The sequence below is a fragment of the Diabrotica virgifera genome, chromosome 4 (assembly GCF_917563875.1).
Source record: "Diabrotica virgifera virgifera chromosome 4, PGI_DIABVI_V3a".
In the NCBI taxonomy this organism is placed as follows: domain Eukaryota; kingdom Metazoa; phylum Arthropoda; class Insecta; order Coleoptera; family Chrysomelidae; genus Diabrotica; species Diabrotica virgifera.
The window spans coordinates 96,825,619-97,113,976 of record NC_065446.1 but is presented as its reverse complement, the minus strand read 5'-3'; the positions used below and the strand labels follow the sequence as shown (position 1 = coordinate 97,113,976).

At 33.4% G+C, this 288,358-nt stretch overlaps 2 protein-coding genes across 4 annotated transcripts; one reads left to right on the top strand and one right to left on the bottom strand.

Annotated features, from left to right (window-relative positions):
• Nucleotides 1–55,016: 55,016 nt before the first annotated feature.
• Nucleotides 55,017–285,194, bottom strand: LOC114332268 (sodium- and chloride-dependent GABA transporter 1-like). 3 transcript variants are annotated; one of them, XM_028282037.2, is made up of 12 exons: nt 285,025–285,194; nt 159,085–159,321; nt 150,764–151,021; nt 146,552–146,644; nt 144,606–144,714; nt 139,776–139,908; nt 132,139–132,377; nt 100,558–100,774; nt 93,721–93,873; nt 78,291–78,494; nt 69,825–69,992; nt 55,017–55,641 (listed from the first exon to the last, which is right to left on the bottom strand). In XM_028282037.2, the coding sequence occupies exons 2-12, from the start codon at nt 159,314–159,316 to the stop codon at nt 55,537–55,539; spliced, it is 1,911 nt and encodes a 636-aa protein (XP_028137838.1). In that variant the 5' UTR covers nt 159,317–159,321; nt 285,025–285,194; the 3' UTR covers nt 55,017–55,536. The 3 variants fall into 3 exon arrangements, with proteins under 3 accessions (XP_028137838.1, XP_028137836.1, XP_028137839.1); XM_028282035.2 differs by lacking the exon at nt 285,025–285,194 and adding an exon at nt 184,038–184,183; XM_028282038.2 differs by lacking the exons at nt 146,552–146,644; nt 285,025–285,194 and adding an exon at nt 184,038–184,183.
• On the top strand, nt 253,207–253,980 carry LOC126883614 (E3 SUMO-protein ligase KIAA1586-like). Its single transcript, XM_050649267.1, has one exon. The coding sequence runs from the start codon at nt 253,207–253,209 to the stop codon at nt 253,978–253,980; it is 774 nt and encodes a 257-aa protein (XP_050505224.1).
• Nucleotides 285,195–288,358: the final 3,164 nt, after the last annotated feature.

The following is a 288,358-nucleotide window of genomic DNA, read 5'->3' as shown; positions in this document are numbered from 1 at the left end:
TGGATATATGCAGTGAACGGGAGGCCTATGTCGAACAGTGACCGAACGGAGCCTTTTCGCGTTTATCATGTAGAGAAGTCACTTGTCAAAAACTGGACATATGTAATCGTATTCAATTTGTTAAATACTGTCACATAATATGTCATACACCTCTGTGCGTTAATCCATTTTATTTCTACAATTTTAAGGTGCTATTACATGCCGCCATTTTGATTTGTCTACAGTCGCATTCTGCCCGTTAAATCCCATCGTTTGAGGCGCTGTACGTCACGATTGGATCAATTGTAGCGAAGCTGCATGACTAAGGCCCTTTTGACATACTGCTGTATTTGATTTTTCTATGTCATTGTATTCTATTTGACAAATCCAGTTATTTGAGGTGCTGTACTCCACGATTGGACCAATAGGAGCGAAGATACGTAAATAAGGCCCTTTTAGCATGTTGCTGTAATTGATTATTCTGTGTCATTGTATTCTGTTCGTTTAACCCTATCATTTGAGTTGCTGTATGTCACGATTGGACCAATAGGACCGAAGATACATAACAAAGGCCCTTTTGACTTGTTGCTGTATTTGATTTGTTTGTGTCAAATTTGATTCTATTTATGGAGTCCTATTATTTAAGATGCTGTACGTCACGATTGGACTAATAGGACCGAAGATACGCTACTAAGGCCCTTTTGACATGCTGTTGTATTTGATTTTTCTATGTCATTGTATTCTGTTTGTCAAATCCTATTATTTGAGGTGCTATACATCACGATTGGACTAACAGGACCGAAGATACATAACTAAGGCCTTTTTGACATGCTGCTGTGTTTTGATTTTTCTGTGTCATTGTCTTCTATGATGCCTAAGGCATCTCTATGATATGCCTTATTTTTAAACAAAACAAGTAATTGGACTTCGTACGTCCTAGGTTTTCACCCAAAGTAATCGAAAGTAGAACTGGAAGACGATATTTGAATTTTACGTGTAACTTTGCGTGGATTGATATACGAATTTACTAATTTTGAGTCATTTTTACTAAACTTTGACATTTGTCACCTCATTTGTAATTCTACCCGGTATAATGGCGGAGGAGTTATATTGGCGGTCGTACGAACCGACAGAAAGATTGCCTAGGTCAAATATCTCACCTTTAGTACCATCCTTGGATTATAAGCTTTCATTTGACACCTCATTTATCACTCTTGCTGGTATAATGATGGAGGAGTTATATTCGCGGTCGTACGAACCGACGGAAAGACAGCTTAGGTCAAATATCTCACCTTTAGTACCATCCTTGGATTATAAGCTTTCATTTGACACCTCATTTGTCATTCTACCTGGTATAATGATCGAGGAGTTATATTCGCGGTCGGACAGACCGACGGACAGACCGCCAAGGTCAAATATCTCACCTTTAGTACCATCCTTGGATTATCAGCTTTCATTTGACACCTTATTTGTCATTCTACCTGGTATAATGACGGAGGAGTTATATTCCCGGTCGTACGGAACGACGGAAGGACAGCCTGGGTCAAATATCTCTCCTTTAGTACCATCGTTGGATTATAATCTTTTATTTGACACCTCATTTATCATTCAAGCTGGTATAATAATGGAGGAGTTATATTCGCGGTCGGAGGGGCCGACGCACAGACCGCCTAAGTCAAATATGTCGCCTTTAGTACCATCCTTGGATTATAAGCTTTCATTTGACACCTCATTTGTAATTCTACCTGGTATAATGATCGAGGTGTTATATTCGCGGTCGGACAGACCGAAGGACAGACCGCCAAGGTCAAATATCTCACCTTTAGTACCATCCTTGGATTATCAGCTTTCATTTGACACCTCATGTGTCATTCTACCTGGTATAATGACGGAGAAGTTATATTCGCGGTCGTACGGACCGACGGAAAGACAGCCTAGGTCAAATATCTCACCTTTAGTACCATCCTTGGATTATAATCTTTTATTTGACACCTCATTTATCATTCAAGCTGGTATAATAATTTAGGAGTTATATTCGCGGTCGGAGGGGCCGACGCACAGACCGCCTAAGTAAAATATGTCACCTTTAGTACCATCCTTGAATTATAAGCTTTCATTTGACACCTCATTTGTCATTCTACCTGGTATAATGATCGAGGAGTTATAGTCGCGGTCGAACAGACCGACGGAAAGACAGCCTAGGTCAAATATCTCACCTTTAGTACCATCCTTGGATTATAGTCTTTTATTTGACACCTCATTTATCATTCAAGCTGGTATAATAATGGAGGAGTTATATTCGGGGTCGGAGGGGCCGACGCACAGGCCGCCTAAGTAAAATATGTCACCTTTAGTACCATCCTTGAATTATAAGCTTTCATTTGACACCTCATTTGTCATTCTACCTGGTATAATGACGGAGGAGTTATATTCCCGGTCGTACGGACCGACGGACAGACCGCCTAGGTCAAATATCTCACCTTTAGTACCATCCTTGGATCATAAGCTTTCATCTGACACCTCATTTATCATTCAAGCTGGTATAATGATGGAGGAGTTATATTCGCGGTCGGACAGACCGACGGACAGACCGCCAAGGTCAAATATCTCACATTTAGTACCATCCTTGGATTATCAGCTTTCATTTGACACCTCATTTGTCATTCTACCTGGTATAATGACAAAGAAGTTATATTCGCGGTCGTACGGACCGAAGGAAAGACAGCCTAGGTCAAATATCTCACCTTTAGTACCATCCTTGGATCATAAGCTTTCATCTGACACCTCATTTATCATTCAAGCTGGTATAATGATGGAGGAGTTATATTCGCGGTCGTACGAACCGACGGAAAGACAGCCTAGGTCAAATATCTCACCTTTAGTACCATCCTTGGATTATAAGCTTTCATTTGACACCTCATTTGTCATTCTACCTGGTATAATGATCGAGGAGTTATATTCGCGGTCGGACAGACCGACGGACAGACAGCCAAGGTCAAATATCTCACCTTTAGTACCATCCTTGGATTATCAGCTTTCATTTGACACCTCATTTGTCATTTTACCTGGTATAATGACGGAGGAATTATATTCCCGGTCGTACGGACCGACGGAAGGACAGCCTGGGTCAAATATCTCACCTTTAGTACCATCGTTGGATTATCAGCTTTCATTTGACACCTCATTTGTCATTCTATCTGGTATAATGACGGAGAAGTTATATTCGCGGTCGTACGGACCGACGGAAAGACAGCATAGGTCAAATATCTCACCTTTAGTACCATCCTTGGATTATAATCTTTTATTTGACACCTCATTTATCATTCAAGCTGGTAGTTATATTCGCGGTCGGAGGGGCCGTCGCACAGACCGCGTAAGTCAAATATGTCAACTTTAGTACCATCCTTGGATTATAAGCTTTCATTTGACACCTCATTTGTCATTCTACCTGGTATAATGACGGAGGAGTTATATTCGCGGTCGTACGGACCGACGGAATGACAGCCTAGGTCAAATATCTCACCTTTAGTACGATCCTTGGATTATAAGCTTTCATTTGACACCTCATTTGTCATTCTACCTGGTATAATGACGGAGAAGTTATATTCGCGGTCGTACGGGCCGACGGAAAGACAGCCTAGGTCAAATATCTCACCTTTAGTACCATCCTTGGATTATAAGCTTTTATTTGACACCTCATTTATCATTCAAGCTTGTATAATAATGGAGGAGTTATATTCGCGGTCGGAGGGACTGACGCACAGACCGCCTAAGTCAAATATGTCAACTTTAGTACCATCCTTGGATTATAAGCTTTCATTTGACACCTTATTTGTCATTCTACCTGGTATAATGACGAAGGAGTTATATTCGCGGTCGTACGGACCGACGGAAAGACAGCCTAGGTCAAATATCTCACCTTTAGTACCATCCTTGGATTATAAGCTTTCATTAGACACCTCATTTGTCATACTACCTGGTATAATGATGGAGGAATTATATTCGCGGTCGGACAGACCGACAAACAGACCGCCAAGGTCAAATATCTCACCTTTAGTACCATCCTTGGATTATCAGCTTTCAGTTGACACCTCATTTGTCATTCTAGCTGGTATGTTGACGGAGGAGTTGTGATTACAGACAGACGGACGGACAGACGGACGTGGATAATACAAAGTTTTCACATTTTTTCAAAATTGGGTGAAAACAACATGATGCCAGGATGATTTGTTGATGAAAATAATATATACATTCTCAAATTGCCTATTTTTCGGTGTGGATAATATTATATTCAACAGTGATGCCAAATTTCTGATGCCAAAATGATTGATAATGAAAGTGGGATATACGTTTTCATGTATATAGCGGCAGCGACAAAACGGTAAAACACTGAACTAAATGTATATAATATTTTCACTGTACCATCATTTTGGACTCAAACATTTTATGGAATAAACTTATATAACTTAGTAAGGGATAAACAAAGAAAGCTGATATATTAAAGTAACATCAAGAAATCAAATCTCTAACTACCGAGTTGATTAGACTTCTGGTAACAAGTGCAGAAAAAAAGTTATTAAGGTAGTGTAAAGTGGCATCGATATACAGATGCCACTTTGCAAGACGATGCCAAATCGATGGTCAATGCATAATGTATCGATGCCAAATTGATAGTAGGATGTATATATATATATATATATATATATATATATATATATATATATATATATATATATATATATATATATATATGGATTCCTACTTTAGGAAGCCAAAAACGCTATATCGCACCGGTCATACGAAGCCCGACACCTCCTTACGAAGCCCGGATTCGGGCTTCGTAATTCTTTAATGTTATTTCCCCAAAAAACGTACTTTACACCATCTCTCGATATTTTAACCAAGCTCAGAACATGTAAATACGCTTGGGCTTCATATATATTCGGACAAATTTTAGAAATGTACCATAGGTAGCTCTGAAATCATGATTAACAATACGAAGCCCGGGCTGCTTATGCCTGGAATTATTATCAAAACATTCACTCGTAGTTCATGGTATCTACCACCAGTTTGCGCTGCGAAAAAAAGTATATACTCTGTAGAAGTTCAGCAGCGTTAGGAAGCCCACATTGAGCTACCGATTATAAGAAGCCCTGAAGTTTGGCAACGTTTTTGCGTATCCCTCAAAGTACTATTAGGTTGTAAACATTTTTATTATTACCTGGCAATGCACATTTTTCGTATTTTTGGGTCGTTCATCGTCATTAATCTTGTGTACTAAGACTCCCGAGAACAGATTATGGTAATTCTTAGCATTACCTGTACACAGTAAGATACCGACAGAAAAAAAGATTTAAAAATTGAATCGCAAAAGAATTATTTATTTTAATTGATACAATTAATACAAATTAATACTTTGTATTACTAATTTACTATTTTAGTTTGTAATAAGCCACAAAATTTGCTACCAAATAGGAAATTAATATGACAAATTAAATTATTGTTTTTTTTTATTTAAAAAAGGTTAATGCCTCGACAACTAATGGCCATTGGCATGGTAGGTACGGTAATTTTTAACAGTTAGGTACCTAGTGTAATGTGTAGTGTGTGTGTGTTGAGTAAGTGTCTTGTTACTTTGCAAAGTTGACGTCATTGTCTTTGCAAAGAGACGCTAACTGTATCCGAACGTCTGCGGTCCCTCCGGTGAGTACCGATCCCACAAGGACAGAAACTATTTTCATTTATTAATTTATAATAAATGAAACATTTCTGACCCTGGTGAGATTCGAACTCACAACCATTCGGATTTTTCGATCCAAAGGTAGGCGCTCTTACCACTCAGTCAAGGACGGGGTTAAAGTTATTATTATTAAATATTACTTTATAAAATTAAAAATAGTCATTCTTATGAATTATGCGTATTATTCTGATTCTGATACGATGAAGACTTGTTTGATGGGTCTGAGCCACACAATTGAGGGTTAGGCCACTGTTTCATTCGTATTTTTAGTATTTGTCAAGGCAACAATACATTATGTAGTGCCATCTTGCCAAATATAGAGCTAGATTGTGTAGACCACTGTTGAACCATATATCCAATTTTTCTGCTTTTATTGATGTATTAATCTAAAAATGCTCAATTTGTGGACTGTGCCACTGTTGCTCTGAGCGCCTCATTTAATACAAATACAAAATATTTAATACAAATGCATATAGATTTTCCCTTCGGAAAAAATCAAACAATATAGATGTTTTTTAATTTCATTAAGGGGATGGGTACGTAGTTTCTGCTGAAATGCTACTCAAATGGAATTCATTTTTTGTTCGAATTCTGAGAAAACTAATAAGTATTTTTGAAAATTTTAAACTCAGAATAAGAGATTACGTTATTAGCGAGGGCCGAAAGTCCCGGAGAACTTCTATAATGTTTATTTTAATAAGTTACAGGGCTAAAAAACTAAAAGAAAATTTAGTGTGACTTTTTATTTCAAAATATCTCATTCAAAATAAACTTTTTATTTATTGTAAGAGACTTTTGGCCCTCGGTAATAATTTAGTCTTTTATTTTGCGTTTAAATTTTTCAAAAATATTTATTGTTTTTTTTTTCAGGATTTGAAAAAAAATGAACACAATGTCCGTGGTAATATTTTCCAAATCTTTGTCAATAGTAAATAGAATATTGCCAGCATATTGTCAGTCAGACAGTGACAATTTTAAATATTTGACCTGGCATTGGGAATATTTTCAGTTGTTGATTAAATAATATTGATAATGTGTTTGATAAATAATTGATTTAAGACGTGAACTTAATAAAAAGTTATTTATTGTTTATTATTTATGGAAGATCCAAAGCAGAGAATACACCAGGATATATTCAGTGATCCAAGTATTGTGTTGTTACAGATGTTCAAAATTGTAAGCGTTTCATAGTAAGAATATATTATTAAAAAATCACTTTATCACTTTTCCTCTTTTCTCGATTGATTATTAGCTTTTGTTGTACAGTAGATAAATTATTACTGAATACATAGGTAGTGAAAAAATTATCAGTAGTAATTGCACAAGAGCTCTGAAATTATCGAATTTTTCCCGAGTGACACTTTGACAGTATTAATTTCACGACCCAAAGGGGAGTGAAATTACGTCAAGTGGCACGAGGGAAACAATTCGATAATAATTTCAGAGATCGAGCTGCAATTTGCTGCGATTATTTCATGAATAAAACTGTTTAAAACCAAAATTTAATTGTAATTTATTTATGTAAGTACAAATTAGTACAATTAAACACACAGTTGTTATAAATATTTGACGATTGAAAGTCATCACTTTTATAAGTTTTAAAACAGTAATTGCCATTAATGTCACTGAATGTATTTTTTCACAGCAACGAAGGGCATCTGACGTAATATACTTGACGATGGGATATTATCAAAAATGATCAATTTAATTTGTATTTCTGTAGCTTTCTATTGGTCGGAAATATGAAATAATCATATTAATTAACTGAATTAACAATTAAGGCAATTAATTATACTAGTAAAAGTTATCCAAGAACATTCAAAAGCCATCTTTACAGTTAATGATGAAATTGTCAAGTAAAGTTTACATACCCATACCAGTGACAATTTTACTACACGTAATTTGCCGTGTAAAGACAGAAAAAGTAGGGATAGCCTTAAAATATTTGCGAATTATGTACGGATGGCCCTAAGAAATGTTTAATAAACAACAGATTAAAAAGTTCTACTCTAGAAGTGGGCACTTAATTTTTTATTAAACAAATGAACTGCGAAATTAGATGTTTCCTTAAATAACCCCGAAAATATAAATTTTAGAAAAAAACTGACTTGACTATTGAAAAATTCAGACTATTGAAAAAAACCTAAATATAAGATTAAAATTTTTATAAAATTAAATCTGTAGCTTCTGTAATTTTTTATTTATAACGCTAAAGTCACCCTTCTCACAAACATTGGCGCACTGTAAATTAGCGAAGTGCACGGCTGAGTTATTTCAGTGTATTTCTCTAATTAATGGATCAAATAAAATTTTACAAATTGGACAAGAAATAAGGAAATTAAGAGAAGGAACAAGAAAGGATAGCTTAATTGGAAAGAAGAACAATTAAGCTATCTTATGGTTATAATAAAAAGAAATAAAATGTATGGGCATAAGTAAGGTGTGGGCTGAATTTTGTTTAAACATTATTTAAAAATGTGTAACTAATAAAATTTTTCTTATAAAGCTCTCAAATTTGCACAACTTACCTTTCAAACATCTTACTAAACAATGTTTCATTCAAAAAAATGCCAAAAATTTAATTCAAATGATATGACGCAAAAATGCAATTTTTGAAAACTTTTACGTAAGTTTTAAGTAAAAACGTAGTTTACAGAATTACCAGCACTTTAAAACGGTATTACTCAAGTTTGAAAAGATTTTTTACAATTTTATAGGTGATTTTTTAAAGCATTTGATGTATTTTTTAAAATTTACTCAATAATTTTATTTTGGAAATGAAACTATGAAACTATAAATGAAACTATTTCTTTTTGACAAAAATTAAGAAAGATAACAAAAATGTACCTAATACATGAACCGAAAATTACCAACTAAAAAATTGTTTATAAAAAGTGATCAAAAATGTTTTCTCTAAAACTTACCTAAAATAAATTTAATAATAAGCTTGAACAACAATACATTTTCAACAAAAAAATATTTTTAGCTCTTAAACATTATGTCTGCGTAACTTCGAACCTATTAATAACTTTTTTATTACCAGTTTTACGAAAAAAGTTATTCTTTATAAAATACTCTGCATCGTATATGATCTCAGATGCAACCATCAAATATCAAATTTTATTAATTTTACATACGAGGTTTTACATACGATTTTACATTTTGACATACGAGGTATGTAAAAAATATGAATTTCACTCAAGAGTAAAGTACTTTTAGATTTCACAATATCGAAAATTGTTATTAAAAAAAGTTGTTTGGAATTACAAAATATGTTTCACTGTTCAATTACATTCTTCTAAATGAGATATTATGAACTACAAAGGTATGGTATGTTTAACAGTAAATGGTCGAGTTCAATTAGTTACCACTATAAACATCCTGGAATAACCGATAATAGTGTAAAAGGTCCGGTTTCAGGTAAAATTTAAATATGTTTTCTGGTACAATTTCTTTGCTTTATTATGGGATTACCGTCTAGTCAGTGTTAATTGTCAAAAGACCAACTCTGTCTACCTCGGTTGCTTATCGCTCCGGGTGGGTCTTAACAATGGGCCAGGTCAGATAAATTTAATAATATTTACGACCGCACTAATTGAACTCAACCATTTACTGTTGAACAAACCATACTGAACTGTTAAGCAAAAGTCATATTTTTTACATACCTCGTATAAAATTGAAAAAGTTTGATATCTGATAGTTGTTTTTTGGACTTTAGACCAGAATAGAGTATTTTATGAAGAATAACTTTTTTTCGTAAAAATAATAATAAAATAGTTGAAATAATTGAAATAAAATAATGATGATGGGTATCCGTAATTTGAGAAAACATTGAATTTTTTTTTCAATTATAATGATGTAATTATAATAAAACATAGTTTTTAATTCCCAACAACTTTTTATAATACCCATATTTTGATATTCTGGAATATAAAGGTACTTTACTCTTCAACAAAATTCGTATTTTTGACATACCTCGTATAAAATTGATAAAACTTGATATCTGATGATTGGGTTTTAGATTTTAGACTATGCAGAGCAATTTATGAAGAATAAACTTTTTTTCGTAAAATTTGTAATAAAAATGTTTCAAATATGGTTCCTTGCTACGCAGACATAGTGTAGAAGAGCTTCTTTATAAGCATCTTCAAATTGTAATGCCATATTCGGATTCAGCATAATCAAAAACAAAATAGAAACAAAATTCAACGATATTTTTAAAATTATTTTAAATTATATAATTTAACATGATTGTTTGGAATTAAGAACTATATTCTGATATGCAATTTCATCCTTCTAATGAAAAAAAAAATTGAAAATTTTTCTAATCAACATTATTTTTAGTTGTTTATTTCAATTATGATACATATAGCTATTTGTATAACAAGGGAGGAAAGTGCTACTTTTCCTCCCGAGAATGAAGTTTATATCAAGGTAATCATTCAAGGGAGGAAAAGGCACTTTACTCCCATGTTATACATATGGTTTTTCCACCTTCCTCAAATAACAAGTCATTTTTTCATTTTTACTTAATTTATTTATGTAACTAACCAACAAAATTTATTAGAACTAAAACTAATAAGTACGTACAATATAACTGTCAACTGTCAAATATAAGTCAAAATAAAAATGTAAACATTGTTAAATCAAAATAACAATTTACAGTTTTTTACCATTCTGTGAAATACAGAGTGTTTTATAAATAAACGTTAAAATGTATACAAACTTACGTAATAGAAAATAGATATTGTACAGGGCGTCAATAAGTTATATTTTTATGAATGAAATACCATGATGTCACTTTTACTTTTCCTCTAGGGAGGAAAAGTACAACTTTGCTCCCTACAATCAGGTCCGGAAAAGTATACTTTCGGTAGAGGTAGGTGGAAAACTCTTTTATTATTCATTTTACGAAAAACAGTTATTCTTTATAAAATGTTCTACAGGGTCTAAAACCTAAAATACAACCGTCTAATATCAAATTTTGTCAATTTTATACGAGGTATAGAAAAAAAATATGAATTTGCTCAAGAGTACTTAAATAATATACCCTTATTTTTCACAATATTGAAAATTGTGCTTATGTAAAGTTGTTTAGAACTAAAAACCATAATTAACCCGCCAGTGGTCGCTATATGAGATTTTCTCTCACGGTTTCAGAAAATTGCACAGAATTTTTTTTCTGGGAAATTATAAGATCTGTAGTTCCTTCTAGTCTCCTAACTATCCTCCCTCGACAATCTAATAGAATCGTCCGCTTAGATAGTGACTCAGTTGACCTAATATCTATCCAACTGTTGAGTCAGCGCGCTTCAAGTGAGACATTCTCTCATCAAGCGACCACCCGCGTTACGAACTGTACATAAAAATTAATTTTATTTTGGCACTTAAAACCTGAAATAATGTAAAAAAAATTGTAATTGTCATCAGTCAATTTTTCCAGAGCATTCTTGTTATATTTGTGTGCTGTGCCGTAAATTATCAAGATACGGAGATTGATTAATATTGGTTTAATTCCGATTACTTCTTTTTATTTTATTATATTATTATCTATATTATGTTACATTCTTTTTTTCTTATTATTAGTTAATAAAAAAAGTTTAAAAACTGTTTTAAAAACTTTATTTTGTAAAAAAAGGTAAAATTTGGATATGTGAGAGAAAATCTCACGCGCGACCACTCGCGTAACAATCTACCTAGCGACCAATGCCGGGTCGCTAGGTTGGGAATCTATCTTTGGTTGGGAAATAAGCCACGATTAAATTGAAGAAATAATTTTATTCGCGTTTCGACGCCCAAATCGGATGTCGTTGTCAAAATATAAAATATTACTAATATTTACTCGGTAATATTTTGTATTTTGACAAGGACATCCGATTTGGGCGTCGAAACGTTAGTAAAATTATTTTTCAATTTAATTGTGGCTTATTTCCCAATCAAAATAATTATAAAAATGCCACAAGAAAATAGCTTCAGAACAACACTAAAAACCATCTTCCAATATTCCATCCTTCTCATTGAAATATTCTGAACTATAAAGGTACTTTATTCTTGATCGAAATTTATCTTTTTTGACATACGTCGTATAAAATTAATCAAAATTGATATAAGATGGTTGTATTTAAGGTCATTGGCCATGCAGAACTTTTTACAAAGGATAACTTTTTTTCGTATAATTAATAATAGACCAGTAAGGATCTGTTTTTAGATGGATGTGAGAGGTGGCATTCAGATTTTTGCGATTAAAGTTAGGTGATAACTTCGTTAATAATAATTGATTAATGCTCCGTCTCAAATATGCCCGGAACATTAATAAAAAAAGTTAAATATTTAAAAATTTCAAAAAATTTCGTTTTTTTTTCTACTTTTCTTGCTTATAACTTTAAAACGATTCATTTTGGAACAAAGTCGTATAGGAATAAAACAAAGGTAATTAAAGTTTCTATCAGATGCGATTGGTTTAAAAATCTCTTAATTAATCACCCTTGCTGCAAAATAGCAATAAATATAAAATAAGGGGGCAAAACAAGCCTGTTTTTATTCAATGATTTTCCATCGCTTAGGTTACACTTGGAACCTTCCTAATTCGCTTAGAAAATTTTTGTAATGTGCTAAAACCGTACACCAAATTTCATTAAAATTGACTTACTAGATTTTGAATAATAATTTTGCAATCTAAACTTTTTTTAAAAAATTAAAATTTTTTAAAATCTTGCACAACAAAAACTAGTATATACAAAGATTTGTCAATTTTTTTACATATAAAGAAGCACTTCACCTATCTAATGCACTTTACAGAATTAAAATCGGATTGTTTAAGCAGCCTCAGCAATGTTTTAAAGTTATAAACAATTTTTTGGCTTATAAACAAATTAGTCCTGTGGCCAGGAGGGGGTGCTGCGGGCTCCTTTATTTAGATGGACTTACCCAAGATTTTTATGTATTTTTTGACCCGTGGAACACGATTTTTTTGGGTAACAGTTGATCCGGATGTCAATAAAATTGTTATAAACAAAGAACTTGAGGAATTACATATCATCGATTTTTCGCAAAATAAAACATTTTTTTATATTTCTTGGGTAAGTCTAAGCAAAAAATGTTGTTACAAGTTTTTTCGTAGGGTGCATAGTTTTCGAGATAAACGCAGTGGAACTTTCAAAAAATCGAAAAAGTGCAATATTTGAACGCGAATAACTTTTGATTAAAAAATAAAATAGCAATTCTGCTGACAGCATTTGAAAGTTTAAATCAAATTATACCGGTTTTAATTATTTGCATTGCTAAAAATTAATTTTTTATTATTAAACAAAGCTATTTGTTTATAAGCCAAAAATTTTTTTATAAGTTTAAAACATTGCTGAGGCCCCTTAAATAATCCGATTTTAATTCTGTAAAGTGTATTAGATAGGTAAAGCACCTCTTTATATGTAAAAAATTAGACAACTTATAAATGGTCTACTTTTTGTTCAGAAAGATTTTAAAAAATTTGAACTTTTTTAAAAACATTTAAATTGCAAATTTATTGTGCCAAATCTATTAGATCGATTTTAATGAAATTTGGTAAACGGTTTAAGTATGTTACAAAGAATTTACTAAGCGGATTACTAAGGTTCTAAGTACCACCGAAGTGGTTAAAAACATTGAATAACAACAGGCATATTTTGCCCCCTTATTTTGTATTTATTGCTATATTGCAGAAAAGGTAATAAGTTAAGACATTTTTGACCAGTCGGATATCATACAAAATTCAATTATCTTTATTTTATTTCTGTACGACTTTGTTCCAAAACGAATCCTTTTAAAGTTATAAGCAAAGAAAGCAGAAAAAAATCGACGTTTTTCGAAATTTTTCAATATTTTATTTTTTTTATTAATGTTCCGGGCATATTTGAGAAGGAGCATAAGTAAATTATTATTAACGAAGTTATCACCTTACTTTATCTGCAAAAATTCGAATGCCACCTTTCACATCCAAAAATAGACGTTTTTTCACAGATCCTTACTGGTCTATAATAAAAGAGTTATCATAATTGAAATAACTGAAAATAATGTTGTATATCCATAATTAAAAAAAAATTCAACTTTTTTTTTAATTAGAAAGATGAAATGGCATATTAGAATATAGTTCTTAATTCCAAACAACTTTTCATTATAACAATTTTCAATATTTTGAATAATAAAGCTACTTTACTCTTGAGTAAAATTCATATCTTTTGACAAAATATCTCGTATACGGCTTAAAAAAATGAACTGATGGTTCTATTTTTAATTTAGACCATGCACAACTTTTCACGTTGACGAACAGAACGTCTATAGTCGTCTAATTTCCATTGATGTAATGTGACACAACGTCTATATACGTTGAATTTTTCCCTATTCTACTTTGCAATATACATATAGTGTCACAACACCTGCTTATACATTTGACGCAGTGTCCGTCAACGTGTTAATTGGACACACTGTACAAAACAATTATTGTTATTGTTTAAACAAATAATAAACAATTAGCGGCAAAATCTGTGAGTAGAACTTTTTACTTTAACATGTATATAAACTAACAAAAAAAGTATTAGAAAAAGATAATCTTGTTTGAATTGCTCCGAAACAATGCATCTTTTCGTTCTATCTTGACTCTTCTAAAATGCTTCGTATAGATTGCTGAATAGAATTGGGCTTCTTATAACAGGCAATATAGCGCCTTATATACACATATAAGGATCTCGTAGAACAGTCGTATTATTTAAACGTAAATTAAAACATGGCAACATCGTCGGGCTTCGTATAATGCGTAATCCATATACACTGTGAACGCGTTTATACGAGTGGGCTTCGTAAGACTGTAGGAATAAGACAGTGCTACAATCCCCTTACCCCATAAACCGCGGGCTTCCATTCATCTGCAGGTTGTAGCGGGCTTCCTATCATTTGTGAGCCATATATATATATATATATATATATATATATATATATATATATATATATATATATATATATATATATATATATATATATATATTATATATTAAAGTCAGAATTTGGTATTAGATTTGAGAGTAAACTAAATATAAGACCAAATCCTTACGATGTCAGAATAGTATCACTAGGTTTTTTCCTGGTTTTCCCTTGTGATTTACTAGGGAATCTCTAACGCGAGAATTTTACTGTCACCGTTGCATTTGGTTGTCTTTTTAAAGACAGATGCATGCTATGATTTTTTTTGTGACGGATATTCTTGAGTTGGGGTTGATTCCATGTAATCGAATGAACTATCTTTCAGTAAAGTCGTCCCAAGAACGCAACTCATAAATATTGGCAATATCATTTTAAAGTATTCTACTTTAAAATGTATAATATATGTCTGAATTGCCGATATAAATGAGTCAGATTAAATAAATTATTAGAAGAATTTTTTACTAAGTAACCACATTTTTGTTTAATTCAGTAGTATTTCCTATTTTGACAACGATTCCCGTCGAAACGTTAATAAAATAATTTTTTTCAATTTAATTGTGGCTTATTTGCCATCTAAATAGTTAATTATATAAATGCCACAAGGAAATAGCTTCAGAACAACGGTAAAGAAGTATCTAAAATAACTATCTTTTAACCCATTATAGGCCAGTGTCCCATTTATAGGTCACTGAAAATTAATTTTTCTTTCAAGCATGTTTGAATTTTCTTTCAAATTTGTTTAAATTAAAAAAAAATACCTTTGAAATTCAGTTCGATTATATTAAAAAAAATTAAAAAAATTATAAACATTAAACAAATTTGGTAGCTTTCTTCTTCTTCTTGAAGTTCCTTTTCCGATCGGAGGCTGGCTATCATCACAGCTATCAGTACTTATTGGCGACTGCTCTGAAAAGTCTACTGGGCTGCAACTATACCACTCTTAGGTTTCTCAGCCAGGAAATTCTTCGTCTTCCGATGGATCTTTCACCCTTAATTTTGGCTTTCACTATAGACCTTAATATTCTATATTTCGCACTAGTAATGAGGTATTTGTTTTATTTAGCATCAACTGCATATTTATCATGTTCGTTATCTGAGATTATCGCGGTGTCGTCGGCGTAATGAATGTTATTTATCGGGTACCCGTTGTCCTTTATACCACAGTCAGTGCCTTCCAGTGCCTCTGCAAAAAGATTCTCCACATACATGTTGAACAGTACAGGAGAAAAAATACACCCCTGTCGCACCCCACTTAAAATTTCAAATCCCTCTGTGTTCGTTGATTTGTTCAGCCTCACTCGTGTTTTTTGATTCCAATAGAGATTCTGGATACTCTGGAACTCTTATATATTTATCATCAATATTAGCATTGTGCAGCATTTTTATCATTGCATCGTGTTTTGGGGTGTCTAAACTTTTTTTCATAGTCGAGGAATTTAATGATTATATCCTTTCGTTGATCTATGCAGTTTTGTTCAAGTGTATTCAAGCATAATGCTCCTTCGTGTGTCCTGAGTCCGTTCTTGAAACCAAATTGTATCTCGCCGCTTAGCTCTTCTAGCCTTCTGAATATTATTGTTAAGAGTATGCGAAGAAATACTTTAAGCAAATGATTCATTAAACTTATCAATCTGTGCTACCTTCACCTAGTCGCATTTTGTGATTTAGGGATCATTATAAAGGTTGAACAACGCAAATCCGTTGGAATATTGCCGGTGTCATATATGGCATTGAAAATTGGTCCAAGCATGTCGATGTTGTGATCCTCCAATAGTTTTAGGACTTCCGTAGTAATGCCATCCGGCCCAGGGGCCATGCCCCGTTTTGTTATATTAGGCTCCATTTGATACTCCACATCGGCACGAATAATGGAAGAGCCGGACAACGTTTCTGCGGATAGGTTAGTAGTAGGCAGATTCTCTCTTTAGCCCTATAGATATCTCTGTAGATAGATCTCTACTTTAGCTAGTTCTTCCTGGGTATGTACGTAATCTCCTTGATCATTTTTCAGGGGGGTCCCGTGGTGTTTCTTGTAGGTACTCGAAAATGTTTTAACCTTTATATGTAGACTAAAGCTGTCCCCCTTTTCTTGCAGTGATTCTAATTCTTCACAACGTTATTTTATCCAGATTTTCTGTGCCCTTACCGTATGTTTTAATTCTTGGCCTTACCGTACGTTGGGTTTCCTTGTATTTGTGTTGGTTCTGATGGATTTTTGTACTGTCGGAGTTACTCCTTTAGCTCAAGTATCTCTTCCGTCATCCATTCGTTTTTGCGATTCCTTTTTATTTAACTTGCGATCACTTCGTCCGCACTGGCTACAGCCAATGACCGGTACTAGACCGGTATGAGCTAGATTAGATATGACCGGTACTAGAAATTCAATCTCAAAATCAATTTATCTCTGGAAGATAAATAGGCGTACCAGTTTTCGTTTTTCTTCATTAAAGCGTTCTAGAGGTATTAAAAATAATAATAATAAAATGGCTAAATACCCCAGTCCCAGTCTGCTACTCGATACTATTGACTATGCTTCTCCGTTTTTTCTATCCCCTGTCTTTCCCTGCCAGTCTCTAATTCCTGCCCTATGTAAATCTTCCTTTACTTCATGTAACCATTTTATTCTAGGTCTTCCGCGTGTTCTTCTAACTCCGGGTTCCCATTGTAAAATTGAGTCGATAGTTGTTGCGCTACCTGCTCTTTATATGCCCCAACAATCTAACTCTGTCATGTTAAATTTTTTAAATTATGTATTCATCTTTCAGCTCTTGTTTTATTTCGTTGTTAGTCCTAATCCTATATTCTGTTTGAGACAATCTAACAGGTCCCAGTGTAGCTCTCATCACTTTCCTCCCCAATATTCTCAAGTCCTCCTCCTCTCTTTTTGTCATAGTGAGTGTTTCCGCAGCATAAAATAATATAGGTCTGATTATTGTATTATAAATGGTAATTTTTTACTTCGTACTTATTTTGCTTATGAGTAATTTTTTGTTTGCATGGAAAGCCCTGTTAGCTCTAATAATATTCCCTTCAATTTCAGCTCTTCTATCTCCTGTTTTGGAAATCGTTACCCCAAGGAATTTAAATTTTTCTGCTTCTTCAAACTTATTTGTGCAGATTGTGATGACATCGCTTTTCGGTTTATTTCCAACTCTCATTATTTTTGTCTTTTCTTCATTTAGCTTTAATCCTATTTTTTGTCCTTGTTCTAGTATTTCATTCAGCATATTTTGCAAGATTTTTCTTGTTTCTGCGATTAATACTATGTCACCCGCGAATGCAATAACTTGACCATCATCCGCCCTTAGATTTCCTTTATTTATTTTTCTCATAGTATGTTCTAATGCCAAATTAAATAAAGTATGTAGTTGATAACGCATCTACTTGTTTTAGTACATTATTTCTTCCGTTTCGCCTTTTTGTGTTCTTATACTGACCGTAGTTCTCTAATAATCTCTAATATTCTCTAATAATCATTATGAAAAGTCTTATAAATTTTCCGGGTATCTTCAGGTTTTTTAGTGCCAATATAAGCTGTTGTGTCTATATTGAGTCAAATGCCTGTTGTAAATCGATAAAAAGCATTTCCAGTTCTATTTTGTGTTCATATGCTTTCTCCATTATTTGCTTAATTGTGTGAATGGCGTCTATGGTCGATCTTCCTTTACTGAATCCACACTGATATTGCCCGACTATTTCTCTTGTAACTTTGCTAATCGTTTATTAATTATGGATGTTAACATTTTATATGCCGTGTTAAGTAGCGTGATCCCTTAGTAGTTTCTGCATGCTTGTTGGTCTCCTTTCTTATGTATTACGATTATCTGCCCATTTTCCCATTCCTTCGGTATTTTTTCATCCCTCCATATTTGCTTAATTAACTGATGCAGTATCTCTTTCAATTCTTCCCCTCCGTATTTTATGAGTTCAAAATTGATCCCATCCTTGCCTAGGGCTTTACCATTGCGACTTTGTTCTATGATTTTTGCCAATTCTTCATGTATTGGTTCATCTGTCTCATCCTTTCTGTTTTTATATTTTCTTCTCCTTCTTCAGCTTCATTTATTTCCTGATTCTCTGTTTCTGCCTCAGTTAACAGCTCTCTGAAGTGTTCCAGCCATACTTGTTTATATTTCTCATCTTCCAGTATTATCACTCCTTCTTTGTTCCTTATTCCGTTATTTTTCCTTTGTGTGTATTGTTAGGCGTACCACTTTTCGTTTTTCTGCATAGAAGCGTCCTGGAGGTATTAAAAAAAAGAATTACAAGGCGTTATCTTTAAAGAGCTCTAGCTCCCTGAAGAAACATTTTCGGACTAGGTGAAATGAGTCAAATTCTCTTAAAATTATCTGAGGAATATCGGGTTTTCGTTTGTCAGGAGAGTTTATGGACACCCTGTATACATCGAACTGAAGCATAACTATTTTATGGCTAAACGGTGCCATAAAATCACTAAAGTTTCTACAAATAAAATTTAACTTCTATCTAGAGTGCTTTTGATTTGAAAATATACCCAGACTCCTTAACCATAACCGTTTCTACTGTTTTATAATTGAACACATACTCTGTCCTCAACTCTTACTGTAACTTTCATTCCCAGTGGTCTCGGCACGAAAGATAAAATTGCCAGTTTATTCTGTCCCGCAACGAGTATACATCATAAAGTTCAATAAGTATAAAACTTCCGTAAAAATCCCATTTTTCTCAGGTGGAATGTCCCGATCTGACCTATAATGTCTCCCATGGTGGAAGACGTCGATAGTGGTCCACTAGAATTCAGCTCAATACTAGGCAATTTTCTTGAATTTTATTTAAGGGAAAATGGTTTTTACCACGGGGAAAGTTAACACTCTTTTTTTACTACGTATTTATACTGATCCGACCAACGGGTATACATATACAGGGTAGCGACAAAGTATGGAAACACGGTAATTTCTCGTAAACCGCTGGAACGATTTTTATAGATTTTGAAGGGTAAGGGTTCTCTAATACGGCCGATATTATAGTGGTAATTACATTGTTGTCAAACCTTTCGTTTTCTTGGAAATCTAATGAACTTTCTTATTTCAAATGGAACACCCTGTATATTTTTTGCGTTTTGAAGTCCTTAAAAAATACTGATTATTTTTTATGTTATATTCCCTATATCTAAATGCCATAATGTCGGAGTTATTGCTACATTTATTAAAAAAATTTTTAAACAAATTATAAAAACCTTTTTTTGGCCCGGGCGAACATTATTTTACTTTCCTTGAATTATTAAAAACAAAAAAGGTCTTTTGTAATGTTTTTCTAAAGTTAATCGTTTCCGAGTTATAAATAATTTAAAACTGAAAAAAAAATCGAAAAATGACAATTTTCTAGGTTCAAAAACAAAAGTAAAAAATTGTATTTTTGAAACTACGAAGTGCCTAAATTCAAGCTCAAACCTTATTTTATCAGTAACCGATGAGTAATTTGGGCTTATTTCATTTTAAGATCCTTTTAGTTGTTAATGCAGCCCGACCGCCCGTCCTCTCATATGCGCTTCATTAGCCACTAAAAAAAATCTTTTAGAATAAAACATGCCAAAATTTTTTATAGAGAGCTGATAGAAGAGGGTTTGAGCTTGAAATTAGATATTTCGTAATTTCAAAAATTATTTTTTTACGTGGTTTTTGAATCTTGAAAATCGTCCTTTTTCGATTTTTTTCAGTTTTAAATTGTTTATAACTCAGAAACGATTAGCTTTAGAGAAAAATTACAAAAGACCTGTTTTGTTTCCAATGAACGAAAGAACCTAAAATAATGACTATCCGGGCCGAAAAATTTGATTTTTATAATTTGTGTAAATTTTTTTTTTAAATAAATGTAGCAATAACTCCGAAATTATGGCGTTTAGGTATAGGGAATATAACATGAAAAATACTCAAAATTTATTAAGAAGTTGAACACGTAAAAAATATACAGGATGTTCCATTTGAAATAAGAAAGTTCATTAGATTTCCAGAAAAACGGAAGATTTGAGAACAATGTAATTACCATCATATTATCGGCCGTATTGGAAAACCCTTACCCACAAAAATATATAAAAATCGTTCCAGCGATTCCCGAGATATTACCGTGTTTCCAGACTTTCTAGCTACCCTGTATATTTTAAGGTCAAGGGCAAACAAGCAACCTGTGTTTTTAGACCAGGGCGCATTTGTAAAAATATTAGTACATTTGGACGTTGAGGGGTGACTCAAATTTTTTTGCAGAAATTGCTTGAAAATTACTCAAATAATAATATTTGAGTTATCCTCCCTCTCAAAAAGGTCCGGAACATTGTTAAAATAATCAAAATGTCAAAAAATTAAGGAAAAATTCGATTTTTTTCTTCGTTTTTTGATATCTTTAAAATTATTCATTTTCGAGAAAAGTTGTACTAACATAAAAGTTGCGTAATTAAATTTCCTACAATATAGAATTGGTTAAAAATTTCAAAAATAGTCAGCCTTGTTGCAAAATAGCAATAATTGGGAAAAAAATATACAAAAACAAGTATTCGCATTTTACGTTTTTCAACCATTTATGGTTCACTTAGGACCTTTATGTTTCACCCAGAAAAACTTTGTGATACAGTAAAACAATATTGTAAATTTCATTAAGATCGGTTCAATAGATTTTGCAAAATAAATTTTGCAATCCAGCTTTCGCAAAAAAAATTCATTTTTTCAAAATGTTACAGGACTGAAAATAAAGCAGATAGCAAGTTGAAATTTTTTTGGCATATAGAAGTGTACTGTACCTTTCATCTGCAATTTGCAAAATTAAAATCGATTAACTACCACGGCGTCAGGAGTTTTTTAAACAAACATTAATTATTGGTGCTACGCGCAGGACAACAGATAGTTTGCTCTGATTGGGCATTCCAATGACCTTTGATAATGATTGATACATTTTAATTTTTATTACATTTCGATATAAATAAATAAATTTGTTTATTGCAAAATAAAAACACATACTCTATCCTTTGAAATAACACTTTTTCTAGCAAAAACTTTCTTTGATCATATATTTTAACTTTAGCTATTTTAACTAAGAGAATAAAAGTTTATTATTTTTAAACATATGCAATTGTTTAAACAATATTTCACAAACAATAATAAAATTAGTTTGATTTTTGTGGAATTAAAATATTAAAATACAACAAAATATAGAGTAAGAAAATAATATATTAGATAAAAATTGGAAGAAATTTTGGTGGAAATTAACTTGTGTGAATCGAACACCGCTGTCCTGCGCGTAGAACCAAAAATTAATGTTTATTTAAAAGTTTCCTGACGCCGTGGTAATTAATCGATTTTAATTTTGCAAATTGCAAATGGTACAGTACACTTCTATAAGAAAAAAATTTTCAATTTGCTATCTGCCTTATTTTCAGTCCTGGAACATTTTAAAAAAATTAATTTTTTTTGCGAAAGCTGGATTGCAAAATTTATTTTGCAAAATCTATTAAACCGATCTTAACGAAATTTACAGTGTTGTTTTACTATATCATAAAGTTTTTCTGGGTAAAACATGAAGGTCCTAAATGTAGCATAAATGGTTGAAAAACGTAAAACGCGAATACTTGTTTTTGTATGGTTTTTTTCGCAATTATTGCTATTTTTCAAGGGTAACTATTTTTTAAACTTTTAACCCCTTCTGTATTGTAGGAAATTTAATTACGCAACTTTTCTGTTAGTACAACTTTTCTCAGAAATGAATAGTTTTAAAGTTATAATCAAAAAACCAATAAAAAAATCGAATTTTTCCTTCATATTTTGACATTTTGATTATTTAAACAATGTTCCGGACCATTTTGAGTGGGAGGATAACTCAAATATTATTATTTGAGTTATTTTCAAGCAATTTCTGCAAAAAAATTTGAGTCACCTCTCAACGTCCATCTCAAAACAGATGCGCCCTGGACTATTTATAATTCCAGCATAATTTGTGAGTTTACAACAATCCTCGTCTTTTTCCAATCTAATTTTTAGTAATAAATTAAGTATATTTTATATAACAAACTATACGCTCCCGAGAAAGTTGAATCTATTTTTACTTGAAGATGAAAATCTTTTGTGCAGGGATCAACCCATTCCCTTCCCATTCCCATTCCAAAACCAATTGGTTTTACAATTTCTGGTGTGATTTCGTTGATTCCACTACATTTCTCCATTCTCTTTGATTGTCCTGTCTATATTTATAATTTCTATACTCCTTTTAAGTCTTCTTCCACTTGTTGTTCCATCTCAGTTTATGTCTGCCTCAGGTTCTTTTACCTGGTAGTATCCATTCCGTTATGATAACTCTTAACGGATTGTTCTTCTCTTTTCTCAGTATGTGTCCACGCCGCCATATTCTCTGTACTTTTATTGTTCTAACTATGTTCTCTTGACCCATCCGTTGTTGTATTTCGTGATTCATCTATTGTCTTGTATCCTGTTCATTCTCTCTCTTTGGATCCAGTCTCTTTCTCGTAATTTTCCTCTGAACCTACTAATACTAGGCTCACTATAAAGGCAATAAAATTCAAAATTATAGCGTCTTCTCCATAATCCGTTTTTCCTGCACGCCTTTATAAATTTGTCTGAGGATTTTACGCTCAAAACAGCCTAATCGTTCTTCGTCACTTTTTGTTATTGTCCACGTTTCTAACGGGTAAGTAAGGACGGACTTGATCAATTTTTTGGCACATATTTCACACTAGTGACGTCATCCATCTGAGCGTGATGACGTAATCGATAATTTTTTTAAAATGAGAATAGGGGTCGTGTGGTAGCTCATTTGAGAGGGTGTTCAATTCTCTATTCAGTAAATAAACATTGACATAATTATTTATACAGGGTGGCCAAATTTTTTTTAATTAAATTAATTGACAAAACGAAGAATATTTATGTAATTTGTTTAAATCCAAATACATTTTACTGCTGTCATAAATCAGAGAAAAAGGTTTATTTTACAAATAAACATTGCTTTTCGCTTAAATTAAATGTTCAAACTTCCAAGAGGCAGGTGGATGGCGGGAGCTTCCTTGAACATTGAATGTAAACAAACAGCAATAATTATTTTGCGAAATAAATATTTATTTCTCTTTTCTGACAACAGTAAAATGTATATAAAATAAATTATATAGTTTTTTTTGTCAATTAATTTAATTAAAAAAAATTTTTTGGACGCCCAATAGAATTGAAGACCCTTTCACAGGAGCTACCACACGACCCCTATTCCCAATTAGAAAAATCATTTATTACGTCATCACCCAAAGATGGATGATGTCAATAGTATGCAATATAATATTTTAAAAAATTGTAATTTAAAAATAAAAATCGACCTGTTTCGCCATTTTCTTAAAATCTAATAACTACTGCCAAATATCGACGTGGACTCTGTTCTTTGGCCCCCCTGTATATCAATATTTTTGTTTTTTGTGCCCATGTTTGATGTTAAAAGTTTCTTTAATCCTTAGTACGTTCTATTTGCTAGATATATATGTCCGTCTGTTAATTTCTGCAGATACTGTATGACTTAGGTTGATTTGTGAGCCTAGATAACTCTCTTAGGCCCGGCGCAAATTGAACCTAAGCCAGACACAACCTGCGCCGGCGGGACGGGCGACTTGTGCATTTATTTTTCTAGCGTGCCGCATATTGAACACAAGCCAACCCAACAGTTGGACATCGACGTGGCGAATAGAGACGGGCAAAATCAATGCGGACATGTAACGGTTACTTTTGATAGCGGTTGTAAGTGGTACTGATTACAAAATACTGATGTATCTGATCCTTGTACTGAATTGAATAGGCAACTTAAAATCGGTAGTAACCAACATTTTGTAGGTCACATTTAGCAGAGTAATGCCTCTGTAGCTGTTTGGTCTCTTTTCTTGTGAATAGGAAATAATTCGTATTACCTATAGTGATGTTGATTATAGTTACTTTCGAGTATTCGTTACAAATCGTTACTTTTGTATAAGTAATCATTTACAGTATTCGTTACTTTGATTACTATTATTACCTACTTTTGTATTTGAGTACCGGTGATCATACCGAGAATCGCATTCCTCAGTACATATTTTGTATTTGAATAAGTAAGTATATAAGATCCGACATAACAACGACCTTCACCGATCTGTAAGGGATAAAAATGATTTGATATGTAAAATAGGAGATGCTATAAAAATGCTGTAAAATAGGAATGCTCGAATATATGAAATTTATTATGTTAAAAATGATAAAAAAACAAAACATGACTTTTTTATAAATTCTACTAAACTTTTTTCAGCCCGTGCGGATACCTATGTATTAGGATTTTAGATCTAGATTTAGAGAAATTCATACTTAGGTCACATACTGAGAAGCAATAGGTACCAATATGCTCAACTATTAGTGAAAGGAAAGATCGAGAGAGAGAGGCATATGAAGGAAAAGACTATCATGACTAAGAATCATCTGGCAATGAAGAGGGTTAAATTTTGAACAGCTAATAAGAACAGCTAAAGACAGACAACAGTTTGCAATTGTAGTAGCCAACATCCATTGAGGAGAAGGCACTTTAAGAAGAATATATTTTAATTAAACAACAAAATAAATAAAAACAATGTCTTGCATGTAAAATTAAAGTTTTTGATTAGATATAGTCATTGATTAATAAATGAGTAAGTTTATAATCAATGATATTGTGTAGAAACATTATCATTTCCACATTTTTTCCGGACTAAATTTTTTCGACATTGGCTGACGAACGAGGAATACAAAGCCGGTTAAACACAAAAGTTGTTAGTTAGTTTTGAACATTTGTATTCCATCTCCTAATTTTAAATTTTGAATGTCTATCCAAAACGGTACAGATTCATCTGAAACAGATTTAATTTCTTCTGTGCTCTTTAACCAAATTTGGAAATAAAATTGTTATTTCGGATATTGAAGCAATTGATTTTAGTAACGAGAAAATGTTTTAATGTTCTTTAATTGTCTCGAAATACTAAGATTTCAGTATAAATAATAAAGTTAAAAAGGACAAAATAACTTTAATTCTGCTGTTTTAAGATTTTTAAATATGTAGGTATACCTAATTTTTTACTTAGTTTGTAAATATTAAAGTGGTCATCATAAAATTATCTGCTGAACATCTGTGGCAAGGGTGGCATCTGTAATATGTGCCCTCTGCATACCGATACAACACTCGTCGTCACTCGTGGAATACCGGTCCTGCCCGATATCAATCGGTAGTAGATACAATACGGCTGTGTTGGTCCAATTGGTACGAATACGAAGTAGGAAGTAATCAGAGTAATCAAAGTAACGATTTGCCTCTTCGTATAGTAATCGTTACTTTCGGTATTCGTAAGTAACGGGTACTTTGTAACGAATAGTTACTTTTTCAACATCACTAATTACCTGGTACCTACGTTCCAGTTTTCTGGTAGTTGTACCTGCTTCCAAATCAGTTCTACTAGTCTACTTATACATACTACAGATCAGATATTTTACGCCATATTTTAAAAGATCACTAGGAGCTTTAGTTTCTTTCAATTTTTGTATTGCATTGATGACTTCTTCCTCTGTTTTGATGTCATCTTTCTTTCTTTCGTCGTCCATGCCTTAGAGCTGAATTTCACTTCTCCCTGTATATGCAACATCGGGGCGATATTAATGTTTAAAGATCCTTTAAATTTTAAAATTCCGTCAACATTTCCAATAAGCGACTGCATGACAGTGCCTTTTATTTTCCTTTTATGCACTCGACAAAACTGAAATCACATCCTGACATGCACCATTTCAAATATATTTCCCGATTCTCCACACGTCCCTAGCGCCGAAAATCCTTCAATACCCATTAAGGTTTACACAGTTAGACAGCAGCAAATACCCCCTTTATTCGTATATTGAATAGATGATGGAATTCTCCCATATAAAATTCAATCCAATAAACTTCATTGATCTTGGAGAAACGTTACTTAAACTTTCAACAAAGCAGAAGTCAACAATAATATTTAATTTATACCAAAAATATTTGTCAATCCTTTTTGTAATTGAATCTTCTACATTTACGTGATATACAAGGCTGTTAAAATTACTAAATGACAGTTTTGAGAGAATATTATACCCTAAGAGCTAGTGAACCCTCCGAGTAACGGTCTTCCTGTGAGGCTACAAATTTTTATAGCGATAATTCATGGCACACCAAGGCTAAAAACCATGACCTGGCAGGCATCAGCCCTGCACGTGTATCTACCAGGTGAATCGAAAACTGCATAGTTTAGGGGTAAAATAAACTTTCTCCTGTAAGGTTTAAATTAAAGTATGTGTTTCAGTAAGTCATTTAGAAGAAATGTGTACAACGACAGGCGATTCTGAAGAGCACAAGACCTTGCCAGGCGAGGGGAAAGATTAGGTGTTTTTCCTAAAATTATTTTTTTTTTGCATCGAACAATTTTTTTTAGGTTTTTTGAATCATTCCAAACAGAAAAGGTCTTGAGTAATTTTTCTCTTAGGTTAACAGTTTTTGTTATATAAGCGATTAAACATTTTGAAAATTGCGAAATCGGCTCCTTTTAACCATAAATCGGACATTTATCTAAAAATTTCAATGTTGCCAAGGTACATAGATATTCTTTAAACATTTATTGATGAAATCCCGAAGACTTTTTTGCAACAAAATATAGAAAACGCATTTGTTTTTTTAATTGCTAATCAAGTGGGTGCGACACTGTAGTATAAAAGTGAGGACGTTTGAGTTTGCATAAATTCATTATCTCGAGAATGCGCAAATTTCAAGAGAAATCATCAGACAGGTCGATTTTTATTTTTGAATTAGGACTTTTTGGCATATATATAATACTAGTGACGTCATCCATCTGGGCGTGATGACGTAATCGATGATTTTTTTAAATAAAAGTAGGATTGTGTGATAGCTCATTTAAAAGGTTATTTAATTCTCTATTCAGAAATATAAACAGTAACATAATTATTTATACAAGGTGTACAAAAAAAATTTTTCTTCTATTTGTCAAATTTAATCAAGGTTAATTTAATAAAAAAAATTTTGTGTACACCCTGTATAAATAATTATGTTAATCTTTATATTACTGAATAGAGAATTAAATAACCTTTCAAATGAGCTATCACACAACCCCTATTCTCATTTAAAAAAATCATCGATTACGTCATTACGCCCAGATGGATGACGTCAGTAGTATTATTTATATATGCCAAACAGTCCTAATTTAAAAATAAAAATCAACCTATCTGAGGATTTCTCTTCAAATTTGCCCATTCTCGAGATAATGAATTTATGCCAACTCAAACGTCCTCACTTACACTACAGTGTCACGCCCGCTTGATTAGCAATTAAAAAACAAAGGGGTTTCCGATATTATATTGCAAAAAACTCTTCGGGATTTCATAAATTAATGTTTAAAGAATATCTATGTACCTAGGCAACATTGAAATTTTTAGATAAATGTCCGATTTAAGTTTAAAAATAGCCGATTTCGCAATTTTCAAAGTTTTTAATCGCTTATGTAACAAAAACTAATAACCTAAGAGAAAAATCTCTAAAGACCTTTTTTGTTTGAAATGATTCAAAAAACCTAAAAAAATTTTGTTCGATGCAAAAAAAATAATTTTAGGAAAAACCCCTAATCTTTCCCCTCGCCTGGCAAGGTCTTGTGCTCTTCAGAATCGCCTGTCATTGTACACATTTCTCCTAAATGACTTACTCAAATACATACTCAAATTTAAACTTTACAGGAGAAAGTTTATTTTTTTCCTAAACTATGCACTTTTCGATTCACCTGGTAGATACACGTGCAGGGCTTATGCTTGCCAAGTCATGGTTTTTAGTCTTGGTGTGCTATGAATTATCACTATACAAATTTCTAGCCTTACAGGAAGACCGTTAGTCTGAGGGTTCACTAGCTCTTAGGCTATTATGTTCTCCAGATGAAAAGTGAATCTTAGAAGAAGATTTATTCCCAACGATCCCACGTCAAAAGAGTTTTGTTTATTGTACAATTTAATTATTAGGTCTATAGAAAATTGTTTAAATCTATTTTAGTGACATACTTTAACGGTATTCTTTCAGCATTGCGTTATGCAGATCAACAGTAGAGAACCGCACGCGTTCTAATACCAGAGCAACCCCATACGTGCCCCCTCTCCGATGGAACCAAGGAGTGATGGTTACCGAAAGTGTACTTAAGAAGAGAATCGAGGATCATGAAATCGGTCTCAATCAATGTACTGAACTGAAAGGAACTCAACCAACAGTTATGCGATGGAATTAATCGGAACCTGCCGAGGTGAAAGTGCTCTGTAGTGAAGAGGCGATTCGCCGGAACTGTAACCACAATGAGCAGTAGCTGCCATCTCCGTCTCCGACGGTCGGATGGGTAGCTTTGTGTCGATGTTTTTTTGTGATTACACTGGATTGAAGTGTGATGGGTTACGAGTCTGAGTGTGTAATTATGTAGATAGATTGATTACGTGTAGCGTGATTACTATTGTATATACTGTGTTGTGTATTGTATTATTCTAAGATTGTTATTATGTGTGTGATAATAGTAATAAATACAAATTTATTTTTCTTTTGCAGACGTCCGCCTAGGCAGCTTGCTCCGGAACGGGGCAAGGATAGAATACTATTTTATTTTGTTTTTTTTAACTGGGTATAAATATTCTCGATACATTTATTTTATTTTAACCCGTGTCTTACTGAGTCTCTTGGCCTGAAAGAACTACCCGTGACAATACAAGGCTGTTAAAATCACTAACTGACAGTTTTGAGACAATATGTTCTCGAGACGAAAAGTAAATCTTAGAAAAAGATTATTTCTCAACGCTCCAACGTCAAGAGAGTTGTTTATTGTGTGAGTTAATTAGGCCTAAAAAAATGTTTAAACCTATTTTAGTGACATACAAGGCTGTTAAAGTCACTTACTGACAGTTTTGAAAGAATATGTTCTCCAGACAAATCTTAGACACAGATTATTTTTCAACTCTCCAACGTCAAGAGACTTGTTTATTGTGTGAGTTAATTAGGAACAAAGTTCTTACAGTAACTTATGAGATTCTAAGAAAAAGCGCTATTCGGTATAATTTAGAGTGTAAAAAACACCCATGGTATGTGTTTTCGTGCGAAAATCCTAAAACGCAAATGCTTGTAGGAACTATACTTATTTTTATGATACCGTGTGTTAACTTTTAAAATAAATATAAGAGTACACCCAATACATGGCAACACTGCCCCCTCGCTTCCCATATCCGAGTCGCGTGGATTTATGTAGTAATTTGTCTATTAATTCTACAGTGGCAATGCAACTCATTCTCATAAGCAATGTTGCCGATTTTAGCGCTTCTTTCAGTCACCTATACCTACGGTGTCCATATCTTTTTAAAGAAAAAAAAGTACAAAAAACAAAAATGTATTAAAAACGCAAAATGTATCTTGTGATTGGACAAATCTAACTTTTTAGCATTAAAAATAAATAAACTATGTAGCTAAACATAAAAAATTATATCAATTAAACTAAACATAACACATTACATTAACTTTGAAAAAGTTACAAGCCTGTAATTAAGAGTTTTTAGATGAGGGACCTGGAATAGCCTCATCTTCTTCCGGTTTTTTGCATCATTCATATTTTTCTGAACTTAAGATTAATTTAAGAAGGTCCGGCTTCGACTGAAGTAAATGAAACATTTCATACAAATCTCATCAAAATTTGCGTACACCAGCATCACTGCCTTGAGAGTAGATATGGACATTTGTGACTTTTCCGACGTCCAATAATAATTATTACAGAAAATAAATTCGCATAATATTTGTAAGTTTTTAAGTTTGAATTGATCTACACACTTAAAAACTTTAAGCCATTGATCCTGACTATTTTTTTCTTCTCTGTTCCACTCAGCAGTTTTTTCACTTGTAGCCACGTCTTTCAAAATTCCCAGTTCGTCAAGGAGTTGATCTTCGTTTAACATGGTTGCCTCGATATACAATTTAAAAGCTTCGAGAGAATAACAAACATCGTTCCATGTTATTTCACTTCTTATGCGGGCTCCACACTCTCGACGAAGTCGATCGAGGTTCAACAAGTACAAGAGTGTAGACGGCCACCTTGTGGAACTTTGCCTCTCTTCGTTCTACTTCCATTCTCTGTCGGTCTGGTCAAAGGGATCTTTGTCGGTATCGCGCCGCTCTTTGTTTGTATCGCACTTCCTCACAAAGTAGAACGAGTGTGTAGTGACGGTACTTCGGACTTCGGTCAACTTTGGCGAAGTAACTTCGCCGAGAGTGTGGAGCCCGCTTTAGATCTATGCTTTTGAATAGTTTAAATTCATGAAAATTTGTACTCCAGTTTTCTAGGTAGGTTACACATTTTGTGTAAAAATGTTTCACTTGTGCAGTGAAGTTTTGTGTACGACCACCGCACCATAAGCCTGATGTCTCACACACTTAAAATGTTTTTAAAGATCATTCATAAACGCATTTACCAAACACTTGATATGGATATTGAAGAAACCCACTTTGGATTTACACTACTAATCCAGAAATGCTTGGATGTGAACCAGGATATGTACGTCTGTTTCATAGATTACAACAAGGCTTTCGATAGAGTCCGCCACAAAGAGCTAATGGACGTCCTCAAAGCAAAACAATTACAATACAATGACCTTTGAATTATAACAAATCTATATTATAAACAGCAGGCACACATACGCATTAACGAACACGCATCAGAAGAGTTCGAAATTAAAAGAGGAGTGCGACAGGGGGTGTATATTGTCACTACTACTATTAAATCCATACTCTGAAGAAATTATGAAAAAAGTTCTTGAGGGAGAAACAGCAGGAATAAAAATACCTAAATGGAACGCCAATTAACAACATTATATATGCTGACGACACTATCATAACAGCGGACAACCTCCAAGACCTCCAAAAGCTAATGAACAAGATAGTTGAGTATGGAGAACAATATGGATTATCAGTAAACATCAAGAAAACTAAATTTATGAGGATATCAAAAACCCAAAATAATGATAAAAGCCTGACAATTAAAGGTAAAACTTTAGAAGAAGTTGAAAACTACAACTATCTTAACACAATAATTAATCACTCCAAAGACATCAAAGTTCGAATAAAGAAGGCAAGAACCAACTTCAATAAAATGAGAAAGGTAGTTTGTGCAAGAGAACTGAAATAATTAAGATTTGAGAGTTAGGCTGGCAAGGTGTTATATTTTCTCGACTCTGCTTTACGGGATAGAAGCATGGTCAATTAACGCGAAAACTACTAAAAAGGTGGAAGCATTTGAACTGTGGGTGAAGGTATTACCTAAAGATAGCATGGACCGAGCCTGTAACAAACAACGAAGTCATGAGAAGAGTCAACAAAACAATGGAAATATTGGAAACCATCAAGACAAAAAAGCTGCAATACCTGAAACAGTATACAAAAAAATTTGTTTAAAAGTAGTAAAACATAAAAATATTCTTCTGGCTAAGTACCTAAGAGGTGGAGGCCATGAAACTACAAGAAGAAGAACATAAAAATATTTATTTTTTAGAAAAAATAAGTACATTCGCTTGTCCTTAGAAAGGTTTTAAAGTACATTAGGACAATATTTAAAAATAAGTACTGTCCTACTTAAATAAGTACATATGGTTACCGTACCTATACCTATACTTAATCGAAAACTAAACGTATGGTATATAGGGCAGCATAAAAATATTATTTCGTTCTGAAGCAAATGGAATTAAAAAAAATTAATGTTTTTTGAATGATTACAAGCACATAACCCAAAGATGGTGAGAAAGGATAATGTTTATATTAGTGAATAGAGAATTGAATAACCTTTCAAATAAGTTACCAAACGACCCCTATTCTTATTTAAAAAAATCATCGAAAAATAAAAATCGACCTGATTCGTAATTTATCTCCAGAGTCGCCCGTTCTCGAGAAAATGAATTTATTTCAACTCAAACGTCCTCACTGTACCTATAACTTCAGAGGCTTATATCTGAAAACCATGCTTTTTTGGAGCTACGCACCCATTGAGTCTTTTGTTCTACACATCAAGGACTACACTACCAGAAACCAAAGTTTCAGAGCATTTGACAGAGAGCCATTTCCCATAAGATTTCTGCGGCGTCCTTTAAAGTAAGAACTTTGACCTTGGTCTTACGGTTCGAAAGTTGCAACCGGAAGTACAATACGGCCATCAAGGGAATAAATAAAAAAAAATAAGATACACCACAGGCGCAGGCAACTCTGAAAACTCTAAAAAAAACCACATAAATGTCAGCCGTTTGTGATGGCCCGTGATTCGAATTAAATCCTAAGGGCTTGTCCATATGAGGGAGGTTTGCCAACGTCGACTGCGCGGTTTACTTGTTTTACTTGATCTCACCCTAATGCCGCCTTTGAAGTTACCAAGGAAAACAGGGGGAAAACAGGTAAACCGCGCAGTCGACGTTGACAAACCGCCCTCATATGGACAAGCCCCAAACTTGTTTTTCTTTCCTTATAAAAAAATATACACATTTTTCAGGATAAGCTGCTATAAATATATTTTTTAAATACTGTTTTCACCGTCTCTCTTCAACATTCATTAGAAACGGTCGTGTAAATTATTAATTTGATTATTTCATTCATAGGAGATTCTGACTAATAGAAAGCTACAGAAATCTGAATTAAATCGATCATTTTTGATAATCTCCCGTCGTTAAGTATATTACGTCAGATGCCCTTCGTTGCTACGAAAAAATACATTCAGTGACATTAGTGACAATTAATGTTTTAAAAATTATAAAAGTGATGACTTTCAATCGTCAAATATTTATAAAAACTGTGTGTTTAATGGTACTTACATAAATAAATTACAATACAATTTTGGTTTTGAACAGTTTTATTCATGAAATAATCGCAACAAATTGCACTCGACCTATGAAATTAATATAGAATTTTTGCTCTCGTGACACTTTGACATAATTTCACTCGCCATCGGCTCGTGAAATTAAAACTGTCAAAGTGTCACTCGGGAAAAATTCAATAATTTCAGAGCTCTTGTGCAATTACTACTGATAATACAAGTATCCAGTAGCTACTTTTTACTAATGTATCTATAATTAGTATTATTAATCACCAGTAAACAATAAAAGAAAAAAGTAATAAAGCAAATGTTAGGTTTATACACTTATCCTTGACCAACAAATAATAAATAAACTCATATAAACCAGGCTGTATCGTCGCCCCGTTAGGTAAATTATTCCAATTCGTTTTTTTTTTCACAAAAATACTCAAAAAGAGGTCCTCATAACAAATCCACAGGGTGCCGGGAGGTGTCGCGTTGGAAAAATTGTTTCAATTTTCTTTTAACAAAATTAAAAAATTAATTTTATCACTTTGTACAATTTTTTTTAGATTCTTTGGGTCATTATGAGCAAAAAAGGTCTCTTCTGATTTTTCTCTAAAATTGATTGAAAAACGCGAAAATGGCCATTTTCAAGGCTTAATAACTCGGTTAAAGATTATTATTATGAAAGTCATAAAGCGACTACATCAAAGCTTAAAGCCCCCCCTACCTTTTATGTCATTAATTAATTACTAAGCTGTTATTTTTAATTATTAACAATGGGCACTAACAGCGCATTGAGGCGGCCGTCAATGTGAGTGCGAGTAAGATGCACCATTGGACTGCCGGAATGGTGTATCAATGGTTTTGTAACATAATGAAGGAAATCGTTTTTGATGGTAATATTAAGGACATAGGTTCAAAATGTCGCCTGTCAAAATGTTCAGTGTGTTTTAAATGTATTCATTTTTTCTAACAATAAAACCCTGAAAACGTTTGTTTCCTATTCGAAAAAAATAAATGAATTTAAAATACCATTGGAACAAGATTTTGCGCCTACCCCCTTAATACGGAATCCAACTTAAAACTAAAATTCAGAAAATGGAAATAATATTTTGTTTTAAATAACCTTTGAGCTTTATAAGTTAGCTGTAGGTTTAGATTAAAAATGTTAAGCAAAAGGTTTAATTTTATACGTATAACATTTGAGGAGTTAATTTCAAAATAACAGTATTAACAATATAATGTCATTATTTGGGTGCCAAAATTGGTTTAGAATTTACCACAATGGTATAATACATCACATATTGAGCATAATAGAGGTTTGCCGATTTATCAGACACAATTACACACCAAATGCGGTGGTTTAAGGCGGTTCTGATGCTTTTAAATACACTATCGAAATAAACTGACATAAAATGGATTGAATATTTTATACACGGGAACAAACCACAATGAAATGTAATAAAAATTACATGTTTGTTTAATTTCAACGTTTCTATTTCCATTTTGGAAAACAGTCCTGAAATACAATTGTCAATATAATTAAATGAACCCATGTTAAATTTATCAGCAGTGACTTACTCAAAAGTACAGTAGAAAGAGATCTAACAACCTAAATAAAAAATAGTAGATATACACACTTCTGAATTGCATAAATAAATTAACAGCAATAATAATAAACAACCGATTGAGAAACAGTATGAACTAATGTTAACAGTGTAGGCGCAAAACTTCGTACCAATGTTTTTCAATTCCTTTCATTTTTTTTGATTCCAGAGAAAACTAACAAGTATTTTTGAAAAATTTGGTGCCAGCCTGACGCTGGGAGAAGGTATTTTTAAAATAATCATATGTTTACATCTTTCATGATTCCACCCCTTGGCATTTCTACTTGTGTTAACGTCAATCAAGATTGGCAATGATCTGAATTGCGGAAAATGCGACATAATGTACAGTAAAATCAATTTATCTATAGGGTGGCCGGAAAGTCTCTTTACACTAATGAATTACTTTTGTTATACTACTTCTTCTTTTTTAAGTACCGTGCCCAAATTTTTAGGCGTGGGTAGCTTCCATAACAATTTGCCGATATCGTTCTCGATCTTGTGCAGCATGTAACAATTGATCTGCTGATAAGCCAGTCCATTGACGAAGCTTTCGGAGCCATGAATATTTCTTTCGACCAATTCCTCTTTTTCCGTCGATCTTTCCATTAAATATTAACTGCAGCATCCTGTATCTGCTACCTCTCATTATATGCCCCAGATATTCAAGTTTTCTCTTTTTATCATCTTCATTAAGTCACCTTCGCCTTGACCTACTCTGTTTAAGACTTCTCTGTTAGAAATGCGTTGAACCCAAGATATTCTGAGCATTCTACGATATGACCACATCTCAAAGGCTTTTAATTTGTTCCTCATGTTAACCTTCATGATCCAGGTTTCACATCCATATAGTAATACAGGATACACATAACATTTTAGGAACTTGGTTCTTAGTTGTAAGTTCAGCTGAGAGTTGCTCAGAATAGATCTAAGTTTCATAAATGCTCCTCTTGCAATTTCTATACGAGTTTTAATTTCTTCATCCGGATTGAGTGTCTCGTTTATCCAACATCCTAGGTATTTAAAATGGTTAACTTTTGTTATTGATTCATCACTGACAATTAGTTGCATAGGGCCGACGTCTTGTTTACTAACCACAAGTAACTTTGTCTTTGTTGCATTTATGTTAAGTCCGTTATTGGAGCATTCTCTAGTGACTCGATCTATAAGGAATTGAAGATCTTCGATGTATTCAGCCATGATCGCGGTGTCGTCTGCATATCTGATGTTGTTAATAGTTTCACCCCCGATTCGAACTCCACATTGTCTTTCCAAGGCTTCATTAAAAAGTATTTCTGAGTATACGTTAAACAAAGTTGGGGATAACACACAACCCTGTCTGACACCTCTTTGAATGCAAATTTTTTCTGTTTCTTTGCCGTCTACCAGAATAGAAGCTTCTTGATTCCAATATAGATGTTGTAAAAGTCTCAGATCTTTATCATCTATTCCAATCATTTCTAGATATTGAAACAACCTATCATGTTGAACTCTATCAAACGCCTTCTCAAAATCTATAAAGCAGACGTAAATTGGTTTCTGTACTTCCCATGATCATTGAAGTAATGTTAACATTGAGAACAAAGCTTCCCTTGTTCCCAATCCTTCTCTGAAACCGAATTGTTTTTTTCCCATTGTTTCTTCACATTTCTGCTTGATTCTATTAAGAATTATCTTAAGAAGTAGCTTGAGAGAGTGGCTCATGAGACTAATTAGTCTAAAGTCTTTACATGATGATGTATTAGGTTTTTTTTGGAGTGGAATAAATGTAGACTCTATCTGTGGCATCATTCCAGTCTCGTATATATGGTTATAAATGTTTGTTAGTTGTGAGACATTGTCGTCATCCAGAAGTTTGAGCCAGTCTGATGGTATTTGGTCAGGGCCTGCAGATTTCCCACTTTTGCTCTGTTTGATGGCTTTCTCTACTTCCGCTTTTAAAATGCTAGGACCAGTATTCGTATACTTTGTGGTGTTAAGTGGTGGCCTCGTATCCAGGAAGAGCTCTTTTATATAGTTAGTCCATTCTTCCTTTTTTTCATCCAAGTCGAGAATTATTTTATCTTTGGAGTTTCTCATAAAGTGAGGAGTTCTTTTTCTCTGAGTGTAGGTAATTTCCTTAAGCTTTTTATGTATATTAAACTCGTCATGTTTTCTATGTAGTTCTTCCATTTCACGACATCTTTGTTCCATCCAGTCCTCTTTTGCTCGCTTAACCTCGTACCTTATTTGTCGATATATCTCTCTATACCGAATCTCGTCTTTGTTTTTCCAATGTCTTCTTTGTTGAATAAGGTCTAGTATTTTATCGGTCATTCAATCCTTTTTCTTTATTGAGTCTTTTTCTGGTTTCAAAACTTCGTTTGCTATGGTGACCATGGCGGAATTCATGATATCTAGATTTTGACCGATATTTTCTTGTTCAGATCTTTCTAACTGCTCTTTAATCTCACGATTTATCTTATTTCCGAACTCATCTTATACTACAGAGGGCGAAAATAATAACACAATTTTGTTTGTAACTTATTTATTAATTATTTAGTTAACTAAGACATTGGTGTGCATACCTCCATTGCCAACACAACTATACTAAATTTACAATCCAGATGCAGTAGAAATAAACAAACCAAGACCCGTTAAATGCTACTAGGAGCACTCCCAATTCATAATTTATAATGTATACCTATACATTGTAAATCCCAAATCATGCTTTCCAAAGTTTATACTGTACGGCCGATATGTGAAACAATTGCACATTTAATGATACAAGCATATAATTTGGACCACATATACTACAAATATAAAGGTTCAAATTTAGATATGAGGCCATCTCAGATTTTGCCTTTTACAAAAATGGCCGGCATTCAAAATGGCGACTATACATATATGTGTTTAATATTACCATAGCTCTTAAACGAAAAGTTTGATTTCAACCAAATTTGGTATATAGGTTTCTTTTTTTGATTTACAAGATGGATGTGGTGAACCAGAAGAATTGGTTTACCAAAAGTTGTGTTTTTACGTAAAACGTTGTGTGTTTATGTAAAAATATGTTTTTTTTTCAATTTTTTCCCTCTGTGTATATTAATTTTTTAAAAAGGTAATACCGCAATTGAAAAGAGCGTAAAAATATTTTGTAGAAAATATTTTGAACTTTTTACTTATGTTAATTACCATTTAATAAATGCATAACGTATCTTCACATGTACCTATGTGTGGCAGATTCGTGCAAATATTATAAGAATTATTGTGAATTTAATGGTAGAATCATATAATTTGGACCACATATACTACACACATCAAGGTTCAAATTTAGATATAAGGCCATCGCAGATTTTACCTTTTACAAAAATGGCGGGCATTCAAAATTGCGACTATACATATGTGACTAATAGCACGATAACTTTTGAACGAAAAGTCTGATTTCAACCAAATTTGGTATATAGGTTCTTCTTTGATGTGTAAGACCAAGGTCTTGAACAGAAGAAGTTGTGTTTATCCTAATTTTTATGTAAAAACATGTGGTTTTTTTACCAATTCTTTCACCCTGTATATATTAATTTTTCAAAAAGGTAATAACGGCGTTGAGAAGAGCGTAAAAATATTTTTTTAATATATTTTTCAAATATCTTGAACTCTTTAGTTATGTTAATTACCAATTAATAAATGCATAACGTATCTTCACATGTACCTATGAAACTATGTGCGGCAGATTAGTGCAAATAATATAAGAATTATTGTGCACTTAATGCTAAAAGCATATAATTTGGACCACATACACTACACATACAAAGATTCAAATTTAGATATGAGGTTATCTCAGATTTTGTCTTTAACAAAAATGGCGGGCATTCAAAATGAATCTGCCGCACATAGAGAGCTACATATGAAGATACGTTATGTAATTATTAAAAGGTTATTAACATAACTAAAAAGTTCAAAATCTTTCCTAAAAAACATTTTTACACTCTTTTCAATGGCGGTATTACCTTTTTGAAAAATTAATATATACAGGGTGGAAGAATTGAAAAAAACATATTTTTACATAAAAAACAGTAAAAACACAACTTCTGGTAAACCGATTCTTCCGGTTCAAAACCTAGATCTTACTCATAAAAAAAGAACCTTGGTGCCAAATTTGGCTGAAATCGGACTTTTCGTTCAAAGTTATCGTGCTATTAGGCACATATCTACAGCCGCCATTTTGAATGCTCGCCCTTTTTGTAAAAGGTAAAATCTGAGATGGCCTCATATCTAATTTTGAACTTTTGTATGTGTAGTATATGAGGTCCAAATTATATGCTTCTACCATTAAATCCACAATAATTCTTATAATATTTGCACGAATCTACCACACATAGGTTCATGTGAACATAACTAAAACGTTCAAAATATTTCCTAAATCATATTCTTACGCTCTTTTCAATGGTGTTATTACCATTTTGAAAAATTAATTTATACAGGGTGAAAGAATTGAATATAAATTATTTACATAATATAAAATAGTTTTACATAAGAAACCAGATAAAACATAACTTCTGGTAAACCGATTCTTCCAGTTCACGATATCGATCTTGTAAATCACAAAAGGAACCTATGTAGCAAATTTGGTTGAGATCGGACTTTTCATTCAAAAGATATCGTGCTATTAGTCACATATGTATATTCGCCCATTCTGAATTACCGCCATTTTTGTAAAAGGCAAAATGTGAGATGGCCTTATATCTAAATTTGTAACTTTATATGTGCTATGTGGACCAAATTGAACCATTTAAAATAAATTATTTACATAATATAAAATAGTTTTACATAAGAAACCAGATAAAACCTAACTTCTGGTAAACCGATTCTTCCAGTTCACGATACCGATCTTGTAAATCACAAAAGGAACCTATGTAGCAAATTTGGTTGAGATCGGACTTTTCATTTAAAAGATATCGTGCTATTAGTCACATATTCGCCCCTTTTGAATTACCGCCATTTTTGTAAAAGGCGAAATCTGAGATGGCCTCATATCTAAATTTGTACCTTTATATGTGCTATGTGGACCAAATTATATGCTTGTATCATTAAATGTGCAATTCTTATAATATTTGCATGAATCTGCCGCACTATACATTGTAAATGATGATTCAGGAGTGGTCCTAGTAGCATTTAACGTGTCTTGGCTTATTAATTTCTACTGCATCTTGAATGTAAATTTAGTATATATACGACGCCATGTTCGTAGAATACTGACGTAAAGCTTGGCGAACTCTGTTTCGCAAGTCCTCATTCTAAACATATCAGCGTTTTCTAACCTCTTCTTTTAATGAAATTGCTCTGTGCATTGTCCGGCGTTGTCAAATCTGGACTTCTTGGAAGCCAAGGAATTAGAGGAGAACCTCGACCGGTCTATCGGTTCGGGAAGATTTCATTCGGGCATTTACGAACAACGAGAGCAGAATGGGGTGAGGCGCCATCTTGATAAAAATAAACAATATCAGCAGTAACATGAGCTGTCAAATTCGGTATAGTAACCACTCGTAGATTATCTGCAGATAAGTGTGATAAGATATGGAGCCTTCAAGAAATATGGCCCAAGGATATAAGTTGAAATAATTTAAACACATATCAAAATATGAGGTAGGTTTTTTCACTTCCTCAAAGAAATGTGGGTTATCCTTTGCCCAGAAATAAACATTTAGATTTCGAGAAATCGCACACTCATCGCTGAACAGAACATTTTGTTTGTCACATGCTCTCGGAAAGCGTTAAAGCAGTAATTGAGACGCCTCCATTGTATACTCACTTGTGATCGCCATCATGTTTCAATGGTAACTATTGTTGTCTTCCTGCGTGACCACACCGGTGCCCTTGATGATGCGCATGCGCCAGAACGCAAATAAAAATTGGTGCGGTGTTGAAACGTTTAGAGCGTTCGTGGGTACCTGTCGGCGACTAGTCGTTGACAATTCCTAACCTCACCTAATATAAATAATACCGTTAAAAGATAAATAAACGAGGTATACTATTTACTTTTAATTAATATTAATAACTATGTAATTATTAAATTATACTAGTTAACACTTTAACTGCCAGGTAAATTCAGAGTAAATTTTGCACCGGGTCTTCTGGGCCAAAATATTTTTTTCATCTTAATTGCTCTATTTGTGTTTGTTTTTAGCAAAAATCATAAAATCAGATTTGTTTTTTGGGTATTTTTGTAAAAATTGCTGTGTCCTCATTTGGTGCACGCGGCCTGCGATTGTGAAATTGTTCCTAATGTCTAGTTGCAGGCCATGAGTACCATAGATGGACAGTTAAGGTCAAATAGTTCGTTATCTTAGAAAAGGTCCTAAAAGAAAACCTGCAGCCATTGTCGAGTACAATATCGCAAAAGCATTTGTGAACATGTCAGATCAAAAGACAGCTTACTCAAACTGCTTACGAAAGTCTGCCAAATGGTACAGAAAAGTGGCATTTGAGATGATTACTGACTGGTACTTCACTGGTGAATACTCTAATTATTTTCAATAACATCAACCAAAGCAAAATGTCAGTTACAAAATTCAAAGAAAATGTGTGCATGCAACTTCTTCAAAGTGGTAATCTACTTCTTCCTGTACAAGTTCAAACCAAACATGAACTTACTCAAAATTCTTTGAACAAAAGAGGCAAATGCATGATTTGTCACAAAAAAAACTGAACTCCATGATCGAAAGTATGCTCTAAAAAGCACAAAATGAATATCACGGGTATGCAACAGATGTGAAGACAGCCCTTTTTTGTGCTTAGAATGTTTCTTTGCCAACCATGTTTTCACAAAAAAATAAATAAAACATGTACAATAAAATTGACTCCCAGTACCTAATTTTCTAGTTAAAAAATACTACATTATTTACTTTTTATTATAATATGCTGTACTGTCATAAAGATAAAAAAAGTTAATGTATCATTTTATTACCCCTTGTAAATTTAAAAAATAAATAAATCCCAGGATATTTTTAAACGTTATAGTTCTAGGCCAGACTCAATGATATTCCCATTTAAATATAAGGTAAATATATACCAACCACGGACACATGGCTTAAACGCTGATAAAACCTGTGTCCAATATATGTACACATGGCAGAGAACTAAAATTGCCTGTGTCCATATATGGTACACATGGCAGTTAAAGTGTTAAATATACCTTCTATGTTTATCTATTAATGATATTATATTAAAGTTCGCATGCGATTTGCTGACAATTTGTCGCCGACAGTTACCCGCGACCGCACCTATTATAATTATTACTGTAAAGGAATTTTCCGGCCACTCTATACAACCGTGAGCATATAGACGACATTCCGTATATGTATTTGGCACCTAGGAGTTTTCTATTCGTTCCTTGCGGCACGCGGCCATATTTCAACCAATAGGCGGCGAGGTGTTAAACACATATGCGGAATGTTATTCGGTGTGAAACTCATATACGAAATGTTAAATATTCGTAGACGGAAAAAGACTACTTTTTGTTAGAGTCAGTTAAAAGGAGATTGATTTTAAAATACTTGTTAATGTGTTATTAAAAATAAATTAAACAATTATAGCATATGGAATATTGTTTGGTGGTAAATTCATATACGGAATGTTAAATGTTCGTAGATCAAAAAAGACGACTATCTTCGTCTGGTAGCACATTGTCCTAAACTTCAACAGAATTGAATAGCTGAAACATATCTGAACATACTAAACAATACGTACAAGTCATTAAAAATTCTGCAAAAGCGAAACCTTAGTCAAATTAAGAAATAATAATTTCTGAAATCTACACCATTTCATTTATGAATTTCGCACCAAATAACATTCCATATACTGTAATTGTTTAATTTTTTTTTAATTATACATTAACAAGTATTTTAATCAATCTCCTTTTAACTGACTATAATAAAATGTTTTTGTTTTTTAGTCTACGAATATTTAACATTCTGTATATGAATTTCGTACCGACTAACATTCTGTATACACGTTTGGCACCTCGCCGCCTATTGGTTGAAATATGACCGTGTGCTGCATAGAACCAATAGAAAAGTCCTAGGTGCCAAATACATATACGGAATGTTTAGATACCAACCGTGAGGAGAACAGATGACAGATGTTCGTTTATGCGTGCAAGTGACCTTGATGGTTGCAGTCAAATCCGCTATCTTCTAAATCTACTAAAATTTACAGCTTAGTTTGTTTCAGAAGAAAACACATGCAAAACATAATTTACAAGCTATTGAAAACTAAATGGAGAACTTTAACACTAGAAAGTGGAGGGGCCAATTTGGCCCCTGTTGCGATTTGAAGTTATTGTAGTTTTTTTATTCGAGGCAATAATAATTTCATATTTTGTGACTTTTAATATTTTGATACAAAGACTTATTTAACACAAAAAAATATTGTTTACTAAATTTATTAAATGGTTTTTCTAACAAATCTACCATAGAAGTCTAAAGGGGCCAAATTGGCCATGTGTAAATTATTATCGTTTTCTGGATCGCCTTTCCTTCAAATTCCTGTCGGATGAGTAAAATTATATTTATGTACGTTTATTGTAAATGGTTACCCTTATACTGGTACTGATCATCTAATACGTAATAAACATAAAATTGTTGGTGAACACAAGTGAACACAAAGATACAATAATTGTGGGTGTAGAGGACCAAATCACGCGTCTTTATACTACAAAATAATTTCAAGACGATGGCCTATGTACGTGTTTTATAATACTCTTGACTTGGAAGCAATAAATGCATGGATTATTTACAAAGAAATAACTGGAAGTAGACTTAGTCTTTGTAAGTTTATTATTCGGCTGTGTGAAGAATTATGGGCCCCATACCTTGCCTCCCGAAATCTGGAACTACGCCTAGCAACACCATGTCTACCAACAACTATCACTGTTACTATCCAAAAACGACAAAAATATCAGTTGAAAATATTTTCTAAAGGAAATCATACTTCCAGTCATTGCCGCGGCTGTAACAAGGCAATGTGTGGCAAATATCAAAAATTGCAAACTTTATGGTGTTTCGAATGTTTTTGATAGGCAGCGAATGTGTTAAACAATGAAAATAAAAAATAAAATCGGATTCTATCGTCTAGAGTAGATTTAATTTCTTTAAACTGAGTTTTAATTGATTAAAGAACGTGGGGCCAAAATGATTCCTTCCGGCTTTCTAGGTAGGTAAGCTAAGCCCGACTTTCTAGTGTTAACGGAAAAAATAAATTATTATATTTTTTGGCGAAGGCGCCGAAATTTATATGAAGAGATAAATAAGAACGATATTCTGGGCGTCCAATAGATAGGCACTCTTCTAAATTTATTTTTATCAATATTTATTTATTCATTTTTTTTTTATTTAATATTACGGAGGGGAGGATAATGGAGATAAAGAAAAAATAGAATATCATATTTTTTGGCGAAGTCGCCGAAATTTATATAAAAAGATTAGTAAAAATAATCTGACCGTCCAATAGGCGCTATTCTAAATTTATTTTTATCATTATTTATTTTTTTATTATTTTTTTAATTAATTTAATAATACGTAGAATAAGGGGCCCAAAGAAATATAGGAACAATATCGAGCCTACCACCACTCGCATAATACACTAATCACTAAGCTACAGAGATTACGAAGGATCTCCAGAAAATTACTAAACGCAAGAATACAAGAAAAAAGGCCTGTTAGAAGACCCAAAAATAAATGGTAAGACAAAGTATGTACATGAGGTTGCCAAAAACTTCTTAAAAACAGGTTCATGGAAAAGGGCAGCTGTACATTAGAATGTTTTAAGAAGCTTATTGAAGGAGGTCTAAGCTCAACCAGGACTGTAGAACCATTTGCTGCAATGAAAGTTGGTGTCTGCTATAACTTCGTGGATGAAAATTGTTAATAGATTTTACTCAGATCTTCTAAAAAAAATTAAAAAAAAACTATGTTTTATAGTATAAATTTATTGATGGTTTGTATTAATATTTATAACATTTTCTACAAATAATGAAAAAAATATATACACGTATCTTTGTCCAACATTGTGTTTAAAACATATAGTAATATACCCACCGATGGCCAGAAAAAATGCAACACTTTGTATACGGTTATTTATTTGGATCAAAATATTTTTTGTAATCTTACCTAAAATTATATATGTACATATCGCACAGCTAGATCTAAAGAGAGTTAAGTCAAAAATATGTGAAATTGATCACCATTTAATTCCCTGTACGGGTACCTATCGATCAATAAAAGAGATTTAAAAATACGTGCAAAATTCAAAGCTAGATGGCACCTAGAGTCTCTTTTGTTGAACGAGCGAGCTAGATCCCACCGCACATAAATGGGAACAATGCTAGATGCAATCAGAATTACAAGCGGAGTGCAAGTGTCCTCTGTAAAAAGTATAGAGTTATTTTGAGTTGTACCTGTTTAGTTGAAATTTGAAACAGTATTATTTTGAGTTGTCACCTTTTAAATGGTTAGTGCTAATTACAAGGATACAACAATTTGAGTTAAACCTGTATCGCTGACAAGGTAAGTATAGATTTTATTTTTATTTTTAGTTGTTACCCTACTCTTGAAACATTTTCGATATTGTAGTTGTGTGTTTGCTGAGTCATATTTGATACTTCCTTTTTTCTGTAAAATCTTATCAAAATTAAACTTATTTCGTTATGGACGATTCGAGTTTGTAGGTCGTAGTACAGTTTAATGTTTATCTTACCATTAACAATATTGGTTCCTCTTTTACTGCCAATTTTTCAAGTTGGGTCCCTTTAGATGATTTCTGAAAAATGTATCTTTACAACATAGCCAAAAAGATTAAAAATGTTTTTTGTGGGCTTGTTAAATTGATTCGTGGCACATGACTCTGTAAGTTATTAAAACAAACATTGTATATTTCAGGAAAACAATGAATCGCCGGCCATTGTTAGTAAGTTTGGTAGAAGAACAGTATAAATAAAATATCACTCCTATTTATAACTTCTAGTCAACATGAAACCGTGGAAGATAACTTGAAGATGTCATCAAGTGATGAAGTTCCATCCAAAGAAACTCATGCTGTTTTGACACTGGTTAACACATCTATCCCTAGCACAACTAAACAGCAGCCCCGGACTATTATATTTCACTTATTTGGAGCGATGAAACTGATATTGACAACTAAGATAAAGATCCTAATTTGCAATTGTTAAACAAAAATGCGCACCCACCTAAGGTCGTACCTTCATCATTATCGGTAACTTGATCCAGCAGCAGCAGCTCCAGTGCATCGGATACCGAAGATGATAGTGACAAAGTTGGCCCAGAAGATGTTATGGTTCCTGAAACTGCTACTGAGATTGAGATAGATAAACTAGCCTGTCAAAATCTAAAACACTAATTCTAGCAAGAATGGTTGGACCACCCTTTGGAGACAAATGTCGCCCAAAATGCAAAGATAAAGTGGACAAGATGTCAAGACAACAGGACTTTGATGAATATTGGGCACTCGGTGATCTTGGAAAGCAAGAAGAATTCTTAGTACGCCACTCGCAACAAATAAAGTCTAAATATCGGTACTTAAGTAATAAGTACACACAATTTTAGAGCTCTCAACAATCCGTTTTACTTTGAGATTAATGGATCTAAAATAGAAATATGCAAGGCATTTTTCAAATAAACTCTTGATTTGAGCAATAAAGCGATAAAAACAGCATATTCGAAGAAAACAGAATTAGGTAGTATTCAAGCCGATTTCAGAAGAAAACAATAATTATCATCCAACCAAAAAGTCACTTCGTTCTAACTAAATGAACAATGCCTCTTCAAAAGAGAAGCAACTACAAACTTAATTCACCAATGCAGGCTCAACTCAAGTTATTATAACAAATATAAATATATTAATAAGCAAAAGGGAAATAATTCAAAAATATCGATTTTTAGCCTTAAAACGTGAATTAAACATTAAAGTACTTCAACATAATATTCTGGTGTATAAATAAAGCAAACCATAAAAACAAAACACTCCCGCAGTACACATGGACACCAAAAATAGTTTTTCGTGTTTTTTGAAAAAAGTGCTTTTTTGACTTAACTCTCTTTAGTAATAATAAATTTTATGTAATAAAGTTTTTACCTCGCTTCTTTTTTTTAACACATGTAGAGTGCCACCATGTATAAAAAAATTAACAATAGTTTTTTTCTTTTCTTTTCGCAAAAACCAAAAAGAGAAAAATGTTTATTTCTGTGTCTATAACTTTAGTTTATTTGTAATCTTTAGTAATTTTTTATTGTTTTTGATTTACCCGAAAAATTTAAAATGAAAGAGTAAAAACGCATTGTATGCACTAAAGAGGCCGGTTTTGGGTTTACACAAAATTTCACGAAGGTTGAAGCTAATCATCCATCAACACAACACCCTACGAAGTAACCCTGGCATCACAACAAACACCAATTGCGAAAATGGACCTCCACTTACAGTTGAAGAAGTAACGTATGCCATCAAAAGTACCAAAGATGGTAAAGCAGTAGGCCCTGATCATTTTTATTCGGAATTCTTAAAACTTATGGACTACGACGGCATAAAATGGTTGACAAATATATTTAACAAAATATATGACACACGCATAATTCCCCAAAAATGGGTAGAATCAACTTTTATAAATCTTGCGAATCTCTAATTCTATAGTGCGAAGACTATAAAATTATAAGCCTTATGAGCCATTTACTTAAAACATTTCTAAAGGTCATTCACAAACGAATATATACAAAGTACGAGGAACAACTAACAAGAACACAATTTGGATTTCGTGATGCTCTGGGAAAACGGGAGGCCTTTTTGCTGTGCAAGTGCTATTTCAGAGATGCGGGGATGTAAATTGTGATATATACGTATGCTTTATAGACTACCAGAAAGCATTTGACAGAGTAAAACATGAGAAATTATTAACTCTAGTGCAAGAAATTGGAATTGACAACAAAGATCTAAGAATTATCAGAAACATTTATTACAATCAAACGCCAAAAATCAAAATAGAAGACCAGTTAACTGATAAAATTGCAATAGAACGAGGAGTACGAGAGGGCAGTATTTTATCTCCACTACTATTCAATATTTACTTTGAATGGATATTTAAGAAAGCTTTAGACGGTTGTGCGAAGGAAGTATTAATAAATGGTGAATGGTTGAATAACATTAGATATGCAGATGACACCATAGTTTACGCCGATAATCTGAATGATTTACTGATATTAACAAATCGTATAACAGAAGTCAGCAACAGATATGGACTAGCTCTTAACATAAAGAAGACCAAATTTATGACAATTAATAAAAAACCAATATTAAACGCTCAACTTACAGTCAACCAACAGAATATCGAAAGAGTTGAGCAATATACATATCTGGGTACGAATTTAAAGAGCCAATGGAACCAGTCGACAGAAATTAAACAGCGAATAATAAAAGCGAAAGCAGCATACGTTCGAATGAGACCCATTTTCAATAGTCGAGACATATCATTAAAAACACAATACCGTCTGTTGAAAAGCTACATATTCACAGTTCCGCTCTACGAAATGGAAGCGTGGACACTAACTGTTGCATCTATGAATCGGCTCGAAGCTTTCGAAATGCGGTGTTATAGGCGCATCTTACGTATATCCTTGGTTGACCGAATTACTAATGTGGAAATCCTGCGTAGAATGGGGAAAGAGTGTGAAATTCTCATAACCATCAAAACTAAAAAATTAGAATATCTAGGACATGTAATGAGAAATCAAGAACATCACGGCCTTCTCCAACTGCTTCTCCAAGGGAAGGTAAATGGTAAAAGAGGACCGGAAAGAAGACGTATTTCCTGGCTTCAAAATTTACGAAAGTGGTATAACACCACTACCATTGAACTGTTCCGCGCTGCGGTAAACAAAGTCAAGATAGCCATGATGATCGCCAACATCCGGAACGGATAGGCACTTTAAGAAGAAGAAGATCCATCAACGGTATTAGGAGTTCGGTGGAGATGGTCCAATGATGAGACTATCGGCGTTGTGGAGGACCTGGACGTTCTAGAATTTTGCAAGGCCATGACTTACGCCATCTTAGACTTCTTGCTCTAAAAAATAGAAGGGACGGTGTAAATCAAGTAAGAGATGATTTAGTTGCAGCTACATGAACGGTAGTCTCAAGAACAACAATTAATTAAAGATTACTTGGAATGGGACTGAGAGCTTACAGTCTGCTTTTGGTGTTACTTTTGACACCACAGCATAAGGCTCGACGCTTAGGGTAAAAGCATGCCGAAGATACATGGATGAGCGCGGTATAGGTCGCGATCGCGGTCGCTACATCGATATCAAAACAAACCCTCATTTTCTTATGGGATCGCACAAACCAAGGATGTGTCACCCGTTCACCCTCGTGAGCTTGCATCGCGGTTTACAGCGATGTCGATTCCAAAACAGGACACGAGAAGTATCTTCGGTATGTTCTGCCGTCATCGATGTAAACCTCGACCGCGATCGTGACCTACACCGCGTTCATCCATGTATCTTCGGCATGTTTTTACCTTTGGGGTACGAACATGCCGAAGATACATGGATGTGCGCGGTGTAGGTCGCGATAGCAGTCGCTACATCGATGTCAAAACAAACCTTCATTTTCTTATGAGATCTTACATATACCAAGGATGTGTCACCCGTTCACCCTCGCGACCTATCATAGTGGTTTACAGCGATGTCAATGTCAAAACAAAATAGTTTTTTATACATCACCTTCTTCTTCTTTAAGTACCGTGCCCAAATTTTTAGGCGCGGTAGCTTCCATAACAATTTGCCGATATCGTTCTCGATCTTGTGCGGCATGTAACAATTGATCTGCTGATAAGCCAGTCCATTGACGAAGGTTTCGGAGCCATGAATATTTCTTTCGACCAATTCCTCTTTTTCCGTCGATCTTTCCATTGAGTATTAACTGCAGCATCCTGTATCTGCTACCTCTCATTATATGCCCCAGATATTCAAGTTTTCTCTTTTTTATCATCTTCATTAAGTCACCTTCGCCTTGACCTACTCTGTTTAAGACTTCTCTGTTAGAAATGCGTTGAACCCAAGATATTCTGAGCATTCTACGATATGACCACATCTCAAAGGCTTCTAATTTGTTCATCATGTTAACCTTCATGATCCAGGTTTCACATCCATATAGTAATACAGGATACACATAACATTTTAGGAACTTGATTCTTAGTTGTAAGTTCAGCTGAGAGTTGCTCAGAATAGATCTAAGTTTCATAAATGCTCCTCTTGCAATTTCTATACGAGTTTTAATTTCTTCATCCAGATTTAGTGTCTCGTTTATCCAACATCCTAGGTATTTAAAATGGTTAACTTTTGTTATTGATTCATCACTGACAATAATTAGTTGCATTGGGCCGACGTCTTGTTTACTAACCACAAGTAACTTTGTCTTTGTTGCATTTATGTTAAGTCCGTTATTGGAGCATTCTCTAGTGACTCGATCTATAAGGAATTGAAGATCTTCGATGTTTTCAACCATGATCGCGGTGTCGTCTGCATATCTGATGTTGTTAATAGTTTCACCCCCGATTCGAACTCCACATTGTCCTTCCAAGGCTTCATTAAAAATTATTTCTGAGTATACGTTAAACAAAGTTGGGGATAACACACAACCCTGTCTGACACCTCTTTGAATGCAAATTTTGTCTGTTTCTTTGCCGTCTACCAGAATAGAAGCTTCTTGATTCCAATATAGATGTTGTAAAAGTCTCAAATCTTTATCATCTATTCCAATCATTTCTAGATATTGAAACAACCTATCATGTTGAACTCTATCAAACGCCTTCTCAAAATCTATAAAGCAGACGTAAATTGGTTTCTGTACTTCCCATGATCGTTGAAGTAATGTTAACATTGAGAACAAAGCTTCCCTTGTTCCCAATCCTTCTCTGAAACCGAATTGTTTGTTTCCCATTGTCTCTTCACATTTCTGCTTGATTCTATTAAGAATTATCTTAAGAAATAGCTTGAGAGAGTGGCTCATGAGACTAATTAGTCTAAAGTCTTTACATGATGATGTATTAGGTTTTTTTGGGAGTGGAATAAATGTAGACTCTAACCATATCTGTGGCATCATTCCAGTCTCGTATATATGGTTATAAATGTTTGTTAGTTGTGAGACATTGTCGTCATCCAGAAGTTTGAGCCAGTCTGATGGTATTTGGTCAGGGCCTGGAGATTTCCCATTTTTGCTCTGTACATCACCATCGAGCTGCTAATGCGTGGTAAATTAAAGTTTATTGGTGGTATTTTAACCACGTGACATTCACCGGAGATACGGCTGGTGTATTTATTCATTTCTTGTTGTAATCAGGTTGCGACAAGTTTTGGTTATACGGAAACCGCAAAGAACACTGAAAGGAAGGTATCTTCGGTATGTTCTGCTCGTCATCGATGTAAACCTCGACCGCGATCGTGACCTACACCGCGCTCATTCATATATCTTCGGCATGTTCCTACCCTAAGAATCGTTCAAAGTTCGACAACACTGGAACAGCCAATGGAATTTTGTGTGCTGCAGTGATGAATCTAGGTTTTTATTTGGGTGGTTCTGATGGGCGCATAAGGGTAAGATGTTTTCGAGGTGAGAGACGAAATACAAATGTTAAACGTGATACTGCAAGACAATCAAGCATTATGATATGGGAATGCGTATGTTTGGGAAGCAGATCACCTCTAGTTCTTATTAACGGCACTCTGGCAGTTCCATGATATATTGGTGAAGTACTGCAACCGGTTTTACATTCCTACCTACAAACCATTCCAAATGCGATCTTTCAACAGGATAACGCAAGACCTCATATTGCCCGTGAAATGTGAAACCATCGAGTTCATACAAGAATCTGGTATAGTGATTTTGGAGTGGCTATCAAGATTAGCTGATTTGTCATCCATCGAAAATGTGTGGGATATGGTAGGTAGAAACCTAAATCCTTATCCTCCAATGTAGAGTACCTAAATCCTTGTCCAAGAACAATATGGATGAGTATTCCGCAATATGATGTAGACCACTTAATTCGATCAATACTGCATATCATATAATCAAGGTGGAACCACTTATTTGTTGACGAAAATGACGTTGCAAATTTTTTTATGAGGTTATCAAATAATAAGAATTAGTACGATACATATACAATTTATCGAAAAAATAGCATAACCCAGACATCCAAAGTGAAAGTTATCCTGCAACACCAAACTGTTCTATATGGTCCACGTAATGTTCAGAATAAAGTCACACCATTTTGAGCGTCGGGTTTGGGGGAGAGAGAGGGAGAAATCGGTAAATTCGTAGTCTTTTACGTTTTTCGTCAATATTTCTAAAACTATGCTGTTCAGCATGAACAACCTTTTATACAAAAATGTTCTACATTAAATTTGAAATAAAAAAATATCCTATGCATAATCCTTCTAAAATAAACGGTTCCAAAGCTACGGAGGTAGTATAGTATAATTGGTCAAAAACAAGTAGTCCAGGGCCCATCTGTTTTGAGATGGACGTTGAAAGGTGACTCAAATTTTTTTGCAGAAATTGCTTGAAAATAACTCAAATAATAATATTTGAGTTATCCTCCCTCTCAAAAGGGTCCGGAACATTGTTTAAATAATTAAAATGTCAAAAAATGAAGGAAAAATTCGATTTTTTTCTTCGTTTTTTGATTATAACTTTAAAAGTATTCATTTCCCAGAAAAGATGTACTGACATAAAAGTTGCGTAATTAAATTTACTACAATATAGAATTAGTTAAAAGTTGAAAAAATAGTCACCCTTGTTGCAAAATAGCAATAATTGCGAAAAAAAGCATACAAAAACAAGTATTCGCATTTTACGTTTTTCAACCATTTATGCTACACTTATGACCTTCATATTTCACCCAGAAAAACTTTATGATACAGTAAAACAATACTGTAAATTTCATTAAGATTTCATGATATGAACAAAGAAAGTTTTTGATAAAAAAAGTGTTATTTCAAAGGATAGAGTATGTGTTTTTATTGTGCAATAAACAAATTTATTTATTTATATCGAAATGTAATAAAAATTAAAATGTATCAATAATTATCAAAGGTCATTGGAATGCCCAATCAGAGCAAACTATCCGGTGTCCTGCGCGCAACACCAATAATTATTGTTTATCTAAAAAAATTCCTGACGCCGTGGTGGTCAATCTATTTTAGTTTTGCAAATTGCAAATGAAAGGTACAGTACACTTATATAAGTAAAAAAAAATTAACTTGCTATCTGCTTTATTTTCAGTCCTGTAACAGTTTAAAAAAATTAATTTTTTTTGCGATAGCTGGATTGCGAAATTTATTTTGCAAAATCTATTGAACCGATCTTAATGAAATTTACGGTATTGTTTAATTTTATCATATAGTTTTTCTGGGTGAAATTTGAAGGTCCTATGTTTAGCATAAATGGTTGAAAAACGTAAAATGCAAATACTTGTTTTTGTATAGTTTTTCCCAATTATTGCTATTTTGCAACAAGGGTGACTATTTTTTCAACTTTTAACTAATTCTATATTGTAGGAAATTTAATTACGCAATTTTTATATCAGTACATATTTTCTGGAAAATGAATACTTTTAAAGTTATAATCAAAAAACGAAGAAAAAAATCGAATTTTTCCTTCATTTTTTGACATTTTAATTATTTAAACAATGTTCCGGACCTTTTTGAGAGGGAGGATAACTCAAATATTATTATTTGAGTTATTTTCAAGCAATTTCTGCAAAAAAATTTGAGTCACCTCTCAACGTCCAAATGTACTAATATTTTTACAGATGCGCCCTGGTCTAAAGGCCCAACCCAGACATCCAAAGTAAAAGTTTTCCAACACCAAATCATCCAACACCAAATTGTTCTTTAGCCCACATATTGTTCAGCAGAAATTTACACCATTTTAAGCATCCGATTTGGGGGAGAGATGGGGAAAAGTCGGTAAATTAGTAGTTTTTTTTACATTTTTCGTTAATATTTCTAAAACTATGCTTTAGCGTAAACAATGTTCTATACAAAAATATTCTACATGAAATTTAAAAAAAAAAGGTGCTATACATTATTGTTATAAAATCAACGATTCCAGAGTTACGGAGGGTGAGAAGCGGAGGTTTTTGATACTTTTTATATTTTTTGGGCAATTTATAATATTATTACTGATGAAAGAAATTTTCTTTAACAGGATTGTGTTTTGTAAATGAAATTTGCTAGTTCAGTGACCGATGGTATGTTAGTGATAAGCCCTTAAAGAAACGTCAACCTCACCACCTTCTCAAGGGGCGCTACTTTTTAAGGGAAAAGAGGCTTCCATTTTTCACCCTCCGTAACTCTGGAACCGTTGATTTTATAACAATTATATATAGGAATTTTTTTGTTTTAAATTTTATGTAAAACATTTTTGTATAGAACATTGTTCACGCTAAACCGCATCGTTTTAGAAATATTGACGAAAAAAGTAAAAAAACTACTAATTTACCGACTTCTCCCCCATCTCTCTCCCCCTCAAATGGACGCTCAAAATGGTGTGACATTTTACTGAACAATATGTGAAACATATAGAACAATTTGGTATTGGAGGAAAACTTTTACTTTTGATGTCTGGGTTATGCCGTTTTTTTAACCCTTATGCCTTTGGAACCGTTCCTTTTAGAAGGATTATGCATAGAATCTTTTTTATTTCAAATTTAATGTAGAACATTTTTGTATAGAAAGTTGTTCATGCTAAACCGCATAGTTTAAGAAACATTGACGAAAAACCTAAAAAACTACGAATTTACCGATTTCTCCCCCTCTCCCCCCCCCCCTTCCCAAACCCGACGCTCAAAATGGTGTGACTTTTTCCTGAACATTATATGGACCATATAGAACAATTTGGTGTTGGAAGATAACTTTCACTTCTGATGTCTGGGTTTGGGTCTAGTTATACCATACTAAGTATTATAATATACACTTCCATAAATGGATTTATAAAAAAATATTTGTCCTCCTAATTGTTGCATTTTTTGACCATCAGTATACTTTATCAACTATATAGTAACAAAATATAACCCCAAGCTTCCTTTATTATACTCCTGATGAACAACTTTCCAAGCTCTGAGCTGAAATATTAATAATTTAATTAATTACTGTGACCCGGCCTTTACTAGCTTAACCAGATTTACGTAGTCCCCGCACTATATATGCGAAAGTTTAGCTTATAAATTTTCCAGCTTTTCCAACTTCGGGCGATATTTGATACACTTAACCATTTACTTTAGCGTAACTATTTCTGACCGGACGTATTCTTATTTTTAATAAAGATTAAATGGTTTTCCTAAGAGATCAGACGATGTTGTTTTGACTTTGGCTTAGGAGTTCTCCGGTACTTTTATCACAGACTGAGACTTTTCTCTGGGCAATATTGGATTTCAGTCCTTTTTTAAAGTTCTGTAAAAAAGATAATAAGATTAGATACAAATTTGCAATATAAGTAGGTATCTACACAGTAAGCGCCACTCTACTAGACACATGGGTAGGTACCTAATTGCTATGCTTATGGACTAATCCGGTCCGTTCTCAGATGTGACTTTCAGGTCTATCATGTTACTGTCAAGAGACTGTTCAGAATAATTGTTTTTCCACACAATAAATACATTAATTAATAGTATTGTTACTCGCTTTAAAATAACTTTATTCAGACACCAAGAATATTAAAAAAAACTATGTTTTCAATCTAATAGCACATAAAACAACATCCAAAAATATTATTCTACATCCTACAAGACTGAAAACAATGGGAACCTTCTCTGGTAACACCTCTGAGGCTTCTACAATTTGCAAGCCATAACAGATGCTGAGACTAAGGAAGATGAGGGAATTTTACCATTTATAATTCACGTCCCACCTGCTCAGCGTGGTAAAGTTCCAACGAGAATGGTTCCCTTAGTACTCCAATCGGAATAAACAGGTAAATCAAAAATGAATATAGTCGAGGAAATGAAGCTGAAAAAATGGCAAAACCTCGCTATTTTTTCGTCCAGCATCGATTTGTACAAAAATTTAGGATTAGGCTCATTACACCCTCTAGTTCATTTTCTATATTGAGCCGTTGTACGCTTTTGGTTTTTTAAGGGTGAAAACAACCCCTAATTGTAAAAAACTATAAAATATCATTTTAAACTTTAATATTGTCATCATTTGGTTCTTATTAGTTACATAATCATTGCTTTATGCTTTAAGATATACTATCATAATATTTCAACCCCTAAAGCCACCATTGTTGGAGCTATATATAAAAAATTTACTTATCCTAAAAGAATAATTTCGGCTTGCATCTATTTACATAAAAATTTGGGATTAGGATCATCTCACCCTGTACTTCATATTCTATATCATGCTTAAGGGCGTTGATTATTTTTAGGGGTGTAAACTACTCCGTATTGTCAAAAATTATATAAAAACATTGTAAACTTTAATATGGGTTAAATTTGGTTTTGACTGGTTAAATATTGACTGTTTTATACTTTAGGATAAAATATCATAATATTTCAACCCTTAAAACCACCCTTAATAACATTAAAGTTTTTATAAATAGATATTTTAATAGATCTATACAGAAAAAAAGTAAAATTAAAGAATTACAAAAACATTTATTTACACAAAACTACGAATTTACAAATATATACAAATACAAATACAAATAGTTTTTAGTCATCTTCCGGTATACGAACCGGTTGTGTGGTGTTATAAATACATTGAAAATTGTCCATAAGCGGATTACTCGAATTTTTCGAAAAAAAATTCGTTTTATAAACATAGCTCCTTCATTTTTGGCGATAAAATGTTTTTTTCAAAAATGACTTTGTAGGATTTTTTAAGAGTTATAAGACTGTGTAAACTAAATTTCGTAAGATCCTTTAGTCTTTAATTAGGGTGGGTTTAAAGGGCTCGAGTAAGGGGGTGTTTGCTCGTAAATAGAGGGTTTAAACAGCTATATCTCGCTAACTGATCACTGTAATGAAAATCTATGTACAAAGGAATTTTAGTTATTAAAAAATATACAATTTAGTAATCTATCATTTTTTTCGTATATCCAGTATTTTCGGAGATATTTTGAAGTAAATGGTGAAAAATGGGAAATTGCAAAAAATTAATTTTTTTTAAACTCCAATTTTTCTAAAATTAGGCCTTTTAAATAGGCCAAACTTCTTGGGTGTATTGATAATACAAATATACAAGGAATTACAGAAAGGTGAAGACCAATTTTTAATTAGGAGGGTAGTTAAGGGGTTGTTTTCACTGATTTTTTCATAGAGAAAGCAGGTACCGACCTTTTTTTGATCATAAGTCGCTTAATTTTCAGGCTAGAAACTTTATTATTATTTTTTGAAAGGTCTAACTGTATACTTGAAAAAATATTATTTAAATTTTCCTCGAAAAATGCAAGTGTTCCCGTTATTTGGCTTTGAATATTTCAAATTATGCATTTGTCGAAAAAAGCTAATTTTAACATGCCGTATCTCGCTTTGTATTTATCTTAAAGATATTACAGAAAAAGAATTTGGTTTGTGTTACTAAAAGATACAATTTTTATATCTACAGCTTTTTTGATTAAATGCATATTTCTCGAGGTATTCTTAAAAAAACCCTCTAAAAAATTCGACTTTTTCTCGAAAAACTGTTACTTTCAAGCGTGAATAACTCGAAAAATATTAGTTTTACGAAGAAAATGTAATAAACATTTTTTTCTTAGAATTACTTTTTACATCGATTTACATGGTTAAAATGTAATAAAAAATTCCCGCCCCCGAGATGGGGTGGCAACCACCCCCAATGTTTTAGCGTACAGCGGCATGATATAGAAAATGATCCTTGGACTATTCCCTACCTTCTGTGAAAATTTCAAGTAAATCCGTGCTGGACGAAAAAATTGCGAGCCAAAATGCTTCATTTCCTCGACTAATAACCATTTTCAATTTCGTTGTAACACGAAACTACAGCCGCATCATTATTCCAGTTCAATCGGAGAGTGCAGAAAGCACCTCTACCAGTTTCGAAACTTATTAGTCTCTCATCAGGAGGTACATATGCTGCTCTCTCTGACCCAACTAGGACAAACCCCGGCGTGCAGTCACGGATTGCAACGAACGAAATTGCAGGGATGCCCTAGCGGCAACTGCTATCGTGTTACAACGAAATTGAAAATGGTTATTCATTTTTGATTTACATGTTTACTCCGACCGGAGTACGAAGGGAACCATTCTCGTTGGAACTTTACCGCGCTGAGCAGATGGGACGTGAATTATAAATTGTAAAATTCTCTCATCTTCCTTAGTCTTAGCATCCGTTATGGCTTGCAAATTGTAGAAGCCTCGGAGTTTTTACCAGAGAAGGTTCCCATTGTTTTCAGTCTGGTAGGATGTAGAATAACATTTTTGGATTTTGTTTTATGTGCTTTTAGATTGAAAACTTGTTTTTTATATAGCAGTTGCCGCTAGGGCATCCCTGCCATTTCGTTCGTTGCAATCCTTGACTGCACGCTGAGGTTTGTCCTAGTTGGGTCAGAGAGAGCAGCATAATGTGCCTCCTAATGAGAGACTAATAAGTTTCGAAACCGGTAGAGGTGCTTGCTGCACTCTCTAATTGAACTGGAATAATGATGCGGCTGTAGTTTCGTGTTGCAACGAAATCGAAAATGGTTATTCATTTTTGATTTTTAATATTACAATACTTTAAAATTTATACAACTGTAACACAATGGCAGCTATACACGTCAAATACAGCTGTTTTATTAACTGTCAACTTTCTATGTTCATATTCGGTTTCTATACATTTTCTGCACGTCGCCAGGCTGAAGTGCTCAAGATGGACACGAAAGCTAATGGAATAGAGACCAAGAGAAGATAAAAGCAGTAGAGGAAGGCCGCCTACACGATGGACAGATGATATCAGATGATATTAGTAAAAACTGGCACAAATCTGGACAACAATCAGCACAAAACCATGAAGTGTGGAAACAATTGGGGCAGACCTACGTCTAGCAGGGGACGTAAATTGGTTGGATGATGATGATGGTGATGATACATTTTCCGACGTTCTAAACGTCACTAGACAGAAAAGTAAACAGTACAACAAGTGAACGGTCCAGGACTGTATTAGCTCAATGTTCCCGTAGGTCTGGTAACGTGGAGATTACTGTATATCAAGCAGTAGTGTTTCTCTCAGCTGCAGGCCCTTTTAAATTTATTATTAACGACAGTGCAGGATAAAGGGGGAGATCAAGCTGGGCGAGTGCCTTTTAAAGATAATTTGTAAGCAGTATCACGCATCACAACAATCTATTTAAAAAATAGACGAAGATCAAATTTAGTAATTACTAATATCAACAAAATTATGAATAGTCAGTATTACTAGATACTGGCGCCTGTCGTATGCCTTAATTGTTAAATAATTGTGTCTATATTAACTGTGCATTGACAATACATTGCCGTGCATGCTTTATAGAATCGAATAGAATCGAATCGAATCTAACTGAATCGAATCAAATCAATAATTCTAATTGAATTTAATCGAAGTCAATCGGATCTAATCGAATCTAAACAAATCTGATCGAATTAAATCGAATCGAATCAGATAACACGTGGAATATTAAACGCAGTCCCATGCTGATTTTTGTTAGATATTCCAGACATGTTTTTTCACAATATTCATAAAAAAAATATTAACAATTCAGTATGAAGCAGACATAAAATTTCATTAACGTGCATTTTAATAACGCGCTATAAGAAGTATTCACTTCTGTCAAACTTCAGACTTCAAACAAGCAAATGATTCCGTAGATCGCTTAAAAGCGATCACAATTTTCACAAATTAGAATAGGAGGCAAAACTTCAAAGACGTTCTACGTGAACAATGGACTCAGACAGGGAGACCCTTTGTCCCCATTACTGTTTAATCGAGCATTGCAATATGCAATGCGATAAATCTATACCAGAGTCAAACCAGACATAACTGCCAGAGGAGCAAAGATTGTTCTCGCATTTGTAGACGACGTAGATGAAGTAGCTCAGACAACACTGAAAGTTAAGGATATTGTTTCGAACTTTGAAGAAGCAACACTAAACGTAGGCCCGAAAATAAACGAAGAAAAAACTAAATTCATAGTCGTATCAAGAAAGGAACCACAGCGAATAAGACAAAACATTACCATAAACGATCATAACTTTGATATGGTCAGAGAATTCAAATATCTAGGAACAACAGTTACCAGTGACAACACAGGAGATCAGAAAGTTGAAGTACTAATTTTGGCGGGGAATAAATCTTTCTTTGCCGCTCAACATCTAATGAGGTGAAAGCTTCTCTCAAAACGTGTCAAAATCCAAATGTACAAAACTATAATACAACCAACAGTGACATACGGAAGTGAAACATGGATGTTGAGAAAGAAATAAATCAATAGGATTATTATACTGCGAGTTATATATGGTCCTTGCAGGGACGGACAGTGTGACAAATGAATGGAGTAGATACAACAATGAGTATCTCAATGTAATTAGGGACTCTCTTCGGACAGGGAAACATCGTGAGATACACTGTAACGTTCCTGTTTTCTTTGAGAAAAAATTCTGACTTGTGTTCAAAATTTTTCTGATGGGTGAGGGGAGTGTGTAACGTTACAAACGTTACATCTTTGATATTTTATTTTTAAATAATTATTTTACTTTATTTTCTTTAATATTTCATTAACAATAATTTTCTTCTATATTTTTACCTGTTTTCTTCGTTAAAAACTCGTTGGCGCCCTCTTTTATTATCCTATATTTCCTATCTCACTTTTCATCTAAAATCTAAATCATCATACGGAACGTACTTCATATTTTCTTACTCTTTAGATATCTGTCTTTCAATACGGAACATGCCTGCTACTTCATACGTACTTGGTCGTAATTTCAAATGTTTTCAATGACAGTGACACTTCATCCCTACTCCCTGACACAAATTTAAAATGGAAGGAAGAATTATTCCTTAAATAGGCATGTAATTTTAATATTAGATTTATTTTCCATCAACAATACATACTCTCTTGGGGTGAGTTTTTCATACAGCTTTTTCAAATAATTTCTTATAGTCATTTTTTCCTATACCTAACCTTCCATGTCTACGACCACGTGGTCAGTTTTAAATACCTATGTCTTTTTAATTTTCATATATGCACGTGTAAATCAAATTTTAACTAGTTCTTGATTATTGATTATTGATAATTAATCTTGATTCCATTTAATTTACCCCTTGCCATCTGCTACTTTTTGAATACTTTTTGGCAAGGGTACCTTTTCTTCTTGATGTCAAACTTATACCCGTTGTCATAAATAAGTGTGTTGTTACTGCCTTCTGGTCCCAATTAATTAAAACTCTTATTTCTATTCAAATACATATATTTTTGGTTTACCATATCGATGACTAAATCATAATAACTTGTTTATAATCACGACCTATCTTAAACGTGGTTACTGCTATTACAATAATCATAACAATAATAATAATGGTATCATATCATCGGGCGTTTACTTATATATTAGAATGAACTTTGCAACCTCACGCGTCGGCCTTGGTCAAGGGCGGACAATTTACTTTCAATAAAACATATTTTGTACAGTGTGATATTATAATACCACACCTCCCCGTTTTGTTAAAATTACATATTTTTAAAATGAGATTGATTGTCCATCATCGCCTTTTAGGAGATAGACCTTATATTACTTAATAGTTAAGGTCCTATATCGGCCGCTATAAGACACTTAACAAAAATCCTATTATAAACAGAAGTTCATATTGTCCCTATACTAAACTGGTATTTTATAAAAACTACAAATAATTGTTTATAAGTAATTGTCACTAAATCACGCACTATTCCTTCGTGTCTTTTAGTATTTTTTTTTTCGTTTACTAATTCACTTTCGTAAAACAATGAATAAAACTTATCCTAATTTTTAATCTAGTCTTTAGTCTTTTTAGTGTACTACACTAATTTACGTCATATAAGCAGTGAATAATTATATAATATTTTAAATCTACCTAATAATATTTCCAAATTTAACTAAACTTAATATTACCTAACCTTCTTAGTAAAAATTTAAAGTTACTTTATTAATTCCTATTTCAGTCTTTTGATTAATTACTATTCGTCCCTTCTTAATAATAAAAAAATTAATGTCTCTTGCTAGAATAAATATTAATAAATGTCGCTCATCATATTAAGTTTAAAGAAAATTACTTTTAGGGTTCTTTTTTCTAATACTAACACTAAGGTAACTAACACTGTAAGATATTGTCTCTCCTTAATTCAAACACTTCCATTATTTTCCGCGAAAATTTAACCTGAATTCATTATCTACATAATTTACGTTACTTTAGAGATTTCAAAAAACAATTCAAGCTTAATTCTTAAATATAATTCAATGATTAGCTACTTATTTGATTAGTATCTTCTTAATTTTGCTTGTTTTCTTGCAATTTTTTTTGTGTCTTCTTTCATTTTTCCCACATATTTGACTAAAAATTTTCTTTTTTTTCTCTTCTTCTTCTCGTCTGGTACTACAACTATATATTTCTTCATTTTTCTTCATATAATAGCACTTCTACAGTGTACATAGTTCATCTTAATATAACAATCATTTTTCATTTAATCATCAATATATCCTTTCATAATATAACATCATAATCATCACTTCCTTTACTTATCCCTCAATGCCTACGTTCGACTAATCAAAGTGGCTTTACTCGAGAGAAAAGTTCCAATTCTTCTACATATTCCATATAACAATCATGATGCTCAATACTAACCACGACACCTCGACAATCTACCTTAATAGAAGCGGGTATAACATCGTTGGCTAGATCAAATTCTTTTAAAAATTTCACAACCTCAATCCCTTGCTTTGAGGCCGTTGTTTATTCACGAATAATCATGAATAAAATAGGTAGGGGAACATGGGTAACAATGAGACACGGGGAACAATGAGACACCTGTATTTCTGGCTACCTATGCGACTTTTTCGTCAAAATTTTGGCATGCGCGCTTTAGCTTTTATGTAAGGACCACAAGGTTTCTGTTTGTAGGCATCCCACATGTTTAGTTTCGTTCCGACCGGCAGTGAGTGTTAATATTTGACCAATTCTTTTTTTGGTAAAGGTAGGTATTTTTGAATTTTAAACGAAAAACCTCTTTTCTTTCATTTTTTGGCGAATGGATAATATGCAGGGCCTTATTGTTTGATAATTGGAGATATTTTTTCATTGAATCGATTAAAGGTTAGGTTGAAATTAATTTTTTTTTGTTGTAAAGGTCGTTTGGGTAACAATGAGACATTGCTTGTTGGGTAACAATGAGACATGTCGCATTGTATCCCATAATGTAAATTATTTTATATCTTAATTTTAAATTAATTTTTGAAAAAAAATGACTCGAAATCCTCCTAGGAAATTCGACAAAGGAACAATTGCGTACAGCTGTAGATGCTGGATCCAGCATCAGAAGAGTAGCTAAGGAAAATAACTTGAAAGTTTTAGACATTGGCAAGAGAATTGAATTACTATTATAACTTTTCCTCCACATTCAACGAACAAGTTGCAACCTCTGGTTTTAAAAGTCTTTAAGCCATTTAGTTTGGCTTACAACGCTGCCAAAAAGACATAAAAATGATTTTGCCATGTCCTGTTAACTATGGCATAACAAAACGCTTTTTATTCATTTGAAATTAAGTTCAATTTAAATATTCAGCAAAATTAATGTTTATGTTTTTGTTATATTACAATAAGGTTTAGTTTATTTATTTCCGAAAGGCAGAAAAATTAATGTTTTTTTTTATTTTATTATTATTGGATCACGTTTTGCTCAGTTCTAATATTCAGTAAAATGAATGTTTATCTACGTTTTTCTTATATTATTATTAGTTTTAGCTCATGCTGGTGTTTTATAATAAATAATTAAACATTTGATATATTTTTTTCATTATTTTTCTAATGTTTTGCATAAAAAATTGCACTTTTCAAATAGTGTCTCATTGTACCTCCGCTATGGGTAACAATGAGACAAATGACATTTTGATAGAATATTTTCTGTATTTACTTTATTTATCATTTTTTGCATTATATTCTATTCAAAATTATTTGTAAATACTTATACCATCATGTAAAACTCAAAAAATAAATATTATTTAGCTTAGTTTCTAAAATACTAAGCTCCAAAAAAAAAGTGTCTCATTGTTACCCATGTTCCCCTACCCTTCAAAACACAGAGTGGGTCTCTAATAAGCTTTCGAGCTTCTATAATTCACTTAGTACCTTCCTAATTTGACAAGAGCAGTGGGTTTCTTATTGTCTCTAGTTGCCTCATAATATTTAGCTTATAATATTGTTAGTTCTTCTTCTAATCTATATAGTCCTTCTTCAAATTCCTTATCTCGACTCATCAGGTCGGTTCGTTAAAAGTATATTTCTTGCTTACAGCAATGTTTATCTTAAGCTCTTATATCAACGTATATCATCACTAATCATTATTCATTAAAAAAAAATCATTTATCACACAAAATTATTCATTCAGTTTCATATTATACAAAATTTAACACAAAATTGATGAAAACCGATCTCTATAATCAATAAATATCAATAATAAAAACAACTGGCTAATAAAAATTCAATAGTAGTATACATATTCGACAAAAATTCAATAAAAAAATAGCATATGCAAAAGTTAGATAAAAATATTCAAAATAAGTTTACATCTCAAACTTCGATAGAAATTTTTGGAAAAAATTAGATATTCCATAAAATATTCAAAAATAACCGTACTAAAAAATCGAAATCGGATAGATATTTTTCAAATAAATTCAATAACAATTCAAAATTCAATAAAAATTCAAGAATAGCATATATAATAAACTTCTATAAAAATATTCAATTCAAAAATCACTTCATATTTCAAAATTCATAGATATTCTTAAAAAAAATCGATACTTCATAAATTATTCAAAAATCAGCAAAGATAAATATTCAATGTTCAATAATAATATGTATATAAAAAAACGAAGGAAGCATTTTCAATAAAGATAGACTAAATTTCTTACTTACATTTTAACGCTTGTGTCTTTTTCCACTGGGTTCGGTTCTTGGGTCCTGGTCTGCTCCATTTTCCGCCGTCGGTGTTTCCAATCTTTAGTTCCCATCTTCAGAAGATTCTCCAACTAGTTTACAGGAACGCCATGTCATAAATAAGTGTGTTGTTACTGCCTTCTGATCCCAATTAATTAAAACTCTTATTTCTATTCAAATACATATATTTTTGGTTTACCATATCGATGACTAAATCATAATAACTTGTTTATAATCACGACCTATCTTAAACGTGGTTACTGCTAACTATTACAATAATCATAACAATAATAATAATGGTATCATATCATCGGGCGTTTACTTATATATTAGAATGAACTTTGCAACCTCACGCGTCGGCCTTGGTCAAGGGCGGACAATTTACTTTCAATAAAACATCTTTTGTACAGGGTGATATTATAATACCACACCGTTTTGTATTCTAGTTTCTGGGAATAAATCAACCTTTCTCCCTTCGCGAGCCTCAAGCCGTCAACATCGCCGGTGATGCTACTTATAAGGCGAAGACAACATGACATCTAGACTGCAACGACTACCATCTCCAGGTGCAGAGGCCTAGGGACGAACATCTGCCCAGGTCTACAAGAAGTCAACAGCTGTATCATTCGACATCAATAAGTTACTATCGAACCAGATACCAAAAGCCATAAGTATAATCTACAAATTGTTAGTTTGTGGCAAGAATTTGAATATATTTGTTAATGCATTTAATAAGTCACATTTTTATTTCATCTTTATGAACAATAAACATGATTAGATAAAAATACTGTTTTGTTTGCTTTCATTCTAAATTTTCAGAGTTCATATCTAAGATTAGGACAAGACGAAAACACCCTGAGAGACTGAGCTAGGCTGGGGTGAACGATAGCTATCTTGGATGATTGGAATAATATTATCGAATATTATTTCAATTAGCTGGGGTAGTCTATTGTCGTTTTCGTTTCAACACAAAAGCCAACAGACTAAGATGGGCAGGCCACGTGGTCCGAAGTGAAGACGGCAGACTGTAGAAGACCAGACGGTAGAAGACCGGAAGGACGGCCTAGAAAAAGGTGGAAAGGTACAATCACAGAAGACCTGGAGAAGATGGAAGTGAGACTATGGGAAATAGTAGCACAGGACCGGAACCCATGGTAGACAATAGTAAACGCGGCAAAGACTCACGAAGAGGTGTAAAAGCCAAAGATGATTATGATGACTTCTGTCATCACTCTCCAAGTGCCTCGCTCTTTTTTATTATTTTTTTAGTGACCTAGTTAGTTTTTTTTTTCAATTTCGCTGAGTAACACTACTGTTTCATAAAGTATTTTAGAACTGTAATTAATTTCAAAATAAACTGCATGCAAATTATATATGTGTTATTCTTTAATTAAACTAGACAGCACTATAATGATATTTATGCTGATAGCTGTTAATTAATTCAATGAAAACAACGTGGAGCTTTTTGAAATTATCATAGAAATGGCACGCTCAACTTTTAATATGCCTTTAACAGAAATACAGTATGGTCATATATTTTTAATGTTAATATTAGAAAAAATTAAACAAAAAGATATTAATTAAAAGTAAAACGTCTAAATAATAATAAAATAAATTATAATAATACCGTAGGTATCTGGGATGAGTCAATTTTCCCCTTAGGGGGAGTGTGAGCCGTATGGCTAAATCTGGATAATATAAATAAAATCGAAGACGTATTCGTGTTGACGCATCCCCTCTTCATACCCCACTAGACGAAACCGAAGGAGAAGTGGTACGGAGAGCATATTTAAGACGAGGAGGAGAATCATAGGATCAGTTATTATTCCTGACGTGTTGAATTAGGAATAGTTCAATGGTGAGATGCTCCGGGTTGACGTGGCGTTTTACCGGAACCGTTACCGCAATGAGCGGTAGTAACGATGGACGGGTGACTGTGTGTCACTGTTTAATGTTATCGCATTGGAGTGAAATGCGATGGCTCTGAGACTGAATATATATATAGGTTGATTCCGTGTAGCGAGGGTGCTATTGTATACATATATTGTGTTGTGTATTGTATAGTTTTAATATATTGTTTAATAATATGTTTTGATGACAGTAATAAATGTAATGTTATTTTTCCTTTTGCAGAAGATAGAATTATATTTTATTTTACTTATTTTAATCTGTATATAAATATCTTGATTATATTTACTTTGTTTTTATCCTGTGTTTTACTGATTCTGTCAACCACCTTAAAGAGCTACCCGTCACAAACTCTATGTATAAAAGGAAATTCGTGCACTAGATAGGAAAATAATATATATTTACTTAACCGTGCTCTCCAGTCCTTTCTGTTTTGCCAGCCCCCTTCATGTAGATTTATTCTTTCCATTGTTTCATCCCCTTTATCTCTGAAAGATGTTCGGGGTCTGTTTCTCTTCCTTCTTCCTATCGGGCTCCACTCTGATATTCTCTTTATTTAAGTTTTTGTCTGCTCTTCTGGCATGCCCGTACCAAGTTAATCTATTATGTTCTACGTAGTCTTTTACATCAGAGTTCATTGACATTCTTTTTTTAAACTCTGTTATTTATTTTATCTCTTCTTGTTACTCTGCAGCTTTTCCTTAGAAATTCCATTTCTCTTGCCCTTATTTTGTTTTTGGATTTCTTGATTATTAGGCATACAAGTTTCACACCCATAAGTCAGGATAATTCTTGCCATGGTGTTATATATTCTTCTTTTTGTTTTTATGTTTGCGCCGTAGACCTGTTCAAGACCTGATCCAGACCTGATCAAAGCTGTTCGAGACCTGATCAAAGCTGTTCGAGACCTGATCAAGACCAGATCGAGACCTGATCAAGACCTGTTCAAGACCTGACGAGCCATCTCGCCTCCAACACAAAAAGAGTCAAAAATGACCAGAGTGAACCTTAGCGATTTCTTATGGGATTTTACATGGGAAAATAGCCAGAACTCTTGTTGCTCTTTTACTGACAATGTTATCACAGTCTCTTGTTGGTACTAGTCTTTTTTATATATATTCTTCAGAGATGTTCCCTTGTTTGATATTATGAAACCTAATTACTTGTACTTGTCTGTTCCTTTGATTAATTCGTCTATTTACTGTATTACTTCTGTATTCTCCGTTGTTATGTATTCAGTTTTAATTAGGTTTATTTCCATTCCATTCTTTGTATATTCCTGTTTCAATTTTCCCATCCTAAAGCTAAGGTCATCTTCGCCTTGTGCGATTAATATTTGGTCGTCAGCAAAACTTAGGGTATATAGCTATTAGTTTTCTACTGGTATGTCCATTCCTTCGCAATTTCTTTTCCATGGTTTCAAGGTTTTTTTCATGAATATTTTGAACAAGGTAGGAGATATGCTGCAGCCTATAGTAGTCCCTTTGTCGTCTTAAATGCACGCATATTCTATTGTCTGTTTTGATCACTACTTTGATATTCCTGTAGAGTGCTGTTGCCTTTATTAATATTCGTAGAACTTTGATGCCCTCCATTGCTTCCCATAGCTTGGTTCTAGGTATCGAGTTATAGACTTTCTTAAGAACGGCCAAAAATACGCAGATCTGTTTTTGGCCATTATTTTTTCTAGTAGTTGTTCGACCATATAGATATGATCTAAGCATACTTTTCCCGCTGGTCTTCTCCGATTTTTTCATTTATGTCTATTTATAATTTTTCATTATGGCCTTTCCGAACAGTCTGTCCATAGACGATATAATGCTGATTCCTCGATCATCATCAAACCCTGCTGGACATAGGTCTCCCTCAGCTCTTTCCATATGTCTCTGTTTTGTGCGGCTTGCATCCAGTTACCAATAACATGCTTCAGATCATCGGCCCATCTGGTTGATGGGCGTCCTCTGCTCCGTAGTGCTTCTTCTCGTGGCCTCCACTTGACAATACGTTTTGTCCACCGGTTTTCTGACAATATGGCGACATGTCCTCCCCAATTCCGCTTTAGCGACGCGATTTTTTCCACAGCGTCTGTTGTTTTGGTTCTACGGCGTATTTCTTCGTTTGGGATTCGGTCTCTCTGGGAGACACATAACATCTAGCGCTCCATATCTATCTACGTTACGCCAATCTTGTTCACTACCTTTTTTGTTATTGTTAATGTTTAGGCTCCATAAGTGAGTACGAGGAACTCACGTAAGTGATTTCCTCGGTAGTTTTTGTAAAATATAATCGTTACTATAATGCAGCAATCTTAATTAGCTTAGACGACCCTACTTCTTCCTCTTAGCGGAAAATTTGTTACACTTTACCCGAGGAATTACTAATACTAGAAAGTTTATGCCAAAATATCAGATGCAATTACTTGAATTTCAAGAGGGTAAGAAAAAAATCTAGTATATTTTCAAGTAATTTAAAGTGCATGATATTGAAAGAAACACAATATTAAAATTTACTTTTAAAACGGATATATAATAATACTTATTATATTTAAATTATTTAAAACGTCTACGTACCTCTAGTAAACTTCCAGGTTGGCTGAAAACGTAGTAGATTATGTATACTGGAATCCACAGCATAGAGGAAAAACTTATACCTAACCCAATAATATCGGCCCACAAAGGATACTCATAGGAACCATAACTTAGTCTTTGGTATTCAAAACATTGACTAATAAATATCACCTTAAACAAAAAAATATACTGATTAACTTTTATCCTGTAATTATAAATATTAAAAAATTTGATGTATTCAAAGGTAAGGCCATTTTCAATGGTTAAAATATAAATAAAAAAGGATTTAAAAGCATTTCGGTCTCTACAATTAAGCCCAGGTCCCTAATAAAAAATTACTTAAACAATGACGGTACAAGGCAATGGTCTCCTGAATGTTTCCCACTCAAGCAAGAGGTTAGCGTACAAACGTACCATCTACTATTATTAAATGGTTTTTGTTCATGACGATCAAAGAAGATGGCCACTTTGTTGAGTTAAGAGAGTTATGCAAGTAATACCTTATTTCAAACACTAAGTACATAGACATTACAAGTATTTCCTAATTATTAAATTATTAAATAAGTAATTATTCTTATCTTTATTTTTGGTCTCACTTTTTTAAATTTGTTTATTTATTTATTTGCATTGTCTTCATTATTCTTTAAATTTCTTCTTTCTTCCATCATGTCTAAAATTTCTTGTTATCCAACTTTTCTTCCTTTAATTATTTTGTTCCCCAGAACATTTTGTGAAACCTTATATTAATATATAATATAGTATAGTTGATGCAAAAGATGGCATAACCCAGACATTTAAAGTGAAAGTTATCCTTCAACACCAAATTGTTCTATATGGTCCACACAATTTCTAGAAAATAGTCACACCATTTTGAGCGTCGGGTTTGGGGGGAGAGGGGGGAGAAATCGGTAAATTCGTAGTTTTTTAAGTATTTCGTCAATATTTCAAAAAAACTAAGCGGTTTAGCATGAACAACCCTCTATACAAAATTGTTCTACATTAAGTTTTAAATAAAAAGGGTCCTAAGCATAATCTTTCTAAAATGCATGGTTCCAAAGTTACGGAGGTAGTATAGTATAACTGGTCCAAAAAAAGCCCTAACCCAAACAACCAAAGTAAAAGTTTTCCTTCAACACCAAATTGTTGTGTATGGTCCACATATTGTTCAGTAAAAAGTTACACCATTTTGAGCGTCCGGTTTGGGGGGCAGATGGGGGAGAAGTCGGTAAATTAGTAGTTTTTTTTTAAGTTTTTCGTCAATATTTCTAAAAATATGCTTTAGCGTAAACAATGTTATATACAAAAATGTTCTACATTAAATTTAAAAAAAAATCTTGTATACATAATTGTTATAACATCAACGGTTCCAGAGTTACGGAGGGTGAAAAGTCGAGGTTTTCGATACTTTTTATATTTTTTGGGCAATGTATGGTATAACTATACCAAAAACCCAGACATCCAAAGTGAAATTTATCCTCCAACACCAAATTGTTCTGTATGGTCCACATATTGTTCAGAAAAAAGTCACACCATTTTGAGCGTCGGGTTTGGGGGGGAGAGGGGGGAGAAATCGGTAAATATAAAAAGTATCAAAAACTTCCACTTTTCACCCTCCGTCACTCTGGAACCGTTGATTTTATAACAACTATGTATAGAACCTTTTTTGTTTTAAATTTTATGTAGAACATTTTTCTATAGAACATTCTTTACGCTAAAGCATAGTTTTAGAAATATTGACGAAAAACGTAAAGAAACTACTAATTTACCGACTTCTCCCCCATCTCCCCCCCCCCCCCAAACCGGTCGCTCAAAATGGTGTAACTTTTTACTTCACAATATGTGGACCATATAGGACAATTTGGTGTTGAAGGAAAACTTTTACTTTGGATGTTGGGTTAGGCCTTTTTTTGGACCAATTATACTATACTACCTCCGTAACTTTGGAACCGTTCATTCCAGAAGGTTTATGCATAGGGCCTTTTTTATTTAAAATTTAATGTAGAACAATTTTGTATAGAAGGTTGCTCATGCTAAACCGCATAGTTTTAGAAATATTGACGAAAAACCTAAAAAGCTACGAATTTACAGATTTCTCCCCCCTCTCCCCCAAACCCGACGCTCAAAATGGTGTGACTTTTTTCTGAACATTATATGGACCATATAGAACAATTTGGTGTTGGAGGATAACTTTCACTTTGGATGTCTGGGTTTGGGTCTAACTATATCATACTAATAGTATTTTTGAATTTCCTATTGTATTTTAAGCTTTCTTTTTATTTTTTGCTGATATTGAGTATTCATTTTCTAGTTTCTTTTGTAATTTTTCTCCAGCTGTGTTATTTATTGAAGCTTCAACATTTATTTTTGAACCTTATTCTTATTCTTCTTTTGTGTAAACGGAACTCTGTTGTTTCAGTGTGTCTGCTCTAAGTTGCCCTCCCTTAGTTTTCGTGGTATTTCTACTGATCGTCTTCCTATTGGGGAATAGGCTCTCGCCCTCCTTTCTATTTTATTTGTTGTCATTCTGCTTATGTGATCATTCCATTATACACTTCTCTTTCTTACCCAGTTATTAATGTCCTTCACCTTGAATCTTCGTCGTGTATCTATACTTCTAGCTCTGTTTCATAATGTCTTACCATCAATTTTTCGATTTTATTTATCTCTGCTGTTTCTAGCAATCTATTCTTCCTCTTTGTGTCACGCCGTGTTTTTGCCGCATAATATGTCATGTCATTATTGGTCTGAGGATATTTTTGTAAATTCTGCCTTTTTTTCTTTCCGATACTTTTGTCTCTCCATATTGTTTCATTCAGGCAACCTGCGGCTCTGTTTTCTTTACCTACTTGATCTTCTACTTCTGTTTCGAGCTTTTCATTGCTACATGGAGTGAATATAGGTTAGATATAATAGAACTTATGAACTAAAAGTTTTAGTCCATTGAAATGTTATATTTAGGGTTGCATTTCTTAGAGGAGTAAATTTTATTTTTTTTAGTGTGTGGGGGGGGGGTTCAGTAGAAGCTTAAATTCAAGTTTTTGGGGTCGCCACCGTTGTCCCCCGGCCGCCATATTGGAAAAACGGGTGCAAAAGGCTTTCGCGCTGTATCTGCTAAACAAGCAATCCCAAAGAAAATTTAATTCTCTATAAAATTTAGCAAATTAAATGTTCTACAATTTTATATCCATTACTTTTTAATCGTCCAGTGACCAACAAAAAAGTTATAAACAAAAATAAGAGAAAATTTTGTAAGAAGTTTCCTTTTGGAGGTTATAACTTTTTTTCCGTTCGTTTCACAATAAAATAACCTCATAGCAATTTTGTAGAGGATTTTTCAGTGAAAAATTTTCACTATAAAGTTGTTTAATTTTATTTATTATCTAGGTTTTACAGCGCTCCAAACTTGACCAGATTGTCGAATTCTCATAGGAATACATACAATACTTTTCTATCTATATTTTAGGCGAGCGGCATCAACCGTTATGCCGACCACGAAAATCAAATTTAAGATGAATGACCAATTTCAGTCTATTTTTATGTTTTCGAGGTCGCTGAATCCGAATATGAAGTTTATTTTTATCTAGAGTTGGTGGAACATGTTCAAAAATCAAATTTTATACAAAAATGCCAAAAATCGTTTTTGATGATTTTTCATATATACCTCGCTGTATCTCTGGTCGTTGTAAATATTTTCTTTTGAAAATTTTACTGTGTCATCTTTGAAGTATGTAGATCATAATGAAATTTGTCCAAAATGTCTAAATACATTAAAAAAGGAGATGTTTACTTAAAAAAGTTAAGTGACAAACCTTTTAGTTTATAATTTTAACCAACACAACAATAAAATATAATTCATGAAGAAGTTTCTTGAAAAATTTTAAGTCAAAATATACAATAGGGTAAAAGTTATGTTACTTCATAGACAAGCGGCACACCCCAAAAAACGCTTATATCTCGAGAGCCTGACCACGGTGTGGTGAATGGCTAATTTTGATCATACTTTATGATTTTGATATCAAAGAAGATACTCTTCATAAGAATTTTGCATTTTGCCGTTGCGTCATTCTTCTTCTGAACCGGCGAATTTGTCCTCAAACAACATATTCTTGAGACAGAGTCGGTAAATACAGAGGCAGTTATTTCTGAAACAATGGATCGGATCCATCGGTCTAGTAACATCATTATAAGAAATGTTCCAGATTCTGACAACGATATTAATGCCGTTAACGCTATTTTGAATTCTATTAATACAGATCTTTCCGCAAATGCACCAACATCTGTCTTTAGATTAGGTAAACCAGACAGTAATCGTAAATTTCCACGTCCATTAAAAGTTATTTTTCCGAATGCACACGTCGCTAAAATTATTTTAAAAAACAAAAGGAAACTACTGAACACGCAATACAAAAACATAAAGATTGATGACGATAAAACTCCAATGCAAGAACAATACTTAAAAGACCTGCGTCTTAAATTAAATCAACGCATCGAGAATGGAGAAAAAAACGTCACAATCAAGTATCAGAAAGGTATTCCCTGTATAATTGATCTTTCACCAAAAAACTGAGTTCGAGCTTTCATCAATGGCGTATTATGTATACTAATCTTTGTTCTCTGCAAGCGAAATTTTTAGATACCATTACTTTTATGCAATGCGAAAAACCTTCACTGTTCTTAGTATCCGAATCTTGGTTGCACAAAAATATTTTGGACTCTATGGTAAATATACCTGGGTATAAAATTTTTAGAGCAGACCGCATAGGGAGAATAGGAGGCGGATGTTGCATATATGCAAAGGAATCTGACTTCTGCCAATTTAACATTGTTTGTGAAAACTTCTCTGATCACCATTATGAAGGGTTGACGCTTAATTTTTCTTCTAAAATTTAAAAATAAATTTTGCTATAGCTTGTATATATAGACCTGGTTACAGTTCCGTTCAAAGTGATCAAGAATTATACAGTCAATTGGAAACGCTCATAGCCAAACATAAAACGTTAATTGTTTTTGGTGATTTCAATCTAAGCAACATTTCTTGGCCGCTGATCAATCATCCTCATGATACTCAATCTCAGCTTTTTATTAATTTCTTAGAAAATTCTGGATTAGAACAAATAATCAATGAACCGACTCGTTTTCGTCTGAATCAACAACCTTCTCAGCCAGATCTTACTTTAACCTCTGATGTTAATCTTTTAACTAATATTTCGGTTACATCTCCAATTGGAAAGTCGGACCACGCAGTTATTTCAACTTCCATACAGATCCTCAAGTCGGAAATATTACAAAATAATATGCTAATGACATATAAAAGAATAAACTATCATCATGTAAACTTAGATGTATCTACTGCAGATTGGGCAGATATGTTGAATGGTAAGGATGTTAACAAACAGTGGGAAATTTTTGAAAATTTTCTGAATGAATCCATGCGCACGAACTCTCATTATGTGCAACGTAGATGTAATCCTAATAAGCCATGGATAAGTGCAGAAATATTTGAAATGATAAAATTTAAAAAGTCATTATGGAAAAAGTATTTACGAAGTAAAACGAATGCTGACTACCTCAATCATCGAACTTTTTCTAATAACTTAACATCAACTATTTTTAAATCTAAACAAAATTTTGAAAACCAACTGTCCTCAAATAAGAACAAAAAACCTCTTTATAAATATGTCAGAAATTCTATTTTATCTAAAGTTTCGTTACCTATTTTAAAAACCGAAACAGGCGAACCAACCTCAGTGAAAATGGAAGTTGCTACTATTTTTGCCAAAAAATTTCAAGAAGTGTTTACAATCGAGGAGGCTCTTCCGAATACTTTACGTGTTGTTTCTACAAGAAGTAACTACGATATTAGTGACATAGTCTTTGATCCAGAGATTCTTAAACAAAAAATTTTGTGTTTAAAATCCTTTTCCGCTCCCGGATTAGACGGTTTCGCCGCAATTTTATTTAAGAAGTGTGCAAACTCGATTATCCATCCGTTAAGTTTTATAATGAAAACCTCATTTTTGTCACACACTTTACCTGATGGCTGGAAAATCTCTAGTGTTACTCCAATTTATAAAAAAGGTGACAAGTTAGATCCTGACAATTATAGACCAATTAGTCTAACATCCATTGCGGCTAAATTGATGGAATCAGTTATTCGCGAATCGGTTATGAACTTTCTCTTAAACAATAATAGAATTCCTATTTCCCAGCACGGTTTTGTACCTGGAAGATCGGTAGTTACTAATATGTTAACATGTGTTAATGACTGGTCTCTTTGTTTGGACAGTAATCAACCTGTTGATATTATATATTTAGACTTTGCTAAGGCTTTTGATCGAGTTCCTCACAAGAGACTACTATTTAAGCTTGAACATAACGGTATTAGAGGAAACTTACTTGAGTGGATTAAAGGATTTTTAATAAACCGTAAATTTTGTGTACGCATTGGTGACTGTTATTCCTCAATGTTTAGTGTATACAGTGGCGTTCTGCAGGGTTCAGTGTTGGGGCCCATTTTGTTCCTAGTGTACGTTGCTGATCTGCCAATTCACCTTAAAAGTAACATGTCGCTTTTCGCTGATGACACAAAGTTATATGCAAATCCCTTTTCTGGTTACAATCAATTACAGACCGACCTTCAAGAGGTTGCTAAGTGGGTAGACGATTGGTGCTTGCAATTAAACACATCCAAGTGTGCAGTTCTACATTTAGGTAAAAACAATCCAAGGAATCGGTATGTACTTTCAAATGTTTCTCTAAAAACTGTTTCGCAGCAAAAAGACTTGGGTGTACTTGTGACGGAAACATTATCTTGGTCTGAACATATCCAGTCGGTATGCAATAAAGCTAGAACATCAGTTTACTTATTATCTAAGACTTTCTCTAAGATATCGCCAAAAAATTTTGTTGCTCTCTTTAGTGTATATGTAAGACCTATTTTAGAGTTTGCCGGACCCGTGTGGAATGTCGACTGGCAAAGGGATTCTGATCGACTTGAATCTGTGCAAAGATGGGCAACAAGAATTCCTTATGGCCGTCGTCGTCCTTCCTACGAAGAACGGTTAACCTACTTAAATTATCCTACATTTATGGACCGACGACTTCGTGGGGATTTAATAATTGCTTATAGAGCGTTACAGGGAAAGTTTGGGATAGATCTATCACATCTTTTCCCTTTGAGTAACGACCTTAGATTGCGGGGTCATCCATACAAATTAGCCAGACAACAGTTTCACAGTAAATGTCGTGAGAACTCTATATCCAATAGAATATTTTATACCTGGAACTCACTTCCACACGACGTCGTCGGGGCTGTATCTGTAAATTGCTTCAAAAATAAATATGACTCTTTTAGTTCTGTATCACGGGAACAATAATTTTTCGTTTCTTAAATTAAATTAATTTATAAGTCGTATGTAGTCTTAAGTTTAGGTTTCTTTTTGCATAGTTCTTTTTAGTCAAATGGAGCTATATAGGTCTTAGACCTCGGCTCCTTTTTCTTCTTTAATAATAATAATAATAATAAACTTCTTGGGCCTTTTCTATATGCTTAGGGTTATAAGTTTTATAGTGGGAAGAAAGGTCAAAAACAGATTAATAATAGCATAGGAATGTTAAAATCATAATAAACTGTATGAATAAAAAATATATATAGATAGAAAAGTAAGCCTAACTTTTGTTTTTATTGTATCCCTATGAGCATTCGAGAATCTGGTCAAGTTTGGAGCGCTGTAAAACCTATATAAATAAATAGAATTAAACAACTTTACAGTGGAAATTGTTCACTGAAAAACCCTCTACAAAATTGGTGTAGTGTTATTTTATTTTAAAATTAACTGAAAAAAAGTTATAACCTTCAAAAGGAAACTTGTTAAAAAATTTTACATATTTTTGTTTATATCTTTTTTGTTGGTCACTTGACGATAAAAAGTAACAGAAACGAAATTGTAGAAAATTTAATTTTCTACATGTTATGTTTAATTAGATTTTCCGGAGAGTTGGTAGTTTACGAGATATAGCGCGAAAACTCTTTGCACCCCATTTCCAAGATGGCGGCCGGGGGACAAGGGGGCGACCCCAAAAACTTGAACTTAAGCTTCCACGGATCCCCCCTATACAATAAAGAAATAACATTGACTCCTCTAACAAATGAAAGGTATGGCTTAAAAAATGTAACATCTTAATGGAGTATTACTAATTTATGGATTATGGTCAGAGGCAATATCTGATCCATGGTAAGCAGCCACTCTTACTCATGGTGATATGTTTGGCATTTTGAATCATTTAATTATCAGGGTATAATTTATTTGGTTCTTTATTTTTTAGTGTTCAGTATCTTGTGTAGATATCCATGACAAGAAGGTTGTTTTTAATTTATAAATTTTTTTTAAGTTCGCTCCACTTTCATAGTCGGAATGTAAAATAAAATATCTGCATTAAATTCAATATTAACTTAAAATGCGTACTTACAGCCATAAGTATAGGAGCAATGTACTTCCAAGAAATCCTCCAAAACAATCCTGGGCGTATCCCCATCATTTTCTCTATACAATCTCCCAATCGGTCAACACCAAAGAACCAGGAAATAGCTATAGTTTGGAAAAAGCATACCCAAAGTAATGACATTCCACTTGCTGAATAGTAGTCCACTAGTTGGAATATATACATTCCTCCCTGAAAAGCAAAAAATTTTAGTTTCTATCAAAAATTTTTCTCTCTATTACATGTTAAAAGATATAAAAATTGTAATTTAATGAGGATATAAAGGAGTTTTCCAATCTTCCAAATATTCAACACCCCTGCACTGGCGAAGCGTTTATGTAACCATTGTTACCATTGGTAACAGTTAAAATTTGTAAATAAATATTTTATGACTACTATGAAATAATTCCATTTATATTTTTTAAAAATAGAAATATTTGTTAATAGTATCTACCTAATTCAGTAAAATAGCCAACTAGACACACGAAAATATCAGCGAGTTTATGTAAAATCGGTTGCACGTTATTATAATACGCCCTTACCACAGTATAAAGAGGTTCCATATTTATACTGTGCCCTTACCGTGCGCCGCGCCGTTTACCACTTCTGTGAGTGGCAACGATAGTAGGATCTTTGACTGGGTCGTCTCTGAAAATTTTGCGGGGACGATGGCTCTGAAACCGCGTATTGGTGTTACCAAATTTTAATTTGGTGACGCTAGGTAGGGCCGGTGTCTATCGGGACAGAAAATACCGACCGTAAGAATATCAGACTTAATAAATGCAATTTTAATTATTATTATAATTATAGGTAATAATTATAATTCCATTTATGAAGTCTGTTATTCTTAGGGCCGGTATTTTCTCGATTAAACTCCGGTTAGTTAACCGTACCGGCCCTTTGGATTCGATTATTGCATAATATGCATTATTCATTATTAGTTTATAACTTGTAACTGTACTTGCTTATTATACAGATAATATATCTATACCTTTTTATCCTATATAAATCATATTAATCGATTTTAATTACTTGTCGAAATATATTAATTAACAACAACATTATTATAATATGACATATAATAATATTGATTATACAGTACATTGTAGTGTATAATTAATAAAATAAAAATTATTTAATATTTTAGGCTAAAAATGACAAATGAATGTACTAATTAGTATACTAATTATACAATTTGGATTTTTTAATAAAGTATAAAGGTGATATAATACATATTTTACCTAAAAACAACAAATATGTTTTTAGTTTGTAGATACTTTATATAATTTCTTAAATTTTTAATTTTTTAATTTTATTTCATCTATTTTTATAATAGACCTGGATCGCGCGTACCAAAAAAAAGTTGATTAATAGCAAGCTGAAAGTTCACGGTGTCTAGTCGAACAAACTTTGATGTATGGGAACACTGTATATATAAAAATATTTATAAAATACATTATATATATATATATATATATATATATATATATATATATATATATATAGATAATATATAATATATCTGGTATATATTTAATATCTGGTTTTGGTAACACTTTAGAAAAAGTCACGCGTCGCCACTGCACCCCTGAACTTCTGAGATTAATTGTCTGCAGCTGCAAGGGAAACTGTAAAAGTATATAGGCTTGTAGAAAAGCAGGTCTCAAATGCTCCGCAGTGCGCCTCAAGTATTCTGGTGAGACCTGCAGTACCATCATGTAAAAATCGAAGATGAATTACCCACAATGATGCCAATTGTAAGTCCCATTCTCCGGCAAACAATCACCTCCGATACTAACCTGAACCGCAGTCTATACCATCAGAGAAAATGAAAAACAGTAACTGGAACCCAACTTTTTAAATATACAGAGTGAGTTTTATGTATGGAAACACTCAATTATCTCGAAAAAAACTTGCACGAGTTTTCAAGTAGGAGTTTTCTAATGCGGCCGATATTATAGTGCTAATTACATTGTTGTCATATTTTCCGTTTTTCTGGAAATCTTATGAACTTTCGTATTTCAAATGGAACACTCTGTATATTTTTTGCGTTTTGAAGTCCTTAAGAAATAATGATTATTTTTCATGTTATATTCCCTATACCTAAATGCCACAATTTCGGAGTTATGGCTACATTTATTAAAAAAAAATTAAACAAATAATAAAAATCAATTTTTTGACCCGGGTAAACACTATTTTAGGTTGTTTGGATCATTGGGAATAAAAAAGATCTTTTTAATTTTTCTCTAAAATTAATCGTTTCCGAGTTTTAAACAATTTAAAACTGAAAAAAAAATCGAATAAAGACGATTTTCAAGGTTCAAGAACACAAAGTGACAATGTTATTTTTGAAACTGCGAAGTACCCAAATTCAAGCTCAAGCCTTATTTCCCAATAAAATAAAATAAAATCAAAATGTAATTCCGTACAGGTTGGAATAAATGTTTTATTAAAATTTAGGTCAAGACAAAAGGTATTTTCAAGAAAGTATATGATTCATATGAGGGCATCATTGTTTAAATAATTAAAAATCGGTAATTTTTGCCCAAAATTTACTTTTTTAACTGCTGCGTAAATTCTTGTTTTTATTAAGGATTTTACAATTTTTTTCTGCAAAGATAAATAAACAGTCTTTTATATGAGACTTACTAAATTAAATTTGACCCGTAATTAATTTATATAATTTTAAATCCAAATTGAAAAACAAATCTCCAAAAAAATATTATTTGCAATATAAATAAGCGCTATAAAATATTTTGTTTTGCAGAAAAAGTTGCGCTATGATATCACTATAAATTGACAAACAAATTGGTTGATAAATATTGAGTAGTTTAAGAGAGATTTAATTTGATTATAAAAAATTACCATTTTGTCAACTGCAAAAACGCGGTTGTTGCCGATAGAGTATACAAGTTTTTAAGGTCTCATTTGTTTTGCTTTTATGTATATTTTCGACAAATGTATTGACAAATCAAAATTTCAATTAGACGCCCTTCCAAAATGGCGTTTGAAAATTGGTGTAATTTGTTTAAAACTAATTAAAACACGAATTACCGCAGCAGTTAAAAAAGTAAATTTTGTGCAAAAATTACCCATTTTTAATTATTTAAACAATGATCCCCTCATATGACTCATATATTTTCTTGAAAATATCTTTTGTTTGGACCTAAACTTTGATAAAAAATTTACTCCAACCTGTACGGAATTACATTTTGATTTACAGGTATTGTAATTTTATTTGATCGGTCTATAAGTAATTTGAGATTGTTTCATTCTGTTCATTAGTAATTTGAGATTGATTCATTGTTTCACACTTCATTAAAAATTAAAAAGCAATGTTATAGAATAAAACGAGGCAAAAAATCTTATGGCAATTATTACAAGAAGAGTTGGACTTGAATTTAGGTACTTTGTAATTTAAAAAATTATATTTTTTACTTGTGTTTTTGAACCTTGAAAATCGTCATTATTCGATTTTTTTCAGTTTTAAATTGTTTATAACTTGGAAACGATTAATTTTAGAGAAAAATTATAAAATGTCTTTTTTGTTCCCAATGATTCAAACAACCTAAAATAGTGTTTATCCGGGCCAAAAAAATTTATTTTTATAATTTGTTTTTTTTTTAATAAATGTAGTAATAACTCCGAAATTAGGAATATAACATGAAAAATAATCATTATTTCTTAAGGACTTCAAAACGCAAAAAATATACAGGGTGTTCTATTTGAAATAAAAAAGTTCATTCGATTTCCGGAAAAACCCTACCCTACCTACCAAAATCTATAAATATCTTCTAAGCCGTTTTCGATATAATTGAGTGTTTCCATACATAAAACTCACTCTGTATAATTATGCTAGAATTCCACGTAAAAAACGTTCATCCAGCCTCTACCTCATCATTATCGTCATTGGTGCATCGTCATCAATGTGCTCTAAAAGAGCCTCGATCTTCCCAAGTCCATTACGCCAGTCAGATCTATCCATTGTTACCTGTTGCCAGTTTTCTTCCATCCTCATCTACGCCATCCTTCCATCTGAATTTTGGCCTACCCCTATTTCTACTTCCCACATGTTCTCACATAAGGATTCTTCTAGGAAGGTTATTCTGCTATGATCTTGCTAGATGTCCTGTCTAGCTTAGTCTTCCTATTAGAGATACTACGTCTTTACCACCAAATATACAAATGCAAGTACCACCATCCATCATCATTCTCTTTGCCTTATCCCTATGCGGGATCGGCTTCCCTAATTGCATTTCTCCACACAATTCTATCTTGGGTCATATCAATGTTAACCCCCTTTACCAACATGTCCTGCTTCATCGTCTCCCCCCAGGTCTTCTTTGGTCTCCCTCTCCTACTCCTTCCAGGAATCTGCACTTCAGCTATTCTTCGTATTGGGTGATTAACGTCTCGACGATGAACATGACCAAACCATCTTAACCTATGCTCTCTCATTTTGGCATCAATTGGTGCCACACCTAGACTTCCCCTAATATACTCATTTCTAATTTTATCCTTCTTTGTCACTCCACTCATCCATCTAAGCATTCTCATTTCCGCCACATGCATTCGTTGTTCCTATTTCTTTTTCACTGCCCAACATTCAGTTCCGTACATCATAGCCGGTTTTATGGCTGTTTTATAGAATTTTCCCTACAGCTTCATTGGAATTTTTCTGTCACACAACACACCAATCGCTTCTTTCCACTTCATCCATCCAGCCCTAATTCTACTGCATGCATCTCCATCTATTTCTCCATTACTCTGTAATACCGATCCTAGGTACTTAAAACTATTGAAAACGTTTTCGATTTTTTATAAAAAATCATCATCAGTGTTCGATAAACTGGATGCTAGCTGAGCCACAAAAGAAAAATATCTGGGTAAAAACCCTTTATATTTACATATAATATAAATGCCTTAAAAGTGCATACTTCAGTAAAAAGCCCTGTGATGGTTACATGGCAACCAGGATAATGCCCTAAGGTAATGTATACAGATTTCCCAAAACGTGGGATCCAAATTGAGTTGATTATATTTCAATGACTTAACGGCAACTGCCAATGGCAACCTTCAATGGCAACAGTTGCCATTAAGTCATTGAAATGTAATCAACTCAATTTGGATGTGAGAGTTGGGAAATCTGTATACATTACCTTAGGGCATTATCCTGGTTGCCATGTGACCATCACAGGGCTTTTTATTGAAGTATGTACTTTTAAGGCATCTATATTATATGTAAAGGGTTTTTACCCAGATATTTTTCTTTTGTGGCTCAGCTAGCATCCAGTTTATCGAACACTGATGATGATTTTTTATAAAAATCGAAAACGTTTTTGTGATGGAGCCCTTTTAAGGGATTTTAATAAAAAAAATTTATACCTTTTACAAAGGATTTCTTTCCAATTTTGTGATTGATTGTATACAGGCAACTACAGGAACAACATTTTCTTCTCCTTGTGGATTTTTTAAAACTATTGGTTTTCACAATCATTTCACCATCCAAAGATACCATTTTATTTGTAGTAGCTCCATCTTTAAATGAACATTCCAAATACTCTGTTTTTGTCCTACTAAGTTTTTAACCTTTTCCCTCCAGAGCTTGTCTCCACTGTTCCAGTTTTTGTTCTAAGTCTCTTTCACTATTTCCTACTAACACGACATCATCAGCATACATTAAGCACCATGGAATGTTACCCTGTAGTTTCGCTGTTATCTGGTCCAAAACTAATGAGAATAAATATGGACTAAGCACAGAGCCTTATTGCAATCCTACTTTCACTTGAAATTTATCAGTCTCTCCCACACCTGTCCTAACACTAGTCGTTACTCCCTCATACATATCCCTCACAATCTTTACATATTCACCAGGGACTCCTTTCTTATTGAGTGCCTACCACAGAATCTCTCGAGGAACTCTATCATATATGCTTTCTCAAGATCAATGAATACCATATGAGCGCTTTTTTCTTTACTACTGTATTTTTCCATCAACTGCCTTATAATGAAAATTGCATCTGTTGTTGATCTACCCTGCATAAAGCCAAATTTATTCTCGGATATTTGGGTCTCTTCACGTATCCGTCTATCAATTACTTTTTCCCATATTTTCATGGTGTGGCTAAGCAGCTTTATAGCCCTGTAGTTTGTACGTTGTTGTATATCTCCCTTGTTTTTGTAAACAGGTACCAGTATACTGCTTCTCCATTCGTCTGGCATTTGTCCGACTTCCATAATTCTATTAAATAGACCTGCTAGCCACCTTGTTCCTGTCTCTCCCAATGCTCTCCATTCTTCCCCAGGAATATCATCTGGTCCTACCGCTTTTCCTTTCTTTATTTTTTGAAGCGCTTGAGCCACTTCCTCGTTGTTTATTTTGGTGACCATTTCTGCTACTCTCTCCGTTGACTCTACAGGCTGTCTGTCAAATTCTTCATTTAATAAGCTGTCAAAGTACTTTCTCCATCTCTTTTTGACATCATTTTCTTGAACTAGTATTTTATTATTTTCATCTCGGACACATCTAATCTGATTAAAATCTTTTGCTTTCTTTGCTCTCTGTTTGGCTATTTTATATATCTTCGTTTCGCCTTCCCTGGTATCAAGTTGATCGTATATGTTTGAATACGCTTCTGCTTTGGCTTTTGCTACTGCTACTTTCGCTTCCTTTTTCGCCACCATATAGTTTTGAAGATCTGTGTCGGATCTGGTTTCTTGCCACTTTTTATATAATTTTCTCTTCTCTTTTATTTTTCCTTGTACTTCGTTTGACCACCACCAAGTCTCTTTATCCTCAAACTTTTTTTCCTGACGTTTTCCTAAGTATTTCAATAGCAGTCTCTCTAATACTACTGGCCATTTTTCTCCAAATTGTATTAGGGCTTCCTTTCATGTTCCAACATATTTTTCTACCATTCTTCTCCTGAATAGACCTTCTTTCTCATCTTTCAGCAGCTACCACTTGATTTTTTGTGGTCCTCTCCGATATTTTTGTTTAGTTTCGCTTTTTACTTCGATGTCCAGAACAAGCAGCTTATGTTGTTGGCTTACTGTCTCACTAACTATTACCTTGCAGTCCTTGCGTTCACGTACAGTCGAAAAAATGAAAGAATACCCACGAACGAACATATAAAACACGCTGTATTTTCCTGTCACCGTGTCACACAAAAAATTGACCAGCGGAAATACATGTAATAATTATTATTACATGAACTTGCGATGGTCAATTTTCTTTGTGACACGGGGACAGGAAAATACAGCGTGTTTTATATGTTCGTTCATGGGTATTCTTTCATTTTTCCGACTGTATGTCTTCTTTCCTTATCATGAAGTAGTCTATTTGGGATTGATGTTGTCCACGTTTGTAGGTAATAAGTTGAGTTTCTCTCTTTTTAAAACCTTTTCTAAATGCAAGTACCACCAAATATACCAAATATACAAATATTTATATCTATGGTATATATCGTGGTTGTACCTCCTCCTAGAAACACCATTTTCACAGATGAGACCAAATCTTCCTCTCAGGATCCTTCATTAAAATATAAGCAGGAGGTTTTCATCTGCCTTGGAGATTATCCATGTCTCCGATGTATATGTCAACACTGGTTGTATAAGTGTTTTGTATATGGTTATTTTTGTTTTTGGCTTAAGATTCTGCTTATTATATGTCTACTCAATCCAAAATAGCATTTCTTTGCTAGGATTATCCTTTGCTTAATTTCTTCCGTCATGATGTTCTTGGTGATCAGGGAGCCCAAGTATGTAAATTTGTCCACAACTTCAAAGGTAGAGTCATCAACCGTAAATTGGTGACAGACGTTTCTGGCTCTATTATTGAATGTTGATGCCATTATTTTAGTTTTTTCCTCATTCGCTTGCAGGTCCATATTTTTTGAGGCATTTGAGAAAGTGGTATACCTTTCTTCTAGCCTGCATGTTGTGCGGGCAACTAGGTCCACATCATCTGCATATGCCAAAGCTTGGGATGATTTATTAAAAATATTTCCTCTGTTGTCTATTCGGGCATCTCTGACCGCATTTTTCAGTTGATTTTGCATGTTGAAAAGGAGACACGCCAGCGCATCTTACTCTCGCGCTTATAAAATTTTCTATAGGGTTGCTAGTTTATGAGGTACATCGCAAAGACTTTGGACTCCCTTTTTAAGAAAAATATTATAATAAAAAAAATTTGTAACTTTTATCTGCACACAAATCCACACTATATTATTTCGCTTAAAATAGAGCAAGTACTGAAATACCTATCTAAAATTTGGTGTGTGTGAAGAAAATTTGACATAATTAGAGAGTTGGTTTATGTAAAGCTGTGTCGCCTAGTGCTCTATTCACAAAACTCTATTCATTTCAAGCAATATACATAACAATGGGAAGACCGAGTTTAAATTTAATATCTCGCTAGCTTTATCTTATATTTTATATTCAGTAAAGGTAGCGGTTGCATTTGCCAGCTTCTATCAGGGTTTTAATTTGAATATTCGGAAAACTAAAAGTAAGTCATATCTCCTAAAATTACCGTGTAGCAATTAGGAATAGAGATAAATCTTATTTTCAGAGAAAATAAAGGAATATCAACTTAATTATATTTTAATAATAGTTTTGAAATTTACTATCAAACAAAATTTACAAGGTGTCTTTAGCGACAAATAAGTAAGTAGGCCAATATGTCGGTCTAAAAATGAGTGTGACAAAAACAAAACAATGGAAAACACAAAGAACCACTTACAGACTTATAACTAGAGAGCGGAATATACCTATGCAACACAACATTACCAAAATATGGGCATATATATGCATTACTTTTACTACAAATATGCAGGTATTTTTTCTAAATTTGTCTAAATATGCAAATGCATATTAAAAATACTCAAAAATAAAACAATATATTAAATATAAACATTTATGTTTAAAAAAAATTCAGCCTACATTTATGTTTAATACATATTTATTTTTCACATAAAAACAAATGAAATGACACACAAAAACTGATATTATAATTAAATTAAGAATCTAAATTATAGTATGAATTTATAATCAAATATTTTTCAAAATTTTCAACTAGCAACTTTTGCCTTCTATCACTAAAAACGTGTTTGGACACAGAAAAAGTTCGTTCTACATCTACTGATGTTATAGGACAATATTTTAATTTAGGCAGTAAACTAATTGGCCAAGTCGTAAGATCTTCAGAAAAGTTGCCTTCAAAAATACGTACAACTTTCCTCAAACAATCGAAGCCCTCATTTTTTTCTAAAACATTTTTTAATTTATTTCTAATTGTAATCCCTGTATTTCCGGGAATTTTTTGACAATGAGCAGAAAAAGTGTTAACAAGATTAACAAGAAATCAATTTTCATACGAGAAGCTGAAGAACAAAAGCGGAATTGTCTACAATTTGATGGATTTTTGTATTTTGATGCTTCTCTCATGTCCGTCTTTATAGAAGTAAAAGCGAATTTGTAGAATAAAAACACTCTTTTCAGAAAAATTTCTTTTGTGGGACATGATGCTTTTGTTTGTCAGTTCCTCATTTAAAAAATGAAATGTGAAAATGAATGTAACTTACGATTTTGGAACAGGCCTTGCAAAATACTTTGTCTCCACTTAGCTTTAACTCGGGAAAACACTTTATCCAAGCACTTTTTTGAATGGTAGACATATTTAAATTTAATATATACCAATCACTTCAAAAACACTAAATACGATACAACGTTTACTTTAAACAAATGTTGGCCGGAAACTGACAAAATAAATATTATACCCTTAAAAACAGGTTACTACGACTTGCTACGCTAATAAAATAATATTTTTCTGGGAACACCCATAATTGTTAAATTCAGGTAGTAATGGGAAAGTCCAGATAGATAATAATGAGCGATAGATAGATAAATAACGAGCTCGTTCATATCGTTATAAAATTCCAACTAAGAGAGGAAAATTTTAAACTTTTATATAATTTATTTTTAAAATATGCAAAATAAATCGTGTTTAGCTTAAATATGCAATGTTGTGTTTGTTGTCTGAAAATATGCAATATATGCATCTATATGCACTTTGCATATATTCCGCTTTCTACTTATAACTATAATTGACGATGAGGTAGAACAAATCCAAGAATAGACATATCTACCTGGGCCAAATTTTTAAACTTGACAAAGAAAACCAAAGTGCAGAAATCACTAGAAAAGCAAGACTCCGATGGACAGGATTTGGAAAACTCAGTTGAATATTTAGGAAGCGCAAAATACCTCAATGCTTGAAGCCCTTGCTATCATGACATATGGATGTCAAAGGTGGACCCTAACTAAGGCAAATATGAATAAACTAGCCAAAAAACTAGCAAATATAAATAAAAAAGGCAATGGAAATGGTAACGTTGGGTATACGACAGTGAGATAGAATAAGTAATGACTGGATGAAATATAAAAAAGTCGAGAATATCACAACAAAAATTGCTCAACTCAAAAAGAACTTCGCAGGCCACACTGCTAGACAAAAAAACAAACGTTAGAATGCCACAATACAACAGTAAAGACCTTAAAAAGGTAGATGGCAGGTAAATTTTAAGTATGTTGCTCAGGATCAAGATGGACGGAAGGAGTTGGTAGAGGCCTGTATCCAAAAATGGACGATGAAAGGCTAAAAAGAAGAAGAAAAACATTTGTCTAGGTATCAAATCCATAAAGCAAAGAAGACTAGATGTAGCACTTTATGATTCTTAGACGCGTATTGAACGAGAGATTTCTATTATTTTAGAAGAGATTTTACCCCATTTAGAAAGCCAGTTAATGAAAGAACTAATCTCAACAAGACCTACACATACTCACACGCACTCAGTCATCAAGACAGCTAAGAAACTTCGCCTTTTGTGATTGCATTATGCAAGCTCTTACAAAAATGAAAGTATCAACATATCTAAGGAGGATAACGACTAGCTACTTCTCTGATGGACTTTGAAGCATGACATAGTCATAGTTAAAGGAATATAAAGTTACTGGGGAGTACCATAAGGCTCTTCGTTATGTCCTCTATTGTATGATGCATTACAAAAGCTAGAATTACCAAGGTTGTTAGAGTCGTGGCATATGCCAATGACGTGGCTGTGGAGATCATCGCAAAGCACCTTGGGAAAATGAATCTCACGTTGGATATCATCTTCGAGCGAATCTGCCAGTGAATGAACGCAGTCAATTTAGAACTATCGAAGCACAAAACTAAGACAGTGCTTATTACTAGTCGTAAATAGGTTGAAACGGTAACGCTCAGCATTCTAGAATATGAAATCACATCACAACTATTCGATCGATACTTGGGAGTAATGACTGATGCAAGATTCAGTTTTAAGCAGCAGGTAGATCAAATCAGTGCTAAAGCGTCCATTGATGACTAATGTACTTTAAGAAGAAATGAGAAGTGTATTTAACCCCTCATCCACCAGAATTTAAATACATCGTTTTCCTTCTACAATACCTTTTATTTTAGTGTTATTTCTATGTTCAAAAAGTTGGGCGGATTTGAAATGAACGGTTTTTGAAAAAAATAAGATCAAATTATAGAGCGCATTTTTAATTTTTTTAAAAAATCTTCTTTTTCTCCATGAAACTCAAAAAGATAAGAGATACAGTAATGAAAAATAAAAACAAAATTTTTATCTAAAAAACCTACATTTTTTACCGTATCATTTGTTGATATCTCTTATCATTTTCGAGTTACATGGAGAAAAAGGAAGATTTTTTAGAAAATGTAAAAATGAGCTCCTAATTTGATCTTATTTTTTTTTTTTCAAAAACCATTCATTTTAAACCTGTCCAACTTTTTGAACATAGAAATAAAGCTATGATAAAAGGTATTGTAGAAGAAAAAAACGATGCATTTAAATTGTGGTGGTTAAGGTGTTAAATATACTTCTCATTTTTTCTTAAAATACATCAGTCATAAATTTGTTTGCAGCATATCTCGCTTAGTTTGAATGTAATCTACATTTAATATGTCAAGCTTGTCAAGCACTACAAAAGGTATTGGTAGCAGTATACACCTAAAATCGACCATTCCTCTGTTATTTCAAGTTGAATTCACCGATTTGAGCATGAACCAAAAAAACAAACTCTTTTCACCTACTATATCTTTTTTTTATTATAACTAGAAGATTTATTTTTTTTTCCCATAATCATCACTACGATGATGATTATTATAATTACAATCTGGTCATACTTGACCAATGAGCAATTTTAATCTAACCTAAATTATTACTGTTCCTTAAAATTAAGAGCTTGCCCTATAGCGTCTCTTATCTAACCTAACAAGATAGTGCACTATTCTAGCATACACAGTAACGCGCACAAGCACTATGTTCTGCTTTTCACTATCACCTATCACTTAAACTAGTTCATAAGGTTTTGTCCTCTTCAGTCTTCTAACTTGCCCACTAGTATCGAGGAGCTGGATTGCCTCAATATTCTCGTGCATGTGAAGTCGTTGCTCGTGACTTCCTGCCATCTTCTTGATGATTATTTCCACAGTTTCCATTCCTAGGTCCTTATGGAGATCACTGTTTGTAACATACCAAGGAGCATCTACAATATTTCTTAGTATTTTGTTCTGGAATCTTTGTATTACTGTTATATTACTTGGTCTAGTACACCCCCATAGTGGGCATCCATAAGTCCATACAGGTCTCAATATTTGTTTGTAAATTAGTAACTTATTATGCATCGACAGTGTGGAGTTTCTTCCAATTAGCCAATACATTTTTTTATATCTTATATTTAGTTCATCCCTTTTTTTCTTAACGTGCACCTTCCAGCGTAGTTTTGCATCTAATGTTATACCCAAATACTTAGCAGTATCTGCATATGGTACTTGGATATTGCTGATTATAACTGGTATATATTGTATTTTTTTGTTGGTGAAATTAACATGGACAGATTTAGCTTCATTTAGCCTGATTCTCCATTTTTGTGTCCACTTATAGATTTGGTTAACTGCTATTTGGACCTTGTTGGTCGCCTCTTCACTTGTCGTCCCTACTGCTTGAATAGCTGTATCATCAGCAAAGGTGGCAACTGTGTTGTTTTCTAGTACAGGTATATCACACGTGTATAGTAGGTATAGGACCGGACCCAACACACTGCCTTGTGGAACACCTGCTCTAATTTCTTTTAAGTCTGAAAAACAGTCTTCTTGCTTAATTCTAAAATGTCGTCCTTTTATGTATGACTGTAAAAGTTTTGAGTACTGTATAGGTAAAAAACATTTTAGTTTGTATGTTAAACCTTCATGCCAGACTTTATCAAAAGCCTGTGCAGCATCAAGAAATACAGTTGAACAGAGTTTCTTTTCTTCTAGTGATGTTTCGATAATATTTGTGATTTTGTGCACCTGGTCAATTGTTGAATGCTTATTTCTAAATCCGAATTGATGTGTCGGTATCAAATTCCTTGCTTCAATAATTGGTTTTATTCGCTTAAGGAGCAGTTTCTCAAACAGCTTCGATATTACAGGAAGCAGAGATATCGGTCTGTATGACGAAACCTCATGTGCTGGTTTTCCTGGTTTAGGAATCATAATGACTTCCGCCATCTTCCATATCATTGGTACATATTTTAATCTGAATGCACCGTTAAAGAGGTTTGTTAATTTTACGATAGCTCTTCGGGGAAGATTTTTCAACAGCTCACCCGTAATTAGATCATAGCCCGGAGCTTTCTTCGGATTAATATTTTCCCTTATTTCTTCAAGTACTTCTTTTGGTGTAGTTAGCCGAATTTCTTCCTCTAATTGGACAGGTTCCTCCCATCTTTCTTCATCCCCTTGAGGTTCATTTGGTTTGAATGTATTTTCAAGATGTATGGCAAATAGCTCTGCTTTTTGTGCACTACTTCTGGCCCAGTTACCATTTTCTAGTTTAATAGGAGGAGAGTGCATAATAGGTATTTTCAGTCTTTTAGTAGCTTTCCATAAGGAATAATATGTACTACCGTCATCTGTTAGCTCCTGTAAGTAAGAATTAATCGAGTCATTCTTTAATTGTAGGATAGTTCTTTTGAGTTGTTGACTTGCACGATTTAGTTTAGTCTTATCTTGAGGAGACCTTGTTTGTTGCCAGATTCTTCTCAGTTTTCTTTTTTCAATTATCATGTTCCTTATTTCCTTTGGATAATTATTTCCTTTTACCCTAGGTTTCAGCGTAGGAGTGTTTTCCCATGCTGCTTGCTGGATATTGTTCACCAACAATACTGCTTCTTTATCTAATTGCTCTGCGTTTTGTATTGGTACACTTACTCTCTTCAAGGCTTAGCTTAAAACTATCCCAATCCGTCCATTTATTTGTTAATGTGGGGTTACTTTGTTTTTTAATAATCCTGTCACTCATGGTTAGTACTATAGGGGAATGATCAGAATTTAAGTCCCAACAGTCATCAATGTCTATGAAATTAGTTGAAATATTCTTAATAATAAAGAAGTCTATTAAATCAGGGGTCTTGTTTCTATCCGTAGGCCAGTAGGTTGGTCTACCAGTTGATAGTGCTTCACACCTCTGTTCTTTAATGGCTAACAAAGGCTCCTTTCCCTTAGTAGTAGTGATTCTAGAGCCCCAGTGTGTGTTCTTTGCATTGAAGTCACCTCCAATAATGAACCTTTCCCCTAAGCTTTTCAAGAATTCATTATACTGCTCTTTTTTAATGGAATGTTTAGGTGGGCAGTATATTGAACTTATATTTATTTTAAAAGTTTTAGTTTTTATGTGTACTGTAGTGGCTTGAATATGTTCAGTTTTATATTCCAACTCTTCATGATGACATATATTATCCTTTATGATGATTGCACTGCCTCCTTTGGCCGCATTGTCAGGGTGTATTGTATGATATACCTTATATCCTTTTATGATTTATGAAACAACAAATCTCTTTGTTTTCTTTTCATAAGCTATAAAAATGGTTTATATAGTTTTTTTAGTTAGATGCATAGTTTTTAAGGTATTCGCAAAAGATCGTCCGAAAAGGTGTCATTTCTCAATATTGAAACTCAAAAATTATTGAGTTTTCAAAAAAAAATTATAGAACAGTTTTTGTGTAGAATTAGGTTCTCTAGCCATTTCCGTGGTTATCTTGACCAAAAATTTTTCCACCTCCCTGAAGGGGTGGGAATTGCCACCAATGATAAAACCGTCATAATATGTAGTAAATATATAGCGCCAAATAAATCGATGTAGTAAGATGGAATTCGGAGCCAAATATCCTCATTGACTGCCCTATAAATCCATTTAAAGTTTTAAAATTTAATCCTAACGACAACTTTAAATATTTAATTTATATCCTAGACTTTACGAAAATGGCCGGAAGCTAAACAGACTCACTAAATCAACTAATACAAATTACAGTAGAGCATGTTTTTGCTTACCTGCGTAATCATGGGAATTCCCAGCAGGAACATAACTACACAAACTGCTAAAGTAAATAAATGTCTGTGTGGCCTAAGACTTTGTGACCAGTTATCCAAGATACCCGTAATAAAGGATTCGACTAGACAGAATTCGCTGTCTATGCCCAGTAACTAAAAAAAAAATTTATATTGTTAATTATTATTCAATAAATATTAAAACAATTGAAATACGAGGTACAAGTTAAAATATATCTGTATGTCGGAGGTAAAGGGCACTATGTCACAAATTTGTAATTTTACAGGAGAAACATTTTAAGTTTATTTTTGTGTTTCTTTATTCACAGGATGTATGTTAATACACATTATGTCACAATCCCTTGTCTAATTTATTCTTCAGATTGTTAACTTTCAAACTTGTATTATTTAAAATACATATTGTGATAATAAACTTGATTTATTTTTATTAAAAAAAATTAAAACACAATACAGTGGACATAGTGCTGTTTACCTCTTCAAGATCTTTTGGGTCATGGTACTAGATGTTTACTAAAAATGCATTATAGAATGTTAAACTTTAATTTGTTTCTCCTTCATGACTAACAGTACAGGGTAAAATGTAATACTTTACCCTGCTTGTTTAATACTGGATTTATTTTGTAACTTACTTAAACCATGTGGACATGAAACCCTATACCTATTTATACATTGCTTTTACAAGCAATGGTATAGGATTTTATGTCCACATCTCCACATGGTGCCCTCTGCCTCTAACAAAATGTGACATGATACTTTTTATAAAGTGCTTATCTTTGTTATTTTATAAAGTAGGACATAGTGCTTTATAACTCTGTGTGGAGAATTAAAAGTTCATTATAACTGTAGTATAATCCCAACCTTGACAAAAATGGACATAGTGCCCTTTACCTCTGCCATATAGATATACATGTCTGGACCTCGGAAGTAAACTACACTATGTCAACAAGGCGTTTTTCTGAACAAGTTTTTTTAATCCACTAGTTTTATTAGTCGGATTATAGAAATTGATCATATATTATCATTAAAATATAGACATATTGTCTGTCAAACAACTATGGCATATATCACATTTTTACTAACATTCTAAGTGCTCTAACCTTTGTTGCAAACACACGCTAAACACAGTTGCTCGAAATGACATAGTGTAGTTTACCTCCGAGGTCCAGATATGTACAATCGAACCCGCTTATTATAATACCGGTTATAGGAATATCCCTTCTTCTCATTCTTCAAGTGCCCTGTCCGTTGCGAATGTTGGCTATTAACATGGCAATTCTGATCTTGCTTACGACACTTCTGAACAGTTCGACCGATGTGAGCCAGAACCACTTCCGGGGATTTTGAAGCCACGAGTGTCTTCTCCTGCCTGGCCCTCGCTTACTGTCTATATTCCCTGGACAATCAATTGCAGAAGACGGTACTTATCGTGTCTCAATAAGTGGCTTAGATATTCAAGTTTCTTCTGTTTAATTGTGCTCACGATTATTTCTTTCTCTTTTCCGGTTTTCTGGATTACCTCTCTGCTGGTGACATGTTCGGTCCAGGATATACGAAGAATGCGTCCGTACACCCACATTTCGAATGCTTTTAGTTTTTTCGTGAGGTTCTCTGTCAGCGTCCAGGCCTCCACACCATATAGTAAGATCGGAAAAATGTAGCATTTAACTAGACGCCGTTTTAGGGGAAGAGACAAATCCTTGTTTGTGAGGAGCTTTTTCTATTGCTAAGTGCTGCTCTAGCTCGTTTTATACTCGCCTTCATTTCTATGCCCTGTTCCCATTTTGAATTTACGTTGGTGCCAATAGTACGGGATCCGAATATAGGTCGATATGTACCCATCTGCTTTCCGGATGAACCATGTTTTTTTTATTAAATTTCATAATATATAGTCGAAGTCGAAATCGAAATTCATTTCACTTATTCCCCGTTAGAGGGCGTTCTAACCATACTGCGATATAAATAGTTTTAATTTACATCGAGAAACTACGGTCGTGTTGGTGTAAGTTTGTCTTCCTCAGAGCCTCCTTGACAACAAGTAGACCTAGAAATAGTACTATTTGAGGATGGAGGGAGACAGATTTAAATCAAAACGAACCCGTAGATTTTCTTATTTTATATAGGGTGAGGCAGATAAAGGGCCTATTAGAAATATCTCGAGAACTAAAGTAAAGAAAATTATGAAAATTGGAATATAGGGGTTTTGAGGTGTGAACTATTTAACGAAAATATTTTGGTCTCTTTGCTACTTCCGGTTATACCGGAAGTTGATTGTAACTTCGTTTTTTTAAATGGGACACCCTATATATTTTTACGTTTTTGGATTCTCCTCGATTTCTTATTTCTTAAAATATAAGGTTTTGTAATATTATACAAGGTAGATTAAAAGATAATTACGTTTTTTTATTAATTTCGTAGCAAAATTCACACCCTGTAGAATTGTAGTAGTTTTACATCAAAATCTTTTTGTATGTTCAAATGATTTTTACTATGGTCTACTATTGTTACCAATTATTAGTATAGCTAAATTTTGAATTTTAGTATACAGGGTGGGTCGAAACTCGGAATGTGTATTATCTGAGTTTTCTTAAATGGAACACACTATATTTTAGTATTGTAATAAAATGGTATTTTATGGTACTTTTTAATTTCTTAAGCATTTCCTATACCCAACTGCTTTAATTTGTGCTTAATTGTTAATCGCACCAACAATCATACCTACTTAGATATTTTAATAGCTCAACCATTATTGGCAATTTTAAGTATCAGTCTCGATTAGTATGTATTTATTTCCGAAAAATTATTTGTGATTGAATATTTTTACGGCCAACCTAATAAAATTTCAGGTATTTTGTGTTGCAATTAATGTTTGGCTTGAATCACCAATAACTCACAAATTGAAGCAGTTAGGTATAGAGATTGCTTAAGAAATTAAAAAGTATCCTAAAATAACATTTCGTTACAATACTAAAATAGAGGGTGTTCCATTTAAGAAAACTCAGAAAATACTTATTCTGAGTTTCGACCAACCCTGTACACACAAAAAAGGAAAAATTTAACTATACCAATAATTCTTAACATAGTAGACTATATTAAAAATCATTTGAACATAAACAGAGTTTGTTATGTCAAACTACTACAATTCTACAGGGTGTGAATTTTGCTACGAAATTAATAAAAAAACGTAATTATCTTTTAACCTACCCTGTATAATATTACAAAAACTTATATTTTAAGAAAGAAGAAATCAAGGAGAATCCAAAAATGTAAAAATATACAGGGTGTCCTATTTAAAAAAACGAAGTTATAATTAACTTCCGGTATAACCAGAAGTAGCAAAGAGACCAAAATATTTTCATTAAATAGTTCACACCTCAAAACCCCTGTATTCCGATTTTCATAATTTTCTTACCTTGAGTTCTCGAGATAGTTCTAATAGGCCCTTTATCTGCTCACCATGTATAGACAAATATTACTAGCATGGGTTGCCTGTCAAAATCGTGTCATAGCTATCCTTAAGTAGGGGTTGAAATCAATATTCCAAGCACATTTTTTTAAGTCTGGTAGAATTCCTTTATATTTAAATTAAATAGGGATATTCAGTACAATTCATAAATTATTCAAGAAAAAATTCAAGGAAAAATATTGAAAAATAAGCCAACGGTGGCAAATTTTTAAAGACAACTCAAAAAACAATGAATTTTGCGGTGGACATCAGAACTTATCGTTGGGTCATGGTAAACAAAAAATTCAGAAATATTTTATTAGCTTTAGACTTTCTCGAGCTACCGCTCTCCAGTTTTTTAGTTTTATCGAATTTTGAATTTTTGCTATCACTCAAAAGTCAAAACAATGAATTTTTTCCAAAAAAAATGTGAAAATCAACATATTCCATATTGTTAAACAAAAAAATAAGCATAAAACAAAAAATATCTCGACAGCTTTACCTCAAGGAATGTCTAAAGGAAATAGATAAAAAATTCCAGGTGAGTTGGTAAAGTAATTGTTGAGTTACAATGTCTACAGGCATTGAAAAAAGCAGTTTTGAGAAAAACGCGTTTAAAGTATTGTCAACTTTTATTTTCAATTTCTTTTTTGTCTGTCAAATAGTAAAGTGATGCACATCGGAATATGTTTTTAAATCGCGGGATAATTTAGAAAAAAAAATGAAAACAGCTGTTGACCGTTTCTCACTACGCTCAAGCGCGCTAGCGCGCAAAGCGAGTCGAAGGTATGGAGGTAGAGAGATATTGTTAAATATCCCTATCTTCGACTCGCTTTGCAGCAGGTTCGCGCCAGCACGCTTGAACATAGTGAACAACGGTCAACAGCTGTTCTCATTGTCTTTTGTAAATTACTCCGCGATTCAAAAAGATATTCCGGTGTGCATCATTTTACGATTTGACAGACAAAAAATAAATTGGAAATAAAAGTTGACAATACTTTAAATGCTTTTTCCTCATAACTGCTTTTTTCAAAGACTGTATACATTGAAACACAAAAACTACTTGACCGATCCACCTGGAATTTTGTATATATTTTCTTTAGACGTTTTTTGAGGTAACGCTGTCGAAATCTTTTTGTTTTATGCTTATTTTTTGTTTAACAATAATAAATACGTTGATTTTCACCCTTTTATGCAAAGAAAGTTCGTTGTTTTGAATTCTGATTGATATCAAAAAGTCAAAAGTCAATAAAACTAAAAAGAACTCGACAGCGTTACCTCGAAAAACTCATAAGCTAATAAAATCTGTTTGAATTTTTTGTTCGTCATGATCCAACGATGAGTTCTGATGTCCACCAGAAAATTCATTATATTTTGAGGCGTCCTCAAAAATTGGCCACCGTTGGCTTATTTTTCAATATTTTCCTTAATTTTTTTCTTTAATAATCTATGAATTATACTGAATATGTCTATGTAATTTAAAAATAAAATAATTCTACCATACTTTCAAAAAAATGTGTTTGAAATATTGATTTCAACCCCTACAGCCCCCCTTAATGCTATGACACGATTTTGATAGGCAACCCATGTTGGAAATATTTGTCTATATATGAAATTTAATAAAAAAAAATGTTTTATCGTGAAACAGATGGGTACAGATCGACCTATATTCGGATCTTAGACTACAAGGTATACGTAAGATTCTACATGGTCAATTAGTATGTTGATTTGATTATCGGCCTCCAGTAGTTTTGATTATCGGCCTCCAGTAGTTTTGATTATCGGCATCCATTTTGTCTTTTTGAAGTTGAGGCTCAGGCCGTATTCATCACTAACTGAATTAACCCTTTCCATTGCCTGTTGTAATTCATCTGTAACGGCCTGGTTTAAATGCAGTTCTATAGAGCTCTTCAGAGCAGCAGTAGATAGAGTAAAGCTAGTGATGATAATATCCAAACTCCGATTTGGAGACGGCACTTAAAGAAGACGAAGAATCGGTATTACCACATAAACCAAATTACATAGATACTTTTCATTATTTACGAAAGGACTTTGACCAGATTTAAGCAATAGTAGTAAACTTAGTTTGCCCCCCTCAATGGGTGTGCCCCTCAGCAAACTATGGTCAACCCTACAGCAAACCAACATTAAACATTGTCTTATCAAAGCAGTTCAAAGTATGTATAATGGAACGACTGCAAAAATTAAAACTGGATCAAGGGTGTCTGAGGGATTTAAGGTCATGAAAAGATTAAAGCAGGGTTGCTGTATTTCGCCTACCATTTTCAAAATTCATCTGAAACAAGCACTCAAGCTGTGGAAAAGAAAATGTAATGACATGGGAATCTCTCTTAATGACGAGACAATACTATACATTTTATGTTTCGCTGATGACCAAATTCTGATTGCTCAGGATTATGACGACTTGAGTTACATGACTAGAGAAATAGAAGAATATAACAAATGGGGTCTCGAAGTCAACATTAAGAAAACTAAAGCCATGTGTATTGGAGGGACAAAGCAGTCCACTAAATTAAACGATGTGGTAGAAATTAAACACTGTTATAAATACAAGTAGCTGGACAAGAAGATAAATCAAGATGGAACACTCAATGCCGCTATAAAAGACAGAAACATACAGTGTAGAAAAGCCATATCCATGATCAACGGCATTCTGTGGGACCAAACAATATCTAAAGCGAACAAACAGCTCATATACAATACCATACTTAAAAGTATAATCACATATGGCAGTAAAGTTTGGCCACTGAAAAAAAGAACAGAAAAAATGTTACTAGTAACAGAAATGGACTTCTGTTAAATAATTGATGACATAAAAACAAAACAACTCATATGGTACGGCCATGTACAGATAATGCCAGATGATAGGATTCCTAAACAGATTTTGACGTGGACACCACAAGGGAGAAGGAAAAGAGAAAGACCAAGAAGAAACTGGAGGGAGAGAATTGAAAAAGAATTAGAGAAAAGAGAAATTCTTCCAGGTCTATGACTAAATAGAGAAGAATGCCGGTTAGGAGTCGGAAGGCGTAGGAGAACGCTGTAAACCGATAGTAGTAGTAGTAGTAATAGTAGTAAAATTAGATATTAGATTATTTTAAATATTTGTTAATTCTTTTATTTTCCCATTCGTGGATGATCCTTCGATCTTTAATTTATTGAATTGCTAATTTGGTCTAAATGATGGTAATATTGCCATTACAATTTCTTGTGAATATTCTACCAATGACCTGCATTGAAAATTGTTTTAATCCAAGTGTAATTCCGAATTCTAACGAGCTGGTAGTTTTTTGACACACATATGAATTTTCCGATAACAACGTAATCACTAAAAGAAATAATACTAACCCACTTACCAATAACATAAAGAAGAATATAGCGGCCCAAAAGGAAGAACCTGGCAATCGTAAAACCACTTGTGGATATGTAATAAAAACAAGACCAGGTCCGCTATTCACCACACTTCCTACTTCCGTATTCTGCTCCAGGGCTAAATGCCCCAAAATGGAAAAAGTTACTATGCCAGCTATCACAGACGTTGATGTGTTGACTATACACGTTATCACAGCATCTCTGAAACAAAAGAAATAAAAATCATATTTGTATTAATGTTTTTATCTGAAATATAAATTAGAGACAGTTTACTAGATGTAGGTTATACTAAATGTCACTAATACCACATGCTAGTAAAATCTTGTTGCATATCATAAAAACTGATTAAAAACCTATCTACATTACCAAATACCTCAGGAACAAGCGGGGTTGTAAAAGGTAAAGGTACACGGGAACAAATCCTAAACCTGAGACAACTCATTGAAAAGTCTAGAGAATTTCAAGTACCTATCATTATTATGCTTCGTTGACTACCAAATCTGTGGTCCATTTTAATAGAAATGGGCACACTAATGTACCTGGGGACACTTATTAAAAATCTGTGCCAGTCTAATATAGCAACAGTACGACTAGATCAGAAGTTCTCAAACCAATTCAAGACCGAGAGAGGTGTTAGACAAGGATGCGTGTTGTCACCTGACTTATTCAACATTTATGGTGAGCATGTCATGAGGATGGCTTTAGAAGGATCGGCCCGTGGAGTAACAGTTGCTGGTAGGAAAATCTCCAATTTAAATTTGCTGATGACACAACACTTATAGCAGCAAATGAGCAAGAAATGTTTGATCTCCTGCGAAGAGTTGAATACGAAAACAATAAAGTTGGTCTAAAAATAAATAAAACTAAGACAAGAATAAGGGTAAAAAAGAAAAGAAAATAATCGTTTTCGTTTTGATTCAATTCGAGTCTCTTGCCATCCTCTGACACCGTGTTTCGGGGTCTACCCTTTTTTAAAGAGGCTTTGCAAGGAGAGTGAATTGAACCATAACGAAACGAATAAGAACTGTAGATATTAAAATATTTGCAGCGGAGTGTGGTTAGACTGTCCTCTAACGGGGAATGACGAAATGAGTGAAAATAATTTCGACCACGAGTCAGTATTCTGTTAACCGAGGTACAATAGTACCAAACGGCGCCGCTAGGAGAACAGTCCAATAATGCGTCTCAGATTACTTTAATGAAACGTGGTCATTTTGTACTCTAAACCGAGTAAGGTATGAAAAAAAGAATGTGTGTGTACTTTGTACGCACGTAAGAAGATATTCTTCTATTATATAATATATAATATATAATAGGTAATTTAATATTTCCATTATATAATAGGTAATTTAAACGAAGTAAATATACTTAAAAGGTTATTTGTATTTTATTTAAAAATCAAACTAACTTTCTTATCTACCACTTTCAAAAAAATTTTATTAAAATAACCAAAAATAAAAAAAAAATATGAATCGCCCAGGAATTGAACCCGCAATCTTCCAATCTCAGTTCTAACGCATTTCCCACTACTCCAGCGAGGCCCTAGAAATAGACATGTAAGTTTCGGATATAATTACATAACACGGCGACATATAGTGTAAAAATGTTATGCTTACATAATATTTTATTATTTTACTACAGGGAAACACAAATCCAAAAACACAAGAATTATAATAAATAATACATTTCCTAAAACCACTAATATATTCTCTTAATGACTTATTTGCACGGTTACAGATACATACATACCTATCTTGAAAGATTAGCAATGAACTACATACTGTCAGAACTACATACTGTCAGTGTGCGCAGGCGCGCGGATCGTGTACAATTTTACCCTCAATCGATTCGCCGCTAAAGAAGAATATCTTCAAAAAGAAAAGAAAATAATCGTTTTTTTTAAATCAATTCGAGTCTCTTGCCATCCTCTGACACCGTGTTTCGGAGTCTACCCTTTTTCAAAGAGGCTTTGCAAAGAGACCAAATTGAACCATAACGAAACAAAGAAGAACTGCAGATATTAAAATATTTGCAGCGGAGTGTGGTTAGACTGTCCTCTAACAGGGAATGACGAAATGAGTAAAAATAATTTCGACCACGAGTCAGTATTCTGCTAACCGAGGTACAATAGTACCAACCGGCGCCGCTAGGGGAACTCTCCAATAATGCGTCTCAGATTACTTTAATGAAACGTGGTCATTTTGTACTCTAAACCGAGTAAGGTATGAAAAAAAGAAAAGAAAATTATCGTTTTCGTATTGATTCAATTCGAGTCTCTTGCCATCCTCTGACACCGTGTTTCGGGGTCTACCCTTTTTCAAAGAGGCTTTGCAAGGAGACCGAATTGAACCATAACGAACCGAAGAAGAACTGCAGATATTAAAATACTTGCAGCGGAGTGTGGTTAGACTGTCCTCTAACAGGGAATGACGAAATGAGTGAAAATAATTTCGACTACGAGTCAGTATTCTGTTAACCGAGGTACAATAGTACCAACCGGCGCCGCTAGAAGAACACTCCAATAATGCGTCTCAGATTACTTCAATGAAACTTGGTCATTTTGTACTCTAAACCGAGTAAGGTATGAAAAAAGAAAAGAAAATGATCGTTTTCGTTTTGATTCAATTCGAGACTCTTGCCATCCTCTGACACCGTGTTTCGGGGTCTACCCTTTTTTAAAGAGGCTTTGCAAGGAGACTGAATTGAACCATAACGAAACGAAGAAGAACTGCAGATATTAAAATATTTGCAGCGGAGTGTGGTTAGACTGTCCTCTAACGGGGAATGACGAAATGAGTAAAAATAATTTCGACCACGAGTCAGTATTCTGTTAACCGAGGTACAATAGTACCAACCAGCGCCGCTAGGAGAACACTCCAATAATGCGTCTCAGATTACTTTAATGAAACGTGGTCATTTTGTACTCTAAACCGAGTAAGGTATGAAAAAAAGAAAAGAAAATAATCGTTTTCGTTTTGATGGTCGAAATTATTTTCACTCATTCCATTCCCCGTTAGAGGACAGTCTAACCACACTCCGCTGCAAATATTTTAATATCTGCAGTTCTTCTTCGTTTCGTTATGGTTCAATTCAGTCTCCTTGCAAAGCCTCTTTGAAAAAGGGTAGACCCCGAAACACGGTGTCAGAGGATGGCAAGAGACTCGAATTGAATTAAAACCAAAACGATTATTTTCTTTTCTTTTTTCATACCTAACTCGGCTTAGAGTACAAAATGACCACGTTTCATTAAAGTAATCTGAGACGCATTATTGGAGTGTTCTCCTAGCGGCGCCGCTTGGTACTATTTTACCTCGGTTAACAGAATACTGACTCGTGGTCGAAATTATTTTCACTCATTAAAAATAAGGGTGGTCGACAAATTTGACACTATTCAACTGACTAACATGTTACGGGAATACCAGATAGTAAACACCTTTGTCTATCTCGGGTCTAGTATAACTGACGATGGTAAGACAGATCTATCTCTCAAAATATCAAGATGAGACTGGTGAATTCCCTTTTATTCTCAATATTTCTATACGGGGCAGAGACTGGGACTCTTCGCGTACGCGAGCGCCAAAAAATTGATGCTTTTGAGATGTGGTGTTAGAGAAGAATGCTGCGCATACCTTGGATAGTTCATAGGATAAACGTTCCCATTCTAAACCAACTCGAAATTAAAAAAGTCTGTTCACAATATGTCTACAACGAATTCTGCAATTCTTCGGCCACATAGTTCGCAGAGGTGACGATAGTGTGGAGAGATTAATTGTTTCTGGAAACGTTCCGGGAGGAGATTAAAAGGACGATCACCAATGAGATGGTCCGACCAAATTAAGAATTCAGGTGGAAACTCATTCTGCGAAGCTCTTAGAGCAGCTGAGGAAAGAGACCAATGGAAAGAAATTGTTAGAAATATTGGAAGAAATCACGATCCTCAGTAATGGGGAAACGACAAGAGAGAGGGAGAGAGAAACTAGATTTATTAAAATATTTTGACAACGAAGTTTTACTTTAATATTTTTATTTTTTTTTCTGTTGGTTAGTTAAGCAGTTAGTAATGAAAGAGCCCTGCTGAATATGATAGAGTAAATTAATTGGGTAGATGCCAAGTGAGTCTCGAGCAAATATCCATTCAAATTTATATATCGTGCCAATTCGGTCCCGACTGCTTCCATAAATAACTTAAAAAGGGCAATAGTGGCATTTGAGAGATGTAATTGAATAGTTTAATATTATTATTTCATTAACAATTTAACATTATTTATCTTATTTTATATTGTTATTTTTATTATTTACTTTAAATTTTACAATGCCATTAAATTGTTAAGGCCGTCACGAAAGGACCTGTTATTGATTATACCCCATTTCACGAACATACGCCTGTTTTGGATTACTTCGACAACGAATATTTTACTGTACAAAATAAGAAGAACGAAAATAAATTGAAAATTACATTGTTGCTTATTGGAATAATTATTAGCGCCATTTACTTTCGTACTTCTGATGTTGCACAGTAAAATATTCGTTGTCCAAATAATCCAAAACAGGCCTATGTTCGTGGAATGGCCCATAACTTCTACTTTTGATTCAAGAGAATTCTGCAATCTCACAAAAACATCAATTCTAGCAAGTTTTACATTTTTTAGGCATACCTACATGTGACTCAGTCACATATGTATGCCTAGAGAGTCATAGAAAGATACGGTACTAAAATAGTATATTGTGCAACAAGTGCAGAAAGGTACTAATTTCTCACGAGTTTGAAAAGTTGCGGTACGAGCGCAAGCGAGTGCCGCAATTCAAACGAGTGAGAAATTACCTTTCTGCACGTGTTTCACACTATACTTTTTCTACAAGCAAAGTTTTTCTTAAAAATAAAAATCACAATTTCCAAACGACGATTAATTATAATAGGTACCTATGTGATAAATTTTAAACTGTATTTAATTAATACCTACCAATCAATTTAAATTCCTTATACCTAAATAAATTGCACAGAAATCAGTTAAAAAATTAATGCACTGCCTTAATTTGTTTAAATTTAAACAATTATTACACATTATTGACATTATATTTATGCAGTCACAGATTTACACAAAACCTACTTCATTCGACGTCTCTTGCACAGGTTGCTAAATCCTTATTGGTTATTTGATAATTATAAAATGTTTAATAAGAATAAAATTGTAAAATAAAACAGTTGTAACATCCATAATTTAGTTTCTATGCTATGGTAAAATATAATAATTGTCTTATAGGTTATATATTTGTCTAAAGTTTGACCACGGATGTAAACAGAATATAACGTTACTCAGAATGCGGTAGTCCACGGATGTAAACAGAATATAACGTTACTCAGAATGAGGTAGTCAACTGTGCAGAAAAGAACTTTGCGGCACAGAAACGTCACTTTGCGGCACAGAAACGTCACTTTTCTGCACACTAATGTCAAATATCTTATACTGTGAGAAAATATCAAGTTTGCTAACATAAAACCGTGCAGAAAAGTGCACTTTGAATAGTGGTTGTAGAAAAACATTTTTTCTAAATGTCACTTATACAGCGTGTCTACTTGAGTTGGAAACATATGGGAAACTTTTTTATTATTAATTTTACGAAAAAAAGTTATTCTTTATAAAAAGTTCTGCATGCCCCAAAACCTAAGATTCATTTATCAGATATCAAATTTTCTCAATATTATACGAGGTATGTCAAAAAATATGAATTTCGGCTAAGGGTAAAGTATTTTATTATAAAATTTAAGTAAAAGCCTTTTATTTAAGTAAAAGCCTTTATTTCTCTCAATATCGAAAATTCTTATGATAAAAAGTTGTTTGGAATTAAAAACTAAGATGAAATATGCAATTACATGCTTCTTATTGAAAAAAAAAAATATTTTTCTCAAATTTATGGATACCCAACATCGTTTTTAATTATTACAAATATCATAACTCGTTTATTATTCATTTTACGGAAAAAAGTTATTCTTCATAAAAAACTTTGCATGGTCTAAAATCTAAGACACAACCATGATATATCAACTTTTATTAATTTTATACGAGGTGTTTCAAAAAATATGAAATTCGCTCAATATTATAGCACCTTTATATTTCACAGTATTTCAATTAGAAGGATGTAATTGTCTATTGACACATAGTTTTTAATTCTAAACAACTTTTTTAATAACCGTTTTCAATATTTTGAAAAATAAAGGTACTTTACTCTTGAGTGAAATTCATATTTTTTGACATAACTCGTATAAAATTAATAAAATGTCATATCTGTTGGTTGAATCTTCGGTCTTACGACATACAGAGATTTTTATAAAGAATACCTTTTTTTCGTAAAAGTAATAATAAAAGAGTTATCGTATGTGTAATGAATAAAAACGAAGTTAGTATCAATAAATTTGAGAAAAATTTGGAAAATATTTTTTTCCAATAAGAAGCATGTAATTACATATTTGAGCTTGGTTTTTATTTCCAAACAACTTTTCATAATAAGAATTTTCGATATTGAGAGAAATAAAGGTACTTTACCCTTAGCCGAAATTCATATTTTTTGACATACCTCGTATAATATTGAGAAAATTTGATATCTGATAATTGATTCTTAGGTTTTGGGGCATGCAGAACTTTTTATAAAGAATAACTTTTTTTCGTAAAATTAATAATAAAAAAGTTTCCCATATGTTTCCAACTCAAGTAGACACGCTGTATATACGTCGTTTTTTATACACTTCTCCAAGAAATTAACGCATCACCTTAAAAATTGGCCATTTTTAATGTCTCAAATTTCCTAGACCTGTTGTCCGATTTAAGTGATTTTTTTAATATGTCATAGCCTTATTTTCTAACAATAACACTGCAATAATATTGTTGCTATAGTATTTTTCATGAGCATTTTTCAGTGTGTAACAAATGATAGGAAAAAGGGTAAGTCCGTGATAATACACATTTATGACATTTATTCTAACATGACATTTTAGTTAAATCTGACAGTTGTCACATTTTATAAACAAATCAAATGTGTTTCTTGCATTTATAAAATGGTATTTTCTTTGATTTGTATAGTCTTATAAATTATACAGATTATATTTGTAATATTATTATCTAATTAAAAAAAATATTTTTTTTACTATGGCGCCATCTATCGACAACTAGAATAACTAGAATAAATGTTGTAAATGTCTGTAATCACGGACGTGCCTTTTTTTCTGTCACATACAGTTTAATACGTTAGAAAGAAATCGAAAAACTGTGACGCACTGAAAGATGATCATGAGAAAAAGAATAGACAGGTAAAATGTCATTGTATACCGGGTATACCATTAAAACTGTGATTTTTTTCAAAGCTCGCGTCACCCTTTGAAATATTCTAGTATTTATAAAATACTGAAATTAAAACCTATCTACATCCTCGTGTTTTTTAACCTTCTGTTTTTTGATTCATTTACCTATGTTGGATAATAAAAAAGTTTAGAAAAAGATAAAAAAAGAAAAAAAGATCAAGGCAGGTTTTGTTTATATTTGATTCAGAGTTGGACCACCATCTCCATATAGCTATTTCAGCATCTTTATGCCTCATCGGTGAAGCTCAGAAGTCTCAACTCTGAAGGAAATACAAACAATTCTGCTAATTTAAAGCAAACCATCGCAATGCAATGAACCCACCTCTGAGACGCAATTCAGCGACATCTCTCGTATTACGAGGAAAACAACGAAAAAAGTTTAGCTTTAAAAACTTTAACTACTAGCCTTGTTCTTTATCAATACAGGGTGTTTTTAAAATAAGTATGGCAAACTTTAAGGGGTAATTCTGCATGGAAAAATAATGACAGTTTGCTTGATAAACGTATGTTTGCAAATGCTTCGTTCCCGAGATAGGAGGTGTTGAAAGTTTTCTTAGAGACTGACGATTTATTTATTGCTCTAAAAACGGTTGAGATATGCAAATGAAATTTGGTGGGTTTTAAGAGGTAGTTATTGTGCATTTTTTATCTTCCAATTAAGAATTTTGTGTTCACTATTGGCGCACATAAGGGTCTTATTACTTGTATGTGCGCAATAATGAATACATATATTAACCGGTTTTAGAGCAATAAATAAATTGTCACTTTATAAGAAAAATTTCAACACTCTCTATCTCGAAAACTAAGCATTTGCTGACATACGTTTATAAATCAAACTGTCATTATTTTTTTATGCAAAATTACCCCTTACAGATTGCCATACTTATTTAAAAACACACTGTATTTACTTAAAGGCATTCCAGCTGTCAAAGTACCTAATTTTTTTATTATCCAACATAGGCGAATGAATCAAAAAAACGTAATGTTAAGAAAATATGAAGCTATAGTTGGGTTCTAATTTCCAGTATTTTATAAATGCTAGAATATTCCACAGGTGGATGCGATCTTTGAGAAAAAATCACAAGTTGAATGGTACACCCGGTATACAATGACAATTTACCTGTCTAGCAACAATATTATTACAGCGATATTGTTAAAGAATAAGGCTATAAATTAAAAAAATCACTTAAATCGGTTTAGGTTAAAACCATAAAACAGGTTTAGGAAATTTGAGACATTAAAAATGACGCATTCTGAAGGTGGTGCGTTAATTTCTTGGAGAAGTGTAGATCAAATAAATGCCAGGACTTCGTCAATTTATAAGATCAAAGGTAAATAAATGGAAATTTTTTTTAACGGAGAGGAATAAGGAAAATCAAGTTTCATATGGACGAGAAAACAATAAAACGAACAGAATTCAATTTTCTGTCTAATCATCATTATAAATAATGATCGAAAATATTTATTTATTGAACTATGATGCAGCCAATTATTGCTTAACATCTCATTGCATCTGCAAGTTTATTCGTGGAATAAATAAAAACTTGTAGGGTAACAATGGTTAAAAACAATAATTGTTATCCGACTAGAATAATTTCGTTCGTTACGTGTAAATCAATTATAATTATAGTTCATTATTTAGTCACGGTTTTTGCTCCAAAAACTCACTATATACCCCCACCGTGGCTAAGTGGTAAGAGCGCCTACCTTTGGATCGAAAGGTCCGAATGGTCGTGAGTTCGAATCTCACCAGGGTCAGGAATTTTTCGTTTATTATAAATTAATAGATGAAAATAGTTTCTGTCCTTGTGGGATCGGTACTCACCGCAGGGACCGCAGACGTTCGGATACAATTAGCGTCTCTTGGCAAAGACAATGACGTCGACTTTGCAAAGTAACAAGACACTTACTCAACACACACACTACACATGACACTAGGTACCTAACTGCAAAAATTCACCGTACATACCATGCCAATGGCCATTAGTTGTCGAGGCATTAGCTAAATAAAAAAACTAACTATATCCCTATATCAATTAGATATAGCGCGGTATCGGTGTAATAAAGTTGGAATGTAATATAAAAAAAGACGAAAAAACCCAACAAAATAAATAAATACACAAATAAAACATAACAAACAAAAATGTATTCAATATTTCAACAAACATTCAATAGAAGTAATAAATATATGGAGTGGGACTCACTTATGGAAAAAAATATTTCTATCCTTATTTTAAAAAAATATAAAAAAACACCCAGACCCGTCGATTTTTATGCATATGTAAATGTGCACTTTTTAAACATAAATTTAAATATACAGGGTGATTTACGCAAGCCTAGCACAATCCATAAGATTTAAGTAAATTTAATTAAAAATTTTTCTTAGTAAAAGGTATATTTATTTTAAAAACCCTTAAATGGGCCACAAATATCACAATAAAAGGTTTTCGCCCTCTAAAAAGAGCATCATCAGTGTTACAAGCCTAACATGCAGAGCCATCCAAAAATACAAAGACTAAAACCGTTTAAAAGTTGAGTAAATATCTTGAATAAATTATGAAGTTCAAAGGATGGATATAATCCCTATGGATAAGGCCCTGGACAACAATAGATTCCCACGAGGTACGTGGGTTGGTAGGTTATAATTAACTCATCTAGCATGAGAGCTGTTAGACATTTTTAAGTAGGTATTTTAGGAAATCTGAAAATTTTTTTGGTTTTCCCAAGGTGTTTAATTTTTTCAGCATAATTTAGTAATTTATTCAGCAATATTTTCAAAGTTGGTTTGGATATGTGCCAAATTACTTTTTAATAACGGTTTTTTTAAACATCTACAATTTTTTTATAGCACCTGAGCTATCTACATCAATACTACAAATGACGTCTCTAATTCCCTTAAAATTACCGGTTATGAAATTTAAAGAATTTAATCATGTCCCCATCTAGTTATCACAGGTCCAGATGGTAAAGGCACATTAGGTGAACGATTTTTACACACATATTATACTCCCAGAGGGGCTTTTAAAAATATTTTTTCTATATTTGATACAAGGTTATTGACCATTGGAAATTCTGTCCTTACAGTTTCTGTTATTATATTTAAAGCATAACGTGTATCAAATATGGAAAAAATATTTTTAAATGTTGTCCAGCTTTGATCATGTGGTGCAGCATCACTTAACACTTTGACGGACAGTGCGTCAAATGTATAAGCAAGTGTTGTGACACTATTTTGTATTTTGCAAAGTAGATTAGGGAAATTAGGAAGATTGAAAAAAATGAGTTTATTACATAACATTTTTGTAGTAAACATGTGGACTACGACCATGGACATCGTGTCACATTGAATATGCATATTGTAATGTGACGTTTTTTGTTACAACTCGTTATTTTAAAAATTTCGTCTATAGACGTTGTGTCACATTACATCAATGGCAATTAGACATCTATAGACGTTATGTCCGTCAACCTGTTAACAGTAACACATTTTTTTCTGTTGGTATCAGTTGAGGTAAAAAAAGTTACGCAGAGATTCATTTACAAATCTACAAATAGTTACATTGTTCGTTTTTTGCAACTCCTTAACGGAAACTAAATATCAGGTGCTACATTCACTCCCGTTTAAACTTCCTATAACCAAATGAGATATATTTATACCGTCCTTTAACATCAGTCGTCTCGTCCACAGATATCCATATTGGATTATTTACAATTGCAGTTTTAATCGTTACAACAGTAAATTGCATGCTGGAATCAACATATGTTTTTCGTATAGTCGTAGTAGAAGGAACTTGCATATCATTATTGCAAAAATTTTGAAAATTATTGGAATAATGAATTATTCCATTTTTCAATTAGAATATTGAAACCAATCTTACAATTGCATTACTGTCCATTGGGGTCTATTGTCATATTATGCTAATAATAAGGGGTGTTTCCGAGGAATATTTTTAGCTACCTCGCTAAACTGCATTACTTGAGTCCACAGATGTTTGTCCAAATTGTGATATATCTGAAAATATGCACTTTTAATAAATGCATATGCACTTGTATAATTTCTCCAAAATATGCAAATATGCACTTAATATGCATTTTGCATATATCCCGAGCTCTAATCATGGATAATACAGGGTGAAATTTTGTAATTATAAAGTGTGAAGACTACTTATGACAAAAAAATTGTTTGTGTCCTTTGTGACACAAAACTTTAAAATTGATTTACACACAATTTTCTTCTTTTTTTTTATTTTAATAGGACTATATCCTGTTTCTCCTGTTACAGTCCCTGCTGCTATCCGGAGCTCCAGCACTCGTAAATACCATCGTTTTTTGGGTATTCCTATGGGTCGCTTGGTGTTGGGCTTCTGTGTCTTCCTCCATTTCGCTATACGTTGAGGGTCCATCCGATCTACGTGGTCTCTTCACATGCGTCGTGGTGATCTTGTCCATCTCACTACGTCTTGAACGCGTAGCTCTCTCAATGTGTCTTCGTTTCGTATCCTATCTCTGAGTGTGATACCTCTTATAAATCTTAGGGTTTTAATCTCTATTGTTCTCATTATTTGTTTGGTCTTTGTTGCCTCGGCCCTTGTCTCATCTGCGTATGTCAGTATGGGTTTAATACATATCTTATAAATGCGGACTACGCTTTCGGTGCTCATATATTTATTCCGCCAGATTATATCACTCAAGAAACCAGATATTCCCGATACTTTCGTTGCCTGCTGTTTTGTTCCTTGTCGCAGATGCCACACAAAATTTTAAAGTCAATTATTTATCACACTTTGAATAAGGGTATTTCTTTTTAAATTAGCTAATTGCAAACATCAGTTTTCTAAACTAATTATCAATATATTGAGTTTAGTATTATTTAATTTCTGAATAATTGAAGCTAATAGCCGAGGACGAAGAAGAATTGTCAATTCTAGTAACCAACCTTCTTTAAGGAGAGGGTACTTTAAGAAGAAGATGATTGTTAATTAAGATAATATAAGTCCAATTTAATTTTTATTTTTATTATAGGGCAGTCAATGAGGGTATCTGGCTCCGAATTCCATCCTACTACATCGATTTGCTTGATATTTTCACAGTAGTAGGGCATAGCTCAAGAAACAAAGTTTACCCTATGCCGATGTGCGCTTTTATCTTGGGGGTGGTTCCCACCGCTTCTCGGGGGTTAAAAATGTTTTGGTTAAAATAGCCACGGAAGAGACTAGAGAACCTAATTTTAAGCAAAAACTGTTCTTTAATTATTTTTTGAAAACTCAATACTTTTTGAGAGTTATTCGTGGTTGAAAATTGGCCATTTTCATTGAAAAATTACACCTTTTCGGACGGATTTTTGCGAATACCTTAAAAACTATGCATCTAACAAAAGAACTATAAAAAATATTTCTGTAGGTTATAAAAAATAAAGAGATTGGTTTCTTCATAAAACTTCTAGTTAAGATACAAAGAGGGGTATGGTTGGTAAAAAAAGTTTGTTTTTTGCTGCATGCTCAAATCGGTTTATTCAACTTGAAATAACAGAGAAACTGTTGACTTTAGGTGTATAATGATACTAATAACTTTTGTAGGGCTTGAAAAGACCTTTAAAATGAGCAATAATAAATGTCAATCACATTTAAACTAAGCGAGATATTCTGCAAAATAGTTAATGACTAATGTATTTTAAGAAGAAATGAGAAGTATATTTGACCCCTCATCTTCCTTTTTCTCCATGTAACTCGAAAAAGATAAAAGATACGAAAAAAGATACTACAAAAAAATGTAGGGCTTGTTCAGATATAAATTTCGTTTTTGTTTTTCATTACTACATCTCTTATCATTTTCAAGTTACATGGAGAAAAAGGAAGATTTTTAAGAAAATTAAAAATGCGCTCTATAATTTGATCTGTTTTTTCAAAAACTATTCATTTTAAATCTGTCCAACTTTTTGAACATAGAAATAACACTATCATAAAAGGTATTGTAGAAGGAAAACGATGCATTTACATTTTGGTGGATGGGGGTTAAAATTATTTCTCATTTTTTCTTAAAATACATTAGTTATCAAATTTGTTTGCAGCATATCTCGCTTAGTTTTAAAGTGATGGACCTCTAATATAGCTCATTTTAATGGTGTTTTCAAGCACTACAAAAGGTATTGGTCATTATACACCTAAAGTGGACCGTTTCTCTTTTATTTCAAGTTGAACACACCAATTTGAGAATGTACCAAAAAACAAACTAGATTCACCTACCATATCTCTTTTTGTATTATAACTAGAAGATTTATGAAGGCAAGTGTCTCTTTTTTTATAAACTACAAAAATGTTTTATATAGTTTTTTTAGTTAAATGCATAATTTTTAAGGTATTCGTAATAAACCGTTCGAAAAGGTATTTTGTTTCAATGAAAATGGCCAATTTTCAACCACGAATATCTCAAGAAGTATTGAGTTTTCAAAAAAAAATTATGGCACAGTTTTTGCTTAGAATTAGGTTCTCTAGCAAATTCTGTGCTAATTTTAACCAAAAATTTTCCACACACGAGAAGGGGTGGGAACCACCCCCAAGATAAAAGCACACATCGGCATAGGGTAGACTTTGAATTAGGGGGTAAGTAGAGGCTAGGCCCAAAATTTCATTAAAATCCATGCAGTAGGATAGAATTCGGAGGTAATATCATATTCTTGCTCCCATTGACTGGTGTATTACTGGCATTAGACTGTAGAAAAGATATGAAACATAAATGCATAAAGTGTCTTTTCTACTCATGTAATTGCCAATATTTCTATTCGTGAAAAAAGCACCACTTAAAAACAATTTTTGCACAGTGTTATTTTAATGTTTTAAAAAATATCTGTGAAAAGTATTCCACAATTTTTCATTCAGCCGTGTTAATTACCTCGGACTGCACACGCTACAAAAAATACAAAATAAACGAAACAGCTACAAACGTTCTCCCATTGCAGCAACTATAACATCTTCACCATTCATACGTGTTTCATGTCATCATCGTGTTTTTTCTACAAGCCTCGGAGTTTTTCTCCACATTTTATTTAGATTTATAGTCTTTTCATTATCAACGCCAGCGCCTCGTTTAAAGTATATACAATTTAACAAGACACGCTGCAGAGAGGATAGAAGAAAAATAAACGCCATTCATCATTATTAGTTTTTTAATAAAAGAGTTAGATGAAGAGCGTAGGAAGACCAATTTAAAATAAAGTTTAATACAAATGAAGAGGAAAATTGCTTTTTGTTTTCCGGTTACTCGTTAAAAAAACAGTCCTAGAAATGCACATATTTTATTATTACTTTAAAAGTATCAGAAAAATAAACATGAAAAGAAAGGAAAAGAACAGATCAAAAGTTTAGTTGGCTTATTACAACCAGGGGCGTAACAGAGGCCCCCGCAGCATGAAGCTTGCGGGGGGCCCCAATATATCAGGGGCCCCATCTTGTCGTCTACTATATGTAAAAATGTGTTATTGATATTGTTGTGGAATTGTTTTTTTTAAGGAAATTGAAAAAAATTAAATTTATATCAACGACCATGAAATGATAGTATATGGCCAAATTTGTTTAGAATTTAATTTTACTAGTAAACAAGTGTTTCGGAAAAATTAAAACAATTAGTGATAATTATTCGACACAATGAACGGGGCATTAACAAAACATTTCGGTGATTAGAAAGTGGAGAGAGCGTTGACGGGACAATAACGTATTTCAGATCCTTCCGGGAAGGGATTTTAATGTGGTATACAAACTGTATTATTTTTAGTTGTAAAAGTAGAGAGTAGAAAATAACTAATTATGATTTTCCTTGAAATTTGACAAATTGGATAAAGTTATGTGGAAGAATATTGGGTTTCGTAAGAAATAAATGGTTTGAGAGAGGTTGTTGTTTAGTGGACGAAAAATATCGGGAGAAGGGATAATGGATGTGAGAGTATGGATTTGAGAGAAAAAGAAAGTCAGTGTGTAATGAACATCGAGAGAAAGCAGCCGAGTTTTTCAAAAGTGTAGAATCAGTGTAGAGTTGGTGTGATCAGCCTTTGTGAGCAGAGTCAAGTTGAAACCAAATCGTCGACCGGTTGAAGAGTTAATTTTCAGGTCCGAGGGAGATTCCTTTGTTTTGTCTAGAACGAGTAGCTGATTATTATCCGTTTGTGCACAAGATATTCGAGCAAGTCCTGTGTGCTTTTCTTGGAAGCAGTTTTGACGAGGGGGATTTTTTCGCAACAACCAGAGAGTACCTACGTGTTGAGAAAATCAAGGACAGCGCAATCCAGAAAACGAGGGAGTGAAGAATAAAAGGTTAGTCAAATCATTTGTCTGAATGGAGAGAAGTTATTTATATCAAGACCATAATTGGTTAGTTGTTTATTGAACTATTTTTTTGTAACGCAGGTAGTCATTTCAAATTTGAGAAATCAATTAAAAAGAAGAAAAGTAAAATTCATTCAATTTAGTATGAGTAAATAAGAAATTAATTAAATAAATAATTTTGTCAAAACAAGGAGATATCAGAGTTAGAGTTTTAATTTATTAAGTTAGAGATTGTTGCAACAAATTTAAATTTTAATATTTTTGAATCATATGTACACGGCATTTGATAAAAACAATAGATTACATTTATATGAATTTGAGTGGTGTCAATTTCCCTGTTTATACCCTGGAAGAAGTAAGCAACTAGAAATACTAGAAGCTACAGATTACAGGTATTGTATCAAATACAAAATTATCCCTGATAATAAAATTTATTGGAAAATTTAATTGGAATTTAGTTATGTCTTTACATAGGCAATAAATAAAATAATTGGATAATCAATCAAATTAAGATTTTGCCAATTAATCTAAATAAATAGAAAAGGTAGAGCATAACAAATGGCGTCCCAACTGATGGTGCATTAAGAGAGTATTTCTGGTTGCAACTTTGAAAGGGAAGACAGAGGAAAAGCAGGTGATTGAAAGTCTATATTGAGTGGTCAAAATTGATATATTTGAATTACGACATATAAATTTCCTTTAGGTACAATTTTAATGATTGATTTTATTTATTTGATATTTGCATTTGATAAATTTTTGAAATATTCATATTACATTGGGTAAGAGAAAATTTTCGTGTCTGCAACAGATAGGGTATTTTCGAATTTCGTATCAGGCGGGGATAAATTTTAACTACATGTCGATCACCAGAAGCAAAAGCAAAGAAAACAAAAAACAAGAAGAACATTTGGAACAAGAAGAACATTCAGATCAAGAAGACAGTTTAGACACAACAATCATGGAAACAGGAAAAAAGGAATTGTCAGATATAGAAAAATTATTACAACTGATGCAACTCCGGTCACAAAAAATGGATAAAATGGATAAAAATCAGGAAGAAACATCAAAGAAAATGGATAAAATAGATAATAATCAAGAGGAAACATCAAAGAAAATGGATAAAATGGATAAAAATCAGGAAGAAACATCAAAGAAAATGGATAAAATGCAAGAAAATCAGGAAGAAACAAAAAAGTCATGGAAGAAACACAACAAAAAATGGATGACAATCAACAGGAAATAGAGGAAAATAACAGAAACATAGAGAGTATCAAGAAGGAAATGGTGAAAAAAATCGAAGAGATTGTAGAAAAGAGCGAGCAAAAGGAGATGGAGATTAAAGAAATCAAAATAAAAATGAAGGAGATAAACAATTGCCAGAAAAGGGAACTAGAAAATTCGGAAAATAAGTTGGAAAATGCTATTCAAGTAGACAGAGAAGAAGTGGAAAAAAGAATCACAGAGATAGAAAAATAAGTCACCGAAAACAAGACTTAACAAAATTTTGGAGAAAGAAGAGAAATGGTTATACATAGTACAGATGACGTGAAAATACGGTTTGGCGGAGATGTAAGAAGATTACACCCAGTGCCTTTCATAAATAGCCTGAAAAAGAAAGTACAACACATTAGAAATTTTGAAACAGCCAAAGAAACGATCAGAAACCATCTTAAGTATGAGGCAGGTCTATGGTTTGACAGTAAGGAGGAAGAATTTGACAGTTGGCAACAGTTTGAACAAAAATTTCTAAACTATTTCTGGGGAAAAGTCCCACAAATGGAAATCAACAAAGAATTACAAAATGGGAAATATAATGATCGGATGGGTATCTCAGGAAAACATATGCATTACAAATATACAATAATGCAAAACATTTACAATACAACTATTCGTCAGAGCAATTAGTCGAACTGATTGCAAGACATTTCGAAGAAACGCTAGAAGACCATATCACATTGCAAAATTACACAGACATAGATAGTTTGTGCCAATTTCTACAAATAAGAGAATCACGTCAAAGAGAAAGAAAATCAAGAAGATCGCAAGAAGATTACAGACCCCGAGAAACACAGGATTACAGAGATAGAAGACAAAATAGTAGGAGGGGAATATACAAGACGAGATTTTAATCCCAGGAGGGAAAACGAAAATAGAGACAACGGAAGAGGAAATTATGAACAAAGAAATAGGCAATGGAATGAGGACAGAAATCGAGATAACCAGAATAGAAACACCACACGCACAAATCAAGAAAACAGAAATAATGGTAGACAAAATGAACAGGGATATCGAGAAAACCAAAACAGATCCAACAGACCAAGAGAAAATAGAAGAGAGGTAAATAATACCCAGGCAGAAGAATATGACGAAGAGAGACACTACTACGAAAATACAAACGAGGAAATTTATTTCGAAAACGAAATACAAAAATACGAGGAGCAAACGGCGTCTTTTCACGAAGGCGCTCACTAGAAACAAAGAACCAAACAGGAACTTTTTGTCACCCGAAGGAATTTATAAAACTGGCAGGAAACAATGAAAAAAGAAATGGAATAAATTTAAAATTTGTGGATGGCTTTATCAACGAGAAACCAATTAAAATTAAGATAGATACTGGCTCGGAAATAACACTGGTCAACAGAAAATAATAGAAGAAGTCAATTTAACAAATTTAATTTACAAAATACCTAGGGTGAACTTAGTGGGCGCAAATAAACGGACGTTGGCAACAATAAATGAAGGCATACGAATAAAGGTACGATTAGGCAAGAGATTTTATGCACTACAATGTGTAATAATGCCAAATATGTCGCATGACATGATCGTCGGAGTAGACGAATTGACAGAGAAACCTGTAGTAATTGATTTCAAAAATAAGAAGATGAAAATCACAGAGGAAGATGAAGAAGAACAGGAAAGTTTAAAAAACGACAAGGAACATGAGAAACAGAAAATGTACGAATCATATAAAGAACAAACAGTGGAGATGAATTTGGCAACGAAACAAGGACAAGGCAAAAAAAAGGCGGCAGAAGAAGATAAAAGAAAATGAAACCTGGGATTCCTCAAAAGAAGAGATGAGCCCAGAAGAAGAGAAAATGGGACTAACAAAAGAAAATGAAAACTGGGATTCCTCAAAAGAAGAGATGAGCTCAGAAAAAGAAGAAGTGAGATTAATAGACGAAAAGAATACATTTGAAACAGTGGTATTTGAAGAAGAGGGATGTGATAACGAGAATACAGAATCTATGATAAACATGTGTAAAGAAATTAAGGAAAAAGAAAGAGAAATTATCTGCGGGGAAGGAAAGGAAAAAGAGATGCGGTTGATTTTAAGAGACTATGAAAATTTAATAAATAAAGAAAATAGAGTGGCAAAAAAGTACGAAAATTCAATCGAGGTGAAAAACTTGGAAAACTTTCGATCGAAGACATATCCGATTCCGTATAATTATCGGCAACAGTTGAAAGAAGAGATTAATAAGATGTTGGAAGATCAAATTATCGAGTGATGTAACTCACCTTAAATCAATCCAATCGTAATAGTAAAGAAAAGCAGTGGAGAATTGAGGCTATGCTTGGATGCCAGAAACATCAACCAACACACTGTATCACAATATGAATCACCTTTAAACATCGAGGCCATTTTTGGAAGAATTACGGGTTCACACATATTTTCTAAAATTGACTTAAAGCATAGTTTTTGGTTAATACCTTTAGCTGAAAAATGTAGAAATTACACAGCATTTTCCATCGATGGTATTGTATACCGTTTTAAGGTAGTGCCTTTTGGATTGCAAAGCGCGTGTGCAGCATTGTTCAGAGCACTACACACCATCCTAAACCGCTATGAAGATTTCATAGTCCACTACATAGATGATTTATTGGTTTTTTCACAAGATAAACAGAGCCATTTGAAACATATAAAAATAATTATGGAGGAATTGGATACAGCCGGATTGAAATTGAACATCGAAAAATGTCAGTTTTTCCAAAAGGAAGTGATATATTTGGGTTTTAAGTGGGACACAAAAGGAGTTAGTTTAGCCGAAGACAGAATCAAGCTCATTGACGGATACCCAAGACCAACAAATCTTAAACACTGAAGGGTTTTCTCGGTACGATCAATTATTTTAAAAAATTAATTCCCGATTTAAGTCAAAAGGAAATACCTTTAATAAAATTACTAAAGAAAGGGATAAAATGGAATTGGAAAGAGGAACAGGAGAAGGCTTTTCAAATTCTCAAAGATGAATTTTCAAAAGGAACAAAAATATATCATCCCGTGTATAATCTACCATTCATACTTAGAACAGATGCGTCCATCCAAAAGTTTGCAGGAGTACTATCTCAAGTACAAGACGAACAATAGGTGCCAATATGTTTTATCTCTCGAGTGACAAAAACACATGAGCGAAAATATAGTGTGACAGAACTAGAGTTTTCCAGCATACTTCTCAGTGTGAACAAATTAAGATTTTATCTGCTAGGGGCGAAATTCACAATTGAGACGGATCATGCAGCGTTGGTCCACATCATGAAGAACCGATTGGTGAATAACCGAATACACAGAGGCATCTTGTTAATACAGGAATACGATTTTGAGTTCCGATATATCAAGGGGAAAGATAACATCATAGCCGACGCTCTAACACGAGATGAAGACACCGGGAAAAAAGAAGCAATCACGTTACACGTGGGGTTAAACATTTTAACCCAAGAAGAAGGTGTGTTTTCTTTAAATGAAATACGAATGAATCAAGAAGAACTGGACGAGAGAGAAAAACGAAGAGCAGAGAGGGAAAACGACCTATTTTTCAAGAGAATAGACGGGAAGGAACTTTATTTGGTGACGCAAACATTGGCCGAGAAAATCATAAAAAGATTACATGAGGACAACGGACATATCGGCAGAAGGAAAGTTTGGCTGGTTTTTCGAGAAAACTATATATGCCGACAGGACTACCGCATTGCTAAGGAGGTTACGCAAAAATGTGAGACGTGTCAAAGATACAAAAGTAGAAACTTCAAGAATGAAAACATCACAAAAAATATTGTATCCCATGGAAAATTGGAAATTGTGGCAATCGATATGTTAAGTGACCTGATCATGACGACCCAAAGGAATAAACATGTTTTGGTGATGGTGGATGTTTTTTTTGTCAAAAGGAGAAGAAATATTGAGAAAGATCGACAATTTTATCGCTACAGTGGGAACACCAAGAAAAATTATCTTGGACAATGCAACGTATTTCCGAAACGATCGTTTCAAAGGACAGCTGCGAGAAAGAGGAATTGAGAAAATTTTGTTAGCATCAGACACCCTCAAAGCAATCCTTCTGAACGTTTTATACAGGAAGTGGCAAAATTTCTCCGTATTGCGACGAATGGACAACATCGACGATGGGATAGGAAAATAGCGGAAATCGAAAAGTATCTAAACACCGTTCCAAGTACAGTAACCAAAGAGACACCGGAATTCATTGAGGAAATCTAGTTCAAAGTTATGTTAAATTTTGACCCCTTACATTTAGGCAAATCATAACTATTTCTGAAAAACGATAATACTCTTCTTATATCTCCATCTTTATGCTACATAATGACTTTTTCAAATTAAACTTATCTTAAGTAAGTTTTTAGATAGGTAGGGAAATGTGTCGGGTGGGCGGTCGGCCATGTTGGCCGCCATTTTGAATTTGGAAATGTCAAATTCCGTACTTCCATTTACCTATCGATGTAACTTTGAGTTAAATTTCATTCGTTTCGGTCAAAATTTGCAAAAATGGGCCCTAAATAACTCCCCTATTTCGGCCCCCCTTTGAGAGGATTTTTCTAAAAGCTCAGTTTCTCGACAAAATTCTCTTAAACTTACTCATACCGAATTTCATCGAAATCGGTCTGGTAGTTTTTGCTGGGCGGTGGCGACATACGTACGTACATACTTCCGACATGTTTTTTTTATTTGCTTTTTAGACTCAGGGGGACTCAAAACGTCGAAAAAAAGTGAAATCTGAAAAAAAATGTTTGCACGATCCTATAACTTTATCTATTATACTATACTATGTATGTAGTACGATAAAGTAATATTATACTATACTATGTATGTAGTACGATAAAGTAAAACACATAGTTTCCGCTGTATTTATTATTTCATAAATACAATAGATATCTGTATTTGCATAAAGTAATAAATTAATATTAAATTTGACGCGGCAAAATAATTCATAATTTGTATGTTCGGGCGTAAAACAGTTTGTTTTTTGGCGCTGCCGACGATTTATTAATTAATTTGTGTTCAATTGTAATTATCTTTTATAAAAACTGATATAAATATTGGAGTTAAATTTTCATCAAACACAGACAAAAATAATGTAAAGCAAATCGTTTTTGGGATTATAGGAATAGGTCTGGATCCCGCGTACCAAAAAAAATGATTAATAGCAAGCTGAAAATTTATTAATAGCTTAACGGTGTCTAGTCGGACAAACTTTGATGTATGGGAACACTGGAACAGGGAAAGTTTTAATTGTGAAACGTGTCATCCTGACAAGTTTATGATTGTGAAAACTAGCAGGTCTGTTTTTAAGTCTATTCAATGGCAAACTTTATATAATATATGAAAAAGTATTTGTGCGGCAGATATGTTGGACTTTTTAATAAGTCCGACACATAGAACATGTCAAATGACAGGAATTATGTTGGTGGCTAATAACAGTCTGATTTTTGAATGAGAGTTTAATGAAAGGGTGACAAATCAATTGGAATACAATTCTGTAGCCTGGTTTCAAAGATGGCCAACTCCATTCTTTTGAAAATTCAGATATTGACGGATTATTTTGTAAAATAGTATGGGGAATCCAAATCTAAATAGTTTTGGTGTCAAAAATGGCCAGAACAATGTTAAAACTGCATTTGAATAGTACCCTTGGTTACAAAATCTGCCAGCTCTCAAATATGTTGATGACAAAAATAGCCATCTCCACAAAGCACCAATCAGATGGCTTCATTCTGTCACATGACCTCGCCGCCTTAGGTGAAACAGAAGACAGCAGTGAACTTAGATATTCTGGTGTGTTGTGACTGGCGTTGTTTTATTGTTTAGTATTTTAAAGTTTTACTGATATACTAAAAAGATATTACTGTAATAAACCTGCAGAAAGAACATGGAAGGAACTAATGTTAAAAAATCTCCTTTGTTGAAAGGAAGAAAGAAACTACCAAAGTTGAAGGTGTTTTCACAAGATTTAAAAAAGACGGATGTCTCATCCCCGTTGAAACTCGAGTTGGCTATAGGAAGGCTAACACATATCAAAAAAAATTGATTCTGTAATACATTTTGTAAAGCAGTTTAAAGGCACAGAATCACATTACAGTAGAACGAGGAGTACTCGTATTTACCTTGATTCCACCCTGTCTATTTCTAAAATGTGGAAGATGTACGAAGAATCAGTTGTTGATGAATTTAAAGTTAGAGTCGTTTTTTCGACACATATTCGTAACCAGGTTCAACATTAGCTTTAAAAGGCCTTCGACAGATGTGTGTTCAACCTGATTTTATTACAAAGAAAAAATTAAAGTTGAAAAAAATGGGGCAATATTGCAAACGCTTAAAGCAGAGTACACTGCTCAAACTACTCGTGCTAAAGGGTTTTTTAACCTTTTGAAAAAAGATGAACCTAATGTTGCTATAACGTCGTATGACATGCAAAGAAATATGCCTCTGCCAAGTGCCAAAACTCCCAGATCAGAGTGTGTAATATTCAAGACAGTTACACTGCTATAATCTGACGATAGTTTTCTGAAAGGATTTTTATTGACAAATATTATATTAGCCCAATAAATTATATAATATTTTTAACACATATTTCAACTTTTTTTATTTTCACCAAATAAGTCTTCAGTATAGGGCAAGCCCTGATGCATTGCTACTGATATTTTACTGCTGACTTAAGATATCAGCGACACCATCAGCAATATCTTTGGTGACAAAAACGACTATCTCCACATGTTGGTTACAAACACGGCCAACTGTAACCTATTTCACAATTAAAACTTCCCCTGTTCCAGTGTTCCCGTACGTCAAAGTTTGTTTGATTAGACACCGTTAAGCTATTAACAAATTATCAGCTTGCTATTAATAAACATTTTTTTTTGGTACGCGGGATCCAGGCCTAAAAGGAACGAATACACTTTTTCTAAAAGCCGAGCAATTTCTGTCTGATCACCACGTGATTCCTATCTCAGTTTTTCAAATATATTGTGACACTTGGCAGCATTGATATTAGGCTCCACCTACGATGCGCAGTAAACAGCAACACAATTCAACGAATGCGTTTCCACTTATTTTTCTCTGCAAGTGGACAAAATCGCCAAGTATCAACGTATATTTAACAAACTGTCATCATCAATCAGACAATCACGTCCACTGCTGTACAAAGGCCTCCTTCAGTTCTTTCCAGTGTTGTCTAAACTGGGCCGCTTGTAGCCAGTATCCCGTTACTATTTTTATATCGTCGGCCCATCTAGTCGGTAGTCGTCCTCTGCTTCTTTTGTAGTTTCTGGGCCCATACTCCATGATTCGTTTTGTCCAACGTCCATCTTGTGTTCTAGCTTAGTGTCCTGCCCAGTTCCACTTAAGCGTCGTAGCTCTTTCGATGGCGTCTTGAACGCCTGATCGTTTGATTTGTTGGTTTGTTATGTGATCTCGAAGGCACACATTCAGCATTGTACGTGCCATGGCTTGTTGTGTATGAGGTTATTCGCGGATTTTTGCGTCAGTGTTAAGGTCTCTGCTCCATAAGTTTTTTTAGGCAAAAGACATTGGTTATAAACCTTTTGCTTGAGACACATGGGAATTGAACTTTTTAGGATATAACTTCAGGCCCATTCGCCTCTGTACCTATTTTATGTATTTGATTGTCTCTGCTTATTTTGATCTCGTGTCCCAGATATTTGTAAGTGTCTGTTTGTTGTATGGTATTATTGTCAATAGTTATGTCTCCACTCATTACTAGATTTGTTATAAGTTTAGTTTTCTCAAAGTTTATTTTTCATCCTGCTCTCTCAGACAGAGTTTTAAGCGAATGTATCATAGAAACTGTATTCTAGAAGTTCCTATCTGCTATTAACAGTGGTTAGAGGATACGTCAAGAAACAAAGATGACATGGTATCACCTTTCGCCTTTACCCTGAGGGTGGATACCGCCCCTTCCCGGGGGTGAAAATTATTTTATAAAAAATAACTGCACAAATCAATAAAAGAACAAATTAAAAGCAAAATTTATTATATAAAGTTACTAAAATAAATCAATACTCTTTAAGTTATTAAAGATCAAAGATTTTAATTATTCGTGAAAAAAAATGCATGTTTTGAAGCGGTTTTTCGTAAATCACTGAAAAACTGTAAGTTTTTACAAAAAAGTTAATAGTAGTTTAATTCGTATAGCTTATATTCTAAGAATAAACTCTTAAATCACGCGCCTTTCGATTATAGAGCTACAACCCCTTCGCAAGAAAACTATCCCATATTCCCGGCTTAAGAGAAAGTTGTACTTAAAATAATTTAAATTAATTATCTGGCGACTACATATCGTTTAATATGTAATTTATGAGCTTGCAAAATATACGCATTTCAATTATTGAATTGCCATTTTCATTCTATGGTGCAGTCACTGAAGGTAAAAATCAACTATGACCTTCGATTTCGGTAAATCTCCATTCATTTTCACGAATTGACAATAACAACTTCGCCCCTTCTCGGGGGTGAAAACTACTGTATTAAAAATAACCCCACAAATCGAGAGAGGGACAAATTTTAAGCAATATTTGTTATATAATGTTATTAATAAATCAATACTTTTTGAGTTATTAAAGATCAAATATTTTAATTTTTGTGAAAGGAAATGCAGGCTTTAAAGCGATTTTTCATAAATAACTCAAAAACTGTAATTTTTACGAAAAAGTTTTCATCACTAAAATTGAAGCTAATAAAAAATATAATAAATTGCTTACTTGAAAAAAACCCTTTAATGTTAATTCAAAGTAAGTTATTGGTAATTAAATGTATATTTTTTTGCGACTGTTCAAATCTAAGGATTCAAGCTTAAATAACGGGAAAGAGATGCATTTTATAACACTTTGGTACTAAATACTTGTCGAAGTATTTAGAAATACCTATCAAAAATGAGCTCCAGAAAAAATGATAGCATCAAAATCCGCTAACCAATTTTCGTGAAAATGAATGGAGATTTACCGAAATTGAAGGTCATAGTTGATTTTTACCTTCAGTGACTGCACTATATAGAAAGAAACTGGCAATTCAATAATTGAGATGCGTATATTTTGCGAGCTCATAAATTATTAAACGATATCTAGTCGCCAAATAATTAATTAAAATTATTTTAAGTACAACTCTCTCTTAAGCCGGGAATATGGGATGATTTTCTTGCGAAGGGGTTGTAGCTCAATAATCAAAAGGCGCGTGATTTAAGAGTTTATTCTTAGAATATAAGCTATACGAATTAAACTACTATTAACTTTTTTGTAAAAACTTACAGTTTTTCAGTGATTTACGAAAAACCGCTTCAAAACATGCATTTTTTCACGAATAATTAAAATTTCTGATCTTTAATAACTTAAAAAGTATAGACTTATTTTAATAACTTTATATAATAAATTTTGCTTATAGTTTGTTCTTTTATAGATTTGTGCATTTATGTTTTATAAAATAATTTTCACCCCCGAGAAGGGGCGGTATCCACCCTCAGTGTAAAGGCGCAAGGTGGTACCATGTCACCTTTGTTTCTTGAGGTATCCTCTAACCACTGACCAATTTTCGTGAAAATCGATGAAGGTTCACCGAAATTGAAGGTAATCGTTGATTTTTACCTTCAATGACTACACTATACAAAATAAATTGCAGTTTACTGATCTAAATGCGCGTAATTTGGAAGCTTATAAATTATTAAATGATATGTAGTCGCCAAATAATTAATTTAATACATTTAAGTACAACTTTCTCTTAAGCCGGGAAGATAAAGTGGTTTTCTTGCGAAGGGGTTGTAGCTCGATAATCGAAATGCATGTGATTTAATAGTTTATTCTTAGAGTATATAAGCTATAGGAATTATATCCGCAATACGATATATTTTAAGTTTTCTCAGCATTTTTCTCTTAAGTTAAATCAATTAAAGGGTTGTTTGGGGGTGAAGGGGATGAGCTCAAAAACCGAAACTATAAAATTTCAAGAGCTCATAAATAGCTCGTAATTCTGCCGCAAAAACCGATTCAATATTCCTATTTTTAAGTAGTTGGGGGGGCTGACTCAGCCCCCCCCCAATAAAGTATTAAATTCCTGCTCAGTGAAACGAGCTCAAAATTTTTAGTTTGCTGAATATGAAAGCTCATAAATAGCTCATAAATCAGGGCTATTTGTTTTTTAATTTTTGCAAATGGGGGGGGGGGCAGCTCAACACGGGTTTATTAAACGCTTGTATTTAGTTCAATAGTTTGCGTCAAATTTTTAAACGTTAATTTGACTTCCTTTTCTTCAATGCAAATGAATGAAAATTTGCAGACATATGCATTCGCGGGAACAATACACGAATAGTCAATAAAAAAAATTTTCATGCTTATTAATAATTGTTTAAATAAACAAAACGATTTTAATGGAAAACGCTTAAATTCTGTTGTTTTTTACAATGTAAAAACTTGAAACTTTTACGGATTGTATGGCTAATGATATGAACAATACATAATTTCACTTTTTACTTTAATTGTTCACGTTATGCTTCATTAATAAACAATAAAGTTTCAAATTACCGCAGACGTTCGGATACAATTAGCGTCTCTTTGCAAAGACAATGACGTCGACTTTGCAAAGTAACAAGACACTTACTCAACACACACAGTACACATTACACCTGAGTTAGTGATAAGTATACAATTACCCCGTGTGGGATGCGAGCCGCTTAGTAGAATACACCCACAGGATCTCCTACTAGTCGTAAGAGGCGATTACAGGAGCAGCTGACCGCTGTCCCTCCCTAACATTCCATCTCAACCTTACCCATTATCTCTATCCTCAAACCTATCTCATCCACACCCCGAGTGACGGATGAGTCCTATTGACCGTGTTGGAGTGGGGGGGGTCCACTTTGCGTGGGGGGTGTGTATGGCATATTGTCGCACACCCTACATACAAACTGCGTAACCTGCGCCTCTCCCCATTCAAACACTCCTAATTTCCCGCTACCAACCCGCACTGGCCAGCGTGGTAGTGAAATGGCTAATTTTCCCCCGTAAATGACATGACACAAACTAGAAAAAGGCCCTTAGTCCCCGGCGGCCCAACGGTCCCTGGTGACGGTAGCCACCAGATCGGGCCAAGGGCAGAGGGTGCAAAGAATCACCGGGATAGACACGGCTACCATGGACAACGAACATTGCATATTGCCACTTATAACGTAAGAACGCTTGCAACTGAAGATAAGCTCATTGAATTACAGGAAGAACTTAACTGCATAAAATGGGATGTACTGGGACTTTCCGATTTCGAAGAAAAGGAGAAAACCAATTAGTTTTAAAATCAGGGTATCTGTTACATTCCATTGGAGAAGACGATAAGGCAGTTGGCGGCGTAGGTTTTCTCGTCCACAAGAAACACCTAGATAAAATTATAAAAATAGATAGTGTAAGCTCAAGAGTTGTGTACCTCATACTAAAATTGAACAAGAGATGCTCTATTAAAATTATCCGAGTATATGCACCCACGACGAGTCATAGCGATGAAGAAATAGAAAACTTTTATGAAGATATAAATAGAGCTATGGAAAAAGATAAAATCCACCACCTAATCTTAATGGGCGATTTTAACGCTAAACTTGGATATAAAGAAGATAACGCAGAATTGGCTATGGGCTCATTTGGATATGGTGAGCGAAATGATAGAGGAGGTATGCTAGTAAATTTTTTGTTGCATCATCGGCTATACGTGATGAACTCATTTTTCAAAAAGAACCAACAACGTAAGTGGACGTGGGCTAGTCCAGATGGCATAACAAAAAACGAAATCGATTTCATCATCACAGAAAAAATATTATCCAAGATGTTACAGTAATCAATAAAATTACTGTTGGGAGTGACCATCGGTTGGTTAGAGCAAAAATATTGATCAACATTAGACAAAAGAGGACAGCAATGATAACAGAGAGGCATTCTAATAAATGGGAAGCGATAGAAGATAGTGTAGCTTATCAGAATCTCATAACTTCAGAACTGAAAGAAGTAGAACATCTAACTTATAAACAAAAGAAGAGAATTGAAAAACAAATACACAGATAATTTTGCAGCACTTAGACAGTTAAACAAAGATATCACAAAATCCATTCGAAAAGATGTCAGAAATTACAACACTGAACACATAACTCAAGCCATTGATAAAAATAAGAGTTTAAAGGTACTGCGCCGACAAATGACTGAAGGATCGAAAAATATTTGTAAACTTGTAAATAAATAAGGAGAAATAACAACAGATAAGGAAGATATTTTAAAAACTGCTAAAGATTTTTACTCAGAATTGTATAAGCGAGAAGAACTTCCAGATCCTGATCAAAGTCAAATACCAAAAGTTCAAAATATAGGCTCAGAAGACATCCCAGATATCACAACAGAGGAAATAAAATCAGCTCTCTCGGAGATGTAAAACAATAAATCACCTGGAGAAGATGGGATAGTCATTGAACACATCAAAGAAGGAGGAGAAACGTTAATAAATGTGTTGAAAAAGATGTTCAATGTTTGTTTGACAATAGGCGTAACCCCCTCTCAGTGGCATAATAACCATAATGCATAAAAAAGGTGACATTTCAGATCTGAAGAACTACAGACCTATTAGTTTGCTCTCCCATACATACAAACTATTCATGAAGATAATAACAAAACGGCTTGTGAACAAACTAGATAGTTACCAACCTTGTGAACAGGCTGGGTTCCGCTCCAGATACGGAACAAACGATCATCTACAAGTTATAAAAACGCTAATAGAAAAGTGCACAGAGTATAACAAGCCTATCTTTCTTATATTCGTGGATTATGAAAAGGCGTTCGATACTATAGATCATCATAAAATGCTTCGAGCATTGGCGGACTGCCGCATTGACTACCGATATATCGCCTTGATTAAAAGTATCTACGAAACTGGTACAGCTTGTGTTCGACTTCATGAAGATACCAAGAAATTTAGAATAGAACGTGGAATTAGACAGGGTGATACTATCTCCCCGAAATTGTTTACAGCTGTTCTTGAATATATGTTCAAGCAAATGGAAGGAGAGGATAATATGGGAATCAATATAAACGGGGAGGATCTGAACCACCTAAGATTTGCCGATTACATCGTTTTAATATCTGATAGAGTTCATAAAGCTACAAAAATGCTGCACACGCTCTATAAAGTGTCAAAAACAAATTGGTATTAAAATTAACACCTCAAAGACAAAATTTATGACCAACCTTGTAGTCAGCGATAAAATTCTGATTGAGAGTCATAGCATCGACCAAGTAATAGCTTACAAATATCTAGGGCATGAGATTCGCTTAGGCCGAGATAACCAGACAACTGAAATACAAAGAAGGATAGGTCTCACATGGGCTGCCTTCGGTAGATTAAATAACATTTTCAAGTCTAATATTCCAGTTTGTTTAAAAAGAAAGGTTTTTGACCAGTGTGTTTTGCCGGTTCTTACATATGGTGTAGAAACACTAACTCTGACAAAAAGAACAATAAATAAAATAAGAGTTACACAACGCGCTGTGGAAAGATCAATGTTAGGTATTACCATCAGAGATAAAGTACCGAACCTAGAAATAAGAAGAAGAACAGGAGTCACGGAGGCAGTTGAAAGAATAGCCATGGCTAAATGGGCTTGGGCAGGACATGTTGCCAGACTGACGGATGACAGATGGACCAAAAAGATTCTGGAATGGCGACCAAGGCAGGACGCATATCGAAGCAGAGGACGACCACCGACTATATGGACGGATGATATCAAGCGCATCACCACAAATTGGATGCAAGAAGCTCAAGATAGAAATAGGTGGACATTTTTACGGGAGGCCTACGTTCAGCAGTGGACAAATATAGGCTAGTTGATGATGATACAATTACGTGGCTAAAGGTTATAGTTCTAAACCAAGGCCAGAATCAGAGAGAAAAAAAAAGTTTCAAATTTTTTGCCGATTCCGACTACTTTTCATGTTAGTACATCATATATGTTTTATACATATTTTAATAAACATGACAATATATTTTAATATTTGAAAAGTGTAAGACTAAAAAGTAAAAAATAAAAAAATATGAAAAAAAAAATTAAGAAACGCTTTTCTTTAGTTACGAGTGACTAAAATTAAAAATATTATAAAAAAATCAACTAAAAAGCAAAAAATAAAAAAAAATAAAAAATCTAACACATTCGTTAAAGAAAAGCGTAGAGCGGAAACCGTTTATTCGATGAACACGCGCCATGCTTTTCTTTGACGGATGTGTTAGATTTTTTCATTTTTTATTTTTATTTTTTGCTTTTTGGTTGATTTTTTTATACCATTTTTAATTTTAGTCACTGGTAACTAAAGAAAAGCGTTTCTTAAAAATTTTTTTTTCATATTTTTTTTTTAATCTCGAGTTGGTTTAGAATGGAAACGTTTGTCCTATGAGCTGTCCAAGGTACGCGCAGCATTCTTTTCCGGTACCACATCCCAAAGGCATCAATTTTTTAGCGCTCGCGTGCGTGAAGAGTCCAAGACCCTGCCCCGTATATAAATATTGAGAATACAAGGGCATTCACCACAAGCATAGTCTAAGTATAAAAAATCTCAAAAATAGTTAACCTATATCTTACTTGTATGAATTATGATGGAATGTGTTATAAGATCCAAGTGCTGGAAGAGCGCCACATCCAATACTGTATGCGAAAAGTATTTGCGAGGCGCCATCCATCCAAGGCCCTGGAGTAAGTAGTGCCTCCCATTGGGGGGTAATGTAATAAAGTAGACCTGTTCCAGCACCTTCTAATGTTACAGCTCTTACCAACATAATCAGGAGAATGACATATGGAAAGCAGGCGGTGAACCACATTATCTGTAAATAAAATTATCAGTTTATACTTACTGATCCACAGAAAAGCAGAAATGAGAAACAAAATAAAGAATAAAATAAACAAGAAGAAAAAGTTATCGCACTAATAACTCTACAGCAAATTTTAGTTTAATTTATAACAGAGGAAATAGGAACAGAATGGAAGTAGAATGTTCAATTACAAAAAAACTTGGAAAATAGAGACCTGCACTGGTACGGACATGTACAAAGAATGCCAGAGCACATTTGGTCGAACAGAATATTTGACTAGGATCCGCCGGGAAGAAGACAGGGAGAAAGACCTGCTATGAGACGGAAACGTACATAGGAAATCATGTGATAAATAGAGACGTCAGAGAAGGTGACTGGGAGAATAAAGTGGTGTGGAGGATGAAAACGGTGAACTCATAATGGGAAGATGTCGAAGAAGAAGAGCAAATGTTATAAGAACAGATTACAGGCATCCATTCTCAGAGAGGATAACGGGCCCGGACACACTTAAATCCGAGGTAGAAGAAGCAATAAAATGGATGAAAAGCAGGAAAGCTGTAGGGCCTGATAATATCGAAGCTCACTTTTTAAAACTCTTGGAGGAAAAAGGAATAAACTGTATCACGACTGTCTTCAATAAAATATACATTACAGGAACTATCCCCGATAAATGACTAGAATCAGAATTCATAGCGATACCTAAAAAACAGGGGGCTAAAAAGTGCGAAGAATATCGAACAATCAGCCTTATGAACCATATGTTGAAATTAGAGTCATCCATGGAAGAATGTATAAGAAGTGAGAGGAACAAATATCGGACAGACAGTTTGGATTCATTAATCCAGTGGGTATCAGTGAGGCACTTTTTGGAGTACATGTACTGATTCAAAGATGCAGGGACGTTAACTGAGACGTATACGCGTGCTTGATCGACTATGAAAGGCATTTGACAGAGTTCAACACCAAAAGATGATTAACATTTTAAAGGAAGCAGACTTGGATGATAAACATCTCAGAATAATTTCAGAACTCTACTGGAATCAGACCGGATATATGAAAATTAACGGAGAAAAAACAGATCACATAACAATACTACGTGGAGTTATACAGAGATGTATCATTTTGCCGTTGATATTTAATATGTACCCAGAGAGAATTTTTACCGAGGCTCTATACGGAGTAGACGAAGGTATCCTTCTAAATGGAGAAAGAGTAAACAATATTAGATATGCCGACGACACCATGGTGACATGATAGCAGATAGTTTAGAGGGACTTCTGAGGCAAATGGAAGGAATCAACGAGTACAGTCAACAGTATAGACTAAACATTAATACCCAGAAAACGAAACAAATGATTATTAGCAAGGAGAATATAAACGGGGCTCATCTATACAATAATGGAAAGCAGATAGAGCGCGTAATAAAACAGTTTTGCTACCTGGGAACTATTATAAATGAGAAGTGGAGCAATGTACAGGAAATAAAGAATCGCATAGGAAAGGCAAGAGCGGCCTTTAATAAAATAAGCTCAATTTTCAAAAGCCACAACATATCCCTAGATACAAAAATGAGACATATGAGATGTTACGTTTTCTCTGTATTGTTGAACGTAGCGGAGGCATTGAAGCTTACAGAAACCACTATTAAAAAAACTTGAACCATTTGAGATGTGGCTTTATAGACGAATGCTGAAGATATCAACGACAGAAAGGATCACGAACAAGGAAGTTCTAGGAAGAACGAAGAAGGAACCAAAGATTATGTTTACCATCAAACGCATAAAATTGCAGTATCTGGGACACGTTATGAGAAATCAGCACCATTACTCCCTGCTGCAGTCCATATTGCAAGGTAATATGAACAAAGGTAAGCGGGGACCCGGTAATATGGTCAAAGGTAAGCGGGGACCCGGTAGAAGGAGAATATCATGGTTGCGAAATTTGAGAACATGGTTTAACCCATTAACGCCGAAAAAAAAATTTTGTTTTCGACAAAATTTATTATGAATCTTTAAATGTAACAATATTCTGTACAAAACGTAACAAAAAAATTGATTGTAAATGAAATAATTCTTGAGAAAAAACTGTTCCCGTATGGGACCACTAGGCGCGAACCTGGTAGATGTTCGTTAAGGGTTACTTGGTATGAAAATTGCGAAACAGTCAATACAAAGGACCACATTGTTCTCCCTCGGCTTAAAAATTCAATGCGTGCGCATCTTCATCTTTTGTTTTCTAGTACAGAAACCACAAAATGATTTAATCCCTCGTACCGAATATTTCCAATTCGAGAGTCACTTCTTGCAGGTGCGGACACTCTTCCTGGTGCTTTCGGTGGGATTTTATATATTATTGGATACATTTGGATAATATCCCGTGTAAATTCCAATTGGCTAGTAGACCAGTAAGGATCTGTGAAAAAACGTCTATTTTTGGATGTGAAAGGTGGCATTCGGATTTTTGCAGATAAAGTTCGGTGAAACCTTCAGTAATAATAATTGACTTATGCTCCTTCTCAAATATGCCCGGAACATTAATAAAAAAATTAAAATATTTAAAAATTTCGAAAAACGTCGATGTTTTTCTGCTTTCTTTGCTTATAACTTTAAAACGATTCGTTTTGGAACAAAGTCGTAGAGTAGTAAAATAAGGATAATTCAATTTTGTATGATAAACGACTGGTCAAAAATGTCTTAACGTATTAACTTTTCTGCAATATAGCAATTAATACAAAATAAGGGGGCAAAATACGCCTGTTGTTATTCAATGTTTTTAGCCACTTTGGTGGCACTTAGAACCTTACTAATTCGCTTACGAAATTTTTTTGTAACATACTTAAACCGTGTACCAAATTTAATTAAAATCGAGTTAATAGATTTTGCATAATAAATTTGCAATCTAAATGTTTTTAAAAAAGTTCAAATTGTTTTAAATCTTTCTGAACAAAAAGTAGACCATTTAAAAGTTGTCTAATTTTTTTACATATAAAGAGGTGCTCTACCTATCTAATACACTTTACAGAATTAAAATCGGATTATTTAAGGGGCCTCAGCAATGTTTTAAACTTATAAAAAATTTTTTGGCTTATAAACAAATAGCTTTGTTTAATAATAAAAAAATTTATTTTTAGCAATACAAATAATTACAACCGGTATAATTTGACTTAAAATTTCAAATGCTGTCAGCAGAATTGCTATTTTATTTTTTAATCAAAATTATTCGCGTTCAAAAATTGCAATTTTTCGAATTTTTGAAAGTTCCACTGCGTTTATCTCGAAAACTATGCATCCTACGAAAAAACTTGTAAAAGCATTTTTTGCTTAGAATTGCCCAAGAAATACAAAAAATGTTTTATTTTGCGAAAAATCGATGTTATGTAATTCCTCAAGTTCTTTGTTTATAACAATCTTATCGACATCCGGATCAACTGTTACCCAAAAATTCGTGTTCTACGGGTCAAAAAATACATAAAAATCTTGGGTAAGTCCATCTAAATAAAGGAGTCCGTAGCACCCCCTCCTGGCCACAGGACTAATTTGTTTATAAGCCAAAAAATTGTTTATAAATTTAAAACATTGTTGAGGCTGCTTAAACAATCCGATTTCAATTCTGTAAAGTGAACTAGATAGGTGGAGTACTTCTTTATAAGTAAAAAAATGGACAAATTCTTTGTATGTTCTAGTTTTACTTGTGCAAGATTTTAAAAAATTTTAATTTTTTAAAAAAAGTTTAGATTGCAAAATTATTATTCAAAATCTAGTAAATCAATTTTAATGAAATTTGGTGTACGGTTTTAGCACGTTACAAAAATTTTCTAAGCGAATTAGGAAGGTTCCAAGTGTAACCTAAGTGATGGAAAATCATTGAATAAGGACAGGCTTGTTTTGCCCCCTTATTTTATATATATTGCTATTTTGCAGCAAGGGTGATAAATTAAGACATTTTTAACCAATCGCATCTGATAGATAATTTAATTATCTTTGTTTTATTCTTATACGACTTTGTTCCAAAATGAATCGTTTTAAAGTTATAAGCAAAAATTAGAAAAAAAAAACGAAATTCTTTGAAATTTTTAAACACTTTATTTTTTTTATTAATGTTCCGGGCATATTTGAGAAGGAGCATAAATCAGTTATTATTAACGAAGTTATCACCTAACTTTATCCGCAAAAATCTGAATGCCACCTCTCACATCCACCTAACAACAGATCCTTAATGGTCTATAATGTTACTACCAGATTTTCTATACAACTTGCATGCATTTTTAATGTTCGCGTCCACTACGTATGTAAAAATAGGCCAATACCATTTTTTGGAACTGATTCCAATTCGGTAACAAGATACATTGCTATCCATCAAATCAATACCACCTATATTATTATTGTATTTTGAAAACAATATTTTTGGCCTCGGAACAACAACGTTTTTTTTCTCCTGTCTTAAAAACCTTTTAACAGGTCTAGTTGCTGTAATCTAAAAAGTTCTGAAGTGTTTGAACCAGCATACTTTGAGTAATCAGACTCTAAAAAACCATACACTCTAGAAACTAAATCCCTTTCTTTGCAAAAATCTGCATTTTGCTGCAGCGTGAACATATTTAGACCTCCATCAGTTGGCGCATATAGAATTGCTCTGCTAGTACGGGGTGGATCTAAGTGGTTTCCTCTACGATCGTGTCTTCAGCAGTGCCTTCGATTCTAGTATCATTCGAAAATCCAATTTCAGCGCCTGAAGACAGCTGGTTCCGATTTCGATTGTCAATAAAACCCGCGTCATTTTCAGCTTCCGAATCTTCGTCTGTCAAAATGTTAGTATTTGGAGATTCTATGTAAACGGCAGAAACATAATTATGACTTTCGTTTTCCTCAAAAGCTATATCAAGATCTTTTTTCAAAGAAATTCCTCTAAAACTAAGAAAAGTAAAAAAAGAATAGTGAAAACAACATATCCAGCAAACCTCCAAGCGGTTCCATTTGGGAACACCCATATTTTTGGCCTATTAACGAAAAAACCAAAAGATGAAATATTATTAAAACCTGTACAAGTTGTTTACTAAAGTTTGTAGAACATCTTTTGAAAACAAAAACGGGGATAATACTGCAAAAAATAATAAATAAAACACTTACACGAAACGAATGTCCATATTTTGTCACAAACAAAACCAACCGTAGATTCAAAAATTTATTACACTGGAAAATTGGTATAAAACTAAAGGGCCTAGCCGGGTAAGATGGTGAAAAGTGCCCCCAACCCAATCTAAATTCCATATAGGCCACTTTTTAGCACATATAGAGGAACTCACTTTCTGAAATTTTTAGCCCCCTAGGTGGTCACGTGACCCCCCTATAGCCTAATTAGGCTTTTTATGTTTTTATTTTTTATCTCAGTCGCATTAAGAGCTAGCCAAAAACTTTATTTAAAAAAGTTGTAAGTTTTAAAAAGATCTATATGAAATTTTTTTTTTTTATTTTTTTGGCGGGAAATTCGAATTTTTAGAACAATTTTAAACTTTTAAATAAATCTGAAAAAAAAACTAAGACACTCGTTTTTACGAAAATTAATTATAATGTGTATTTTTGCACAATCTTTCACCCTGAATTTTTTCAGATTTTTAAAATTGGTGAAACGTACCTTTAAAAATAAAAAACTGCATTTTTTCGGTTTTTTTTCGTTTTTTTTGATACAATTTTATACATATTTTTCAAAAAATTTAACACCGTCACTAGAATAGGTAAAAAACTGAAAAATAATTGGGATTTGCTTCATAAAAATTTTTTGTAGCGCCATCCATTTTCAAGATACAGGGCGTTGAAGAAAACAAAATTTTACATATTTTTTACGATTTTGCCGAAACTACTGGCAACATTGTAATAAAACTTGGCGGGTTTTAAGAGGTAGTTATTGTGCATGTTTTGACATACAACTAAGGATTTAATATTCATCATTGGCGAGCATAGGGGTAAGGGTCTGAACTTTTCAAAGAAAAAAAGATAGTACGCCACTGACATATTTCAAATTAACAATCATTTTTGAATTCCTCGTTCAATTTGCAATAAAAAATCTATCTTCTCATTTTTTCATACGACGCGCTGTTTTGCTGCAAAAAATAAAATATCTTAACGCTTCCAAAGTATTCGAATTAATTTTGATAATGGATCTATGAGTTTATTATGTATGTAGATGTAGAAACTACTAGAAGTTCGAATACTTTGTAAGGGTTAAGATCTTTTATTTTTTGAATAAAAATGGCGCGTCGTATAAAAAAATAAGAAGATACATTTTTTGTCACAAATTGAACGAGAAATTAAAAAAAGATTGTTAATTTGAAATATGTCAGTGGCGTACTATCTTTATTCTTTAAAAAGTTCAGACCATTACCCCTATGCGAGCCAATGATGAATATCAAATCATTAATTGTATGTCAAAATATGCACAATAACCAGCTCTTAAATCCCGCCAAGTTTTATTACAATGTTGCCAGTAGTTTCAGCAAAATCGTAAAAAATGTGTAAAATTTTGTTTTCTTCAACGCCCTGTATTTTGAAAATGGATGGCTTTACAAAAAATTTTTATTAAGCAAACCCCAATTATTTTTCAGTTTTTTACCTATTCTAGTAACAGTGTTACCTTTTTTGAAAAAAATGTATAAAATTGTTTCAAAATACGAAAAAAAAACTGAAAAAATGCGGTTTTTTATTTTTAAAGGTACGTTTCACCAATTTTAAAAGTCTGAAAAAATTCAGGGTGAAAGATTGTGCAAAAATACACATTATAATTAATTTTCGTAAAAACGAGTGTCTTAGTTTTTTCTTCAGAGTCATTTAAAAGTTTAAAATTGTTCTAAAAATTCGAATTTCCCGCCAAAAAATTTAAAAAAATTTTTTCTTATAGATCTTTTTGGAACTTACAACTTTTTTTAATAAAGTTTTTGGCTAGCTCTTGATGCGCCTGAGATAAAAAATAAAAACATAAAAAGCCTAATTAGGCTCTAGGGGGGTCACGTGACCACCTAGGGGGCTAAAAATTTCAGAAAGTGAGTTCCTCTATATGTGCTAAAAATTGGCCTATATGGAATTTAAATCGAGCTGGGGGCACTTTTTACCATCTTACCCGGCTAGGCCGTTTGAGTTGTTCATTCAAGAAGTGGTAACCTTGAACTGCAAATAGGCCGAATCTCTCTGCTAAATTTTACCTAAAAATATGGTAAATAGACTCCTATTCGTACGCAATTTGTTGGCTCGATATGGTACCCGTAGGCGTTAATAGGTTAAGGAAACCTCAATGGAACTATTTTGAGCCGCAGCGAGCAAGTGTATGATTGCCAATATGATTTCTAATATCCGAAACGGATAGGAACCAGAAGAAGAAGATCGAATATAATTTTGTTATTAAAAGAACTATTTGATTTACCTTGCCACTCTGATGTAATCCTTTTCTTATAATTCCATAGACCATAATCCATCCAACAATTAATGCTATAAATAAATGCCACTGGAAACCACCAATGTCTTCCAGACCGGATGTTATACTCAGTACTCTTCGGCTGAAATTAAATATAAAATTAAAAAATATAATAATTTTTGATTGGCAAGTTTTAACTGGATTAGAAAATAACAAAAACGGGAATAAGTAAGTTTTAACCATATATGCCAAGAAAAAGTTTTCAAGGAAAGAAAGTAACGAATAAACGAATCCAAAGCGTAATCCAAATGAGTTTCTACGTTGTTTCATAACCGTTGACGAAACATGGTTCCACTGGTATACACCAGAGACCAAGGAATAGTCGATAAAGTGGACGTTACCCCGCGAACATACTCCGAGAAGGGCGAAGACTGACCAATCTGCTGGAGAGGTGATGGCCAACATTTTCTAATATTCACAAGGTGTGATCTATCCATTTCCTGGAAAGGGGCAAAACAATCACAGGGCTTTACTATGCCGCATTATTGGCCCGATTCGACGCCGAATTTCAGCAAGAACAGCCATAATTGGGGAAGAAAAAATATTTACTCTTCCTCCATGACAACGGTCCGGCTCACCCATACGCTATCGCCATGGCCAAATTGGTCGAACTGGGCTACAAACTGCTGTTTCATCCAACGCATTCTCCATATTTGGGCCTGTATGACTTCTTTTTGTTTCCTTGAAAAATTCACTCGCCGGGCAGAAATTTAAGTCGAATAAAGAGTTCATCACCGCCACGGAAGTCTACTTTGCAGACCTCGAGAAAAGTTATTTTTCAGACGGGTTATAGAAGGTGGAGAATCGTTGGATCAAGTGTATCCAGCTAAGAGAAGACTACGTTCAAAAATAAATCTCCACGTTTCCAAAATTTTCGTTTTTTTTTTGAGGCTATCAGACCCCTCTAGTATTCACCGGGAACTCCTTTATTATTGAGTTCTCACCACAAAATCTCTCGAGAAACTCTTATCATATAAAACAAAGTAAGCTATCAATCGAAATAGCACAGAAAACGACAATAAATATCGTTCCCATACTACCAGATTGACAACAGGTGGAATACTTTCTTTGGTTACACGTCCTGAGATTTTCAAAATTTATAAATCAAACAGGATGCCGAGGAAATTAAGATGAGAGAATTTTAAATAATTCACAACTCATCTGCTCAGCGTCGTAAAAGTTCCAACAAGAAAGATTCCTTAATACTCCTACAAAAGAGTAAATGAATTAAAAATGTATAAACATTTTCAATTTCTTTGCAACACAAAAATGCAGCAGCTGCATAATACTCTGGTTAAATCGGAGAGTGCAGTAAGAGTCTATACCGGCTTCAGAGGTCTTTTCCCCCTCATCAGTAGTCCCATATGCTCTTTTCTCCGATTTCTCCAGGCATCACACTTTGGGCCCTTCCGAATTGCAAAGAAAGAAATGTCACGAATGAACTAGAGCCATCTACCGAAAAACAAAGTAAGTTATCAATCGAGTTGCAAAGAAATGTTGCAAAGAAATTGGAAATGTTTATAAATTTTTAATTCATTTACTCATTTGTAGGAGTCATCATCATCCAGCCTCAAAAGTCCACTGCTGAACATGGGCCTCCTCCCCTCGTTTCTAATCCCATCTATCCTGCGCCGCTCTCTTTGTAGGAGTATTAACATAAGATTCGCTAATGACACCGTTATAATGGCAGATACCCTGGAATCGCTACAAGAATTGCTAAATAGAATTTACGATTATTGCAATCGATAAGGACTAAAAATAAACAAGAAAAAAACTAAATTTATGATTGTCTCAAAAACAGAACATGGAAACGAAAGGTTAAAGATAGAGCAAACCCAAATAGAAGAAGTTAAGACATACAAATATCTGGGAACCTGGGTTGATGACAAAAATGACCAAAGCAAAGAAATTAAAGTCCGAATTGAAACTGCAAGGCAAGCATTTATAAAAATGAAGACACTGCTTACAAACAAAGACCTTCAGTTGCCTCTCATATTGAGGGCTCTAAGATGCTACATATTTTCTATATTGGTATACGGAATGGAAGCTTGGACATTGAAGAGACAACACGTAAGAAGAATAGAAGCGTTCGAAATGTGGTGTTACAGAAGAATATTAAAAATTCAGTGGGTTCAAAGGATTACCAATGTTGAAGTGCTACGACGTTTAAATAAGGAGTTAGAAATTATGAATGAAATGATGACACCGTGTTAGTAGCAGAGTGCGAGACGACCTACAAAGATTATTGCACGAGTTCAACATTAACGCAAAAGAAATGAATATGAAAATATCAGCCCAAAAAACAAAAAGCTTAGTAATTGCCAAAGAACCAATAAGATGCAAATTGGAGTTAGACAATCAAATTATACAACAAGTAATGACTTTCAAATATCTGGGAATTAATCTATCAGCCGACAACAATATCGAAAAAGAGGTAAAAGACCAAATAATTAAAGCCAGTATAACGGCCGGATGCCTAAACGACACAATTTGGAAAAACAAACACCTAAGATTGGAAACAAAGGCCCGAATATATAAGTCAGTTATTAGGCCAGTTATGACTTACACGGCCGAAACAAGACCAGATACAAGCAAAACACGAAGACATCTGGAAACCAACGAAATGAAGATCTTAAGAAGGATTGCTGGAAAAGGACTACAGGATAGGGTAAGAAGTGAGGAAATCAGACGCATATGTGGAGTAGACAATATCAATACCTGGGTAAAGAACAGAAAAGAAGAGTGGAATGAGCACATAAGCAGGATGTCTGAATCAAGGATAGTAAGAATAGCCAGGGACAAGTCACCGTTAGGCAGGAGAAGTATAGGACGCCCAAGGAAAAGATGGAATGACAACTTAGGGGCAGAACGAAAGGCACCATTGAAGAAAAACAGGCAGTACTGCCTATATAAAAGAAGAAGAATAAGAAGAAGATGAAGAAATTATGAAAAGTATAAAAACTAGAAAACTGAAATATATGGGTCACATCACCAGAGGAGAAAAATATGAGTTGCTGAGAATTATTATGCAAGGAAGAAGAAGCATAGCAAGAAGACGCATCCCCTGGCTGAGGAATCTTAGAGAATGGTTTAACTGTAGTTCATTAAAACTATTCAGGGCAGCAGCCAACAAAGTGACCATAGCCATTATGATATCCAATAGAAGAGGGAACTTTAAGAAAAAGAAGGAGTATTAAGAAAGCTTTCTTGTTGGAACTTTTACCACGCTGAGCAGATGAGTTGTGAATTATTTAAAATTCTCTCTTCTTAATTTCCTCGGCATCCTGTTTGATTTAATTTTGAAAATCTCAGGAGGTGTAACCAAAGAAAGTATTCCACCTGTTGTTAATCTGGTAGTATGGGAACGATATTTATTGTCGTTTTCTGTGCTACCCCTATTGATAACTTACTTTGTTTTTCGGTAGATGGCTCTAGTTCATCCGTGACATTTCTTTCTTTGCAATTCGGAAGGGCCCAAAGTGTGGTGCCTGAAGAAATCGGAGAGAAGAGGATATGTGATTACTGATGAGGGGGAAAAGACCTCCGAAACCGGTATAGACTCTTCCTGTACTCTCCGATTTAACCAGAGTATTATGCAGCTGCTGCATTTACGTGTTGCAAAGAAATTGAAAATGTTTATACATTCTTATCATACAGTTTCTCAAGATCAATGAATACCATACGAGGATTTGTTTCTTTATTCCTGTATTTTTCCATCAATTGCCTTATAATGACAATTTCATCTGTTGTTATCTGCCTTGCATAAAACTAAACTGATGATTAGATATAATTTACTATTTTTATTGTGAATATTGATCATAATTTTAGTGTAAAATATGTTGATTTTGATGTTTTACCTACATTTCAACATAGATATAATATGTTTGGATCTTTTACCAGGAAAAATCCATTCAACAACAGCACAAGAAAACCATGATATAGAATAGAAATATATATATTTATTTACGGGTACAATGATGTTACCATAATTATTCAATTGTTAACATCATCTTGCCGCATTCCCGTCATTATTTGCCAAACATCTCTATCCAAGGAATCGTCTCTTGTAAATTGCGGTCATACATTGATTTCCTGGGGCTCTCATTCCACGACCTTCTCGGTCTACCCCGCTTTCTTCATCGTGGTGGTTTGCACTAAAATATTTGTTGAGACCAACGTTCTTCAGGCATTCTTAGCAGGTTTCCAAACCATTTCAATGATCTTCTTCACTACCGCTTCCTCGGCGTTCATTCTTGTTCTTACTTCTTCGTTAGTTGTTCTTTCCGATCTTGAAATTCTTGCATTTCTTCTTATATAGTCCGCTTTCACGGCTAGTAGCCTACTTTTCAGATCTGCGTTGGGAGTCCATACTTCCGAGCCATAACACAATACCAACTCCACTATTGCTCTGCCCACCCTTTCCTTGTTTTTATTAGAAATATTCTTACCCCACCAAAATGAATTCAAGCTTCCCACAATTTGTCTGCCTTTTCTTGCCTATCTTATCTCTGCTCTCTGCTCTGCTCCTCTGGGGAGCAGAGATAGAATACAAATTAAAAACATTTTACTCAAAGTCGAGAGTATTAAGATTTTCGGGGGTCATTGACAATTTTTCTGCGGTATAAAAACCACCAAACGAAAACAACAACATTAAAGATCAGCACAAACTTAAAACCGTCAAAAGGGGGGGGGTGGGAATATTAAACATATATGTATATTAAAACTCTAATTATTGGTATAAAATGACAACTTATTTATTAAAATTAAAATAATCCTCACTCAAAAAATTCTTCAACTGCTGAAGAGGAATTCCTAGAGATTATGCTGCTAACATTGAATGTGGTTGTATTATCTTTTACAAAACAGTTTTCGCTGTTCCACCACTGACCTAAAATTTATGGTTAAAAAAATACTATTAAGTAGAAAATACAATACAAAAAAATATTTTTGTAGTTTATTTTTGGTATCATTAATATTACCCTTAATTGATGATGATTAGTTTAATTTCTATACATTATTTATAACCCGATCAAAGAACACCAAACATTACGAAAACCTCAAAAAATTTGCGGATACGTAGTTGAAATTACCCACCCCTCTATTTTACAAAAATTGGAAAATACCCCCTTGTCGTCAGCGAAAAAATATACATTCAAAATAAGTCCGGAATTTGATAAAATGACAATTCTAAGCAAGTTTTGTTCTATAAAGTTTGTTCACTAAGTTAATACCTTTCGAGTTATTTGCGAGTGAATATGTTCATTTTTAACAAGAATGAACATGTTTTTGGGCGGTTTTTCGCAAATAAGTCAAAAAGTATTTTATCGAAAAAAATATGCTTAGCAAAAATGTAGCTTATAAAAAGTGAAAAATTTATGTATGTATTAAGTCTGTAGACCCAGTAGAAGCAGAATTGTAGTTAATGAAAAATATGTTCATATTCGTCAAATTCCAAATCGGATATTTCAACGTAAAATAACCAAAAAATGAAGCACTGAAAACTCAGTACAACCTTTTTAAAGTGTTTAAAAAAAGTGTTTTTTGTGTCTTAAAAAAGTTGCTATACTTCGTCCCAACTTGACTTTACAGTATAAGGAACATAGGCAATGCATTCCTTATGAGAGTTTTTAGCGCGGTGATGCCGATTTTATCAAAAATACTGTAATCGAACATTAGAGAGATTAAATTAAAACTGTTTTAGAAAAGCAATCTACAATTTTAGGATTCATATGCGTTTAAGTTTATTTGAGATACTATGTTATTACGCGTATGAATCCTAAAATTGTAGATTGCCTTTCTAAAACAGTTTTAATTTAATCTCTCTAATGTTCGACTACAAATTCCTTTTGATACAATCGGCATCACCGAGCTAAAAACTCTTATGCCTATGGTGGGTGCCTATACTGCCAAGGTGGGGCTGAATATAGCATCAAAAGTAAGCCAGTTACGCTCAAAATAAAGTTGGTCCCTTTTTATTTGGAAAAAAAAATCGTGAATATCACCCCCTAATCAGCATCCCAAATAAAACTAATCATTACCACTTCACAAGTTGCTTTACTCGTATATGTATTGTTTATATGATCTGTAAGTTCCATCGTTACAAAGTACTTATTTTTTAAAGGACTCTAGTTGAAAGGGCTTGAAAGATTCTAATCACAAGCGCCATATTATCTTAACCAATTTTTGTCTTAGAGAAAAACAAAAAATCCAAAATATTCAGAAAAGCAAAAACCTACATTGTTTTACTGAGATTTTTGGTATCACTGATAATTTTTAGGTTATTTTGAAAGAAGCATTTTTTTTTTCAAAATTAAAAATTAGAAAATTTTACTTTAAAACCAAATGTTTTTCAAAAATAAGCAATTTGAACCGATGAAACTTACAGATCATTATAAATAAAACATAAGTAAAGCAAATTGTGAAGCGGTAACGATTAATTTCATTTGACAAACTAATTAGAAAGTGATGTGCCCGATTTTTTTTATATAAGAAAACAACATAAAATAATAGGTCACAAAAAGTAACAATGTAAAAAGTAACATCACAGTATGTAGATAAGTGTACTTTAACACATTCACGGACACGACTGCATATGCAGACACTTATAAAGAGACATGACTGTGTGAAGATGAAGATGTGTCCGTGAATATATTAATGACATAATGTCAAACATATGAGAATCATTCTGGCAAATAAAGACAACACTTAACACATTTTCTTATTACCTAGAGTATTGCTGTTATTATTAACTGATCTTATCTGATGAGTTGACATTGCATCTCTAACCAACGACATTCTGATATCGCTCAAAAGCATTTCTATCGATGAAGAAAGAAAGTTATTAAATAATATTTTACCTATTACATGTAACATACAGAGTGTAATTTATTTAACAAATTAAGAAAATATATAACCCATGTTGATAGCAATATTAATATTGGTCCAGATAAATAATAAGGTTTTTGTTGGGACACTCACCCAGCCAGATTGCAAACAATGTGCTTTTTAAGGTACTATACCTAATATATTATAAATACCAGAATGCCCGTCACTATTCGGAGGCATATTATTAGTTGTTAATAAATGGCAGAAAAGGGTCAAAAACGGCAGTTTTTTCCTTTAAATTGCTACAGATAAAAAAAGCATAATTAAATTTACGCTCAACCAAACTTACATAAATATATGGAATCATCTGATATTTTTTATTATTTTAAGCGAATTAATGCTAAATTAAATTTTCTTCCATCGCATCTCTCAGACTCAGGAGCCTAACTACAGGTTCTACAACCAAATCAACATACCTGCGTGCTATTAAAGTTGATTGGATGAAAATTAAAGGCTTTTTTTTACCAATCATAATTCCTCCCCAGAACATGACCATTGCTCTTTTATATTTATGAACAAATTTGGCAGTTTCCGTTCTTGCTTGTATTCCTCGCCCTCTAAGTACACGAATTCGTTAATCATCTGATTTTACACATATTTTCATTTGAAAATAGCACACTTTTCCAACTTCCAATGTTCCAGTTTTGGTGTTGGGGACACCAATTTACGTGATGAATCTTGTGCTGCCTAGTTAACTCGGCATCACGTAACTTCCTCCTGCTATAAAGGCCTTGGGCACGGCAACTCTTCTTCTTATCGTTTCAACTAAAATATTTACACCTACAGCTTCCAAAAGCTGCAGGTCTCAATTATTACATAGCGATTCCATACAGGGTGTTTCATTGGGAAAGTAACATACGTTAACTGTAGAAAGAGGACAGTTAGGCAGTCTTAAAAACACCATACTTAATGGGTCTTACTTCGTTAATAACAAAGATACTGGATGTTTTATCTATTTTGCCATTTTCTTATTTGGTTCATAACTTTTTAACCACGCTGTATATTTCTTTTATATTTAGCACGCAAATATTCTTTAGGGTCTACAATCAACTAATTTATTTACAATTGTAAAAAACCCAGATCCGGATTAAAAATTATTGGAAAAATATTCCGACCAAAAAACAACACCCTGTACATTAAATTTTTTTCAAATGGATCTTGCATTTAAAAAGACGATAAAAACTAAATTTAGTGGTATACTTTGAACTTTCGGCAAAACGATTTTTCTGGTAAAATTTTGAATTTAAATTCTGAAATTATGTGAATTGCAAGAGCTTCAAGTAGAAAAAAGTTTAAATACGACTTATAAGTTGTTAATCACACTGTATATTTATTTATATTTAACACGCAAATATTCTATAAGGTGTCCAATCAATTAATTTATTTACAATTATAAAAAATCCAGGACCGGATTAAAAAATTTTGGAAAAATATTCCGACCCAAAAAAACACCTGTATATTAAATTTATTAAAAAGGATTTCGCATTTAAAAACAGGTTGAAAAACTAAATTTAGTAGCATACTTTGAATTTTCGGCAAAATGATTTTTCTGGTAAAATTTTGAATTTGAATTCTGAAATTATGTGAATTGCGAGAGCTCTGATAAGTAGAAAAAATTAAAATGGTGTGGAATATTTTTATTAACAAATTAATAGGACCTCCCATTACATCCTAACCGGTGAAGTGTATTTAGATTTTTTAGAAAATATTTTACCAGTACTTCTAGATGATAAAAATATCAATATAGGTGGAATACACTTTCAGCATGATGATGCTTCACCACACTACCGACGCATAGTTAGAGGTTTTTTATCCACAAATTTTCCCAATAGACAGATGGATTGGTAAGGGTGGTCCTCATGCCTTGCCTTTCACGATCATATGATTTTAATCCTATAGATTATTATGTAAATTTAAATATCTAAAATCCAAAGTTTATAACGAGGAAATAAATAGTAGGGAAGAAGTTCTTGGCCGGATTCGAGACGCCTTTCAAGAAATGAAGAATAAGCCTCACGAGCTTAGGAAGTCAGTCAAACTAATAATAAAAAGAGCAAGAAGGCAAGACTTTGCCTTCAACAAGGTGGTGGCCATTTTGAAAAATTACTATAGTTTTGATAAAGTATTTTTTAGCAACTTTGTTCTGTTTTTTTTTTTTAATTTTTAAGATTTGTTCGTTGACAAAAGTTATGTATTTTTTGTGGACCCGTTATTATTTATTCATTAATTAAAGGTGAATATTTGTTATGAATTATTTGTAGCCATTTTAGAAAAACACTGAAATGTTAATATTTTACCAATTTAGATTAAATAATTGTCATAATTAAAATTTAGTCACATTTTAATTTATTTTTAATTCGAGCTTCGCAATTCACATAATTCCAGAATTCAAATTCAAAATTTTACCAGAAAAATAATTTTGCCGAAAATTCAAAGTATACCACTAAATTTATTTTTCATCCTCTTTTTAAATGCAAAATCCTTTTTAAAAGAGTTTAATATACATGGTGTTTTTTGAGTCGGAACATTTTTCCAATATTTTTTAATATGACCCTGGATTTTCTATAATTGTAAATAAATTAATTGATTGGATATATTTTAGAATATTCGCGTGTTAAATATAAAATAAACATACAGTGTGGTTAACAAGTTGTAAGTCGTATTCAATTTAATCAAGCTCTCGCAATTCACATAATTTCAGAAGTGAAATTCAAAATTTTACCAAAAAAAATCATTTTGCCGAAAATTTGGAGTATACCACTAAATTTAGGTTTTTATCCATTTATCAAATGCAGAATCCACTTTTAAAAAATTTAATATACAGGGTGTTTTTTTGGGTCGGAATATTTTTTCAATATTTTTTAATCCGGACCTGGACTTTTTACAATTTTAAATAAATTAGATGATTGTACACCTTAAAGACTATTTGGGTGCCAAATAAAAAATAAATATACAGTGCGGTGAAAAAGTTATGAACCAAATAAGACAATGGCAAAATAGATAAAACACCCAGTATCTTTGTTATTAATGAAGTAAGACCCAATAAGTGTGGTATTTTTGAGACCGACTAAGTGTTCTCTTTCTACAGTTAACGTATGTTATTTTCTCAATGAAACACTCTGTATAAGTTTGGTTGAGTGTATTTTTAGTATTCAGTTTTTAATACATAGATGGGTAAAGGTTTAAAATGGCAGATTTTGAATTTCGGTAAGATCATTTTGTTGCTTCGTAAACTGCAAAATAAGGCTAAAATTTTAAAAATCAAAAATTTGCTATGCCTTTTTTAAAAATAGTTCTTAAATAGTGCAAATAGTTCTTAAAATGCGCAAAAAAGTTCAGGACAATTCTTTAATTATTTTAAATTTTATTCAATGTGTTTATCCCTCACAGTGATCTTTTTAATGTTATGAACCGTAGGTTCATTTTTGCGAAAGTCATAGCAAATTTTTGATGTTTGAAATTTTGAAGTTACCTATTATGCAATTTCCGAAGCCACAAACGATCAACCCAAAATTCAAAAATCTTCCCAATAGGCAATACATTTTTTTATTCTTGATATTGAGCTGCTCTCCTTTCTTTTTAACATGTTCCCTCCAGCATAGCCTAACGTCTTATGTAATAGAGTATCTGAATATTATTTACATCAACAGGAGTGTGTTGTTTTTTCTTGTTTATAAAAGTAATATGGACTGGACTGACTTCATTTCGTTTAATTTGATTTTCCAGCATTTAGACCAGTTGTTTAGAGGCTACATCAAAACAGAAAATGCGTTCCGAGATTGCAGCTTTATATTGAATATTTTGTCGAGATATTTGGCACATATATTCGTAATATAGTAAAGAGTGGCGAAACAGATCCCAATTTAAAAAATATGTTAGTATCTGGAAATTACTTTTTAATTAAATAAAATATTACAAAGACGAGCCTGTACCGCCATTATTAAGACCAAAAAATACACTTCAGTCGAGTATATTTTTAAGTTGTAAATATAATCAAAAATATGTACCAAAAGAAAATAAGAAAAACTAGTAAAGTTTATAATTACACTTACCGCATTCAGACCAAGGTAAAGTACTTGAGAAACTACTGAAAATATAAAACAACGTCCATGCTATAATCACACAATAATAAACGTCCAAGAAAAACACTATGGTCATCGATGCATATCCTACGCCTTTCAAAATAGGACACAGCTGTCCAACAAAAGTCATTCCTCCAGATCCAAGGTACTGTCCAATGGCGATCTCTTGAAAGAAGAGCGGAATTCCACATATAAACATCGCAATATGGTAGGTGATTAAAAATGTTCCTGTAAGAAAATAATAAGACTTATAAGAATAATAAGAAAATTACTAATCCTATTATTCAAAAAAGGCGATAAGAAACAACCAGAAAACCACAGATGTATCAATTTGCTAAATATTATCCTTAAACTTATAACTAAAATATTGCAAGAAGGAATAATAATAATATATGAGCACTGCAGGCCTAGCAGGCCCATGGCTTGATGTACTATTCGCTTCCATTCTCGCTTATCGTTAGCTTTCTTTTTCCAGTTGGTTATGTTAAGTCTTGTCATGTCTTCTTTGACCTCACTGCTCCATTTTGACTTCGGTCTTCCCCTTCTCCTTCTTCCTGCCAATGCACTAGTTATTATCATTTTTAGGACTCTCGCTGAACCCATTCTCTGGACGTGACCCAGCCATCTAATTCTTTGAGCTCTTGTTACTGCTAGCTAGTATATTAGGTTCTTGATAAAGCTCTGATAGTTCCTTGTTTGTTCTTCGCATCCATTGTCCATTTACGTTCTTCACACCAAAGATTTTGCGCAGTAATTTTCTCTCCAAAACTAATAGCATTTCTTGTTTTTTTTTTATACAGTCCATGTCTCAGATGCATAAGTTACGATTGGCCTTATTACGGTTTTGTAGGTTCTTAACTTTGCTTCTCGGGATATATTTTTGCTTCTCAACGGCCTGTTGACAGCATATACGGCACGGTTACCTGACATAATTCTTCTATGTATTTCTTCTTGAATATTAGAGTCCCTTGTGAAAATACTTCGTAAGTATTCAATCCTTTCCACTTCTTCGAATTTATATTGGGTTCCTTTTGTTGTTTTCATCGTCATGTATTGACCTTGATTAAATTGTTTGTTTGACCATTCCATTTGCAAGAAAGAATAAATTAGCTATATAATATAAAGAAGTGAAGCAATGCAATAGAAATATACCCTCATTTCTATGTTGAATAGATGGACAACTTACGAAACCCATTTTCTTCAAATGTCATCTCCGCGACAGAGGTCGACAACCATCATAGCTATTCGTACTTTGGAGACGGCTGCTCTGAAAAGTTTTTCTGATGTTCATCCGTACCATATGCTTCTCTTTACTAGAATCTTTCCATGCATAATCAGTTGGAGCCAGTTGTATCTCTTTCTACTTGTAATCATAGGCACCCATGCCCATGGGCAGGGAGGGCCGTGCCCTCTCCCCTAGAGTTTGGGGTGCTTTAAACTATATATTGTTCTTCATAGTGTACAAAATGTAATGTGCAAAATCTTCACGTTTGCCTCCCCCATGAAAATTTTTGTATGGGCGCCCATGCGTGTAATATATCCGAGATATTTCAATTTTATTGTTGTTGTCTAACAATGAACATCGAGAAGACAAAATTTATGAGAATGTCTAAAACGCAAAGGAATAACGAGAATTTCATCATAAACGGCACCAATGTCGACCGGGTAGACCAATATGCATATCTTGGAACAATGATCAACTCCACAAATGATTACTTCAAGGAAATTAAAATAATTAGAATAAAAAAGGCTAGAGCTGATTTTAACAAAATAAGAAAGTGCTCTGAACAAAAGATCTGAAGTTAGAGCTAAGAGTAAGGTTGGCTAGATGCTACGTTTTCTCGACTTTGTTTTAGAGAATGGAAGCTTGGACCTTGAATACTTCATCAATGAAAAAACTGGAATCCTTCGCGTTGTGGGTGTATAGAAGAATTCTGAAAATATCATGGACAGAACACGTCACACACAAAGAGGTTCTGAGAAAGATTAACAAAGAAATAGAAGACTACAATCAAAACCTGATAACTGGAGTATCTCGGACATATACTCATGGAAGAAGATATAACTTGCTCCAACTCATTATGCAGGGGCAGATTCAAGGAAAAAGAAGCATAGGGAGACGCAGAATATCGTGGCTGCGCAACCTGAAAGAATGGTACGGATTTACAGCAAAACGAACTTTTCAGAGTCGACTCTAAAGTCCGAATGGCTATGATGATTACCGACTTCCGTTGCGGAGATGGCAGCTGGAGAGGAAGAACCTTCTGAGGTTTACGAAAGCCATATACTTATTGAGTAGAACCTAATTATATTTAGATAACGAGATTAATAAATAATTAATGATAATTATCCTTTTTTGGTATGTTTGTGTCACAATAAATGTCTTGTTTAGTTCCCGAGGTTATCAGACTCTCTCAAAACTTTTCCATTTTACGAAGGCTTTTTCCGATCTATTATTCCTTGCATGATGACGTGTAGCAGAGAGTATTCATCGTTTCGAGGTATGTATGTTGCCCAGAGACGAAGTTTTTTCTTATTTTAATTATTGTGTTCATAAGCTTTCTGCCATATCTAATTCGTCTTAACACATCTTTTACGGATTAAGCTTTTAGAGTCCAAACTTCTATCCCATATACAGGGTGTTTCATTGCGAAACGGAAACACTTGAATGGTGAATAGAAGTCACTGAGGCGGTTCTAGATATACCACATTTATTACCTCACCGAGTTTATAACCGAGTTAAAGGGTATTTTATCGATTTTGCCCATTTCTTTCTGGACCCATAATTTAGAACCACCCTGTAGTACGGACTAAAAAAATGATAAATTCTTTGTGACCTTGAAACAACACACTATATATTGAAATTATTAAAATCCGTTTGCATGTTTTAAAAGAGCACAAAAAACTAGGTTTATTGGTTCGCTTTAATTTTTCGGCCAGACAATTTAATGACTTTAATTTTGGAAGCATATTTAAGTTTTTAAGAACTCTTATATTAAAAAGCAGGTGTTATTAACTTTTAATAATAAATTATTAAAGTTATTGAACAAATACTCATTCTTAAAATAATCAATACTTATTTACTACATTAGAACGACCCATTTACTAATCACAAAAAAAATCCAGGTCCGGATTTAAAAAAACATTAAGTAATTGTGACCTTGAAACAACACCCTGTATATTGAAATTTTCCAAATTCGTTTGCACATTTGAAAAGAGCACAAAACACTAAATTTAATGTTTCGCTTCCATTTTTTGCGCAGATAATTTTTAATGACTTTATGTTTGAAATTATTCCGAAATTTTTAAGAACTCTGAGAACTCTAACATATAATTTCACAAGTAATTTCATTAAATTGTCTGCGCAAAAAATTAAAGATAGCCATTAAACTGTGCTCCTTTCAAATGTTTAAACGGATTTTGAAAATTTTAATTTACAGTGTGTTTTTTCGAGGTGACTATTACATTATATTTTTCTGTTAATCCGGACCTAGATTTTTCTTGTGATTAGTAAATGGGTCGTTCCAATGTAGTAAATGATTGCTGATTACGTTTAAAATCAGTATTTAGTCATTAACTTATTATTAAAAGTTACTAATAATAATACCTGATTTTTAATCTAATAATTATAAAAATTTTCAATAGATTTAATTTCAAAATTATAGTTATTAAATCTTCTGTACAAACAATATAGGCAAACCTATAAACTCAGTTTTATTGTACTTTTTCCAAATGTGCAAACCAACTTGAAAAATTTTAATATACAGGGTGTTGTTTCAAGGTCACAATTAGTTTATGTTTTTTTCTTAATCCGGACCTGGAATTTTTTTTATTAGTAAATGGGTCGTTCTAATGTAGTAAATAAGTATTGATTATTTTTAAAATGAGTATTTGTTCATTAACTTTAATAATTTATTCTTAAAATTTACAATACATGTTAATCTAAGATTCCTTAAAAACTTCAATATAATTTCAATATTGAAGTGATTAAATTGTCTGACCGAAAAATTCAAGCGAACCATTAAACTTAGTTTTTTGTGCCCTTTTCAAATATGTAAACGGATTTTAAAAATTTCAATATACAGGGTGTTGTTTTAAGGTCATAAAGAATTTATAATTTTTCTTTAGTCCGGACCTGAATAATTTTTCTTGTGATTAGTGGTTGGATGGTTTGTGTTTTAAATGAGACATATGTGTACCAAATATCAAAAAAATGTACAGGGTGGTTCTAAAGTTATGGGTCCAGGAAGAAATCGGCAAAATCGTTAACACCCCGTAACTCGGTCAAATAAATCGGTAAGGCAATAAATGTGGTATATCTAGAACCGCCTCAGTGACTATTCACCATTCAAGTATTTCCGTTTTCCAATGAAACACCCTATATAGTAGTTGCGACTAAATATAACATTCAACGAACCTCAATCTAATGGACATACTCAATTTATTATTTTTAAACATTGACTTCTATTTTATAAATCCTTTTCAAGCTATTTCTATTCTCCCATTTGTCTTCTCATTTTGATCTAATTGTGAGTTTATAATTGCTCCGATGTATTTATACTTGTCGACCCTCTCTAGCGGTCTATCCTTCAATGTCAGATGTATGTTGTTAGCAGGGGTTTTGAGATCACCATGTATTTGGTTTTATTTATATTCACTGTTAGTCCCATCTTTTTGCTATCTCTGTTAATGATTTCTAGGAGAATTTGTTAATCGTCTATATTCTCTGCCATGATTGCGGCATCGTCTGCAAATCTTATGTCATTAATGATGTTCATTCCCTCCAATCCTTACACCTTCAGTTCTCTCCCATAGTGCCTCCTGAAATATTAGTTGAGAGTACACATTAAATAATTGTGGCGACAGCGCGCATCCCTGTCTGACTACTTTTTGAATTTTCACTTGGTTTGTCTCACTATCTTCCACCCGTACGACCGCTGTTTGATTGTAGTAAAGATTTTTGATTAACTTAATATCCTTGGTACTTAGCGGTAAGTGGTTCAATGCATGTATGAGTTTACAATGTTGAACTCTGTCAAACGCTTTTTGGAAAAGCCATGATTATCCTTTTTTTAATGTTTAGATCAAAATAAATGTCTTAAGGGGATGGGTACGTAGTTTCTGCTCCAATGCTATTCAAATGGGATTCATTTTTTTCGAATCCTGAGAAAACTTATGAGTATTTTTGAAAAATTTAAACGCAGAATGAAAGATTCCGAATGTCTCTAAAAACTTCTATAATATTTATTTTAATAAGTTACAGAGGTTGAAAACTAAAAGAAAATTTAGTGTGATTTTTAATTTCAAATATCTCATTCAAAATAAACTTTTTATTTATTTTAAGAGACTATTGGCCCTCGGTAATAATTTAGTAATAGAATATTGTCAGCCTATTGCCAGTCAGATAGTGACAATTTTAGATATTTTACATGGCATCGGGAATATTTTCAGTTGTTGATTAAATAATAAAAATGAAAAATAATTGATTAAGACTTAATAAAAAAATATTTATTGTTTATTATTTATGGACGATCCAAGCAGGGAATACACCAGGATATATTCAGTGATCCAAGTATTTTGTTGTTAAAGATGTTCAAAATTGTAAGCGTTTCATAGTAACAATATATTATTAAAAAATCACTTTATCACTTTTCCTCTTTTCTCGATTGAGCATTAGTTTTTGTTGTACAGTAAATAAATTATTAGAATCACTGAATATATAGTTAGTGAAAAAATTATCATATTAATTAACTGAATTAATAATTAAGGCAATTAATTATACAAACTGTAGAGGCTTGTTGAAGGAGGCCAAGGCTCGATTTGGGCTGTAGTGCCATTGTATGGATGGAATTACAGCTATCCAAGAACATTCAAAAGCCATCTCTCTAAAGTTAATTATGACATTGTCAAGTAATGTTTACATATCCATACCAGTGAGAATTTTACTACACGTAATTTGCCGTGTAAAGACAGAAAAAGTAGGGATAACCGTAAAATATTTGTAGTGTAGGAAACAGAGGTTGCACCTCGCAAAATGGACACAAGTCCGGTTTTATTTTTTTTTCTGGTATATCAAGTGGAGCTTATTATGAGACTAACATTTTCTTAAAAAATTTCGCCCCGGAACCCCCCTTTTTATCCCTTTAAATGGGGTAATTTGTGGATTTTGCGAAACGTAGCACTTCCTGTACGTTTTACAAAAAATTTACTTAATAGTAAAATGAAGAGGACTATATTTCCTACTATTTCTTTCCCGACAGCATATGCCTATCACCCACAGTTTAGCGGTGGTGACTCCATAAGTTGACAAATTTTTAAAAAAGATGATTAAAAAAAATATTTTTCCCTAACTGTAATGAAAATTAAGAAGAAAACCTGCGGCAATTAATCACAAATAAGTGGCTGATTTTTTGGTATAGGTTTCATTTAAGGGCAATTGCAACTTTTTTAATTACAGGGTGATATATTTTAAAAATCCCCTTTTTATACCATCTCAACCACTTATGCTAGAGTAAAAAAACTTTCAGCGATTATCCATGTACTGGTGTTATTTACAAATTTGTATAATACAATCCATATTTTCCCCGGAACCACCCAAAAAAAGGAGGATTAATAAAGAAAACAATCAAAAATTTATTTTGAGCCACCAAAAAATATACGAAAGCACTAATTGCTAGACTTCAGGAGCGGAATGTAAGTTTACCGCTGAATATTTCACATCTACTAAGCTTCAATACCAAAACTATTAATGATATTATCATACAATTTCTTAAAGATTCTAAAATAAAAATTTAATATGACATCTTCAATCTTCAACTTTCAAATATCTGTGGCAAAAAGTTTATCTAATGCCATCCCCTCTTTGTGAACACACACACACTGTGGCTTTAGAGTGCAAAGAAAAGAAAATATGCATAGGTCATAATGTGTAGCAGTCACATGTTGTTTGAAAACATGTTGAAAGAACACAAACAGTGTGTTCTTTTATTTTCCATAAATACGTTATCAATGAAATAAATAGGTGACGAAAAAAAAAACAAAAACGAGTCCGCCAAAGTATTTCTGAAGTTTACGGCGCCACTGTGCCGTAACGGTTGCTTATACGAAAAAAATGCATAGAATCTTATTTGTAGAGAAAATAGTGGTCTTTAAGTATGTGTAAGTTTTTTTTAAATGCATAGGTAATGAGAAAGTAGTAAAAACATGCTCTCCAAGGAATAGGGGTAGTTTCTGCAGTTTATTTTCAACGATAGGGGTACTTTCCGGAGGGATGTTGCAATAATCATATATATTTATAAAAAAAACCCTATTGATGGAGCATATGTCCATATAGGTCAAAAAGCAAAACAAATTTTTTTTCAACCATTATTTATTTATTTTTTTTTTTGTCTACAGGGGTTGCATCAAGAAATCGCTTTTGGTGTCCATGCATGGGTAATAAGAACGTGCACAAAATAATATATAAAACATTTTAATAAAGATCATGGTGTGTAAAGGATTCCAAGAAAATCACTTTCTTTATTAATTCTCCTTTTTTGGGGTGGTTTCGGAAAAAAATGGAGGTGCATTATAAAAATTTGTAAATAACGCCAGTACATAGATAATCGCTAAAAGTTTTTTTACTCTAGCATAGGCGGTTCAGATGGTATAAAAAGGGTTTTTTAAAATGTAACACCCTGTAATTAAAAAATTTGAAATTGCCCTTAAATGAAACCTGTACCAAAAAATCAGACACTTATTTGTGAATAATTATCGCAGGGTTTATTCTTAATTTTCAGTACAGTTAGGGAAAAATAATTTTTTTAAAACATCATTTTCAAAAATTTGTCAACTTTGGGGCGCCACCCCCGCTAAGCGGTGTGTGATAGACATATGCTGTCGGGAAATAAATATAGTCCTCTTCATTTTACTATCAAATAAATTTTTTGTAAAACGCACAGGAAGGGCTACGTTTCGCAAAAACCACAAATTACCCCCTTTAAAGGGTTGAAAAGGGGGGCGAAATGTTTTAAGAAAATGTTGGTCTCATAATAAGCACCCCTTGATATACCAGAAAAAAAAATAAAACCGGACTTGTGTGCATTTTGCGAGGTTTCAACCTCTGTTTCCTACACTATTTGCGAATTATGTACCGATGGCCTTAACAAAATCAAATCTTGTCTCCGACTGAAATTTATTACCCAAAGTTATCACACTGTTTCAAAACTTATCTTAACACTCAGTTATGTACACTCTATAAGTAAAAATAAATAGGGCATGGTAATTTAATTGTACGGTCTTTGTTTCCTTACCTCCTCCATTCTTATAACAGAGATACGGAAATCTCCACACATTCCCTAAACCTACGGATAAACTAATGCACGACATCAAAAAATCCAATTTGTTGCCCCAGCCGCCTCTCTCCTCTTCCACATTCCGATCGGGACTTTTCTCTTCCGGTTTCCCACTAAGAATAAATGGCTTCTTTTCCGGCGGGGCAGTGATTTGCATGTGATCGTCCCAAACGTAGACTTTGTTGGACATTGTGTCTGGAAAACAAGAAACATTAGGTGAGAAAGCTATTTATCTTTGTTAAATACGATTGGTATGCAGATTTAACGTTTTTAAGGCGAGAAAGGGGCTTTTATAACAGTTATTTATACACAAAGGGTGTTATTAAGATGATTACGCCCGGAGAGCAACATATTCCAGCCAGAGGGCCTCGGGTCCGAGGGATGGATGTTGCTCGATGGGCGTAATCATCCGGTTACACCAGTGGTACTTCAAGATTTGATTTCTCACTTAATATAATATAAAATCTAACATTGAGACGTTTTACTTTTTATTTTACTGTATCTACAAAATATACAGCGTGTCTACTTAACCCATTAACGCCCAAGTTTTTTTTTATTTAAAAATCTTTACTTTTAGGGTTAATTCGATGAAAATGTTAATAATTTAATCCAAAAAACAAGTTTCTCGATTTCCTGTCTTTTTTTAAAAAAAATTATGTGGTGTTACCATATGGTAACGCTGGGCGCTTAAGGAATTTTTAGGATCGTTGAAACCAAAATTTTTAATTTTTTTAAATATTTATTTGAGAATATTTTCATCGTCTGGTGTGGTATCCTATAAAACACTTAACACACAAACCAACTTTGCATTTTTTACACATTGTTCGTCCAGATGTTGTACATCTGTCTCCAGCACATCGCCTTCTACTGCTTGATGTAACAAATGGTCGAAGCGATCAAAACGAAGATCTGGCAAGTTCTGTCTATGAAGACTAGGTCTTCCTGTATATAAGGGACGACTTCCATATCTTGCGAGAAGAACTTGGGCCAATTCTCTCCTAAACGATAGCAAGGATATATTTTTTTATTTTTTTTTTATATAAATGCCATGAATTATATGGATTGCAACATCCAACAACCATGTTACAATTTGCCAGTACCATTTTTACTGCAAATTGCTACTCGGTAGGTTGAAACACCTTGACCCATCCAGTCGGTATCCACCATATTTTGTTGTATTCAGCAATATAAGTGAGGCCGACTTACTTGAATGTGGCCTTTTTCTTCATGAGAAAATCTTTTTACCGTGCCCAATGCTGAACCATCACAACTCGTAGATGCTATTGTAACAACAGAGTTATCTTTCCATCGCACCAGTAACACTATCGCTTCTGCTAACAAAAATCCACGACTGAAAAAAAATAAGATTATGACTCCGTAAGCGCCCACCGCAACCATATGGTAACGGCGTATTTTGACTATTCCTACCGAATTCGCTACATTTAATTGTTGATAAAATACAACAATTTATAATAAGTTGGGGTATAATAAACTTAATTTTTTTTTAAATATGCAAATATAGTTACTAGAAGACTATCAAAAATTGCTTACGCAAAACGGACGTCCATCTTTTTCTATAAATTTAAACCACACTGTCATATGATTATTTCTCGACGGTTGAGAAAAGGCTAAAATGCGAATCCGTTACGTTTTATAGGTGCCTGAAGTATTCCTAGAAACGATAGTTCTCAAAATATGTGGCTGACTAATTCCATGGGCATACCGCAGAATTTTTAAAAATCATGTGTTTTACGTTACCATATGGTAACGCTGGGCGCTAATGGGTTAAGTTGGAAACATATGGGAAACTTTTTTATTATTAATTTTACGAAAAACGTTATTCTTCATAAAAAATTTTTCATTTTTTTTTAACGTCAGTTTTTTTTTAACGTCAGTTCTACAGAGTATTCGCCGTTAACGGTCAGTCCATGCCCCGGAATCTTATATGAACAAACTAGGGAATTTCCCCCATCACTTTCACTACGGTCAGCTAATAAAGAGAAATGACAGCCTATCTCTCTCATGAAGACAGTCGCAATAAATTTCAAACTACGCGCTTGAAATGACAGTCAGTTCTACAGAGTATTCGCCGTTAACGGTCAGTACATGCCCCGGAATCTTAAGGCGGCTGCACAATTGACCGGGAACGGGAACGAGAACGGAAACTGAAAGCATCAGCAGATTCACAATTAAATGGTAAACAGCTGTTTTGTGTCGCTGTCACTTGTGCTATTAATTATTTTTCTTCTCAAAATTAATTTTGTGGAACTATCTTTTTCTAATTTTATTAAAAGAACATGTCTGTTAACTCTAAAAATATGGATTTATTTGATGACGAGCTTTTAATATTTTCGTTTTTTATGATCTTGGAACTAATTTACACAATATGTGTGCAGTCGCAAAGGTTCATCAGCATAAAGATAAAAAGCATATCATTCAAATATTTATATTATTATTGTATCTTATTACCATATAAGTACGTACTATGATCTACATCAATCATACGGATGAGGACATTTTTCCAATAAAGAAATCAATTTTTCGTCATTTATTTTAATGCAAAATGTATCAAAATTGTCACTAAAACTTGGTCACACACTTCTAATAACAAATTTTTATTGGGCATTTGACAGTATTTTTAATACTGCCTTCTGATTGGTTCCGGGAATACAACGGAAACGAGAAAGTTAAAACATGGTCAACTTTCCCGTTCCCGTTACCGGACTGCGTCTCGTTCTCGGTTATTGTGCATCTACAACATTAATTTACGTAGAGGTTAACTTTTTTCCCGTTCCCGTTTCCGTTCTCGTTCCCGTTCCCGTAGAACAAACTAGGGAATTTCCCCCATCACTTTCACTACGGTCAGCTAATAAAGAGAAATGACAGCCTATCTCTCTCATGAAGACTTTAACCAATCATTTATGAATGTCACAAATAAAATAATCAAACGAGGCTTAACTCGAACTCGGCAATGTCAATTCTGTCAAAAGTAATGACAGTTAGTGGAAATAATTTTCAATTAGTTTAGTTTACAGTTTTTAGTGTATTATCTTTAACGATTTATTCTTAGTAATTTCAATTTAAGTTGGTTCCTTATCCTTATCCTTCGTTTATAAAGTGTAGTTTTGTGTTAGTTACGAAAGAACTTTTGTGTTGTGTTAATAAAAAAACTTAACATGGTTTATTATTGTTGTGTACCGTTGGGTACAAATTATAGAAAAGTTAGAAAAATGCATAGGTAAATAGTAATTAGTTTATAACTGTTTTATCTGAAACAACAAATAAATACACGTACCTATACAGGGTGTCCCGGAAAATAGTGCGTTCCTTCAAGGTATGGGCTAAGTGCACCATTTAGAGCAAAAAAGTCTAATAAATTTTTTTTGTTAAGTCAACCGTTTTCAAAAAAATTATTTATTAATTTTAATGCATTTGATTAATGTCCACAGAAAAGCAAATACAGCCGGCGGGGCTGCGTTCCTTCTGTGCTAAAATAATTTTACTGTAACTCAACTATCATGAATCATCGATCATAGGCATAATATACATTGATAAAATACTGATAACAGTAATAGAAAAACAGCATAATATTTGTGTTTATTAAATATCTAATAAATAAGTTTTGTATAGTGTTTTAACTTACATAAAAATTTTTTATTACAATAAAGCTACGGCTTCAAGAAGCATCGATAGAACATGTTGCAAACATTTGAGTACCTGCATTTCTCCATTCAATCTTCTGGGAAGTTCGAATGGTTCAATTAGATGATTATAAAAAATATTCCCAGCCCACAAATTCATACTTTTGTCAACCACGAAAGTTAAACACACCATTCGTAAAAATAAACTTTATCTGCACATAACGCTTTACACAGAAATTCGGGTTATCTGAAGATCTTATTTTACTTGGAGGTAAATAGCCTTGCTGCAAATCTTGCACTAAACGTAATTAACATAATATCATGATACTCGCTATCGAAATCATGACAATATCACAACAATAGGATGTACCTATTCTGGGGTTACAGGTGATTATGATATGACTGTTTGTGTTTACAATTTGTATGTTTTTAGAATTTGTATATTTTTATCTAAGCTGTGTCAAAATAAATAAAACCGCCGTGTTGCCAAATGTAAATTTTAGTAAAATACATTATTTTAATTTTTTGGGGCAACAGATGACTTTAGAAAAAAAATTTATAAGAAAGTTTTCTTTTAAATGGTGCATTCTACCCACACCTTTAAGGAACGCACTACTTTCCGGGACACCCTGTATTTAGAAAAACATGGTCTAACTTTTTTTATATCCCTTTTCCTTACTAAATTTGACAGCAAAAATAACATATTTTGTAACTTGAGAATTCCAGATAATTTATGAGTATTACTTAAATATTATTTAAATAAAATACTTAGCTTATAAACTTATAATACAAGCTTAGTAAGTTCTGGTATTTTATTTTATTAATATAGGTGAGATTATTTCTTGTAAAATAATAAGATATTTTAATTAGTAACGAAAGGGCCCGCAAGAGGCGCTGAACGGATGAAATTAATGCTTGTCCATTTGAATTTCCCGCCAAATGGTGATTAGTTAACACTACGGTCGCAAGTGGCGAAAGGAACCAAATTTTTACAGTGAGTTGCCTATCTATCCGGTAATACTATATTATTTATCTATGGGTCAGTCGTCCTCGTGTTGTTTAGGTACGTGCACGCATCCCAAGAGTTTTTTTTACACGTGTTGTTTGTTTTCGAAAATGGTAAGTTTTTTATACTAAATATTTTAAGGAATTATAAAATATTCCAGCTGTGATATTTTTAAAATGTTGTTGTTTTAATTGACCAAGGAGACCTTCTATTATCTTCTGCTGTGATTGTCTGTTTTGTTTTGCACGATGTTTTGCAATATTAACGACCGTTATTTATAATGGGCCTCCTTGAAATAAATGTTTTGGGCCACCATGGGACGTGTCTCAAGGTGGCTCAAAATGTTGAAACCTAATCTGCAATTATATTTTTTTTACAGATGTCTCGCGGTCGAAAGAGAAAATCTAATAAAGGATTGTTTAGCGCAGAGGCTATGAAAAGTGCTGTAGATGCTGTATTAAAACATAACTTTAGCCTCAGAATAGCAGCTGAGAGAAATGGCATTAAACATCAAACATTAGCGCGATACGTAAAGAAAGCTAAAGAAGCTCCCAATGACGTGTTATTGCATAAACCCCACTACGAAACTCGAAGGATATTAAATTATGAACAAGAATTATTGCTTAAAAATTACATAATTAAATGCAGCAAAACGTGTTACGGAAAGTCTACAAAAGACGTGAGACAACTGGCTTACGAACTCTGTCTGCATAACAAAATGCATATGCCTCAGAAATGGGCAGAAATGAAGTCTGCTGGACTTGACTGGCTTCATGGTTTCAAAAAGAGGCATTCCGAACTCAGTATCCGCCAACCGGAAGGTTGCAGTTTATCCAGGGCTACATCATTTAATCGTTCTAATATGGATGCATTTTTTGGTAATTTAGAGGAAGTTTTAAAGCGGTTTGATAGATTTTCTGAAGGCACACGCATTTTCAATTTAGATGAAACTTCGACCACAACTGTACAAATGTCGTCAAAAATTCTTGCACCTAAGTAAAGCAAATAAATAAGGAGTAAAGGACTAAAGCAAATAAATAAAATTACCAGCGGCGAACGAGGTATATTGGTTACAACGTGCTGCATTATAAGTTCAACAGGTTTGCAAATTTTACAAAAGTATGACTTCTTACAATACTTTACTTTTCCTCCGTTTCAGGAACTGCTCTACCTGTACCTCCTATTATGATCTTCCCAAGAGTTAATTTTAAGCATCATATATTAAACGGATCACTGTCTACTACATTAGGACTTGCAAATCCCTCAGGATGGATGAACTCTGAATTATTTGCAGATGTTATGCGTCATTTTATACAACACTCCAACAATTCCAAAACAAATCCAACATTACTGATCTTGGATAATCATGAAAGCCACTTCTCCATTGAGACACAAAATTTAGCAAAAGATAAATGAGTTACCATGCTCACTTTACCGCCACATTGTTCCAACAAATAGCAGCCATTGGATGTGGCTGTTTATGCTCCATTTAAAATATAATATAATTGCTATGGACTCGTGGATGATGAGGAATCCTGTAAAGCCAATAACAATTTTTCAAATCGTGGAATGTGTCGCATATGCCTTTGATAAATCTATGACACCCAGTAACATAAATGCAGGTTTAAAAAAATGCGGAATAGTACCTTTTAATCAACACATCTTCGATGGGAGTGACTTTTTGATTAGTAACGTAACCGATAGGAATGAAATATTAGAGGAGGGTAATACAAATGGTAAAGAACGCCAGTCAACCTGCAGCAAAAATTTGGAAAATAAAGCACCTGGTTTTCATGGCAATGAAGAAACTGACGAGAAAAGTCAACTTTTCAGAAGTTCAGAACAGTTATTTGGTTATCCCAAAGCAGGACCCCGAAAAAATCTTAAAATGAGAAGAAAAGGCCAAAGCAAAATTGTAACTGATACCCCCGAGAAGTTAGAAATCGAGGAAAATATCACGAGGAGAAAAGAAAGGAAGCAATTGCTCTCTCTAGAAGTACCAAGAGAAAATTAACAGAGAGTACTTCAGCTGGTGCATTATCGTCATCCAGTGACACTGACACTGATTCATTTGTGTCTGATTCCTCAGATGCCGAATCATTTACAGATTTTGAGTCTGATCGTTATCAGGATTTGCCTGAGATTAATTCTTATGTGCTGGTGGAATTTCTTGATAAAAATCAGTTTTTATGTAGCGAAAACTATCGAAGTAAACGATAACGACTTTAAAGTCACATTTTTGCGTCATAGTGCTAAAATTAAAAATACATTTTTGTTTCCCGCTGTTGAGGACATATCGCATGTCAATAAAACGGACACCAATTTTTAATTGCGGGGGCACAAAACGTCAGAAGTCCTTTATTTCATTTGGCGTCAAGTTCGATAATATAGACATTCGTTGAGAATATTGATTTAACCCGTTTTGATATTAATGTTTATTAGCCCAATAAATGACCGATTTGGAGTGTAATTTTCAGGGGCAACTCCGAATTGCATGAAAATTTGGATTTAGGTTCTACTTACTCCCCACTTCAAAGTTGAATTTGTGCCGTTGGTTGCTTTTACTTGGGGGTGACATTTACCCCTTCTCGGGGGGTGAAAAACGCGTGTTTAAAATAAGGCCGGAAATGGATAAATTGACTTATTTTAAGCACCTTTTGTTCTATCAAGTTTTTTACGTAAGTCAATACTTTTCGAGTTATTCGCGATTTAAAATTTTGATTTTTCGACAAAAAAACTACGTTTTCAGACCGTTTTTCCCAAATAACTCAAAAAGTAAATATTTTATCGAAAAAAATATTTTTGATTAAAGTGTAGCTTATAAAAAGCCGAAAAAAATTATGTACCAGTAAAGTCTACAAATTGAGTAGAAGCAAAGTTGTAGCTCATGAAAAATACGTTCTTATTCGTCTAATTTCAAATCGAATAATTCAACGCGAAATCACCGAAGAAAGAAGCATTTTTCGGGAAAACCTTATTAACATTTTTAAAGTATCGAAAAAAAGCTTATTATTTGTTTTTTACAAAAGTTTACAGCATCAAAAATAAACGAGTTAGACTGAAAAAAAAGTTGGCCTCTTTTTTGGTAAAAAAAATCGTGAAAACCTCCCTCTGATTAGCACCCTAAATGAAATTAATCGTTTGGCTTTACCATCTATTTTAACTGTATGTATATTGTTTATATGATCTGTAAGTTTGATTGGTTTAAAATGCTTATTTTTGAAAACATTTGGTTTTATATTAAAAAAAAAATTTCTAAAAATTTTAGAAAAATTTCAGTTTTTCAAAATAACTTAAAAATTATTATTGATAAGAAAAATCTTAAAGAGTAAAAAAATGTAGGTTTTGCTATTATAAATATGCTAGTTTCATTTTGTTTCTCCGTAAGACAAAAATTGGTTAAGGTATGGCTGTTCAAAATTTGCATACACTAGTGATTAGTGACCCATTCAAGCTTTCTCAATTATAACCCTTTCAAAAATAAACACTTTAAACCGGTGAGACTGACAGATCATATAAAAAATAGATAGGTAAGTAAATTGTTTGTAAAGCGGTAGCGATTAATTTCATTTGGGGAGCTAAACAAGGCGAGATTTTCATGATTTTTTACAAAAAAAAAGAGGGCCAACTTTATTTTGAGCGTAACTCGCTTATTTTTAATGCTAAAACTTTTTTAACAATTAAACCAAAGCTTTTTATAAACACTTTAAAAAAGTTTAAATGGGTTTTTCCCGAACAGTGCTTAATTTTTCGGTGATTTCACCTTGAAATATTCGATTTGGAATTAGACGAATAAGAACGTATATTTCATGAGCTACAACTTTGTTTTTATTTGATTTATAGACTTGACTGGCACACCATTTTTTTGGGTTTTTTATAAGCTACACTTTTGGTAAGGATATTTTTTTCGATAAAATATTTACTTTTTGAGTTATTTGCGAAAAACCGTCTGAAAACGTAGTTTTTTTGTCGAAAAATCAACATTTTCAATGGCAAATAACTCGAAAAGTATTGACTTACGTAAAAAACTCTATAAAACAAAAGTTGCTTAAAATCAGTCAATTTATCCAATTCCGGCCTTATCTTGAACGTATGTTTTTTCACCCCCGAGAAGGGGTGACTGTCACCCCCCAAATAAAAGCAATCAACGGCACAATTTTAACTTTGAAGTGGAGGGTAAGTAGAACCTAAATCCAAATTTTCATGCAATTCGGAGTTGCCCCTGAAAATTACACGGTATCGCCGAATTTCCCGTTCATTTACTGGGCTATATATCTTGTTTGATATTTTGAATAAATATATAACGAATATTTTAAAGAATTTTAGTTGTTTTGGATTTGTCCCAAGGTGGCCCACTACATGGGCCAGGTTGAGACAAAAACGTGTTTTTCAAAATAATTAATAAAAAAACTAGTTTTTGATTACAAAAGACTGCTCTTTTTGTTTGATTGTTCAATCAATAGATTCAATAATTTTATTTTGAATTTGCACCAAAAAAAAATGAGTAACAAATAGCTTATATCATCAAAAATATGAAAAATGTCTGAACGTGGCCTACTCTCCCCTATATACATATGTATATTTTTAGTAGTATAGAGAAATAAAGTGTTTGAAGTAGTTTATAAGAGTTGTTGATATTTTGATGTTTGTTGATTATATTATGTAGTTGTCAGTTGATTAATAGCAAGTTGATTAATAGCAAGCTGAAAATTTGTCAATAGCTTAAGGGTGTCTAGTCGGATAAACTTTTATATATGGGAACACTGGAACAGGGGCAGTTTTAATTGTGGAACAGGTTAAAAATTTGGACCGGTCAGACCACGAAAACGGCACATTTATTTTGTCCGACAGAATAGACTTAAATTCTCCGAATAGAGATTAAACTCTCATGCAAAAATCAGACTGCTATTTATCACCAAATGGGCGTTTTAATGAGTGGAACATGTAGAATATGTCAAATGACAGGAATTATGACAGGTGATAAATAGCAGTCTGATTTTTGCATGAGAGTTTAATCTCTGTTCGGAGAGTTTAAGTCTATTCTGTCGGACAAAATAAATGTGCCGTTTTCGTGGTCTGACCGTTCCAAATTTTTAACCTGTTCCACAATTAAAAGTGCCCCTGTTCCAGTGTTCTCATATATCAAAGTTTATCCGACTAGACACCCTTAAGCTATTAACACATTTTCAGCTTGCTATTAATCAACTTTTATTTTCATACGCGGGATCCAGACCTATCAGCTATGGATTTACCGGGCACTGAATTTTATGGATAACGAAGAGGCTCTAAAATTAGCGAAAACTAGAGATATCACGATAGTCCTAGGTGAAGTCAATGCAAAGATTGAAATGGGACAAAGTGGAAAGTGTGTTGGAAGTTTTGGTCTAGGAAATCGTAAAGAGAGAGGGGGCCGTCTATTACAATTTTGCGAAGATCAGAACTTGATTATTACAAATACATTTTTCAAGCTACCAAACGGACGACTGTATACATGGTGATCGTCCGCAGATACATCGGAGAAAGTAGTTAGGAACAAGACCGACTACATTGTGATAAATGAAAGATGCCGTAATGCTGTTAAAACCGTAAAAGCAAATCCCGAAATAGACGTGGCCTTAGACCACAACCCACTTATCGCCAGGATTACACTCACACTTGACATCGGTTCTAGTTGAGTTTTGGGTTAATGTTTTTTATGATATTTAAGGGTTTAACATATTGATGGTGAAAGTTCCCAACCTCCCATGTCCATTTTTGGTTATTTTGTTTTGTTACCCTAAATTAAAGAGACATATATGTATTTTTACGGTTTACAAGCTCTTATGTCATTATTTCATATGGCCATCTACAAATCAATTAATGAAATAACGACAAAGGAGCTTGTAAACGGTAAAAATACATATTTCGTTAATTTAGGGTAACAAAACAAAATATCCAAAAATTGACATAGGAGGTTGAGAACTCTCACCATCTATATGCGGTAATTCGAATTGCTTTGTTTTTGTACTCTGACGATTTACATTTCCATAAACAAGAACAGTCTCGGTAAACAATCTATAAATTCCAATAAAAAGTCGTGGCTGAGAGTTCGCATATCCATGATTAAACTGGTCTTTTCACTTCAACGGTTGCTGAAAACTGCCAGTTTGGCTCGCCAGCCGTGATACACGTGCGTTTTTGAACGACGAGCCGAGTAAAAAATAAAACAAACTGACGAGCAACAAGCCAGGCTCGTCGGTAGACAAAACCGCGGTATTGCGATGATACACTGGCGAGCTTTACCGACGAGCCACAAAACTGCGGTTTTACTCGCCTGTCGATCAGGGCTTCTATGGTTAACGTCGATCTTTGTTTCCCCAAAAAGAAAAACGCACGAGAATGCGCCGATTACCGCATCATAACTTGATGTCTCATGGGCTTAATTAAGGTGCTACAGAAAGTCATACATAATTATAAACTGGACACATATATTATAAACTGGACATAAACATTAATGATATAGACTAAGAGCCGCTATAGGTGAAATTTCTTAATCATTTTAGGCACGATGGGACCCTATAACTTAAATAGTAGAACCTAAAAGAATACGTTTAAACACTGTGCCGTCACTTTTCAGTGGCACATGCGTCGACAGTGGCGCATCAAACTTTCCACTTATGGACGGGATAAATAAATTAAAAGTTACCCTCCCTTACTAACAGAATTAAATTTTTTCTATTTTTTTAAGTGCTATGTGATTAACACATAAGATTCAGCGTAATTTTAACCCATCACCTCCTTTCCCCTGCCCCCACGATCAAAAACTTCATTTTTCGTTTTTATTTTTTTTTGTGGGATGCAATCAATTTTAAAATTTCAAAAAAACCACACGCATAGCTGAGGCTTTTATAAAACATGTCTATTTTTTATAGACCCGTAGGTATAGTGTACATGACCTCAAAAAAATAAAAGAAATTTTTTTTTTCAAAAAAGCGTATAACATTTTTTGGAGAATAGCTGCAGGTCTAATTTTTTCTTAATCTTGTGTATTTTATCAAACACTATATTTCTGATTTTTTTCAGATTTTTTCGTGAGGCTCGTCCCCTTCAAAAATCCGAAAAACTGTTTTTGGGGATTTTTGGGGATTTTCCCTATTTTATAGACTTTATAATATATCAAATAAATTTCTTTTTTATAGGTTATATGTAACTTGAAGTAACTTAGTCCTTTAGAATATTTAAAAATGAGAAAAACACGTTCAAACCCCCCAAAAGCCCCTTAAAAACAGTTTTTTGATTTTTGAAGGTGACCAGCATTACAGAATAATCTGAAAAAAATTAAAAATATAGTAAAAAATGAATAACCATTTTCAATTTCGTTGCAAAACGAAAATACAGCCGAACCATATTCCAGTCCAATCAGAGAGTGCTGCAAGCACCTCTACCGGTTTCGAAACTTATTAGTCTCTCATCAGGAGGCACATATGCTGCTCTCCCTGATCCAACCAAAACAAACCCCAGCGTGCAGTCCCGAATTGCAACGAACGAAATGGCATAGATGCCCTAGCGGCAACTGCTAGCAAAAGACTAAGTTTTCACTCTAATGGCATATAGCATATCCCACCAGAATGAAAACAATGGGAACCTTCTCTGGTTACACCTCCGAGGCTTCTACAATTTGCAAGCCATACGGATGCTGAGACTAAGGAAGATGAGGGAATTCTACAATTTACAATTCACGTCCCATCTGCTCAGCGCGGTAAAGTTCCAACGAGACTGGTTCCCTTCATACTCCACACAGAGTAAATGTAAATCAAAAATGAATAACCATTTTCAATTTCGTTGCAAAACGAAAATACAGCCGAACCATATTCCAGTCCAATCAGAGAGTGCTGCAAGCACCTCTACCGGTTTCGAAACTTATTAGTCTCTCATCAGGAGGCACATATGCTGCTCTCCCTGATCCAACCAAAACAAACCCCAGCGTGCAGTCCCGAATTGCAACGAACGAAATGGCATAGATGCCCTAGCGGCAACTGCTAGCAAAAGACTAAGTTTTCACTCTAATGGCATATAGCATATCCCACCAGAATGAAAACAATGGGAACCTTCTCTGGTTACACCTCCGAGGCTTCTACAATTTGCAAGCCATGCGGATGCTGAGACTAAGGAAGATGAGGGAATTCTACAATTTACAATTCACGTCCCATCTGCTCAGCGCGGTAAAGTTCCAACGAGACTGGTTCCCTTCATACTCTACACAGAGTAAATGTAAATCAAAAATGAATAACCATTTTCAATTTCGTTGCAAAACGAAAATACAGCCGAACCATATTCCAGTCCAATCAGAGAGTGCTGCAAGCACCTCTACCGGTTTCGAAACTTATTAGTCTCTCATCAGGAGGCACATATGCTCACAGCTCACAGCATATGTGCCTCCTGATGAGAGACTAATAAGTTTCGAAACCGGTAGAGGTGCTTGCAGCACTCTCTGATTGGACTGGAATATGGTTCGGCTGTATTTTCGTTTTGCAACGAAATTGAAAATGGTTATTCATTTTTGATTTACATTTACTCTGTGTGGAGTATGAAGGGAACCAGTCTCGTTGGAACTTTACCGCGCTGAGCAGATGGGACGTGAATTGTAAATTGTAGAATTCCCTCATCTTCCTTAGTCTCAGCATCCGTATGGCTTGCAAATTGTAGAAGCCTCGGAGGTGTAACCAGAGAAGGTTCCCATTGTTTTCATTCTGGTGGGATATGCTATATGCCATTAGAGTGAAAACTTAGTCTTTTGCTAGCAGTTGCCGCTAGGGCATCTATGCCATTTCGTTCGTTGCAATTCGGGACTGCACGCTGGGGTTTGTTTTGGTTGGATCAGGGAGAGCAGCATATGTGCCTCCTGATGAGAGACTAATAAGTTTCGAAACCGGTAGAGGTGCTTGCAGCACTCTCTGATTGGACTGGAATATGGTTCGGCTGTATTTTCGTTTTGCAACGAAATTGAAAATGGTTATTCATTTTTGATTTACATTTACTCTGTGTGGAGTATGAAGGGAACCAGTCTCGTTGGAACTTTACCGCGCTGAGCAGATGGGACGTGAATTGTAAATTGTAGAATTCCCTCATCTTCCTTAGTCTCAGCATCCGTATGGCTTGCAAATTGTAGAAGCCTCGGAGGTGTAACCAGAGAAGGTTCCCATTGTTTTCATTCTGGTGGGATATGCTATATGCCATTAGAGTGAAAACTTAGTCTTTTTAAAAATATAGTGTTTGATAAAATACACAAGACTGAGAAAAAATTAGATCTGCAGCTATCCCCAAAAAAAAGGTATATACTTTTTTCCAAAAAAAAATTCCAAAATTAAAATTTTTTTGAGGTTATGTACACTCAACTTACAGATCTATAGAAAATAAAAGTGTTTTATAAGAGCCTTAACTATGCGCGTGAATTTTTTGAAATTTTAAAATTGATTGCATCCCACCAAAAAAAATAAAATCGAAAAATAAAGTTTTTGATGGTGGGGGCAGGTAGAAGAGGGCGGTGGGTTAAAATTACGATGAATCTTATGTCTTAATCACATAGAACTTAGAAAAATGAAAATAATTGAATTCTGGTAATGAGGGAGGGTATTTTTTAATTTATGTATCCCGTCCATAAGTGGAAAGTTTGATGCGCCACTGTCGACGCATGTGCCACTGAAAAGTGACGGCACAGTGTTCAAACCTTTTCTTTTAGGTTCTACTATTTAAGTTATGGGGTCTCATCGTGCCTAAAGTGATTAAGAAATTTCACATATAGCGGCTCTTAGTCTAATAGACAATTTGGGCTTTCCTAAGGCCTAGGAACACGTGAAGCTCTTTTCTCACTTAAAACCCTAATACGAAGGTCCCTAGACGTCATTTAAAGAGTACAAAATATTTATTTATTTAATGAAAATTGAAAAATAAAATAGCTGACATAAATGAGACAATAATATTGGCTTACTTACTTATGGAAGGAAATCCTTTTCACCCTATAAAACTTGAATACTTGGAAAAATATTTCCTATTACATAGTAACAAAGGCAACCAGTTTTAAAGAAATTGGTCATGGAGTCGTAAATTCACATAGGAACAAATAGTGAATAATTTATGTTTAAGCACGAAATTATTTACGAATATAATTATAGCATAAGTATGTACATAGTTGAAGCTGAAATACCAGAGTCCAAAAACAAAACGCACGGTTATTATTTAAATTATATAGAGATCTAAGAACACGTGAGGAAATGTAAAGCTCATTTAACCATAGATAAAACCACTAAGGTACAAAATACTGTAACACTCAATACAATTAGTTTAAAAAACTATTGATAATATTATTAAAATACGATGGAAATTAAGTCCTGTCGTGCATTGTAAAATTTTGCCGACACGCTATTACTGACTTCATTTTTAACTTTCTGACTGTCCCTTTGACCTCGCTCTCTTTCTACGTCTTCTTTGTCCTTTTTATGGTGTTAAATCGTGGAACTTAAACGACGATATGTGCATAAAATTTAAAGCGTTTTAGATGTGACTACCGTAAAATGGGGTGAATAGGAACAGTGGGGTGAATAGGAACAAAACTTCACTAAACAATTACAATAATCTTCCTAAACATATATATTACTTTCGTTGGGCTATTTAATTTTTTCAAGTTGGCTAACGTGATATGGCTTTAGGAAATTTAGGTTTGTGTTGTTGGCGTCACTGGTTCCTATGTTCTTGGCGTGCAAGCAAAGTCGTTAATTTTGAGGATATTTCTCATCCTAAAAAACTTTCTCAGTAAATACAAAATGTCTGTCAAAATAGATTGAAAAGTATTGTTTTTTTTTGTATATTCTAACTTTTACAACAATATAACATGATGGTATTTTCATTTATCTGTTAACTTTTTTGTTAACAACAATTATTACTGTTCACGTCATGAATTTGAGATATGTGGGGTAGATAGGAACATAATATTTACCGTGTTGCCATTCACCCCACATATTAGAAATAACTTTTTTATCTAATATCTCCATAGAGTAAGACCAAACGAAACAATATCTCATCTAACAACAAATTATACATATTATATCGATCCACACAAAGAGAATTGAAAGAACCATGCCTTGTAAAACGTGTTTCTAGCGGTTAGCTCTCGTCTCCAATTCAAAACAAACTTCTACCAGGGTTCTCAACCGCACTTGATATTAATGAACACAATTTTTCCAATTATTATGGGCACTAATTATTAGCATCCGGCTGGAAGGACCAAATGTGGATTCCGTAAATTTGAAATAAATATTTATACGGTTTTCTGCAATCATCAGAACTGCTGTCCAAAAATTTTAAATGTATGTCAAGACGCAACAAGACCTATGATGATTATGTGGCGCAGAATAGTTGAGGAATGAAAACAGGACCAGGCAGGAATGAATCCACAATAGCTAAAGACAAGTTTCCTAGACTATTAAAAAACTGGTTAATAGTCTTTCAGACAAAATTGCCAAATTAGAGTTTAAAAAATAATTTTCATTTTAACAATATATTTTTCCAACAATACAAACTTTATATTGAATTTATTTGTGTATGTTATTCTACACCTTAGACACTTTTTACCTGTTTCTATTGACCATATAAATGTACGAATAGGAACACAATAGTTTTTAATACAGGTGTTCCCATTCACCCTACTTGGTGGGGTGAATAGGAACACCAGGTTTTAATTTTTTTGTGATTAAAGTATTAACTTTTTAATTTATTAACATCTAAATAGCAAAAGAGGAAGGTAAGACCTAAATAACAATGCATAAGTTTTATGTTTGCAATATGTGTTAGTAACATTTTTTTAGTTGAAACCATTCCTATTCACCCCATTTTGCGGTATAGCAGAGAATATACACAGAGAATATATCGAAAATATATCTTCTTCTTCTTCAAGTGCCATCTCCGCTACGGAGGTTAGCAATAATCATAGCTATTTTAATTTTTGAGGCAGTATCTCTAATTAGTTGTTTTGAGCTACATCCAAACCATTCTCTCAGGTTCTTCAGCCATGAAATTCGTCTTCTTCCGATGCTTCGTTTGCCATCTATCTTTCCTTGCATTATGAGTCGTAGGATGCCATACTTCTCGCCCCGCATCACATGTCCGAGATACTGTAGCTTTCTTTCTTTAATTGTAAGTTCAACTTCCTTCTCTTTACCTATTCTTCTCAGTATTTCATTGTTCGTAACTCTATCTACCCAGGAAACCCTCATAATTCTTCTATAGGTCCATATTTCAAAGGCGTTAAGTCGTCTTATTGTCTCTACATTTAACGTCCATGATTCCACTCCATAATGTAGTACACTGTAGACGTAACATTTTGTTAGGCGTACTTTAGGAGCTAATGTTAAATATTTGCTGCATAGTACCTTTTTCCATTTTTATAAAATTAAAACGTGCTTTTTCGATTCTGACTTTTATTTCTGTAGAGTAGTCATTATTTTCTGTTATAAGTGTTCCTAGGTAAGTGTACTTTTAAACTCTTTCGATCTGCTGGCCCTCTACTATCAAGATTCCGTTAGTATTATGGTTGTTTTTACTAATTTCCATAAACTTCGTCTTTTTGATATTGAGAGAGAGTCCGTACTTCCTACTACACCTTACTATTTTACTTATGAGTATTTGCAGGTCTTGTAAAGTATCGGCTATTATTACTGTATCATCTGCATATTGACGAAAAACTTACAAAACTACTAATTTACAGAATTCTTCCCTTCTCCTCCCCCCAAACCCGACTCTTAAAATGGTCTAACCTTTTACTGAAAAATATGTGGACCATATAGAACAATGTGGTATTGGAGGAAAAGTTTTATTTTGAATTACGGGGTTAGGCATTTTTTGGACCAATTATACACTATACTACCTCCGTAACTTTGGAACCGTTCGTTTTAGAAGGATTATGTTTAAGACCTTTTTTGTTTAAAATTTAATGTAAAACATTTTTGTATAGAACATTGTTCACGCTTAACCGCATAGTTTTTGTAATACTGACGAAAGAATTAAAAAAATACTATTTTACTGATTTCTTCCCCACTTCACCCCCAAACCCGACGCTCAAATTGGTGTAACTTTTTACTGAACAATGTGTAGATCATAATTATAGAACACTTTGGTGTTGGAGGATGCTTTTCACTTTGGATGCCTGGGTTTGGGTCTAGTTATACGATACTAAGATGAAACCGTTCAGTCCGCCGTCCGGTAAATAAATATTAACAAAAAATTTTAATTTGTTTAAAAAAGCTTTCAAATAATAGTATGATACAATTGATCCAAAAAATGGCATAACCCAGACATCCAAAGTGAAAACTATCCTCCAACACCAAATTGTTCTATATGGTCCACATAATGTTCAGGAAAAAGTCACACCGTTTTGAGCGGCGGGTTTGTGGGAAAGAGGGGGAAGAAATCGGTAAATTCGTAGCTTTTTACGTTTTTCGTCAATATTTCTAAAACTATGCTGTTTAGTATGAACAATATTCTATACAAAAATGTTCTACATTAAATTTGAAATAAAAAAGGCCCTATGCATAATCCTTCTAAAATGAACGGTTCCAAAGTTACGGAGGTAGTATAGTATAATTAGTCCAAAAAAAGGCCTAAACTTGTTATCCAAAATAAAAGTTTTCCTCCAACACCAAATTGTTCTATATGGTCCACATATTGTTCAGTAAAAAGTTACACCATTTTGAGCGTCCGGTTTGGGGGGGGATGGGGGAGAAGTCGCTAAATTAGTAGTTTTTTTAATTTTTACGTCAATATTTCTGAAACAATGCTTTAATGTAAACAATGTTCTATATAGAAATGTTCTACATAAAATTTAAAACAAAAAAGGTTCTATACATAATTGTTATAAAATTAACGGTTTCAGAGTTACGGAGGGTGAAAATTTGGAGGTTTTCAATACTTTTTATAATTTTTGGGCAATTGATGATGATTTTGGGTGATAAGGTTGACGTTTCTTCAAGGGCCTATCACTAACATACCATCGACCACTGAAATAGCAAATTTTATTTACAAATGATATTTATTTAAAGTAATAATATTATAAATTGCCCAAAAAATATAAAAAGTATCGAAAACCTCCACTTTTCACCCTCCGTAACTCTGGAACCGTTGATTTTAAAACAATTATGTGTAGTATATTTTTTCTTTTAAATTTTATGTAGAACATTCTTGTATAGAACCTTGTTTACGCTAAAGCATAGTTTTAGAAATATTGACGAAAACCTTAAAAAAACTACTAATTTACCGACTTCTCCCCCCATCTCCCCCCAAGCCGGACGCTCAAAATTGTGTAACTTTTTACTGAACAATATGTGGACCATATAGAACAATTTGGTGTTGAGGGAAAACTTTTATTTTGGATGTCTGGGTTAGGCCTTTTTTTGGACCAATTATACTATACAACCTCCGTAACTTTGGAACCGTTCATTTTAGGAGGATTATGCATAGGGCCTTTTTTATTTAAAATTTAATGTAAAACATTTTTGTATAGAAAGTTGTTCATGCTAAACCGCATAGTTTTAGAAATATTGACGAAAAACGTAAAAAAACTACAAATTTACCGATTTCTCCCACCTCTACCCCCCAAACCCGACGCTCAAAATGGTGTGACTTTTTTCTGAACATTATGTGGACCATATAGAACAATTTGGTGTTGGAGCATAACTTTCACTTTGGATGTCTGGGTTTGGGTCTAGTTATACCATACTATAAGAATAATTTTTGTATTTTGAGCGTTAACAGGTACACGTGTTGTAAGTTTTTCTAAAAAAAAGTCTACTATTGGAAAATATGTAATTTTATTTTTTTATAAATAATGAAAAATAAACAACATACGTTTTGCAGATGAAATAGCCGTTCTTGTAAATAGTCGAGAAGAGTTAATAGAACTCATTGGTCTGGTTGAAAACTAAAGTCAAATGTTTGATCTTCAGTTAAACAAATCAAAGACAAGGATCATCATAGTGGATACACAACAATTGTGAGCTCATACTTATATCTGGGATCATTGATCGCAAACACAGAGTCACTAGAGCAGCGTAGAAAAGATGGCCAAAATATGGAAGGACTCGCACGTTTCATTAACTCTAAAATTGTGGTAGAGCAACTGATTAATGTTCCCAATATCTCAATATAAATATGTATATGTGAATCTTGGACCCTAAGACAAACATGCCACTGAAATGTTCTGTTGGCGAAGAATGTTACAAAGCTATGAGCAAACGATAAGATAAATAATTCAATTTAAAATGGGCAAGAGATCAACAAACAGCTCTCCAGCAAGTCCATCTTCAACTAAAATACTTTGTACATGTTATGAAAGCGCACACAGAAAATATGGAAAAACTTATTATCCAAGGAAAGGCAGAAGGCCGAAGATCACTAGGAAGATCCTCAACAAAATGGATCGACCAAGTTACAGGAATATACCAAAGACCTATACATGAGTTAAAAAAAATAACCAGTGATGGATCTTTGGAAGCAGACAATACACATCACAATGAATATTCCATTCCCTCCTGGGGTGGTGAGGACTAAAGAGAGAAATTACGAGACTTGGAAAATGGCAATTAAAGATGAAGATCAACTCAGAATATTTAAAAGAAGGATAAAGTAGATGAAAAAGCGGCAAAGCAAATATTATCTACAATGGAATCTGACAGGACTCTCACAAGGTTGACAAGGCTGACAAGGCTGACAAGGTGGAAGGAGCAACAAGTGAAGTAGGGTTGAGAATTAATGAAGAGAAGACGAAATATAGGTATTTGTATAAATAGAACGACACAAAGAGACAGGATAGGCCAAAATGTGACGGTCAAGACCTTCAATTCTGAAAGAGTACAACGTTTTAAATATCTGGAGATTGTAATCACAGCTGACAACGATGTTACTGAAGAAATAAAAGACAGAATCCAATCAGCAAATCGCTGTGTATTAGCACTGGATGAGCTTATAAAATTAAAAAATCTTACAAGAAGTTCCAAGATCAAAATCTATAAATCAATCGTCCGACCTGTACTAATATCTGAATGCGAAACGTGGACCATGACCAAAGCAAACTAAGAAAAGCTCAGACCTTTTGAACGAAAAATACTTAGAAAAATTTTTGGACCTCACCACGACATTAACACAAACCAGTATAGGATCAGAACCAACATCGAATTAAAAGCACTCTACAATGACAACGATATTGTCCAAGAAATTAAACCACAGCGACTAAGGTGGGCAAGCCATCGCTATATAAAAATGATCAAATACATCTATTAAAATGCGAGAGCAAGCGTGAAACTGGCAGACAAAAAGACCAATGCATTTAAAATAAAACGGGGAGTGCGACAGGGAGACACAATTTCGCCAAAATTGTTTACAACATTTTTAAAGCATATGTTTAAGAACGCAAATCTGAGTGAAAAAGGGATTAATGTCAAAGGAGAAATACCTAGTAAATTGAGGTTCGCCGACGATATTGTTCTTTTTGCTGACAGCATCGATGATGCAGTATTGCAACTGGAGAAACTATACCTAGCCTCCCTTCAAGTTGAATTAAAAATCAACCACACAAAAACATCACCTCTTATAAGTACTTATGGCATGAGATTTGCATAGGAAGAGATAATCAAACGTGCGAAGTAAGCCGCCGCATAGGACTCACTTGCTCAGCTATGTCCTTATGTCAGAACTGCTTATGTGCCTCAAAAAAAGTCTTTAATCAGTGCGTGTCTTGCCAGAACTTACATATGGTGCAGAAATTTTAACAGTAACCAAGAAAATAAGAAGTAAAATTTGTGTTACACAAAGAGTCATGGAACGCTCAATGTTAAGCATTTCTCGTAGGGATCGGATTACGAACAAGGAAATAAGACGTAGAACAGGAGTGACAGACGCTATAGAAAGACATATGACACTTAAGGGGAACTGGGCGGGGCACATAGCTAGAATGTCGGATAACAGATGGACACAGCAAATTATACACTGGAGACCAAGACAAGAAGCATATCGAAGTAGAGGTCGTCCGCCAACAAAATGGTCAACGGATCGACAAAAAGTGAATGCAAACAGCACAAAACAGGAATACATGGAAAATAATTAGGGAGACCTACATCCAGCAGATCTGTAGTTAAAATTGACAATAGATCATGGGAAACACACTTCACAGAACTATATAGATGCAAAGAAAGCCCGGAAGAGGAGGTAGGCTCAATGGAAGACATTAGAGATAATGAAATAGGGATTCCAACATATGATGAATATTTAGCCATCATTCAAAAAATGAAACAGAAAAGAACACCAGGCCCAGATGAAATTCCCAATGAGCTAATTAAAAACGGAGGGGAAAAGTTATTAACAAGCATCTATAACCTAAGAGTTAGAATATGGGAAGCAGAAGAAATGCCCGAGGATTGGAAAGAAGGCAGAATTATACCAATATTTAAGAAAGGAGAAGTAACAAACTGTAACAATTATAGAGCAATATCTCTACTGAGTACAACATATAAAATTCTAACAGCCCTCATCAAACAAAAACTCAATCAATTCACAGAGAAAAAAATTGGGGACTACCAGCAAGGATTCAGAGAAGGCAGATCCACTACAGATGCGATCCACATAGTTACACAAACAATCGAAAAATGCCACGAACACAACATAGAACTCCACATCCTCTTCGTAGACTTCAGACAAGCCTTTGACTGTATTGGAAGAAATAAATTATTTATTGAAATGAAAAATCAAGATATACCAGCAAAATTAATCAGATTAACAAAAATGACCATGGATGGAGCTCGAGCTAAAGTAACAACAGAAGAAGGTAGCACAAAATCAATTGCAATAGAAACAGGAGTGCGACAAGGTGATTCCCTGTCAACCACATTATTCAACATAGCACTAGAAGGAACAGTCAAGGCCAGCAAAATTAAAGGAACTATAGCCCACTCCTCAACACAAATAGTTGCATATGCAGATGATTTAGTTCTTATGGGAAGAGACAAGGAAAGATTAAAAGAAGCAGTAACAATCCTGGCAAAAGAAGCAGGAAAAAGAGGTCTAGAAATTAACGAAGGAAAAACAAAATATGTACTCTGCTCTAGAAGAGAAGATAACAGGATGAGAGAAATCAAAATAGAAAACTACACTTTTGAAAGAGTCCAACAATTTAAATATTTGGGAGTAATAATGAATGGCCAAAACAAAAGAAGAGAAGAAGTAACGGAACGAATACTAGCAGGCAACAGAACATACTGGAGATATCATAGGTTTATGAAGGACAAGAACTTAACTAGAAATACAAAACTGAAAATATACAGAGTTGCAATCAGACCAGTAGTTACGTACGCAGCTGAGACAATGTGCCTCACGGAAAAAGATGAAGAAAAATTGAGAATATTCGAAAGGAAAATCCTGAGACGCATTATGGGCCCGATAAGAATGGACAACGGAGAAATGAAAAGAAGAATGAACCATGAACTAAGAGACATAATGAAGGGAGAAGATATAGTTAGATTTATTAAAGCACAGAGGCTGAGATGGCTGGGACACATAGAGAGAAGGAAAAACGACCTACTGATTAAGAAGATCACCAGATGGAAACCAGCAACTGAAAGACCAAGGGGAAGACCCAGAGAGAGATGGGAGGACCAGGTCATGAGAGATATCAAAATTCTGGAAGTGAGAAACTGGAGGGAACTATGCACATATCGAAATGAGTGGAAGAAAATTGTAACGAAAGCCAAGTCATACAACAAACTTTGACAACATACAAGTGGAATGCGGAGTAATTCACCGCAATAAGCGAATCTGAGAGCTCTAAGTAAGAGCGGCAAACATTCCACCCGGAATGAAAAGCCCTGATGATGATGATATCCAGCAGTAGATAGATCGGGGTGGAATGATGAATAGAAATTTTATCTTTAGTTAACAAAATCAGCACGTTTAATAAATACAACCAAAAATCCTATATTTTCTTATAAATAAAAATCAAGTTACAGATTAGGTATCTACGTAACAGCGAAAAAAACCAAAATACCCACCGTAGAGAACTTTCTTTTTACAGTTCATCACTTTCACAGGATTTTAATAGGATGGTAACTAATTACTACACTAAAAATTATATAAAATTACATCTTATATATTAGAGAAAGTTTTTAGGATTAAGCAAGAAGAAGCCTACTCGGAACTAAAAGAAATCAATGGATGTGTACCACAAGGTAGTGTGATAGGACCGATCCTCTACCTAGTATACACTAGTGATATCTCTGGAGTAGATCATAATACAATAATTACCTTTGCTGATGGTACTGCCATCTTGTCCGTAGGTGAAGACCATGAAGAAGCAGCAAGAAAACTACAAATCTGTGTTAAGAGACTTAACAACTGGACTAAATGCTGGCGAATTAAATTAAATGAAATGAAGTCAGAGCATGTTAATTTTACAAACAAGAAAACGCAATACATTCCTGTTAACGTAAATGAAACTCAGATACCATATGCCGATACCGCAAAATATTTGGGTATTACATTAGACGCTAGGCAACGCTGAAGGGTTCATGTTAAAAAGAAACGAGAACAGCTTAACCTGAAGTTTAAAAAATGTATTGGCTATTGGAAAGACAATCCACTCTGTAAATCTACAACAAAATACTTTTGTATACACAGATTCTAAAACCTATATGGACATATGGCATCCAGCTATGGGGCTGCGCTAGTAAGCTTAGACATCATTCAGCGATTCCAAAACAAAATGCTAAGGAGCATTGTCAACGGTCCTTGGTACTATAGGAACAGTGACCTCCATAGGGACCTAGACGTGGATACTGGATACTGTTAACAAGACCATTGAAAAATTTGCCAAGGGTCACGAACAACGACTTCTTCAACACGTCAATATTGATGCTATCTAGCTCCTTGACAACACGGATCTAGCTAGAAGACGCAAGAGGAAGAAGATAATCGAGTTAGTTAAGTGAAAAGTAGTGCAGGGTGCAAGTTATGGTATAGGTTAATATTTGTGCAATAAATTAACAGAACCTAAGAGGTACTAGTGAGTTTGTGTTTCGTCATAAAGTATTAATATTAACTTAGGTTAGAAGTAAGTTGCTCATTGATCATATTATTTGATCAGATTTTAATGTTCATAAGCATCTTATTGGTGTTTAATGAAAAAAAAAATTCTTGTAAACAAAATCAAATTACAGATTACCTATTTAATAAGCGAAACCCAAAATACTTACCGTAGAGCACTTTCTTTTTACAGTTTGTCATTTTCACAGGACTTTAATAGGATGGTAAGTAATTACTACACTAAAAAGTAATTTCATTTCAACGAGAAGCGAATCTTTAATTATTCACGCTATATTTAAACTTGGCTAATGTCAAGATCATAGGAGACTTACGTCAAATTTAGAATATATAGACTTTAAATAAAAGCTTCAGAAATATTTACTTTGTGGTGAGATTCCATTATTACTGAATGGTATTTTTTTTAATAATTTCCAGTGGATGTAGTTTGTAGTACATAATATCGCTGTTCACGTGAATCTTAGCATTAGAAATAAATTTTATTAAAGGAAATTGTATACTAAGTAAAAATCTCTATAGGTGGATCGTGAATAGATGTTTACATCTCTAGGTACTGCATGATTTCATATCTTTTGTATTTTGTATACTGAAGTATTCCTGAGTATTTTGCAGTATTTTGTACACTGAGGCATGAAATAATATGATTCCATTTCCTAATACGTTATAGGATTATTTTAAAATATAATATTCGATAGCGATATAGGCCAACTTTTTCAGATGCGTTCAAAATAAGGAAGAGAACTAGACAGACTGCATACTGTAATCATTACTGTACCTACAACGTATTATACAGGGAGTCCAGAAACTTTACAGACAAATGAAGACAGGATACATGTTCCTCGGATAATTTTAAGAAAATTTAACCAAATTCACCTAGTCCGAAAATGCTTCCTTGGGGAGATAGAGCTCTTTGAAGATGGCGTCTTGTCATTAGTTTTTTTAAATAGCTCCAGAGCGCTTCTATTTAGAAAAACGAAAACTCGTACGCTTATTTCTCTTTCATAGATAAATCGACTCTATCAATTGCGAATTTCTAGTACCGGTCATAGGAGTCCGTTTTGGGTAGGGCAACGGTTATTTTATCGCATAACTTTTTTGCCTTTAAATTCTTAGAATTTTTGACACTTAATTATTAAATTCTGAGGTATTCTAGTACTAAAAGTTACTCTTGCTTTAAGTCGGCAGGATGCACTGTTTTCTAGAAAAATCGATTTGAAAATTATTCGTTTATTGAATTTGAAAGAAATTTTAAAAAAATTGTTAAAACAGAACGGTGTATTTTATCGAATTAAAGCAAGACTTTTAGTACTAAGTTACCTCATAATTTAATAATCTAGTGTCAAAAATGCTTAACAATTAAAGACGAAACTGATAAAGCGATAAAAAAACCTACGACTATGACCGGTACTATAAATTCGCAATCGATAAAATTGATTATCTCTGGAAGATAAATAAACGTACCAGTTTTCGTTTTTCTACGTAGATTTTTTTGAAAAATTTTTCCAAATTCAAAAAACGGAAAATCCTTAAATCGATTTTTATAGAAAACGGTGAGTCATACCGACTTAAAGCAAGAGTATCTTTTATTTCTAGAATACTTCAGTTAATAATCCAGTGACAAAATACTTACCAGTTTAAGACAAAAAGTTATGGAATAAAATAACCGTTGCCCTAACCAAAACGGACGCCTATGACCGGTACTAGAAATTCGAAATTAATGAAATCGATTTATCCCTGGAAGATAAATAGGCGTACCAGTTTTAGTTTTTGTAAATAGAAACGTTCGTGCTGGAGCTATTTTAAAAGACTAATTACAAGACGCCATATTTAAAGGGATGTTAAGGGATAGTGATGCGCAAGATATAGCCTCTCCTGTTCAACTGTCAACCTCACCTGCTCGTATGATGATCTAGATCATTGTCATCTGCTACATCCTTCTAGATAACTAACGAGGCTCTGACGTCCGAGCGCTTGTCGGGATAAGCAATCCACCATTTACTGGCCAACGTCTTCGGGCGGACGAGCTGGTAAATGGAAGGACACTCTGTTGTCCTGAGACTGGGAAACTGGTCTAAAAGGCGGAAGAACCAAGAAAGTGGTCAACGGCATCAGAATGCAGAAGGCAACGAGAAACCACTACATTAAAGGTCCCTGGTGATATATCCAGTAAAGCTATCATGGCAAATCCTACTAAAGTGGAAATAGGTACTAATCATGGGATATGGAAGCCAAGAATCAGCAGGGGAGGTGATCCACCTTAAGACCACAGGACCTCCCAGGTCGTAACCTAGAGAAACCCCTGTAACAGAACTGGAAAAGTGTCTCCAAGAACAGCAAAGTTGGTTATTAAAATATGTACCTGGGATGTGAAAACAATGTATCAGGCTGGAAAAATTCATAATACCATTCAAGAAATCACCAGACTCGGAATCAATATAATGGGCATAAGCAAAATAAGGTGGCCAAATAGTGGTGCATGCATTGTTGACAACCATATGGTATACCACTCAGGAAATGACGATGGTCAACATATATATGGGTTGGTTGGTTATGTCAAATTAAATAATTAAAAGTGTGTGCCCCCACGAGCGATAAACCAGAAAAAGATCTAGAGAAATTCTATGAGTTGTTGATAAAGTCACATAAACGACGTAAAAAGTAAGATATAACTATTATTATGGGTGACTTCAATGCGAAAATTGGTAAAGGGAGAAGCGGTAAATTCATAGGTGATTTTGGTCTAGGACAGAGAACTGAAAGGGGAGTTAGATTAAAGCTGTTTGTAGAGGAAGAAGAATTTTCAATACTGAACACATTCTTCAAACTACCACCAAGACGTTTGTATACCTGGGTATACCTGCAAGATCAACCAGGAAACGTAATACAGAGTCAAATTGACTACATAATGGTGAACAAGAGATTCCGTAATGGATGCCTATCAGTTAAGGGTTAACCCTGTGCTGCCGTATCATCAGATCATGTTCTCATACATACAGAAACTCTTTGACGATGCTAGATCCGAACAACCTCCATCCTACATATGCGATGACCACTTACCTACCACATCAGATGAAGTGGAAAGAGCAATATCACAACTAAAAGATAGTAAATCTCCTGGACCTGACAATGCATATGCTGAACTCATAAAACTATTTAAAACCTACGGTACTCAACGCCTAACCAAAATATTTAACGACATAGGTATATTTAAACGGGGTAATACCAAGAACATCGTTGAAGTCGACGTTTATTGCTTTAACAAAGAAAACAAAATTCGAATCCTGCAGTTATTTCCGAAACATCAGCTTAATGAGCCATATTTTAAAATTATTTCTAAAAATTATACATCAAAAGATATATAGACGGTGCCAAGAAAAAATCAGCCGAACACAGTTTGGTTTTCGAAATGCAGTGGGTACAAGAGAGGCTCTATTTAGTATACAGTTGAGTCCCTGAATCTTTACCCATGCGTCATCATTTAAAGCATACGAAATAAGTCGATGATAAGTCAGAAATTGAAATTTACTAAACGCAACAGCAAGTCACTTACTGTCACTGGCTGTTGGGTTTAGCAAATTTCAATTTTCGACTTATCATCGACTTATTTCGTTTACTTTAAATGATGACGCACGGGTTAAGATTCAGGGACTCAACTGTACAAGTGCTAGTCTAACGATGTAGAGACTTAAATTGCGATAGTTATGCATGTTTCATTGATTACTATAAAGAATTCGATACAGTAAAGTACGACAAGCTGATGGAGATATTATCCAATACAAGAATAAAAACCGCTAAACGCCATAAAAATGAGTGGCGCATACAATATTACAGCTACGAAAGAGCTGATATGAATATTACGTGGCGCGAAAATGTAATTTCATTATGTTGGAACATAAAATTCTAGTTTTAGTTTAAAAGATGTTTCCATAATATTTGCTAAATTTGATAGAGTAACTTTGATAGAGTTTGTATTTTGAAGCTCCTTTGTGGCGCGTTTTACTTCAAAATACATTTTCGCGCCACGTAATATTCATATCAGCTCTTTTGTAGCTGGAATATTGTATGCGCCACTCATTTTTACGGCGTTTAGCGGTTTTTTATTCTTGTATCAGGAGTTTTTCAAAGTTATTTATAAATTAATTGTATGAAGTTGAATGTAATGTTTTTCGATTTTACGTTAAGCGTTATAAATGGTCGTCTTTCTAGCATTATCTCTCAAATGACCTAGTGCCCATCAAAATGTACACTAGATCTTTTTTTCTATTCGAAATAGATTGAAAAAAAATATTGGGATGGCCGGTAAATGAACTCGGATTTTCCTACCAAATTTAGCGTCGTAACCACTACAACTACATACACTATTTTGGCGATATTAATCAAATGGTTTATACTTTGGAGCTTTGATAACTTCGAAGCGGCTTAACCGATTTTAGTCACTAAACATGAGTTTGAAACGTATTGACAAGTAGTAGCTAATGCATTCAAGGTCATGATAACTGAAGGTATTACAGAAATTATTGAGCTTGAAAAACCGTTCTTCCCATAGGAAATAGATTTGATCACTCTTGCTATAACTTAAAAATTCGAGTTTTCCCAGATATGAGGTACACCTACACCTTTAGACGCGTCTAGAGTCCTCCTACAAACGCTCAGTTACTGGCAATTCGTAGGTTTAAATTATGAGTAATTGTCGAAAAACCAAAATTTTCAGTTTAGTTTTTCAGTTTTTTGGCTATACTGAGCCGCGTGTATGTCTGTTCTAACCGCTTAGGCACCATTTGAAAGCTTAACTCAAAGCTATTGATTTGGTGTATTTGCGGTTTTCCTGCCTCTCCTAGAACTTAAGGTATATATATACCCCCAAAAAATATGCCGTTTTGTACCTACAAAGTCCTATAGCTGGCTTATGGGTGGTCGAAAGTCACAAACTACAACGGTTATAAATCGGCCCTGACCCCCTTTTGAAACACAAAAAAAAATTAGATCGGTGAAACTTTCCTACAAACATACACACATACATACAAACATTTTCCCCATTTTAAATCGAAAAATGAAAAAAATTTCTTAGCTCGGTAACTTTTGAATGGTATAACCGATTTTCAAAATTAAACATGCGTTGGAAAGGTAATGATCAGTACTATCAGAAGCGGTAAAGGTCAAACTTAAATTTTCGAAATTTTTGTGAGTTTTGGGGACGAGAATGAAAAACAGACCCTAAATCGGAAGGGCCGTAAAATTAACACCCTTGGACCAAAATGGATGGTTGACATATGGATGGGCGAGTCTTTTCATATACGATGGGGATGGTCCCCATCGTACGGATGGGATTGGGATTTGGTCCAATTTTCAATTCAATCAGATTTAGAAAATCGAAAATTTCGTGTATATGTAGTGTCGCATGTACGGGGGTTGTGCGCCACTGGCGAGAACTGCCGTTCTCTGGGATTCGAATAAACACCTGTGATTTAAGGATTATCAGCAATCTGTACTGAAATCAAACAACATTATCTATCCGGACAGAGGCAGGATAATCCGACGATATCAAAATCAAAAGTGGAGTCCATCAGGGATATATACTATGCCCACTGCTGTTTAACATCTACTCTGAGAAAATCTTTCAAGAAGCAGTGGATGATGTTGAAGCCGGAGTTCGAATTAATGGAGAATGTCTCAATAACATACGATATGCAGACGACACGGTGGTATTTGCTAACAGTTCTGAAGCCTTCCAGGATTCAGTCAGAGATACGGACTAACACTAAACATTAAGAAAACAAAATGTGTGATGATCTCTAAGAATGAACAGCAATTTGGAAGAATCAGTCTGAATGGTCAACAAATAGAAATTGTAAAAACATACACCTACCTTCGTAAGAAACGTCAATGAAAATTGGGACCATTCCATAGAAATCAAATGAAGGGTACAGGGGAAAAACAGGCTAAGTCACATTTTATGATTTTAAGATAAAGCAATTTTAAAGTTCAAAACGCTACAAACACTAAAGTTTTTGAAGTCAGAATTTCTTTTGTTTACCATTATGTTTTTAAACTATCTGAGATCCTTAGGTTAAAAACTGAAAGCATTAAAAAATTTTTTTGATAAAAAAATCAGGAAGTTATTTAAAGTTGGTTCTGACTTAGCCCGTTTTTTCCCTGAATGTGTAACAATTTTGTTTTTTTTTAAGTATATTTTTATTGTACAAACAATTTTACGTCTAAAAAATAGTTAAACTAAAAAATTAATAGATCCATTATTATAAGAAAATAACAAGATTGTTTCGATTATTTTAAAAGGTTTTTCATCGAACAAAATAAAAAATGTCCCCCATATTCTTAATTAATTGTGCACCAGTGAGGTAAAATAATCCTGAGCTTCTTTTCCACAGAACTTTTTCAAACTTTGCAAGTTACTGAATGTTACAGTGCTTACTAACGAAAAACATGAATAATACTGACAAAACTACAGAAAACCATCACAATAGCGACACGTGGCACGCTAACGAATAGAAGTGAGAAATCCGACTTAGCCCGTTTTTGCCCGGTACCGCACGGACTTATCACGTTATTCTCCTGTACAGGATATTTTTCCTATTACATATTTTCTGACGTATCGTGTTTTTATCCTCAGCGGTATGTTTACGACAAAATATAACGTGTTTTCTATAGGAAAACGTCAATAACTTAAATTCGCCAAAAACTGACTTAGCCCGTTTTTCCCCTGTACCCTTCAAATGTAGGATAGAGAAAGTAAGATCTGCATTTTTTGAAAAAATAGCAAAATTATTCAATTATCATGATTTGTCTATACCCATAAAAGTCAGATTACTGCGATGTTATATATTTTCTATAATGTTGTACGGAGTTGAGTCGTGGACTCACACAGACGCCACCTGTAAGAAAATTGAGGCTTTTAAAATGTGGTTTTATCGTCGAATCCTGAAGATATCTTATACCGACCACATTACTAATCGGTGTGTTTTGCTGAGGATGCAAAAAGGAAAAGAGCTGTTAATCAAAATAAAAACAGCCAAAATCGAATACTTCGATCACATCATGAGGAACAGTGAAAGATACGGACTGCTGCGACTAATCTTGCAGGGAAAAGTAGATGGAAAGCGAGGACCAAGAAGGCGAAGGATTTCCTGGCTGAAGAATCTAGGTACGTGGTTCAACACAACCAATAAAAATCTTTTTAGAGTAGCAGTGTGCAAAGTACAGATTGCCATGATAGTCCGAAACGGATAGGCACTACAAGAAGATATTTAAAGAAATCTAGCTCCCTCAGCAGGCATTTTCGGACTAGATGAATTGGGTTAAATTATCTTTAAATTATCTGAGGAATCTCCGGTCTTCGTTTGTCGGGAGAGTTTATGTACACCCTGTATAATGTGGAAAGTACTAGTTACTAGTCGAATGTGATGAAGGAATCACTGTAGGAGACAGAAAAATAACGTAATAATACCTAACCTGCGATACACAGATGACACACTTATACTAGCATCGAATAGAAGTAAGATTCGAAATGTAGGTCTACAGAAGAATTCTACTTGTGTCTTGGACAGATCTTAGAACCAATCTTTTAATTCTGGAAGAGTTTTATATAAAAGACAAGCTATTAAAAAAAGTAAACCAAGCACACCTAAATTACACCGGACACATACTCAAAAGAACGGGGACCATGGAATTATTGATAGTAGAAGGAAAAGTAGAAAGCTGAAGACGAAGAGCAAGCCCTCCAATACGATGGGCAGGCCCAGTGAGGACAGTAAGCTAGCAATATTTAGAATGTCACCACTCCCTGACAAGGGCTCAAGGAATGAGGTAGAGAGGAATGCTTATTTGGAGGCCAAAGAGAAAAAGATTGAATCGTTTATCGACAAATTGTATTGTCTTAAAAGGAAGATTATGCTGATGAATAAAGTAGAATTGTACCTTGCGTATTTTTTTTCGAATTATGTATTATTTTACCAGTTAGTCCCGGAACTTTACTTGGACTAGTAAAGTACTCATCATCATCAATGGTGCTACATCCCTAGAAAAGAGCCTCGACCTTCCCCAAGTCTATTATGCCAGCTTAGTTCTATCCATTGCCAACTTTTGCCACTTTACTACGCCTATTTTTCTACCATCTTCATCTACACCATTTTCCATCTGAATTTTGGCCTACCCCTATTTCTAGTTCCCACAAGTTGTGACTTAAGAATTCTTCTAGGAGGGTTGTTCTGCTGTAATCTTGCTAGATGTCCTGCCCATCTTAGTCTTCCTATTTTTATAAGATATACTACGTCTTTAACACAAAATATATGTTTATATCTCGTAGTTGTACCTCCTCCTCCAAACACCATTTTCACAGATGCCACCGAATATTCCCTCAGGATCCTTTATTCAAATATAAGGAGGTTTTCGTCTGCCTTGGAGATGGTCCATGTCTCAGATCCATATGTCAACACTGGTTGTATAAGGGTTTTGTATATTGTTATTTTTATTTTTTGGTTTACTTTTCCGCTTCTTATATGTCTACTCAGTCCAAAATAGCATTTGGTTGCTAGGATTATCCTTCGCTTGATTTCTTCCGTCGTGACGTTCTCCTTGGTGAATAGGGAGCCTAAGTATGTGAATTTGTACCACCTCAATGGTAGAGTTATCAACCGTGAGTTGGTGACCGATTTTTCTGGTTTTATTGTTGGGTGTTCATGCCATCGTCTAGTTTCCTCCTCATATAGTTGAAAAGTCATCTTATTTGAGGCATTTGAGAAGGTTGTATATATTTCTTCTAGCGTGCGTGTTGTGCGAGCAACTAGGTCCACATCATCTGCATATGCCAAAATTTGGGATGATTTATTAAAAACGTTTCCTTTGTTGTCTATTCGGGCATCTCTAACAATCTTTTCTATTCTGCGTTCCGCAGTCACTTTGCAGTGTGGGCAGCATATCCCAATATAAAACTTATGGAACCTTGCAGCTCAGTGTTACCGGTTTTAAGCAGACGAACTTAAAGTCCGTCTATATAGAATATTCTAGAAGTCCAAAACATCTTGATTTGAAAATCTGTAGGTTTTATTATTTTTAAATAATTCATAGATAGGTACTATGAAGGATATTTATACGATATTATAGTTATATCATTTGAATATTAATTATAATTAGCCTGTGATTAATATTATATTTACTTAACAGTTATTTATGATATAAGTGTTAAAAGTACACGTTTAAGGCACGCATGTGAAGAATGAGCGATAGGGAGTTCTTCAATTCACATGAGTGCCTTAAAAATGTACTTTTTAACACGCATATCATACAATATTTTTTCTACAAACGTAATTACAGGACAAAGTCTACAAAAACTTTTACTTGAATTTGACTGGCATTCCATTTTTATATTTTTTTGACTGCCTTAAAGTAGCATTTTTAACGCTCGTATGGAGTGCTAAAAATTGCATTTTTAACACGGTTGTAGAAAATAATTATTTATGATATAAGTGTTAAAAGTACAATTTTAAGGCACTCATGTAAAAGTTTGCAGAATGAGCGACGCGAATTCTGCAATTCACATAAGTGCCTTAAAAATGTACTTTTTAACACGTGTACTTTTTACGCACGTAAAAAGTTATACTTCTATTATATGATTTCAAGGAAATAAATATACTTTCAACAGGCTATTTGTATTTAAAGATTAAACTAACTTTTACTTACTACTTTCCAAAAATTTTTATTAAAACAATACTAAAAATAAAAAAAAAAGTTATATAACACACGGATTCGAACCAGGGACCTCTCGATCTCCGGTCGAACGCGCTACCACCGAGCTAAACTCCCTTTGCTTTGACAGCTTACAAGATTTCTCATACATACTGACCAATTTAATAGACCAAGTGAGGTATAAAAATACTTTAAAATTTATTCAATATAAATATTAATATCTCTTGGCAACACTGTTCTTCATAAGTGTCTGTACTGAAAGGTGACCGTGGAACGCAGTATAGAGCTATGTTGAAAAGGAGACACGCCAACGCACCTCCCTGTGGTAGCCCAATATGCGTTTCAAACGCCTGTGATTGTTCGCCCTCTATTTCGACTTTGCAAATAACTTTACGCATTGTAACCTTTAGGCTAAAGCCAGACAGGCGATAATTTACGGCGCCGTAAGAGCAGTAAGCAAAAGGCCACACGGGCGATAATTTACGGCGCCGTAAGAGCAGTAAACCTGATGAGGCATTTGACTAACCAAATGTAGATGAAATAGGGAGTTAGTCAACCAATGCCTCATCAGGTTTACTGCTCTTAACTCGTCAGGTTTACTGCTCGTCAGGTTTACTGCTCGTCAGGTTTACTGCTACGGCGCCGTAAGTTATCGTCCGTAAGGCCTTAGCGAACGGCTCCACAGGCGAGAAATTGACGCTAGCCGTAGCCGTAAAACGAACTTAAGGTTCCACGGAACGGAATAGGAATAGCCGAACTGAACCGACTACGCACAAGTCCTGTAGTCGGTACAGTTCGGCTATTCCTATTCCGTTCCGCGGAACCTTAAGTTCGTTTTACGGCAACTGCTAGCGTCAATTTCTCGCCCGTGGAGCCGTAGCCTTAGCCTAAGCGAACGGCTCCCCGAGCGACAAGTTTAGGCCAGCAGTAGCCGTAAAACGAACTTAGGTTCCGCGGAACGGAATAGAAATAGCCGAACTGAAGTTAGTTTTACGGCTACTGCTGGCGTAAACTTGTCGCTCGTGGAGCCGTTCGCTTAGCGCTGTAAAATGAAGCAGCAGTAGCTAGCTGCAATAAAAAGCATGGCCAGACGGGGATGTAAATTAAGGCGTGTCGTGAGATGTAAATACAGTGTTTTGGTCGTTGGTGTGACCAGGTCCGTGTGGCCAGGTCCATTCGTTTGCGACACGACGCCGAAGATGGCCCGTTCGATGTTGCTGCGCTATATTTTACAGCTCAGTCTGGCCATCCACTACACCCACTGTGGGAACCATTTTCACGCTTCATTTTACTGCTTTTACGGCGTCGTAAATTATCGCCTGTCTGGCCTTGCCAAGTGCTCCACTTCGTAATAATTTTTTAAATGTCTACTGTTTTAATCAATAAAATTGGGCAGATTGCAATTGCGCGCAGCGGTCAGGGTTCTCAACAGGGTGTCTAAGTTTTATTTACTTCTTATTCGTTTTGAACGGAAATTTTGCTAATTTTAAAAAATTAATTAATTAAAAAGTTAATATATTATATATATTATATATTATACAGTACAATTTTCAAAGGAGGAAGACCTAACCCTTCGGTCCAAACCTAACTTTCGGGTATAGTCCAAGCTGTGGGTTAAAAATAGGTCGATTTCAGGATATAATTCAGGAATTTTTGAAACCTATCAGGTGTTGTAAAGGACGATGCCAGGAATAACTTATACTAAAATGTAACCAAAAATTTTGTGCGGTTTTTTATTTATGACGATTTTCATTTGTTAAATTTGCAATTTTTAAAGATTTTTAATTTTGCAACTTAGGATATTCATTTTAGAGAAAAAGTTTTAAATAGAAAATTATAGTAAATTAAAAAACCTACAATTTGAGCTACTGCAAGTTTAATTTCGTTAATACGTTATTGCAAAACAGCCTGCGAAATGTCCAAAATGGCCGTTTTTTGCAATTGCGTTATTTATTGTAAAAATATTTTTTATATATTTTTTCAGGCTTTAAAATGAAAATCTTTCAATACTAAACATAAAAAAAATTTGTAGTGCCCGATTTGTGAACTTATTGCTTAGATATTAAAATTTGTTTATCCCAAAAGGTCAAATGTCCAAGGCTATAATTTTTTGAAAAAAAATCGTACAGAGTTAATCCAAGATCCACTCTCCTTCTAAAGACTTATGTTTTCATATTCTGATGTAAATAAATGCGTATAACATTTTTCAACCTCTTATTTCGGGTTTGAAAATAAGGGGGCAAATTTCGTTATAAACATTTAGAACTGAAGCCGCTCCTGTACATCCTATGAGTTTCTAACTTGCAGATTATTGTTGCTGAAGCCAAAATAAAAATTCAAAATCAAATAAAAATATTCTACGGCCAACTGAAGCCGAGATAATTGTTTTTGTTTTTTTAAATCGTAGTGACTTTATTTACAACAATTAAGAAATTATTTCACAGTCATTGACTAAATAAAGACTAATATTATCTTAAAATAAAAATTATTTTTACCGAAAGTTACATTTAATTATTAAAAATGATTTTTAAAATGTAGTGGAGATTTATTTTTCGTTTCGACTGTGATTTATTGTGTCGGTTGCCCTTAGCAACGGCTAGCAACTTATAATACATTGAATCACGGTATTCGCTTTAAATTTTAAAGCACCGCTTGGATTGACATGAAATTTGGCAAACACATAGATAATATGTTAAAGAATAAAAATGATATTGGGCCTCTGTGCGCTTTTGTCCTAGGGCTAAGTTTCACCCCTTATAAGGGGTGGAAAATATATGTTCAAAATAAGTTCGGAAATGGATAAAACGTCTAATTCTAAGCACCTTTTGTTCTATAGCATTTTTTCACCAAGTTAATACCTTTCGAGTTATTTTCGAGCAAATACCTTCATTTTTCAACAACAAAAAAGACACGTTTTTAGGCGGTTTTTGACAAATAACTCAAAAAGTAAGTATTTTATTGAAAAAAAAAAGAGTTTTAACAAAAATATAGCAAATTAAAAACTGAAAAAAACGGTGTACGCGTGAAATCTCTAGACCCAGTAGAAACAAAGTTCTAAGTAATGAAAAAGAGGTTCATATCCGTCAAATTTCAAAGTGAATTATTTCAACGTGATATAACCGAAAAATCATGCACTTTTGGAGAAAAATCATTACAACTTTTTTAAAGTGTTTAATAAAATATGTATATCTGTTTTAAAAAAAAGTTTATAGCATCAAAAGTAAGTTAGTTACGCTGAAAATAAAGTTGATCTCTTTTTTTTTGGTCAAAAAACTCGGGAAAGTCACCCCCTAATTAGCATCAAGAATGAAATTAATCAATTTTACATCAATTACTAGTGTATGTGTCGTTTATGTCTGTAAGCTTCATCGGTTCAAAGTGCTTATTTTTGAAGGAGCAGTAGTTAAAAGGACTTGAACTAGTCAATAATCACGAGTGTATGCAAATTTAGAACAGCCATATCTTAACAAATTTTTGCCTTACAAAAAAAGCAAAAAATCAAAAAATATTCGTAACAGCAAAAACTAATTTTTTTTACTCTTTGTGATTTTTGGTCACATTAATAAATTTTAAGTTATTTAGAAAAAAACATTTTTTTTAAATTAAGAATTAAAACAGATTTACTTTAAAACCAATTTTTTTTAAATAAGGCCTTTGAACCGAAGTTACATACAGATCATATAAATAATACATGAGCAAAATAACTTGTGAAGCGTTAATGATTAATTTGATTTAAGATGCTTATTGGGGGTTGACTTTAGAGTTTTTTGACCAAAAAAAAGAGATCAACTTTATTTTCATAGCAACTTGCTTACTTTTGATGCTATAAACATTTTTTAAAAACAGATATACATATTTTTTTAAATACTTCAAAAATGATTTTTCTGCAAAAAGTGCATGATTTTTTGATTATTTCACGTTGAAATAATTCAATTTGAAATTTGACGGATATGAACCTATTTGTCATTAGCTAGAACTTTGTTTATACTGGGTCTAGAGATTTCATGCATACATCATTTTTTTCAATTTTTAATTTTCTATATTTTTGTTAAAACACTTTTTTCAATAAAACATTTATTTTTTGAGTTATTTGTCAAAAACCGCTTAAAAACGTGTTTTTTTTGTTGTTGAAAAATTAAGGTATTTACTTGAAAATAACTCGAAAGGTATTAACTTGGTGAAAAAATGCTATAGAACGAAAAGTGCTTAAAATTAGACGTTTTATCCATTTCCGAACTTATTTTGAACATATATCTTTTCACCCCTCATAAGGGGTGAAACTCACCCCCAGGACAAAAGCACACAGAGGCCCAATATCATTTTTATCCTTTAACATGTTATCTATGTGTTTACCCAATTTCATGTCAATCCAAGCGGTGCTTTAAAATTTAAAGCAAAAACCGTGATACAATGTACCTATTATAAGTTGCCGTTGCTAAGGGCAACCGACACAATAAATCATAGTCGTAACGAAAAATAAATCTCCATTACACTTTAAAAATAATTTTTAATAATTATTTTTATTTTAAGATAATATAAGTCTTTCTTTAGTCAATGACTGTGAAATAATTTCTTAATTATTATAAATAAAGTCACTACGATTTAAGAAAATAAAAACAATTATTTCGGCTTCAGTTGGTCGTAGAAAATTTTTATTTAGTTTTGAATCTTTATTTTGTCTTCAGCAACAATAACTTGTAAGTTAAAAACTCATAGGATGTACAGGGCCGGCTTTAGCTCTAAATGTTTATAACGAAATTTTCCCCCTTATTTTCAAACCCGAAATAATAGGTTGAAATATGTTATAGGTATTTATTTACATCAGAAAATGAAAATATAAGTCTTTAGAAGGAGAGTGGAACTTGGATTAACTCTGTACGATTTTTGTTCAAAAAGTTATAGCCTTGGACATTTGACCTCTTGGGATAAACAAATTATAATATCTAAACAATAAGTTCACCAATCGGGCACTACAAATTTTTTTTATGTTTAGTATTAAAAGATCTTCATTTTAAAGTCTTAAAAAGTACATAAAAGTTATTTTTACAATAAATAAGGCAATGTTGTTCTGAAGCTATTTTCTTGTGGCATTTTTATAATCAAGTATATTCAAATGGGAAATAAGCCACAATTTTACCTAAAAATGATTTTATTAACGTTTCGACGCCCAAGTCGGGTGTCGTTGTCAAAATACAAAATAATTATTTTATGTTTATAATTTTATAAATAAAATAATTTATTATGTCAAAATACAAAATAATAATTATTTTGTATTTTGACAACGACACCCGACTTGGGCGTCGAAACGTTAATAAAATCATTTTTAGGTAAAATTGTGGCTTATTTCCCATTTGAATATACTTGAAAATAAGGCAATTGCAAAAAATGGCCATTTTGGATATTTCTCAGGCTGTTTTGCAAAACGTATTAACGAAATTAAACTTGCCATAGCTCAAATTGTAGGTTTTTTAATTTATTACAATTTTCTATTTAAAAGTTTTTCTATAAAATGAATATCCTAAGCTGCAAAATTTAAAATCTTTAAAAATTTTAAATTTAACAAATGAAAATCGTCATAAATAAAAAACCGCACAAAATTTTTGGTTACATTTTAGTATAAGTTATTCCTGGCATCGTCTTTTACAACACCTGATAGGTTTCAAAAATTCCTGAATTATATCACGTTTTTTCACCCACAGCCTGGGGTAGTATTAGAGTGTAGAGTACCCCAGGAGGTATTTGACCGCTGTGCGCAATCACAATATACCGATAAAATTATATTCTTTTTTTTTTTTTTGATATTACACTGTTTTAAAAGTCATTTTGTAAACTGTCTTGTGATCTTATTTAAAGTTGTAAATTTAGTATTATTTTCTTTTCTTTAGATAAATGAAAACTTTGCCAATAAGTAAATCAGGCTGTCAGTTAGTCGACGTTCGATTATTTTCTGTTCAAATGATGTTTTTAGTTAAGGTATGAAATATCCACTGTATGGTATAAAAATAGTTGTTGGCACCAGTCTATGTAAAAATAATTTGGAGAAATGTACTTGACAATGAAATAATAAATCAACCCAGCGGATTTATTCTGGTCTGTTGACTAGTATAAGTATTTGCTTTTGTGTTGACAGGATTTCAGTTATATTGAAAGTGGATATTTTTGGCATAAAGTGACCTCTAGTTATAACTTTAAAATACAATGTTGTTAGAATAATGAAATCTCCATAATAAACAAAAAAATGATAAGAAAGGGTAGCAATGCCCCAAAAGAGCTTTAAAATTGAAACTGTATTAAAGATACTTTTTTGTGGTGCGTTTTACTTCAAATTTAGCAACTATTACTAAAGAATTTTTCAAAATAAAACTGGAATTTTATATTCCATCAAAATGAAAATACATTTTCGTGCCACGTAATATTCATATCAGCTCTTTTGTAGCTAGAATATTGTATGCGCCACTCATTTTACGGCGTTTTTTATTCTTGTTAAGTTATTACACATAATTATTCTGATGATGTTTATTAATCGAACGATTGAAACGTCAATTAATTTGAATTATTTATTGTGACAAAATAATGTCTCGCCTAATCCAATAGCTATCTCCAATACACATTGTAATTTATTGTTTTCTATAGAAACATCAAATAGATACTAATAATTAATATTATTTATTACAGTATCTACAGAAAATTAAAAAAAAATGCTACTGTTGTTTTAATGTACATATTAAATTTACAAAAGGTCTATTTTGAAATTTACTGTATGTATTTAGTAACTTAGGCATTTTTTAGTTTTTTCTTTTATTTTTACAAACAAAAGAAATCTTATTATTAGGACTTTTGAGAGAATTCATATTTTGGCCAAAATTTATAAAAAAAATGAAAAAAATTAGGAAACTATTCAAATTCACAAAATTTCCTGACATTCTCAGGAATCCAACGCACCAATCCGCATTAAAATCCGTCTTACTGCAAAAAATCGACACTTCCATCCTTCAATGCCTCGACTATTATGGAAGTTGTCACTCCATCTTTTACGCGGACGGCCGAATTTCTTCTACCTATTGGTGATTTATCTCTTGCTATTTTGACCACACGTGTCTCCCCCAGTCTGGTTATGTGGTTATTCCATTCTTTTTTATATGTACTGTCCATTTGTTTATATATTGTATGTCTTCTAATATCTTCACTCCTCTTTCGATCTCTTAGCGTATTTCCTGTAATTCTTCTCAGTACTCTCATCTCTGCCGTTTCCAGTAGTCTTTGTGTTGTGGCTGTATCGGGTCTGGTTCCTGCTGCATATGTCATTATTGGCCTTACACTGGCTTTAAAAATTCTTGATTTAATAACTACGTGATCAATATTGATACTATCAATTTCTATTTTACATCTGATTGGTTCTTTACTGATTACTATTGTTTTAGTTTTCTGAGATGAAATTGTCATATTGAATTCTTTTGATGTTAATTAATTATGTTTTGTTATAGATATAGTTATGTATTGTTAATCTTTGCAGACTATCTTCATCTTGGGCTATCAATATTGCGTAGTCTGCGTAGCACAATATTTTTACTTCTTTGTTTCCCATTTTATATCCTCTTCTTTTGTTGACGTTTTTGATGATTTCCTCCATGATTATATTGAAGAGCATTGGACTCAATGAGTTTCCCTGTCTTATTCCGCTGCCTATATCTATAGGTTCTGTTAGTTGTCCATCTATTCTAACTTCCATTTTGTTGTTTTGGTAGATGTTTTCAATGTTTGTATGATATCTAGGGGGACTTCTCTATTGTTTAGGCAATACGTAAAGTATCCTTAACAATAGTAACCTATACTTATTGTACGGTTATAGAGTATATTCCCATAGGTAAGCTGGTTAAGAGTAGATAACGATTTTTCATATGTAATTTAAAGTATTATCTGCATAAATGGCACAAAGAATATTTGCTACGAGAGGTATATGGTTCAAAATGCATACAGTATCACGACTAATAAGTTATGTTCACATACATGTAGAGTACTTACAGTTTTATTCCTTGATGACGTGTCACATCAGAGCTCTGATTGAATTCCATAATCCATTTGGTTCATTTGTAAGGCACTCACTAATACGCTAAATAAATCATCGTCGATAATACTGAGCAGATTGAATTATCTGAGCGGTATAAAACGATAGCAAAAAAAGCCGGTAAAATGCGGCCTTTTTACGAATAGCGGGAGCGTCGATAGATTAGAGATGATTCTCGTTAGGAAGCTTTTGACGATCTGCCCCGGCGAGGGGTTCAAATGCGAGTCTCAACAATAACCTGGAGTTTCCAGAAAGGTTACATAAATACTACTTGAATTTTAAGTAATCAGTAGTACAGGGGCGTAACTAATTATTTTAGTGAGCCGTGTATAATATATTTATTGTACATATTGCCGGGGGCGACAGGCGAGAGAGATGGCCTATATCACCTCGAAGAGAGGGGATTGGCAAAGATGTGCACAACGATAAGAAATGTTTGAAGAAATTAGAGTTTATATACACAAGGGGTAACAACGATAAAATGGAGGAAAACGATAAGTTTTCCCCCTAGGGATAGATTTTAATCTTCCAGGGGAATCACAGCGATTTTCGTAATACCACGAAGAAAATCACCGTGAGTAGTGTGAATCTTGACAGTACGAACTAGACCATCCTTACCAGGCAATACATCTATTACCCTGGCAGTTGGCCATAAGAGTGGAGGAGTACCATCCTCCTTCAACAGAACCAAATCCCCGATCTTGACAGGGTCAGTAGGGTCGGTCCATTTATTTCTTTGCTGCAGGAGGCAAAGATAGTCTTTTTTCCACAATTTCCAAAATTGCTGTTGAATTTTACTAATACGCTGAAAAAGATTCAACCTATTTTCAGGTATCTCTGAAACACTTGGTTCAGGGGGCGCGGTTAAACTTCTTTGAACTAAGAAGTGAGCTGGAGATAGGAAAGCGAAGTCATTGGCGTCAGACGACATCCTAGTGATGGGTCTCGAATTTAGAATAGCCTCGATTTGGCATAATACTGTGTTAAACACTTCAAAGGTGAAGTGGGAATTTCCTATAATTCGATAGAGGTGATACTTCACACTCTTTATTCCTACCTCATGGAGGCCGAATTGATGGGGGTTGCGGGGAACACCCATCTTGAAAGTTATGGAGTTTTGAGTACAGAATTCCTTAATCTGTTCCGAATTATTTTGATTTAAGAAAAAATCATAGAATTCGCGCATTTCATTTTTTGCCCCATGGAAATTTGTGGCATTGTCGCTCCAAATAATACTGGGCGTGGATCTTCTGGCAATAAACCTTTTCAGAGTAAGAATATAGGCTTCTGCGCTTAATCCTGTGACGAGTTCGATATGAACACATTTAGTGCTCATGCAAATGAAATAGGCTACGTATGCTTTGTAAAGCGGTGCCTTCCTCAAATGTGAGGACTTAATTAAGAAGAACCCCCCATAGTCCACTGAGACGACTTGGAAGGGTCTAGTGGGGAGTACACGATCGGGATGCATATCTGCCATCTGTTGAACAGAATTGGGTGTCATGAATCGGAAACAGTTTACACACTTACGAATTAAGCGTTTAATCTGTCTTAATCCGTCAATTGGCCAGTACTTCATTTTGACATACGAAAGTACTGTTTGCGCGCCTGAATGTAATAACTTATGATGAGCTTGAGTCAAGATTAGTTCTACAACTCGACATTTAGAAGGAAGTAGAATGGGGTGTTTTTGATTATACGATATGGGGGCGTGTCGGAGACGTCCTCCCACACGAATCAGCCCATCATTATGTTGTAGGAAGGGGTTGAGTTTACGAATGGCTTTATTGGTCATGAGTTTAGCATTTTTCAATTCAAGAATCTCTTTTTTAAAGTAGATACTTTGGATATACCTGATGATCGCGTGATCAGCGATCTCCATTTCGGGTGGCGTCAATATATCCGTATCTCGTGGAGAGTTATTTATTTTCTTTTTAATATTACTGATGAATCTAAAAAGATAAGCGACAATTCTTTGAATTTTACGAAAAGAAGAAGATTTAGCGAATAGATTTTCAAAGGTGTCGTTGAGTTCGTGATTTGTTGCTATGTTTGAGACAACTAACTTCCTTAATTCAGGAAGATCATCCTGAAAATGAGGAATTTGATGAAGAGAAAAATCGATGGGATTGTCTCTAATAAAGCTAGGTCCGCATAACCAGTCTTCGGTGGTCTGGGGATTATCAAAGACATTTATCCCTCTGGAAGCGGGGTCAGCGATGTTTTCGTGACTTCTGACGAAATGGAAATCACAAGGAAAAGTTTCCAACAAGGAATTGACCTTTTGAATTCTGTTTTGTACAAAAATGTTCCAAATGTGTTTTTTAGAAAGTATCCAAGACAAGGCAATTGTAGAGTCAGCAAAGAGATGAGATGAAGATATACTCAAATTTTTCTTGAAGATGTGAAAAAGTCTATGAGCCAGAGTGACTCCCAACACTATTCCACAAAGTTCCAATTTGGGGATGGTGAGTTTATTTTTTAGCGGAGAAATTTTGTTTTTAGAAGCGATAAGCCGCGACGATACAGAAAAGTCTGAGTATGTCGCTTTGAGATACACACAAGTGCTGTATATTTTTTCCGATGCGTCGGTGAAAATAATTAATTGAACATCAACAACTTTCTTTTGTAAAAGTAAGCATCGAGGTACCTTGACCTCTTCTATAGTTTTGAATGTCGATAAGAGGTTTTGCCAATTTTTCATAATGATGGGTGAGTCAATGGGTTGATCCCAGTCCAATTTCTGGGACCATATTTCCTGTATCAAGAGCTTAGCGTTCACAAGGACAGGGGATAACCATCCTAGCGGGTCATACAAAGTAGCAATGTAGGAGAGAATAGTACGTTTAGTAACAACATTAGCCAATTTGAAGATAGGAGTTTTAAACGAAAAGTGGTCGCGTTCTGAATCCCAGAATATGCCTAAGACTTTATCAGATCCCGTGAAGTTAAGACTGACTTCAGAGACGGGATTTAAATTGTGTTGAGACAGAAATTCTGAAGAACTGCAGTTCCACTTGTGGAGGAGGAAACCATGGGTTTCTAGCAAAGAAGTTAATTGTTCGAAAAGACAACTTAATTCATGAAGACTGTCAGCACCGCTGATCAGGTCATCCATATAGATAGATTCTTGCAGAACACTAGTAGCAAGTTCGTGGGTATGTTTGTTGTTGTCAGCGATGTGCTTGATAACTCTTTGAGCGATAAATGGGCTACTTGGGAGCCCGAAGGGTAATCTTTGAAATTGATAGCACCGTAAAGGCTGCTGAATATTGTCCCTAAAGAGAAAATTTAACAGAAATGTTTCAGTGGGACAAATGGCGATTTGTAGGAACATAGCCTTGATGTCGCCTACTAGTGCGAATTTAAACTGACGAAACTTAGCGAGAATGTCAAAAAGTTCATGTTGGACGACATAACCTTTGTCTATGACGTCACTGAGGGAGATTCCCGTAGACGATTTATTGTTTGGATCGAAAACTATACGAGTGGAAGTAGTAGAGTTGGATTTGAAAACGGGAAAGTGAGGGAGAAAGTAATTAGGTTTACCTGAGTCATTTAGCATTTTTAACGGCACTTGAATTATTTGTCCGTTATTGAGATATTCCGATATAATGTCCTGATATTTTTCCAATAAATCAGGGTTGAGTTGAAAACGTTTCTCGAGACTGAGAAAACGTCTTTTTGCCGAGAGAAACGAATTTCCCATGTCTATATCTTCGATAGGGAGTTTGAGATTGAGTGTGGACTCATATCGTCCATTGGGGAGAACATTAACATGTTTTACAAAATTAATTTCAGCGGGGTGATCATTAATGAGATCGGTGTTCTGAGGAGCGGCTTCTTCCAGCTCCCAGAATTTTTGTAAATGATCGGATAGTTCCTCGTTGGACACTACCGGCTCATTTACGGCGGAAGGAGTGTTATGAGAACAACAAGTAACGAGAGAGTTTGAATAAAATTCCAAAGCCTTTTTAGTATTTTTCGACTTAAGAGCAAAGTCTGGAACTGACCCTGATATCGTGTACCCGAGTAGAGTGCGTTGAAGAACGGGAAGACCTTTTCCCAAACGAATTATTTCAGGTTGAATGATATCGTTATACAGGTCTGCACCGAGCAGGATACCAATTGGGGATGTTACATGGAACATCGGATCACCTAATGGTATCTCTGAGGGTATGTTTAGTTTGCTCGCCGAAATAGAAATTTGAGGAAGCGGATTTGTTATCTTTGGGAGTACAGAGCACGAGATGTCAAAAGGAACGTCGTTAGCGACAGCGAAAATTGTTGTATCTACAATAGATTGAGACGAGGATGAGGTGGAGTTAATTCCATTGATCCGTAATTTTCCATCTCTAGTGGTGAGTGACAGTTCCTTTACGAGGTCAGCACTAATAAATGAAACCTGTGAGGCCGAGTCTAAAAGTGCCTTTGCGAAGACCCTCTTGCCGCTAGGAGCGACAAGATAGACCTGGAGTGTGCTTAATAACACCAAATGATTATCAAGCGAGGCTGCAGATAGAGCCATTGAATGTGGAGTCGAATTTTGAAGATTAACTTCCGTTTCAGGAGCTCTAACATGTGAGGGCCCCTGTTGTGAATTACCCTGTGTATGGGAGTTATTTGAGATAGCGGTTTTATTATGATTATTTGAGTTGTGTTGGCCAACAGCCGCGGAAGGGTTACTATGACCCGTTTTGTCGAAATGGAGCAACGTGTGATGACGAGATTTACAAACTATGCAAGAGAATTTGGATTTACACTGATCGAGCATGTGAGACCCAAGACAATTAATACAAAATTTATTTTGTTTGACAAAACTAAAACGTTCTTTAGAATTCAACTGCTTGAACTGAGGACAAGAGTAGATCGAGTGAGAGTCGTTGCAATAGGAACATTTCTTAGGACCTAAGCGAGGCGAAAGGTTACTGGTAGAAGTGTCTGAGGCTAGGTGTAAAGAGTGTCTGGAAGTAGTAGTCGATTTTGGTTTTGATTGAGATTGAATATTCTCAAGATGAACAACGCGTGTCTCGATTTCCCCTAGAAAATGGACAAAATCAGGGGTAGCTTGGCTACCACCGGATTGGAACTCAAGAGCCCTAATGGTAGGTGCGTCGAGTTTCTGAGTAGCGATATGTATGAGAAGTAAATGCAAGAGATCTGAAGGGGGCCTATTCAAGTTCAATAGGGCCTTGAAATTATTTGACATGACCGTATGAAAATTTCTTAATTGTGAGTGATTTGCGTTTCCAGAAATAGGAGGCGCATCAAGAATTTGAGAGATGAGAGTTTTGATAAGCGATTTAGAGTTGGCGTACCTTTGTGTCAGGTTATCCCGGGCTATTTTGTAATTGTCACCTGTGAGTGGGATATGCTCGAGAAGCGTCAAAGGCTCGGAAGTTAGAAAACTTTTGAGGTAAATGAGTTTTTCCAGATCACTTAATGTAGTATCAGATCCTATTATTGTATCAAAGGTCTCAATGAATGAATTGTATTCAGTAACTAAGCCACTAAATGGTTTTAACTGAATACGAGGGAGGTTTACTGTTCGTTGCCTAGCCATAGACTGTGAGGTTAGAGAAGAATTAGGGTCAAATTGGAGGGAGGGGGTAGCAGTCACATTAGAACTTTCAATGACCTCTAACCTTTCTTCCAATAGAGAAATTGTATCCAAATATTTATCAAAAACCACAGAGGAATCAGTAGAGGGGGTAGGTTCCTCGGGGATCGTCTCCAGCACATTTTGAGCATCGCGGAAAAGTCCGTAAGAATGTTTGAGTTGTGAAATTATTTCACGAATTTTATATTTGTTTAGAGAATTAAGAGTTGTGGGAACCGAATCAGCCAACTTGGTTATATCAAGTTTTGCGGTGAGCCTCTGTCGGTTATATTTTGATCGGTCAGCCATGTTGCGAGAATGTGAGATTAGATAGATTATTTGCAAATGTCTAAACCTATAAATCGATGCGAAAATGAGAGAATATGTACAATATATTATATATTACACGTTTAATAGTGTGAGATTGGCTTAATAGTATCACCCTGTATGAGCGCAGATTAGTATATGAAATGCAAAACTATAAAATTTCAAAATATATGCAATTTTCCAAAATGGGTATTTTTCAGCAAGTGTGAGACACCCTTAACAAGTATTTAAATTAATTAAATTGAAGGAAAAAACAATTATTTATTTTCTATAGTTTTCTAGAAGTGTAAAATGAGCTTAAGCGAAGCTAAATGTAGCAAAAACTTACAATTTATGCAAGAAAACAAAATTATTTTTAATAATTTTTGTAACCTGTGAACCAGGCTTAATCGGATTCAAAATTATAAATTTAATTTAAATCAAAAGGTTGAACAAACAATGTTAAAATTATAACACTCGTACTATCAGCCAAGAAATGAGTACACTTTTTGTATACTATAAACAGAAAAATATATTTACGAAAATAAAATAATGTAATATATGCAAATATTTTTTCATACAAACAAAACGACTCCTTTATTTGAACAAAGCAAGTAGTTTCTGAAATTGCACGTGTAGACCGGGCTTAACAACCTACCAGCTATTGTAGAGACGTGCTGGGTTAAATACTGAGAATTTGAGTGCAGAAAGAGAGGAATATTTTATTTTTGTGCCGGGGCGGCGTGGCTTGGAAATTTCCAAATGCAACAGAAAGACACTATAAATGAAAAACCGTTATTCTCAGAATAGAGATTATCAAAATATGCAAATACGAAGGACCTTGAGGATTTAATTAATAAATAATTAATATGATACGGCTCGATGGAACAGAAATGTTTAGGCAATACGTAAAGTATCCTTAACAATAGTAACCTATACTTATTGTACGGTTATAGAGTATATTCCCATAGGTAAGCTGGTTAAGAGTAGATAACGATTTTTCATATGTAATTTAAAGTATTATCTGCATAAATGGCACAAAGAATATTTGCTACGAGAGGTATATGGTTCAAAATGCATACAGTATCACGACTAATAAGTTATGTTCACATACATGTAGAGTACTTACAGTTTTATTCCTTGATGACGTGTCACATCAGAGCTCTGATTGAATTCCATAATCCATTTGGTTCATTTGTAAGGCACTCACTAATACGCTAAATAAATCATCGTCGATAATACTGAGCAGATTGAATTATCTGAGCGGTATAAAACGATAGCAAAAAAAGCCGGTAAAATGCGGCCTTTTTACGAATAGCGGGAGCGTCGATAGATTAGAGATGATTCTCGTTAGGAAGCTTTTGACGATCTGCCCCGGCGAGGGGTTCAAATGCGAGTCTCAACAATAACCTGGAGTTTCCAGAAAGGTTACATAAATACTACTTGAATTTTAAGTAATCAGTAGTACAGGGGCGTAACTAATTATTTTAGTGAGCCGTGTATAATATATTTATTGTACATCTATTATACAGAAAATGGATTACATATTTGAGTCTTACTCTGTTAACTGCTTTAATAAATATGCTTTCTTTAAGTCAATTATACATAGAAATGCTGGTGTAATATACTCATTATATTATACTACTATAATCATGCAAGATGTGTTTAACAATTTAGTGGAAAGTATGCCCATATGTCAAAGAGTTATTGAGGCTCGTGGGGGACACACCACCTATTAAATACTTTTTTGTTGAATTTTGAAAATCATTCGGAAATTTAAGAAATTTTGTCAATTTCAATTTTATATTTTCTTTAGGAAACTTTTGAGTTGGTAGATAGTTGATAAAAAAGAGGTGCAGTGATATTCAGGTACAGGTTGTTTTATAATAAAAATTTATATCAGTTACGTTTGAATGTCTTTGTTTTTAAAGCATTTTCTGATAGCATCCCTAACTTCTGACGAGCAGTATATTCTAGATCTGAAACCGAAGGTAATAAAACCAAAATATTGAACCTTATCAATATTGTAAAAAATTTCTTTCATCTCTTTTTGTGGTTGTTAATATCTTTTCGGGTTTCATTTTAGGAAGTGTTAGAAAAATACTTTTGGAGTTTGTGAGTTGTTGAGTCCAGTCACGACAGTTAAGATTTTCTTTCCTCTTCGAAGGAAATTCGCGCTTTCGCTAATCTGATTTTAAGGAAAATATTTCTGTTAAGATTTGGAAATAAAAGTTTTCTCTTAAAGTTTTATTTCTTTCAAAACAAAATAAATAAATTAAATCTTGCAGATTTCCACTTGGCTTTGTAGAAATGCTTATTCCAGCGATTTCACTTAAATTATTCAGTGTTTTTATATACACTCCTGGCCAAAAAAATCGGGACACCTTAAAAATGGGTAATTTTTGATGTCTCAAATCTCCTAAACGTGTTGTCCGATTTTAGTGATTTTTTTAATATGTATGTAGTAATAGTGTTACTGAACAGGTAAATGTCATTGTATAACGGGTGTAACAATAATACTGTGTTTTTCCTGAAAGTTCGTAACACCCTGTGGAATATTCTAGCATTTAAAAAATATTGAAATTAAAGCTCAATTATTGTAGCTTTAGCCTCTCTTAACATTTTACTTTTTGGCTCATTCACTTATGCTACATAATGAAAAAGTTACGTACTTTGACAACTAGTTCTTCATCAATACAGGGTGTTTCTAAATAAGTGTGACAAACTTTAAGGATTAATTCTGCATGAAAAAATAATGACAGTTTGCTTTATAAACATATGTCCGCAAATGCTTCGTGTCCGAGATACGGGATGTTGAATTTTTTCTTACAAACTGACGATTTAATTATGGCTCTAAAACCGGTTGAGATATGCAAAAGAAATTTGGTAGGTTTTAAGAGGTAGTTATTTCACATTTTTTGACATACAACTAAAAATTTTATATTCGCCATTTTCGTGCATACAGGTAATATGTTCGAGTAATATGACCCGTATGCACGCCAATGCTGAATTTAAAATATATAATTGTATGTCAAAAAATTCGCAATCACTACTTCTTAAAACCCACCAAATTTAATTTGCATATCTCAACCGGTTTTATAGCAATAAATAAATAATAAATCGTCAGTGTGTAAGAAAAAAATCAACATCCGGTAACTCGGAAACGAATCATTTGCAGACATATGTTTATAAATCAAACGGTCATTATTTTTTTACGCAGAATTACTCCTTAAAGTTTGTCGTACTTATTTAGAAACACCCTGTATTGATGAAGAACATGGCTAGTTGTCAAAGTACAGCTGGTTCCAAAAAAAACTGATACGACTCTTATAGCGTATTTTGTAGAAAATTGAGCAGTGTACTTTCTTCTTCTTCTTCTTTTTGTTTTTGGTCTCGCTGCAAGGTAATTACCAGTACGATTTATAGGCGATCTTGATGTAGTCTGGCTCTAAGCCATATCAAAATCGCTGACTATGTTCTTGTAAAAAGCTTTTGATGAGGTGTGACATAATAAATATGAGTTTAATTATATTTAGTTTATTATATTTTGAAGGATAAATACTTATTATTTACATATTGTCACCGTCACTGCCAAATTTTAAAATTTGTCAGATAACTTCAACCTCAAAAAATGGCTGTTTGTTTGTTTATTTTATTATTTGTCTGTCATAATAAATATAATATAAACTAAAAGCTGCCTGTCCATCAGATACAGAGTACTCCGCACCGTTCACTCCAGAAGAAGTCTCAAACGCCATCAAAGACATTAAACCTAACAAAGCTCCTGGTACAGATGGTATACCTCCCGAATTCCTGATCCATTGTGGGAAATTTTCAAAAACCTGGTTGTCTAAATTCTATACAGATATACTAAAAACAGTTAACCTACCAAACATCTTTAAACAAACAAAAATCATAGCCATTCTAAAACCTGGAAAACCAACAGACAACCCAGCGAGTTACCGCCCCATCGCTTTACTCAGTTCAGCTTACAAGCTCCTCGAAAGACTGGTCCTGAACAGAATCGGCCCAAAGCTACTTCAAAAAATACCAATTGAACAAGCAGGATTCAGGCCTCAACGAAGAACCACTGACCAAGTGCTCTCTATAACTACCTGCATAGAGGCAGGTTGCCAAAGAAAACTGAAGACGTCTGTGGCATTCAACGATTTATCGGCTGCATATGACACGGTTTGGAAAGATGGCCTCATCTATAAGCTCCTGAAAATAATCCCTTGCAAAGCAACCGCCCGACTCATAAATACTATGCTGAGCAGTAGAAACTTTCGTGTAACCATGGGAACTACAGTGAGCAAACAGAGAACGCTTAACAACGGCCTCCCCCAGGGCTCCGTACTTGCACCGCTGCTATTTAGTATGTATATAGCTGATATACCCCCTACCAGATCTAAAAAATTTGGATATGCAGACGACTGGGCACTTGCAACTCAAAACTCCTTAATACAAAACTCCGAGGCAATCCTAACGGAAGATCTGGAACGCCTGGTTAAGTACTTTAAACAATGGAGACTTAAACCTAACCCCAAAAAAACCGAGGTTAGCTGTTTTCACCTGAACAACAATACGGCCCACACAAAACTTAAAGTGTACATTGATAACCAACTGCTCACGCACAACTATAATCCCAAGTACCTCGGCGTCACCCTGGACAGAACACTCTCCTTTAAGAAACATCTTGAGAACACCGCAGCAAAGCTGAGAACCCGTAACAACATCATACAGAAGCTTTGCGGGACTACATGGGGCTCAACAGCAAGTACACTTCGGTGTCCAGCCCTTGGACTCGTATACTCCGCAACTGAATACTGCTCCCCTGTTTGGCTGAACAGCGTTCACACAAAAATTATAGATACTCAGCTCAATGTCGCCATGCGTCTCATATCTGGAACGATCAAGTCTACACCTGTGGAGTGGCTTCCACTACTGAGCCACATACCTCCACCTAACCTTCGTCGTCAGCATGCTCTGCTTAGAGAATTCCAAAAGCTGCTTAACAACCCGCAGTTACCTATACACACATATGTCGCCGACGCTAACTCACATCGATTGCGCTCCAGAAAACCTCCGACTAGAGATGAAATAAACTTGAGTTCCAACAATTTCCAAATAAAGTCCCAGTGGAAGAACATGCAGAGCGACAGACCGAACCTAATAATGAGAAACACACCATGCATCACAGAAACTCCACCAGGTTTTGACCTCCCCCGAAAATCATGGTCAACTCTTAACAGGATAAGAACGGGTCATGGAGTCTGCGCAGATTCCCTTTATAAATGGAAAATGAGAACCTCTGCTGAGTGCGACTGCGGCGCCGAGAAACAGACCATCCAGCATATGATTGCCGAATGCCCTCGGAGAAAGTATGATGGAGATCCTCTGGACTTCGCCTCTGCAACACCAGCGTCGATTGAATATATTAATACATTAGATGTTAGACTATAACATATGTGTGATAATCTTGTGTATCAAATTGCCATACGCTAAATAAATAAAATATAATATAATGTCAGACCAATCATACACTGCTCAAAATGATCAAATCTTACTAAGAGTCGTATCAGTTTTTTTAGGAACCAGCTGTACCTAACTTTTTCATTATCCAACATAAGTGAATGAGTCAAAAAGTAAACTGTTAAGAAAGGCTAAGGCTACAATTGAGCTTTAATTACAATATTTTTTAAATCCTAGAATATTCCACAGGGTGTTACGAACTTTCAGGAAAAAACACAGTATTATTGTTACACCCGGTATACAATGGCATTTACCTGTTCAGTAACACTATTACTACATCCATATTCTTAGAGAATAAGGCTATAACATATTTAAAAAATTACTAAAATCGGACAAGAGGTTTAGGAGATTCGAGACATCAAAATGACCCATTTTAAGGTGTCCCGGTTTTTTTGACCAGGAGTGTATATTTAAGTTGTAGGAATCTATGAAATATCGACATCTGTAATAGTTGCAAAAATAAGAACTAATAGTCAAAGTAATGAAGCTTAAAATAGGACAAAACCTCGCAATTTTTACAGAATGGATCGATTTGCTTGAAAATTTGAGAATAAGTAGTCGATAGTCCAAGGATCAAAATCTATATGATGCTGAAAGGCGCTTTTACCATGGGCGTGGTTGTCACCCCATCTCGGGGGTGAAAATTTTTTATTATATTTTGACCGCAAAAGTTAGTAAAAACATTAATCCTAAGCAAAAAACGTTATACATTTTTTTGATAAAATTAATAGTTCTCGATTTATTCGCTATCGAAAGTGTTAGTTTTATATCGAAAAAATCAATGTTGTTAATAAGTTTTCGGCTAATAACTCCAAAAGTTTTCGTTTTATCAAAACAACTTTACTTAACAAAAATGTACCTTTTGAAACAATAAACAAAACCGTTTCTTTTAGTTTTTTTTAAGACCAATAGTAATCGAGCTATACATTATTAAATGTTAGCTCTTCTTCGTCAAATGATAAATACTGTAGTTTCAAAGTCAATAGACGGGAAACTTATGCATTTTTTGAGGATAACTTGTTCAAACTAATTTAAAGCATTTTAAAATATTTATCCCCAGAAATAAAAACAAAGTCTTTAGCTCAAAAATTAAGTGACGTATATTGAAAAGAATGTTAGTCCCTACTTTTTTCAGCGAAAAAGTGATCCGAAGCAACCTCCTAATCACCACCCTAATTAAAATTAGTCATTAGCCTTATTTGGTCTTCTTTATTTTTATATTGTTAATAGGTTCTAGAAGTTTGGCCGGCTTAGAATGTTTAGTTTAAAAAAAATGGAGTTAGAAGCGAATAACGAGTTTTTGTAGTTTGGAAAAAATGGCATTTTCTTCAGAATAGAAACATTAGCATCAGAGATACGCAAAAATGTTTAAATATGAAATTGTAGCTTATTTAATTCTAAAGAAACTGGTTTGCAAAAATGTTTACTACAGCAAAAATTGAGTGAGCTATTGATAGTTAAAACTTGTAATAACATGCAAAAACCACCTTTACCAACCCTTTCAAAGTCACCTCTTTTTGCGACTGAGGATTTTAAAAAGAATTAATATTAACAGGATTATAGACGTTATAAAAACCTACAAAATTCTTTTTCGCCTAACTTTCTAAGATAAAAAATAGAAAAGTTACGGTCAAAAATTCAATATATGTATTTAAAAAAAAAAAGGAGAAATCCAATTGGAAGCATAATAATGTAAGTTAGCGATGTTTTTAGTCATTGGCCTTATTCATTCTTCTTTATTTATGTATTATTAATAGATTCTAGAAGTTTGACTGGCTTAGAAAGATTAGTTTGTAAAAAACTTGAGTTAAAAGCGAATAACGAATTTAACGAAAGATTAGCATCAGAGATACGAAAAAATGTTTAAATATGAAATTGTAGGTTATTTAATTACCAAGAAATTGGCTTGAGAAAATTTTTTCTACAGCAAAAATTGAGTGAATCGTAAATTAGTATATTATTGAAAAACACTTATTTTTTCGATATAAAACTAACACTTTCGATAGCGAATAAATCGAAAATTATTCATTTTATCAAAAAAATGTATAGAACATTTTTTGATTAAAATGAATGTTTTTATCAACTTTTGCGGTCAAAATATAATAAAAAATTTCCACCCCCGGGATGGGGTGGCAACCACCCCCATGATAAAAGCGCCTTTCGGCATCATATAGATTTTAATCCTTGGACTATCCACTACTTGTTCTCAAATTTTCAAACAAATCGATCCATTCTGTAAAAATTGCGAGGTGAAAAGTTTCATTTCCTGGACTATAATGAGATAAGACAGCTATGAAATTGCACTTTTATTTGTCATCTTTAGACAATTTATATACAAAACTGTTAGGCCAGTGTAATAAGACAAAAATATACCCTGTTCGTGACACTTCAGCAGCCAGGGTACTGAAGCTTTTATTCGACAGGTAATACCTATAGGAACAAATTGTAACTATTTCCTGCGCAGGATCTGGCGACCATTTTTATTTATAAACAATGAACTGTCAAAAAATGGCATTTTCCCCTTTTTTCTCAAATCAACGGAAAGCAGTAAAACTTATGATTTTTTTAGTACAAATATCTTCGAGATTATGGAAAGAGCTTTAAAATGGCGTATTGCAAAGTTTGATATACTTATTTATTGTTAATATAATTGCGAAAAAAGGTCGGAATTGCAAAAAAAATTTATTTTCGCAATAACTGTTAAAAATTAGTGTACAGCTTTGAAATTTTTGTCAAATGAGGGTTCTTTGGTGCTTAATATGTGATAAAAATTTCAAAGCGATTCATTCTATTGTTTAAATTTTATTCAAATTGTTTATCCCAGAGAACATTTTTTTTTTGCAATAACATAAGCCAGAAAAAAAATGACGTTAGGACCATTCCACAGGTGTGAAATGGAAGAGCATGAGCTACATTTTCAACGTGGTTTAAAAAAGTGAATAAAAAATGCATTTATTAGTAATAAATAATTATCCAAAAGTATCGTCAATTTTTCTCTATAAACTTTTTAAATAACTTTTTCCAAAAAAATTAACTTTTTTACCCTATTTTAAGTGTACAACTACCGAGTAATGTTATTTATATCATAATTGATAAAAAATTTTAATAAATATATATAATTTCTTATATAACAAAATAAAAAGTTTATAAGAAAAGATTTACGATACTTTTGCATAATATTTTATTACTAATAAATGCATTTTTTATTCACTTTTTTTAAACCAACTTGAAAATATAGCTCATGCTCTTTCATTTAACACCTGTGGAATGGTTCTAACGTCATTTTTGTCTGACTTATGTTATTGCAAAAAAAATGCTCTCTGGGATAAACAATTTGAATACAATTTAAACAATTGAATGAATCGCTTTGAAATTTTTATCACATACTAAGCACCAAAGAACCCTTATTTGACAAAAATTTCAGAGCTGTATACTAATTTTTACAACAGTTATTGGGAAAATAATTTTTTTTGCAGCTCCGACTTTTTTCGCAATTTTATTAACAATAAATGAGTGTATCAAACTTTGTAATACGTAATTTTAAAGCTCTTTCCATAATCTCGAAGATATTTGTACTAAAAAACCATAAGTTTCCCTGTTTTTCATTGATTTGAAAAAAAAGTGAAAAATGTCATTTTTTGACACTTAATTGTTTATAAATAAAAATGGCCGCCATATCCTACGCAGGAAATAGTTACAATTTGCTCTTATAGGTATTACCTGTCAAAAAAACGCTTCAGTATCCTGGCTGTTCAAGTGTCATGGAAAAAACCTTATTACCCTGGACTATGTCATATTAACATGTTTCTTTCAGTAAAAGAAATGGTTAGAAATGTTATACGGGTAATGTGCTCTTATTTTTCTTATCCTTTTTTATCTGCTTCTTATACTTCTCATGTTTATTTACATAACGTGAGGCACTACATTCCGTGGCCCTTACTCGTGACATCTTTGTTTAAAACCCAGTCCTTCCGATAAATGCCTTTGCTCCTAAAAAATCCCGCAACCTTCTTATGAAAAGTTTAAGAATTTCTTCTAGTCATTACTTACTTTGTCGTTCTCCTCTTATAAGTAATGGATTTATATTTACCGTTTAAGATTGATTAAACTAGATCAGTGTTTTTCAATCTGTGGGTCGCGACCCCCAGAGGGGTCGCGAAGGTTTACACGGGGGCTCGTCAACTGAAAGAAAAAGTTGAGGTTCTTAAAACACAATTTTAGTGGGAAGGATGTGCTTGTTTGTATTTCAAAAGTTTATCAAATTGTGGTACTATTTTTGAAAGGTTCCTAATCAAATAATTTTCTAATTGCAGTCTATTTTTATTTTTAGTTTTAATGTCTACCATTGGAGAAAATGTCAGTTCACACACACACAGGTATCAGTGTTTATCAATCTGTGGGTCGCGACCCCCAGAGGGGTCGCGAAGGTTTACACGGGGGGTCGTCAACTGAAAGAAAAAGTTGAGGTTCTTAAAACACAATTTTAGTGGGAAGGATGTGCTTGTTTGTATTTCAAAAGTTTATCAAATTGTGGTACTATTTTTGAAAGGTTCCTAATCAAATAATTTTCTAATTGCAGTCTATTTTTCTTTTTAGTTTTAATGTCTACCATTGAAGAAAATGTCAGTTCACACACACACACAGGTATGAAGTGGCGAATTGCACTAATAATTTAAAGGCTTCCCTTGCCAGCTCTGGATATTGGTGTTTTATTTTTATCTAAAATAAAATTCCATTTTAACCATGCCATCAGCAGCTAAATCTAGAAGATAAACATTCTTTCATTTTTTTGTTGACATCAGTCAGATCTATTGATGTGTCCAACAAAGGGTTTAGAATCCATCTATGCCTATTGTCAGCCTCAGAGCGCAACTTGGAAAGTATGTCAAAAGTTGCTCTTATAAATTCTGTATAATGCAAGGAATGTGAGCCTATATTGCAAAACTTTGGTCTGTTGCATTATCTTCATCAATCTTCTGAACACATGGAAAAGACTCAAACATTTTGTTTTGCAGAGATGTTGACCACAAACGAAGTTTCACGTGAAATGCTTTTACTTTTTCTTTAGCTGTTAAAATATTCTCTTCTCTTCCTTGAAGGTTCTTGTTTAAATTGTTAAGGTGGCTAAAAAGATTTGCCAAAATGCTAATTTCAAGAGCTAATAAAGTCAGAAAAACTGTATAGTGTAGGAAACAAAGGTTGAACCTTGCAAAATGGACACAAGTCCGGTTTTATTTTTTTTCTGGTATATCAAGGGGTGCTTATTATAAGACTAACTTTTTCTGAAAAAATTTCACCCCGGAACCTCCCTTTTCACCCCTTTAAAGGGGGTAATTTGTGGTTTTTGCGGAACGTAGCCCTTCCTGTAACTTTTACAAAAAATTTCTTTTATAGAAATATGAAGGGGACTATATTTTCTACGATTTATTTTCGACACCATCTCTCTATCATCCACCGTTTAGCGGGGGTGGCGCCCTAAAGTTGACAAGTTTTTAAAAAAGATGTTTTTAAAAAATATATATTTTTCCCTAACTGTGACGGAAATTAAGAAGAAATCCTAGGGCAATTATTCACAAATAATTGACTGATTTTTTGGTATAGGTTTCACTTAAGGGTAATTGCCCTTTTTTTAATTACAGGGTGTTACATTTTAAAAAACCTCTTTTTATACCATCTGAACTGTTTATGCTAGAGTAAAAAGACTTTCAGCGATTACCCATGTACTGGTGCTATTTACAAATTTGTATAATGCACCCCCACTTTTTCACTGGAACCACCCCAAAAAAAGAAGAATTAATAAATAAATTGATTTTCTTGGAATCCTTCACACACAATGCCCTTTATTAATATGCTTCATATACCATTTTGTGCACGTTATTATTACCCATATATGGACACCAAAAGCAATTTTCTAGTGCAACTCCTGTAGCAAAAAAAAATAAATAAAATGGGGGGTTGAAATTTTTTTTTTCTTTTTTGCTTTTTGATCCATATGGGCATATGCTTCATCAATAGTGCTTTTCAAAAATATATATGGTTATTGCAACATCTCTGCGAAAACCACCCCTATCCTTGAAAATATACTGCAGAAACTACCCCTATCCCTTGGCGAGCATGTTTTTACGATTTTCTCATTACCTATGTATTCTTTTTAAACAAAACTTATACAAGGTTAAAGACCACTATTTACTCTAAAAATTATGTTGTATTCATTTTTTCGTCTAAGCAACCGTTACGGCACAGTGGCGCCGTAAACCTCATATATGCTTTGGCGGGCTCCAGTTTTTGTTTTTTGTTTTCGTCATCTGTTCGTTTTATTGATAAAGTACTTATGCAAAATAAAACAACACAGTGTAACCTACAAATTCTGATTTATGCACATTTTACATTCTTTGCTCCCTAAAGCCACAGTGGTGGCCCAAAATAAATTTTTTCATATTTTCGCCACCTACACGCATTTTATTGCGTTAATGCTACCTTAACAGCACAATATTTACCCTTAGGCGGTCGCTACGCAGCGGCGGATCCAGGGAGGGGCGACGAGGGTGATCACCCCCCCCCCCTCTCAAACCAAGTGATATTACATATATTCAAAGATTATAAAAATATTCATTTATTTTTATAGAAATTTAACCAATTGGCACCCCCCTCTTAACCATGCTGGATCCGCCACTGTTGCTAAAGCATAAAAAGTCATTCTTATAAAAATAATATTAATATAAGTATTTCAATAGAAATAAATGAATATTTTTATAATCTTCAAATAAAATATCACTTGGTTCGAGAGGGATGGGGGCTGATGGCCCCCCATCACCCCTCCCTGGATCCGCCACTGCTTGGCGACCACTTAGGGGTGAATATTGTGCTATTAAGGTAGCATTAACGCAATAAAATGCGTGTAGGTGGCGAAAATATGAAAAAATTTATTTTGGGCCACCACTGTAGCTTTGGGGAGCAAAGAATGTAAAATGTGCATAGGTCATGATTTGTAGGATACACTGTGTTGTTTTATTTTACATAAGTACTTTATCAATAAAACAAACAGATGACGAAAAAATAAACAAAAACTGGAGCCCGTCAAAGCTTATATGAGGTTTACGGCGCCACTGTGCCGTAACGGTTGCTTAAACGAAAAAAATGAATAGGACCTAATTTTTAGAGTAAATAGTGGTCTTTAACCTTGTATAAGTTTTGTTTAAAAAAAATGAATAGGTAATGAGAAAATCGTAAAAACATGCTGGATAAGGTATAGGGGTAGTTTCTGCAGTATATTTTCAAGGATATGGGTGGTTTGCGCAGGGATGTTGCAATAACCATATATATTTTTGAAAAGCACTATTGATGAAGCATATGCCCATATGGATCAAAAAGCAAAAAACAAAACAAAAATTTCATCCCCCCATTTTATTTATTGTTTTTGGCTACAGGGGATGCACTAGGAAATCGCTTTTAGTGTCCATGCATGGGTAGTTATAACTTGCACAAAATGATATATGAAGCATATTAATGAAGGTAATTGTGTGTGAAGGATTCCAAGAAAATCACTTTATTTATTAATTCTTCTTTTTTTTTGGGTGGTTCCAAGGAAAAAATGGGGGTGCATTATACAAATTTGTAAATAACACCAGTACATGGATAATCGCTGAAAGTCTTTTTACTCTAGCATAAACGGTTCAGATGGTATAAAAAGGGGTTTTTTAAAATGTAACACCCTGTAATTAAAAAAAGGACAATTACCCTTAAGTGAAACCTATACCAAAAAATCAATCATCTATTTGTGAATAATTTTCGCAGCATTTCTTTTTAATTTCCGTTACATTTAGGGAAAAATATATTTTTTTTTTAAAAACATCTTTTTCAAAAACTTGTCAAGTTTGGGGCGCCACCTTTGCTAAACGATGGATGATAGAGAGATGCTGTCGGAAGTAAATCGTAGAAAATATAGTCCTCTTCATATTTCTATAAAAGAAATTTTTTGTAAAAGGTACAGGAAGGGCTACATTCTGCAAAAACCATAAATTATCCCCTTTAAAGGGGTGAAAAGGGGGGTTCCGGGGCGAAATTTTTTCAGAAAAAGTAAGTCTTATAATAAGCACCCCTTGATATGCCAGAAAAAAAATTAAACCGGACTTGTGTCCATTTTGCAAGGTTCAACCTCTGTTTCCTACACTAGTAAGCACATTTAGATTTTGCATCTTGTGAGAAAATTAACAATTCAGTTCTTAGTTCCAGAACTCTTTCAACAACTTTCTTTTGGATAGCCAACTGACCTCTGTGTGATAAAGGAGATTTTGATGAGGCGAGTCCATATATTTTCACAAACGATTCTGAATAGCCGAGTTTGCAAAGCTTAACCTTTGATAGAATTAACAATTTTTATCACCTCCTTGAGCACGTTATTTATATCCGAAGGTACTACCTTAGAGCCTGTCGATGAAGAAAACAGTGTGTCCAGGATATGTTTGGCATTATCGATTTTATTTTTCAATGAGTCCGCTATTTTTGCCATTGATAGCTTTAACGCCATCGCTACAAATCCAGATATACAGGGTGTCCCGAAAAGATTGGTCATAAATTATACCACACATTCTGGAGACAAAAATAGTTTGATTGAACCTAACTTACCTTAGTACAAATGTGCTCATAAAAAAAGTTATAGCCCTTTTAAATTACAAAATGAAAATCGATTTTCTTCAATATATCGAAAACTATTCAAGATTTTTTATTGAAAATGGACATGTATCATTCTTATGGCAGTTTCATCTTAAAACTAAATTAAAGTGAGATGTGTCCACCCCATAAATATTTTATGGGGGTTTTGATCCCTTAAACCCCCCCAAACTTTTGTGTACGTTCCAATTAATTCATTATTGTGATACCATTAGTTAAACACAACGTTTCTAAAACTTTTTTACCTCTTAGTATTTTTTCGATAAGCGAGTTTTTATCGAGATGCGGCTTGTTTTTTTTTAATATATTTACATAAAATTTTTATGGGAGTTCTGTTCCTTTAAACCCCCCAAATGTTTATGTACGTTCCAATTAAACTATTATTGTGGTACCATTAGTTAAAACTAGTGTTTTTAAAACTTTTTTGCCTCTTAGTCTTTTTGTGATAAGTCACCTTTTATCGAGATGTGGCTTCTTTTTCGAAATATACCTAAAAATGTAAATTATAACTACATTTTCAGATTATTAACAGGCCTCTATAATCGTACTTAACCATACACAAATATGTGGTGGATTCGATAAACATTCAAAATATCTCGATAAACACTAGCTAATCGAAAAAGTCCTAAGAGGCAAAAACGTTTTAAAAACAGTATGTTTAACTAATGGTGCCACAATAAAAATTAAATTGGAACGTACACAAAAGTTTGGGGTGGTGGAGGGGTTTAAGGGAACAAAACCCCCATAAAATTTTTATGGGGTACACAAATTTTACTTTAATTTTTATTTAAGATGGTGCAGTCATAAGAATACCACATGTCCATTTTCAATATAAAATCTCTAAGAGTTTTCGATATATGAAAAAAAATCGATTTTCATTTTGTAACTTCAAAGGACTGTATGTCAACCTGTAAAGGGGTCGCAAAATCAAAAAGATTGAAAACCACTGAATTAGATGAAATGCTCCTGCCAATGTTATTGATGATTTTCTTAATATGGGATTGTACCTCACGGGCTTTACATTGATTGATAATTTCCTTTTTGAAGCAAATTATAACTGTAACTTAAGGCCGGAAACCTACCAGGAGAAGACGATTTGTCCATAGTACCATTGCATCGGATTAGGATATAAAATAAGCTAACGACACAAACGATAATAAGGAAAATATTAGGAATAAAAAATGGATGGAGGAATATGGAATATCTCCTTGTGTATAGTGGTGTCCCTGAGAACATAGGCGTAACCAGGGGGGGTTGGGGGGTTATAACCCCCCTCCCCCATTTGGATGTACTTTGAGCTCTATATACGCTTAACACCATTACTATTCCATACCCCCAAGAGACCATCAAGTATTTGTAAGCCCTCCCCCCTTAGGACCATCCTGGTTACAACTCTGCCTGAGAACAACAAAATGAACGAATACGTGGCTATACAAACACTAGAAATGGTTAAAGAACATTCAGAGTGTGGACTGCTCATCAGAAAGAATATTATTGTTAAAAATGAAAATTCGTATTCCGTGCATGCGAAACCAAAGATATTAAATAAATTAAAACTAGTAAATCGATCCTATCTATATTATTCCGGCCACATATCAAGACTATAGAACTATTGGTAGTAGAAGTAAAAGTAGAAAACCGAAGACCAAGTGGACTTTCTCCAACACGATGGGGACACCAAATAAAGACTCTGGTGGGAAAATCCATACATGAAGCCGTCCATGTGACTCAGGATCGCTACCAATGGAGACAATATTCAGTATGACGAGGTTCAGACAAGGGCTCATGGAATAAAGAAGAGGACGAACCCAAAAACTGTAAACTAAAGAAGATAAATCATAATTTACCAAGATCATAAAATTACCCAGATAATAGGCACAATACCAAAAAATACTGCATAAGTAATAATAGATTGTGCGGGTAAAATCTGCTATGTACATTTTTCATTTTTTGGTGAAATTGAGTTATGAGCACAGAAATTTTCAAAATTTAATTTTTAACACATTGGTATAATTTGCTATAGGCTATGAATAGAATTACCCAAGTTATAAACATTTGGTTAAAATCTGCTGTGTTCAGGTGAGGTAAAATCACAGTTTTATGTCTCCCCTGTAAAATTTAGTTTTTTACATATAGCAGATTTTGCTCGCGCAACGACGATATATTGGTCAAATTATTGATAGAATTTTATATTAATCATCTCCAATATACCATTTTTGCTGTAGTTCTGTTTTTTCCCAATTTTATACATTTTCAAAATCACATGAATGATTATTTTTTAGAGAGGATGCTTTGCTAAGGCTGCAGTATTTTGTTGGTTTGTTCACTATGTTTGTGTGCCGCCACCCGACTATGTAAATATTGGTGTGTTTGACATCCGACTGATGATCTTTAGTAACATTGTTTATAAATTTTGAAAAATATTTTCCATATATTTTTCACGATTTATGTTCAACATGCAAATCAAGTCAAATTTGGCCAACATTTTCGACATTTGTTCGGAAAATCTATTAATGTATGGTATGGATAAGTAGTATTTGTCTGAGTCTTTGATTGTCTTCTGATAAAGCAACTTTGTTTTTTTTTTAATTAGACGGTTGTGAACTTATGTTTAATATTTTTTTTTCTAAAATATCTTTAACTTTTTGCAAATTTTTTGAATGATATTGTGGGCTAGATATCTGACAGAGACATGGGAGAGCATAGGTTAAGAAATATATGCAGTAGTAGAAAAAGTAACCAAGGAGGACTTGGTAGAAGAGTCCTAAGCATATCTATGAAAGGGATATTGTCATAGTCAAAAAAACAAAGTTATGAAAATGTATAGAGGAATAGAATTGGAAAGACGATTTAATAATAATTAGGGAAACATGATAGACGAAACTAAAAGGCTACAAAGAGAAACTAGATCCAAATATTTCTGAAAGAAGTAACAATATATACAATATTACAGAGGAATATAGTAATTAAAGCTACTGCTACTACTTGATCTAATCGAACAAGATAATAAACTGCCTAAAAAGAATTCTGTTAGAAATCCAGAAGCTAAATAGCTAAAGCTAAAAGGAACCTAAATAAAAAATACATTTCTATTTTAAATATATAAACAACTACATACATACCAAACACCTAGATTAATTGGTTAATAAATAAAACAAAGTATTCACTTTCGTTTATGTCCCCATAAAATAAACCATATATCATCACATACTCTGTCCGTTTCCTTGCGTGTTATCCAGAAATTAAACAGTTCATATTATCAGAGTTTAAATAACTTCATTTATTATAGCTTATAAATTATTTTACTACAGAAACAACTTACTAGGGTCGCATATATCATACGTATTTACTACTATTTACACAAGAGTGGTAGAAATTTTATTAAAAAATTTAAAAAAAAAATTAAATGTGCAAATATTGCCCTGTATGGAAAACGTCCACCTTTACTACCTTGCTTATTGAATTGAAGAATTTAATCAACAATACATTTATATACTCAACAGTACTGTCATCAACAATAAAATATTGAAAGGGTTTGACTTTTAATAGATTTTAAACAACGTCCGAAATGGAAGTCGAAACGGTAATAAAATAATTTTAAAGTTAAATTGTGGCTTATTTCCCAATTGGAATAATAAAATGCATGCGATGTGCACAGACAAAAAAAATTAAAATAAATAAAGGAAAGGCGATTGAAGGTCTTCATGTACTGGCTAATGGTATGAAACAATTAAGTGAAAAAAATTTCTTCCAATTTCGTTCGGAAAAACTGTAACAATACCTATCCCCAGTTTTGATAGAGCCAAAGGAGATGCTCAAAATATTATATAGAGTTGGTGCGAAATACGGAACAATAAACACACTTTTCTCAAGTAATTAAATAAGAGAAAGCAAAGAGAATTTTTTTAATTTCGAAGATGTTCCAAACGTTGAGCTGTCTCTAAGAGACATTAGTACAAAAGATTATAAATTTGGAAGACAAAGCTTTATAAAATGCTACTGCAATAAGAAATGCTCTTCAAAATTATGTATGTAAGTGTAATAAAGGTCTAACGTATTGTGCAACTATAATGCCTAGTTGTACCAACAGATCTTAAGCTCCAACTTAGCTAAGCTCTACTTATAGATAGGGTATCCTTGAGTATCACTTACGTTGCACCATAATTTTAGATTCTTACCTTATTATCAATTATATCTATTATTATATTATGGTATTCTTATTGTAATATATTATAATTCTATTATATTAATTCTTATGATATTCTCGACTTAAGATTAAGATCTGTTGGTACAACCGGGCATAAATGCCATAATGCATCAACATGTGAAAATAAACACTATTTTTTTTAATTACGACAATATAAAAATAATAAACATTAAAATTAAAAAATGCCGGTTTATTACACCTGACAAATTTTAAAAATACCTATCTAACAAATTACGACATTTTAATCGGGGTTTGACTAGTCAAACCCCGATTTCTTAAAATTAAATTTCGACCTTTGCCTGACCAACTTAGTCTCTCTTAGGTTTGACTAGTTAAATGCCGAAACTGTAATTTATTTCTGGCTTTGACTAAGACCGTCAGTCAGACCTGAGGATTGCCTAGTCAAATCCAGGAGTGCCTGAAATTCGGGCTTTGACTATAATACCTTGTAAGGGAAAATCAAAGAGCAGAGATCAAAAGACGAGTTAAACTGGCATGGGCGGCATTTGACAAACTAAGCTACATCCTTAAAAACAAAAGATATCCACAACATCTTAAGACCAAGGTATACAATCAATGCGTACTCCCTGTTCCCACACGGTTCCCAAACGTGGACGTTTACACAAGCGAACATAGACAAGATCATAAAAACGCAAAGAGCAATGGAAAGGCAAATGTTGCACATAAGACTAATGGATAAAAAGAGAAACGAGTGGAGAAGAGAGAAAACCAAACTTGGGGATGTTAGACAAGAAGTTGCAAAATTGAAATCGAGATTTCTCGAACACACTATAAGACAAAAAGAAGACAAATGGAACTTAAATTCACATAAACTGGAGACCGGGGGCATATAAACGAAGCAGAGGAAGGCCACAAATTAGATGGGCAGATGATGACAAGAAGCACGTGGGCTCTAGGTAGATATGGTATGTTTGACAGTAAATGGTTGAGTTCAATTAGTTACCACTATAAACATCCTGGATTAACCGATAATAGTATAAAAGGCCCGGTTTAAGGTAAAATTTATTTCAGGCTTTATTATGGGAGTACCGTCTAGCCAGTGTTAATTGCAAAAGACCAACTCTGTCTACCTCGGTGGCTTATCGCTCCGGGTGGGTCTTAACAATGGGCAGGTCAGCTAAATCTAATAATATTTACGACCTCACTAATTGAACTCAACCATTTACTGTTGAACAAACCATAACTGTAGCCACGGACAGACAAGAATGGAAAAGGATTGGGGAGGCCTATGTCCAAAGATGGACCGAAGAAAGCTAATTAGATAGAGATACCTTGTAAATCCCAAATCATGATTTACAAAGTTTATACATTGTAAATCATGATTCGGGAGTGCTCCTAGTATCGGTTTCAACATGTATCGGTTTGTTTATTTCTAGTGCATTTTTATTATGATTGTAGTATAGTACAGTGACCCCTTACTCAAATAAAAGTGCAAGGTGACTCGATATCACCACTCTGTGACTCGCCAAGGTGTGACAGCCAATGTTTCATAGGTATCTCATCATGTCAAACGCTATTTAAAATGTAATTTTTTGCACGATTGATCATTTTTGACTGTTTACCGTGACAGATTTTACGTCAGTAGGTGACATTTACTAGCAACTCGACGGTATGTAATCCAACTCGCCGGTAAGTACTCCAACTCGACGGTAAGTAATTCACTTACCGTCGAGTTAAAAAATCTCTTAATTTTAATGTATTTTTTGAAAGAATAAAGAAAACTAACGAATTATTTATTAATATTGAAACTTATGGTACAATTTTTTAAATTATTTAACGAATTCCCACTTGTTTGGTCTGTGGTTTCACTTCTAACAGAAACTCCTGCAGAATCGCATACATTAGTAGTATCCAATATTTTTTCTCTTCAAATACGCGATCAAAGTTGAAAACTTGGAAATATCAATGCCATCATAAAGAAAAACGGTGGATTTAATCATTGAATATTCTGCCCAGAGGCTTCCAGGAGCTTTCAACTGCATATGTCTTTGAACGAAATATGCCAATAGAGTCTTTTCTTCGATTCTTAAATTCTTGCCTTCGCACCATTTTTTAAAACTTTGGTAGGTATTTTGATAACGGATTTTGGATTTTTCGGGAATAATTGCGGAACACCCTTCTTCCCAAGCCCGTTCAATTTCTTCAAATTCACTTTCGCTCATATTTTAATTTATAATAATCAAAATTGTACTTCAAATTATTGACAACTAAATAAAAACTCAATTCTCCATTGTTGTTATGCACCCTAATTACTACCTGACAACCAAAGTATCTATCTTGATAAAATGAATGAAATTAGTCAATATGACGAAAATGTTTAATTTTATAATTTATAATGGTATCAATCGTGCAAAAAACGTTATAAGCATGTCGAACGTTAAGGGTAACCGATCTCAGACAATAATTGGAGTAGTCGCTCCGCTCCTCCTCCAAACAATTGTCTTCGATCGGTATAAAACCCTTACCGTTCTCCATACTTAATATACTATATTAGAGAGATATCGCAAAGGCATTTTTGTCGCACGCTAAAGCGGAATACGTTATTTTGACATGTACGCAAGCGCAAATTGAATGTAACGCTAATACCGTATAACGTGTCCCGCTATTTAGGTCGAAATAAGGGACGGTAATAACGTTAACGCTAATTTGACATTTGAGATGAAATATAAAAATAATTTATAGAATACATATTTTATAAAGTAAAAACTGTCAATCATCGTGTTTCCTGTGTAGAGAAAAACGTGTGTTCTTATTTTGTCTACAATAGACTACTTTTTGTGGTTAGGATATTAGTTATTCAGATATTTTGTATTATTTTATACTGATTATTTATATTTATTGTTGGTTAAATCATTAAAATTAAAATGCAAGTCAACCTGCTCAGAATCCAAATCCATTTTTCAATAAAAAATTATTTATAGTATTCCTCAACATTAATTTCTAGGTTACATTAACTCCCAAACGTCGGCGTCGGTTGTCATAATAATAACGTTAAACCCCGTCCCAGACCATTTGCGATAACTCTCTTGATGCCTATGTTGAAGTAGAACGTTATCCCTTATTAACGTCTAGACACGGTATTAACGTTAGCTTTTGCGATATCTCTCTATTGTTCAATTGTATATTAATGCATTAATTTTTTTTTATCCATCCCGATCAAACTACACGTTTGTCACATATTCTTTATTGATTCTGGATGAAATAAAAATGTAGGTAATACATCAATTAAGATTTCGAAATAGAATAATTAGTCTCTAGGTCAAATATTTTTTACGGAATAGCTTTTGCTCGTTAGAACATGAGCTGAACTTTTTCTTATGTAACCCGTTAAACCTGCCAAGCGGATAAGTTTCACGGTGAATGCCACCAAATATATTTATAATACAACAAAGAAAGTAAAATTGGAATGTCTTATCTGGTGACGTGCCCCTGACGTGTATTTTCATGGTGTCTGCAATAAATTCCTTGCGTAATAAGGTTATTTTGGGAACACTTCTCAACACGGGTCGGTCCACGATTATATACGGAATTATCTACCAATAATTAGGTTCAAATCTATTGATCTTATCTTACTTTGTAAAAGCAACAAAAGACAAAATTGTACAAGAGAGGAAGTTAAACAGTCATAAACAGAACTTCAAAATCCAAGTTATATAAATAATAAATAGCTTTATTCATAGCCAACAGAAAATCCTCATGATTCCATTCGTAAGCCCTAATTTGGCTCTAAAGTAGAGTAAATATCCACTGTCTTTACTCTACTTTATCGTATCCTGGATATGTCATTCATATACATAATAGGGAACTTGCACATTTTTGTTCTATAACATAATAATGTTCAGTTTCGTTTAAAAATAAGATTTGCAAAACTTCACGCCTTAAAACCTCATAATAATTTAGAAGTACAAATTTAAAATCTTCTGTGTATTTAAATCATTTTAAACGATCAAAAAAAGCACGAGACCACTTGTGACGTCACATCATTGTATTTTCTACTAACGTTTTCTACTTTTCTTCGTCACAACTGGCTAGTGATTTTAGTAGGTAATTTACATAGGTAATTACTAACTATTTAGTAATTATTAACTATTTATTTATTATTTTTTTGACAATTTTACCAAATTGGCAAAATAACTTACTAAAATCTCTAGCCAGTTTTGTCTGAGTTTAATGAACCGACTACAATATACAGTGCTAGTCAAAAGTCCGTACCCCCCCCCCTCGTATCTTTTGAACGGTTATACTTATAATAGTGAAATTAGGAGGGAGGAAATAAACGGATGTAGCCTTCTTAACCAATCATGACAGGTGACGTAATAGTGACAGATGACGTTACAGCGCCACTATGACAGATAATTTTAAATGGGACCTTATGGCAAGTGTTACCTCGTTTGAAAGGTATTGAAAATACCTATTCAGTCATACTAATTTTGTTTGAGTTTAGCTCATTTTGATAAATAAATGAAATAATATAAAATTGTAGTTTCGCATTTAATTAATAAAAATTCAAACCTCCGCCTATGATTATTTGTCAAAAAGGTTGACGTTGACGTAAAAACTACTAGAGAACTGAAAAACGTCAACTTTTTTGACAAAAAAACCATAGGCGGACATTTGAATTTTTATTAGTTAAATACGAAACTACAATGTTATATTTATTTAATTTATTCACCAAAATCAAAATCAACTTAAACCCAAAAAAAATAGTATGACTGGATAGGTATTTTCAATACCTTTCAAACGAGGTATCACTTGCCATAAGGTCCCATTTAAAATTATCTGTCATAGTGGCGCTGTAACGTCATCTGTCACTATTACGTCACCTGTCATGACTAGTTAAGAAGCCTATATCCGTTTATTTCCTCCCTCCAAATTCCACTATTATAAGTATAACCGTTCAAAAGATACGAGGGGGGGTACGGACTTTTGACTAGCACTGTATACAATTTTGTTTTCTTTTGAGTCTAACACAGTTTTTGAAGAGATAGTATTGAATTGTGTGTGTTTTTACTAAGGAAAATAAAAGTAAAAATTTAGTACTATGAAAGTGCTGTTTAATAATACCATTGTATTAAGTAGAACCATTAAAAACTCCCAATAACATATTCATTAGATTAACAGTCAATAAGAAACGGAGTTTAATAAAGTGGTTACAAAGGACATTAAATATATTTTATCGCCAACCGTCACTAAAGTCATTCATTCATTTGCCGCCATTTGCGGCAGTAAAGTAACACTTTATTGTACTGAAAGAAGAATTTTACTTTACCTGCCGCGATTAATCAAATCAACTGAGATTGAATGTAAGTGGTTGATGGCAGTAATCGATTATTTATTTGAGTAACCTTAAAATTTATTTACTTTAATTATTAAAAATATTGTACAAAATTTACGTTATTATTAATTAAATTTATGTAAGAAAATGAAATTCTGTAGTATTTTGCAAGTATATTTATAAAACGTAAATCACAACTTTACAGATTTAGTAATTAGGTATTCAATATTGATACCTAACAACTATCGACTAAAAATCGAAATCGCCCATCATGCAAGCAAGAGCCTTCTGTCATTACTGTCATACGAAATTTTTATTTTGTGTAAAAGTAAAAGAATTCTTAAATCTTTTAAGTTTCGTATTAATACGAATATAGTATGAAATGGTGTTTTTGTTAATTCTATTATATTTAGGACGGTGATAGATATGTAGGTACTGATAATTCGTTAGCAAATATATTTATCTAACAATAAAACACTGAAAACGTTTGTTTTCTATACTTCCACAAAATTTATTATAACTAAGTGACTACAGCTGTTTCGGCGGAGTGCCTTTCTCAAGTGATATAGTTTACAATGTGTTTGCCTTTTTAAGTCTTCAACTGAAGAGGTTGAGGAGTGGGGAGCTGTTTGTCTCGAGTTGGTCATTCAGAATTATATCTGTATTTTTCAGTTTATTAATTTCCATAGATTCTAAAAAAGATAGCTTAAGGCCTTTATTTTGAATATGTAGAATTTGAAACTCTTCATTGAAAGAATGATTATGATCTAGAAGGTGAAGTGCGTATGTAGAAGTGTCTGTTTTTCTATTGTTGAATGCCCTTTTGTGTTCTGCTATCCGTTTGTCATAAGTTCTGCCAGTTTGACCGATGTACGTTTTCGGACAGTCACCACAAGTTAGTTTGTACACACCACTCTGTAGTTGCTTTCTCTTTCGGCTTTTACTGTTCTTAATATATTTGCTTAAGTTGTTGTTAGTTCTGAAAGCTGGTGTTATTCCTTTCTTTTTTATGTATCTGGCTATCTTTGTTGTTATCTTGCCAGTATATGTGAGAGAGCAGAAGGTACTGGGTTCTTTCTGTGGTGGTGGATACACTAATTTCAGGGCTTTCTTATGGAGTGTTTGGTTTAAAATTTTGTTAACTGTTTGTTCGTTATAGCCGTTGTTTACTGCTATTTGTTTAATGATGTTTAGTTCTATCTCGAAGTTATTTTTTGTCATGGGAATTTCTGTCAGTCTATGTATCATGCTATGGTAGGCTGCTAATTTGTGTTGTGTAGGATGGGATGATGAATTGTGTATAGTTGTGTCAGTATGGGTAGGTTTATGATATACGGAGAACTCATGTTTGTTGTGTAGTCTGGAAATCGTTACATCTAGAAAGTTTATGGAGTTATTCTGTTCTGTTTCTATTGTAAACTCAATATTATTATGAAGTGAATTAATATATGATAGAAATTGGTCAAGTTGTCTGTTAGTTCCTGTAAAGCATACTAGTATATCATCCACGTATCTCCACCAATATAAGAACTGTTTAAATACGGGATGTTTAGAAATTGTTGTTTCAAGTTGGTTCATAAATATATCTGATAGCAATGGGCTTAGAGGATTACCCATAATAAGTCCTGCACTGTTGTTTGTGTGTATTTGATTATTGAATTCAAAATAGTCTTGATTTATGCAAATTTCAAGAAGGTGTAAAATTTCAGATGCAATGATCGGATTTGTACTATTATGGTCTAAAAGATTTTTAACTAAAACAAAAGTTTCTGTAGGAGGAACACTAGGAAAAAGATTTTTTACGTCAAATGAAATTAGTCTGGAGTTGTTGGGCAATTGAAAATGTTGTATTTTATTAACTAGTTCTAGTGTATTTTTTACGGTGAATTTAGGTGAAAATTTAGTGTATTCTGTAATAATATCTGACAGTTTTTTTGAAAGTTTATATGACGGAGCTGTATAAAAAGAAACTACAGGTCTTATTGGGTGGTCAGGTTTGTGTAGTTTAATAAAGGAGTATAATTTAGGAGGTTGTGGGTTCATAATATTAAGGTATTTCTGTTCTGTTGGATTTAGTATTGATTTTGAATTTTCAATGGCTAGTTTAATTTGTTTTCGGTATTTTTCTGTGGGGTCTTTGTTTAGTTTTATACTGTTTTGGTTAGTTAAAAATTCTATTGTTTTGTTATTATAGTCTCGTTTGTCGATAGCAATAGTAGTGTTACCTTTGTCTGCTTTTGTAAATATTATGTCATGTTTTATTGATTTATTTTTAATTGAAACGGCTATTTGGTTTTCTTTGAAACAGGAATTATTAGTTTCACTACATACATCAGTAATAGATTTTGAAATGATGCTTTTTTCTATGTTTTTGGCAGTTTTGTTTAACGCTACTTCACATTCTACACCTAAATATTCTAAATTTTTTTGATTATTATGTTGAGGCAAGTTGTGTTTGAATCCTTTCTCTAAAAGTTCTATTTCACTGTTATTGAATTTAGTATCTGTTAAGTTTATAAATCTATTGAAAAAACTATGATTTGAAAAATTTGTTGTATGAGTGTTGAGTTTTTTACTATTTCAAATTAGATTGTTTAGTTTTTTACATTGTGTATTAAATTTTTTGTCTATTATATTATCTACTTCAGTTCTTACTTTAGAATCTAGGATATCAAATTCTATATTATCTAATCTATAATGTAATTCTGAATGACATACCTTAAGATAAACAGCTATAATATCTCGTTTTCACAGCTATAATATCTCTCGAATCAATACTAAATCCAACAGAACAGAAATACCTTAATATTATGAACCCACAACCTCCTAAATTATACTCTTTTATTAAACTACACAAACCTGACCACCCAATAAGACCTGTAGTTTCTTTTTATACAGCTCCGTCATATAAACTGTCAAAAAAACTGTCAGATATTATTACAGAATACACTAAATTTTCGCCTAAATTCACCGTAAAAAATACACTAGAACTCGTTAATAAAATACAACATTTTCAATTGCCCAACAACTCCAGACTAATTTCATTTGACGTAAAAAATCTTTTTCCTAGTGTTCCTCCTACAGAAACTTTTGTTTTAGTTAAAAATCTTTTAGACCATAATAGTACAAATCCGATCATTGCATCTGAAATTTTACACCTTCTTGAAATTTGCATAGATCAAGACTATTTTGAATTCAATAATCAAATATACACAAACAACAGTGCAGGACTTATTATGGGTAATCCTCTAAGCCCATTGCTATCAGATATATTTATGAACCAACTTGAAACAACAATTTCTAAACATCCCGTATTTAAACAGTTCTTATATTGGTGGAGATACGTGGATGATATACTAGTATGCTTTACAGGAACTAACAGACAACTTGACCAATTTCTATCATATATTAATTCACTTCATAATAATATTGAGTTTACAATAGAAACAGAACAGAATAACTCCATAAACTTTCTAGATGTAACGATTTCCAGACTACACAACAAACATGAGTTCTCCGTATATCATAAACCTACCCATACTGACACAACTATACACAATTCATCATCCCATCCTACACAACACAAATTAGCAGCCTACCATAGCATGATACATAGACTGACAGAAATTCCCATGACAAAAAATAACTTCGAGATAGAACTAAACATCATTAAACAAATAGCAGTAAACAACGGCTATAACGAACAAACAGTTAACAAAATTTTAAACCAAAAACTCCATAAGAAAGCCCTGAAATTAGTGTATCCACCACCACAGAAAGAACCCAGTACCTTCTGCTCTCTCACATATACTGGCAAGATAACAACAAAGATAGCCAGATACATAAAAAAGAAAAGAATAACACCAGCTTTCAGAACTAACAACAACTTAAGCAAATATATTAAGAACAATAAAAGCCGAAAGAGAAAGCAACTACAGAGTGGTGTGTACAAACTAACTTGTGGTGACTGTCCGAAAACGTACATCGGTCAAACTGGCAGAACTTTTGACAAACGGATAGCAGAACACAAAAGGGCATTCAACAATAGAAAAACAGACACTTCTACATACGCACTTCACCTTCTAGATCATAATCATTCTTTCAATGAAGAGTTTCAAATTCTACATATTCAAAATAAAGGCCTTAAGCTATCTTTTTTAGAATCTATGGAAATTAATAAACTGAAAAATACAGATATAATTCTGAATGACCAACTCGAGACAAACAGCTCCCCACTCCTCAACCTCTTCAGTTGAAGACTTAAAAAGGCAAACACATTGTAAACTATATCACTTGAGAAAGGCACTCCGCCGAAACAGCTGTAGTCACTTAGTTATAATAAATTTTGTGGAAGTATAGAAAACAAACGTTTTCAGTGTTTTATTGTTAGATAAAATGAACTTCCATCAAGTAACGGTCGAATCCATCAAATATATTTATTTAGATTTTCTACTATTCATCACGGCAAATCAACTTCGCTGCGGCAGGCTACACTACACTTCATAAACAATGACGTAACTATTAACGGTATTTTTAATTTTTGGTATTTTACTTTAAGTATTAAAATTAATACATTATTTAAATATAAATACGATAAAATTGTTAAAAACATATTTATTTCGTTGAAATCATGGTAATAGAAGTAGGTATAACTTCTTTCGTGCCTACAAAGTACTACACTCTTTTTTCATTAGAAGGATGTAATTAAGTAAGTGTTAAGTAAGTGTTAATGTTTTCTATGAATGGCGATATAATTTTGTATGCACCACGTCAGTAAAGACTCTTGATCGAACTCGTCTGTTATTCGCCTTGCTCGCTACTCTCGCTCGGCTCATAATATCAGACTCGTTCGATAAAGAGTCACTTTACTGACTTGGTACATAAATGACTATTATCTACTCTATGTCATATTATGTATAAGTTTTTAGTTTGTGAAAACTGTCACTATAGATAGCAGTGCGTGAAGGGTTTAAAGTGTGCGTGAAGTAACAATGTATTTTAAATGGTCCAGAAAGCCACTGCGCATCCGCTAGGAAAAATATTCCGATTCGGATTTTTTGCACAATCTTACTCAAAAAGGACCCCTTTTAACAAATTTGCATGTTTCCAGGACCAAAAGTGGGTCAAAAGTTTTTTAAACCTTTTTTTTCCCCAAAATTATTTTTTTTTGCACGAAACAAAGTTTTTTTAGGTTTCTTGGATCATTCCAAACAGAAAAGGTCTTTAGTGACTTTTCTCTAAAGTTGATACTTTTTGACATATGAACCATTAAAAATTGAAAAATTGCGAAATCGGCCATTTTTAACCTTCAAAAACTATGTGAAAACTTAAAATTTGAATGTTGTCAAGGTAGATAGATATTCTTTAAACATCGATTGATAAAATCCCGAAGAGTTTTTTGCAATACAGTATGCAAAACTCCTTTGTTTTTTAATTTCTAATCACGCGTGCGCGACACTATTTTCCACCATTGCATGTGTATACAGTATGGTGCAAATGAAAGGAATAAATTCGTTATTTCGTAAACCGACGACTTTAAGGAAAAAAACCCGAAATAGTTCGATTTTTATTTTTAAGTTATGATATTGTGGCATATATGGTATACTAGTGACGTCATCCGTCTGGGCGTGATGACGTAATCGATGATTTTTTCAAACGAAAACAGGGGTCGTGTGGTAGCTCATTTGAAAGGTTCTTCAATTCTCTATTCAGTAATGTAAACATTTACATAATTATTTATACAGGGTATCCAAAAAAATTTTATTAAATTAAATTATTTGACAAAAAAAAAGTAAAAAGACACCCTGTAAAAATAATTATGTAAATGATTATATTACTGAATATAGAATTGAAGAACCTTTCAAATAAGCTAGGACACGACCCCTATTCTCATTTAAAAAAGTCATCGATTACGTCATCACGCCCAGATGGATGACGTCACTAGTATACCATATATGCCACAATATCATAACTTAAAAATAAAAATCTACCTATTTCGGGATTTTTTCTTAAAATCGCCGGTACGAAATAACGAATTTATTCCTTTCATTTGCACCATACTGTCGGTATAAAATAGTGTCGCGCACGCTTGATTAGCAATTCAAAAACAAAGGAGTTTTGAATATTTCATTGCAAAAAACTTTTCGGGATTTCATCAATCGATGTTTAAAGAATATCTACCTACCTTGGCAACATTCAAATTTTCAGTTTTTCACATAGTTCTTGAGGGTTAAAAATGGCCGATTTCGCAATTTTTCAATTTTTAATCGCTTATATGTCAAAAACTATCATTTTTAGAGAAATGTCACTAAAGACCTTTGCTGTTTGGAATGATCCAAAAAACCTAAAAAAAACTTTGTTCCATGCAAAAAAAATAATTTTAGGAAAAAAACAAAAAAAAAACGTTTAAAAAATGTTTGACCCACTTTTGGTCCTGGCAACATGCAAATTTGTTAAAAGGGGTCCTTTTTGAGTAAGATTGGGCAAAAAATCCGAATCGGAATATTTTTCCTAGCGGATGCGCAGTGGCTTTCTGGACTAAAATGGGACTTACTTTTTCGCACTGTTTTTGACACAGTTTCATATATAATCAAATATCCTTAACTTTCGCGTTGTCATAGTGATGACATAATGAGCAATAAATTCAAAATTTGTCAAAACAAAAGTTTTGACAGTTTTGTGGTTTGAAAGAAGTTAGAATTTTTAACTGTCAAAGTTCTAAAAATTGTAGAATAGAAATGAATTTCAGTGAAGAAGAGTTACAGTTTTTTTTATTTGTTTATCGTAGATAAAATATTGTATGAAACTGTGCGTGAAGTACTTTTTGCGAACTTACACTATGTATAGCACTCGCCCCGCTGTCGCTCGTGCTCTAAACATCGCGTGCGTTCGCAAAAAGCATACTTCACGAACTGTTTCATAAATAACTAAAAATCATTCTCAAGGTCTTCATGGATGCGAAGCTAATTTTAATGTAAGTATCTGTTATTTTAATGTAATATCATTGTTTAAGAAAGGTCTAGTTATAATAATATAATGGTATGTTATATCAATATCTATTGTCTGATTAATAGTTTTTTTAATCAATAGTATTTTGAATAAAAATAATATAGTTTGATATCTATATTGACGTAAAAAATTAAACTAATACAATAATAGCCCAGTAAATGACCGTTTTTGAGTGTCATTTTCAGGGGCAACTCCGAATTGCATGAAAATTTGTATTTAGTTTATACTTACCCTTCACTTCAAAGTTGAATTTGTGCCGTTGCCGCCGTTGGTTGCTTTTACTTGGGGGGTGACAATCGCCCTTCTCGGGGGTGAAAAAATGCGGCTTTAAAATGTGCCCAGAAATGGATAAATTGACTGATTATAAGCAACTTTCGTTCTCTAGAGTTTTTTAAGTCAGTCAATACTTTTCGACAAAAAACTACGTTTTCAGACGGTTTTTCGCAAATAACTCAAAAAGTAATTATTTTATCGAAAAAAATATTCTTAGCAAAAGTGTAGCTTATAAAGAAACGAAAAAAATGGTGTATCAGTAAAGTCTATAAACCGAGTAAAAGCAAAGTTTCTCTTCAAAAATGAGTTCTTATTCGTCTAATTCCAAGTCGAATATTTCTACGCGAAATCACCGAGAATTTTCGGGAAAAACTTATTGACATTTTTTAAAGTGTTTAAAAAATCTTTATGTTTATTTTTTTCAAAAGTTACTACCATCAAAAATAAAACGAGTTACGCTGAAAAAAATGTTTGCCCTTTTTTTTTGATAAAAAAATCATGAAAATCTCCTTCTATTTAGCAACCTAAATAAAATTAATCCTTACCGCTTTACCATTTACTTTAAATATACAGAGAGGATCTAAATTATGGAATAAATTCATTTTTTTCTAAAATGGACGACTTTGGAGAAAAATCCTGAAACAGGTCGATTTTTATTTTTAAATTACAATTGTTTGGCATATATTTTATACAAGTGACGTCATCCATCTGAGCGTGATGACGTAATCAATGATTTTTTAAATAGGAATTGGGGTCGTGTGGCACCTCATTTGAAAGGGTGTTCAATTCTCTATTCAGTAATATAAACGATAACATCCTGACTTATACAGGGTGACCAAAAAAATAATTTTTGAATTAAATTAGTTGACGCAAAAAGAAGAATGTATGTAATTTATTTAACTCAAAATACATTGTACTCAAAATACATTGTACCACTCAGTAAATAGAAAAGAATGTTTATTTCACAAATAAATATTTCTTTTCGCCTTAATTAAATCACAAAGAGCCTCCCACCTACCTCTTGGCAGTTTGAACATTTAATTTAAGCGAAAAGCAATGTTTATTTGCCAAATAAACATTTTTTTTCTATTTTTTGACGGCGATAGAATGTATTTTGAGTTAGATATATTGCATACATTCTTCTTTTTTTGTCAACTAATTTAATTCAAAAATTATTATTTTGGCCACCCTGTATAAATAATGATATTAATGTTTATATTACTGTACTGAACACCCTTTTAAATGAGGTGCCACACGACCCCTATTCCCATCTAAAAAAATTATCGATTACGTCACCACGCTCAGATGAATGAAATATAGGCCAAAAAATTGTAATTTGAAAATAAAAATCGACTTGTTTCGGAATTTTTCTCTAAAGTCGTCCATTTTAGAGAAAATGAATTTATTCCATAATTTAGATCCTCTCTGTATGTGTATTGTTTATTTATGATCTGGAAGTTTGACCGGATTAAAGTGCTTATTTTTGAAAAATAATAATCATTATTCATTGCTGTTCAAATGCTTTCAAAGTAAATTATTGAGCTGTTCGTTTATCCATTATTAAGAATCTACCTTAAAATACGTCACACACATCTTATGTAAAATATAATGTCACTCAATTGAAATAAAATTTACATAAGTAGATTCGTCTCGAAATTATAGTAATTTCATATCATTGCGTCAACTCTGAATTTTGTTCAATAAATTTAAATTAAAAAAATTCCTAAAATCAAATGGAAGTGTGCATGAGTCAAAGAGAGAAAAAAGATGTTGTAAATCGTTAGTTAGTAAATCTTTATTCGCGAAGCTTAATCTTATCTTATCGACAAATAAGTAGGTATAATTTGGTCAGTCGCACAAAAGGATATTGTTCGTCTAATCGGCTTAGCTGACACTGGGAAACTATTTTCAATAGCAATTAGACTAATAGTATTTATGACTAATAGTTTTATGAACTTCAAAAATGTGACATCGATAAACTTTAATTGCAATTTACGCCCTTGTACAAAATCAAAATCATTGTAATTTTGAGGCGAATCTATTTAATATATCTATTTAATATAATTTTGAGACATTTTTGAAGTTATACTTCTTTACTATCGAGAGTGAAATTTTATCACATGCCGGACGCATGCGCACACAGACAGTATGTATTTCGTTGCTAATCTTTCAAGATGTATGTATCAGCGCCGTCAGCGCAAATAATTCATATTATATCATATAAAAGGATATATTAGTGTTAAGTAAATTTATTCTTTATTATAATTTTTGTGTCTTTGGGTTTGTCTTCCTCGGGAATAAGATATTTTATAATAGTAAGTATATTTAAAGTATTTTTGTATACTTCACTTGGTCAGTATATGAGAAATCTTGTAACCTGTCAAAGCAGAAGGGATATAGCTCAGTGGTAGAGCGTGTGACCGGAGATCAAGAGGTCCCGGGTTCAAATCTCGGACTATTCATATTTTTTTTTTATATTTTTGGTATCGTTTTAATTAAAAAATTTTAAAAGTGGTAGTAAAGAAAGTTAGTTTAATATTTAAATAAAATACAAATAACCTGTTAAGTACATTAATTTCGTTGAAATCATAATAATAAAAGTATAGCTTTTTACGTGCGTACAAAGTACACACACATTCTTTTTTTTTTCATAAAGGAAATGAAAATGTAATATATCAAAGTGTGTAAATAATTTATTTCTTTAGTTGAGCGCTTTCGACATAAACGTCATCATCGGAGCTAATGGTCAAATAGTAAAAAAGTACCGCCACATTGAGGTGTAATCATGTGCATCTTATGAATATAAATATAAATTTTGATTGAAAATGCTTTGAAAGTGCTTTGTCCTCCGTACAACCCCAAACACTAAAAAACAGAAAAAACACAGACAGGTCAGTCAGCTGCCTCTATTAGGCCAATAGTGGTTGGGTGATACCCACACCCATACCATGAAAAAAGTTTTTATGTGTTTGTGTAACGTGTATGTGGCCGTTTTTTCTGTTTTTTACTGTTTGGGGTTGTACGGAGGACAAAGTACTTAGCATTTTCAATCAAAATTCATATTTACATTGATGACGTTGATTGAATTACTGCTATTCTTTTTCTCATGATCATCTTTCAGTGCGTTTTTCGATTTCTTTCTAACGCATTAAATTGTATGTGACAGAAAAAAAGGCACGTCGGTGCTTACATTTCGTCGGTGACATTTATAACATTTATTCTAGTTATTCTAGTTGTCGATAGATGGCGCCATAATATAAAAATATTTTTTTTTAATTAGATAATAATATTAAAAATATAATCTGTATAATTTATAAGATTATACAAATCAAAGAAAATACCATTTTATAAACGCAAGAAACACATTTGATTTGTTTTTATTCCAAATTGAAAATAAAATGTGAGAATAAATGTCATAAATGTGTATTATCACGGACTTACCCTTTTTCCTATCATTTGTTACGCACTGAAAAATGATCATGAAAAGTACAATAATTAAGATTGCAGAAAACCTTGATATACAGGGTGTTTGGTAAAGAATGGGCCACAGCTTAACCTCAGCTTCCTGAGGTTAAAATAGGCCGATTTAAGCTAACTTACCTTTGTACAAAGTTTATAATAACCGAGATACAGGGTGTAAAAGTTAAACTTTTTTTTATTTATTATTGAATGTTTCCTGACAGGTATGAGATAACAACATACAATTTGGTATGTGGGGGTTTTTTGGGTTGAGAAAACTAAATTCCCTAGCAAAAATTATGTATTGCCCAGAGGGCGCCACATACGCCTTTCAGCACTCATTTATTACGTTCAATTTTTTATCCCTCACTCTGTATAATTTTGACATTAAAATTTTTATTCTCCTATTAGTTTTACTTAAAAAAGGTATACTTCTTTCATCTCCCTAAACTCAACCATTTTCGAGATAAACGCATTTTAAATCTGCGATACACCATCATTTTTAGCATAATATCATTGTAGTTACACCCGAAAAATAACTTAAAACCATAAAATTATCCAAAAATGTATCGCAAATTTCTTCAAATGGAATTTGCGATGCAATGACATAAATTTGAGAACTGGCATAATTATTATGGTTTTAAGTTATTTTTCGGGTGGAACTACGATGATATTATGCTAAAAATGATGGTGTATCGCAGATTTAAAATGCGTTTATCTCGATAACGGTTGAGTTTAGGGAGATGAAAAAGTATACCTTTTTTAAGTAGAACTAATAGGAGAATAAAAATTTTAATGTCAAAATTATACAGAGTGAGGGATAACAAAAACTGAACGTAATAAATGAGTGCTGAAAGGCGTATGTGGCGCCCTCTGGGCAATACATCATTTTTGGTAGGGAATTTAGTTTCCTCGACCCAAAAAACCCCCACATACCAAATTTCATGTTGTTATCTCATACCTGTCAGGAAATATTAAATAATAAATAAAAAAAAGTTTAACTTTTACACCCTGTATCTAGGTTATTATAAACTTTGTACTAAGGTAAGTTAGCTTAAATCGGCCTATTTTAACCTCAGGAACCTGAGGTTAAGCTATGGCCCATTCTTTACCAAACACCCTGTATACCTATATATCTATATACCTATATTTTACATAATATTTTCTTTGAATTACTTTAAATAGTAATCCGCTTAATGACACGACCCTTTTTAAAAAGCTCTCAAGTGTCCCGTTAGACTCAGCAAATTAAATATTTATCGAACGTAATTCTCTTTACGATCAACTAAAAAATACCTCTTTTCCTCATATAAATAGACCCTATTTCGTACACACGCGCATTTCAATTTAACTCGAGTGGCTCGCATGTTTGTAGCTGCCGTTTCGCGTATTTGTCACATGTTTGTTGAATTCTTATTCTTAAAGTTCCGTCTCCTATCGAAGGTTGGATATCCAAATGGCAATTTTCACTGTATCTATGGGAGCTCTAAAAAGTCAGATAGATCTTAAGTTAAACAATTCTCTTAGGAAAAAAAATCCACGAGGAAAATAAAATTCCTGTAGCTGGCTGTATACCATAAATCACAAAAAATACAAGGTCCTTTGTAAAAGGTATATTTAAAAGACCCCAATAAGGGTTACATCGCAAAACAAAACGTTTTCGGATTAATAAGTAATCCATCATCAGTTTTAAGCCCTAAAATAGTAAGTATAACTCAATTAATAATAGATAATGTTATAAAAGTTGACTAAGGTTAAGAATTGACAGAGGCCATACTTACAATAGCATGCATGCATGAGCCACCAAAAAATTATGGGTAAGAGCCCTTTACAAGTTTCAAGATCTTAAATGGTACTACATATTTTTAATAAAACCGAAGGATGCTGCAAATATTCCTGGATATAGCCCAGGGCGACACAGGACTCTAACCCACGTGGATGTGATATGCAAGGAATGAACCTCACATATTGAAAATTGAGTGTCAACTGAACTAAAAGGTGAAAGAACTTTAGAAATATGCCAGTAACAGATTGTCAATGCGACGTTATGAACTATTTTATTACTTCAGCCAACGAATTTAAAGTTTATGTTGATGTTAAAAATAAAACATTATCAAATATCCATATATTGGTGTTAGAAATATTCGAACATAAATGTAAAATTGTGAAATGTGTGATGATTAAATATATGAACATGACAAATATGATAAATAGGTGCTAGGAGTTATGCAGTCAGCAACACATTAGGATCTTACAGAAGTGGTAATATACTTAGAATTATTAAAAAGGCCTTTTACGAAATGCGTCTAGGATATCAGAATTTGTTTAATATTTACATAAATGTACAATTCTAAGTTATTGATTAATGTGTGAGGGTTTTGATGACTGATAATTTGATCTAATTTGTTGAGTACAGATGAACTTGAAAAAATTGGAAAGTTATGGTATATTTTGTTTGGCTGAATAAATTTTGTTTTTATGTGCGAATGAGAATGAGATTAAAAACACATGATAAGACTGATAACCCAAGAGACTCAATCCCAAACCGCCCGAAAATGAATGAATGAATAAGGAAGAATTGTGGAGAATCAGGATGGAAGGATGTGAAGATAATCAATGGAGGTATTAATGATTGTACATGTATGTACATATTAAACAAATTCTGATATCCTAGATGCATTTCGTAAAAGGCCTTTTTAATAATTCTAAGTCTATTACCACTTCTGTAAGACCCTAATGTGTTGCTGACTGCATAACTCCTAGTACCTATTTATCATTGGTAATGTTCATATATTTAATCATCACATTATATTTCACAATTTTACATTTATGTTCGAATATTTCTGACACCAATATATGGATATTTGATAATGTTTTATTTTCAACATCAACATAAACTTTAAATTCGTTGGCTGAAATAACAAAATAGTTCATAACGTCGCATTGACAATCTGTCACGGGCATACTTCTAAAGTTCTTTCACCTTTCAGTTCAGTTGACACTCAATTTTCAATATGTGAGGTTCATTCCTTCATACCTATACCATTCATACCCATAACTTTTTGGTGGCTCACGCATGCATGCTATTGTAAGTATGGCCTCTGTTAATTCTTAACCTTAGTCAACTTTTATAACATTATCTATTATTAATTAGGTTATACTTACTATTTTAGGGCTTACCACTGATGATGGATTACCTATTAATCCGAAAACGTTTTGTTTTGTTTTGTGAAAGGATCTTGTATTTTTTTTTATTCTCTTAGGCTCGATGCACACTCGCGTGTTTTTAAGTTGCGTGCACGCTGCGGGCGCTTGACTTGTTTTCAAGCCAAGTTTACCGTCAATACACATTTGAGCAGTTTCTCGGCGTCAATACACGCCAGAAATAAACAGCTCTGTATCTACATTGAAATCCATCGCGCGGTCAACGTGTACTCACTGCCCACATAACAATGATGTTCGCATCATGTTCAAAGCATATACTACTAACATTCGTCGGAGTATATTCTTTTTAGTATATGCGTAGTACAAGCATAGCATGTACCTTAAAAAACATTCTTAATTTCGTGTTCTTTGCATATACTTCAAAGAATGTTCTCGTACCGAATATACTGAGCACATCCGTGTACGTAGTATCTCGGAATACTCATAAAAGTTTATTCTTATTATATATCTTTATCGGATATTCTTAACACATACTTATAAGTACATTCTTAACACATTCTTATAAGTAGATACTTTTAAAATATCTGAAAAATAATATGTATGTATAGGAATTAGAATATTAGCCTTATAAATTATCAACTTCGCTATTTTTTAGAATAATTAATAAAATTTATGTAGGTATGTAGGTAGTATTGGACGAATTTCATTTCAAAATTGTTGTATGGTAAAAAAGTTTAAACATTAATTGTATTAACGTGTATTATTAAAAATTCGTTTTCATAATTGGAATGACTTTACCATTTCGGTATTTTTACATCGTTGGAATTTGAATTTAGGTATATTCAATTCAATATGGGCCATTCCAGCACCAAAACGTGCCAAAACCCACAACCTGCTTTGGTGTTGGCAACCGTCGAGTAAGCTTTTTCCGTCAACTTACCTTAAAAATTCCCACTTTTAAAAAAATTCCCTCCTGTTTACAAAATCTGAGAAGATATGTTTAATTATTTTTAAATATTTTGATTTTTTTTAATGTTTTACAATTTGGACAGGAGCAAAAATTCCCTTTTGAGTTAACTTTTTCCTTTTATCACCTTTTATGTTGAAAATTCTCCCAAAAAAAGGAAAATTTCCCTCCATTTGGCAACACTAACCACCGATGCACCGATGTTGTTCGATACCAAACTGCAAACGGCCACACAGCCAGTCTTTTCCTACCTGAATAAGGGATAGGAAACAAAAGTAAAATATGAAAACGAATACAGGCATTATTTGTATCTGTATGTATGCAGTGTTAAGGATGAAGACGAATGATAAAGTACTAGGACTAAAGAACATACATAATCTCTTTATTTTGTTTGTGGTGCTTCAAAATATAATCTATTTTGGTAACTCAATATTACTTAAATAGTAGGTAATATCTAGGTAAGTATATATAAGTATATAAATTTTAGTTACTTATACATAGTTTAGTTTAGCTAAATATTATATACAAATAAATAATAAATATTGTAATAATTTATATAAATAACTAAAATTTATAAATATGTACTTACTTTTTAAGTAATATTGTAGAATGTAGGTACTAACTACATTTTCATATGCAATTAGAATATGTAAATATAATAGGTATTTGGTAGAACCAGTAGAACCTAAGATGAGATTAGGTGATGCTGAAAACATACTTCTGAGCAATATAGCACTTGATAGCACTTTCTTAGAATATTCTTAAAAATATATTCTTCCCATACAAAGATGTGCGGTATTCTAGTACGTTCTAAGTATATAAATAGAAGGTTTATAGCACTTTAGAATATTCTTGGAATATTCTAAAAATTTCGTGCTTGGTATAAACTAAAAAGATGTGCGGTAGTACGTCTTAAGTATATAAATAGAAGGTTTATAGCATTTCCTTGGAATGTTATAAAAAGTATATTCTTGGTATATACTGAAAAGACGTGCAGTAGTACATTCTAAGTATATACATAGAACGTTTAAGTACTGTAATGTAGTATATACTCAGTATCTTCTCTGCACATTCGCAATGTAATTGCGCATATTTTCAGCATATACTTTTTCTGAAAAGTATGTTCTATGAATCTTCTAAGAACATGAAATTGTTATGTGGGTGATTGCCTAGAACAGACTGCCAAGTCGCTGACTTATTTGCAAGCCGCGTGCACGTGGCGGCGTAACAGAAACTAGCGTGCTCTCTCTCCACACGGCTTGCAACTCACTTGCACGTTGCGGCTCGGCTTGAGTGAGCAGCGCGTAGTTTGTATTCTTCCTCTGTCTCTTTTACCTTCCATAATCAACTGTAGCAGTCTGTCTCTTGATCGTTCTTGATATGTCCAAAATATTCAAGTCTTGCTCTTTTTAATACGTAGTTTAAATTACTTTCGTTATTTTTATTAACTCTGTCTATCTACGATATACTCGTACAAAGCCACTCTAACTAAAAAAAAACAAAAAAAGTGTCTTTCAGAGCTTAGTGCTGAATATTTACCCTATATTTATGGAGCAGAAGTATAACCGATAGCAACAACAATACTAAATAAACAGTTAAATTGGACTTTATGAGAAGATGTCTATACCAATTAACAGAGAGAGTAGAATAATAACAAAGTAAATATAGAATAAAATTGAAGTAGAACGCTTAATTACAAAAAGGTTGAAAAACAGAGCCATGCGGTGGTACGGATATAATACAAAATCTACAAGAAATGCCAGAGCACAGGTAGCAGAAACGAATATTGGACTGGGATCTACCGAGAAGAAGAAGGAGAGGATGACCTGCAATGAGATGCACAACGTAGGTAGAATAGAAATATGGTTTATTGTCATTGAAAATTGTGCAATTTTAAGGGCAAAGCTTGCAAAGAGTCAAAAAATAAGAAAATCAATTACAATTTATTGAAATTACATGAATCGTCAATATTACAAAATTATCACAGAACGGCAGTTCTCGTCAGTGGCGCACAATACCCCTACATGCGACACTATATATACACGAAATTTTCGATTTTCTAAATCTAATTGAATTGAAAATCGGACCAAATCCCATCTTAAAGTTTAGGAAAAGACTCGCCCATCCATTTTGGTCCCAAACATGGACATTTACCCAAAAAGGGTAAAATGTTTATGGATATGTATGTATGTATGTATGTATGTATGTATGTATGTGTGTGGAAAAGTTACACCGATCTGAATTTTTTTCTGTGTTTCAAGGGGAGGTCAGGGCCGATTCAGAACCGGCGTAGTTTGTGAATTTTGACCACCCATAAGTCAGCTATAGGGCTTGGTAGATACAAAATGGCATATTTTTTGGGCCTATATATCTTAGATTCAAGGAGAGACAGGAAAACCGCAAATACACCAAATCAATAGCGTTGAGTTAAGCTTTCAAATTGTGCCTAAGCGGTTAGGAGAAGACATACACACGGCTCAGTATAGCCAAAAAACTGAAAAACAAAACTTTGAAAATTTTGGTTTTTTGACAATTATTCAAAATTTCAACCTACGAATTACGCCAATAACTGACCATTTGTAAAAGGACTCTAGACGCGTATAACGGTGTATACCTCATATCTGGAAAAATCCGAATTTTTAAGTTATAGCCTTCATAAATATGATCAAATCTATTTCTTATGGGGAAAACGGTTTTTCAAGTTCAATAATTCCTGTATTAACTTGTCAATACGTTTCAAACTCATGTTTAATGATTAAAATCGGTTAAGCCCTTCAGAAGTTATTGAGCTCCAAAAGTATAATCCATTTATCCATTATCGCCGAAATGGTTTATGTAGTTGTAGTGGTTACGACGCTAAGACTAATTGTGCAATCTGAGTTCATTTTGCCGGCCATAATTATTAGGATGGTTGGGATATGAACTCTGATTGTCTTACCACAAGTCTGGTGTCAAAACTACTAGATCAGTGGTACTCAATAGGTCGATCGCGATCGACCGGTCGATCGCCAAAGTTTTTGAAGTCGATCGAGATTCACTGAAAAAAATACAAATGGGAAAAGACGGGGACTTTGCTGACTCACCACACTTGCTGACTCTTTTGTCAACAAATTGAAATTATTGATTGACCAAAGGAAGAGAAAGGAGTTAAACAACATTTCATTGTTGAAATAGGGTAACCGCTCATTTGAATTATGTTTATTATGAGATGGAGCTGCAAGTAGTTCGTAGCGACTTTGAAAGAAGCTTCGCTAATTTTTAAAAACTGACAGATATTTTAACATGCATGTCTAATCCATTTTCTTGTGAAGACGTGGAAAAAATTGCCACTGAAATATCAGTTACTTTTAATATGGAGATCATTTCCGTCCAAAATGAGGTACTGAAAATAAAAGTCCAGAGCGACCGATACGAAATTTTGGTCTTTCATATCCCCTGACAAATATCGCTCTTTGAGGCAAGTAGCTCTTCAACTCATAGCATTCCTTTTATCAGCGTACTTGTGTGAGAGTCTGCAGTTTCCCAAATGAAATTGGTAAAATTAAAGTGTCGTAATCGGCTAACTGACGAACATGTCTCATCATGCTTGCTTTTGGCAATTACTTACCATCATATATGAAAAACTTGTGGATGATATGGAGTAGTCCACGGCCCATCTGTTTTGAGATGGACGTTGAGAGATGACTCGTTTTGCAAACATTGCGTGAAAATGACTTCAATAATAATATTTGAGTTATCCTCCCACTCAAAATGGTCCGGAAGATTGTTTAAATAATCAAAATGTCAAAATATGAAGAAAAAATTCGATTTTTTATTGGTTTTTTGATTATAACTTTAAAACTATTCATTTCTGAGAGAAGTTGTACTGATATAAAAGTTGCGCAATTAAATTTCCTACAAAACAAAATAGGTTAAAAATTTAAAAAATAGTCACCCTTGTTGCAAAATAGCAATAATTGCGAAAAAACTATACAAAAATAAGTATTGGCATTTTACGTTTTTCAACCATTTACGCTACACTTAGGACCTTCATATTTTACCCAGAAAAGCTTTATGATATAGTTAAACAACACTGTTAATTTCATTAAGATCGATTTAATATATTTTGCAAAATAAATTTTGCAATCCAGCTTTCGCAAAAAAATTCATTTTTTTTTTAATGTTACAGGACTGAAAATAAAGCAGATAGCAAGTTGAATTTTTTTTTGCTTACAGAAGTGTACTGTACCCATTCGCAATTTGCAAAATTAAAATCCATTAATTACCAGGGCGTCAGGATATTTTTTAAATAAACATTAATTTTTGGTGCTACGCGCAGGACAGCGGTGTTCGATTCACACAAGTTGATTTCCACCAAAATATCTTCCAATCTTTATCTAATATATTATTTTCTTACTCTATATTTTGTTGTATTTTAATATTTTAATTCCACAAAAATCAAACTAATTTATTATTGTTTGTGAAATATTGTTTAAACAATTGCATATCTGTAAAAATAATAAAAAAATTCGAATTTTTACTTCATTTTTTGAAATTTTGATTATTTAAACAATGTTCCAGACCTTTTTGAGAGGGAAGGTAACTCAAATATTATTATTTGAGTTATTTTCAAGCAATTTCTGCAAAAAAATTTGAGTCACCTCTCAACGTCCAAATGTACTAATATTTTTACAGATGCGCCCTGGTCTACAGTGCCATGCATCAACATCCAAATAAAATTAAGATGAACAACATTGCTGTAATTACAACTCTATGTAGTTACAACTTTTTATCAAATAGAAATGTGCAATAAAGAATTTTATTTTCAAAATTGCTTTTTTTCCTAGCAGTCGATTGCTAGACGCTTGCAGTTTATGTGGTAGATCCCTCGCAGTACAAGTCTGAGCACCACTGTACTAGATCATTTGGGAGAGAATGCGACAAAGGCGACCAATTATAACGCTTAACGTGTAATCGAGAAGCATTACATTCAACTTCATACATTTAATTTATAAAAAACTTTGAAAAACTCCTGATACAAGAATAAAAAACCGCTAAACGCCGTAAAAATGAGTGGCGCATACAATATTCAGCTACAAAAGAGCTGATATGAATATTACATGGCGCGAAAATGTATTTTGATTTTGATGGAAAATAAAATTCTAGTTTTATTTTGAAAGATTTTCTCCATAATATTTGCTAAATTTAAAGTAAAACGCGCCACAAAAGAGCCTCAAAATGCAAACTGTATCAAAGCTACTGTTTTGTGGCGCGTTTTACTTCAAATTTAGCAAATATTATGGAAAAAATCTTTCAAAATAAAACTAGAATTTTATTTTCCATCAATTTTTTTTTTTTTTTGTAAGCATTTATTAACAATCAGAATTACATATTCTATAAGCTAATTTGATAACAAGTACAATAACATATATCAATGTATTATTGTACACTAAAATGGCGTTATGAGGTACATCACCCAGCGGTTTCACCTCAGTTTCAGCGAAGATCTATGGGCCATAATCTTCGCAATCTTCTGTTGTTTAGTGGCTGCAGTAATGGTAATATTAATTGGTTGGGGTGGTCTTCCAATTTCTCGTGATGTCTGTTGGCTCTTTCTTGAATTACTGTGCTGACTAATGGGATGTTTAGGTCTGTATGAAGGGTTTGGTTGGAAATGTACCACGGGGCATTTGCGATGGTGCGTAGAATTTTTGATTGAGTTCTTTGGATAATTTTTGTGTTTGATTTGCTGGCACAACTCCATAGTTCTATACCGTACGTCCATATAGGTTTGATGACTGTTTTGTAAATCAGCAGTTTGTTCTCAATTGAGAGTCGAGATTTTCTACCTATAAGCCAATTAATTTCTTTCACTCTCAACTCAATTTGTTTCTTCTTCTTAAAATGTGTTGTTTCTAGTTTAATTTAGAATCAAGATGAAGCCCCCTCCATCAAAATGAAAATACATTATATCAGCTCTTTTGTAGCTGGAATATTGTATGCGCCACTCATTTTCACGGCGTTTAGCGGTTTTTTATTCTTGTAAAATATACCTAATGATATAAAACAAAAACAATACATTGCAAAATTGCAAATTGCATAATACAACCTTACGAACTAATAAGTTTAAGCTGCTGCATATGACGGAATGGGACGTTTCATCGCCGCCGGTTCATCGCCGCCGTTTCGATGACGCCGTTTCATCGCCAGTCCATTTCATCGCCGTCCGTTTCATCGCCAGTTAGTCAGTTGATTTTGTATTAAGTTCAAAACTTTTGACAATTAAAAAGATAAAAAAATATTATTATTTACTGTTCTACTTCCCCTAAATTTTGTACAGAAATTTTAGATTCTTTTCGAATTTAAGAAACAGTTTCTCTTGGTTGGAAATGTTGACCGTGAAATTTAAAAGACTATCATTATAATATATTTCATATTATAAAAGTTTAAAAGTCTATTAAAAGATTAAGTATGGCACAGTGGTGTAGTGGAGCCGGAGCGGTCCGGAGCGTCGCTCCGGCACAGCTTTTGAAGGGGGAGCGGCGCTCCGGCTACGATTTTTTCAATCGAATTTTTTATATAGGACAAAAATAGATCTGAAATTGTTTTATTTAGAAAATATTGTTTTGTCCTTTACTAAGTAATTTTTACACGTTAGTTATCGTGGTTAATCAGTTAAGGCATACGCAGCTACGATTAGGTAGTTCGTAATTGTAAGCGCAAAAGTTGAGCGAGCGACTGGCAGACGGGATAGTTGATGGATAGACATGATAGACATCTCAGCGGTCCGCGCCCAGCACTACCGTGTCCGTGTCACCACAACCCTCCCCCCACCACGGAAGGAGGAATAGCCACAACAATATTGAAATATTGTGTCCTTCTTATCTCTCGCCTCTCCCCCTCGATTTCTCTCTAGCTCACTCGACGCTCCGATCACCCGCGCCCCGCCCGAGGAGCGGTAGCGGAGCGAGCTGGCCCTGTACACTGTAGACTGGAGCGATACACACGGCAGTGAGAGCGGCAACAGACTGAGTCGCCGGAGTCGCTTCCTCCGGAGTCGCTAACATCTCAGAGTTTTCTACTAAACTTGGCCTTTATGTTTGACATTCTTGCTGAATTGGCTTTGTTATCAGAGAGCTTAGAGAATAGAAACACTTCTATTGTGTATGCAGACAAACTGATAAACAGATCCGTAAGATATTTAGAGCACTTAAAGGAGAAGCCAGGCACGAAAGTTCTGGAAGCACAAATCGCCATAAAAGAAGGAAATTTTGCATCAGTTGTGTTAAAAACTAATCCAAAAATTGTATCGTTCAATGGACAGCAACTTATTTCTAGTGTTATAAATAACCTAAAGCAAAGAATGTTTGTCACCACATTTGATGGGGAAGCCCAATATGAAGATCTTATAAACTCTTTTAAAGTATTAGAACCTGAGTATTGGCCAACCTGCATTCCACCAAGTTTTGGTCAAACTCAAGTAGAGCAACTGTGCAAGAGATTTAAATTGAACGTCAACAAAGCTGTCTCTGCCTACAGAGACTATTTGGACAACAGCCGACAAGTGCCTGATGGATTGCAAGAACTGTTAAACTGCACTAAAATAATACCTTGCAGCTCAGCTGATTGTGAACGGGGTTTCAGTTGTATGAACAATATGGTTACACCATCAAGAAACGCTTTGACTGTTGCTCATGTATCATCATTGATGTTCATAAAAATCCAAGGTCCACCTCTCCAAGAATGGCAGCCTGAGACGTACGTCACTAAATGGCTGAGGAGCCACCGGTCTGCAGACGATTCCAGGACAAGTGTTGCAGAAAACCCAAAAAAGAACGCAAAGAAGGATGCATTTTGGCACTTACTTTGAGTATGTATGTTATAATTAATCTGATGTATTTATTATATGTATTTTGTTAAATACACAAGTTATTTGTACTGTATGTAGTTTTTTCAAATAATTCTTAATTTTTTTGGCACAGATTATAATGTTTGTGTGTGTTAAATAATAAAAAATATATATACTAATGTAACTTGTGGGTGTATTTTTTCACAATAATAAATTAATACTACTGAAAATGAAAACTTAGTCATTTACAATATTTGCCTAACTTACACCAGTGTTTTTTAATTTTTGTCAGCAAGGCTTCCAACTTAAATTATAGAGTTTTTAAGGTAGATTATTATGGTTTGATACCTTAAAAACAGTTTTTAAGGTATCAAACTGTAATAATCTACCTTAAGAAAGTCTTACCATATTTTAAAGTTAAAATTATTCTTTGGAGGAGAATGTGTAGGAGGCCCTACTGTAACTACTATCACTCTAAAAGATCATTAATTAGTTTAATTATTAAACTTTTCAAAACATTTGCCAAAGGGCCTTAAAACTCACGATTTGGGTAGTAGGCTAATTTTCAAAAATTTTCCGGTAGAGGTATAGCTCCGGCACAGCTAATTTTACCACTACACCACTGGTATGGCAACGGGAATGGTCATTTCCTAGAATTCATAATTAATACTAAAAATAAATAATAAATGTAACTGTCGAAAATTCGGAAACATATCAGATAGCGATTAACTGACTGGCGATGAATCGGTCGGCGATGAATGGGCCGGCGATGAATCGGCCGGCGATGAACTGGCGGCATCGAAACGGCGGCGATGAACTGGCGGCGATGAAACGTCCTAGACCCGCATATGATACCCAAATATAGATCAAAATACTTTAGTTAGGTAAGTACATGTACATAAAGGTACTGTAATTTCTTAGTTACTCATTAAGAATCGTTTCTACTAAACAATATGGTTTTTTTTTAGATAGATAGGTTTTTGTCATTTTATGGAACTTTGAGAAATATGTTGCAGATTTAAGTTGTAAAGGGAGAACTAAGTGGATGGGGTCGATAAATAAACATCAAAAGTTGAATTTCTGGTGGAAGAGTTAGTCATGATTAGATCTTGTTGGAAAGATATGTAGGTGTTTATGAATCAAGCAAACAGTATCTAAAATATGTAAAGAGGGAAGTGTTAAAATTCCGTCATCTTTGAAGTAGCTTCTGCAATGTGTTATTTTTCTGATGTTAAACAGATACCTTATTGCTCTTTTTTGTAATTTAAAAACGGATCAGAAACAGCTGTACCAGAACTTCAAAAGGGTTGACCATTTTTGCTGTCTAAAAAAAAAGTACTAAGAAATTTTACAGACCCAACGGTACCGATATGGCCGTTATTAAGAAGCAAGGGTTGAAGAGCTCCTTTATAAGATAATTCTACTGTTTATTCACATTAAAATAGAGTAAATTAGAGTCTGACCAGGTTTTTATTGTAAGTAGATCAGAAGTTACAGTTGCATGAAGAGTTGCAATATGTGAGTTGCTCCAAGTGATACTAGTATCATCAGCAAAAAGAAAAAAATCCATCGGTTTTTAAAGTAGTGATGTCATTTATAAATATTACTAAAGTAGAGAACCCAATACTGAATCTTGTGGTACCCTTCATACAATGTTTTGGAGAGTAGAGGCAGTATAATTTGCTGTAACTTTTTGTTTAAGCCCATAACAAACATATTATCCAAGAAAGATTGGAAGAAGTTCAAAATACCTCGAATTCCGTAGAAATTTATTTTATTAAAATGTCGTGATTTACACAATCAAAAGCTTTGGCATAGTCACAAAAATAGCGGCAGTGTAAAGATTACTGTTTAAATATATCATTAAAACATTTTCGTTGTAGTTATCGTTCATTGATTTATTGAATGTTTTTTCGGTTTACGCAAAACACGTTGTTTTGTGCCATATTACAAAAGCGTCACCGTGTATAACTTAAAAAGTTATTTTTAAATTCACATTGACGGTGACCAAGAAATGTCAAGATCATGATATAATACAGTGTGGTTTAGCTACAGTGATAAAAAAATAAATAATAAAACTTTCAATGAAGTAAAAACTTCTAATGTATGATGGTATATATTTATTTATTATAAAATTTAAATTATCCAAAAGGATTAAAAATTTGGCAAAACGTTTTCGGCCCTATCAGACCATCATCAGTAAAAACATCTCAGTATTTAAAACTAGCGACATATCAAGGTTCCATCATTACATGTTAAAAATATTCAGTTTTAACGTTTACTTATCTTAAATCCAACAATTAAAACTCAAGATATTGTAAAATTAGTGCACAAATCAAATTGCAAATTGCAAAATAATTATTTTTCGAAGCTTTATCGATCGTAACACGGCTTTGTAGTAAGTACTTTATCGTACTTTATAGTAAGTACTTTACGTGAGTTACTTTATCTTCATTTGTTTTAAAGTTATACCCGTTTGAAGTTATAATTTTCTTAAAAAGATTGTACATTAATTTGTTTATAAGGGTTTCAAGCAAATTTGAGCTATAATGATTTATACTTCAATTAACAATCATGATAGAAGAACTCAAAAGGAACATTTTGTGCTTACGAAAATGTTCGTAAGTTTATGTTTGGCCAAGATATCGATATTTTGGCTACGAATTTCGTCACTTACTTGACTGTGAGCCGGTCTTGGGCCTCTTAGCGCGCCATTAAAATATCGACATCTTGGCCAAAAATAAACTTACGAACATTTTCATAAGCTGAAATTGTTCCTTTTGAGTTCTTCTGTCATTATTGTTATTTAAAGTATATATAAGCGTTTATAGCTCAAATTTGCTTGAAACCCTTATAAACAAATTAATGTACAATTTTCTTTAAGAAAATTATAACTTCAAACGGTTATAACATTAAAAGAAATGAAGATAAAATAATTTAACAAACTTTGTTGGGAAGCATATTAATTATTATTTAAAATGAGACCTTCTACTAAGCGTCTACTAAGAGTAAGGCTCATTTGCATGCGTAGAAGTCGAGCTACGATCGATAAAGCTTCCAAAAATACTTATTCTGCAATTTTCATTGTGCACTAATTTTACAATATCTTGAGTTCTAATTGTTGGATTTAAGTTTAATAAACGTTTTTTTCTTCGATTTTTATTAAGGAACAAATTTTATTTGAAACATATTTTTTATCTCTTTTAGTTTATGAGCCAGAGCCTTGTAAACAATTAAATTGTTTATAACAATTTTTTGACCACTCGGATCGAAATCTACCCTCGAAATTCGTAACCAGCAGCCAAAAATCCGTAAGAAGCCATTGAGTTTGTCCATCAGAATTGAAAAGGACACGGTGACCCCTCTGGCGCCTAGACTATTACATATTATGGTATTATTGTCAACATATTTTTCATTTTAAAGGAGGTTACTTATCATACCATCAGTACACGCAGGACTTAGTATATCAGTATAGAAATATAATCATTTAGGGATTATTGAACTCAATCAGGATTGATCTACTGTCTTTAACTATTGCTTTGATATTTAAAGTACAATTAACAAGTAGTAACAATGTAGCCTTTATTAACTACTGTATTGTTTTTGCTATCATATCAAGAATATACTACATCGAAGCAAACAACATACCAAAATAAATAAAGCTTATAAATGATTTTCAATTACGAATCATGCACCAGTTTGCCAATCAGACTAATTTAAAACATAATTTAAGTCACTTAAGCTAAATGATTTGTTAATCACTGGCGAACTTATGATTCTTGTTGCTTGTTATCGCCTTGTTGATATTTTTATTTACTTTGGTTTTATTAGTATTTTAGTAACAAGACAAGAGTAATTAGTCACCGTTAAAATTGTTTTAAATACCTTCAGTTTCAACTTACAGCTCTGAGCAATATTCAGTTTTTATACAGGTGATAAAAGAAGCGAAACGGTTTAATATTTCGTGAAATAAACATTGATTCAAAAAACTAAAGAATACGTCTTCAAAATTTCGCAAAAATCTATCGAATAACCCCAAATACGACCCCAGCCGCACCCCCTAGCCCTAGATCGAGATGGGGAGCAACTTTGAAATCTTAAATGAGAACCCCCTTTTTTATTGCAGATTTGGATTCCATCTAAAAAAAAATAAGAAACCAGTGGCGGCTGGTCAGGGTCGGCAGCTTCGGCTGTGCAGACCCACACATTTATGGACACATTATAGATTTTTTTAAATATTTAATTTAATCAGAGTTGATGATATTCGTTTCTGTGAAATAAAAAAAATATCTGTGAGATAATACAGACTAAATTTTATTCAATGTTTTTAAAAGAATTCGATCGATCCCATACGTTAAGTGATCCCTGTGCGCTGTGCGTAAGAAACTTTTCAAAAATGATCCTATAGCCATGCACCCGATTGCGATTGTATGTTTTCGGCAAGCCGTCCCCATATTGAAGATTTGCTTGTAATAAGAAGCTATGGAATAATAGCCGATAAGCAACCAATTATACATTTTCCGTATTTACTTGAATGGCAAGTACGGCAAAAACCAATCTGCCGAGCGGTGATCTGCAAACGGTAGCAAGGCACGTACTTAGCAACGTACCTTGCTATCGCGCCCGGGATAAAATAATGAAATAGGTAAGTAGGTAGTTTTACGTCGTTTAATGATTGATAATTATTGATACTGTAATTTTTTTAAGTTGTTAGGAATTACCCTTTAGGTGACAGGATGAATCGGAAGATTCGTTACATCAAGTTAATTATAGAGAGCAAATAAAATTGTTTAACAAATTTTCGAATTTACTTTCTGACTCGAAGACATTTAGCGGCGTAGACGAAAGACGTTAAGTAGACGTAGACGTAGACGTTAAGTAGACGAAACTACTGATAAAGGTAACATGTCATTCACAAGTATTATATCAATTGTTCTTCGATACGCGTTACGTTTAATATTTATGAGAGGTTTTTAGGTTTTCAGACGTGAGTAGAAGCCATAAGACAGAATATATTTTTGGTGTTTTAAAGAACATATTAAAATTTTTTGATATCAAAAATAAATTGGTAAGGCAAATTTATGACGGCGCTGCCTTGATGTCCGGTGAATTGTATGGTCTCCAGGTAAAAGTTAAAACTATTGCACCAGGCAAAACTATTATTTACTCACTGTTATAAGTCACTGACCTCTTTGACGATTCAAAATTTAAAAGTTACGCCAAAGAATTTTCAAAATATCTATTAGACAAGTTCATTAAAAATTCTCCATCATTCTTTAATCAAATAAAATAAGAAAATGGATTAACAGGTTTATATGCTGATCCAAATATTTTCGGAAGGTGGGATAAGTTACAAAATATGTATAATTTTATATACTGCAATTTATTAGGTACAATATAAACTGTTCCCTAAATTAATAAATTATTGTGCTCAAATGTGTGTAAATTCTGCCTCAAATGAACGAATTTTCTCTTGTCTCCAAAGAGTCAAAACGTATTGTCGAAACACCATGAAACAAGAGAGAATGGCAAACTTGTCTCAAATTTCAAATGTCAATAGAAAAAAACTTCTAAAATCTCTCCAAAGCAATAATAAATTTTACAAAAAACAAAAAAAAACAAAAAAATTAAAAACCAAAAATCTCCTATGAAATTGAAGCCTGTTAATTAGATGGCATACCTATCTGATGAGACAAAACCTTGCCTACCCTGTCCCTAAAGCCACGAGCCGCCACTGTAAGAAACTGTCATTAGGAACATTTTTTTCGAATTGTTGATAGAGGGCGCTATAATCGGAAAAACGATTTATCATTATCTTCTTCTTGTAGTGTCTATTCATTTCGAATGGTGGCGACCATCATGGCAAACTGTAGTTTGCGCACTGCTGTTCTGAAAAGATTTGTGGTTGTCGTTTTGAACCACGTACGTAGATTTTTCAAGCAGGAAATCCTTTGCCTTCCTGGTCCCGGTTTTACTTCTACTTTTCCCTGTAAAATTAGTTGCAGCAGTCCATATCTCTCGCTTTTCCTTATGATGTTACCGAGGTATTCGATTTTGGTTATATTCGAAGTATTGTAGCGTCTATCCACTTCGGATGTTGGCGACCATCATGGTAATATGTACTTTGTACACTGCTGCTCTGAAAAGATTTGTGGTTGTGGTAAATGTGGAAAGATTATATACAGCTGACCTGCCGAGATCCCTGGTCTGCCTAGATCCTTATCTTGTGCGATAGTTAAAGGCCTCTATTTCGGAAACAAGCAACATTTTACTTTTTGGCAGGTTTTGTTCAAATGTCATAGTTTGAAACACAGAATCTTCAGTTTTTAGTATATGTAGAATTCTTAATGGGACACCCTATTAACAAGTATTTATAAATTTTAAATAATAAAAAGGTGATTTACATTGTTTGAATATGCAGACATATTTAGTCATTTTTTAAAAATAAGTTATGAATCAACAAAGATAAGGAAATTTTTTCAGAAGTAATAGTTGCTTTGTATTTAAATTTAGCCATGCCATATTCATCACATACCTGCAAAAACTTAAATTAATATTACATTTTGATTATCTTTAACTTCCTTCTTGACTATCTCAACAATTCAAGAACACTGTGTGAAAATATTTTGAATGAGTATAGACTGTATCTACTGTATTTACAAATTAATGGTCTAGACAGATTTAGAAACGAGCTAGTCTACTCGAAGCTCTAAGTCATAAATTTGCAGTTATAAATAGGGAAACTTTTCTTCCTAAGAGAAGTAAGAGGAGAGTAAAATTCTCCGCATATCTAGATAAAATGGAACTATTTTTCTTTAATCCTCAAATACACCATCGCTGGATATAGTCCAAGCTGTGGGTGAAAAATATGTAGGTCGATTTCAGGATATAATTCAGGAATTTTTGAAACCTATCAGCTGTTGTAAAAGACGATGTCAGGAATAACTTCTACTAAAATGTAACCAAAAATTTTAGGAGCTTTTTTATTTATGACGTTTTTCATTTGTTAAATTTGCAATTTTTAAAGATTTTTAGTTTTTTAACTTAGGATATATTCAATTTAGAGAAAAACTTATAAATAGAAAGTTGTAGTAAATTTAAAAATCTACAATTTGAGCGATGGCAAGTTTAATTTCGTTAATTTGTTGCTGCAAAACAGCCTGCGAAAAGTCCAAAATGACCGTTTTTTGCAATTACGTTATTTATTGTAAATTTTTTTTATTTATTACATATTATTTATTATTTATTATAAAAGAATTGTTAAGCCCGACTGGTGAACTTGTTGCTTAGATATTATAAATTGTTTATCCCGAGAGGTCAAATGTAGAAAGCTATAAATTTTTGAAAAAAAAATCGTAGAGGGTTAATCCTAGATCCACTCTCCTTCTAAAAATTTATATTTTCATATTCTGATGTAAACGAATGTGTAAAACATTTCTCAACCTTTTATTTCGGTTACCAAATTGGTTACTCAACCAATTTGAAAGTAAGAGGGCAAATTTCGTTATAAACATTTAGAACTGAAGCGGCCCCTATATACATCCGATGATTTTCTAACTTACAGATTATTGTTTCCGAAGACAAAACGAAGATTTAAAACAAAATAAAAATTTTCTACGACCAACTGAAGCCGAGATAATTGTTTTTGTTTTCTTAAAGTGTAGTGAATTTATTTATAACAATTAAGAAATTATTTCAGTCATTGACTAAAGAAAGACTTTTATCATCTTAAAATAAAAATTATTTTAAAAGAAAATTTCACTTAATTATTAAAAATGATTCTTAACGTGGAGTGAAGATTTTTTTCTTTACTAGTGTGACTTATTGTGTCGGTTGTACTTAGCCACCTATAGTACCGGGTGTCCCAATAAGAATGGCTCTCGGCCATATCTCAGGAACCGTTTATAGTACAGCTTTGGGAAAAAAATATTTATAACAAAAGTTGCCTCGAGAAAAGCCTGGAAATTATTTTCATATTTGTAAGTCCACCGCTAGAGGGCGTAATTGAATATCAAAAATTTAAAAATCAAAATTTTGCAAAATTTACATAATGTAAGGGCACTGAAAATCCAATCATCGTATTCTTCGCAAAATTCTGCGAATATTTGATTTCACAAGTGTAACTCTACCTTTGCAAATAAGAGGTGGGGGTGAGTGGGAACCTTGTTATGAAAAATGGCTGTAAGTCCGGTTCTGCTTAATCGATTTTTGCAAACTTGGTCTCGTTGAAAACAGATCTTTTTCGTTAATGTAAGAGTTATAATTACAAAACAGCCTAGTAAGTAATATGCCAGCGAGGGGGCGCTATTTTATGTTTTTCAGAAATCTAGTTTTCTTTGGAAAATATTAAATACAAGTATGCACTTTTAACCCTGTATTACAAAATTAGACCAAATTATCAAAGAATATCGAAAACCGCATGTCGATACCTTTTTTCTGTCTCGAGATATCTTAAGAAACGTATAAATTGTAAACAAACTGATAATGTCACCGGTAAACGAAGTTAAGGAAATCAAAGTGAAAACAGGTAGTGTGCTATGGAAACAAATTAGAGCGGAACACTTGCGGAGTGCCGACAGAAGTGAATATTTCTCATAGATTCAATTATATTCGGTTCGATTCAATTCGATTCCATTTAATTGGACTTAATTTTATTTATTATAATTATGCTTATAATTTAATATATTTAAAATATACCCAATTTAATACATAATATACATGGTTTGTCAAACGTAGCAAAGAGTTTGAAAATCTTACAATCGCCGAAATTTTTAAACTTTTTGCTACGTTTGACAAACTGTACTAGTGATTTTACCCATTCATTTTAGAATTAACAAACTTTCAAAAGAAGTTTTACTTCAAATTGGATAGTGAATCTAATTATTATTATATAAAATGAATAGGATGTTTAAAAATACAATTTGAGGATAAGTAGGTTGAAAGGAATAATGTAATCAACAAATTTAAAAAACTTACATTTTTATAACGGCCTCCCCTTTAATGAGAGTATCTAAAAATAAATGAACTCTTCCATGCATTATTTTCGATTAAAATTTACACGAAGTATTTACTATACTTCATCAGTAATTAAATTTTTAAATTAAAAAATATCGGTTACAATATTAAGAAAAATAGTAATTTAAAGCTTTATGTATCTTTATATCTTATTAGTCCTAATTTTAACGGGTAAAATCACTAGTATATAATATTATGTATTAAATTAGGTATATATTATATATTTATATTAAATTATAGATATAATATATATTAAATAAAATTAAATCTAATCGAATGGAATCTAATTAAATCAAACGAATATAATCAAATCTATAATAAGTATTCACTTCTGTCGGCATTCCGCAAGTGTCACGCTTTAATTTTTTTCCACAGCACACTACCTGTTTCCACTTTGATTTCCGTAACTTCGTTTACAGGAGACATCATCAGTTATGTTTAAAAATTAACACGTTTCTTAAGATATCTCGAGATAGAAAAAAGGTATCGACATGCGGTTTTCGATATTCTGTTGATAATTTGGTCTAATTTTGTAATACAGGGTTAAAAGTGCATACTTGTATTTAATATTTTCCCAAGAAAACTAGATTTCTGAAAAACATAAAATAGCGCCCCCTAGCTGGCATATTACTTATTAGGATGTTTCGTAATTATAACTGTTAAATTAACGAAAAAGATCTGTTTTCAACGAGACCAAGTTTGCAAAAATCGATTAAGCAGAACCGGACTTACAGCCATTTTTCATAACAAGGTTCCCACTCACCCCCACCTCTTATTTTCAAAGATAGAGTTACACTTGTGAAATCAAATATTCGCACAATTTTGCGAAGAATATGATGATTGGATTTTCAGTGCCCATTCATTATGTAAATTTTGTAAAATTTTGATTTTTAAATTTTTGACATTCAATTACGCCCTCTAGCGGTGGACTTACAAATATGAAAATAATTTCCAGGCTTTTCTCGAGGTAACTTTTGTTATAAAAATTTTTTTCCCAAAGCTGTACTATAAACGGTTCCTGAGATACTGCCGAGAGCCATTCTTATTGGGACACCCGGTACATTGAATCAAGGTTTTTGCTCCAAATTTTAAAGAACTGCTTAGATTGACATGAAATTTGGCATACACATAGATATCATGTCAAAGAAGGAAAGCGATATTGGGCCGATATGTGCTCTTACCCTGGGGGTGAGTTTAACCCCCTATGGTGTGTGAAAAAATATACGTTCAAAATAAGTCTGGAAATGAATAAACTGACTAATTCTAAGACACTTTTGTTGTATAGCATTTTTTCACTAAGTTAATACTTTTTGAGTTATTTGCGGGTAAATACGTTCATTTCTCAACAAAAAAAAAACACTTATTTAGGCGGTTTTTGCAAATAACTCAAAAAGTAAGAATTTTATCGAAAAAAATATTTGTAGCAAAATATAGCCCATAAAAAAGTGAAAAAAATGACGTATATATGCGATACCTGAAGATGAAGTAAAAGAAGAGTTTTAAGTAATAAAAAATAGGTTCTTACTCGACAAATTCCAAATCAAATATTTCATCGTAAAATAACCAAAAAATGAAGCACTTTTTGGGGAAAACTCAATACAACTTTTTTAAAGTTATCAAAAAAATTTTACTGTTGTTTTATCAAAAAGTTTCTAGTATTAAAAGTACTGAAGTTACACACAAAATAAAGTTAGTACCTTTTTTTGGCAAAAAAATCGTAAAAATCACCCCCTAATTAGCATCCCAAATAAAATTAATCGTTACCATTTCACAAGTTGCTTTACTCGTGCATACATCTATTGTTGATATGATCTGTAAGTTTCATAAGTTCAAAGTGCTTAGTTTTGAAGGGGCTGTAGATACAGAAAAACAAAGATCTAAAATATTCAAAAAAGCAAATCCTACATTTTTTATTCTTTGTGATTTTTGGTATCACTAATAAATTTTAAGTTATTTTGAAAAAAAGCATTTTTTTCAAAATTAAAAATAAAAAAAAAATTAAAACCATATTTTATTAAATAGGTAAGCCCTTTAAACCGGTGAAACTTACAGATCATATAAATAATACAATAAGTAAAGTAACTTGTGAAGCGGTAACGATTAATTTGATTTAAGACGGTAAGTAGGGGGTGACTTTCCCGAGTTTTTTACCAAAAAAAAAAAGATATCATCTTTATTTTGAGCGTAACTTGCGTACTTTTGATGCTAGAGACTATTTTGAAAAACAAGAATAAATGATTTTTTTAAAAACTCTAAAAATGGAATGAGTATTCTCCAAAAAGTGCATCATGTTTTGGTTATTTCACGTTAAATTATTCACTTTAAAATTTGACGGATATGAACCTATTTTTCATTACCTACAACTTTGCTTTTACTGGGTGTAGAGAGTTCATACATACACGATTTTTTTCACTTTTATATGTGCTATATTTTTGCTAAATATGTTTTTTTGGTCGATAAAATACTTACTTTTTATTTGCAAAAAACCGCCTTAATATGTGTTTTTTTTATTGTTGAAAAATGAACGAATTTGAAACAAATAGAACAAAAGTTGCTTAAAATTAGTCAGTTTATCCATTTCTAGACTTATTTTGAACGTATATTTTTTCACCCATCATAGGGGGTGAATCTCACCGCCAGGCAAAAGCACACATCGGCCAAATATCACTTTCCTTCTTTGACATGTTATCTATGTGTATGCCAAATTTCATGTCAATCCAAGCGGTTCTTTAAAATTTGGTGCAAAAACTCTGATTCAACTGGTTCAATGTACTATTACTATAGGATGCTAAGGGCAACCGACACAATAAGTCACACTCATAAAGAAAAAAATCTCCACTCCACTTTAAAAATCATTTTTGATAATTAAGTGAAATTTTCATTTAAAATAATTTTTATTTGAAGATAATATAAGTCATTCTTTATTCAATGACAGTGAAATAATTTCTTAATTGTTATAAATAAATCACTACGATTTAAGAAAACAAAAACAATTATCTCGGTTTCAGCTGGCCGCAGAAAATTTTTAATTTGTTTTGAATCTTCGTTTTGTCTTCAGAAACAATAATCGGCAAGTTAGAAAATCATAGGATGTATAGGCCGATTCAGTTCTAAATATTTATAACGAAATTTGCCCCCCTATTTTTAAACCCGAAATAAAAGGTTGAGAAATGTTTTACGCATTTGTTTACATCAGAATATGAAAACAGAAATTTTTAGAAGGAGAGTGGATCTAGGATTAACTCTCTACGATTTTTTTTCAAAAAGTTTTAGCATTCGACATTTGACCTCTCGGGATAAACAATTTATAATATCTAAGCAACAAGTTCACCAATCGGGCTTTACATTTTTTTTATTTGAAATTGAAAGGTCTTCATTTTATATCCTTAAAAAATAAAAAAAAAAGTTATTTTTACAATAAATAACGTAATTGTAAAAAACGGCCATTTTGGACATTTCGCAGGCTGTTTTGCAACAACAAATTGACGAAATTAAACTTGCCACAGCCCAACTTGTAGGCTTTTTTATTTACTACAACTTTCTATTTAAAAGTGTTTCTCTAAAATGAATATCCTAAGCTGCAAAATTAAAAAAGAATTAAAAATTGCAACTTTAACAAATAAAAAACGTCATAAATAAAAAAGCTCCTAAAATTTTTGGTTACATTTTAGTAGAACTTATTCCTGGAATCGTCCTTTACAATACCTGATAGGTTTCAAAAATTCCTGAAACCCGTTTTTTCACCCACAACCTGAGGTAATAAGCGCGCGCATTCTATCCCTAAGGAAGAAATGCTTTTTAAGCACGAATCTGTTTTCTAATAACAGGGCTTCAAGAGTCTTCAAAATGTGTTGTCACTCCGTCTACACGTCAGATTTCCTAAACGTAAAGCGTAAAGCTCCGTCCGTGTTCACAATTTGATTGAATTTTTTCAGCTAGTAACTTCCTGAGAAGTACACTGATCAAAGAAATTAATGCACCACCTATTGCGAATTTCCTAAACCTGCTGTTCGATTTAAGTGATTTTTTTTTTAATATGTTATAGCCTTATTCTTTAACAATATATTATTGCTAGACAGGTAAATTATCATTGCATACCGGGTGTACCAATCAAACTGTGTTTTTCCTCAAAGTTTGCAACACCCTGTGGAATATTCTAGCATTTATAAAATACTAAAATTAAAAACCAACTATAGCCATAGGTTTTCTTAACATTTTGTTTTTTGATTCATTCGCTTATGGTGGATAATAAAAAAGTTAGGTACTTTAACAACTAGCCTTGTTTTCATCAATACAGACTGTTTTTAAATAAGTATGGCAAACTTTAAGGGGTAATTCTGCATGAAAAAATAATTAAAATTTGCTTTATAAACGTATATCCGGAAATGCTTCGTTTATCTCGACCGGTTTTAGAGCAATAAATAAATCGTCAGTTTGTAAGAAAAATGTCAACACCGCCTATCTCGGAAACGAAGCATTTGCGGACATACGTTTATAAAGCAAACTGTCGTTATTTTTTCATGCAGAATTACCCTCTAAACTTTGTCATACTTCTTACACAGTATTGATGAAAAACATGGCTAGTTTTTTTTTATTAACCCCTTGAGAGATCTGCAATCTGCCTATTAGGCAACAAGCGTTTTTTCTGACAATGAAGCTGATGACATGTAGAGTATTATTCCAATGAATAATATCTTTAAAATATATCTAAACCTAAGTTAAACATTGTTGGTATGATTTTACAATAATTTGTCTTAAAAAAAAACTAAAAAAGTCTGTGTTATATAGATAGATCGGATGGCAGTAGACGTTTTAGCCTACGGATTTCATTGGCATCACGCACGTTTAGTTGGGCCGCTAACCGATTCGGGTGCACCGACACTTTTTCACTATAGTTGACACTAAAAGGATGTATGGCATCCTTGATGGATTCTAAAAGGATATCATGCAATCATGCTGAATGACCTCGTTACTGACGTAGTAGGGAGCATCAACAATAGTTCGTAATACTTTATTTTGGAACCTGTGCAAAAGCTGGACATTAAAGCAAGAACACATAAATAAGCTACAGTCATTTGAAATGTGGTGTTACAGAAGAATGCTTAGAATAGCATGGACACAGAGGAAAACGAACACGGAAGTACTGCGAGAAATGGGTAAAGAATGCGAAATAATAAACACAATAAAAATAAGAAAGTTACAATATCTGGGACACGTAATGAGGGGACCGCGATATGAAATGCTAAGACTGATAATACAGGGAAAGATAAGAGGCGGAAGGAGTATAGGAAGAAGGAGAGTGTCATGGTTAAAGAATTTAAGGGACTGGTTTAGATGCAGTTCTATAGAACTCTTTAGAGCAGCGGTGGATAGAGTAAAGATAGTGATGATGATATCCAACCTCCGATTAGGAGACGGCACTTGAAGAAGAAGAAGAAGTGCAAGATGGATATGTTGGAGTTGCTAGCAGTTCCCCACAGCTGGATGCCGTAGATCCACACAGGTTTTAAGATTGTTTTGTATAATACTATTTTATTGTGTATGGAGAGTTTTGATCTGCGATCGATGAGCCAATACATGTTTCTTAATTTGAGGCCAAGTTGCTTGCGCTTAGTGAATATGTGTTTTGTTCAAGTCAGTCGTCGATCCAGGTGCATTCCAAGGTATTTGGCGCTATCAGATTGTGGAAATTGACAATCAATAAATTGAACAGGTGGGCACGTTTCTCTGAGGAGGGTAAAAGTCACATGTGTTGATTTCAATCCATTTGCTTTAATTCGCCATCTTTTTAGCCAGTTTTGGACCTTGTTTAGACTAGTTTGCAGGTTCCTAGAGGCTGATGTTGGGTCAGCGTGGGACGCCAAAATGGCTATATCATCGGCAAATGTCGCAACAGTGGTAAGTCGTGGTGATGGCAATACAATATAGTGTATACAATATACAATAAGTATACAATAAGTACAGAATCGGTCCAAGTACACTACCTTGTGGAACTCCTGAATTTATTGGATGCAGCTCTGTATATTCACTTCCATGTTTTATTTGGAAGTACCTATCTGTCAGGAATGATTTTAGAAGTTGAAAGTGGAGATGGGGCAGTAGCTTCTTTAGTTTAACTTGCAATCCTCAATGCCACACCTTGTCGAAAGCCTGAGAAATATCGAAAAAAGCTGCTGAATAAAATCTTTTACTATTCAGGTCCTTATTGATTTGATTTACCGCTCTATGAACTTGTTCTATTGTCCCGTATTTATTTCTGAATTCGAATTGGTGATCTGGAATTTTCTTCTTTTCGTCTATTATAGTTTTTAGCTTTTTAACATATAGCTTCTCAAAAACCTTGGAAAGAATTGGCAGTAGACTTATCGGTCTGTAGGAAGACATCTCTTCTATTTTCTTCCCGGGCTTGGCTATCATAACGATCTGGGCAACTTTCCAGATGCTAGGGAAATAATTTAGTCGTAGTATAAAATGCAAGGCAAAAAGTAGTTATGCGAAGTTATGCAAGGCAAAATCCGAGGAAAGCAAAATGTGGGAAGACGAAGAACATCCTGGCTTAAGAACTTACGGGAATGGTTCGAATGTAGTAGTGCAGAGCTATTTAGAGCGGAAGTCAACATGGTCCACATTGCCATGATGATTTCCAACCTGCGATAGAAGATGGAACTTAAAGAAGAAGATAGAATTAAAAATGTAAGTAATAAATCTGTAGCTCTTTTCGGATAGTTCTTGAAGAATTTTTCCAGATACCAAATAGAAACCAGGAGCTTTTTTATGTTAATTTCTTCCATAATTAATTGTTTGTTTGACTTCTCTAATAGTGAACTTGTTATGAGGCAGGTCCATTTGGAAGGGTACATTTAGATAGTCGGTAATTTCGTGTTTTTCTTCAGCAGATAATTCTGAAGGAAAGGGCATGAAGATTTTTTTCAGATATTTTCCAAAAGCTTCAGGTTAGTTAAAGTACCTAACATTTTTATTATCCAGCATAAGCGAATGAATGAAAAAACAAAAAGGATAGGAAAACTTAATTACATTATTAAATTACATTCACAATTAAAATTAATTTCAGTATTTTATAAATGCTAGAATATTTCACACGGGGTTGAGAACTTTGAGAAAAAAACACAGTTTGATTCGTACACCCGGTATAAAATGATAATTTACCTCTCTAGCAACAATATTATTTTAAGGGTATTGTTAAATAATAGGACTATAACATATTAAAACATCACTTAAATCGGACAACAGGTTTAGGAAATTCGAAACATTAAAAATTACCCATTTTAAGGTGGTGCTTTAATTTCTTGTAGTAGTGTACTTGCATATCATCGATAAATCTGCTTATGGTACCGCATTATACAATAACACAAAGGCCAGGGTCGTGCCCGATCTAGTTTACATAGAGGAGGGGCTCAGAATTGAATAGAGGCCATTCAGTACTTTCGGTAAAAAAATAGCAAAAATCGAGCGACTTTTATTTATTAACAACTTTATCTAAACTGACTTCATTTGCGGCCAAAAAATTGTATACGAAAGCTGCTCTCTTCTCGTTTAAATTACATCTTGAGTTTTGTGAATAGAACATTTTAATTAAAAGATATCGGATTTTTATCGTTTAATTTATACAAATTTTTGAAGTTATACTTCTTCACGATCGAGAGTGAAATTTTATAATTCCCTGGCGCATGCGCGCACAGACAGTATGTAGTTCGTTGCTAATCTTTCAAGGTATGTATATATCAGCGCAAATAAGTAATTAAAAGAATATATTATTGTTTTTAGTAAATGTATTATTTATTATAATTTTTGTGTCTTTGGATTTGTTTTCCTCGGTAGTAAGATAATAAAATATCTAGGTATAACATTTTTATACTTCACATTATGATCTATTTGTCACCGTGTTGTGTAATTATATCCGAGATACTATATGTCACTTACAAGGGGCTCGATAGCTTGGTTAGTAGAGCATTGGACCAGAGATCGAGAGGTCCCGGGTTCCAAACCCAGATGATTCACATTTTTTTTTTAATTTTTGGTTATTTTAATAAAAAAAATTTGAAAGTGGTAGGTAATAAAGTTAATTTAATCTATATATATAAAAGAAAGTCGAGTTATGTTAGTTACACTGATAATAACTCGAGAACGGCTCATCAGATTGTTATGAAATTTTACACGTGTATTCTACCGGACTGGGAATAGGCATAACTCTGAATTCATGCCCGTACGTCATAAGGGGGCTTGCCCCCCCTGATATATTTTTTTAATTTTTTGACAAACCGTTTTTTCTTAATTTTGTATGATGTAGAAGCAAAAGATACATACAATCCTAAATTTTCACTTTTTTATCTTCAACCGTTATTTTTTAATAGCCATTTAAAAATTTTACATCTATATATATAAAAGAAAGTCGAGTTATGTTAGTTACACTGATAATAACTCGAGAACGGCTCATCAGATTGTTATGAAATTTTACACGTGTATTCTACCGGACTGGGAATAGGCATAACTCTGAATTCATGCCCGTACGTCATAAGGGGGCTTGCCCCCCCTGATATATTTTTTTAATTTTTTGACAAACCGTTTTTTCTTAATTTTGTATGATGTAGAAGCAAAAGATACATACAATCCTAAATTTTCACTTTTTTATCTTCAACCGTTATTTTTTAATAGCCATTTAAATATTTTACATCTATATATATAAAAGAAAGTCGAGTTATGTTAGTTACACTGATAATAACTCGAGAACGGCTCATCAGATTGTTATGAAATTTTACACGTGTATTCTACCGGACTGGGAATAGGCATAACTCTGAATTCATGCCCGTACGTCATAAGGGGGCTTGCGCCCCCTGATATATTTTTTTAATTTTTTGACAAACCGTTTTTTCTTAATTTTGTATGATGTAGAAGCAAAAGATACATACAATCCTAAATTTTCACTTTTTTATCTTCAACCGTTATTTTTTAATAGCCATTTAAATATTTTACATCTATATATATAAAAGAAAGTCGAGTTATGTTAGTTACACTGATAATAACTCGAGAACGGCTCATCAGATTGTTATGAAATTTTACACGTGTATTCTACCGGACTGGGAATAGGCATAACTCTGAATTCATGCCCGTACGTCATAAGGGGGCTTGCCCCCCCTAATATATTTTTTTAATTTTTTGACAAACCGTTTTTTCTTAATTTTGTATGATGTAGAAGCAAAAGATACATACAATCCTAAATTTTCACTTTTTTATCTTCAACCGTTATTTTTTAATAGCCATTTAAATATTTTACATCTATATATATAAAAGAAAGTCGAGTTATGTTAGTTACACTGATAATAACTCGAGAACGGCTCATCAGATTGTTATGAAATTTTACACGTGTATTCTACCGGACTGGGAATAGGCATAACTCTGAATTCATGCCCGTACGTCATAAGGGGGCTTGCCCCCCCTGATATATTTTTTAATTTTTTGACAAACCGTTTTTTCTTAATTTTGTATGATGTAGAAGCAAAAGATACATACAATCCTAAATGTTCACTTTTTTATCTTCAACCGTTATTTTTTAATAGCCATTTAAATATTTTACATCTATCTATATATATATAAAAGAAAGTCGAGTTATGTTAGTTACACTGATAATAACTCGAGAACGGCTCATCAGATTGTTATGAAATTTTACACGTGTATTCTACCGGACTGGGAATAGGCATAACTCTGAATTCATGCCCGTACGTCATAAGGGGGCTTGCCCCCCCTGATATATTTTTTAATTTTTTGACAAACCGTTTTTTCTTAATTTTGTATGATGTAGAAGTAAAAGATACATACAATCCTAAATTTTCACTTTTTTATCTTCAACCGTTATTTTTTAATAGCCATTTAAATATTTTACATCTATATATATAAAAGAAAGTCGAGTTATGTTAGTTACACTTTGTTAGTTTGTTGCCATACTCCTCCGAAACGAATTGACCGATTTTCATGAAATTTGGCAGGTAGATTCCCTGCTGAAGTCCGAACAAAACGCTGCTATTTTTTCTTCTCTAGCGCAGTCCGTTTCCGAAATAGCGAACCGTAAGCCGTAGCAAAATTCTGAGCATAGAAGAAGAACGAATGGGAAATTTCATAAAAGAAAACTGCAACAGATTAACTTTTGGACTCAAATTGGATAAAATATGAATTTTTTAATTTTACAAATTTTCAAAAAATCTTGCTTTCGCGTGGGCAAACCATCCAGTTTATTTATGTTTAATAGATGAACTAACGAAAAATATCATGTACACTATTGCATGTATTAAATGATTGATAATATTTTTTGTTATTGTGATAATTAATTAATATTTAGAATTTTAACCTTTAACTACCCGCACATCAAAATATAACATAACTACACGCGTGGCGTTCTTTATACGCCACAAGAAAATATACTTAAAAACAGCGGATTTGTTTTTTTTTTTGAAAAATTACACTTATTTGTTTGTTATAAACCTTACTCGGCGTCAGCGGATACTTGGAGTTCCTTCTCAGTAAGCAAATTGGGATATATAACTGGAATCTGATTCCATGATAAATAAAATTGCTAATAATATTTTTTTGAAACGATATTTTTTACCTGAGAAAAAGTATTGTTTATAAAGAAAAATATATTTGTGCCATAATGACTAAAAAACATTTGAAATATGTACTTATATTACTAATTGTATTACTATAATTGTGGCGTATGTTATCCACCACCGGAAACAACAAATAATAAATTGTAAATTACGATCTTCCTAGAATGCCGATTATAACGAAACTAAATCCAGTGTAAAGCACATTCCAGTGATAGGTTAGATAAATAAACAAAGACAAAAATTAAATTTTTAAATTCATTTGTAGTAGAATTCTTATATGTGGCGTACAAAAATACGCCAGCGCGTGTAGCTAAAGTTTAAGGTATGAATTAAAATAATAAAATTTATTTTACTTTAAAACCTAAACAGTTTTTCCATTCTCTTAGGCCAAAAATATTTTGCTACCTACTATATTCTCATATTTTGACGTTTATTTGTGTCAGTCGAAATGATTTGTAAATTGTGAGGTTAATGCCCCTTAATGCTAACAACCATATTGTCATCGAGAAAACTCAGTTGCCTCAGTTATCTCAATATAATACAATGTATGTATTTATGTATCTAAATCTATATATTGTATGTTCCCTATGTCCAGCTGAACGATTTACGTACTGTATACGTGGAATATCATATAATTTGTCATATTATCTATCTTTCTTATGTATTGTACCCTCGGAGATCGCTGGGAAAATTTAGACTCAAAATAACAAAATCCAGTTTGGCAACACTGTGTGAATGTTGATAGTATCATATCCCTTTTAAGATAAACAGAACTGTAATTTAGTCCAGACAAATTAATATATTTTTGGCCAGCAAAAATGAGATTTTTCAACCAAATACTGTCTCAAATATGATGTGCAAAATAATTTTTAATTGTTTTCTACTCATTAAATCGTTATCGTCCAGTTATTGTCTTAATTATTTTAACTTTTAATAAATGTCGACTAATGATTAATAAGTTGTTAAAACATTTTATCTGTAGCGGCTTCTGGAATGCCTTAAAACTATCGGATTTAATTCGACCATACTTACAAATTTTGCATAAAATATTTGGACATATAATTTTCTTTTTTATTCGAGGAAATTGCATTTCGATCAATTTTCATGTCTAGAAATTCATTTTCGAGCAGTTGATTTTGAGTAATTGATTTTTAGCCATTACGTTCAAGCAACTGATCTATAATCAAAATTATGACAGATTATCTAATTATGACACACTATCTAAGGTGCAACGAAGTTCACCGGGTCAGCTAGTATTTAAATAAAATACAACTATCCTGTTAAGTATATTATTTATTTCGTTGAAATTATATAATAGAATTATAACTTCTTACATGCGTACAAAGTACACACATTCTTTTTTTTTAAGAATTGATATCGTGCGTAACATTCAAAATCGCCGGCCACGCGGTCTCTTCAAGCATTATTTCTAATTGAACAGTTGGTAAACCGATATTTTCCGTTTTGGTTAACGCGGTTTAGGGAGTAAATAGTGACAAATGCATCTTGCCATCTTTGCATTTTTTTGGGGCTCCAAAATTAACATTCTCAGCAAAATGCATCTTGTTCGTATGATCTTAAGAGATTAATTATTAATCGCTGAAGACTAGACTATTTTCGATGAGCAAAATTTTTGGTTTTTCTTTGATCCATTCATAACCATTATTTTATTACAAAACAAAATGGTTTAAGGATTCGTGGATATTTTTAACACTTTTTATTTTGTTCAATGTTTCATTGTTTTTATAGAACATTTGCCTGGACAATATTATTTACTATTTTAAATAAATATTTATAAAACAAGACAGAGGCAGAGCATTTATTTAAGTAAACAAGTAAATGTCAATACCTACGGAACATGATAAAAATACTTTTTATTTTTACACTCTAGTATAAGCAATTAATATAATATATTATTTATACACATAACGTGCCATAAGCAGAGCTTGGTCCTCTTATAAAACCTTCATAGAAGAGCAATTGCTAAACGACACAATAAAATACATGGATACTGGGCAAAAGCCACAGATATCGGGTATAACAGCCCCTTAAAATGAATTAAATCACATCTAAATTTATATATTAAAAAGACAACATGGCTGAGTCAAACCATTTTGAGCCCACGTGAACAGCTGAGGAAGACTTAGTCTTTCAATTTCAAAGCCAATTTTCAACCACGAATAACTCAAAAATTATTGAGTTTTTAAAAAATAATTATAGAACAGTTTTTGCTTATAATTAGGTTTTCTAGCCTCTTCCGTGGCTATTTTAAACAAAACCACCCCCGAGAAGGGGTGGGAACCACCCCCAAGATAAAAGCGTACTTCGGCATAGGATAGACTTTGTTTCTTGAGCTATTTCCTAATTACTGTGAAAATATCAAGTAAATCGATGTAGTAGGATGGAATTCGGAGCCAAATACCCTCATTGACTGCCCTAATAACCGCTTGCGCTAATTATACTGAAAATTTAAAAATTTTTGTTTTTTGGTGTAACACGATAATAATTGGTTTCTTCTTATATTGAGGGCAATCCAAAAAGACACCTTAGTTTGCAAGAGATTATAATAAGGTCATTGTAATATTAAAAAATCGTACCATTCTAGAGACAACTGATATTGTAATGTGGATAATAATTTATAATGATGCAATGCATTAGAATACAACAAACTACCATAGTTATGATTCATGGACATTAAAAAAGGCCTTTGATAGGGTCACATTAAAGGACGTTATCCACTTATTGTACGCAAGGGAGTAACTCTCTGTAAACCACAATGTAAATCCACTCTGTAAACAATCAAAACGGTCGAAAGTATCTACCATAACAACACAATAAAATTAAAGGTAGAAGAAGAATTAACCGACCCAATTGAAGCTAGAAATTAGTTAAGACGGGGAAATTTCCTGTGTCCTCTATTGTTCAATTTGATCGTTGATAAAATAATAAAAAAAGTAAAGACTAAAAATGTTAATTTCCCCAAAAAACAAAATGTATCGTTACAACAGCAGATCTACTAAGATGTAAATTAGAGCTGGAAGGTTACATATTACATAACACTGGTAAACAGACAGTTTGCTGCCGGAAATTGTTTTACTGTTTCTAGGTAATTTTGGCCTGCTGAATACAAAAATGCCACCAGATTTGCTCCATAAGATCGTTTTCAGAAAATACGACAGCAGATCACTTTCTAACATATAGGGTAATTTAACGCAGCACTACCTACATATATGTATTGCTGCTACCCATGAAATAAACCAAATGCGAATAAAAAGTAAGATATTTATTGTACAATAATGTACTTACAAAAATCATCACACATATCTGCCAAAAAAACTTAAATTTTCATCTAACCTAACCGGCAGCGTCGCAACAAAAATGTGTTATTGGGCGTCACCTAAAATCTTCCTTTTATATGATTTTCTTACAAAGGCTTTAAAAGGACGGTCCCTTTGAAGACTCCAGCAGTAATCCGCCATCATATGATAACCCCATCTCCCTGATACCCCTCTTCCATCGTTTTGATATCCTGGTGAAAATTTTCTGGGAAACGGTCTAAGTGGCTGTGAAGGTAATGAATTTTAATACACATATGACAACCGTGTTTTTTAAAATTGTTGAGCATTTATTCCACTCTAATGCCCAATTGGTATACTTCCATATTTGTTGCCAACATGTAGAAGGACACACTTTACACTTCGTTTGGAACTGTCGATAAAAAGACGCCAGTGATCTGGTGTATACTTTGATACACCTATTTTTTCTAACAGTCCTTTAATATTGTTATGAAAAACCATATCATCTTGCTGATAAAAAAAGGCAAAAGATCTTTTATCTCTATTACGGTAGTATGTAATTTTGGTGTCTGGGTGAAGAACATTCTTTTCTTTTAGTCTGGAGGTAAGCAACTCGGAAGAATCCTTTGGAAGGCTAAAATTTCTGATAAGATCGCTTAGCTCTTCCTGAGTAAAGCATTCAGGACGTGTTGAATCCCCTTCAAAGTCACTGTCGTCTTCCTCAAATCTATTAGTCTGCAGTTCGTCAAATAACGTTTCGGCATTATCCTCTGGTAACATAGGTAGACTGCTAAATATTGGAATGGGTATCTGCTCGAGCTGATGTGGAATTGGTCTTATTGCTGAATCCAGGTTAGGATATGTACACGTGTGTCAATTGTTACGATTAATGCCCTTTATATTCACAAAACAGAAATAGCAATCGTCAAAATGATTTTTTGGTTCCGTCCATACCATTGGAAAACCAAATTTAAACATTTTCGTTGTCCTTTCGTCCACTGTCGCAAGTTTTCAATACCAAGTTTTGCACACTACATGTGGAACTCAGGATTTATCTTGATCTCCTAAATGAACACCAAAATAGGCCCTTTTGTTCTTTTGCCCATTTGTCTTAGAATTTGTTAAGTTTGTTTATAAACATATTTCAATTATAGTGGTGGAATATACAGAAATTTAAGAATATTTAAGTATTTGATAAGTATGTTATATCGCGAAAACTAGAGCTGATACAAAGAAAAGGTTTGTATTTTTGGAATCAGCAGAGATGAATTAACTAAAATCAGTTGATTTTTTTTCGGCAGCAAGACAATTTTTTTTTTTTTTGTTGGGCTGTGTAATAGAACAAGTGATGCAGTTTAAATATCTAGGCATCACACTATCTAGATACGGAAAACTCGAAACAGAAGTGGGAGATTAAGTGAACAGAGCAAACAGAGCCGCAGGTTGCCTGAATGACACAATATGGAGAAATAAAAATATCGATAAAGAACTCAAAGGCAAAATTTACAAAACAGTTATCAGACCAATAATGACACATGCAGAAGAGATACAACCTGACACAGATAAGACAAAAATAATGCATAGACGAAAACTCTTAGAAAAATCGTTGGTAAGACACTATGGGACAAAATTAAAAGTACAGATTTACAGCGGAGATGCACATTATTTATTTATTTTATTTATTTTATTTATTTTATTTATTTTATTTATTTTATTTATTTTATTTATTTTATTTATTTTATTTATTTTATTTATTTTATTTATTTTATTTATTTTATTTATTTTATTTATTTTATTTATTTTATTTATTTATTAAAACTTACAAACACCATCTTGGTAGTAATTATTACATGTAAGAGGGCTCATTACTTACTTGGTATAACAATATACACATAAAAAATACAATATACACACAAGTACAAAATAAAAACCCAGAAAGTAAACACATTAAAAAAAAGACACAAATTAATAAAATTTTAAAATTGAGTCCATTACTTATCTATTCCTAACATTTTTTAATATCCCTTACACTACAGTTAAAGAGGTCTATATCACAGATCTTTATTAACGCCTTACACTGATATTGCATATTATAGTTTATTATTGCACAAGAATTATATGGACTACAAGAAAATAGGTCATTACTGTTTACTCTTAGGTTGACCTTTGGCACATGAAACCTAATAAAGTTGATCAAACCACATGTCTTATATTTAACATTGTTAATAATATTATGAGTGATAAGACCTATAGTCTATAGTGAAACATGGACGATAAACAAATCCGAGCAAGTCATGCTTAAAGTATGGGAAAGAAAAGTCCTAAGAAAAATATTTGGCGGAAAGATATGGAATGGAATGTGGATAAGAAGACCAAATGTAGAATTGGAGAGGATGTATGGTGAACCAAACATAGTAGGGATCATAAAATCACAAAGACTGAGATGGTTGGGACATATCCAAAGGATGCCAAATACGAGACTTCCCAAAAAAGTACTAACGGGAGGAATAGGAGGAAAGAAGAAGAAAGGTAGACCGAAAACCAGATAGAAGAAAGATGTCGAAAAAGACATAGAAGAACTGAAAATCACAAATTGGAAAAATAAAGCAGCAAATAGGAGAGATTGGAAAGGAATAGTAAACCAAGCCATGGGCCTTCTAGGCCTGGAGAGCTAAACTATATATAATAATATTATGAATAAACACAACACAATGCATATTTCTTTTTTGCTCCAATGACTGCAAGCCAAATAGTTGAAGCAACTCTTTTGATGGCGTAAGGTGAGTATACACATTGTATTTCTTAAGGTATAAATACCTTAGAAATATTCTATGTACCTTTTCTATATGATTAATATGAACTTTGGCTTCAGAAGCCCATACCACTGATGCATATTCCAAGTTTGGTCTGACTAAAGCGTTATATTATAGTCTAATGGTTGTGTTTATACTAAAGTGTTTGGAATTTCTTATTATAAATCCAATATTTTGTAGGCCTTATTAACAATATTTATATAGTGTTCATTAAATTTCACGTTAGCCTGTAGGTATATTCCCAGATCTTTACATTTGGTTTTCCTAGATACTACACAATTGTCAATTCTATAATTATTTTGAATGTAGTCGATTTTTGCGAGTAAAAGATATGACTCCACACTTCTTAATATTCAAGATCATATTGTTGTCCCTAAACCATTTTACAACTGAGATCAGGTCCTCCTGTAGTAACTGACAATCATTTGGAGTACGTATAGTCTTAAAAAGCTTAAAATCATCAGCATAGATTAAACTAGAAGAAAATTTAAGAGATTGTGGTAGTGAGTTGACAAAAATTAAGAAAAACAAAGGCCCTAAGTTGCTCCCTTGGGGGACACCAGATGTAGCCTGAAATTTATCTGAAAATCACCTACCAATTTTGACTCGTTGAAACCTTGATTCCACATACGATTTTATAAATGTACAAGCATCATACGAAAAACCAAACTCATTCAATATTGATAAAAGAATGCCATGGTCAACCATATCAAATGCCTTTGAGCAGTCAGTCATTATTAAATCTAATTGGAGTTTATTATTTATTGCCTCACTAGCAAAATTAGAGAGAATGCACAGATTACTAGTTATGGATAACCCAGACAAGCAACCATGTTGTTCTGGAGCAAATTCACTTTCAAAATTTTTCAGTATATTCATATAGAGAATAGATTCAAATATTTTAGCCAGAGAATTAAGGATACTTTTAGGACGAGAGTCTTCTATATTGTTTCTATTACCTGATTTAAAAACTGGAGTAATGGTAGCCTCTTTAAGTTTGTCTGGAAAGGTGTTAGTTTTAAGAGATAGATTAAATAAATGTGATAGTGGTTTTTGAAATAGATCAGAACATCCTTTAAAGATATAGGCAGGCATATTATCACTACTAATGGCCTTTTTTTGGCTTTAATTTTTTTATACTAACCTTCACATCTTCTTCACTAATAACTGAAAAGTTAAAAGATCCCTGAGAACTACCCTGATGTGTGGATGATACCTGATAAATTGAGCTAAAATGATGAGAGAAAACCATGGCAATATCCTGAGGGCCCGTGTATCTATGATCATTTAAAAACATCTAAGAGATCATCAAGAACTAGGTAAGAAATAGAAGAGTAGAATGGAACGATCATATAAGCCGAAGGAGAACAAATAGAATAATGAAGATGGCGAGAGAAGGTCCCCGATAGGGAGACGATCACTGAGGAGACCAAAAAAACAATAGAGCAAGTTACTGAAGGCACATTGAAAAATAGACAGTTATTTCTACACAGAAAAAAGAAAAAGACGATATTTTATTTTAAATCGATGGAAATACTGAATACGAAAGAAGATGCTTCCAATCAAATGCAACTTTGGCTGAAACTTATTGGAAATAAATAAGCTATGCTTGAAGATAGGCAGAGTGTTTCAGTAAGTCACTGAACGATACGGGAGACATAGAGGTTACAGAGGGTAAGGAAATAAACCAAGAGAAAGAGATTGTATTTAAAGTCGATATTTTAGAAATAGAACTAAAGATACCAGCTACGGAAGAGATTGCTACCATCAAAGCTCTGAAAATCACAAAGCTCCAGGAACAGATCACATACCAGCTGAGATTTTAAAACAAAAAGGGGAAACCCTAGTTAACAAAAAGCATGAAGTGATTAAACAGGTGGGTATAGGTCGCACAGAAAAAGATAACAGATTGGAGTGAAAGGGTTATTGTACCCATCGTTAAAAGTGAACTATATAATAATTCTTATTGAGCAATGCAGAAAGAGATTCAGAAAGGGATATAGCACAAGACCACTTACCACTATATATTGCTTTTGTGTATTTTGAAAAGGCCTTTGACAGTATTGAAGACAATGTTGTAAAACGTCTACGAAAAAGCAACAATTACAATAAAACATCACCCGTGTTGAGCTGCCCCCCCCCCCCCACTTGCAAAAATTTAAAAAAAATAGCCCTGATTTATGAGCTATTTATGAGCTTTCATATTCCGCAAACTAAAAATTTTGAGCTCATTCTAAACTGAGCAGGAATTTAATACTTTAGTGGGGGGGCCGAGTCAGCCCCCCTCCCACTACTTAAAAATAGGAATATTGAATCGGTTTTTGCGGCAGAATTACGGGCTATTTATGAGCTCATGAAATTATATAGTTTCGATTCTTGAGCTCATCCCCTTCACCCCCAAACAACCCTTTAATTGATTTAACTTAAGAGAAAAATGCTGAGAAAACTTAAAATATATCGTATTGCGGATATAATTCCTATAGCTTATATTCTCTAAGAATAAACTATTAAATCACGTGCATTTCGATTATTGAGCTCACTTCACCCCTTCGCAAGAAAACCACCCTATCTTCCCGGCTTAAGAGAAAGTTGTACTTAAAATACATTAAATTAATTATTTGGCGACTACATATCATTTAATAATCTATAAGCTCCCAAATTACGCGCATTTAGATAAAAAAATTGCAATTTATTTTGTATAGTTCAGTCAATGAAGGTAAAAATCAACGATTACCTTCAATTTCGGTGAACCTTCATCGATTTTCACGAAAATTGGTCAGTGGTTAGAGGATACCTCAAGAAACAATGGTGACATGGTACCACCTTGCGCCTTTACCCTGAGGGTATATACCGCCCCTTCTCGGGGGTGAAAATTATTTTATAAAAAATAACTGCACAAATCTGTAAAAGAACAAATTATAGGCAAAATTAATTATATAAAGTTATTAAAATAAGTCACTACTTTTTAAGTTATTAAGGATCAAAAATTTTAATTATTCGTGAAAAAAATGCATGTTTTGAAGCGGTTTTTCGTAAATCACTGAAAAACTGTAAGTTTTTACAAAAAAGGTAATACTAGTTTAATTCGTATAGCTTATATTCTAAGAATAAACTCTTAAATCACGCGCCTTTTGATTATTGAGCTACAACCCCTTCGCAAGAAAACCATCCCATATTCCCGGCTTAAGAGAGAGTTGTACTTAATAGTTATTTATGATATAAGTGTTAAAAGTACACGTTTAATGCACGCATGTGAAAGTTTGCAGAATGAGCGAAAGCGAGTTCTTGCAATTCACATGAGTGCCTTAAAAAAAACAGGCATATCATACAATATTTTTTCTACAAACGTAATTACAGGACAATATCTACAAAAACTTTTACTTGAACTTGACTGACATTAAAATTTTATATTTTTTTGACATAACATCAAAATTGCATATACAGTCAATACGAACTGCAGTGCCAATTTTTTTAAAGCACTAATGCCTTAAAGTAGCATTTTTAACGCTCGTATGGAGTACTAAAAATTGCATTTTTAACACGGTTGTAGAAAAAATAACTTAAATTAATTATTTGGCGACTACATATCGTTTAATAATTTATGAGCTCGCAAAATATACGCATCTCAATTATTTAATTGCCATTTTCTTTCTATAGTGCAGTCACTGAAGGTAAAAATCAACTATGACCTTCAATTTCGGTAAATCTCCATTCATTTTCACGAAAATTGGTGAGCGGATAGAGGATACCTCAAGAAACAAAATTAACAATAACAACTTAGCCGGGGGTATATGTCACCCCTTCTCGGGGGTGAAAATTACTTTATTAAAAATAACCCCACAAATCAAGAGAGGGACAAATTCTAAGCAAAATTTGTTATACAGTCGAACCCGCTTATTGGAATAGCCTTCGTCACAATCAAAAGTATTCCTATAACCTTCAAAACATGCATTTTTTTCACGAATAATTAAAATCTTTGATCTTTAATAACTTAAAAAGTATTGACTTATTTTAATAACTTTATATAATAAATTTTGCTTTCAATTTGTTCTTTTATTGATTTGTGAAGTTATTTTTTATAAAAGAATTTTCACCCCCGAGAAGGGGCGGTATCCACCCTCAGGGTAAAGGCGCAAGGTGGTACCATGTCACCTTTGTTTCTTGGGGTATCCTCTAACCACTGAACAATTTTCGTGAAAATCGATGAAGGTGCACCAAAATTGAAGGTAATCGTTGATTTTTACCTTCAGTGACTGCACTATACAAAATAAATTGCAATTTACTGATCTAAATGCGCGTAATTTGGGAGCTTATAAATTATTAAATGATATGTAGTCGCCAAATAATTAATTTAATGCATTTTAAGTACAACTAAGCCGGGAAGATAGGGTGGTTTTCTTGCGAAGGGGTTGTAGCTAAATAATCGAAATGCACGTGATTTAATAACTTATTTTTAGAGTATATAAGCTATAGGAATTATATCTGCAATACGATATATTTTAAGTTTTCTCAGCATTTTTCTCTTAAGTTAAATCAATTAAAGGGTTGTTTGGGGTGAAGGGGATGAGCTCAAAAATCGAAACTAGACAATTTCAAGAGCTCATAAATAGCTCGTAATTCTGCCGCAAAAACCAATTCAATATTCCTATTTTTAAGTAGTTGGGGGGCTAACTCAGCCCCCCCCCCCACTAAAGTATTAAATTCCTGCTCAGTGGAACGAGCTCAAAATTTTTAGTTTGCGGAATATGAAAGCTCATAAATAGCTCATAAATCAGGGCTATTTGTTTTTTAAATTTTGCAAGTGGGGGGGGGCAGCTCAACACGGGTTAAAACATCCACGCCAAAACACCAAACCAATAAAAATAATTTGAGGAATTAGGCAAGGGGACAATATCCATATATTGGGCAATATCCCCAAAATTATTTTTTGGTGATAACCCAGTGAAGACTTTGGGACCATAAAAAGGAAAGGAGACCACAGATGAGATGGTCGGATAACTAAAAAGATACGCAGGGACCAGATGGACAGAACCAAGAAGAGTGGAAAAATAAGGGGGAGGCCCACGTTCAACTTTGGACAAATGAAGGGCAATAGATAGATAGATAGATAGATAGATAGATATAATTATTTAACAGTTGTTTTTGATTCTATAATTTGATTTTGGGTTAAATATGAAAAATTAAATAAAAGTTGAATGAATAATGAGAACAAATGTAATAAAGCAAAAATAGTATTGTGGCAATATAAAAAATATTGTACTAGTTAAGTAAAACGTCAAAACGTGCCAAACGAGCGATATATTAATATATTCAAACACTTACCTAACTATTTTCTAATCCGCTTAAAAATTCGCAAATCCGATTTAACACTTAACACGACTCACATGCCACGAGACGCTGAAACTGCACACTACTGGACACAAAAATAACTGCTTAAGTCTCCAGCAAGTCTGACGCTGTCAATGATCATTTTTATGGTTGCCGGCAGTTATATTAATCTTTTGGTGAGGTGAACTATTTAAGTAAAAAATATTGCAATGATTACAATTACAGTTGGGTATTATTTCGCGCATAAAAGAATGATGCAATTTTATAGACTTTGAACAAATGCAAGTTCTTGAGAAAGAGAGCTGACCTATTATAACTATTGTCTATTTCTAATTTGCTGTTGTAGTTTTATCCAAGTTCATGTGACGGATTAGATTGATAAGTTAAGATAGTTTTAATTTAGGATTAAGATAAAGGATTAGTGGGTCTGAATTTTTTTAAAGGTCGATCAAATTAGGGTGGGCCACAGTGAGACAAAAACTGTTTTTATTTTTTATTAAACAATTAAATGTGGCAAGTAAATCCCTTCTTGATATACTTGTTCTTTTATTACTAGCTTTATTTAGTATGTACTCTAATACTACCATAACACATATTCTATTTTTCTCAACCATCTGCTTACATCTTACATGGCCCTATTAGATTTTTGTTCATAACCTTCTTATAATATTAAAGAGGTGGCACTGGTGACAATGATGCTCAGCGGATGTGAATCTTGATGTAGGAATGGGACAATTGAGATGCCGTTTTTGGTGGGGAAAGCTGGTTGCGCTACCCCTACTACATAACAGGCAGGCTGCGACTTAATTAAAGTCTTGTCTTGCTGCGACTTGTCTTTGACAAACCTTACAAAATCGAAACAGGACAACAGCATAGGGAGTCAAATGTGACAAGGCTCAGGATGCGGGGTATACTCCACATCTCTGAACCTAAGTATAAAATGAGGTATGGGCAAAAATGCCAGCGTAGTCCAGACTGAAGTGATAAACTAGATATAGGCAAACGAGATAGCCCGAAAAGGTATAGCCGGTAAAACCATAATCATTTTCACAGAGAGCAGACCAGCGCTACTAACAATAAATAGACAACTAATCACATTAGGGTTAGTAATGGGGTTTCATGAGTCTCTATTCAGAGCTTCGTATGGTAACAACAACATCCTGAGGTAGGATAAAGGCAACCGCATTGCTGACTATCTAGCTAGGAAGGCGGTAGGCCTAAGACTCTTAAGATCTGGTGATCGTTTTGGTAATCGGAAATGGATTTTATGATACTTATGAGGCTTATAACTTAAAAATTTATTTTCCTAGATATGAGATATACATCGTTAGACGCGTCTGAAGTCCTTCTACAAACGCTCAGTTATTGGCGTAATTCGTAGGTGGAAAAATTGTGGAAAGTTGAGTAATTGTCGAAAAACCAAAATTTTAAAAATTTAATTTTTCAGTTTTTCGACTATAGTGAGCCATGTGTACATATGTTTGATCCTAACCTCTTAACCCGGCATTGGTCGCTAGGTAGGTTGTTACGCGAGTGGTCGCGCGTGAGATTTCCTCTCACATATCCAACTTTTGGCTTTCTTTACAAAATTTTACAAAAACGATGAGGTTTCATCAACGATAAAGCCGTTTGCTTTAAAAAGACATGACTTTTTTCTGTTTTATTATTATTATCTTTATATAAAATGAAACTATTGATGCCGCCAATATTTAACATTGAAAAATATATGGTAAGTGGACATCTACAACTAACCCGTGAAACAGAATATAGGATTTTCATATCATCGACCACATCCACGGCGCCTTTTATTACATCATAAAAGGATATTATTTTAGGTTTTAGGGGGGAAAATAAAATTAATTTTTATACACAGTTGGTGACGCCGGTGGTCGCTTGATGAGAGAATCTCTCACATGAAGCGCACTGACTCAACAATTTGGTGATACTAAGTAAACTGAGTCACTATCTGAGCGGAAGAGTCTATTAGATAGTCGAGGGAGGATAGTTAGGAGACTAGAAGGAACTACAGCGCGTATAATTTTCCAGAAAAAAAGTTGTGCGCAATTTTCTGAAACCGTAAGAGAAAATCTCATATAGCGACCACTGGCGGGTTAAGCCCCATTTGAAAGCTAAACTCAAAGGCAACCGATTTGGTGTACTTACAGTTTTCCTTTCTCTCTTTGAACCTGAGATACATTCACCCAAAAAATACGCCCTATTGTACCTACCTACCCAGTGCTATAGCTGTCACATGAGTGGTCAAAAGTCACAAACTACACCAGTTCTGAATCGGTCCTGACCCCCTCTTGAAACATAGAAAGAATTCAGATCGATATAACTTTTTCACACACATACAAACATTTCCAATTTTTAAATAGAAATCGAGTCACAGGTTTGAGCTCGGTAACTTTTGAATTGTACAACGGATTTTCAAAATTAGACATTCATTGCAAAGGTAATGATCAATACTATCAGAAGCTTCAGATATCTAATTAAGATTTTCAAAATTTTTGAGAGTTTTGGGGACGAGAACGAAAAACAGACCAAAAATGGGGAAGGCCTTAAAACTCACACTCTTGGACCAAAATGATATATGGATTGACGGGTCTTTTCCAAAACTTTAACATGGGATTTTGCCAATGTTTCAATTCAGTCAATTTGCCATTTCCAACTATCGAATGTGAAAAGTGGTACTTTTCAGGAGAGCAAAATAACTCTTTCTTAGAGACTCCTAAATCAGCTCATTGACATGGAAAAATTTTTATATTTTTGTATGTAATTTTTAATCCTTGTTAGATTGATAACAAATTTGAACTGCTTATCATTTTTTTTCTTTCCAAAAAATCACATGGGTTACTTTGCTTTTTGTATTAATTAAAGATTTGTTTCGGTCCGATGATTCAAAGTAGCGAATGTATAATAGTGAATAACTGTATAAGCAAATAATGAAAATCCCTTAAAATGAAATCATAAACTGCCTCACAAGAATTTCTTGGAAGCGATACTAAAATAAAATTCGCACTAATTTTAAACACGTCCATTTTATTCTTCTCAGCAGTTTAGCATTTTCGAAAGTTTACAAATTATAATTGAATAACTGTTGAATCAATTACAACACAAGCTAACGAATGTGACACATTCGACATTTAGCGTTGTACAAATATAACTTTAGTTATATTTATACAAAACAAAAGTATCGAATATAACCATTTTCGTCAGTATGCAGTCAACCAAATGAAAAAATGTTCATATTCGATGCAGGGGCGCGTTTAGGCCAATTGACGCCCTAGGCAATTCTATAGTAGCCGCCCTTCAAACATGTACCATT

What these genes read in the sequence shown, in the direction of transcription:
- LOC114332268 (XM_028282035.2), bottom strand. Translation starts at nt 184,068, where the DNA reads ATGACAAACTGTAAAAAGAAAGTGCTCTACG. An exon ending in GATTACATCAGAGTGGCAAG is followed by an intron (nt 132,378 to 139,775) that starts GTAAATCAAATA and finishes TTTTATTTACAG; the next exon opens with ATAATGTGGTTCACCGCCTG. An exon ending in TATTCTTCTTTATGTTATTG is followed by an intron (nt 93,874 to 100,557) that starts GTAAGTGGGTTA and finishes TTTTTTTTTTAG; the next exon opens with TTACTGGGCATAGACAGCGA.
- LOC126883614 (XM_050649267.1), top strand. Translation starts at nt 253,207, where the DNA reads ATGTTTGACATTCTTGCTGAATTGGCTTTGTTATCAGAGAGCTTAGAG.